The sequence below is a fragment of the Paralichthys olivaceus genome, chromosome 3, assembly GCF_024713975.1.
Source record: "Paralichthys olivaceus isolate ysfri-2021 chromosome 3, ASM2471397v2, whole genome shotgun sequence".
Lineage (NCBI taxonomy): Eukaryota > Metazoa > Chordata > Actinopteri > Pleuronectiformes > Paralichthyidae > Paralichthys > Paralichthys olivaceus.
Genome location: NC_091095.1, coordinates 1,247,089 through 1,526,118, shown reverse-complemented (window position 1 = coordinate 1,526,118; position 279,030 = coordinate 1,247,089). Strand labels below are relative to the sequence as shown.

At 43.9% G+C, this 279,030-nt stretch overlaps 10 protein-coding genes, 2 long non-coding RNA genes and 1 pseudogene across 19 annotated transcripts; 4 read left to right on the top strand and 9 right to left on the bottom strand.

Annotated features, from left to right (window-relative positions):
- Positions 1–4,189: 4,189 nt before the first annotated feature.
- On the top strand, positions 4,190–6,181 carry LOC138407290 (uncharacterized protein C1orf87 homolog). 2 transcript variants are annotated; one of them, XM_069522737.1, is made up of 5 exons: positions 4,190–4,492; positions 4,710–4,851; positions 5,131–5,241; positions 5,506–5,751; positions 6,044–6,181. In XM_069522737.1, the coding sequence occupies exons 1-5, from the start codon at positions 4,386–4,388 to the stop codon at positions 6,104–6,106; spliced, it is 669 nt and encodes a 222-aa protein (XP_069378838.1). In that variant the 5' UTR covers positions 4,190–4,385; the 3' UTR covers positions 6,107–6,181. The 2 variants fall into 2 exon arrangements, with proteins under 2 accessions (XP_069378838.1, XP_069378837.1); XM_069522736.1 differs by having other exon boundaries at positions 4,240–4,492; positions 4,707–4,851.
- Positions 6,182–6,289: 108 nt separating this feature from the next.
- tut4 (terminal uridylyl transferase 4) lies at positions 6,290–25,047 on the bottom strand. Of its 5 annotated transcripts, none has more exons than XM_020108542.2 (30): positions 24,659–25,047; positions 22,015–22,571; positions 21,778–21,926; positions 20,552–20,668; positions 20,276–20,453; positions 19,778–19,866; positions 19,613–19,664; positions 19,236–19,305; positions 18,251–18,377; positions 17,703–17,822; positions 15,476–15,670; positions 15,151–15,325; positions 14,534–15,060; positions 14,054–14,204; positions 13,587–13,673; positions 13,143–13,246; positions 12,982–13,039; positions 12,266–12,369; positions 12,092–12,181; positions 11,257–11,370; positions 11,083–11,160; positions 10,731–10,908; positions 10,599–10,646; positions 10,357–10,439; positions 10,113–10,228; positions 9,426–9,580; positions 9,220–9,317; positions 8,220–8,766; positions 7,221–7,385; positions 6,290–6,818 (listed from the first exon to the last, which is right to left on the bottom strand). In XM_020108542.2, the coding sequence occupies exons 2-30, from the start codon at positions 22,490–22,492 to the stop codon at positions 6,730–6,732; spliced, it is 4,542 nt and encodes a 1,513-aa protein (XP_019964101.2). In that variant the 5' UTR covers positions 22,493–22,571; positions 24,659–25,047; the 3' UTR covers positions 6,290–6,729. The 5 variants fall into 5 exon arrangements, with proteins under 5 accessions (XP_019964101.2, XP_069378833.1, XP_069378831.1 ...); XM_069522732.1 differs by having other exon boundaries at positions 20,552–20,665; positions 24,659–24,997; XM_069522730.1 differs by lacking the exon at positions 24,659–25,047 and adding an exon at positions 24,458–24,591.
- Positions 25,048–25,582: 535 nt separating this feature from the next.
- gpx7 (glutathione peroxidase 7) lies at positions 25,583–29,179 on the top strand. The gene is made up of 3 exons (XM_020108541.2): positions 25,583–25,837; positions 27,895–28,156; positions 28,712–29,179. The coding sequence occupies exons 1-3, from the start codon at positions 25,703–25,705 to the stop codon at positions 28,873–28,875; spliced, it is 561 nt and encodes a 186-aa protein (XP_019964100.1). The 5' UTR covers positions 25,583–25,702; the 3' UTR covers positions 28,876–29,179.
- A 1,851-nt stretch (positions 29,180–31,030) lies between these two features.
- LOC138407298 (GATA zinc finger domain-containing protein 14-like) lies at positions 31,031–47,872 on the bottom strand (annotated as a pseudogene).
- Positions 47,873–57,046: 9,174 nt separating this feature from the next.
- Positions 57,047–58,243, bottom strand: LOC138407297 (GATA zinc finger domain-containing protein 14-like; the record flags this gene model as incomplete). Its single annotated transcript, XM_069522753.1, has 2 exons — positions 57,047–57,883; positions 57,965–58,243. Coding segments are annotated over 2 exons (1,116 nt in total), but the record flags the coding sequence as incomplete, so codon positions are not given.
- A 7,812-nt stretch (positions 58,244–66,055) lies between these two features.
- LOC138407296 (GATA zinc finger domain-containing protein 14-like) lies at positions 66,056–77,362 on the bottom strand (the record flags this gene model as incomplete). Its single annotated transcript, XM_069522752.1, is given in 3 exon segments — positions 66,056–66,742; positions 67,730–68,038; positions 76,361–77,362. Coding segments are annotated over 3 exon segments (1,998 nt in total), but the record flags the coding sequence as incomplete, so codon positions are not given.
- Positions 77,363–86,432: 9,070 nt separating this feature from the next.
- Positions 86,433–207,553, top strand: LOC138407287 (uncharacterized). 2 transcript variants are annotated; one of them, XR_011240732.1, is made up of 6 exons: positions 86,434–86,781; positions 87,453–87,578; positions 115,782–115,907; positions 136,630–136,755; positions 194,756–194,881; positions 207,421–207,553. It is a non-coding gene; the product is annotated as an uncharacterized lncRNA (long non-coding RNA). The 2 variants fall into 2 exon arrangements; XR_011240731.1 differs by lacking the exon at positions 207,421–207,553 and having other exon boundaries at positions 86,433–86,781; positions 194,756–198,938.
- On the bottom strand, positions 92,072–105,706 carry LOC138407291 (probable serine/threonine-protein kinase clkA; the record flags this gene model as incomplete). Its single annotated transcript, XM_069522747.1, has 6 exons — positions 92,072–92,165; positions 92,403–92,457; positions 92,797–92,923; positions 103,811–104,038; positions 104,558–104,676; positions 104,872–105,706. Coding segments are annotated over 6 exons (1,458 nt in total), but the record flags the coding sequence as incomplete, so codon positions are not given.
- On the bottom strand, positions 107,822–111,557 carry LOC138407222 (probable serine/threonine-protein kinase clkA; the record flags this gene model as incomplete). Its single annotated transcript, XM_069522270.1, has 4 exons — positions 111,533–111,557; positions 111,018–111,067; positions 109,505–109,723; positions 107,822–109,111 (listed from the first exon to the last, which is right to left on the bottom strand). Coding segments are annotated over exons 1-4 (1,584 nt in total), but the record flags the coding sequence as incomplete, so codon positions are not given.
- LOC138407288 (uncharacterized) lies at positions 140,012–145,647 on the bottom strand. Its single transcript, XR_011240733.1, has 7 exons — positions 145,403–145,647; positions 144,919–145,014; positions 144,647–144,814; positions 142,976–144,520; positions 142,704–142,871; positions 142,461–142,577; positions 140,012–140,774 (listed from the first exon to the last, which is right to left on the bottom strand). It is a non-coding gene; the product is annotated as an uncharacterized lncRNA (long non-coding RNA).
- Positions 202,277–210,299, bottom strand: LOC109643456 (interferon-induced protein with tetratricopeptide repeats 1B-like). Its single transcript, XM_069522727.1, has 2 exons — positions 209,292–210,299; positions 202,277–208,005 (listed from the first exon to the last, which is right to left on the bottom strand). The coding sequence occupies exons 1-2, from the start codon at positions 209,294–209,296 to the stop codon at positions 206,706–206,708; spliced, it is 1,305 nt and encodes a 434-aa protein (XP_069378828.1). The 5' UTR covers positions 209,297–210,299; the 3' UTR covers positions 202,277–206,705.
- A 264-nt stretch (positions 210,300–210,563) lies between these two features.
- Positions 210,564–220,704, top strand: pomgnt1 (protein O-linked mannose N-acetylglucosaminyltransferase 1 (beta 1,2-)). Of its 2 annotated transcripts, none has more exons than XM_020108580.2 (21): positions 210,564–211,055; positions 211,191–211,293; positions 211,817–211,932; positions 212,043–212,108; positions 212,270–212,383; positions 212,468–212,585; positions 212,874–212,972; positions 213,499–213,626; positions 213,774–213,844; positions 214,212–214,287; positions 214,571–214,654; positions 214,853–214,894; positions 215,152–215,210; positions 215,896–215,968; positions 216,480–216,608; positions 216,991–217,116; positions 217,579–217,643; positions 217,764–217,808; positions 217,905–218,040; positions 218,187–218,296; positions 220,461–220,704. In XM_020108580.2, exons 1-21 carry the CDS (start codon positions 210,936–210,938, stop codon positions 220,666–220,668), a joined length of 2,088 nt encoding a protein of 695 aa, XP_019964139.1. In that variant the 5' UTR covers positions 210,564–210,935; the 3' UTR covers positions 220,669–220,704. The 2 variants fall into 2 exon arrangements, with proteins under 2 accessions (XP_019964139.1, XP_019964140.1); XM_020108581.2 differs by lacking the exon at positions 220,461–220,704 and adding an exon at positions 218,804–220,330 and having other exon boundaries at positions 210,566–211,055.
- A 3,725-nt stretch (positions 220,705–224,429) lies between these two features.
- On the bottom strand, positions 224,430–236,179 carry LOC109643455 (tetraspanin-1). Its single transcript, XM_069522728.1, has 8 exons — positions 235,898–236,179; positions 235,539–235,601; positions 231,795–232,001; positions 230,027–230,101; positions 225,402–225,500; positions 225,097–225,240; positions 224,909–224,992; positions 224,430–224,767 (listed from the first exon to the last, which is right to left on the bottom strand). Exons 2-8 carry the CDS (start codon positions 235,599–235,601, stop codon positions 224,708–224,710), a joined length of 732 nt encoding a protein of 243 aa, XP_069378829.1. The 5' UTR covers positions 235,898–236,179; the 3' UTR covers positions 224,430–224,707.
- Positions 236,180–279,030: the final 42,851 nt, after the last annotated feature.

Below are 279,030 nucleotides of genomic sequence, written 5' to 3'. Positions count from 1 at the left end.
TGGCCGCTCTGACAACACGTGGCTGCTGAGTGTCGTCCGCCCGCCTGCAGTCGTCCTGACAGCAGATAAATGATCTCCTGGTCGGGAGCAGCTCACTGATGGATTTGGAGGAAGATGTTTGTGTTCTTACCTTGTTTCAGATGAAGTTGCAGTGATTCTTTTTACTTTCAGTGATAGAAAGAGTGGGGTCGTGTGCAGGTTGATGACAGATCGGTCGTGTTGATCCATTGGATGGAGGGTGGACACAAACCCTGGTCAGGTCACTGGTCTACCATCGTACCTTTCAACACAAAATCATTTTTTAATGATTTTCAGACACGAACTCTGGAAAATGTCCAGAAAACTGGGTCTGGACATTTTCTGTAGTTTGTGTTGCTCATATGAAAAAGCAGCAGGATCATTGTGTTCAGTTTTGTGGAAACAGTCGACAAGTTAGCACACAAACAGTCTCCTTCGTGGACATGAAGGCCTGAATGATATTAAACTAACTCGGCCCATCACATGATGGTCATACCACAATGACAGAGTGGAAGTATAACCTCCGTCATCACGTCATTGAGTTTCACTGGTTTTCCTCTCGTTATTCCTCTTTTGCAGTTTTTCTCTGCAGCATCTGAGGATGAATGTGTTGTGATGGTTGCAGAGAAATTGTCTCTGGAGACACACACACACACACACACACACACACACACAGACAGACAGAGCACTCACACACTTATTATACGTGCCCGTCTCCTGGGCATCCTCCGCCAGACAGATAAGCGGCGGCAGAGGAAGCCCAGAAAGCTTCTCTGATAGATGATCGTCGGCTCCAGAAATTCAGAGCAGATTTACATCAGTCTGCAGCGTATCCCCCCCCCACCAACACCTCCTTCTAGTTTGAATATTTTATTGGAGAAGCTCGGTCGTATCCGTCTGTGGAAGGTGACTTTATCAGCGCTGCTGGAGAAATGAGTTTGACCTGAACTAAATATCAACACAGATCTCAACACTGTGGAGTCTGAGGCTGTTTTTATATTAAATCAGTGAATTAAACAGATGAATCGTGAGTTTCTATTGAAAAGTTTCTAACTCGCCTCGATCACAACAATCAGTGTCACACCTGGGACACGCTGCAGGTCGTCTCAGCAGGTCAACAGGACGACAACACCTCATTATAAGAAGCTTTCATCAGCTGCTTTCATCTCGTGTTGGTCGAAGGCTTTGAGATCAGCTGCTTCACAAGCATTTGATAAAGAAATGATGTGAGGAGGTAAAGAACGTCTTTAAAGATCATTCTGACACAAACAAACCTTTTGTTCTGAAAGAGTCAGTGTCGAACAAGAAGAAGTGCAGCTGCAAACTTTAAACATATTGAGACGCAGCTGTTCTTTGTCTCCTGTTTAACTTAAACTAACCATTGAGATGGTTGAAGATCAGAACTGAATCCATTCATGCTCCAAAAGAACAATCTTCATCACATTATCCTGTTTTCCAGTGTCTCTCGATATCACCTGCTGATCTGTCTCCTCCCGTCGACACCCGCTGCATCACGGCCTCTTCACACAAACAGCAGGTCACTCTGAAAGCTGCCGAGCCTCCACGTGCGCTGCAGAGGGGTCAGGAAAAATCTATTTGCATTTCAACGCAGGGAACAGTACGACAGCTCCTTAGAAGAGAAGCAGGTCCATGATGCAGCCTGTCAAATTAAAACACAGATTCATAATCCTGCACTGATGCAGGTCTGATTCATTATGTTTTATTCTTTGCTTTTGCTTGTTGCAGTCGTTTCACTTCTGCTCTTATGAGAATGTTCGTGAACACTCGAGTGAAATATTTGCACTGTGACCTCCAGCTAAGTCTGATTATTGTTCACAGAAGCAGCGTGAGGAGAAGAGCCTGAAGCCGGAGAACAGGAAGTCTGTCCAAGCAACAAAATGTCTGAGTGCAAGCGCACAGCAGAGAAATCGAAGCTCAAGCTGGAGCTGTTTGAGTGCGAGCGCAGGGTTTTCAGTCAAATCAATAGAAAGTCTTTCAGCTAACACGTTTCCCTGGAGAGTTGAACATTTGATCTTGGTTTTGAGAAAGAGAAACTTTGAGAACTTCACTGTAACGTGTTAAATGTGTTTCTACACAGGTGACGATGCCACTCATGTGCGACTGCAGGTTTTGCAAACCTCAGTCTTTCTTGGGCTTTGAGACCATCAGTCTGTGAAGGACGTTATAATGTCACTTACTTCCTGCATTTATAAAAATGTTAAACGACGCTGCCTCCTGATCCAGAGGAGGAGCCGGTGATGGATGCAGCGCAGCAGGAGGAGATCACGGACGTGACGCTTTGATCGATGTATCCCTCCACGCGGCTGCTACAGAGATATAGTGCCTGCCATGTTCAGGCCTCATTGTTTAATCCAACACATCATTTGCACGTAGGCAAAGGTTAACGAGATGCCGATAACCCATTAAAGGATGAATTCATCATTCTGAACTGAATCTGTCCCAAAAAAACTCACTCACACTGATTCACAGACGAAGAACAAGGTGCAGCTACAAACACAAACTCTCCAAACGTCCGATAAAAGCCTGCAGGAGTTTTCGTTCCTTGTACTTTCCTCTCTGAGTAATTTGTCTGTTTTATCTCAGCTGAGGGGCTGAGCCGACTTTCCAGGGGCATGTTTAGACAGCCCCGACATCCATTATCAGTCCCGGGCAAACCCGTTTAGAAATTCTGTAAAAGAATTACTCAGGAGGAGAGGAGATCGTCGTGATGCTGTCACCTCCTCCTCCACCCCCCCACCCGTCGCTGCTCTTTAATTGGGCTGCTAATCAATTAAAGCCTGTGTGCGAAAAGATCGTCTGAGCCAAATGCATAAATGAGGCTGGCAGTCGGATCTGTGGACACGGAGAGGGGACCCTGACGTCGTGTTTCATCCTGAATCATCTGAACTAAACTGTGAAGTAGTGACGTGATACAGGACTTTTCCTGTGTAACATCTGTATCGTGGGGTCAGAGGTCAGTCCGTCCATCTCTTCCCCCTGAACTGGGACTTTTTGTGGTGCTGATAGAAACACACACTTTCTATAAATGTTCCTGCCGTCGAAACGAAGCCCATGAAATAACATCCAGGAAGTCAACATCCGTAAATGTTCATCGGGGCCAAAACATTTTCCAGCGATTTGATTTTCCAGCTCAGGAAAATGAACCTGAAGCATCGCGAGGAGAAGCGTGCAAACGTTCCAGTTGGAGCGTGAGCAGAGTGAATCTAAGCAGCAGGAGGCATCGAGTGCGAGCGCAGGGTCTCTAGTGAATCTGAGCGTTAAATCAATACCTGCACGTCTACTTTGGTTTACTGTCAGATCAAGATGGCGGCAACTTCCTGCCTGCTGCTCGTTTGATCGCTGGGATCTGGACTCTGCGTGTTTGACTTTCACACTTCAGCCGCAGCCGAGCAATTAAAGAGCCACATGTCGTGTAGGCACTGACAATGGCGAGAAGCACGAGCGTCCATTTTCACAGTGATTAAGACCATTAAATAAACTTCATTCCTGCAAATCAAAAGGAAAGAGGGACGACTCCAGCTAAAGCTGCTCAGTCGTCCACTTCCTGATTTATTCTATGAAAAGATTAAAAGGCTGCAGAACCTATTGACTCAGATTCCTCCTGCAGGTAGAGAGTAATTAATGTAATTAGACCCTCTATCTCTGCCCAGGCCTCTTATCAAAGCTGCTTCTTTATCGCTCCTGGACATTTTTAATTAGAAAAATCTTTCTAATTAATGATTGAGCAAAATGTAAGTTAACTTCAAACAGTTGATTCCCTTGTTCATCAATGGCCAGAGGCTCGTAAAGAGAAGAGACAGATTTACTGAAGGACCTAAAGCTCCAATAATCATTTTCATTATAGAGCAACGTCAGTGTGGTTCAGTCTCAGTGTTTCCAGCAGCTCTGATAAAACCAGCATCAGGCTGCTGAACAGACAGATTCTTCTCTGCTGAAGATCAGAACAGGAAAGTGATTCAAAGGAAAAGCAGCTTTGTGAAATCCTGAGAGAGAGACTCCTCACAGGCTGATTTTTATAATCTCCTGCAGCAGGTTTTAATGGTTTGCATCATGAATCACTCAGTCGTTCACTGGCTGCTGCAGCGTGTCGGGCGCCGCAGGCCGAGGGGCGGGACCGTAACCATGGTGCAGAAAGAACAAACAGGAAGCTCGACACCTCAGACACACAACAAGAAACAGGATCCACTTGGTCGGTGAGGTGAAAAAAGCAAACCAGAGAGAGAGAGAGCTAGAAAACAGAGATGGAGTAATTGTACATGTAAGTGAAGGATGATTATAGAGGGACGAGGTGTTTGCTGTATTAAAAGCTGAGTGAGCGATTAGTCTGTTTTCATCACATCACCGTCATGGCTCAGAAAAACACGACGGGAGCAAAGACAAAAACTGTCCCCAGACTCGTTGTCAAGATCGTAGGAAGCAAACAGGTCAAGCAATTTATTCAAGAGCCACACGAGTGAGTATGATGATACATCAAGGTATAAATATAAATATGTATAAATATCTAAGCTACAGCTCGGAGGGTGAACCTTTAACTCAGGAAATGTTTATTGACGGTGAGGTTGTTGATTTCTTTGTTTTGTTATTGTTGCTTGTATGTTTTCAACCACAGACAGTAAATAAAGATGGACACCATGAATAAGTTATAAACCCCACCTCCTCCATGTTAGCAGACGGGACACGGACCAAGAGGAAACAGCAGCCGAGGCAGCAGACGACCGCTCAGGGAAACCTGCAGAAAAACCAGAAGCGTCAGCGTCTCACAGTCGACGAGAGAACAGAGGGAACTCTGCACTTTGGGATGTGATCAAAGAGGTGAAACTGTGTGGGAGAGTTTACTGTGATCAGAGGAAGTGATGACGACTGAATTATAATCTGAAGAATCTTCTGTTACACAGTAAGAAAGTGTTGCAAGGTAGCGGAGAGTAAATAAGTACTTTTACTGAAGTACTGCACGTGAGTTCAATATCGAGGGGCTTGTATGTTAGAGAGGACTGAAGCTGACACATTTAAAAGTGAATAGACAGAAATAAACACATGCAGAAATAGAAAGAAACTAACAAATGCAACTATAATATAATCTAATCTCTGCAGGTTCCTGACAGGTCGTGTGTGACAGCTCCCACTGGTGATCGCTCCAGGTCCTACATTCACCCCAAGACTCCTCACGTCGCTGATTGCAGAGCAGCTGCAGCACAGGAGACAGTAAAATATAAACTTGATAAAGCCTCACTGTCAAAGTCATCGCTCATTACATCAGGAATCAGTGGATAAAACTGATAAGAGCAGACTTTTAGTTTAATAAAGAAGTTATTTTGAATCAAATCATAAGATGAAATGATAAATCTTTATTTTTCTATTTCACACGAGCACATGTTTGTCTTTTTAAGCTCTAAAATAAAGTCTCTATTTCCTGATGACTGCAGACATGAACTCACACTCACCCTCTTCCCTCTGGTTTCCTCTCAGAACTGTTCGTCCGAGCGAAGAGGAACCAACGAGCTCTCCTCAGCCGTCAGGAGGGAGCTCTCTGATTGGCTGCTCTCCTCTCTGAGGTCAGCAGAGGTCGAGGTGGCGGCTCTGGATCCTTCTTCCAGAGGAACCGTGAATCGATCCGACATCACTCGACTGTTCCTGAGAAATGGCGTCCCTCTGAAATTACCCACGTTTTCTCTGCTACTCCAAATTTTTTCTGATGAAAACGACCCGGAGCAGGTGAGGAGCAAATGACTCCCCACGTGTTCGAACGTTCAGAGTTTTGAAGTCTTGTATTTTCAGTCCCAGTTAAACGTTGGAGCTAAAACATTTATTTAATTTAGTAATGAAGTACAAAAGAAAAACATTCACCAAGAGGAGATCAGATATTCTCACAGGAGCTCAGTTTGTTTCAGATCGTTTCTCTGGAGCTTTTTGGTTTTTATAAAAAACGACAATAAAACAATGTGACTTTAACTTTCAGTTGAAAAATGTGGAATTAATTCCTCTAATTCATCTTGTGTTGTTACAGATTTATCACAGAAACCTTCTTCACTTCATTGAGACCTGCGCGTTCCCAGAGGAACGGAACTGAGAGAAGAAATTTTAAAAAAGTTATTTCACCTCCCGAAGGAAAAGATCTCAATGTATTTATGTTGAGTATATATTATATTATACTATATGTATTTGTTGAGAACGTTCACGACGTATAGAGCGATAATGTCGTCCATCTTTACAAACACTGATAGAAACGGATGAAGCCACAGACACAACCAACTTGTTCGCTTTTTTCTTTATTTTTTTTGTAGCTTTTTTTAGGTTTTGAGATTTTTCCCTTTTTTCTTGCTATCCCTGCTTTTGGCACTAAATACTGAGGGTGACACGTTAGATTGTTTTTGAAACAAACGTCTATTCAAAGCCTTCATCTTGCGGCAAGCAAAGTATGAATACAGCTAATAAAAATAAAGGTTTACATTTGTCCTCCTTACTTTACACATAAAATAAAAACACTTTTGGACCCCCTCAAAAACGGGGGTATTAAAATATTTGACATTTGTATCACAAATCAATGTAATGAGACAAAAAGTAAAACATAAAAACTGTACAAAAATGATAAAATTCATTTTAAAAATTTCCTGTGATCAAATGATGCAAAGAGTACGTGACTCTGCTCTGTTATGTTACTGACCACGAACCGAACTCAAATGAAAGACGAGGTCATTTCTTCTGCTGGATGAAGTTCAGATTGACCTGATGTCGGACATGAGGGACCAGAGGGAAGTTTGGGTTTGGATTCACCACAGAACCTGATGAACGAGAGAATTAAAACAAAAAGTCAGGTCGTTGTCTGTGGAGAACAAGAGACGATAAAAACTTGAATTATCGTCCTGTGGTGGTTTTTCTCCACCAGAGACACTTTGATCACTGAAATCTTATCAGTTCATCTTCAACTGTTGAAAATGTGAATGATCCCTAAAGGCAGACTGAGAGATCATGGTCACATGACCTCACAAATCTAACAAACCTGAGTCTTTCACCTCTTCTACACCAACATTAGCAGGTATACATTCAGGTGTGCTACACGTGGGTACCACCCACCAAATTTCAAGTTCTTGAGATACTATGTTCACAACAAGAAGAACTTGAAACCATAACGCCTCCGGCCACTAGGTGTCTTCGGCATGAACACATGTAAAAACATGTCTGACCTTGGGCCATGAAGGGTTTTCCAGGCTGGAAGCCTCCGTTGCCCTGCTGGATGAAGTTCTGGGGCATCCTGTAGGGCCACGATGGAGCCAGGGCGTACTGGGGTGTTTTATTATGCTCCCACACACGAGAGCCTTGACTCACACCCACAAACGGGGGGCCTGACTCTGTAGAGACAAGATGAAAAATACACAAAGTTCAATAAATTAGAGAAACAAACACCTTTTTCCTTCCCCTTTAAAGTTATGAGCCAAAACACAGAACCTCAACATCAAATCCTCACCCGTGTGAAATGAGAGGAAGTATTTTAAAAAGCAACTCAACACCTGAATTCAGTTTTGTTTCATTGTGCAAATGAAAAGTCCCATGTAGGAAAAATCAGGCTGGAGTCGTACTTCATCATCAGGACCCATTTGAACAAGCTGTGGAGGCTTTAATCTTCCTGCAGCGGCTGCAGGTTCAGTTTCGACTCGGCCCTTCACTGCACGTCTTCCCCACTCTCTCCCACTTCAACACCTAAATTAATACGGCCCAGAAATGTGCTTTGCCACATCAGCTCATAAAAGTCTAAAAGTAAAAAATCCACTCATCTTCCACAAATTCATTGGAGCCAAACCCGACAACATGCTGTATTTTAGGATTGGGTCACTTTTAGTTTATGAGCTACACACGACTTCCTACTGTAGCTGTTAAAATATGTCATGACTAATATTAACAGATCTAATTCGTTTTATTTCTCTCAGGTCTTCATTTGTTGTGTAAATGTACTAATCTAAATTAACAATGTGCATTTTTATAAAACTATGTGACATGTTAAGTTTGTCCAGTTCTAAAAATGATAAATGTCTAAATTTAAAAATAAAATGGTGAAATAAAAACGATGGAAGGTTCAATAGAATGACAGTAAAACTCAGAGGAGTGGAATTAGTGTTAAGTTGCTCTTTCAAGACACGAGAAACAGAATCCCACACACGGTGCAGCCACAGTTCACCCGTGAGTACCTGTCTTGACAACAGTGCCATTTCCCATTAGTGACCCAGGTTGTGCCATGTGGTTGTGCCAGTGTCCTTCCCGTCCTGGCCCACCGATGCCCAGCTGTCTCCCCGCCGGCTGAGCGAAGATGATGCTGGGGTCGTTCAGGTTCATGGGATTGGGACTGACCCCTGAGCCTGTGGGACTCCCCTTCCCCGACGCAGAGCGCAGAGCAAATTTCAGGCCGGGTGGGGAGGGAACGGGGTTGGAGGACGTGGTGAGGACCGGTCCATGGATGGGCCAGGAGGTGGAGGGGATGTGGACCGGGTGATGAGACTGCCCCTGGGACTGGTGTTGGTGAGAGGGCAGAAGACCCAGTGCTGTGAGCGCCCCTGGGTGGTACTGGCCTGGAAGAGAGTTGGGGAAGCTAAAGAGGGACAGGGGGACCTGGGGGTGGGCTGGCTGTTTCGGGGGACCAGCAGAACTGGTCTTACTGTGGGAGGGCTGAGGGGAGCTGGAGGACTGGGAGGCACTCTGAGGCTGTGGGGAGTAGGGCGGAGTCTGCCGAGTGTCCGACTGTCAAGAAGAAAGAAGAAGAAAAAAGTTAGAACGCCAACAAAATGAAATCTTTCATATTCAGTCAATCGAATGGGAAAACAATTAAAGTTAAATTAATGTTATGAACATTTTGCTGTTTGACAAATTTAATTTGTCCACATTTCTGGATATTGTTCAGAAAACAAACTTATGATTATAACAAATTTTTATTTTAGTGTTTCAGTGGCTGCATTTGCAGAAAAGTCTTAACTGATGACACCAAAAACTTTCTGCTCTCTATCCATCGCTTACACTCACATTCTCAATGAACACTTTAAAACATAACCTCCTTGGCAGAGATAATGAAGTGACTATGAAATGTCAGAGTAATGTTTCACTCAGTTTACAGGACGTTCACTGTATTTGGACACAGAAGTTTACAGGAGAAGGTATTTTAATAATTCTCTGTAACGTCTTGTCTGCTGTACTCACACACTCGGAGGGTTGTCTGGTTCTTCCAGGACAGTCTGCAGCTGCCTGAGGGATGGGGATGGACTGAGAGCTCACCATCGTTCTTACCATGTGAGGAACTGTGAAGAGCAAGCACTTTTATTATAATACTGATGTTGTAAAATGTGTGAATTGACGGGTGAGGTTGTTTTCACTTGTGAAGTAAGCGTCTGTGGGTCTGTGGGTACCTGGAGCTCCGGCTGCCCTCTGTTTAAGGTGGCGGTACTCGGGACAGTCCCTCCGTACGTGACCCATGTCCCCACACTGGAAACAGCGCCTGTCCTTCGACTCACGCTCCTCCTCTCTACTGTCCTCGTCTTTGTCGTTTTCCTTCTTCTTCATCCTGGAAATGAAAAAAAACGGTGAGGGCACATTAAGAACGGAGGGATATGATAAATCTGAGTAGAAGCATTTCTCCAGGTAGCAAACCTTCTGTGTAATTTGACAATCGTATCGGTTCAAATACTGATTTCTCTTTCTGTGTCATTCCTTTGTATTATTTATTGGCCTCGTTTGAATTTCCCTGTGTCTATTTTTTGATGTGTCATGTTGACAATGTTGAAATAAAGATCAGATAAGTTTGTAATTACTTTATGAACTGAATCAAAACGACCCATAGTATCATACCTAAATCTAAAAGCTTGGAAATAATTAAAAGGAAGTGGAAATCAACTATGAGAGGTAATTACAGGTGGAATGATTCTCCAAATCCATGAAAAAATTAATTTCATAAAAACGTTTCAGTGTGAGAACGCACAAAATAGCATCTACATCAATTTATAACATATTTATTACTTCTCATTATTTTCTTCTAGTGTTTTCTTGGAATTCTCCTGTGTCGAGAGAAAAATATCCCTGAATGAAGGATGGACAACCTGCGTCTCTTTGGACAGTCTTTCATGTAATGTCCAATCTTCCCGCAGATCCTGCAGCATCTGTCATTGGGCGCCAACTCGCCATCTGTCAGCACCTTGGAGTCAAAGAAATAGTCCTGCAGCAGAACGAGAGAGAGAGAGAGAGAGAGATGTTTAAACATCAGGGATCAGGATCCGTTTCCTCAAGACAGAAGGAGACAGAATTCAATTATAACATTTCAGCATATTTTTTTGAAAGACGTACCACTTCAGTGCCGGGGATGGGATAGAAAGGAGTTCCAAACAACTTCCTGCCATTTATAAAAGCCTTCATGATGAAGTTTGTCACTGCAGGAAGGAAAAAGAGTCAGCGTGAGGGACAAGGGGAGTTTTAAAGTGTTTTATAACAAAATTCAAAGTTTTTACTGTCCATTAAAAACTTTCTGTGTACCTGTTGCACATGAGAGTTGGGAATATCTATCTACTTGTTGTCATGATAGAACTTACTTTTGCGAGAAACTCCAGCACCAAGATTATGATTCAAATCAAAGGGATCTGTGGAGAGGAACAAATGAATATGAAGGAAAGAAGAGAGTGAAGCAGGTTAAGACAAAACAATCAGCTGATCCGCGTCAGCACCTTCAATAGCGATGCACTTGCTGGTCCACTGTTTCTCAAACGTTGTGAGACGTTTTCTTTGGCGGATGCTGATGACGTGTTCTTTGAAGTCAAACTCTTCCGTATAGAAGCGCAGGAGGCCCAACCACAGCTCCCCGACCGACTCCGTGTTAGGCTGCAGCACAGAGAGACGCCGACGCTGTGTGGACAGAAGAAAAACACGCCGGCTACAAACTTCAACAGGAACAGAGCGACAGGAGGTGAGAAGATACACGACAATGTTCAATCATATGAAATAGTTCAACACTGCCGCAAGTTAAACGACCGAGTCGTGTGTACATTTGAGTCATGAAGTCATTTTTATTAAACTCACCAGATCCTCAAGGTTGTCAAAAAAGAAAGCGTTCCAGCCATCGACCATCCGCTGAGGAACAGTCTGCCCGTCAAAGATCTAAAAAATAACATCCAACAGATTAATGAAAACTGAAAGACTTCATACAGGTACAGATTATTTCTGATGCCGCGGCGATCGATCAGTGACCGATACCTCCTGCAGGACAGGAATGACTGGTGGCTGCCTCTGCTGGAGGAAGTAGAGCACCATCAGGATGTAGGCATAAGATGATAAACTTCCCCTGGATGCATCTCCTATGTCACAGCGCTGTGAACACAGAGGCAGGTTAGAGACAGTTACACTGTGGTTCCTTTCAGTGCTACGAGAAATCACAGGACATCCCCAAAAGACCAGTCACACTGATCATAGGGGGCACCAAGAGAAACCTCCAAAAAACCTAATATAGTTTTTTACTATGCTTCCACTTTAGCTGTGCTCTCTCCCGCAGCAGTAAGGCTGCAACCATACGAATGTGTTGTCTTTAAAATACTGATTTAAAACTAAAATGATCTCTGTCCACACAAGTGTTTTAGCCCCATTTCAGAAAAACCCATAAACCCAAAGACACATGAACATGCGTCTCCATTCAGGAGGTCGTGTTTGTTTGTTTTTTTATCAGCAGGAGATTTTGTGGATGAGTGAGACATGATGCAAGTAAGAACCCATTAAATTCAGGTTCAGATTTAAACTTTTGAGTAAAACAAATGATGGATCTTGATGAAAAATCTGGATCTAGTAAATTTAAATAAAGGACTGTCTGGCCTTAGTAAAGTTACGCACTCTGCTAAGTGGAATTTCCAAAAGTCTCCATTTGGCCCAAATATAACGAACCCCCAGAGTTTTCCAACCAAAACAGGAGCAGCAGCGTTTCCAAACATCTCCAACTCAGGCGGTCAAAAACACAGAGTGGTGTGGATTTAGCCTCCGCAGTTCTTGTCAGGCAGGAAGTGCTTAGAGTTGCTACATCAGTTAGTCCTCTCTGACATACCTTCGCAAAAACCTTCATTGTGTATCCAAGGAACTGCACGCGTGGATCCAGGGCTGCATACGTAGCCAGCATTCTGGTGTTGTGTTGAGCCTACAGAGGTGATACATCCACATTTATTCACAGCACTCAACAGTTAACGCGTAACATTCTGGTATGAAAACCTTGTTCACTCACCAGAGTGTTATAAAGGCTAATATCTCCCTCCAAACCACTCTGTCTGTGCTCAAACTTCACAATAGGCACTTTAGCTGTTGTAATAGGCAAGATGTTCCTCAAACCTGTGACGATGGAAAAAATAGAGCCGTTTTCAGACATGAGCTGAAGGTAAAGTCCCGGGAATCGGGTACGGACTTTATCCGAAGTTTGCCTTTCACACATGCACAACATAGCAGGAGGTTTTCTGCACAGACTTGTTCACAACAGCTACAAATCCTCTGCATTATTCAGGTGAGAGGTGGCGCAGCAGGGTGAAGCAGACAGAGACAGGAAGTGACATATTAACTCTGCTGCAGAGATCACGTGATCATGTTTACGTCACCCTGACGCTGCCATTAGCTCGCCACAAACTCTCGAGACATCTTCGCCTGTGTCTTCTTCTTCGTGTAATCACCAGGAGAGGTTTGTTTTCTGTGTGTTAGAAGTGCTGTGGTCTCAAATCAGATTGTCCTGACTTTCTATGTGTTACGACATTATGCTCAGAGGCCAGGCGGAGCCTCTCACTCTGACTTTTGCGTTTACATATGCACCTCCTCCGGAGATAATACGGAGGATCTGCAGAGTTCAGTGCATGTCTGAAGGCAGCTTAGGAGATCACAGTCTATCAGGTTCGGTCCTTGACATGCATCACATTTTCATGAAGGGGTAGAGAGATTTGTAAACGGTCAATTCACCTGTATGCTTCTTTAGCACCTTTGCAAGGCCTTCAATGATCTCTTTGCAGTTCAGCTTCTGTTGAGACAGAAGTGTCAGAAAGAGTCACATCTCTGATACACTGAGGAAACACTGAGTTGAGTCAGATGTCGGAGCTGATGTGTGTTTAGTTTTTCTCTACCTCTGCAGTTTCATGACCCTCCAGCGTCATGCAGATGTCGAGGTCACTGTCGCGGAAACCAAAACCATTTTTGGAGGAACCGAACAGGCAGAGCTGAGCTTTATCTGCGGGTTCAGATACAGGAAGCGATTTCGATTTTCTATTATTAACACTATTATTAACGCTTTTCCATACTCTAATGTTGTGAAGCCTAAACCCCTGCACATGCTTCACACTACGTGGAAATCATTATATCTTGTTAACAGCTGGAAAGCTTTTAACTTGAAGTGTACTGAGGAAGCATCAAAAGTAAACAACAAAAGCAAATTAACACTGCAAAAAGGGAGAAAACAGCAAAAGTAAAATATGTAGCGTCCGGCTCACACACATCAGTAAGAACTGGTTCTCTCTTCAGAGACAAACATTCTGGAATATGTCGGGCTGTATTTTAACCTGGGTGCTCACCGTTGTACTCCTTCCTTATAAACCTCTCCAGGCCTACGAGGATCTGCTCCCTCTTCTGCTGCTCTACAGGTGTTGGTGACAATTCATCTACAACAGCAGAGCAGGACACACAGAGCCAATGAATTCAGTCAAACTAAATAAAGTGTATCCGCAGCTATTTGGGCGCATTTAACATTTAATGAGTCTACGTTTAGAAAATGTAACGTTGCTCTTTCTTCATCTTAATTGAAGTGAACTGAAGATTTGGGGGATTTTAAAAAACAAGACGTTGAAGATGATGTTTATTCTAGAAAATAATACTGATCAAATTTCATAGATAAAATCTGCTTTTTTTCTGCTTTTCATGCCCACTGCTCATTACCAGTGATGCTCCAAAGTAGACAGTGAATATGTATGTTTTACCCAGCGTTTTCCTAAAGACAACATAATGTGAGAGAAGAGTCAGAACTGCCCTGTTGCCTACGTACAGTAGCACAGTTTACAGAGCCCGTCGAGAATTTCTCTGAAGAGCTCGTTCATGGGAGGCAAAAGTTTCAGCTCAATCTTCTTAAAGTCTTCGGGACAATCATCCTTCAAGTGACCATCTCGTTTGCAGATGCTGCAAACAACAGTAGGAGGCTGGAAGGAGAAAGTTTGGATATAAAATGACACTTTAGACAAGAACTCAACACTATTGAGAATAACTCAATGAAATAAAACGTCACAAGTTGCACAGTTTGAAAATAACATTTCTTAACGTTGAGCACAAAGCATGTTCACAGCAACAACAACTGGTTCTCCAGTTTGAGGTTCTGCGTACTGAGTCAACTTCACCGGAAACAGATGTGCAGCCGGTCTCAGAAAGAAAAGCAGCCACCAGCATTAGCATAGGACAGGCAGACATTTCAAAACAGTTTGACTGCAACATATATTACATATGTAAAGTGTTAAGTGTTTGAAATTATTACCTTTCCACCAGTGAAAATCATCTTATCAAAGACATAGTGCAGATCCTCCATTGAAACATTCTCCTCCTTCTCTGAATCATCGTTTTCCTCTTCCTCTTCCTCCTCCCCCTCCTTGTCACTGTCCAGCAGGCCATTGGGGGAGAGTGAGGGTTTGTTCCCCTCGTTGAGCATCATGTCCATGAGGCTGGCGTCTAAAGTCCTCTCGTCCTTCCTTTTGGACAAATCTGAACCATCTTCATCGTTGCTGTCATGCTCCTCGTCGTCCTTCAGCCTCTGCTGCCCCCTCTGGCATTTTTCACCTTTCTCGTCGTCTTCCTCCTTCTGCACAGATGCACCCTCTTTCCTCTCGACCCCTTCCAGTTTTGCACCTTGCCTGCCGACTCCTTTGCTTCTCTGACGGCCCCGGTGACCCCGTCTCTGAGGGCACGCAAAGTATTTGTAAGCGGAGCGGAAGCGCTCCTGGATGTACTCGAAAACCATTTGGCTGTTCAAGCTTCGTGCAACATTCCTCTTCAAGGCAAACGGATCTAAAAACAAAAAGGATAAAGACACAGAGTGAATTAAATTTTTTTCTTTGAGCTTTTATGAATAACATTTTCAACAGAGAGGTCTCCTACCTTCAATGGCAAGCCTGCGGCGAGGCCAGTTCTTGACTTCTCTAGAGAGGAGTACCTTTAAGCGGATGCTGATGATGTATTCTTCAAGTGCAAACTCCAGTGTGTAGAAACGCAAGAGTTCCAACCACAGCTGGCCCAACGTCACACCTTTACCCAGGTCTAAGGTTAAGCGAGTCTATGAGGGATAGTAACAGAGGGTTAGTTAAAAACAGACTGAGAAGAATAATCAATACAGCCCTTCATAAAAGTAAGATGAGGATTCTAAATCAAAGGTAATTTAACCTGGCCTTGTGCTAATTGTAATGTGTTCTGTATTGTGACTCACCAAACCCTCTGAAAAATGAGAATCATCAAGTTTGTTCTGTTCCAGTTTGGATCGACTTTCTCCTCTGGCCTCGTTTCTGTTCTCCCCTCGTCCCTCTGTGGAGCTGGGAGGTCTGTGCTCCCATCGCACGAACATGTCCAGCGCAATTCCAGTTAGATGATACTCATCCACATGTTTCACATCGAAACCTTCGATCTGAAAAAGCAAAAGAAATTAAAGCGACCAGAGTGGAAGAGTTCAAAAACTCAAAAACATGACGACTGTTTTTAAAGAGCCACTTTTGTCAGGACAGAAACGTTTTTATGGTAAAATGTTAAAAGGCTTCCAAAGCTAGTAAATCTACAAAATGCCCAGAATATTTCCCTCACAATGTGAGTTCTAATTCCCTGTCACTAAATTAAGAAGTTGTTGAAAATCCAAAGCAGCAGTTTTTACTAACTCCAGAGTTGAACATCATCCAACAACAACTCATTTTCCTTGACTTTCCTAAAAAGGCATATAGAAATAAACAAATGACAAATATGTAACCTAAGCTCCTGATCATTAACAAGAGAACTTGTGATCATGATTCAAATCAGTATAATCACACAGCAGATTCTGAATCGCTCGTGCAGGTAGCTCCTTCAGAAGACTCAACAGACGGGATGAACCTGCTCCTCCTGCTCGAATTTAGACTCACGCATACCAGACTAATGGTGCCTCTGCTGCCAATTATAAATAAGACAACTGTTATTATACTGATTTGTTCTACATCAATACTCAACATTCAGCTCTCACATTGAAAATCAAACTCAGATTCTTGTACAGAATTAAAGGAGTTTGTCTTCTACCAACTGTGAAACTATGGAGCAGCAACACTTAGCAGTCAAACCCTGTGTATCTATCAGAGTCGTTCCAGAGAGTAGTTTGAGCAGTTAATTAGATCTAGAAATGTCATATCCTGAATTTGCTCCACTATATGGTCTATTTGCTGCAGATTCCTTGCAGCGCAGCTACTGATTCATGTTTGAATCATCCGATTTGGTATCACACGTCTGGTTTAACCAGTCCAACAGGCAGCTGTGACACTGCCCAGGTACAGTCATGACACTTACCGCACAAAAACATTCTGGCCTCCGAAGGCTATTGATTTTGAATCACTCTTCAACAACCTGTTGCTTGACATTTGTCATAATCTCTGATAGCGACTGGTGGCACTAAAAGCCTGAGTCGTCAAAAAACAACACTCGTCTTGAAGATAAAATCTGGAGGAAAGAAAATCTCACCTACACTTAAATAAACATTACAGAGGCGTTCTTCCTGCTCTGCGCTGAAAACAACTGCTACATCATTTAAGAACAGGAATGATAAATGCAATCCTAATAAAGCGGGTCATTTCTTGTCTTCATATAACTATCAATATGAATTTTACGCCTTCAAGAAATGAATGATTTTTAGCAGCCTCAACAGAAACAAGATGCAGACAGGACTGGGTGGGGGGGGGTCTTCATTACACCAGGCTGTGACATTTAGACTACCAATTATATTTTCTGAGAAATGTTTTGAATTTCAATGCTAAGTTAAGTTAAGTTACAAATCTGTGTATTTTATCTACACAACACAGTTGTCATTGGAAATGTTATGTAAAAATAATTCAAGTATGCAGCCAGTATTTGCAGTTAGTACTTTTCTGAAACTTTTTCCTCCATTTAAATCTGAATGTGACGATCTCTGTCTTTGAGCAACTAAATGTGACAAATGCTGAGGGGTTCCCCGGCCTGGTGGGATATGTTGTCCCTCCAGGGAGATCTGGGTGTGTTCCCCTGCGTCTCCAACCAGTTGGGCGTACCGGCATCCCGATGAGATGCCTGAGCCAATCTTAACAGGCCCTTTTCAACCAAACAGAGCAGCGGTTCTACCCTGAACTCTGTCTCATATCCACTGCTTGTGTTCACAATCTCATTCTTTTGGTCTCTACTATTCATTCATTCATTCATGTGTTTAGAAAAATAATTAAAAAGGGAGAAGCACTGAATCTCCTTGGGAATGAGGTGTTGACCTCTGTTAAGTGTCATTCTCCATCTTACTCCCTCCTCATTTCCTGTTACCTTTCTACTTTCAGCTACTGTATAAGAATAATAAAGAGAAAGACAAATAAAAGCTATCGGCCGAGGAGGGTGGAAACAGAGTGACACTTCAGCGACAGTGAAAAAGACTCAAGTCCTGAAGAATGCAACACTTCACCTACCCAGCGGCCCAGGTAGACGGGGAGGATGGGCTCTTTCCTCTGCTGCAGGAAGAAGATAACCATGAGGGCGAAGGAGTACGAGGGAATGCCACCTTCAGACTGGCAGTCGATGTGACACAGCTGCAGAGATAAATACAAATGAATTGGTCCAATTATAAAATATAGTGTTAACATTAAGACCATTACACAAAAGTTACGTTTTCAGTGTTGCTGTGTGTATTGTGAATGTAAACGTTCTGCAAGGTGAAGAAATCCGTCTGTGACAAAGGAAGCTCCTCCCCGACAGAAAACACAGACAGTGTGAGGAATGTGATTTGTTTTATGAGCATGAAATACATGTAAACATTTTCAAGTAACAACCCAAATTATATTATGACCCTGAATATTATCAAAACATGTCTCCTTTAAAATCCAATGTGTCCAGTATTATAGAACTCCTTGAGCATTTGCTGCAGGAAAAATGAACTAAACAACAAAAACAAGGAACCCCACTTCAATATCTTTATCCTTTCTTTTTCTACTGAGGTGTCAGTCGCTCGCTGCCTTACCCTTGCCCAGTAGCGGAAGGCCAGCACCAGGGGGGCCAATCGGGGCTCCAGTTTAACCAGGGCTGCCAGGTGATTGGTGGTGAGGCAAGCAATGTCATTACCTGCACTCACTTTACAGATCAGGCCACTGCACAGAGGTGAAGAAAGCCAGCAATGAAATACTGGAGACATTTTCTTTTTTTTAATCAAATAAAACATAGAATATTGTCACTAAGTCCAGCAGTGTTTGACCTAATAAAGATGACACTAGAAAACAATTAGATGATACTGAAGTGGAAGCTACATCTAACTGATCCCAGAACAGCATTCTGTCCAAAAATTAACCTGATATTAACTCGCCAAGAAAGTTATGTTGTCTGTTTGTCTGTTAGCAAGAATAAAAACTGGTGAACCGATATGTGCATTTGTTTTTGAAAGGAGTGGGGGAAAAAAGAAAATAAAAAATACATAAAATATGAACACATTTGATCCCCAGTCTTCCCCATCTGAATGCTGAAGTGTCCTTGGGCAAGATGCTGAACACCTCATTGCCCCTCATAGAACAAAAACGTGTTGCTAATAGATGCACTGTATGAAAGGGTGTGAATGGGTGAATGGAAAACTGTGCTGTAAAGCTCTTTGAGTGTCATCAAGACTAGAAAAGCTTTATATAAACACAAACCATAATGTTAAATGAACCCACACCATTATACACAGCTGTGTGTATCGTAATTCTCATTCTGATCTCATCAGATTCTCATCGTCTTGCTTGTAAGAGATGTGGAGTTGGCGAGGAACAGACTTGGGAGTGTTGGTCTGTACAGGTTAGTCTTTAGCCTTGCTTCGTCCACTTATACATTATTATTATCACAATTAGAATATAATTACTACACACTGCAAACTATTACTTCAGTTAACTCCCTTTCTTGGAATGTATGACAATTATTTAAACATTAGGGAATATAAAAAAAACACCCTGCATTGGTGCATTTAAACCAACACCCACCTGTTTGCGTCCCGACAGAAAACAGCAGGAACTTTGGCATGAAAATCTGACTCAACTTCAGAAAATTCAGCTGAAGAGGAGAAAAAAAAAACTTGTGTCACAAACACAAATTCACTGCAACAACGCTGACAATAATTATGGATACGCTCCTAAAGGATTAAAAATGTATTCAAGATCAAGGTAGGTTATGAATTTCCAAGCAATGCATCTTGAAAATGTTCGGCTGCATCTACATTTCTTGCAACTTGCAAATATCTATTGCACACGCACACTGACAAGGCAACACCATGAATTCTAGATCAACCAGAGCAGCAGGTTAAAGCAGCTTAATAACAAGTATCAAGTCTGAATCTTAGGGTAACTTTAAAAACACTCACGGCTGCTTTTGAGAATTTCCAGCACCTGAATCAAGACCTCAGGTTGTGTCATCTGGACAAACAAAAGTAATTAGAGAAGGAGAGATTATGAGCTGCAGAATGACAGATGTGTGTTATTACAGAAAATACTTTCTTTGTTTAGTGAAACACCAGAAGCTGACTCACTGAGGGCGGGTGTGTGACATCGATATTGATGTCACTTGACTTGAAGGCAAATCGTGTGAGACATGAACCATAGAGACGGAGACAACAAGCTGCAAAACAAAGGACAAGATATTTAGGAAACATGCACCGACAAAGCTGAATATTAATATGTGAATGTATCTGGAGCAGTCACCCTGAAGAGGGCAGCAGAGTACATGGAAACTTTTTAACCTCATGAGCCGCAGGATTTAAACAGAATTGTATTCATTCTATTAATTCTTTTAATATTCATTCTATTAACCCACTAATTTACTTTGTAAGAATTGTTTTCAGTCCTACATTTTCATCTAGTTTTTCATTATTTTATCTCGATTGATTGGCGCTCTGAAGAATAACCGGACAGAGGATGACGAAGGTCTCATTTCAGAGAAACAAAATGAAAATTCAAACGTTTGTCAAGACACTTTAACACATTTTAACACTACACAGACAAAGCTGAACAACATCACAGCATAAAACCTGAGAGATGCTTCTTTATGATCTCCTCCATCTTGATGACCACGGCCTTCCGAACTTCAAAGTCTTCCTCTGAGATCCCGTGCTGTCTTGCAGTTTCTATGACGGCCGCGTCTACAGCCCTGAGCTGGGCTGCGGACGGCGGCGGAAGAGCCCGCAACTCGTTCTCCTCCTGTTTTTCCTGAGCAGAAAATATAAAATACTCAATCCTAAACCTTTTCTTGCCTAAGAGCATTAATAAGTGAGAGGAAGGACAACACAAAGTAATAAATGATATACCATGATGTTCTTCTTGTGTCTCTTCTCCTTGATGTGTTTGTGTGCTCCTTGAATGTTCTCAATGTGCACAGAACAGAGCTTGCATAAGTATTGGTAGTTTGGGTACTCGGGGGACTGCTGTCAAAAAAGAGGGAGAGGCAAAAACCATCAGTTGACATGTTCTCCTGCAGTTTGCAGATTTTGTCTTCCAGACAATAACATCATATAAACCCCACCTCCTGATAAATGACTACTGACAATTTATCAAAACTGGTTCAGATTCATTTTCTTTCAATTTATGAATCAATTCAACAGCTAATCACCTCACAACCGCTAATTATCTCTCCAGCTATTTTGCCCTCTGAGAAATCTAACGTTCAACCTATTCAGACCTGATGCAACATATGTTCGTGTATACCTGTAAGATCATTTGTACGCCTCTCTCTTTAGATCAGGATGAGACATATGCACATCTTGTGTCTTTGTTTTCAGGACATGTGACTGAGGAAATACATTGAGAATCTCTGAACAATTTGTGAGAAAAATGAAATGCATTGTGGGAAATGTAGTTTGTTTTTCAGCACTCTCAGCTTGCAAAAGTACAAAAAAGATTTTTAAAGTAGCGTTTCAGACGCTGGCTGATTTTCATTGATGAAAACTACACTGAAAAAGATTTGGATCCACCATTCTGTTCCTGCTGAGCTGCTGAAGGCTGAGTCAGTAGGAGACATGTTTGAGGAAGAGGAGGAAGAGGAGGAAGGAGTGCAGGCATCTCAGCAAGTTGGACGGATTTACAATATGCACCTGAATAAGCATGACCTGATGTTAAAATATTCTGTCAATACAACCACGTCTGCACTCGTATTTCCCCTGAGATGCAAGTCTGAAGATCTTTTAAAGACTCTTGTATGTTGAACTATTCATACAAATTCGGGCTGGTTTCGGATCAGTTCCGCGGAGTTTTGTAGCCGAAACACAGCGAGAGCGGCCTTTTTTTACAGTCTAAGTTTTACAGTTAGTTCATTTACATTTTTTGTAATGTGTAAGTATGTTTTATGTTAAAACTGAAATAAAAATACCTATACAAGTAGTTATGTCTCGTATTAGTTTGTCCTCCTGTTATTGACATAATGCGCACTGCGCATATATTCGAATGGTTCAAACCTATGTGTTTTTTTAGAGCGAATATTCGAACGTCATTTTGGAGTAATTTTGACAGCCCTAGTATACATGGATAAGTAATTTACTTTGAGCAGTCGGTGGATGTAGTCTCTGTAGAGGCGCTCCTCTGCCTGTCGGAGGCCCAGCTGTTGCTCTGTTAGGGGTCTTTCCTCCGCGGTGGGTCTCACCTCTGTGGCCTCATCAGACTGATGCATCAATGTTGCAGCTCTCACCGCTACAAACAGCAAAGAACATGCAGTTTACTTGACCCACATTTGGTGATGAAGAAACAATCATCTCAGGAAAATCTTGTGCGAACCTACCATTGGACTTTTCCTTTGCAGGAGTTATAACGGAGCTCTTGGCCTGTGCTGCGCGGGCCCCCTCAGGTGTACCAGTCACAACAGGAGAGGTGGTCTCTCTGTTTGCTGAGGGGCTGCTGTCTGCAGAAAAAGAGGCTCTGGTGTCAGGAACCTGTGTCTTCGGCTGCTGTTGTGAGTTTGCCCCTTTGCCTCTCTCTCCAGAACTTGTTCTTCCAGTGAGTCTAGTCAGCCTGGACGGCCGGCCCCTCCTCTTTTCCTGGGGAGGGTCTGTGGTACTTTTGCCTTGCCCACGGCTCCCCTGGCCGCCTATATTCTGGTCATCCTTCACACTGGTGAGGTGTTCTTTGCTGCGAGGTGCAGGTCTGGGGCCCTCTCTCTGCGCAGCAGCGTCTTTATTTGACTTGTCGCTGGACAAAGCTTTGGCTCCTCTCGTCTGAGACGGTTTGACGGATTTCACTGGACTTATGGACTCATCCATCCCTCCTGTCCAGCTGCTGCTGTCCCTGGTGGAGTCAACACCACGCTGAGGATCACCAGGCAGACAGGCCACCTGAAATCTAGGTTTAAAAAAACAATATATCAGAGCTATCAATCCAAGTGGCCGGACAGCACAACAGAACGCTTCGAGATAGTCTGTTGTGTTTTGTTTGACCAATTAAGTTGAAGAAAACCAAACAAAAACAAAAGTAAACATACAGTGAGTGTATAGAGCTTAAATAAAGATTTAAAAAATAATTAAAATCAATTACAAATAACTAAGGAATTATTCCTTCTTTAAATGTAGGGGGACTGCAATTCATTTATATACTTTTAAAAAGGAGAGTGCCACAAAGTCTACACCGTTTATTTATGACACTTGAAATAAGTAGTTGATACTGTTGACAGAAAATAAGGCAACAGTTCTGGTGACTGTTTAATAACTCAAGTTTCTCTTGCATGTTATTGAATAATGACATTAATTTGGGCTTTCAAAATGCATTCACAAGTCTACAGAAACATTTTGTCTGCCAGTTTACAGAGAAACGATGCAAACTTCATCATGCAGCACGACAATGACCCACTAACACAACAAAGGGCTTCATCAGGGGGAAAAAGTGGAAGGTTTCCGAACGGCCAAGTCAGTCGCTGAACACAACAGAGCAGCATTTCAGCTCCTGAAGAGGAAACTGAACTGCAGTGAAAAGCTTCACTAATGAAGAATGCCACAGTTTGGTGAAGTCAGGGGGTCACAGGCTTGACACAGTTATTGCAGGCAAAGCTTATGCAACCAAATATGAAATGTTTTACTTAAAGTTTCATGAAGACAAACTGCTCCTTTACTTTTGCTCAGATAAATGTGGTATGGTGTGATACAAGAGTATAAGTCTGAAGCCATTAAACCAGAAAATAAAATCTGAACTCTTATCTTATCTTATCATCTTCTACTGATCTTTAACTCTAATGTCTTCAGAGTTATAATCAAATGAATTGGACTCAAAATAGTTTTTTTTGTCTTGTTTTGTTTTAAAAGGGACTTAATGACATAATTAGATTTTTAATACTGATGCAGTGATGCGTGAACAGCCTCTTCAGCCCTTCTCAGACATTTTTTACACACAGGCCCTCAGGACAATTAAAGGAAAATATCCACAACTGTTCTAGAAAACACAACTGAGCTTCTTTATTTACAGTCAGCGAGTTCAGTGCAGTGGGTCCAAATCAAGATGCTGAGCCCTATCGGACAACCAGATAAATCTAAATGATCTTTCAATGACTGATGGCAGAGCAGAGAAGAAAAAACTAAATTTTGCAGCATGAGATTTCTACAAATTTTCCACATAATTGCCTTATTTGTGTTTTCACAAACCTCATTGGTTTTTATGGAACAAACTGTTTTACACCTGTTCCAAGTGTTGATTTAATCACTGACTATTATATTATATTATGTACAGTACAGAAGTAAGCGTATTCTGTTACACCCCCAAGTAGACAGTAGCATATAATAAATATAGTTGAGCTCAAATACCTCAATCCTGTAGTACGGACAGAGAATTAGAGCAGTGAAATAGTGTATTAAGTTATTGCTTTGTTTTCATCGTCATCTTAATTGAGGGGATTGGGGCTGAAGTAGGTTCAGGTGAGACTTGAGTAACAATATACTCGTGTAAAAATACAAGGAAAAGTACACGTGAATCCTCCACACATGCTCTTGTTGTTTAAAGTACTTATTGTGCAGAGAGATGGCCCGTTGCTGTTTTTGTTGCTATAGTTCTCATCGTTATAATTAGAAGCTAACGGAACAAGAGTTCACTGTTTCCCAGGTGTTGTCTTTTTATATCTTGAGCTGAGAATGTCCGAGGAGAGAATCAGACAAATATAGTCGCGTGTAACAGAAACAAGTGAAGTACAAGTACTGCAGCTACTGCACTGAGTTACTGTCCGCAGCTGCTGAACTCAAACACACCGAAAGAGAAGCAGGGCAGCGATGGGGACCTGAGTCCAGGCTCGCGGAGGTTTGGCTCCGTTGTTGTGGAGGTGTCGGAGCCGAGTGAGGCTCAGGTGAGACGGAAGCAGGAGCTGCATGAAGAGGGGTGGGGGGGGGGGGGGGGCAGACTTCGACACAAACCAAAGCACACGAAGAAGATCGACTCAATCAGACGCTCACCATTAAAACCAGAAGCGGATCCCCGTGCTGTGTGAGGGACTCACGGTGACACCCAGGCGGCTCTCCGCTCTCCGCTCTGCCGCCTCCTCCGCTAGCTGCCCCGGCTGAGCTAGCTGCAGTTAGCCGCTGAGCCCGGTCCGGCTGTGATAATAAATAATCCCGGAACAAAAGTCCGGTGCCGACGCGACCCGCGGGAGCTGGAAGGGAGTCACGCTGCAGCCGCGGAGCTGTTCTGGTGTCACGGTTTAACTGCCTCCGAGCTTCCGCTGCTCGTCTTGTTTTTCTGGTCCCACGGCCCCGCTCACAACAACCGCCGCCATGTTAGTTCATCACCGCGCTGCATGCTGGGACTTACAGTGGCGATGAAGAGGGGCGTGCTGCGTTCAAGGACAACTGTTTACTCATAGAATTTATTTCTCTCTTTCTCTTTCTCTTTCTTTCTCTCTCTTTTTCTCTTTCTTTCTCTCTCTTTCTTTTTCTCTTTCTTTCTTTTCTCTCTCTTTCTTTTTCTTTCTTTCTCTTTCTCTCTTTTTCTCTCTCTTTCTCTTTCTTTTCTCTCTCTTTCTTTTTCTTGTATTGAAATCGTTGTAATTGTTCAATTGTGACTTTATTCTTGTTTTATTAAAACTTTTTTTAAATTAAATTGTTCATTTATTCTTGTTTTATTAAAACTTTTGTATCGTTAAATTCTGACTTTATTCTTGTTTTTTTTTTAAACGTTGTTGCTGAATTGTGAATTTATTCTTGTATTATTCAAATGTTTTCACTGTTAAAATCTAAATCTCCTATTCGTTTTCTTCGATAAGGCCCTGGTAGCGAACACAGCTGCTCCCTGTTCTTTCCCCTGACTTAACTTGATAAACCTCATTTGGTTGGTTTCTTGTGGGGAATGACGAAGTGACACAGGAAGTGAACGGGGGCTTTTATTTTGAAGCGCAGCCCACAGTCCTGCAGGACTTGCTGCAGAACCTCTGGTACCACAGACTTCATCTGAAGAGTCTGGTACGTGGTGGTTTAACAGTTCGCAGGGAAGAGACAGAGAAGATGATGCTCCCCGGGCTTCTCACCGTGTTCCTGGCTGTTCTCAGCTCCTCTGAGAGCAAAAGCAAAGACCTGTACACCTTCAAAGTGGTGAACAGCAGAGGGAAGTTAGTTTCTCTGGAGAAGTACCGAGGCTCGGTGAGTCTTTACCACAGACTCTCTCCCTCTCTCTATCTATCTCTCTCTCTCTCTGCATGTCTCTTTGCATGGATGACCTCTTCATGGGAACTTCTTCTTGTCCCATGTGTCCTGTCTGACTGTGTAGTAACTAACCCTGTAGACAGAGGACCAGCTGATGTCCCATCACGCAGCCCCGCTGGTCTACGTGGCATCAGGCCTGAGCAGCAGAGTCTCCATTCACAGCAGGTACTGAAGCCTTTTACCAAAGAAACACATTTATCAGGAGCCACTTTACTCAAACCGTTGTTTTTTTAATGTTCAAAGTTTTTTTGGTTAAATAAAATATTTTCTCGTCATATTCTTCCATTAAATTCCGACTTTATTCTCTTAATGTAAAATGTTCCCCCTTGTTAAATTAGGACTTTATTCTTGTAATATTTTCAAACTTTTTTTCACATATAATTTCGTAAAATTAAACCTCTTAATCAATAAATGTTTTCGTAATATTGAAACTCTTAAATTGTGACTTTATTCTTGTAATATTAGTATATATAATATAAGTATTCCACAACACAATTGAGAAACAGTCACAGACAAATATCCATTTTGTGTCTCATTGGTCCCTGATGAATGAAATCCTGGGCTGCAATCATTTCAAAAGACATCAAATGACAATAAACAGAATAGAGAAAAGTAGAAAAGCATACATTTGTGGGCAGCACAGGATTTATTTTACACAAGGAGAGACTTGAGTTTTCCTACCTGACCTTTTCAAAACTTGTATCCTCCTGACTGACCTTATAGTCTCTCACATACATGGTTCCAAATTCTCCCAATGACCACAAAGTTAGGCACAGATTTTAAAGCACTTATTATGCAGTGTGTTTTCTATTTACTGTAACATACATATTAAATGAAATAGTCTGTGGTGAAGGGAGCTCCTCTCCTCCACAGACAAGCTCCTGAAACACCTCGTCAGAAGTCCAGCCCATACGTCTGCATCATTGTCATATCGCGTGATCTCACATAGTCACTAAGATTAAAGTTAACAACCTGAAGATGAGCAGAATATATGTCCTTTAAACCCCAAGGTTCATTTTCAGATTTGTCCGACTTTGAATTGCTTCCCTAGATGATGGGATCATCAGTCTGTGGGTGTGCGGTCACACTGAGGGACGATGAAATCAGAAAATGCATCAACTTATTTTATCATCAGTGATGAGCTGCTCTTCTGTCCAAACTCTCCTGTACTGAGTGAGCTGAAGCATGAAGCTGAAACATGTAGAAACCTGCATGATCTCTCTGTGAACTCTGCACTAACATGTAAGATAAACACTAATAAATCACTTATTAGCTCGTTATTAAGTCCAGTGTGTAGAATTTAGGTGAAATGATCTATTGGCAGAAATTTTATATAAAATAATCCTAAGGATTTTTTCATTAGTGTGTTTCACCTAAATTGTACGAATTGTTGTTTTCTTTACTGTAGAATGGGCCCTTTTATATTTAAATACTTTATATTTAAATACTAACCCTATATTTACATCAGGAGCAGATCCTCTCTACGGAGGCCACCATGTTTTTTTTACAGTAGCCTTAACCGGACAAACTAAATCTTTTGAGTTTTTAGGAGTATGTGAGGAGTGTTCAGCTGCAACATGACACTTCACTTCTAGATGTCACTAAATTCTACACACTGAACCTTTAATAATTAACAGTGATATGCTGAACAGCAGAAGATGTATTAAATAAAAAGTTGAATGTTGTTTAATAGTTTAAGTCATTTTTCAAGCACACATAAATTGTTCTTTGGCTCCAGCTTCTGCGGTGTGAGGAGATTTTGTTTGTCTGTTTTACATTGCTGCAAATGAAGTAAGTAAAGTATTGTTTTTCTCTGCAGCTCAGAGAAAACTGTCCTTATTTGAAATGTATTCATATCTGAGCTATAAACACATGCTTAGAAACAAAGGGATGATGTGTATAGAACATGGTTGATACATCACAGGTGTGAAACAGCTCTTTACGCTCCCCTCGTCCCCTTGTTTTAGTTTTACAGTATGTTTCTGTGGCTTCAGGTGTCGCTGGTGGTGAATGTAGCCAGTGAATGTGGCTTCACAGAGGAACACTACAAAGACCTTCAGCAGCTCCAGCGGGACTTTGGGCCATATCACTTCAATGTGCTGGCGTTCCCCTGCAACCAGTTTGGGCAGCAGGAGCCCGGCAGCGACAAGGAGATTGACAGCTTTGTCCGCAGGGTCTACGGCGTCTCCTTTCCCCTGTTCAGTAAAATCGCTGTCGTCGGAACTGGAGCCAACAATGTCTACAAGTACCTCGTTGGTGAGTGACATGAAATGCTGGTGGGAGAAGAAGAGGCACAGTATGTTGTGAGTCAGCAAACAATAGCAGAGCCAAAAGGAAGGATTCATTCAATTCCACTGATGGTGCACACAAGTTCACACCCTGTTTACTTTCTGTAAAAGAAGATAATCAATTCTAAAGGCATTGTGGGAAAGCAAAAGATGTGAGCGATCAGTGATGTGAGAAAAAAAGAGTCAAAGCTTTTTTAAATTGAAACATTTTAATATTTTGCATAAAGTGCATAATGTCCTTGGAAACTCTGAAAAAAGGACATAAATAATGAAACCGCTGTGCATCCGAAGGGTTTAATCTGACAAATGTCTGCAGACTTCCAGGAATCCATATACAAAGAAACATTAAATTGACAAAGTTGTGTAAACTATTCAGAGGTGTGTCACCATTATTTCACTTCCAGTGGCTCTTTACTGTAAGAAAGACAATTCAGGGGGACGAGAAAGATAGGACGACAATGCAATGTACTGCACAGAATGTTTTAAAACTTTTCTTTCTTTCTTCTTCTCTCACTTTCTGCAGAGGCCTCTGGAAAAGAACCTGACTGGAATTTCTGGAAGTATCTGATTGATGTTAATGGCAAAGTGGTGGACACATGGGGACCAAAAGTGTCTGTGAAAGAAATCCGACCTAAAGTAGCTGAAATGGTACGGCAGATAATCCTCAAGAAGAAAGAAGAGCTTTAACCCCTTGTTTCAACACAGTGTTTTGCAGTATGAGATTTAATACGAACTAGAAGGACAAATGGAAAGCTTGTATGTTGCTCGTACAATCTAACTGTCTAATATAAACCATTCAGTTCAATTTATATATCAAAAGCAAATTCTAATTGCTTTCTGAAAGCACTGATGAAACCACTATGTTTTTACAAGTCAAGTTAAGATGTATGTATTTTGAAACTGCGGTTTTATGCCAAAGAGCCCCGTTTCCCTGTTTGTAAGTCATGTGGATTTTATGTTTGATTTGTGGAATAAATGTTTGATACCTCAACATTGAGTTTATGTTTTATTTCCATTCATTGCCCTGAAACATGATAAAACCATAATAATGACAATCTATAGGATATCATAGCTTAGAATTTCTTTATTTATGTGCCTTTTTGGAAAACAAAATTAGAACATCATGATTGTGAATGAAAAGCACATAGAATATAGAAAACAGTAAATATTTCCTTAGTTTGTAATGTTACCCAAATTTATACTAATTTACATGTTTTTTTAAACTTCATTAAATGTAAAAGTCCAATTTGAATCATATAAAAGAGAAACCACCACACAAGCATTAGCTGTCATCTTAAGTAAAGCAATTTATAAATAAATAGATAAAAGCAATCAAAACCATAAAGACCCAACGTTGCTTCTCAAGCAAAAATAAACAACCACGACCCCAACTACAACAACCACTACTCCACGGACAATTCTCCCAAATACTTAACTGACAAAAAAAAAATCTGTTCAGTCTGTGTTTACTGAACAACTACTTTATTTTTGCTTTAATCTTTTTACCTTTAAGATCCATAAGATAGTAATATTTGTTTGTTTTAATTATTTGTGTAATTTTAATCAAAATTTTGAACTGACAGATTTCAGTCCATTTGAATACACAGAGGTTTTAGAGGAAATCCGTAGTTAGTAACTTTCACTTCAATATTCCAGTCAAATTATAGCTAATGAATACATTTAAGACTTAAGACTTTATTGTCCCCTTGGGGAAAGGTCTAAAGTTTTATTAGAGTTGTGTTGGCATAATTAATCAGAGTTCATCTGTTGGCTTCATAGTTCCTTCATCCATTTTTATTCTGAGTTCTAAAATAGGATGAAATAAAGTAATCCAATCAACAAATGGAGCATTCCCATCCTGATATAACAGGCATCACTGCCAGAGGTTGTAGCTGCCTGTGTCGTTGAGTTGGAAGTTGTTGCTAGGTTGGAGGACGTTATTGTCGTCGGAGGGACAGTATCTGTTGGGAGAACAGTTGTAGGTGCTTCGGAAAGTGTTGTTGGTGTTTCTTCCGAAGATATAACTGGTGCAGCAGTTGCTGTAGTTGAAGCAGTAGTTGTAGTTTTTGCAGCAGTTGTTGAAGTTGGTACAGCAGTTGTTGTTGTTACAACAGTGATTGTTGTAGTCGGGGTAGTGGTTCTTGATGTTGGGGTAGTTGTTGTAGTTGGAACAGTGGTTGTTGTAGTTGGGGTAGTGGTTGTTGTAGTGGTTGTTGTAGTTGGGGTAGTGGTTGTTGATGTTGGGGTAGTAGTTGTTGATGTTGGGGTAGTTGTTGTAGTTGGAACAGTGGTTGTTGTAGTTGGGGTAGTGGTTGTTGTTGTTGGGGTAGTAGTTGATGTAGTTGGCACAGTGGTTGTTGTAGTCGGGGTAGTGGTTGTTGTTGTTGGGGTAGTTGTTGTAGTTGGGGTAGTGGTTGTTGTAGTTGGAATAGTGGTTGTTATAATCGGGGTAGTGGTTGTTGTTGTTGGTGGGGTAGTTGTTGTTGTAGTTGGCACAGTGGTTGTTGTAGTCGGGGTAGTTGTTGTAGTTGGAACAGTGGTTGTTGTAGTTGGGGTAGTGGTTGTTGTAGTTGGAACGGTGGTTGTTGTAGTTGGGGAAGTGGTTCTTGTAGTCGGGGTAGTGGTTGTCATAGTTGGGGAATTGGTTGTTGCTGTTGGGGTAGTTATTATTGTAGTTGGAACAGTGGTTGTTGTTGCTGGAGTAGTGGTTGTTGTCGTTGGAACAGTGGTTGTTGTAGTGATTGTTGTAGTTGGAGTAGTGGTTGTTGTAGTTGGGGTAGTGGTTGTTGTCGTTGGAGTAGTGGTAGTCGTCGTTGGAGGACTTGTTCTTGTTGTTGGTGGGTTAGTGGTTGTTGTAGTTGGAACAGTGGTTCTTGTAGTCAGGGTAGTGGTTGTTGTTGTTGGGGTAGTTGTTGTAGTTTGAACGGTGGTTGTTGTAGTTGGGGAAGTGGTTGTCGTACTTGGGGAATTGGTTTTTGCTGTTGGGGTAGTTATTGTTGTAGTTGGAACAGTGGTTGTTGTTGGAGTAGTGGTTGTTGTCGCTGGAACAGTGGTTGTTGTAGTGGTTGTTGTAGTCGGGGTACTGGTAATTGTAGTTGGGGTAGTGGTTGTTGTAGTCGGGGTAGTGGTTATCGTTGTTGGGGTAGTTGTTGTTGTAGTTGGAACAGTGGTTGTCTTAGTTGGGGTAGTGGTTGTTGTTGTCGGGGCAGTGGTTGTTGGAGTAGTAGCTGTTGTAGTTGAAGTAGTGGTTGTTGTAGGTGGAGTACTGGTTGTTGTTGTTGTTGTTGTTGGTGGGGTAGTGGTTGTTGTAGTTGGAGTAGTGGTTGTTGTAGTTGGGGTAGTGGTTGTTGTTGTTGGTGGGGTAGTGGTTATTGTCTTTGGAGTTATGGTTGTTGTAGTTGGGGTAGTGGTTGTTGTGGTTGGGGTAGTGGTTGTTGTTGTTGGTCGGGTAGTGGTTGTTGTCGTTGAAGTAGAGGTTGTTGTAGTTGGGGTAGTGGTTGTTGTAGTGGTTGTTGTAGTTGGGGTAGTGGTTGTTGATGTTGGGGTAGTAGTTGTTGATGTTGGGGTAGTTGTTGTAGTTGGAACAGTGGTTGTTGTAGTTGGGGTAGTGGTTGTTGTTGTTGGGGTAGTAGTTGTTGTAGTTGGCACAGTGGTTGTTGTAGTCGGGGTAGTGGTTGTTGTTGTTGGGGTAGTTGTTGTAGTTGGGGTAGTGGTTGTTGTAGTTGGAATAGTGGTTGTTGTAATCGGGGTAGTGGTTGTTGTTGTTGGTGGGGTAGTTGTTGTTGTAGTTGGCACAGTGGTTGTTGTAGTCGGGGTAGTTGTTGTAGTTGGAACAGTGGTTGTTGTAGTTGGAACGGTGGTTGTTGTAGTTGGGGAAGTGGTTCTTGTAGTCGGGGTAGTGGTTGTCATAGTTGGGGAATTGGTTGTTGCTGTTGGGGTAGTTATTATTGTAGTTGGAACAGTGGTTGTTGTTGCTGGAGTAGTGGTTGTTGTCGTTGGAACAGTGGTTGTTGTAGTGATTGTTGTAGTTGGAGTAGTGGTTGTTGTAGTTGGGGTAGTGGTTGTTGTCGTTGGAGTAGTGGTAGTCGTCGTTGGAGGACTTGTTCTTGTTGTTGGTGGGTTAGTGGTTGTTGTAGTTGGGACAGTGGTTGTTGTAGTTGGGCCAGTAGTTGTTGTTGTTGGAGTAGTAGTTGTTGTAGTTGGAACAGTGGTTGTTGTAGTGATTGTTGTAGTTGGGGTAGTGGTTGTTGATGTTGGGGTAGTTGTTGTTGTAGTTGGGACAGTGATTGTTGTAGTTGGGGTAGTCGTTGTTGTTGGGGTAGTAGTTGTTGTAGTTGGAACAGTGGTTCTTGTAGTCAGGGTAGTGGTTGTTGTTGTTGGGGTAGTTGTTGTAGTTTGAACGGTGGTTGTTGTAGTTGGGGAAGTGGTTGTCGTACTTGGGGAATTGGTTTTTGCTGTTGGGGTAGTTATTGTTGTAGTTGGAACAGTGGTTGTTGTTGGAGTAGTGGTTGTTGTCGCTGGAACAGTGGTTGTTGTAGTGGTTGTTGTAGTCGGGGTACTGGTAATTGTAGTTGGGGTAGTGGTTGTTGTAGTCGGGGTAGTGGTTGTCGTTGTTGGGGTAGTTGTTGTTGTAGTTGGAACAGTGGTTGTCTTAGTTGGGGTAGTGGTTGTTGTTGTCGGGGCAGTGGTTGTTGGAGTAGTAGCTGTTGTAGTTGAAGTAGTGGTTGTTGTAGGTGGAGTACTGGTTGTTGTTGTTGTTGTTGGTGGGGTAGTGGTTGTTGTAGTTGGAGTAGTGGTTGTTGTAGTTGGGGTAGTGGTTGTTGTTGTTGGTGGGGTAGTGGTTATTGTCTTTGGAGTTATGGTTGTTGTAGTTGGGGTAGTGGTTGTTGTGGTTGGGGTAGTGGTTGTTGTTGTTGGTCGGGTAGTGGTTGTTGTCGTTGAAGTAGAGGTTGTTGTAGCTGGGGTAGTGGTTGTTGTCGTTGGAGTAGTGGTTGTTGTAGTTGGGGTAGTGGTTGTTGTTGTTGGGGTAGTAGTTGTTGTAGTTGGCACAGTGGTTGTTGTAGTCGGGGTAGTGGTTGTTGTTGTTGGGGTAGTTGTTGTAGTTGGGGTAGTGGTTGTTGTAGTTGGAATAGTGGTTGTTGTAATCGGGGTAGTGGTTGTTGTTGTTGGTGGGGTAGTTGTTGTTGTAGTTGGCACAGTGGTTGTTGATGTTGGGGTAGTTGTTGTTGTAGTTGGGACAGTGATTGTTGTAGTTGGGGTAGTCATTGTTGTTGGGGTAGTAGTTGTTGTAGTTGGAACAGTGGTTGTTGTAGTAGGGGTAGTGGTTGTTGTTGTTGGGGTAGTTGTTGTAGTTGGAACAGTGGTTCTTGTAGTCAGGGTAGTGGTTGTTGTTGTTGGGGTAGTTGTTGTAGTTTGAACGGTGGTTGTTGTAGTTGGGGAAGTGGTTGTCGTACTTGGGGAATTGGTTTTTGCTGTTGGGGTAGTTATTGTTGTAGTTGGAACAGTGGTTGTTGTTGGAGTAGTGGTTGTTGTCGCTGGAACAGTGGTTGTTGTAGTGGTTGTTGTAGTCGGGGTACTGGTAATTGTAGTTGGGGTAGTGGTTGTTGTAGTCGGGGTAGTGGTTGTCGTTGTTGGGGTAGTTGTTGTTGTAGTTGGAACAGTGGTTGTCTTAGTTGTGGTAGTGGTTGTTGTTGTCGGGGCAGTGGTTGTTGGAGTAGTAGCTGTTGTAGTCGAAGTAGTGGTTGTTGTAGGTGGAGTACTGGTTGTTGTTGTTGTTGGTGGGGTAGTGGTTGTTGTAGTTGGAGTAGTGGTTGTTGTAGTTGGGGTAGTGGTTGTTGTTGTTGGTGGGGTAGTGGTTATTGTCTTTGGAGTTATGGTTGTTGTAGTTGGGGTAGTGGTTGTTGTGGTTGGGGTAGTGGTTGTTGTTGTTGGTCGGGTAGTGGTTGTTGTCGTTGAAGTAGAGGTTGTTGTAGGTGGAGTACTGGTTGTTGTTGTTGTTGGTGGGGTAGTGGTTGTTGTAGTTGGAGTAGTGGTTGTTGTAGTTGGGGTAGTGGTTGTTGTTGTTGGTCGGGTAGTGGTTGTTGTCGTTGAAGTAGTGGTTGTTGTAGGTGGAGTACTGGTTGTTGTTGTTGTTGGTGGGGTAGTGGTTGTTGTTGTTGGTGGGGTTGTGGTTGTTGTCGTTGGAGGAGTGGTTGTTGTAGTTGGGGTAGTGGTTGTTGTGGTTGGGGTAGTGTTTGTTGTAGTTGGGGTAGTGGTTGTTGTCGTTGGAGTAGTGGTTGTTGTAGTTGGGGTAGTGGTTGTTGTGGTTGGGGAAGTGGTTGTTGTAGTTGGGGTAGTGGTTGCTGTCGTTGGGGTAGTGGTTGTTGTCGTTGGAGTAGTGGTTGTTGTAGTTGTGGTCGTGGTTGTAATTGGAGTAGTGGATGTTGTGGTTGGAGTAGTGGATGTTGTGGTTGGAGTATTGGTTGTTGTAGTTGGAGTAGTGGTTGTTGTAGTTTGAACAGCGGCTATTGTAGTTGGAGTATTGGTTGTTGTAGTTGAAGTAGTGGTTGTTGTCGTTGGAGTACTGGGTGTTGTTGTTGGTGGGGTAGTGGTTGTTGTGGTTGGGGTAGTGGTTGGTGGGGTAGTGGTTGCTGTCGTTGGGGTAGTGGTTGTTGTCGTTGGAGTAGTGGTTGTTGTAGTTGTGGTCGTGGTTGTAATTGGAGTATTGGTTGTTGTAGTTGGAGTAGTGGTTGTTGTAGTTTGAACAGCGGCTATTGTAGTTGGAGTATTGGTTGTTGTAGTTGAAGTAGTGGTTGTTGTCGTTGGAGTACTGGTTGTTGTTGGTGGTGGGGTAGTGGTTGTTGTCGTTGGAGTAGTGGTTTTTGTGGTTGGGGTATTGGTTGTTGTTGGTGGGGTAGTGGTTGTTGTCTTTGGAGTTGTGGTTGTTGTAGTTAGGGTAGTGGTTGTTGTGGTTGGGGTAGTGGTTGTTGTTGTTGGTGGGGTAGTGGTTGTTGTCTTTGGAGTAGTGGTTGTTGTAGTTGGGGTAGTGGTTGTTGTCGTTGGGGTAGTGGTTGTTGTGGTTGGGGTAGTGGTTGTTGTTGTTGGTGGGGTAGTGGTTGTTGTAATTGGAGTAGTGGATGTTGTAGTTGGAGTAGTGGTTGTTGTAGTTGGAGTAGTGGTTGTTGTAGTTGAAGTAGTGGTTGTTGTCGTTGGAGTAGTTGTTGTTGTAGTTGGGGTAGTGGTTGTTGTGGTTGGGGTAGTGGTTGTTGTTGTTGGTGGGGAAGTGGTTGTTGTCGTTGGAGTACTGGTTGTTGTAGTTGGAGTAGCGGTTGTTGTAGTTGGAGTAGTGGTTGTTGTCGTTGGAGTACTGGTTGTTGTAGTTGGGGTAGTGGTTGTTGTGGTTGGGGTAGTGGTTGTTGTTGTTGGTGGGGTAGTGGTTGTTGTCGTAGGAGTAGTGGTTGTTGTAGTTGGGGTAGTGGTTGTTGTGGTTGGGGTAGTGGTTGTTGTTGGTGGGGTAGTGGTTGTTGTAGCTGGAGTAGTGGTTGTTGTGGTTGGGGTGGTGGTTGTTGTTGTTGGTGGGGTAGCGGTTGTTGTGGTTGGAGTAGTGGTTGTTGTGGTTGGGGTAGTGGTTGTTGTAGTTGGGGTAGTGGTTGTTGTCGTTGGGGTAGTGGTTGTTGTGGTTGGAGTAGTGGTTGTTGTGGTTGGGGTCGTGGTTGTTGTGGTTGGGGTAGTGGTTGTTGTCGTTGGAGTAATGGTTGTTGTAGTTGGAGTAGTTGTTGTTGTGGTTGGGGTAGTGGTTGTTGTTGTTGGTGGGGTAGTGGTTGTTGTGGTTGGAGTAGTGGTTGTTGTGGTTGGGGTAGTGGTTGTTGTTGTTGGTGGGGTAGTGGTTGTTTTGGTTGGGGTCGTGGTTGTTGTCGTTGGAGTAGTGGTTGTTGTGGTTGGGGTAGTGGTTGTTGTCGTTGGAGTACTGGTTGTTGTTGTTGGTGGGGTAGTGGTTGTTGTAGTTTGAGTAGTGGTTGTTGTAGTTGGAGAAGTGGTTGTTGTGGTTGGTGGGGTAGTGGTTGTTGTAGCTGGAGTAGTGGTTGTTGTGGTTGGGGTGGTGGTTGTTGTTGTTGGTGGGGTAGTGGTTGTTGTGGTTGGGGTACTGGCTGTTGTTGTTGGTGGGGTAGTGGTTGTTGTAGCTGGAGTAGTGGTTGTTGTCGTTGGAGTAGTGGTTGTTGTGGTTGGGGTAGTGGTTGTTGTCTTCGGAGTAGTGGTTGTTGTCGTTGGAGTAGTTGTTGTTGTGTTTGGGGTAGTGGTTGTTGTAGTTGGAGTAGTGGTTGTTGTCGTTGGAGTAGTTGTTGTTGTAGTTGGGGTAGTGGTTGTTGTGGTTGGGGTACTGGTTGAAGTTGTTGGTGGGGTAGTGGTTGTTGTCGTTGGAGTAGTGGTTGTTGTGGTTGGGGTCGTGGTTGTTGTGGTTGGGGTAGTGGTTGTTGTGGTTGGGGTAGTGGTTGTTGTGGTTGGGGTCGTGGTTGTTGTGGTTGGGGTAGTGGTTGTTGTCGTTGGAGTAGTGGTTGTTGTTGTTGGAGTAGTTGTTGTAGTTGGGGTCGTGGTTGTTGTGGTTGGGGTCGTGGTTGTTGTGGTTGGGGTAGTGGTTGTTGTCGTTGGAGTAGTGGTTGTTGTGGTTGGGGTAGTGGTTGTTGTGGTTGGAGTACTGGTTCTTGTTGTTGTTGTTGGTGGGGTAGTGGTTGTTGTAGTTGGAGTAGTGGTTGTTGTGGTTGGGGTAGTGGTTGTTGTTGTTGGTGGGGTAGTGGTTGTTGTCGTAGGAGTAGTGGTTGTTGTAGTTGGGGTAGTGGTTGTTGTGGTTGGGGTAGTGGTTGTTGTTGGTGGGGTAGTGGTTGTTGTAGCTGGAGTAGTGGTTGTTGTGGTTGGGGTGGTGGTTGTTGTGGTTGGGGTAGTGGTTGTTGTCGTTGGAGTAGTGGTTGTTGTGGTTGGGGTAGTGGTTGTTGTCTTCGGAGTAGTGGTTGTTGTCGTTGGAGTAGTTGTTGTTGTGGTTGGGGTAGTGGTTGTTGTTGGTGGTGGGGTAGTGGTTGTTGTCGTTGGAGTAGTGGTTTTTGTGGTTGGGGTATTGGTTGTTGTTGGTGGGGTAGTGGTTGTTGTCTTTGGAGTTGTGGTTGTTGTAGTTAGGGTAGTGGTTGTTGTGGTTGGGGTAGTGGTTGTTGTTGTTGGTGGGGTAGTGGTTGTTGTCTTTGGAGTATTGGTTGTTGTAGTTGGGGTAGTGGTTGTTGTCGTTGGGGTAGTGGTTGTTGTGGTTGGGGTAGTGGTTGTTGTTGTTGGTGGGGTAGTGGTTGTTGTAATTGAAGTAGTGGTTGTTGTCGGTGGAGTACTGGTTGTTGTTGTTGGTGGTGGGGTAGTGGTTGTTGTCGTTGGAGTAGTGGTTGTTGTGGTTGGGGTATTGGTTGTTGTTGTTGGTGGGGTAGTGGTTGTTGTCGTTGGAGTAGTGGTTGTTGTGGTTGGGGTAGTGGTTGTTGTTGTTGGTGGGGTCGTGGTTGTCGTAGTTGGGGTAGTGGTTGTTGTTGTTGGGGCAGTGGTTGTTGTAGTTGGGGTAGGGGTTGTTGTAGTTTGAACAGCGGCTATTGTAGTTGGGGTAGTGGTTGTTGTAGTTGGGGTAGTGGTTGGGGTAGTGGTTGTTGTTGTCGTTGGAGTAGTGGTTGTTGTCGTTGGGGTAGTGGTTGTTGTCATTGGAGTTGTGGTTGTTGTAGTTGGGGTAGTGGTTGTTGATGTTGGGGTAGTAGTTGTTGATGTTGGGGTAGTTGTTGTAGTTGGAACAGTGGTTGTCGTAGTTGGGGTAGTGGTTGTTGTTGTTGGGGCAGTGGTTGTTGTAGTTGGGGTAGTGGTTGTTGTGGTCGGTGAAGTGGTTGTTGGAGTAGTAGCTGTTGTAATTGAAGTAGTGGTTGTTGTCGGTGGAGTACTGGTTGTTGTTGTTGGTGGTGGGGTAGTGGTTGTTGTGGTTGGGGTATTGGTTGTTGTTGTTGGGGTATTGGTTGTTGTTGTTGGTGGGGTAGTGGTTGTTGTCGTTGGGGTAGTGGTTGTTGTGGTTGTTGTTGTTGGTGGGGTAGTGGTTGTTGTCGTTGGAGTAGTGGTTGTTGTCGTTGGAGTAGTGGTTGTTGTGGTTGGGGTAGTGGTTGTTGTTGTTGGTGGGGTAGTGGTTGTTGTCGTTGGAGTAGTGGTTGTTGTCGTTGGAGTAGTGGTTGTTGTGGTTGGGGTATTGGTTGTTGTTGTTGGTGGGGTAGTGGTTGTTGTCGTTGGGGTAGTGGTTGTTGTGGTTGGGTTAGTGGTTGTTGTTGTTGGTGGGGTAGTGGTTGTTGTCGTTGGAGTAGTGGTTGTTGTAGTTGGCGTAGTGGATGTGGTTTGGGTAGTGGTTGTTGTAGTTGGGGTAGTGGTTGTTGTCGTTGGAGTAGTGGTTGTTGTCGTTGGGGTAGTGGTTGTTGTCATTGGAGTAGTGGTTGTTGTAGTTGGGGTAGTGGTTGTTGATGTTGGGGTAGTAGTTGTTGATGTTGGGGTAGTTGTTGTAGTTGGAACAGTGGTTGTCATAGTTTGGGTAGTGGTTGTTGTTGTTGGGGCAGTGGTTGTTGTAGTTGGGGTAGGGGTTGTTGTAGTTTGAACAGCGGCTATTGTAGTTGGGGTAGTGGTTGTTGTAGTTGGGGTAGTGGTTGTTGTGGTCGGTGAAGTGGTTGTTAGAATAGTAGCTGTTGTAATTGAAGTAGTGGTTGTTGTCGGTGGAGTACTGGTTGTTGTTGTTGGTGGTGGGGTAGTGGTTGTTGTCGTTGGAGTAGTGGTTGTTGATGTTGGGGTATTGGTTGTTGTTGTTGGTGGGGTAGTGGTTGTTGTCGTTGGAGTAGTGGTTGTTGATGTTGGGGTATTGGTTGTTGTTGTTGGTGGGGTAGTGGTTGTTGTAGTTGGCGTAGTGGTTGTGGTTTGGGTAGTGATTGTTGTAGTTGGAGTAGTGGTTGTTGTAGTTGGGGTAGTGGTTGTTGATGTTGGGGTAGTAGTTGTTGATGTTGGGGTAGTTGTTGTAGTTGGAACAGTGGTTGTCGTAGTTGGGGTAGTGGTTGTTGTTGTTGGGGCAGTGGTTGTTGTTGTTGGGGTAGGGGTTGTTGTAGTTTGAACAGCGGCTATTGTAGTTGGGGTAGTGGTTGTTGTGGTTGGGGTAGTGGTTGTTGTTGTTGGTGGGGTAGTGGTTGTTGTCTTTGGAGTAGTGGTTGTTGTCGTTGGGGTAGTGGTTGTTGTCGTTGGGGTAGTGGTTGTTGTGGTTGGGGTAGTGGTTGTTGTAATTGAAGTAGTGGTTGTTGTCGGTGGAGTACTGGTTGTTGTTGTTGGTGGTGGGGTAGTGGTTGTTGTCGTTGGAGTAGTGGTTGTTGTAGTTGGGGTATTGGTTGTTGTTGTTGGTGGGGTAGTGGTTATTGTCTTTGGAGTAGAGGTTGTTCTGGTTGGGGTAGTGGTTGTTGTCGTTGGAGTAGTGGTTGTTGTAGTTGGGGTAGTGGTTGTTGTTGTTGGGGCAGTGGTTGTTGTAGTTGGGGTAGGGGTTGTTGTTGTTGGTGGGGTAGTGGTTGTTGTCGTTGGAGTAGTGGTTGTTGTAGTTGGCGTAGTTGTTGTGGTTGGGGTAGTGGTTGTTGTCATTGGAGTAGTGGTTGTTGTAGTTGCGGTCGTGGTTGTAATTGGAGTAGTGGATGTTGTGGTTGGAGTAGTGGATGTTGTGGTTGGAGTACTGGTTGTTGTAGTTTGAACAGCTACTATTGTAGTTGGGGTAGTGGTTGTTGTAGTCGGGGTAGTGGTTGTTGTGGTCAGTGTAGTGGTTGTCGTTGGAGTAGTGGTTGTTGTCGTCGGGGTAGTTGTTGTTGTGGTTGGGGCAGTGGTTGTTGTTGTTGATGGGGTAGTGGTTGTTGTCGTTGGAGTAGTGGTTGTTGTCGTTGGAGTAGTGGTTGTTGTGGTTGGGGTATTGGTTGTTGTTGTTGGTGGGGTAGTGGTTGTTGTCGTTGGGGTAGTGGTTGTTGTGGTTGGGTTAGTGGTTGTTGTTGTTGGTGGGGTAGTGGTTGTTGTCGTTGGAGTAGTGGTTGTTGTAGTTGGCGTAGTGGATGTGGTTTGGGTAGTGGTTGTTGTAGTTGGGGTAGTGGTTGTTGTCGTTGGAGTAGTGGTTGTTGTCGTTGGGGTAGTGGTTGTTGTCATTGGAGTAGTGGTTGTTGTAGTTGGGGTAGTGGTTGTTGATGTTGGGGTAGTAGTTGTTGATGTTGGGGTAGTTGTTGTAGTTGGAACAGTGGTTGTCGTAGTTTGGGTAGTGGTTGTTGTTGTTGGGGTAGGGGTTGTTGTAGTTTGAACAGCGGCTATTGTAGTTGGGGTAGTGGTTGTTGTAGTTGGGGTAGTGGTTGTTGTGGTCGGTGAAGTGGTTGTTAGAATAGTAGCTGTTGTAATTGAAGTAGTGGTTGTTGTCGGTGGAGTACTGGTTGTTGTTGTTGGTGGTGGGGTAGTGGTTGTAGTCGTTGGAGTAGTGGTTGTTGATGTTGGGGTATTGGTTGTTGTTGTTGGTGGGGTAGTGGTTGTTGTCGTTGGAGTAGTGGTTGTTGTAGTTGGCGTAGTGGTTGTGGTTTGGGTAGTGGTTGTTGTAGTTGGAGTAGTGGTTGTTGTAGTTGGGGTAGTGGTTGTTGATGTTGGGGTAGTAGTTGTTGATGTTGGGGTAGTTGTTGTAGTTGGAACAGTGGTTGTCGTAGTTGGGGTAGTGGTTGTTGTTGTTGGGGCAGTGGTTGTTGTTGTTGGGGTAGGGGTTGTTGTAGTTTGAACAGCGGCTATTGTAGTTGGGGTAGTGGTTGTTGTGGTTGGGGTAGTGGTTGTTGTTGTTGGTGGGGTAGTGGTTGTTGTCTTTGGAGTAGTGGTTGTTGTAGTTGGGGTAGTGGTTGTTGTCGTTGGGGTAGTGTTTGTTGTGGTTGGGGTAGTGGTTGTTGTAATTGAAGTAGTGGTTGTGGTCGGTGGAGTACTGGTTGTTGTTGTTGGTGGTGGGGTAGTGGTTGTTGTCGTTGGAGTAGTGGTTGTTGTAGTTGGGGTATTGGTTGTTGTTGTTGGTGGGGTAGTGGTTATTGTCTTTGGAGTAGAGGTTGTTCTGGTTGGGGTAGTGGTTGTTGTCGTTGGAGTAGTGGTTGTTGTAGTTGGGGTAGTGGTTGTTGTAGTTGGAGTAGTGGTTGTTGTGGTTGGGGTAGTGGTTGTTGTTGTTGGTGGGGTAGTGGTTGTTGTCGTTGGAGTAGTGGTTGTTGTAGTTGGCGTAGTTGTTGTGGTTGGGGTAGTGGTTGTTCTCATTGGAGTAGTGGTTGTTGTAGTTGCGGTCGTGGTTGTAATTGGAGTAGTGGATGTTGTGGTTGGAGTACTGGTTGTTGTAGTTTGAACAGCTACTATTGTAGTTGGGGTAGTGGTTGTTGTTGGTGGTGGGGTAGTGGTTGTTGTCGTTGGAGTAGTGGTTTTTGTGGTTGGGGTATTGGTTGTTGTTGGTGGGGTAGTGGTTGTTGTCTTTGGAGTTGTGGTTGTTGTAGTTAGGGTAGTGGTTGTTGTGGTTGGGGTAGTGGTTGTTGTTGTTGGTGGGGTAGTGGTTGTTGTCTTTGGAGTATTGGTTGTTGTAGTTGGGGTAGTGGTTGTTGTCGTTGGTGTAGTGGTTGTTGTGGTTGGGGTAGTGGTTGTTGTTGTTGGTGGGGTAGTGGTTGTTGTAATTGAAGTAGTGGTTGTTGTCGGTGGAGTACTGGTTGTTGTTGTTGGTGGTGGGGTAGTGGTTGTTGTCGTTGGAGTAGTGGTTGTTGTGGTTGGGGTATTGGTTGTTGTTGTTGGTGGGGTAGTGGTTGTTGTCGTTGGAGTAGTGGTTGTTGTGGTTGGGGTAGTGGTTGTTGTTGTTGGTGGGGTCGTGGTTGTCGTAGTTGGGGTAGTGGTTGTTGTTGTTGGGGCAGTGGTTGTTGTAGTTGGGGTAGGGGTTGTTGTAGTTTGAACAGCGGCTATTGTAGTTGGGGTAGTGGTTGTTGTAGTTGGGGTAGTGGTTGGGGTAGTGGTTGTTGTTGTCGTTGGAGTAGTGGTTGTTGTCGTTGGGGTAGTGGTTGTTGTCATTGGAGTTGTGGTTGTTGTAGTTGGGGTAGTGGTTGTTGATGTTGGGGTAGTAGTTGTTGATGTTGGGGTAGTTGTTGTAGTTGGAACAGTGGTTGTCGTAGTTGGGGTAGTGGTTGTTGTTGTTGGGGCAGTGGTTGTTGTAGTTGGGGTAGTGGTTGTTGTGGTCGGTGAAGTGGTTGTTGGAGTAGTAGCTGTTGTAATTGAAGTAGTGGTTGTTGTCGGTGGAGTACTGGTTGTTGTTGTTGGTGGTGGGGTAGTGGTTGTTGTGGTTGGGGTATTGGTTGTTGTTGTTGGGGTATTGGTTGTTGTTGTTGGTGGGGTAGTGGTTGTTGTCGTTGGGGTAGTGGTTGTTGTGGTTGTTGTTGTTGGTGGGGTAGTGGTTGTTGTCGTTGGAGTAGTGGTTGTTGTCGTTGGAGTAGTGGTTGTTGTGGTTGGGGTAGTGGTTGTTGTTGTTGGTGGGGTAGTGGTTGTTGTCGTTGGAGTAGTGGTTGTTGTCGTTGGAGTAGTGGTTGTTGTGGTTGGGGTATTGGTTGTTGTTGTTGGTGGGGTAGTGGTTGTTGTCGTTGGGGTAGTGGTTGTTGTGGTTGGGTTAGTGGTTGTTGTTGTTGGTGGGGTAGTGGTTGTTGTCGTTGGAGTAGTGGTTGTTGTAGTTGGCGTAGTGGATGTGGTTTGGGTAGTGGTTGTTGTAGTTGGGGTAGTGGTTGTTGTTGTTGGAGTAGTGGTTGTTGTCGTTGGGGTAGTGGTTGTTGTCATTGGAGTAGTGGTTGTTGTAGTTGGGGTAGTGGTTGTTGATGTTGGGGTAGTAGTTGTTGATGTTGGGGTAGTTGTTGTAGTTGGAACAGTGGTTGTCATAGTTTGGGTAGTGGTTGTTGTTGTTGGGGCAGTGGTTGTTGTAGTTGGGGTAGGGGTTGTTGTAGTTTGAACAGCGGCTATTGTAGTTGGGGTAGTGGTTGTTGTAGTTGGGGTAGTGGTTGTTGTGGTCGGTGAAGTGGTTGTTAGAATAGTAGCTGTTGTAATTGAAGTAGTGGTTGTTGTCGGTGGAGTACTGGTTGTTGTTGTTGGTGGTGGGGTAGTGGTTGTTGTCGTTGGAGTAGTGGTTGTTGATGTTGGGGTATTGGTTGTTGTTGTTGGTGGGGTAGTGGTTGTTGTCGTTGGAGTAGTGGTTGTTGATGTTGGGGTATTGGTTGTTGTTGTTGGTGGGGTAGTGGTTGTTGTAGTTGGCGTAGTGGTTGTGGTTTGGGTAGTGATTGTTGTAGTTGGAGTAGTGGTTGTTGTAGTTGGGGTAGTGGTTGTTGATGTTGGGGTAGTAGTTGTTGATGTTGGGGTAGTTGTTGTAGTTGGAACAGTGGTTGTCGTAGTTGGGGTAGTGGTTGTTGTTGTTGGGGCAGTGGTTGTTGTTGTTGGGGTAGGGGTTGTTGTAGTTTGAACAGCGGCTATTGTAGTTGGGGTAGTGGTTGTTGTGGTTGGGGTAGTGGTTGTTGTTGTTGGTGGGGTAGTGGTTGTTGTCTTTGGAGTAGTGGTTGTTGTAGTTGGGGTAGTGGTTGTTGTCGTTGGGGTAGTGGTTGTTGTGGTTGGGGTAGTGGTTGTTGTAATTGAAGTAGTGGTTGTTGTCGGTGGAGTACTGGTTGTTGTTGTTGGTGGTGGGGTAGTGGTTGTTGTCGTTGGAGTAGTGGTTGTTGTAGTTGGGGTATTGGTTGTTGTTGTTGGTGGGGTAGTGGTTATTGTCTTTGGAGTAGAGGTTGTTCTGGTTGGGGTAGTGGTTGTTGTCGTTGGAGTAGTGGTTGTTGTAGTTGGGGTAGTGGTTGTTGTTGTTGGGGCAGTGGTTGTTGTAGTTGGGGTAGGGGTTGTTGTTGTTGGTGGGGTAGTGGTTGTTGTCGTTGGAGTAGTGGTTGTTGTAGTTGGCGTAGTTGTTGTGGTTGGGGTAGTGGTTGTTGTCATTGGAGTAGTGGTTGTTGTAGTTGCGGTCGTGGTTGTAATTGGAGTAGTGGATGTTGTGGTTGGAGTAGTGGATGTTGTGGTTGGAGTACTGGTTGTTGTAGTTTGAACAGCTACTATTGTAGTTGGGGTAGTGGTTGTTGTAGTCGGGGTAGTGGTTGTTGTGGTCAGTGTAGTGGTTGTCGTTGGAGTAGTGGTTGTTGTAGTTGGGGTAGTGGTTGTTGTGGTCGGTGTAGTAGTTGTCGTTGGAGTAGTGGTTGTTGTCGTCGGGGTAGTTGTTGTTGTGGTTGGGGCAGTGGTTGTTGTTGTTGATGGGGTAGTGGTTGTTGTCGTTGGAGTAGTGGTTGTTGTAGTTGGCGTAGTGGATGTGGTTTGGGTAGTGGTTGTTGTGGTCGGTGTAGTAGTTGTCGTTGGAGTAGTGGTTGTTGTCGTTGGAGTAGTGGTTGTTGTGGTTGGGGTATTGGTTGTTGTTGTTGGTGGGGTAGTGGTTGTTGTCGTTGGGGTAGTGGTTGTTGTGGTTGGGTTAGTGGTTGTTGTTGTTGGTGGGGTAGTGGTTGTTGTCGTTGGAGTAGTGGTTGTTGTAGTTGGCGTAGTGGATGTGGTTTGGGTAGTGGTTGTTGTAGTTGGGGTAGTGGTTGTTGTCGTTGGAGTAGTGGTTGTTGTCGTTGGGGTAGTGGTTGTTGTCATTGGAGTAGTGGTTGTTGTAGTTGGGGTAGTGGTTGTTGATGTTGGGGTAGTAGTTGTTGATGTTGGGGTAGTTGTTGTAGTTGGAACAGTGGTTGTCGTAGTTTGGGTAGTGGTTGTTGTTGTTGGGGTAGGGGTTGTTGTAGTTTGAACAGCGGCTATTGTAGTTGGGGTAGTGGTTGTTGTAGTTGGGGTAGTGGTTGTTGTGGTCGGTGAAGTGGTTGTTAGAATAGTAGCTGTTGTAATTGAAGTAGTGGTTGTTGTCGGTGGAGTACTGGTTGTTGTTGTTGGTGGTGGGGTAGTGGTTGTAGTCGTTGGAGTAGTGGTTGTTGATGTTGGGGTATTGGTTGTTGTTGTTGGTGGGGTAGTGGTTGTTGTCGTTGGAGTAGTGGTTGTTGTAGTTGGCGTAGTGGTTGTGGTTTGGGTAGTGGTTGTTGTAGTTGGAGTAGTGGTTGTTGTAGTTGGGGTAGTGGTTGTTGATGTTGGGGTAGTAGTTGTTGATGTTGGGGTAGTTGTTGTAGTTGGAACAGTGGTTGTCGTAGTTGGGGTAGTGGTTGTTGTTGTTGGGGCAGTGGTTGTTGTTGTTGGGGTAGGGGTTGTTGTAGTTTGAACAGCGGCTATTGTAGTTGGGGTAGTGGTTGTTGTGGTTGGGGTAGTGGTTGTTGTTGTTGGTGGGGTAGTGGTTGTTGTCTTTGGAGTAGTGGTTGTTGTAGTTGGGGTAGTGGTTGTTGTCGTTGGGGTAGTGTTTGTTGTGGTTGGGGTAGTGGTTGTTGTAATTGAAGTAGTGGTTGTGGTCGGTGGAGTACTGGTTGTTGTTGTTGGTGGTGGGGTAGTGGTTGTTGTCGTTGGAGTAGTGGTTGTTGTAGTTGGGGTATTGGTTGTTGTTGTTGGTGGGGTAGTGGTTATTGTCTTTGGAGTAGAGGTTGTTCTGGTTGGGGTAGTGGTTGTTGTCGTTGGAGTAGTGGTTGTTGTAGTTGGGGTAGTGGTTGTTGTAGTTGGAGTAGTGGTTGTTGTGGTTGGGGTAGTGGTTGTTGTTGTTGGTGGGGTAGTGGTTGTTGTCGTTGGAGTAGTGGTTGTTGTAGTTGGCGTAGTTGTTGTGGTTGGGGTAGTGGTTGTTCTCATTGGAGTAGTGGTTGTTGTAGTTGCGGTCGTGGTTGTAATTGGAGTAGTGGATGTTGTGGTTGGAGTACTGGTTGTTGTAGTTTGAACAGCTACTATTGTAGTTGGGGTAGTGGTTGTTGTAGTTGGGGTAGTGGTTGTTGTGGTCAGTGTAGTGGTTGTTGTAGTTGGGGTAGTGGTTGTTGTGGTCGGTGTAGTAGTTGTCGTTGGAGTAGTGGTTGTTGTCGTCGGGGTAGTTGTTGTTGTGGTTGGGGCAGTGGTTGTTGTTGTTGATGGGGTAGTGGTTGTTGTGGTTGGGGCAGTGGTTGTTGTTGTTGATGGGGTAGTGGTTGCTGTCGTTGGAGTAGTGGTTGTTGTAGTTGGGGTAGTGGTTGTTGTGGTTGGGGTAGTGGTTGTTGTCGTTGGGGTAGTGGTAGTTGTGGTTGGGGTAGTGGTTGTTGTAGTTGGGGTAGTGGTTGTTGTGGTCGGTGTCGTGGTTGTAATTGGAGTAGTGGATGTTGTAGTTGGAGTAGTGGTTGTTGTAGTTGGAGTAGTGGTTGTTGTAGTTGAAGTAGTGGTTGTTGTCGTTGGAGTAGTTGTTGTTGTAGTTGGGGTAGTGGTTGTTGTGGTTGGGGTAGTGGTTGTTGTTGTTGGTGGGGAAGTGGTTGTTGTCGTTGGAGTACTGGTTGTTGTAGTTGGAGTAGTGGTTGTTGTAGTTGGAGTAGTGGTTGTTGTCGTTGGAGTACTGGTTGTTGTAGTTGGGGTAGTGGTTGTTGTGGTTGGGGTAGTGGTTGTTGTTGTTGGTGGGGTAGTGGTTGTTGTCGTAGGAGTAGTGGTTGTTGTAGTTGGGGTAGTGGTTGTTGTGGTTGGGGTAGTGGTTGTTGTTGGTGGGGTAGTGGTTGTTGTAGCTGGAGTAGTGGTTGTTGTGGTTGGGGTGGTGGTTGTTGTTGTTGGTGGGGTAGTGGTTGTTGTGGTTGGAGTAGTGGTTGTTGTGGTTGGGGTAGTGGTTGTTGTGGTTGGGGTAGTGGTTGTTTTTGTTGGGGTAGTGGTTGTTGTGGTTGGAGTAGTGGTTGTTGTGGTTGGGGTCGTGGTTGTTGTGGTTGGGGTAGTGGTTGTTGTGGTTGGAGTACTGGTTGTTGTAGTTGGAGTAGTTGTTGTTGTGGTTGGGGTAGTGGTTGTTGTTGTTGGTGGGCTAGTGGTTGTTGTGGTTGGAGTAGTGGTTGTTGTGGTTGGGGTAGTGGTTGTTGTTGTTGGTGGGGTAGTGGTTGTTTTGGTTGGGGTCGTGGTTGTTGTCGTTGGAGTAGTGGTTGTTGTGGTTGGGGTAGTGGTTGTTGTCGTTGGAGTACTGGTTGTTGTTGTTGGTGGGGTAGTGGTTGTTGTAGTTTGAGTAGTGGTTGTTGTAGTTGGAGAAGTGGTTGTTGTGGTTGGTGGGGTAGTGGTTGTTGTAGCTGGAGTAGTGGTTGTTGTGGTTGGGGTGGTGGTTGTTGTTGTTGGTGGGGTAGTGGTTGTTGTGGTTGGGGTACTGGCTGTTGTTGTTGGTGGGGTAGTGGTTGTTGTCGTTGGAGTAGTGGTTGTTGTGGTTGGGGTAGTGGTTGTTGTCTTCGGAGTAGTGGTTGTTGTCGTTGGAGTAGTTGTTGTTGTGTTTGGGGTAGTGGTTGTTGTAGTTGGAGTAGTGGTTGTTGTCGTTGGAGTAGTTGTTGTTGTAGTTGGGGTAGTGGTTGTTGTGGTTGGGGTACTGGTTGAAGTTGTTGGTGGGGTAGTGGTTGTTGTCGTTGGAGTAGTGGTTGTTGTGGTTGGGGTCGTGGTTGTTGTGGTTGGGGTAGTGGTTGTTGTGGTTGGGGTAGTGGTTGTTGTGGTTGGGGTCGTGGTTGTTGTGGTTGGGGTAGTGGTTGTTGTCGTTGGAGTAGTGGTTGTTGTTGTTGGAGTAGTTGTTGTAGTTGGGGTCGTGGTTGTTGTGGTTGGGGTCGTGGTTGTTGTGGTTGGGGTAGTGGTTGTTGTCGTTGGAGTAGTGGTTGTTGTGGTTGGGGTACTGGCTGTTGTTGTTGGTGGGGTAGTGGTTGTTGTAGCTGGAGTAGTGGTTGTTGTCGTTGGAGTAGTGGTTGTTGTGGTTGAGGTAGTGGTTGTTGTCTTCGGAGTAGTGGTTGTTGTCGTTGGAGTAGTTGTTGTTGTTGGTGGGGTAGTGGTTGTTGTAGCTGGAGTAGTGGTTGTTGTGGTTGGGGTGGTGGTTGTTGTGGTTGGGGTAGTGGTTGTTGTCGTTGGAGTAGTGGTTGTTGTGGTTGGGGTAGTGGTTGTTGTCTTCGGAGTAGTGGTTGTTGTCGTTGGAGTAGTTGTTGTTGTGTTTGGGGTAGTGGTTGTTGTTGTTGGTGGGGTAGTGGTTGTTGTCGTTGGAGTAGTGGTTGTTGTCGTTGGAGAAGTGGTTGTTGTAGTTGGGGTAATGGTTGTTGTGGTTGGGGTAGTGGTTGTTGTCGTTGGGGTAGTGGTAGTTGTGGTTGGGGTAGTGGTTGTTGTAGTTGGGGTAGTGGTTGTTGTCGTTGGAGTAGTGGTTGTTGTGGTTGGGGTCGTGGTTGTTGTGGTTGGAGTACTGGTTGTTGTTGTTGTTGGTGGGGTAGTGGTTGTTGTAGTTTGAGTAGTGGTTGTTGTAGTTGGAGTAGTGGTTGTTGTGGTTGGGGCAGTGGTTGTTGTTGTTGGTGGGGTCGTGGTTGTTGTGGTTGGGGTAGTGGTTGTTGTGGTTGGAGTACTGGTTGTTGTTGTTGTTGGTGGGGTAGTGGTTGTTGTAGTTTGAGTAGTGGTTGTTGTAGTTGGAGTAGTGGTTGTTGTAGTTGGGGTAGTGGTTGTTGTGGTTGGGGTAGTGGTTGTTGTGGTTGGGGTAGTGGTTGTTGTTGGTGGGGTAGTGGTTGTTGTAGCTGGAGTAGTGGTTGTTGTGGTTGGGGTGGTGGTTGTTGTTGTTGGTGGGGTAGTGGTTGTTGTAGTTGGGGTAGTGGTTGTTGTGGTTGGGGTACTGGTTTTTGTTGTAGTTGGGGTAGTGGTTGTTGTAGCTGGAGTAGTGGTTGATGTCATTGGAGTAGTGGTTGATGTCATTGGAGTAGTGGTTGTTGTGGTTGGGGTCGTGGTTGTTGTGGTTGGGGTAGTGGTTGTTGTCGTTGGAGTAGTGGTTGTTGTCGTTGGAGTAGTTGTTGTTGTGGTTGTGGTAGTGGTTGTTGTTGTTGGTGGGGTAGTGGTTGTTGTGGTTGGAGTAGTGGTTGTTGTGGTTGGGGTAGTGGTTGTTGTTGTTGGAGTAGTGGATGTTGTCGTTGGAGTACTGGTTGTTGTAGTTGGCGTAGTGGTTGTGGTTGGGGTAGTGGTTGTTGTAGTTGGGGTAGTGGTTGTTGTCGTTGGGGTAGTGGTCGTTGTCATTGGAGTAGTGGTTGTTGTAGTTGCGGTCATGGTTGTAATTGGAGTAGTGGATGTTGTGGTTGGAGTAGTGGTTGTTGTGGTTGGGGTAGTGTTTGTTGTAGTTGGGGTAGTGGTTGTTGTCGTTGGAGTAGTGGTTGTTGTAGTTGGGGTAGTGGTTGTTGTGGTTGGGGAAGTGGTTGTTGTAGTTGGGGTAGTGGTTGCTGTCGTTGGAGTAGTGGTTGTTGTCGTTGGGGTAGTGGTTGTTGTCGTTGGAGTAGTGGTTGTTGTAGTTCTGGTCATGGTTGTAATTGGAGTAGTGGTTGTTGTAGTTGGGGTAGTGGTTGTTGTGGTTGGGGAAGTGGTTGTTGTAGTTGGGGTAGTGGTTGCTGTCGTTGGAGTAGTGGTTGTTGTGGTTGGACTAGTGGATGTTGTGGTTGGAGTATTGGTTGTTGTAGTTGGAGTAGTGGTTGTTGTAGTTTGAACAGCGGCTATTGTAGTTGGGGTAGTGGTTGTTGTAGTTGGGGTAGTGGTTGTTGTGGTCGGTGAAGTGGTTGTTGGAGTAGTAGCTGTTGTAGTTGAAGTAGTGGTTGTTGTCGTTGGAGTACTGGGTGTTGTTGTTGGTTGGTTAGTGGTTGTTGGAGTAGTGGTTGTTGTGGTTGGGGTAGTGGTTGGTGGGGTAGTGGTTGTTGTCGTTGGAGTAGTGGTTGTTGTGGTTGGGGTAGTGGTTGTTGTTGGTGGTGGGGTAGTGGTTGTTGTCGTTGGAGTAGTGGTTTTTGTGGTTGGGGTATTGGTTGTTGTTGGTGGGGTAGTGGTTGTTGTCTTTGGAGTTGTGGTTGTTGTAGTTAGGGTAGTGGTTGTTGTGGTTGGGGTAGTGGTTGTTGTTGTTGGTGGGGTAGTGGTTGTTGTCTTTGGAGTAGTGGTTTTTGTAGTTGGGGTAGTGGTTGTTGTCGTTGGGGTAGTGGTTGTTGTGGTTGGGGTAGTGGTTGTTGTTGTTGGTGGGGTAGTGGTTGTTGTAAATGAAGTAGTGGTTGTTGTCGGTGGAGTACTGGTTGTTGTTGTTGGTGGTGGGGTAGTGGTTGTTGTCGTTGGAGTAGTGGTTGTTGTGGTTGGGGTATTGGTTGTTGTTGTTGGTGGGGTAGTGGTTGTTGTCGTTGGGGTCGTGGTTGTTGTGGTTGGGGTAGTGGTTGTTGTTGTTGGTGGGGTAGTGGTTGTTGTCATTGGAGTAGTGGTTGTTGTAGTTGGCGTAGTGGTTGTGGTTTGGGTAGTGGTTGTTGTAGTTGGGGTAGTGGTTGTTGTCGTTGGAGTAGTGGTTGTTGTCGTTGGGGTAGTGGTTGTTGTCATTGGAGTAGTGGTTGTTGTAGTTGGCGTGGTGGTTGTTGATGTTGGGGTAGTAGTTGTTGTGGTTGGAGTAGTGGATGTTGTGGTTGGAGTACTGGTTGTTGTAGTTTGAACAGCGACTATTGTAGTTGGGGTAGTGGTTGTTGTAGTTGGGGTAGTGGTTGTTGTGGTCGGTGTAGTGGTTGTCGTTGGAGTAGTGGTTGTTGTAGTTGGGGTAGTGGTTGTTGTGGTCCGTGTAGTAGTTGTCGTTGGAGTAGTGGTTGTTGTCGTCGGGGTAGTTGTTGTTGTGGTTGGGGTAGTGGTTGTTGTGGTTGGGGCAGTGGTTGTTGTTGTTGATGGGGTAGTGGTTGTTGTCATTGGAGTAGTGGTTGTTGTAGTTGGGGTAGTGGTTGTTGTGGTTGGGGTAGTGGTTGTTGTCGTTGGGGTAGTGGTAGTTGTGGTTGGGGTAGTGGTTGTTGTAGTTGGGGTAGTGGTTGTTGTGGTCGGTGTCGTGGTTTTAATTGGAGTAGTGGATGTTGTAGTTGGAGTAGTGGTTGTTGTAGTTGGAGTAGTGGTTGTTGTAGTTGAAGTAGTGGTTGTTGTCGTTGGAGTAGTTGTTGTTGTAGTTGGGGTAGTGGTTGTTGTGGTTGGGGTAGTGGTTGTTGTTGTTGGTGGGGTAGTGGTTGTTGTCGTTGGAGTACTGGTTGTTGTAGTTGGAGTAGTGGTTGTTGTAGTTGGAGTAGTGGTTGTTGTCGTTGGAGTAGTTGTTGTTGTAGTTGGGGTAGTGGTTGTTGTGGTTGGGGTAGTGGTTGTTGTTGTTGTTGGTGGGGTAGTGGTTGTTGTCGTAGGAGTAGTGGTTGTTGTAGTTGGGGTAGTGGTTGTTGTGGTTGGGGTAGTGGTTGTTGTGGTTGGGGTAGTCGTTGTTGTGGTTGGGGTAGTGGTTGTTGTGGTTGGGGTAGTGGTTGTTGTCGTTGGAGTAGTGGTTGTTGTAGTTGGAGTAGTTGTTGTTGTGGTTGGGGTAGTGGTTGTTGTTGTTGGTGGGGTAGTGGTTGTTGTGGTTGGAGTAGTGGTTGTTGTGGTTGGGGTAGGGGTTGTTGTTGTTGGTGGGGTAGTGGTTGTTTTGGTTGGGGTCGTGGTTGTTGTCGTTGGAGTAGTGGTTGTTGTGGTTGGGGTAGTGGTTGTTGTCGTTGGAGTACTGGTTGTTGTTGTGGTTGGGGTAGTGGTTGTTGTAGTTTGAGTAGTGGTTGTTGTAGTTGGAGAAGTGGTTGTTGTGGTTCGTGGGGTAGTGGTTGTTGTAGCTGGAGTAGTGGTTGTTGTGGTTGGGGTGGTGGTTGTTGTTGTTGGTGGGGTAGTGGTTGTTGTGGTTGGGGTACTGGTTGTTGTTGTTGGTGGGGTAGTGGTTGTTGTGGTTGGGGTGGTGGTTGTTGTTGTTGGTGGGGTAGTGGTTGTTGTAGTTGGGGTAGTGGTTGTTGTGGTTGGGGTAGTGGTTGTTGTGGTTGGGGTACTGGTTGTTGTTGTAGTTGGGGTAGTGGTTGTTGTAGCTGGAGTAGTGGTTGATGTCATTGGAGTAGTGGTTGTTGTGGTTGGGGTCGTGGTTGTTGTGGTTGGGGTAGTGGTTGTTGTCGTTGGAGTAGTGGTTGTTGTGGTTGGGGTAGTGGTTGTTGTCGTTGGAGTAGTGGTTGTTGTCGTTGGAGTAGTTGTTGTTGTGGTTGGGGTAGTGGTTGTTGTTGTTGGTGGGGTAGTGGTTGTTGTGGTTGGAGTAGTGGTTGTTGTGGTTGGGGTAGTGGTTGTTGTGGTTGGGGTAGTGGTTGTTGTCGTTGGGGTAGTGGTTGTTGTGGTTGTTGTCGTTGGGGTAGTGGTTGTTGTGGTTGGGGTAGTGGTTGTTGTCGTTGGAGTACTGGTTGTTGTTGTTGGTGGGGTAGTGGTTGTTGTAGTTTGAGTAGTGGTTGTTGTAGTTGGAGAAGTGGTTGTTGTGGTTGGTGGGGTAGTGGTTGTTGTAGCTGGAGTAGTGGTTGTTGTGGTTGGGGTGGTGGTTGTTGTGGTTGGGGTACTGGCTGTTGTTGTTGGTGGGGTAGTGGTTGTTGTAGCTGGAGTACTGGTTGTTGTTGTTGGTGGGGTAGTGGTTGTTGTAGTTTGAGTAGTGGTTGTTGTAGTTGGAGAAGTGGTTGTTGTGGTTGGTGGGGTAGTGGTTGTTGTAGCTGGAGTAGTGGTTGTTGTGGTTGGGGTGGTGGTTGTTGTTGTTGGTGGGGTAGTGGTTGTTGTAGTTGGGGTAGTGGTTGTTGTGGTTGGGGTACTGGCTGTTGTTGTTGGTGGGGTACTGGTCGTTGTAGCTGGAGTAGTGGTTGTTGTTGTTGGAGTAGTGGTTGTTGTGGTTGGTGTCATGGTTGTTGTGGTTGGGGTAGTGGTTGTTGTCGTTGGAGTAGTGGTTGTTGTGGTTGGGGTAGTGGTTGTTGTCGTTGGAGTAGTGGTTGTTGTCGTTGGAGTAGTTGTTGTTGTGGTTGGGGTAGTGGTTGTTGTTGTTGGTGGGGTAGTGGTTGTTGTCGTTGGAGTAGTGGTTGTTGTCGTTGGAGTAGTGGTTGTTGTAGTTGGGGTAGTGGTTGTTGTGGTTGGGGTAGTGGTTGTTGTCGTTGGGGTAGTGGTAGTTGTGGTTGGGGTAGTGGTTGTTGTAGTTGGGGTAGTGGTTGTTGTAGTTGGGGTAGTGGTTGTTGTGGTCGGTGTCGTGGTTGTAATTGGAGTAGTGGATGTTGTAGTTGGAGTAGTGGTTGTTGTAGTTGGAGTAGTGGTTGTTGTCGTTGGAGTAGTTGTTGTTGTAGTTGGGGTAGTGGTTGTTGTGGTTGGGGTACTGGTTGAAGTTGTTGGTGGGGTATTGGTTGTTGTGGTTGGGGTCGTGGTTGTTGTGGTTGGGGTAGTGGTTGTTGTCGTTGGAGTAGTGGTTGTTGTCGTTGGGGTAGTGGTTGTTGTCATTGGAGTAGTGGTTGTTGTAGTTGCGGTCGTGGTTGTAATTGGAGTAGTGGATGTTGTGGTTGGAGTAGTGGATGTTGTGGTTGGAGTAGTGGTTGTTGTAGTTTGAACAGCGACTATTGTAGTTGGGGTAGTGGTTGTGGTAGTTGGGGTAGTGGTTGTTGTGGTTGGGGTAGTGGTTGTTGTGGTTGGGGCAGTGGTTGTTGTTGTTGATGGGGTAGTGGTTGTTGTCGTTGGAGTAGTGGTTGTTGTAGTTGGGGTAGTGGTTGTTGTGGTTGGTGTCGTGGTTGTAATTGGAGTAGTGGATGTTGTAGTCGGAACAGTGGTTGTTGTAGCTGGGGTAGTGGTTGTTGTGGTTGGGGTAGTGGTTGTTGTGGTCGGTGAAGTGGTTGTTGGAGTAGTAGCTGTTGTAATTGAAGTAGTGGTTGTTGTCGGTGGAGTACTGGTTGTTGTTGTTGGTGGTGGGGTAGTGGTTGTTGTCGTTGGAGTAGTGGTTGTTGTGGTTGGGGTATTGGTTGTTGTTGTTGGTGGGGTAGTGGTTATTGTCTTTGGAGTAGAGGTTGTTGTAGTTGGGGTAGTGGTTGTTGTCGTCGGAGTGGTGGTTGTTGTAGTTGGGGTAGTGGTTGTTGTGGTCGGTGTAGTAGTTGTCGTTGGAGTAGTGGTTGTTGTCGTCGGGGTAGTTGTTGTTGTGGTTGGGGTAGTGCTTGTTGTGGTTGGCGCAGTGGTTGTTGTTGTTGATGGGGTAGTGGTTGTTGTCGTTGGAGTAGTGGTTGTTGTAGTTGGGGTAGTGGTTGTTGTCGTTGGGGTAGTGGTAGTTGTGGTTGGGGTAGTGGTTGTTGTAGTTGGGGTAGTGGTTGTTGTGGTCGGTGTCGTGGTTGTAATTGGAGTAGTGGATGTTGTAGTTGGAGTAGTGGTTGTTGTAGTTGAAGTAGTGGTTGTTGTCGTTGGAGTAGTTGTTGTTGTAGTTGGGGTAGTGGTTGTTGTGGTTGGGGTAGTGGTTGTTGTTGTTGGTGGGGTAGTGGTAGTTGTCGTTGGAGTACTGGTTGTTGTAGTTGGAGTAGTGGTTGTTGTCGTTGGAGTAGTTGTTGTTGTAGTTGGGGTAGTGGTTGTTGTGGTTGGGGTAGTGGTTGTTGTTGTTGGTGGGGTAGTGGTTGTTGTCGTAGGAGTAGTGGTTGTTGTAGTTGGGGTAGTGGTTGTTGTGGTTGGGGTAGTGGTTGTTGTTGGTGGGGTAGTGGTTGTTGTAGCTGGAGTAGTGGTTGTTGTGGTTGGGGTGGTGGTTGTTGTTGTTGGGGTAGTGGTTGTTGTGGTTGGAGTAGTGGTTGTTGTAGTTGGAGTAGTTGTTGTTGTGGTTGGGGTAGTGGTTGTTGTTGTTGGTGGGGTAGTGGTTGTTGTGGTTGGAGTAGTGGTTGTTGTGGTTGGAGTAGTGGTTGTTGTGGTTGGGGTAGTGGTTGTTGTTGTTGGTGGGGTAGTGGTTGTTTTGGTTGGGGTCGTGGTTGTTGTCGTTGGAGTAGTGGTTGTTGTGGTTGGGGTAGTGGTTGTTGTCGTTGGAGTACTGGTTGTTGTTGTTGGTGGGGTAGTGGTTGTTGTAGTTTGAGTAGTGGTTGTTGTAGTTGGAGAAGTGGTTGTTGTGGTTGGTGGGGTAGTGGTTGTTGTAGCTGGAGTAGTGGTTGTTGTGGTTGGGGTAGTGGTTGTTGTTGTTGGTGGGGTAGTGGTTGTTGTAGTTGGGGTAGTGGTTGTTGTGGTTGGGGTACTGGCTGTTGTTGTTGGTGGGGTAGTGGTTGTTGTAGCTGGAGTAGTGGTTGTTGTTGTTGGAGTAGTGGTTGTTGTGGTTGGGGTCATGGTTGTTGTGGTTGGGGTAGTGGTTGTTGTCGTTGGAGTAGTGGTTGTTGTGGTTGGGGTAGTGGTTTTTGTCGTTGGAGTAGTGGTTGTTGTCGTTGGAGTAGTTGTTGTTGTGGTTGGGGTAGTGGTTGTTGTTGTTGGTGGGGTAGTGGTTGTTCTCGTTGGAGTAGTGGTTGTTGTAGTTTGGGTAGTGGTTGTTGTGGTTGTTGTCGTTGGGGTAGTGGTAGTTGTGGTTGGGGTAGTGGTTGTTGTAGTTGGGGTAGTGGTTGTTGTAGTTGGGGTAGTGGTTGTTGTGGTCGTTGTCGTGGTTGTAATTGGAGTAGTGGATGTTGTAGTTGGAGTAGTGGTTGTTGTAGTTGGAGTAGTGGTTGTTGTCGTTGGAGTAGTTGTTGTTGTAGTTGGGGTAGTGGTTGTTGTGGTTGGGGTACTGGTTGAAGTTGTTGGTGGGGTAGTGGTTGTTGTGGTTGGGGTCGTGGTTGTTGTGGTTGGGGTAGTGGTTGTTGTGGTTGGGGTAGTGGTTGTTGTCGTTGGAGTAGTGGTTGTTGTTGTTGGAGTAGTGGTTGTTGTGGTTGGGGTAGTGGTTGTTGTGGTTGGAGTACTGGTTGTTGTTGTTGTTGGTGGGGTAGTGGTTGTTGTAGTTTGAGTAGTGGTTGTTGTAGTTGGAGTAGTGGTTGTTGTGGTTGGGGTAGTGGTTGTTGTTGTTGGTGGGGTAGTGGTTGTTGTCGTAGGAGTAGTGGTTGTTGTAGTCGGGGTAGTGGTTGTTGTGGTTGGGGTAGTGGTTGTTGTTGGTGGGGTAGTGGTTGTTGTAGCTGGAGTAGTGGTTGTTGTGGTTGGGGTGGTGGTTGTTGTTGTTGGTGGGGTAGTGGTTGTTGTAGTTGGGGTAGTGGTTGTTGTGGTTGGGGTACTGGTTGTTGTTGTTGGTGGGGTAGTGGTTGTTGTAGCTGGAGTAGTGGTTGATGTCATTGGAGTAGTGGTTGTTGTGGTTGGGGTCGTGGTTGTTGTGGTTGGGGTAGTGGTTGTTGTCGTTGGAGTAGTGGTTGATGTGGTTGGGGTAGTGGTTGTTGTCGTTGGAGTAGTGGTTGTTGTCGTTGGAGTAGTTGTTGTTGTGGTTGGGGTAGTGGTTGTTGTTGTTGGTGGGGTAGTGGTTGTTGTGGTTGGAGTAGTGGTTGTTGTGGTTGGGGTAGTGGTTGTTGTCGTTGGGGTAGTGGTTGTTGTGGTTGTTGTCGTTGGGGTAGTGGTTGTTGTGGTTGGGGTAGTGGTTGTTGTCGTTGGAGTACTGGTTGTTGTTGTTGGTGGGGTAGTGGTTGTTGTAGTTGGAGTAGTTGTTGTTGTGGTTGGGGTAGTGGTTGTTGTCGTTGGGGTAGTGGTTCTTGTGGTTGGGGTAGTGGTTGTTGTAGTTGGGGTAGTGGTTGTTGTGGTCGGTGTCGTGGTTGTAATTGGAGTAGTGGATGTTGTAGTTGGAGTAGTGGTTGTTGTCGTTGGAGTAGTGGTTGTTGCAGTTGAAGTAGTGGTTGTTGTCGTTGGAGTAGTTGTTGTTGTAGTTGGGTTAGTGGTTGTTGTGGTTGGGGTACTGGCTGTTGTTGTTGGTGGGGTAGTGGTTGTTGTAGTTTGAGTAGTGGTTGTTGTAGTTGGAGAAGTGGTTGTTGTGGTTGGTGGGGTAGTGGTTGTTGTAGTCGGAACAGTGGTTGTTGTAGTTGGGGAAGTGGTTGTTGTGGTCGATGTAGTGGTTGTTGTTGTTGGGGTATTGGTTGTTGTTGTTGGTGGGGTAGTGGTTGTTATAGTTGGGGTAGTGGTTGTTGTGGTTGGGGTAGTGGTTGTTGTTGTTGGTGGGGTAGTGGTTGTTGTCCTTGGAGTAGTGGTTGTTGTAGTTGGGGTAGTGGTTGTTGTGGTTGGAGTAGTGGTTGTTGTAGTTGAAGTAGTGGTTGTTGTCGTTGGAGTAGTTGTTGTTGTAGTTGGGGTAGTGGTAGTTGTGGTTGGGGTAGTGGTTGTTGTGGTTGGGGTAGTGGTTGTTGTGGTTGGGGTAGTGGTTGTTGTGGTTGGGGTAGTGGTTGTTGTTGTTGGTGGGATAGTGGTTGTTTTGGTTGGGGTCGTGGTTGTTGTCGTTGGAGTAGTGGTTGTTGTGGTTGGGGTAGTGGTTGTTGTCGTTGGAGTACTGGTTGTTGTTGTTGGTGGGGTAATGGTTGTTGTAGTTTGAGTAGTGGTTGTTGTAGTTGGAGAAGTGGTTGTTGTGGTTGGTGGGGTAGTGGTTGTTGTAGCTGGAGTAGTGGTTGTTGTGGTTGGGGTACTGGCTGTTGTTGTTGGTGGGGTAGTGGTTGTTGTGGTTGGGGTGGTGGTTGTTGTTGTTGGTGGGGTAGTGGTTGTTGTAGTTGGGGTAGTGGTTGTTGTGGTTGGGGTACTGGCTGTTGTTGTTGGTGGGGTAGTGGTTGTTGTAGCTGGAGTAGTGGTTGTTGTTGTTGGAGTAGTGGTTGGTGTGGTTGGGGTCGTGGTTGTTGTGGTTGGGGTAGTGGTTGTTGTCGTTGGAGTAGTGGTTGTTGTGGTTGGGGTAGTGGTTGTTGTCGTTGGAGTAGTGGTTGTTGTGGTTGGAGTAGTTGTTGTTGTGGTTGTTGTTGTTGGTGGGGTAGTGGTTGTTGTGGTTGGAGTAGTGGTTGTTGTGGTTGGGGTAGTGGTTGTTGTGGTTGGGGTAGTGGTTGTTGTGGTTGGGGTAGTGGTTGTTGTGGTTGTTGTCGTTGGGGTAGTGGTTGTTGTGGTTGGGGTAGTGGTTGTTGTCGTTGGAGTACTGGTTGTTGTTGTTGGTGGGGTAGTGGTTGTTGTAGTTGGAGTAGTTGTTGTTGTGGTTGGGGTAGTGGTTGTTGTCGTTGGGGTAGTGGTTCTTGTGGTTGGGGTAGTGGTTGTTGTAGTTGGGGTAGTGGTTGTTGTGGTCGGTGTCGTGGTTGTTGCAGTTGAAATAATGGTTGTTGTCGTTGGAGTAGTTGTTGTTGTAGTTGGGGTAGTGGTTGTTGTGGTTGGGGTAGTGGTTGTTGTAGTCGGAACAGTGGTTGTTGTAGTTGGGGAAGTGGTTGTTGTGGTCGATGTAGTGGTTGTTGTTGTTGGGGTATTGGTTGTTGTTGTTGGGGTAGTGGTTGTTGTAGTTGGGGTAGTGGTTGTTGTGGTTGGAGTAGTGGTTGTTGTGGTTGGGGTAGTGGTTGTTGTCGTTGGAGTAGTGGTTGTTGTGGTTGGAGTAGTTGTTGTTGTGGTTGTTGTTGTTGGTGGGGTAGTGGTTGTTGTGGTTGGAGTAGTGGTTGTTGTGGTTGGGGTAGTGGTTGTTGTGGTTGTTGTGGTTGGGGTAGTGGTTGTTGTGGTTGGGGTAGTGGTTGTTGTGGTTGTTGTCGTTGGGGTAGTGGTTGTTGTGGTTGGGGTAGTGGTTGTTGTCGTTGGAGTACTGGTTGTTGTTGTTGGTGGGGTAGTGGTTGTTGTAGTTGGAGTAGTTGTTGTTGTGGTTGGGGTAGTGGTTGTTGTCGTTGGGGTAGTGGTTCTTGTGGTTGGGGTAGTGGTTGTTGTAGTTGGGGTAGTGGTTGTTGTGGTCGGTGTCGTGGTTGTTGCAGTTGAAATAATGGTTGTTGTCGTTGGAGTAGTTGTTGTTGTAGTTGGGGTAGTGGTTGTTGTGGTTGGGGTAGTGGTTGTTGTAGTCGGAACAGTGGTGGTTGTGGTTGTGGTTGTTGTCTTTGGAGTAGTGGTTGTTGTGGTTGGGGTAGTGGTTGTTGTAGTCGGAACAGTGGTTGTTGTAGTTGGGGTAGTGGTTGTTGTTGTTGGTGTAGTGGTTGTCGTTGGAGTACTGGTTGTTGTAGTTGGGGTAGTGGTTGTTGTGGTTGGGGTCGTGGTTGTTGTGGTTGGGGTAGTGGTTGTTGTCGTTGGAGTAGTGGTTGTTGTAGTTGGAGTAGTTGTTGTTGTGGTTGGGGTAGTGGTTGTTGTCGTTGGAGTAGTGGTTGTTGTAGTTGGAGTAGTTGTTGTTGTGGTTGGAGTAGTGGTTGTTGTTGTTGGAGTAGTGGTTGTTGTGGTTGGGGTAGTGGTTGTTGTGGTTGGGGTAGTGGTTGTTGTCGTTGGGGTAGTGGTTGTTATGGTTGGAGTAGTGGTTGTTGTAGTTGGAGTAGTTGTTGTTGTGGTTGGGTTAGTGGTTGTTGTGGTTGGGGTAGTGGTTGTTGTTGTTGGTGGGGTAGTGGTTGTTGTCATTGGAGTAGTGGTTGTTGTAGTTGGAGTAGTTGTTGTAGTTGGAGTAGTTGTTGTAGTTGGAGTAGTTGTTGTTGTAGTTGGGGTAGTGGTTGTTGTGGTTGGGGTAGTGGTTGTTGTTGTTGGTGGGGTAGTGGTTGTTGTCATTGGAGTAGTGGTTGTTGTAGTTGGGGTAGTGGTTGTTGTTGTTGGTGGGGTAGTGGTTGTTGTCGTTGGAGTAGTGGTTGTTGTAGTTGGGGTAGTGGTTGTTGTGGTTGGAGTAGTGGTTGTTGTAGTTGAAGTAGTGGTTGTTGTCGTTGGAGTAGTTGTTGTTGTAGTTGGGGTAGTGGTTATTGTGGTTGGCGTAGTAGTTGTTGTTGGTGGGGTAGTGGTTGTTGTAGTTGGAGTAGTTGTTGTAGTTGGAGTAGTTGTTGTTGTAGTTGGGGTAGTGGTTGTTGTGGTTGGGGTAGTGGTTGTTGTTGTTGGTGGGGTAGTGGTTGTTGTCATTGGAGTAGTGGTTGTTGTAGTTGGGGTAGTGGTTGTTGTTGTTGGTGGGGTAGTGGTTGTTGTCGTTGGGGTAGTGGTTGTTGTGGTTGGAGTAGTGGTTGTTGTAGTTGAAGTAGTGGTTGTTGTCGTTGGAGTAGTTGTTGTTGTAGTTGGGGTAGTGGTTATTGTGGTTGGCGTAGTAGTGGTTGTTGTAGTTGGGGTAGTGGTTGTTGTGGTTGGGGTAGTGGTTGTTGTCGTTGGGGTGGTGGTTATTGTGGTTGGGGTAGTGGATGTTGTAGTTGGAGTAGTGGTTGTTGTAGTTGGAGTAGTGGTTGTTGTCGTTGGAGTAGTGGTTGTTGTAGTTGGGGTAGTGGTTGTTGTGGTTGGGGTAGTGGTTGTTGTAGTCGGAACAGTGGTGGTTGTGGTTGTGGTTGTTGTCGTTGGAGTAGTGGTTGTTGTGGTTGGTTGTGGGGTAGTGGTTGTTGTCGTTGGAATCGTGGTTGTTGTAGTTGGGGCAGTGGTTGTTGTGGTTGGGGTAGTGGTTGCTGTGGTTGGGGTAGTGGTTGTTGTGGTTGGGGTAGTGGTTGTTGTAGTTGGGGTAGTGGTTGTTGTGGTCGGTGTCGTGGTTGTAATTGGAGTAGTGGATGTTGTAGTTGGAGTAGTGGTTGTTGTAGTTGGGGTAGTGGTTGATGTCGTTGGAGTAGTTGTTGTTGTAGTTGGGGTAGTGGTTGTTGTGGTTGGGGTAGTGGTTGTTGTAGTCGGAACAGTGGTTGTTGTAGTTGGGGTAGTGGTTGTTGTCGTTGGAGTACTGGTTGTTGTGGTTGGGGTAGTGGTTGTTGTAGTCGGAACAGTGGTTGTTGTAGTTGGGGTAGTGGTTGTTGTCGTTGGAGTAGTGGTTGTTGTAGTTGGGGTAGTGGTTGTTGTGGTCGATGTAGTGGTTGTCGTGGGAGTAGTGGTTGTTGTGGTTGGGGTAGTGGTTGTTGTGGTTGGGGTAGTGGTTGTTGTGGTTGGAGTAGTGGTTGTTGTAGTTGAAGTAGTGGTTGTTGTCATTGGAGTAGTTGTTGTTGTAGTTGGGGTAGTGGTTGTTGTTGTTGTTGTTGGGGTAGTGGTTGTTGTCGTTGGGGTAGTGGTTGTTGTCGTTGGAGTACTGGTTGTTGTTGTTGGTGGGGTAGTGGTTGTTGTCGTTGGAATAGTGGTTGTTGTATTTGGGGTAGTAGTTGTTGTGGTTGGGGTAGTGGTTGTTTTGGTTGGGGTAGTGGTTGTTGTTGTTGGTGGGGTCGTGGTTGTTGTGGTTGGAGTAGTGGTTGTTGTAGTTGGGGTAGTGGTTGTTGTGGTTGGGGTAGTGGTTGTTGTGGTTGGGGTAGTGGTAGTTGTGGTTGGGGAAGTGGTTGTTGTAGTTGGGGTAGTGGTTGTTGTAGTTGGGGTAGTGGTTGTTGTGGTTGGAGTAGTGGTTGTTGTAGTTGGGGTAGTGGTTATTGTGGTTGGCGTAGTAGTTGTTGTTGTTGGTGGGGTAGTGGTTGTTGTAGTTGGAGTAGTGGTTGTTGTAGTTGGGGTAGTGGTTGTTGTGGTCGGTGTAGTGGTTGTCGTTGGAGTAGTGGTTGTTGTGGTTGGGGTAGAGGTTGTTGTAGTCGGAACAGTGGTTGTTGTTGGGGCAGTGGTTGTTGTGGTCGGTGTAGTGGTTGTCGTTGGAGTAGTGGTTGTTGTCGTCAGGGTAGTTGTTGTTGTGGTTGGGGTAGTGGTTGTTGTTGTTGGGGTAGTGGTTGTTGTAGTCGGAACAGTGGTTGTTGTAGTTGGGGTAGTGGTTGTTGTCGTTGGAGTAGTGGTTGTTGTGGTTGGGGTAGTGGTTGTTGTTGTTGGTGGGGTAGTGGTTGTTGTCGTTGGAGTAGTGGTTGTTGTAGTTGGGGTAGTGGTTGTTGTGGTTGAAGTAGTGGTTGTTGTCATTGGAGTAGTTGTTGTTGTAGTTGGGGTAGTGGTTGTTGTTGTTGTTGTTGTTGGGGTAGTGGTTGTTGTCGTTGGGGTAGTGGTTGTTGTCGTTGGAGTACTGGTTGTTGTTGTTGGTGGGGTAGTGGTTGTTGTCGTTGGAATAGTGGTTGTTGTGGTTGGGGTAGTGGTTGTTGTAGTCGGAACAGTGGTGGTTGTGGTTGTGGTTGTTGTCTTTGGAGTAGTGGTTGTTGTGGTTGGGGTAGTGGTTGTTGTAGTCGGAACAGTGGTTGTTGTAGTTGGGGTAGTGGTTGTTGTTGTTGGTGTAGTGGTTGTCGTTGGAGTACTGGTTGTTGTAGTTGGGGTAGTGGTTGTTGTGGTTGGGGTCGTGGTTGTTGTGGTTGGGGTAGTGGTTGTTGTCGTTGGAGTAGTGGTTGTTGTAGTTGGAGTAGTTGTTGTTGTGGTTGGGGTAGTGGTTGTTGTCGTTGGAGTAGTGGTTGTTGTAGTTGGAGTAGTTGTTGTTGTGGTTGGAGTAGTGGTTGTTGTTGTTGGAGTAGTGGTTGTTGTGGTTGGGGTAGTGGTTGTTGTGGTTGGGGTAGTGGTTGTTGTCGTTGGGGTAGTGGTTGTTATGGTTGGAGTAGTGGTTGTTGTAGTTGGAGTAGTTGTTGTTGTGGTTGGGTTAGTGGTTGTTGTGGTTGGGGTAGTGGTTGTTGTTGTTGGTGGGGTAGTGGTTGTTGTCATTGGAGTAGTGGTTGTTGTAGTTGGAGTAGTTGTTGTAGTTGGAGTAGTTGTTGTAGTTGGAGTAGTTGTTGTTGTAGTTGGGGTAGTGGTTGTTGTGGTTGGGGTAGTGGTTGTTGTTGTTGGTGGGGTAGTGGTTGTTGTCATTGGAGTAGTGGTTGTTGTAGTTGGGGTAGTGGTTGTTGTTGTTGGTGGGGTAGTGGTTGTTGTCGTTGGAGTAGTGGTTGTTGTAGTTGGGGTAGTGGTAGTTGTGGTTGGGGTAGTGGTTGTTGTGGTTGGGGTAGTGGTTGTTGTGGTTGGGGTAGTGGTTGTTGTGGTTGGGGTAGTGGTTGTTGTAGTTGGGGTAGTGGTTGTTGTGGTCGGTGTCGTGGTTGTAATTGGAGTAGTGGATGTTGTAGTTGGAGTAGTGGTTGTTGTAGTTGGGGTAGTGGTTGATGTCGTTGGAGTAGTTGTTGTTGTAGTTGGGGTAGTGGTTGTTGTGGTTGGGGTAGTGGTTGTTGTAGTCGGAACAGTGGTTGTTGTAGTTGGGGTAGTGGTTGTTGTCGTTGGAGTACTGGTTGTTGTGGTTGGGGTAGTGGTTGTTGTAGTCGGAACAGTGGTTGTTGTAGTTGGGGTAGTGGTTGTTGTCGTTGGAGTAGTGGTTGTTGTAGTTGGGGTAGTGGTTGTTGTGGTCGATGTAGTGGTTGTCGTGGGAGTAGTGGTTGTTGTGGTTGGGGTAGTGGTTGTTGTGGTTGGGGTAGTGGTTGTTGTGGTTGGAGTAGTGGTTGTTGTAGTTGGGGTAGTGGTTGTTGTTGTTGGTGTAGTGGTTGTCGTTGGAGTAGTGGTTGTTGTAGTTGGGGTCGTGGTTGTTGTGGTTGGGGTAGTGGTTGTTGTCGTTGGAGTAGTGGTTGTTGTAGTTGGAGTAGTTGTTGTTGTGGTTGGGGTAATGGTTATTGTGGTTGGCGTAGTAGTTGTTGTTGTTGGTGGGGTAGTGGTTGTTGTAGTTGGAGTAGTTGTTGTAGTTGGAGTAGTTGTTGTTGTAGTTGGGGTAGTGGTTGTTGTGGTTGGGGTAGTGGTTGTTGTTGTTGGTGGGGTAGTGGTTGTTGTCATTGGAGTAGTGGTTGTTGTAGTTGGGGTAGTGGTTGTTGTTGTTGGTGGGGTAGTGGTTGTTGTCGTTGGAGTAGTGGTTGTTGTAGTTGGGTTAGTGGTTGTTGTGGTTGGAGTAGTGGTTGTTGTAGTTGAAGTAGTGGTTGTTGTCGTTGGAGTAGTTGTTGTTGTAGTTGGGATAGTGGTTATTGTGGTTGGCGTAGTAGTGGTTGTTGTAGTTGGGGTAGTGGTTGTTGTGGTTGGGGTAGTGGTTGTTGTCGTTGGGGTGGTGGTTGTTGTGGTTGGGGTAGTGGATGTTGTAGTTGGAGTAGTGGTTGTTGTAGTTGGAGTAGTGGTTGTTGTCGTTGGAGTAGTGGTTGTTGTAGTTGGGGTAGTGGTTGTTGTGGTTGGGGTAGTGGTTGTTGTAGTCGGAACAGTGGTGGTTGTGGTTGTGGTTGTTGTCGTTGGAGTAGTGGTTGTTGTGGTTGGTTGTGGGGTAGTGGTTGTTGTCGTTGGAATCGTGGTTGTTGTAGTTGGGGCAGTGGTTGTTGTGGTTGGGGTAGTGGTTGCTGTGGTTGGGGTAGTGGTTGTTGTGGTTGGGGTAGTGGTTGTTGTAGTTGGGGTAGTGGTTGTTGTGGTCGGTGTCATGGTTGTAATTGGAGTAGTGGATGTTGTAGTTGGAGTAGTGGTTGTTGTAGTTGGGGTAGTGGTTGATGTCGTTGGAGTAGTTGGGGTAGTGGTTGTTGTGGTTGGGGTAGTGGTTGTTGTAGTCGGAACAGTGGTTGTTGTAGTTGGGGTAGTGGTTGTTGTCGTTGGAGTACTGGTTGTTGTGGTTGGGGTAGTGGTTGTTGTAGTCGGAACAGTGGTTGTTGTAGTTGGGGTAGTGGTTGTTGTCGTTGGAGTAGTGGTTGTTGTAGTTGGGGTAGTGGTTGTTGTGGTCGATGTAGTGGTTGTCGTGGGAGTAGTGGTTGTTGTGGTTGGGGTAGTGGTTGTTGTGGTTGGGGTAGTGGTTGTTGTGGTTGGAGTAGTGGTTGTTGTAGTTGAAGTAGTGGTTGTTGTCATTGGAGTAGTTGTTGTTGTAGTTGGGGTAGTGGTTGTTGTTGTTGTTGTTGGGGTAGTGGTTGTTGTCGTTGGGGTAGTGGTTGTTGTCGTTGGAGTACTGGTTGTTGTTGTTGGTGGGGTAGTGGTTGTTGTCGTTGGAATAGTGGTTGTTGTATTTGGGGTAGTAGTTGTTGTGGTTGGGGTAGTGGTTGTTTTGGTTGGGGTAGTGGTTGTTGTTGTTGGTGGGGTAGTGGTTGTTGTGGTTGGAGTAGTGGTTGTTGTAGTTGGGGTAGTGGTTGTTGTGGTTGGGGTAGTGGTTGTTGTGGTTGGGGTAGTGGTAGTTGTGGTTGGGGTAGTGGTTGTTGTAGTTGGGGTAGTGGTTGTTGTAGTTGGGGTAGTGGTTGTTGTGGTTGGAGTAGTGGTTGTTGTAGTTGGAGTAGTTGTTGTTGTAGTTGGAGGAGTTGTTGTTGTAGTTGGGGTAGTGGTTGTTGTGGTTGGGGTAGTGGTTGTTGTTGTTGGTGGGGTAGTGGTTGTTGTCGTTGGAGTAGTGGTTGTTGTAGTTGGGGTAGTGGTTGTTGTTGTTGGTGGGGTAGTGGTTGTTGTCGTTGGAGTAGTGGTTGTTGTAGTTGGGGTAGTGGTTATTGTGGTTGGCGTAGTAGTTGTTGTTGTTGGTGGGGTAGTGGTTGTTGTAGTTGGAGTAGTGGTTGTTGTAGTTGGGGTAGTGGTTGTTGTGGTTGGGGTAGTGGTTGTTGTAGTTGGGGTAGTGGTTGTTGTGGTTGGGGTAGTGGTTGTTGTTGTCGGAACAGTGGTGGTTGTGGTTGTGGTTGTTGTCGTTGGAGTAGTGGTTGTTGTGGTTGGGGTAGTGGTTGTTGTAGTCGGAACAGTGGTTGTTGTAGTTGGGGTAGTGGTTGTTGTTGTTGGTGTAGTGGTTGTCGTTGGAGTAGTGGTTGTTGTAGTTGGGGTCGTGGTTGTTGTGGTTGGGGTAGTGGTTGTTGTCGTTGGAGTAGTGGTTGTTGTAGTTGGAGTAGTTGTTGTTGTGGTTGGGGTAGTGGTTGTTGTTGTTGGAGTAGTGGTTGTTGTGGTTGGGGTAGTGGTTGTTGTGGTTGGGGTAGTGGTTGTTGTCGTTGGGGTAGTGGTTGTTGTGGTTGGAGTAGTGGTTGTTGTAGTTGGAGTAGTGGTTGTTGTGGTTGGGGTAGTGGTTGTTGTCGTTGGAGTAGTTGTTGTTGTGGTTGGGGTAGTGGTTGTTGTTGTTGGTGGGGTAGTGGTTGTTGTGGTTGGAGTAGTGGTTGTTGTGGTTGGAGTAGTGGTTGTTGTGGTTGGAGTAGTGGTTGTTGTAGTTGAAGTTGTGGTTGTTGTCGTTGGAGTAGTAGTTGTTGTAGTTGGGGTAGTGGTTATTGTGGTTGGCGTAGTGGTTGTTGTTGTTGGTGGGGTAGTGGTTGTTGTCGTTGGAGTAGTGGTTGTTGTAGTTGGGTTAGTGGTTGTTGTGGTTGGAGTAGTGGTTGTTGTAGTTGAAGTAGTGGTTGTTGTCGTTGGAGTAGTTGTTGTTGTAGTTGGGATAGTGGTTATTGTGGTTGGCGTAGTAGTGGTTGTTGTAGTTGGGGTAGTGGTTGTTGTGGTTGGGGTAGTGGTTGTTGTCGTTGGGGTGGTGGTTGTTGTGGTTGGGGTAGTGGATGTTGTAGTTGGAGTAGTGGTTGTTGTAGTTGGAGTAGTGGTTGTTGTCGTTGGAGTAGTGGTTGTTGTAGTTGGGGTAGTGGTTGTTGTGGTTGGGGTAGTGGTTGTTGTAGTCGGAACAGTGGTGGTTGTGGTTGTGGTTGTTGTCGTTGGAGTAGTGGTTGTTGTGGTTGGTTGTGGGGTAGTGGTTGTTGTCGTTGGAATCGTGGTTGTTGTAGTTGGGGCAGTGGTTGTTGTGGTTGGGGTAGTGGTTGCTGTGGTTGGGGTAGTGGTTGTTGTGGTTGGGGTAGTGGTTGTTGTAGTTGGGGTAGTGGTTGTTGTGGTCGGTGTCGTGGTTGTAATTGGAGTAGTGGATGTTGTAGTTGGAGTAGTGGTTGTTGTAGTTGGGGTAGTGGTTGATGTCGTTGGAGTAGTTGTTGTTGTAGTTGGGGTAGTGGTTGTTGTGGTTGGGGTAGTGGTTGTTGTAGTCGGAACAGTGGTTGTTGTAGTTGGGGTAGTGGTTGTTGTCGTTGGAGTACTGGTTGTTGTGGTTGGGGTAGTGGTTGTTGTAGTCGGAACAGTGGTTGTTGTAGTTGGGGTAGTGGTTGTTGTCGTTGGAGTAGTGGTTGTTGTAGTTGGGGTAGTGGTTGTTGTGGTCGATGTAGTGGTTGTCGTGGGAGTAGTGGTTGTTGTGGTTGGGGTAGTGGTTGTTGTGGTTGGGGTAGTGGTTGTTGTGGTTGGAGTAGTGGTTGTTGTAGTTGAAGTAGTGGTTGTTGTCATTGGAGTAGTTGTTGTTGTAGTTGGGGTAGTGGTTGTTGTTGTTGTTGTTGGGGTAGTGGTTGTTGTCGTTGGGGTAGTGGTTGTTGTCGTTGGAGTACTGGTTGTTGTTGTTGGTGGGGTAGTGGTTGTTGTCGTTGGAATAGTGGTTGTTGTATTTGGGGTAGTAGTTGTTGTGGTTGGGGTAGTGGTTGTTTTGGTTGGGGTAGTGGTTGTTGTTGTTGGTGGGGTAGTGGTTGTTGTGGTTGGAGTAGTGGTTGTTGTAGTTGGGGTAGTGGTTGTTGTGGTTGGGGTAGTGGTTGTTGTGGTTGGGGTAGTGGTAGTTGTGGTTGGGGTAGTGGTTGTTGTAGTTGGGGTAGTGGTTGTTGTAGTTGGGGTAGTGGTTGTTGTGGTTGGAGTAGTGGTTGTTGTAGTTGGAGTAGTTGTTGTTGTAGTTGGAGGAGTTGTTGTTGTAGTTGGGGTAGTGGTTGTTGTGGTTGGGGTAGTGGTTGTTGTTGTTGGTGGGGTAGTGGTTGTTGTCGTTGGAGTAGTGGTTGTTGTAGTTGGGGTAGTGGTTGTTGTTGTTGGTGGGGTAGTGGTTGTTGTCGTTGGAGTAGTGGTTGTTGTAGTTGGGGTAGTGGTTATTGTGGTTGGCGTAGTAGTTGTTGTTGTTGGTGGGGTAGTGGTTGTTGTAGTTGGAGTAGTGGTTGTTGTAGTTGGGGTAGTGGTTGTTGTGGTTGGGGTAGTGGTTGTTGTAGTTGGGGTAGTGGTTGTTGTGGTTGGGGTAGTGGTTGTTGTTGTCGGAACAGTGGTGGTTGTGGTTGTGGTTGTTGTCGTTGGAGTAGTGGTTGTTGTGGTTGGGGTAGTGGTTGTTGTAGTCGGAACAGTGGTTGTTGTAGTTGGGGTAGTGGTTGTTGTTGTTGGTGTAGTGGTTGTCGTTGGAGTAGTGGTTGTTGTAGTTGGGGTCGTGGTTGTTGTGGTTGGGGTAGTGGTTGTTGTCGTTGGAGTAGTGGTTGTTGTAGTTGGAGTAGTTGTTGTTGTGGTTGGGGTAGTGGTTGTTGTTGTTGGAGTAGTGGTTGTTGTGGTTGGGGTAGTGGTTGTTGTGGTTGGGGTAGTGGTTGTTGTCATTGGGGTAGTGGTTGTTGTGGTTGGAGTAGTGGTTGTTGTAGTTGGAGTAGTGGTTGTTGTGGTTGGGGTAGTGGTTGTTGTCGTTGGAGTAGTTGTTGTTGTGGTTGGGGTAGTGGTTGTTGTTGTTGGTGGGGTAGTGGTTGTTGTGGTTGGAGTAGTGGTTGTTGTGGTTGGAGTAGTGGTTGTTGTGGTTGGAGTAGTGGTTGTTGTAGTTGAAGTTGTGGTTGTTGTCGTTGGAGTAGTAGTTGTTGTAGTTGGGGTAGTGGTTATTGTGGTTGGCGTAGTGGTTGTTGTTGTTGGTGGGGTAGTGGTTGTTGTCGTTGGAGTAGTGGTTGTTGTAGTTGGGGTAGTGGTTGTTGTGGTTGGGGTAGTGGTTGTTGTAGTTGAAGTAGTGGTTGTTGTCGTTGGAGTAGTTGTTGGTGTAGTCGGAACAGTGGTTGTTGTAGTTGGGGTAGTGGTTGTTGTCGTTGGAGTAGGGGTTGTTGTAGTTGGGGTAGTGGTGGTTGTGGTCGGTGTAGTGGTTGTCGTTGGAGTAGTGGTTGTTGTCGTCGGGGTAGTTGTTGTTGTTGTTGGAGTAGTTGTTGTAGTTGGGGTAGTGGTTGTTGTGGTTGGGGTAGTGGTTGTTGTGGTTGGAGTAGTGGTTGTTGTCGTTGGGGTAGTGGTTGTTGTGGTTGGGGTAGTGGTTGTTGTAGTTGAAGTAGTGGTTGTTGTCGTTGGAGTAGTTGTTGGTGTAGTCGGAACAGTGGTTGTTGTAGTTGGGGTAGTGGTTGTTGTCGTTGGAGTAGTGGTTGTTGTAGTTGGGGTAGTGGTTGTTGTGGTCGGTGTAGTGGTTGTCGTTGGAGTAGTGGTTGTTGTCGTCGGGGTAGTTGTTGTTGTTGTTGGAGTAGTTGTTGTAGTTGGGGTAGTGGTTGTTGTGGTTGGGGTAGTGGTTGTTGTGGTTGGGGTAGTGGTTGTTGTGGTTGGGGTAGTGGTTGTTGTCGTTGGAGTAGTGGTTGTTGTCGTTGGAGTAGTTGTTGCTGTAGTTGGGGTAGTGGTTATTGTGGTGGGCGTAGTGATTGTTGTCGTTGGTGGGGTAGTGGTTGTTGTCGTTGGAATCGTGGTTGTTGTAGTTGGGGCAGTGGTTGTTGTGGTTGGGGTAGTGGTTGTTGTGGTTGGGGTAGTGGTTGTTGTAGTTGGGGTAGTGGTTGTTGTGGTCGGTGTCGTGGTTGTAATTGGAGTAGTGGATGTTGTAGTTGGAGTAGTGGTTGTTGTAGTTGGGGTAGTGGTTGATGTCGTTGGAGTAGTTGTTGTTGTAGTTGGGGTAGTGGTTGTTGTGGTTGGGGTAGTGGTTGTTGTAGTCGGAACAGTGGTTGTTGTAGTTGGGGTAGTGGTTGTTGTCGTTGGAGTACTGGTTGTTGTGGTTGGGGTAGTGGTTGTTGTAGTCGGAACAGTGGTTGTTGTAGTTGGGGTAGTGGTTGTTGTCGTTGGAGTAGTGGTTGTTGTAGTTGGGGTAGTGGTTGTTGTGGTCGATGTAGTGGTTGTCGTTGGAGTAGTGGTTGTTGTGGTTGGGGTAGTGGTTGTTGTGGTTGGGGTAGTGGTTGTTGTGGTTGGAGTAGTGGTTGTTGTAGTTGAAGTAGTGGTTGTTGTCATTGGAGTAGTTGTTGTTGTAGTTGGGGTAGTGGTTGTTGTTGTTGGGGTAGTGGTTGTTGTCGTTGGGGTAGTGGTTGTTGTCGTTGGAGTACTGGTTGTTGTTGTTGGTGGGGTAGTGGTTGTTGTCGTTGGAATAGTGGTTGTTGTATTTGGGGTAGTAGTTGTTGTGGTTGGGGTAGTGGTTGTTGTGGTTGGGGTAGTGGTTGTTGTAGTTGGTGGGGTAGTGGTTGTTGTGGTTGGAGTAGTGTTTCTTGTAGTTGGGGTAGTGGTTGTTGTGGTTGGGGTAGTGGTTGTTGTCGTTGGGGTAGTGGTAGTTGTGGTTGGGGTAGTGGTTGTTGTAGTTGGGGTAGTGGTTGTTGTAGTTGGGGTAGTAGTTGTTGTGGTTAGAGTAGTGGTTGTTGTAGTTGGAGTAGTTGTTGTTGTAGTTGGAGTAGTTGTTGTTGTAGTTGGGGTAGTGGTTGTTGTTGTTGGTGGGGTAGTGGTTGTTGTCGTTGGAGTAGTGGTTGTTGTAGTTGGGGTAGTGGTTATTGTGGTTGGCGTAGTAGTTGTTGTTGTTGGTGGGGTAGTGGTTGTTGTAGTTGGAGTAGTGGTTGTTGTAGTTGGGGTAGTGGTTGTTGTCGTTGGGATGGTGGTTGTTGTGGTTGGTGTAGTGGATGTTGTAGTTGGAGTAGTGGTTGTTGTAGTTGGAGTAGTGGTTGTTGTCGTTGGAGTAGTGGTTGTTGTAGTTGGGGTAGTGGTTGTTGTCGTTGGGATGGTGGTTGTTGTGGTTGGGGTAGTGGATGTTGTAGTTGGAGTAGTGGTTGTTGTAGTTGGAGTAGTGGTTGTTGTCGTTGGAGTAGTGGTTGTTGTAGTTGGGGTAGTGGTTGTTGTAGTCGGAACAGTGGTGGTTGTGGTTGTGGTTGTTGTCGTTGGAGTAGTGGTTGTTGTGGTTGGGGTAGTGGTTGTTGTAGTCGGAACAGTGGTTGTTGTAGTTGGGGTAGTGGTTGTTGTTGTTGGTGTAGTGGTTGTAATTGGAGTAGTGGATGTTGTAGTTGGAGTAGTGGTTGTTGTAGTTGGGGTAGTGGTTGATGTCGTTGGAGTAGTTGTTGTTGTAGTTGGGGTAGTGGTTGTTGTGGTTGGGGTAGTGGTTGTTGTAGTCGGAACAGTGGTTGTTGTAGTTGGGGTAGTGGTTGTTGTCGTTGGAGTACTGGTTGTTGTGGTTGGGGTAGTGGTTGTTGTAGTCGGAACAGTGGTTGTTGTAGTTGGGGTAGTGGTTGTTGTCATTGGAGTAGTGGTTGTTGTAGTTGGGGTAGTGGTTGTTGTGGTCAATATAGTGGTTGTCGTTGGAGTAGTGGTTGTTGTGGTTGGGGTAGTGGTTGTTGTGGTTGGGGTAGTGGTTGTTGTGGTTGGAGTAGTGGTTGTTGTAGTTGAAGTAGTGGTTGTTGTCATTGGAGTAGTTGTTGTTGTAGTTGGGGTAGTGGTTGTTGTTGTTGGGGTAGTGGTTGTTGTCGTTGGGGTAGTGGTTGTTGTCGTTGGAGTACTGGTTGTTGTTGTTGGTGGGGTAGTGGTTGTTGTCGTTGGAATAGTGGTTGTTGTATTTGGGGTAGTAGTTGTTGTGGTTGGGGTAGTGGTTGTTGTGGTTGGGGTAGTGGTTGTTGTAGTTGGTGGGGTAGTGGTTGTTGTGGTTGGAGTAGTGGTTGTTGTAGTTGGGGTAGTGGTTGTTGTCGTTGGGGTAGTGGTTGTTGTCGTTGGGGTAGTGGTAGTCGTGGTTGGGGTAGTGGTTGTTGTAGTTGGGGTAGTGGTTGTTGTAGTTGGGGTAGTAGTTGTTGTGGTTGGAGTAGTGGTTGTTGTAGTTGGAGTAGTTGTTGTTGTAGTTGGAGTAGTTGTTGTTGTAGTTGGGGTAGTGGTTGTTGTTGTTGGTGGGGTAGTGGTTGTTGTCGTTGGAGTAGTGGTTGTTGTAGTTGGGGTAGTGGTTATTGTGGTTGGCGTAGTAGTTGTTGTTGTTGGTGGGGTAGTGGTTGTTGTAGTTGGAGTAGTGGTTGTTGTAGTTGGGGTAGTGGTTGTTGTGGTTGGGGTAGTGGTTGTTGTCGTTGGGATGGTGGTTGTTGTGGTTGGGGTAGTGGATGTTGTAGTTGGAGTAGTGGTTGTTGTAGTTGGAGTAGTGGTTGTTGTCGTTGGAGTAGTGGTTGTTGTAGTTGGGGTAGTGGTTGTTGTGTTTGGGGTAGTGGTTGTTGTAGTCGGAACAGTGGTGGTTGTGGTTGTGGTTGTTGTCGTTGGAGTAGTGGTTGTTGTGGTTGGGGTAGTGGTTGTTGTAGTCGGAACAGTGGTTGTTGTAGTTGGGGTAGTGGTTCTTGTTGTTGGTGTAGTGGTTGTCGTTGGAGTAGTGGTTGTTGTAGTTGGGGTAGTGGTTGTTGTGGTTGGGGTCGTGGTTGTTGTGGTTGGGGTAGTGGTTGTTGTTGTTGGAGTAGTGGTTGTTGTAGTTGGAGTAGTTGTTGTTGTGGTTGGGGTAGTGGTTGTTGTTGTTGGAGTAGTGGTTGTTGTAGTTGGAGTAGTTGTTGTTGTGGTTGGGGTAGTGGTTGTTGTTGTTGGAGTAGTGGTTGTTGTGGTTGGGGTAGTGGTTGTTGTGGTTGGGGTAGTGGTTGTTGTGGTTGGGGTAGTGGTTGTTGTGGTTGGAGTAGTGGTTGGAGTAGTGGTTGTTGTGGTTGTTGTGGTTGGGGTAGTGGTTGTTGTCGTTGGAGTAGTTGTTGTTGTGGTTGGGGTAGTGGTTGTTGTTGTTGGTGGGATAGTGGTTGTTGTGGTTGGAGTAGTGGTTGGAGTAGTGGTTGTTGTAGTTGAAGTTGTGGTTGTTGTCGTTGGAGTAGTAGTTGTTGTAGTTGGGGTAGTGGTTATTGTGGTTGGCGTAGTGGTTGTTGTTGTTGGTGGGGTAGTGGTTGTTGTCGTTGGAGTAGTGGTTGTTGTAGTTGGGGTAGTGGTTGTTGTGGTTGGGGTAGTGGTTGTTGTAGTTGAAGTAGTGGTTGTTGTCGTTGGAGTAGTTGTTGGTGTAGTCGGAACAGTGGTTGTTGTAGTTGGGGTAGTGGTTGCTGTCGTTGGAGTAGTGGTTGTTGTAGTTGGGGTAGTGGTTGTTGTGGTCGGTGTAGTGGTTGTCGTTGGAGTAGTGGTTGTTGTCGTCGGGGTAGTTGTTGTTGTTGTTGGAGTAGTTGTTGTAGTTGGGGTAGTGGTTGTTGTGGTTGGGGTAGTGGTTGTTGTGGTTGGGGTAGTGGTTGTTGTGGTTGGAGTAGTGGTTGTTGTCGTTGAGGTAGTGGTTGTTGTGGTTGGGGTAGTGGTTGTTGTCGTTGGAGTAGTGGTTGTTGTCGTTGGAGTAGTTGTTGCTGTAGTTGGGGTAGTGGTTATTGTGGTGGGCGTAGTGATTGTTGTGGTTGGGGTAGTGGTTGTTGTCGTTGGAGTAGTTGTTGTTGTGGTTGGGGTAGTGGTTGTTGTTGTTGGTGGGGTAGTGGTTGTTGTTGTTGGTGGGGTAGTGGTTGTTGTGGTTGGAGTAGTGGTTGTTGTGGTTGGAGTAGTGGTTGTTGTGGTTGGGGTCATGGTTGTTGTGGTTGGGGTAGTGGTTGTTGTCGTTGGAGTAGTGGTTGTTGTGGTTGGGGTAGTGGTTGTTGTCGTTGGGATGGTGGTTGTTGTGGTTGGGGTAGTGGATGTTGTAGTTGGAGTAGTGGTTGTTGTAGTTGGAGTAGTGGTTGTTGTCGTTGGAGTAGTGGTTGTTGTAGTTGGGGTAGTGGTTGTTGTCGTTGGGATGGTGGTTGTTGTGGTTGGGGTAGTGGATGTTGTAGTTGGAGTAGTGGTTGTTGTAGTTGGAGTAGTGGTTGTTGTCGTTGGAGTAGTGGTTGTTGTAGTTGGGGTAGTGGTTGTTGTAGTCGGAACAGTGGTGGTTGTGGTTGTTGTCGTTGGAGTAGTGGTTGTTGTGGTTGGGGTAGTGGTTGTTGTAGTCGGAACAGTGGTTGTTGTAGTTGGGGTAGTGGTTGTTGTTGTTGGTGTAGTGGTTGTAATTGGAGTAGTGGATGTTGTAGTTGGAGTAGTGGTTGTTGTAGTTGGGGTAGTGGTTGATGTCGTTGGAGTAGTTGTTGTTGTAGTTGGGGTAGTGGTTGTTGTGGTTGGGGTAGTGGTTGTTGTAGTCGGAACAGTGGTTGTTGTAGTTGGGGTAGTGGTTGTTGTCGTTGGAGTACTGGTTGTTGTGGTTGGGGTAGTGGTTGTTGTAGTCGGAACAGTGGTTGTTGTAGTTGGGGTAGTGGTTGTTGTCATTGGAGTAGTGGTTGTTGTAGTTGGGGTAGTGGTTGTTGTGGTCGATGTAGTGGTTGTCGTTGGAGTAGTGGTTGTTGTGGTTGGGGTAGTGGTTGTTGTGGTTGGGGTAGTGGTTGTTGTGGTTGGAGTAGTGGTTGTTGTAGTTGAAGTAGTGGTTGTTGTCATTGGAGTAGTTGTTGTTGTAGTTGGGGTAGTGGTTGTTGTTGTTGGGGTAGTGGTTGTTGTCGTTGGGGTAGTGGTTGTTGTCGTTGGAGTACTGGTTGATGTTGTTGGTGGGGTAGTGGTTGTTGTCGTTGGAATAGTGGTTGTTGTATTTGGGGTAGTAGTTGTTGTGGTTGGGGTAGTGGTTGTTGTGGTTGGGGTAGTGGTTGTTGTAGTTGGTGGGGTAGTGGTTGTTGTGGTTGGAGTAGTGGTTGTTGTAGTTGGGGTAGTGGTTGTTGTCGTTGGGGTAGTGGTCGTTGTCGTTGGGGTAGTGGTAGTTGTGGTTGGGGTAGTGGTTGTTGTAGTTGGGGTAGTGGTTGTTGTAGTTGGGGTAGTAGTTGTTGTGGTTGGAGTAGTGGTTGTTGTAGTTGGAGTAGTTGTTGTTGTAGTTGGAGTAGTTGTTGTTGTAGTTGGGGTAGTGGTTGTTGTTGTTGGTGGGGTAGTGGTTGTTGTCGTTGGAGTAGTGGTTGTTGTAGTTGGGGTAGTGGTTATTGTGGTTGGCGTAGTAGTTGTTGTTGTTGGTGGGGTAGTGGTTGTTGTAGTTGGAGTAGTGGTTGTTGTAGTTGGGGTAGTGGTTGTTGTGGTTGGGGTAGTGGTTGTTGTCGTTGGGATGGTGGTTGTTGTGGTTGGGGTAGTGGATGTTGTAGTTGGAGTAGTGGTTGTTGTAGTTGGAGTAGTGGTTGTTGTCGTTGGAGTAGTGGTTGTTGTAGTTGGGGTAGTGGTTGTTGTAGTCGGAACAGTGGTGGTTGTGGTTGTGGTTGTTGTCGTTGGAGTAGTGGTTGTTGTGGTTGGGGTAGTGGTTGTTGTAGTCGGAACAGTGGTTGTTGTAGTTGGGGTAGTGGTTGTTGTTGTTGGTGTAGTGGTTGTCGTTGGAGTAGTGGTTGTTGTAGTTGGGGTAGTGGTTGTTGTGGTTGGGGTCGTGGTTGTTGTGGTTGGGGTAGTGGTTGTTGTCGTTGGAGTAGTGGTTGTTGTAGTTGGAGTAGTTGTTGTTGTGGTTGGGGTAGTGGTTGTTGTCGTTGGAGTAGTGGTTGTTGTGGTTGGGGTAGTGGTTGTTGTGGTTGGGGTAGTGGTTGTTGTCGTTGGGGTAGTGGTTGTTGTGGTTGGAGTAGTGGTTGTTGTAGTTGGAGTAGTGGTTGTTGTAGTTGGGGTAGTGGTTGTTGTGGTCGATGTAGTGGTTGTCGTTGGAGTAGTGGTTGTTGTGGTTGGGGTAGTGGTTGTTGTGGTTGGGGTAGTGGTTGTTGTGGTTGGAGTAGTGGTTGTTGTAGTTGAAGTAGTGGTTGTTGTCATTGGAGTAGTTGTTGTTGTAGTTGGGGTAGTGGTTGTTGTTGTTGTTGTTGGGGTAGTGGTTGTTGTCGTTGGGGTAGTGGTTGTTGTCGTTGGAGTACTGGTTGTTGTTGTTGGTGGGGTAGTGGTTGTTGTCGTTGGAATAGTGGTTGTTGTATTTGGGGTAGTAGTTGTTGTGGTTGGGGTAGTGGTTGTTGTAGTTGGTGGGGTAGTGGTTGTTGTGGTTGGAGTAGTGGTTGTTGTAGTTGGGGTAGTGGTTGTTGTGGTTGGGGTAGTGGTTGTTGTCGTTGGGGTAGTGGTAGTTGTGGTTGGGGTAGTGGTTGTTGTAGTTGGGGTAGTGGTTGTTGTAGTTGGGGTAGTAGTTGTTGTGGTTGGAGTAGTGGTTGTTGTAGTTGGAGTAGTTGTTGTTGTAGTTGGAGTAGTTGTTGTTGTAGTTGGGGTAGTGGTTGTTGTTGTTGGTGGGGTAGTGGTTGTTGTCGTTGGAGTAGTGGTTGTTGTAGTTGGGGTAGTGGTTATTGTGGTTGGCGTAGTAGTTGTTGTTGTTGGTGGGGTAGTGGTTGCTGTAGTTGGAGTAGTGGTTGTTGTAGTTGGGGTAGTGGTTGTTGTGGTTGGGGTAGTGGTTGTTGTCGTTGGGATGGTGGTTGTTGTGGTTGGGGTAGTGGATGTTGTAGTTGGAGTAGTGGTTGTTGTAGTTGGAGTAGTGGTTGTTGTCGTTGGAGTAGTGGTTGTTGTAGTTGGGGTAGTGGTTGTTGTGTTTGGGGTAGTGGTTGTTGTAGTCGGAACAGTGGTGGTTGTGGTTGTGGTTGTTGTCGTTGGAGTAGTGGTTGTTGTGGTTGGGGTAGTGGTTGTTGTAGTCGGAACAGTGGTTGTTGTAGTTGGGGTAGTGGTTCTTGTTGTTGGTGTAGTGGTTGTCGTTGGAGTAGTGGTTGTTGTAGTTGGGGTAGTGGTTGTTGTGGTTGGGGTCGTGGTTGTTGTGGTTGGGGTAGTGGTTGTTGTTGTTGGAGTAGTGGTTGTTGTAGTTGGAGTAGTTGTTGTTGTGGTTGGGGTAGTGGTTGTTGTTGTTGGAGTAGTGGTTGTTGTAGTTGGAGTAGGTGTTGTTGTGGTTGGGGTAGTGGTTGTTGTTGTTGGAGTAGTGGTTGTTGTGGTTGGGGTAGTGGTTGTTGTGGTTGGGGTAGTGGTTGTTGTGGTTGGGGTAGTGGTTGTTGTGGTTGGAGTAGTGGTTGGAGTAGTGGTTGTTGTGGTTGTTGTGGTTGGGGTAGTGGTTGTTGTCGTTGGAGTAGTTGTTGTTGTGGTTGGGGTAGTGGTTGTTGTTGTTGGTGGGATAGTGGTTGTTGTGGTTGGAGTAGTGGTTGTTGTGGTTGGAGTAGTGGTTGTTGTAGTTGAAGTTGTGGTTGTTGTCGTTGGAGTAGTAGTTGTTGTAGTTGGGGTAGTGGTTATTGTGGTTGGCGTAGTGGTTGTTGTTGTTGGTGGGGTAGTGGTTGTTGTCGTTGGAGTAGTGGTTGTTGTAGTTGGGGTAGTGGTTGTTGTGGTTGGGGTAGTGGTTGTTGTAGTTGAAGTAGTGGTTGTTGTCGTTGGAGTAGTTGTTGGTGTAGTCGGAACAGTGGTTGTTGTAGTTGGGGTAGTGGTTGCTGTCGTTGGAGTAGTGGTTGTTGTAGTTGGGGTAGTGGTTGTTGTGGTCGGTGTAGTGGTTGTCGTTGGAGTAGTGGTTTTTGTCGTCGGGGTAGTTGTTGTTGTTGTTGGAGTAGTTGTTGTAGTTGGGGTAGTGGTTGTTGTGGTTGGGGTAGTGGTTGTTGTGGTTGGGGTAGTGGTTGTTGTGGTTGGAGTAGTGGTTGTTGTCGTTGGGGTAGTGGTTGTTGTGGTTGGGGTAGTGGTTGTTGTCGTTGGAGTAGTGGTTGTTGTCGTTGGAGTAGTTGTTGCTGTAGTTGGGGTAGTGGTTATTGTGGTGGGCGTAGTGATTGTTGTGGTTGGGGTAGTGGTTGTTGTCGTTGGAGTAGTTGTTGTTGTGGTTGGGGTAGTGGTTGTTGTTGTTGGTGGGGTAGTGGTTGTTGTTGTTGGTGGGGTAGTGGTTGTTGTGGTTGGAGTAGTGGTTGTTGTGGTTGGAGTAGTGGTTGTTGTAGTTGAAGTTGTGGTTGTTGTCGTTGGAGTAGTAGTTGTTGTAGTTGGGGTAGTGGTTATTGTGGTTGGCGTAGTGGTTGTTGTTGTTGGTGGGGTAGTGGTTGTTGTCGTTGGAGTAGTGGTTGTTGTCGTTGGAGTAGTTGTTGCTGTAGTTGGGGTAGTGGTTATTGTGGTGGGCGTAGTGATTGTTGTTGTAGTTGGGGTAGTGGTTGTTGTGGTTGGGGTAGTGGTTGTTGTAGTCGGAACAGTGGTTGTTGTAGTTGGGGTAGTGGTTGTTGTCGTTGGAGTAGTGGTTGTTGTCGTTGGAGTACTGGTTGTTGTGGTTGGGGTAGTGGTTGTTGTAGTTAGGGTAGTGGTTGTTGTCGTTGGAGTAGTGGTTGTTGTAGTTGGGGTAGTGGTTGTTGTCGTTGGAGTAGTGGTTGTTGTAGTTGGGGTAGTGGTTGTTGTGGTCGATGTAGTGGTTGTCGTTGGAGTAGTGGTTGTTGTGGTTGGGGTAGTGGTTGTTGTAGTTGGGATAGTGGTTGTTGTGGTCGGTGTAGTGGTTGTTGTTGGAGTAGTGGTGGTTGTGGTTGGGGTAGTTTTTGTGGTTGGGGTAGTTGTTGTTGTGGTTGGGGTAGTGGTTGTTGTTGTTGTTGGTGGGGTAGTGGTTGTTGTCGTTGGAGTAGTGGTTGTTGTAGTTGGGGTAGTGGTTGTTGTGGTCGGGGTAGTGGTTGTTGCCGTTGGGGTAGTGGTTGTTGTGGTTGGGGTAGTGGTTGTTGTAGTCGGAACAGTGGTTGTTGTGGTTGGGGTAGTGGTTGTTGTAGTCGGAACAGTGGTTGTTGTTAGGGTAGTGGTTGTTGTGGTCGGTGTAGTGGTTGTCGTTGGAGTAGTGGTTCTTGTGGTTGGGGTAGTTGTTGTTGTGGTTGGGGTAGTTGTTGTGGTTGGGGTAGTGGTTGTTGTTGGTGGGGTAGTGGTTGTTGTCGTTGGAGTAGTGGTTGTTGTAGTTGGCGTAGTGGTTGTTGTGGTTGGGGTAGTGGTTGTTGTTGTTGTTGGTGGGGTAGTGGTTGTTGTCGTTGGAGTAGTGGTTGTTGTAGTTGGAGTAGTGGTTGTTGTAGTTGGGGTAGTGGTTGTTGTGGTTGGAGTAGTGGTTGTTGTTGTTGGTGGGGTAGTGGTTGTTGTCGTTGGAGTAGTGGTTGTTGTCGTTGGGGTAGTGGTTGTTGTGGTTGGGGTAGTGGTTGTTGTCATTTGGGTAGTGGTTGTTGTGGTTGGGGTAGTGGTTGTTGTAGTTGGGGTAGTGGTTGTTGTGGTCGGTGTCGTGGTTGTAATTGGAGTAGTGGATGTTGTAGTTGGAGTAGTGGTTGTTGTAGTTGGAGTAGTGGTTGTTGTAGTTGGGGTAGTGGTTGTTGTAGTTGGGGTAGTGGTTGTTGTAGTTGAAGTAGTGGTTGTTGTCGTTGGAGTAGTTGTTGTTGTAGTTGGGGTAGTGGTTGTTGTGGTTGGAGTAGTGGTTGTTGTTGTTGGTGGGGTAGTGGTTGTTGTGGTTGGAGTAGTGGTTGTTGTGGTTGGGGTAGTGGTTGTTGTTGTTGTTGTTGGGGTAGTGGTTGTTGTTGTTGTTGTTGGGGTAGTGGTTGTTGTCGTTGGAGTAGTGGTTGTTGTAGTTGGGGTAGTGGTTGTTGTGGTCGGTGTCGTGGTTGTAGTTGGAATAGTGGTTGTTGTAGTTGGAGTAGTGGTTGTTGTAGTTGAAGTAGTGGTTGTTGTTGGTGGGGTAGTGGTTGTTGTGGTTGGAGTAGTTTTTGTTGTAGTTGGGGTAGTGGTTGTTGTTGTTGGTGGGGTAGTGGTTGTTGTCGTTGGAGTAGTGGTTGTTGTAGTTGGGGTAGTGGTTGTTGTGGTTGGAGTAGTGGTTGTTGTAGTTGGGGTAGTGGTTGTTGTTGTTGGTGGGGTAGTAGTTGTTGTGGTTGGAGTAGTTTTTGTTGTTGTTGGGGTAGTGGTTGTTGTTGTTGGTGGGGTAGTAGTTGTTGTGGTTGGAGTAGTTTTTGTTGTTGTTGGGGTAGTGGTTGTTGTCGTTGGAGTAGTTGTTGTTGTAGTTGGGGTAGTGGTTGTTGTGGTTAGGGTAGTGGTTGTTGTTGTTGGTGGGGTAGTAGTTGTTGTGGTTGGAGTAGTTTTTGTTGTTGTTGGGGTAGTGGTTGTTGTCGTTGGAGTAGTTGTTGTTGTAGTTGGGGTAGTGGTTGTTGTGGTTAGGGTAGTGGTTGTTGTTGTTGGGGTAGTGGTTGTTGTCGTTGGAGTACTGGTTGTTGTTGTTGGAATAGTGGTTGTTGTCGTTGGAATAGTGGTTGTTGTAGTTGGGGTAGTGGTTGTTGTTGTTGGTGGGGTAGTAGTTGTTGTGGTTGGAGTAGTTTTTGTTGTTGTTGGGGTAGTGGTTGTTGTCGTTGGAGTAGTTGTTGTTGTAGTTGGGGTAGTGGTTGTTGTGGTTAGGGTAGTGGTTGTTGTTGTTGGGGTAGTGGTTGTTGTCGTTGGAGTACTGGTTGTTGTTGTTGGAATAGTGGTTGTTGTCGTTGGAATAGTGGTTGTTGTCGTTGGAGTACTGGTTGTTGTTGTTGGAATAGTGGTTGTTGTAGTTGGGGTAGTGGTTGTTGTGGTTGGGGTAGTGGTTGTTGTTGTTGGTGGGGTAGTGGTTGTTGTCGTTGGAGTACTGGTTGTTGTTGTTGGTGGGGTAGTGGTTGTTGTCGTTGGAATAGTGGTTGTTGTGGTTGGGGTAGTGGTTGTTGTAGTTGGGGTAGTGGTTGTTGTGGTCGGTGTCGTGGTTGTAATTGGAGTAGTGGATGTTATAGTTGGAGTAGTGGTTGTTGTAGTTGGAGTAGTGGTTGTTGTAGTTGAAGTAGTGGTTGTTGTCGTTGGAGTAGTGGTTGTTGTGGTTGGGGTAGTGGTTGTTGTTGTTGGTGGGGTAGTGGTTGTTGTCATTGGAGTAGTGGTTGTTGTAGTGTGGGTAGTGGTTGTTGTGGTTGGGGTAGTAGTAGTTGTAGTTGCGGCACTAGTTGTTGTTGTTGGAGTAGCAGTAGTTGTAGTTGTGATAGTGTTACACAAACTAGTCTCACAACAGGCTGGTCCACTGGCAATGGAACCAACATTCTGCATGAAAGGCAGCTCCCCCAGGATGGAAGCAGCTGCACACAGATTTGAAGATGCACATCCAAAGGCTGGAGAAGTGATGACCCCATTTGTCACTAAAGATGAAATCACAATTGTAGGTTTGATAGTTGAATAATTTCAGAGAGAATTCTTCACTTTAAGAGTAACTTGAATTCATGAGGAAATGTATTTTGATGACAGTAGTTTAACATCAGTTGTTGCCATAGTTACAGTCGTGCAGTAGTTTAACATCACACCTTAGTACTGACATGTACAAGTGTACTTCAGGACCTAGTGACATCACTGATTTCACAGTTTTATCTTCTCACATGTTCAACAGAGAATATTTGTGATCAAGTCCAACCACACCCTTCAACTATACTGGGTGTTTTCAGAGGTGAGACAGGTCTGAAACATTCAACCAGCACAGGGCAGCAACACACTGTGTTTCAGTCTGATGTTAAGTTACTGTCTCAGTGAAAGAAGCAAGTCCACAATTTAAACACACGTTCACGTCAGTCAGAATGTTGCACTAAATCTTACTCAGTGATCGATTTAGCTCAGTGTTTGTTGTTACGCAGCATTTATCTCATGTTTTCAAAGCTGGAACCATTTCTTAGTTCAATGATCATCTAACGTAAGAATTCAAGTTTTCAATTGTTCATTTACATCGTTTTGGAATCAAAGAAACTCTCAAACTGAGCAAAAATTCTTTCAACTTGTCAAATGTTATAATTTTCTGCTTTTCACTTTCTTAGTAAATTAAGAATTAGAGAGTTTTATAATCAAGTTGAGTTCCAGGATGTAAAATAACAAACAGATGAAGTGAGAAATAATCAATAGTTTGGTCAACTGGTCAAGATGGAAGTAATGTTAACTACTTTATCTCCTGTGTGCTCTTTAAATCTAAAACATTATGATGATCTTAAAATGATGAGAAAGTAAACGTTTCATAAAAAGACATGAGGCAGTAAAAAGTCTGTTTTTATTCTCTAATGTTCTGGATCATAAATACAGAATAACACAGATGATACAGATTTAATTAAAAGTGCTTTAAACGTTTAGTACATGAGTAAATGTATCTTCAGTCTTTAGTATGAATATGTTAAAGATACTCAAAGGTAGTAGAATAGGTTTGAAGTAATCTTTGTTTAAATGCAGTATATAAGAAGAAGACTTACCACTGGCTTGAAAGCAGCGATCCTCTGTTCCCTTACATGGTAATGAATTGCTGCAATCAGAGGTGATGGGGTCACAATAGTGACACAGTAGACTGTTAGCTGCTGGAACTGTAGGGTCTGAAACAGACAAAACATGATTCTATTGATTAGAGGAAGAGAGAAGATGGACGTGTTATGGATTAAAAATAGAACATGTCAGAAGAAGGCTGCAGATTCATTAGATATTCATCTACATCTACTTACAAGACAGAGTGACAGAGTTGCAGTTGTCTGTGGTGCAGCATGTAGCACTTGCTAGTGCACTTTCAACACCCAAGTTAACTGAAAATGTCTGAGGGCCTGGTGATAGACACAGGGGGGGGGGTGCACAGGCCTTGTAGATTTGTTGTCCAGGAATCCCAGATGAAACGGCTGCAGAGTCAAAGTGCAGTTTGTTAATGGTGATGGAAAGCACACGTCACTTTGCAGTACATGTATTTCACTGGAAAGTAACAGATGACTTGTAGAAAGTTTACCTTGAATGGAAGCTGTGATACACATCGTGGGACATGGAATTGATGTTGTGTTTGAACAGTCAGCATTTGTGCAATTTTGACACACAAGTGCTTCACCTGCAATGTGGAGACAACTCGTCAGTGACATGATGATCTCATCTAAACTGTGGTTGATAAAGGCTCAAAGATCTTCTTACTGTTGTTCAAAAGGAGTTTCAGACATATGGGTTGTAACTTCAATAACAATAGACACTACATACATGACTCTAAATTATTTGATCTGTCTCCTACCTGTTCAGTCTGTTTCTTGTACTGCTGTACTGTAGCTTATGAATTTCTCCTCTGAGGATCAATAAAGCCTCCTTATATTTTCAAGGATATTAAATGACTTCTTTTAAGTGGAACAAACAGCTGGTGAATATATTAATGTTCAAATATTTCAAAGTAGATTTAAAAGAAGTTCTGTTGCAGCTGCTGAATCAGTATTGTAGAGATAATTAGTTACCTGTGCTGGAGAGCACCCAGATGAGAGTCAGAGAAAGAAGCAGCTTCATCATGATGAACGGGTCAGTTGAGCAGATTCCTTATACGACCTCTCATCAGCACAGAGGCACTTTATATACTCTACAGGTGTTGAACACGTTTATGACTGATACATGTCTGAATATCTCAGGGATTGGGCGTGTTTCTATTTTTACAGAGTGATCATTCAAATTGTCAGTCTCTCTTTTGTCACATAGGAAAACACGTCAACACACCTAAACACACCCAGTTTAACTTCACATGTTCACATGTTCACATGTCCACATGTCCACATGTCCACATGTCCACATGTGACCTAGTTATTCTAGCATTTGTTCTGGTGAATTGTTTATTAAAATATTATTGTTTAATTTGATGTATATCAGAACCCAAAATAAAAGTGGTGCAAAAAATCCACCGTTGTTCTGAGAGGAGAAGTGCCAGCTTATTGAGTGCCAGCTGTTTGAGTGCCAGCTGTTAGTCAGACCTTATTAAAACATTCCTAAAATTGTCAAATGGGCTTTTTAGTTGTCATCATGTGGAATGTTGTTTAACTGGTAACCTGTGTTTGACAGTATTAAACCAATCAAGTTAATGTGTACACTGAACAAAGCTTAACCCTGAATTTCAGTAAAACTTACAATATCAACATCATTCACAAATGGTTACAGTTTAATTGAAATATAAGTTAAATATTACTGCAGAAATGTATTTGAGAATACTGCAAACTGACCCTTCCATAAATGTCATCATGTCACCAGGCCTACATGTAGATGTGTTGAGCAGAGATCTGACTGTAATGATTCTGACAGTCGAAGCTGCGACTCTGGGTCAATTACAGACTTCCAGCCTGTACCCACAAACAGCAAGAACGGCATTCAGGGAAAAGTCAGAGAACCATCCTCCGCATTTAATTCAGCTTTTAAAAAGTTGCATAAGCATGTGATAATTGTCACCTCGACACCATTTTAGCAACATTACATAAAAGGTTTCACTGCAGTTTCAGTATCGAAAGTGAAAAGCAGAAGTTTTCCAGTCCCTCCTCCCTCCTTCCTCCTCCCTCTCTCTCTTGTTCTCATGCTTTTATTTTTCTCATGTTCATTGAAGGTCTTTTTTGAAACTCAAAGGAAAAAGTGTGGTCCGGCAGTTGCAGCAGACTTCACATGCAGTAGAGTCATTGTCCCAGGAGTTATACCAAACTTCTCTGGTCCAAACCAATAGTTTTACTGGTGTAAAATGAGCTCACATAACTCTCACAAACAGCTTTTACTGTAAGTTTAATATCGAACAACATCAGTAAAAAAATAGCACAGTGCCTTGATATTCACACTCCAGTTAGAGAGCTGAGGTCAGCTGCTCCCGGACTTGCCTAAAACTTGGCTCATAACCAGAGGTGATCGAGCCTTTGCAGTAGTTGTGGAACAGCTTACCACTCCATATTAGATCTGCCCGTCTGTAGCACATCATTGTTAAAAACACATTTCTTCTTTTTGAGTTGAGTGTTTTTATCCCAGCAGATTTTCTTTTGTCTTGTTTTATTTTTTTATCATTGGTATTTAGCTATAATGCGTGTTGCTGTCTCCTCTTGGTACTTTTTACTTTGTGAAGCACTTTGGTCAATCAAGTTGTCTTAACTGTGCTATATAAATAAAATTGACAAATTGAAAAACACATCCAGTGTGATTTTGTAAAATAATTTAATTTAATTTGATAATTTGTTAAAGAACAAAGTGAATGTTGTGTGGAATTGTTGTGCACATGACAATAAAAGTCTTGAAGTCGGATGCTAATGAATTAACAGAACAGCAGCCCCCCCTCCCCTCCCTTGGCACTTGCTCTTATATTAATCTTCATTTTAATAAAAACATTTTTTGATCAGTGTATAATCTTATTTTTCCGTGCCAGGGTTGCAATGTCAATCTGGATTTTCAAGTCTAATCATCAAATGAATAAAGAATTGTATTCACAGTCATCGGGGTTGGTATTCACAGTCCTGTATTCTCTGGTAAATTGCCACGCCTACTGCTGAATTGAAGCCACCGCCTCTTTCTATTTTTACTTCAATCACAGCAAACAAGCAAAGCCTCATTGATACAACACATTTCATTCCAGGTGGAAGCACAATGTGCTGCACAAAACATGAGCTACTGTGAATGTTGTGACCACAAAACTAAGCAGAAAGTAGACTCAGACTAAAACTCACCACACAACTAGACATGAAATGAAAATAAAATAATCATAAAACAATAAGATACATTAACAAAAATAATAAGAATTACATTTTGAATTAAACCAGCTAACCAGACAACTGAAGGTGCAGCTAAGAAGGAATGTTAAATGCAACAATTTCATTAAATTATCTACCATTAGCTAATGTTAACATTCAACCATGTACTAAAATATCAAAGCTGTTGGACATGTTTATGTATTAGCTTGTAAGTAAAATGACCCCAGAAATATTCTTGATAACTAACTTTATGTCACATTTTGCGAACTGGAACCTATTTCTGTGTAATGTTCAGCATTACCTCAGTTCTCAACTCTCAATAAGAATGTGTGAACCTTTGCACAGTGCTCTCTCTCTTTTCACTCTAAACATTGTACAAACAATGATATTTGACAAACTTGATATCCTGCTCACTTTACAATTCACAGTAACAAAAATCTGACCAGGGGTTCCCAGACTTTTGTTTGACAAATTCATTTTCTCTAACATACTCAATAAAGTTTTGGTCGGTAAAGTTGTCTTAACTGTGCTATATAAATAAAATTGACAAAATGAAAAACACAGCCAGTGTGATTTTGTAAAATAATTTAATTTAAATTGATAATTTGTTAAAGAACAAAGTGAATGTTGTGTGGAATTGTTGTGCACATGACAAATAAAATGTTTCCTTTCAAAACCACACAGAATCTGCATAAAATAAAAAATATATATATTTACATGTATTCTCTTGTCTACCTCATTCTGAGCTGCCTGCTGCTATAGCAACTGCATTTCCCCAGGGTGTGGATCAAGTTTTATCTTCATTTATATTCATTTCATAAATGTTCATATTGATAAATAATCCATATCCACAAACCTTTTAAAGAAGGAAAGGCCATATACATATACATATATATGTATATATATATATATATATATATATATATATATATACATATATATGTATATGTATATATATATATATATATATATATCTGCTTGGGTCAATCCGGTGGTTGTGGGATTAGCGTCTGCAGGAGGATGCTTCTCTAGCTAGCAGCTAACAGTAACATTTAAACTGACAGCAGACATTTTCTCTCAGTTTTAAAACCTGCTCCTGATGAACAGCTTTTCATTCAGTTGTGTTTCTATGCTTCAAATGTTGAGCTAACTTCAGCTTATTATCAGTTAGCTCAGGTGCTAAAGCGCTAAAGCTATCAACAGTTGTGCAGTCAGTTGCTATCCAGACAGTAAACGTTAGCTTGACTTTACACCTCGGTCCGTCGGCTCATTCTAACACGAGTTTACATGAAAGGTTGATGTGAGGGTGAGTCCGCAGTTTATATTTCAGTGCTCTGTTCTGTTGAATGTGCATTAACATGTTTGTTCTCTTGTAGACTCATTTTTACATCAGTGTAACTTTGGTTGTGATGTTTTCCAGGATAATAGACCTGGAGACATCGTGACATGAAACAGTCAAACAGACATTTCAATGGGTAAAGCTCTTGTTCTGCAGAGACTCAATGTGACTCCATGTCAAGATGGCTGCTGGGAATTAGTTCAGACTCAGATTCTATTTAGTTTTTTTTGCTGTTGACGTGAAAATCATGAAACTGCTCAGATAAATAAACACATTGTTCTCTACAGTGTGTTGTGCTGTATTGTTGATGTTCTTTAGCAGCATTACCACACCTGCTGTTGTTGAGTTGAGTTGTGTTTCTGTGTGAAAGCACCAACAAGGGAACACTATTTGAAATAATACATTTTTGCTTTTGGAAACTGAAGTGATTTTACCCATCGTCTCTATATTCACTCTTGTGGAACTAGTGTTACAGCAGGATTAACAATCACCTGCAACAACCTCAGCTGCTGCTGACTTAACATTAGAAACTACTTAAACGAAACTTCAAATAAAGGTTTGTGGTGTTGTGTTAAAACTGTACTGCTTCATGTTTCAGATACTGTCTGAAATATTATTTCATCTCCTTTCCTGCACAGGTTGACAGCAGACTAGTTGCTGCTGTGAAGACACTGAGATTGTGTTAAAATAAGAAAACACTGGATTTACAGACAGCATGGATGGAAAGAGTGACGGGGGACCCTGGTCCAGAACCTCTGTGCCAAGTGAGTGTTAATATTTCTTCTTGCAAAGTCAATCAAATGACAACACAGAGACAAAAAACTAGCAAGAATTGATCCGCAGAATAGCTTAAAGATACACAAAACACACAAAATACTTTAAAGTGAAGCAAATAGGACACAACCACAAAGAGATAAAACAAGTATGAATGTAGAAATAAATACTTCAGGGACAGGTTGATAAATATAATTAAATGCTTTTGAGAAGCTGCCACACCTGTTTTATTATGATCCTTATGCAAGATTCACAAATATGTTCAAGATAATTTTCTTTCTAAACCAGTCTGTGCATTCAGTGCGATTGTAACAAAGCCAATTAAAGTGCGTCATTACATTCATCCCTAAATTCTTGCATGTGCCCTTTCAACACAGGAGATCACACCTTGACAGCACATTTACCAGTTGTGTCAGAACAATGTGACAGAATGAAAACAGTCAGAGGATAACTTCAGTTCAGTCGGTTTAACCATTTATTGAATAAATGGAAATACAGTTATACAAGTTGGCATTGGTTGCTCCATTCCTTGGATGTTCCCTGGATTAGCCGAGCAGCATGCTAGGATGAGCAGGGAACATGTAGAACCCCCAAAATAATGGAACTCAACGCCAAGCTAGATATGGTGTATGCATGTAGCAGCAGCTTGTGCAGACCTCTTCATGATAGGTTATAGAATGCAGCATGCGTTTTCTACAGAAGGACTACACTGTAAAAATGCAGCATGAATACGATATGAACAGAACTAAATCCATAGTTTTTTCCCCTTCTGCTCAGAATGTCTACTTACTGTTGATAAAGCACTGGAGCTTTAAAATACTTTGCCAACAAAAAGTATGAAAAGTAAATACTTTGCATTATCGTTCTCTGCTACCAGCTAGGGATGCAGAGGCAGCAACATCTGGACAGACATAAGTGATGGCCCACCTTTCTCATCATACATTAGGCATGTTACACTCAGTAGTTTTGCAGGTTTGGTGATTTATGTTTTAATATACTGTTTGGTTATGTGTCAGTTCAGAACATGGTGGTTTATGTTGATGATTATCATTTTTATTATTTGTGCTGGTTTATAGTTTTGACCATTATTGAGGTGGCATTAACATTTCTTGAGATCTTCACTTGTCTGCCTTTAGAGACAAAATGCAAGATGTTCAGCAAAATATTTTGGAGAGTATAATTGATTTGATGGGCCTCATTCACCATAATCTTCTTCAGAATTTTCTTAAATTGTTTCTTCGGAAGTTTCCTTAAAACTCTGTGTTCTTCTGAAAGGGTTCTTTAAATAAAAGTGGTTCTTAATGAAAGGCTTAGTCTTACAAAGAACCCTTGCAAACGATTTGGTCAAAAAAGGTTCCTCAGAAGCAAATGGTTCCTTGTCAACTCCTGCCCCACTGTGGTATTTTTAAGTTACTGCATCAGGTGGATGTGAAGCGTGTCATTCAGCATGGACTGAGCTGTGTTGACTGATACAAGCTTTATCAAAAAGATTTAGTATTAAGTGTCGCTGAATATTTAGTAATGCACCAGACAATGTTATCATCAATTTAGTGTTTCACAAACAGAAAACATGTTTTTAAAGTTACTGTTGATGAAAAAATATTACAAATCAAGTCAAATTGAATTTGTTATGAGGTATGTAAAAGTAGACAAAAAACTAAAATCTATTACTGGTGATAAAGTAGCCCTCACCATCCACACCTTAATGAATCGTTTCCTGTTGTAGCCTCTCTGCAGCTGTATGACCGACCCCAAAGAACATTAACTAATTGTGATATTTCCATAAGTTAATGTAAAGAGGTTTGGACACTAGAAGATGTTATGGATCCAGCAGTGGAGGAGGAGTAGATGAGGTCTGCCGTCAGCTGAAAGCTGCACATGTCAAAGATGTCTGACATGACAGGTTAATAAATAAGAAACTTTGTTACTATAGCACTTATCTAAATAAGAAAGATAACATAAAAAACAATCATCTGTTGAATTTAAAAATCAGGCATTAACAAGTGTTTTTAAGCAATTATTTTAAAAACTCTTGAATTGCTGGCTAATCTCCTCAGGTAAGGAATCTTAGTCATTAGGTCCTGGTGGCAGAAGTCCACTCACCCTTAGTTACAAGCCTTGATTTAGGAACCACTAGAAAGTGTTGTGTGGAAGAACTTAGATAACGGTTCGAAGCATAGAGAGTTAGTAGTTCTGTAATATAACTGGAGGCTCAGACCATGCTGAGCTTTACGGTTACTACAAGGAGTTTTCAACCGGATATGAAATGGTCCCATTTTAAAATGGTTGCTTCTTTGACCAACAACAGCAAATGACACAGCCAGGGACAAAAATGGGCTTTTTCTATAAACTATTCTCAATGTCTGCGATCGGGTCGGATTTCTCGTAAGTATTTATGGCTATAAGATCGGAAAAGCTTATGTTTATATTTCCGCCATCATAGACCAACGGCATTACCATCCCACCAGCAAAATGATCGAAGAAGCCACCTGTTCTGTTTACAGAACAAACCGAACGAGGGACTCAGCTGGTGCACAGTCACAGACATTGTTTCCAAACACTGCAGAAAGTTCTGAAGCACTATGTTCATGTACATGAGTCTTTTGTAATAAATTAAAACCATTTCCACTTTTAAGACTTAATCTCCAGTTTTATCGTAGCTAACGTCGTCAATACCAAATTCTTCAATGTTCAACATTTTGACATTGTTGTTTTTACAAATTGAATAACATTTATTTTACACAATAAGAGAAAAGTGTCATGGTCCAATCCCTGGCCTCCGTTCTTCTCTCTGTGTGTGAGGGTGTGTGTGAATGAATGAACAATGCATGTGTGGCATGCCTAGTGTGTGTGAGTGTGATTGCTGCAGGTCTGGGCGTGGGTGTGGTTTCCCTCTGCAGGTCCCTGGCTCACCTGCAGCTCATCACCTCTCATGAACTGCTGCAGTGTAAAAACTTAACGCCACTCATCACCAGATTATACAGATTCCACAGTCGTAGTTACCAGCATTAGAAACTTGAAATCCTTTATCCTGTCTGCCAGTTTCTTGCAGAGCCACTGGGCTTCCCCTGCTGTCAGGCCAAAATTCAGCCATTCCATACCAGAAGACTTCCTGTACCAATACCAGTTATTATTGTTGGACAATTATTAGTAAACTGTGCTATACTGCAAGTCATTGTCTGAGCCGTGTTTGGGTGTAACTCCTGCTCCAGATGTAAAAGAAAAAGCATATGACACATCCTGCTGCTTTGTCAAAACCATTAAACATTCTCCATAACTTTTATTCAAATACTGTATTTATGTCCACATGTAGAATAGAAATGGTTTCTCCACTAAAGCAGCTGGGAAAACTTAACCTTTGGTATTTGATGAAGATGGTCCCAATATGAAATTATCAGAAAGAAGATTGACAGCAGAAATAACCTTGATTCTTCCAGTAGTTTTAATGAATGATTACAATATGTAAAGCAGTTAATATTTTTCTTCTTTTGTGTAATAACACACATTTATCATCATTTCCATCTTTTGTGGCCTTCATCAAATGTGAAAGCACAATTTGTGTCATATACAAAAGAGTAACCACAACAAGTATTTTCCTACATTTTGACCAAAGATAAAGTCTGAAAAAAAGCAATAAATAAATAAATTAAGAGCGGTAAAAGAAACAAGGGTATTTCATTTGATTAGATTATAATCTTGCACCTGTACTGAGTAACATTGTATTGATAATATATGAGAGTAAAATAATGTAAAATTGTGGAAAAATGCAGAAGAACTTCTCTAGATAACTCAAGGTCCACTTGAAGTATGAAATAAAGCAAAAAATGTTAAATAGTTAATGTGAGGACCAATACAAACAGATTTTGAAGGAAATTCCCAGCGGGTACAATCCAGTAAAAATATTTATATTCCAATTAAATTAAGGCTAATAAATTGAATTAAGTTAAGTTGAGTGAGTGTCTATATCAATGGTGCCGACTTAGCTCACTTCAACTTCACCCAGTCACTGCCCCATTTTGCCTAAGTATTCATTTCATAATCTGTGTAACTATCAATCAAAGATGGCAGCAAGTAAACCAAAGAGCAGACTTGTAAAGGTTCTCTCTGAGTCCTTCCAAAAAAATTAATGAACTTCCATTTTTGTTCTGAGCTCTAAAATAGGACGAAAATAAGGAGTCCAATCAGCAGATGTAGCATTCCCATTCTGACACAACAGGCATCACTGGCAGTGGTTGAAGTTGTAGCAGCTGCAGTTGGCGGAGCAGATGTCATAGGTGGGGTAGTGATGATTGTAGTTGGGGTAGTTGTAGTTGTTATTCGTGTAGTTGTTGTAGTAGGGGTAGTTGTAGTTGTCGATGGGGTTGTGGTAGTTGTTGTTGGGGTAGTGGTTGTTGTAGATGAAGTAGTGGTTGTCGTCATTGGGGTAGTGGTTGTTGTCGACGGGGTAGTTGTCGTTGGGGTCGTGGTAGTGGTTATTGTAGTTTTAACAGCGGCTATTGTAGTTCGGGTAGTGGTTGTTGTAGTTGGGGTAGTGGTTGTTGTAGTCGGGGAATTTGTTGTTGCTGTTGAGGTAGTGACTGTTGTAGTTGGAACGGTGGTTGTTGTTGTTGGAGTAGTGGTTGTTGTGGTTGGGGTAGTGGTTGTTGTCATTGGAGTAGTGGTTGTTGTGGTTGTTGTGGTTGGGGTAGTGGTTGTTGTAGTTGGGGTAGTGGTTGTTGTAGTTGGGGTAGTGGTTGTTGTTGTTGGTGTAGTGGTTGTTGTGGTTGGGGTAGTGGTTGTTGTAGTTGGGGTAGTGGTTGTTGTCGTTGGAGTACTGGTTGTTGTTGTTGGGGTAGTGGTTGTTGTAGTCGGAACACTGGTTGTTGTGGTCTGTGTAGTGGTTGTCATTGGAGTAGTGGTTGTTGTTAGTGGGGTAGTGGTTGTTGTGGGTGGGGTAGTGGTTGTTGTGGTTGGGGTAGTGGTTGTCGTTGTTGGTGGGGTAGTGGTTGTTGTAGTTGGAGTACTGGTTGTTGTTGTTGGTGGGGTAGTGGTTGTTGTAGTTGGAGTAGTGGTTGTTGTGGTTGGGTTAGTGGTTGTTGTTGCTGGTGGGGCAGTGGTTGTTGTCGTTGGGGTAGTGGTTGTTGTAGTTGGAGTAGTGGTTGGGGTAGTGGTTGTTGTTGTTGGAGTAGTGGTTGTTGTGGTTGGGGTAGTGGTTGTTGTAGTCGGAACAGTGGTTGTTGTGGTCTGTGTAGTGGTTGTCATTGGAGTAGTGGTTGTTGTTAGTGGGGTAGTGGTTGTTGTGGTTGGGGTAGTGGTTGTCATTGTTGGTAGGGTAGTGGTTGTTGTAGTTGGAGTACTGGTTGTTGTTGTTGGTGGGGTAGTGGTTGTTGTGGTTGGGTTAGTGGTTGTTGTTGCTGGTGGGGCAGTGGTTGTTGTTGTTGGGGTAGTGGTTGTTGTGGTTGGGGAAGTGGTTGTTGTTGTTGGTGGGGTAGTGGTTGTTGTCGTTGGAGTACTGGTTGTTGTTGTTGGGGTAGTGGTTGTTGTAGTTGGAGTAGTGGTTGTTGTTGTTGGCGGGGTAGTGGTTGTTGTCGTTGGGGTAGTGGTTGTTGTTGTTGGTGGGGTAGTGGTTGTTGTCGTTGGAGTGGTGGTTGTTGTAGTTGGAGTAGTGGCTGTTGTGGTTGGGGTAGTGGTTGTTGTCGTTGCAGTAGTGGTTGTTGTTGTTGGTGGGGTAGTGGTTGTTGTAGTTGGAGTAGTGGTTGTTGTTGTTGGTGGGGTAGTGGTTGTTGTTGTTGGGGTAGTGGTTGTTGTGGTTGGGGTAGTGGTTGTTGTGGTTGGAGTACTAGTTGTTGTTGTTGGTGGGGTAGTGGTTGTTGTTGTTGGTGGGGTAGTGGTTGTTGTAGTTGGAGTAGTGGTTGTTGTTGTTGGGGTAGTGGTTGTTGTTGTTGGTGGGGTAGTGGTTGTTGTCGTTGGGGTGGTGGTTGTTGTGGTTGGGGTAGTGTTTGTTGTTGTTGGTGGGGTAGTGGTTGTTGTCGTTGGAGTACTGGTTGTTGTTGTTGGTGGGGTAGTGATTGTTGTAGTTGGAGTAGTGGTTGTTGTTGGTGGGGTAGTGGTTGTTGTCGTTGGGGTAGTGGTTGTTGTGGTCGGTGTCGTGGTTGTAATTGGAGTAGTTGATGTTGTAATTGCAGTAGTTGGAGTACTGGTTGTTGTTTTTGGTGGGGTAGTGGTTGTTGCAGCTGGAGTAGTGGTTGTTGCAGTTGGAGTAGTGGTTGTTGTGGTTGGGGTAGTGGTTGTTGGCCTTGCAGTAGTGGTAGTTGTTGTTGGTGGGGTAGTGGTTGTTGTAGTTGGAGTAGTGGTTGTTGTGGTTAGGGTAGTGGTTGTTGTCGTTGGAGTAGTGGTTGTTGTAGTCGGAACAGTGGTTGTTGTAGTTGGGGTAGTGGTTGTTGTGGTTGGGGTAGTGGTTGTTGTCGTTGGGGTAGTGGTTGTTGTGGTCGGTGTCGTGGTTGTAATTGGAGTAGTTGATGTTGTAATTGCAGTAGTTGGAGTACTGGTTGTTGTTGTCGTTGGGGTAGTGGTTGTTGTCGTTGGAGTACTGGTTGTTGTCGTTGGAGTAGTGGTTGTTGTAGTTGGGGTAGTGGTTGTTGTGGTCGATGTAGTGGTTGTCGTTGGAGTAGTGGTTGTTGTGGTTGGGGTAGTGGTTGTTGTGGTCGGTGTCGTGGTTGTAATTGGAGTAGTGGATGTTGTAGTTGGAGTAGTGGTTGTTGTAGGTGGAGTAGTGGTTGTTGTCGTTGGAGTAGTTGTTGTTGTAGTTGGGGTAGTGGTTGTTGTGGTTGGGGTAGTGGTTGTTGTCGTTGGAGTAGTGGTTGTTGTTGTTGGTGGGGTAGTGGTTGTTGTAGTTGGAGTAGTGGTTGTTGTGGTTGGGGTAGTGGTTGTTGTCGTTGGAGTACTGGTTGTTGTTGTTGGTGGGGTAGTGGTTGTTGTAGTTTGAGTAGTGGTTGTTGTGGTTGGGGTAGTGGTTATTGTTGTTGGTGGGGTAGTGGTTGTTGTCGTAGGAGTAGTGGTTGTTGTAGTTGGGGTAGTGGTTGTTGTGGTTGGGGTAGTGGTTGTTGTTGGTGGGGTAGTGGTTGTTGTAGCTGGAGTAGTGGTTGTTGTGGTTGGGGTGGTGGTTGTTGTTGTTGGTGGGGTAGTGGTTGTTGTAGTTGGGGTAGTGGTTGTTGTGGTTGGGGTACTGGTTGTTGTTGTTGGTGGGGTAGTGGTTGTTGTAGCTGGAGTAGTGGTTGTTGTCGTTGGAGTAGTGGTTGTTGTGGTTGGGGTCGTGGTTGTTGTGGTTGGGGTAGTGGTTGTTGTCGTTGAAGTAGTGGTTGTTGTGGTTGGGGTAGTGGTTGTTGTCGTTGGAGTAGTGGTTGTTGTGGTTGGGGTAGTGGTTGTTGTGGTTGGGGTAGTGGTTGTTGTCGTTGGGGTAGTGGTTGTTGTGGTTGGAGTAGTGGTTGTTGTCGTTGGGGTAGTGGTTGTTGTGGTTGGGGTAGTGGTTGTTGTCGTTGGAGTAGTGGTTGTTGTCGTTGGAGTAGTTGTTGTTGTAGTTGGGGTAGTGGTTATTGTGGTGGGCGTAGTGATTGTTGTCGTTGGTGGGGTAGTGGTTGTTGTCGTTGGAATCGTGGTTGTTGTAGTTGGGGCAGTGGTTGTTGTGGTTGGGGTAGTGGTTGTTGTGGTTGGGGTAGTGGTTGTTGTGGTTGGGGTAGTGGTTGTTGTGGTTGGGGTCGTGGTTGTTGTGGTTGGGGTAGTGGTTGTTGTCGTTGAAGTAGTGGTTGTTGTGGTTGGGGTAGTGGTTGTTGTCGTTGGAGTAGTGGTTGTTGTGGTTGGGGTAGTGGTTGTTGTGGTTGGGGTAGTGGTTGTTGTCGTTGGGGTAGTGGTTGTTGTGGTTGGAGTAGTGGTTGTTGTGGTTGGGGTAGTGGTTGTTGTGGTTGGGGTAGTGGTTGTTGTCGTTGGAGTAGTGGTTGTTGTCGTTGGAGTAGTTGTTGTTGTAGTTGGGGTAGTGGTTATTGTGGTGGGCGTAGTGATTGTTGTCGTTGGTGGGGTAGTGGTTGTTGTCGTTGGAATCGTGGTTGTTGTAGTTGGGGCAGTGGTTGTTGTGGTTGGGGTAGTGATTGTTGTGGTTGGGGTAGTGGTTGTTGTGGTTGGGGTAGTGGTTGTTGTAGTTGGGGTAGTGGTTGTTGTGGTCGGTGTCGTGGTTGTAATTGGAGTAGTGGATGTTGTAGTTGGAGTAGTGGTTGTTGTAGTTGGAGTAGTGGTTGATGTCGTTGGAGTAGTTGTTGTTGTAGTTGGGGTAGTGGTTGTTGTGGTTGGGGTAGTGGTTGTTGTAGTCGGAACAGTGGTTGTTGTAGTTGGGGTAGTGGTTGTTGTCGTTGGAGTACTGGTTGTTGTGGTTGGGGTAGTGGTTGTTGTAGTCGGAACAGTGGTTGTTGTATGTGGGGTAGTGGTTGTTGTGGTTGGGGTAGTGGTTGTTGTGGTTGGGGTAGTGGTTGTTGTGGTCGGTGTCGTGGTTGTAATTGGAGTAGTGGATGTTGTCGTTGGAGTAGTTGTTGTTGTAGTTGGGGTAGTGGTTGTTGTCGTTGGAGTAGTGGTTGTTGTAGTTGGGGTAGTGGTTGTTGTGGTCGGTGTAGTGGTTGTCGTTGGAGTAGTGGTTGTTGTCGTCGGGGTAGTTTTTGTTGTGGTTGGGGTAGTGGTTGTTGTTGTTGGAGTAGTTGTTGTAGTTGGGGTAGTGGTTGTTGTGGTTGGGGTCGTGGTTGTTGTGGTTGGGGTAGTGGTCGTTGTCGTTGGAGTACTGGTTGTTGTTGTTAGTGGGGTAGTGGTTGTTGTAGTTTGAGTAGTGGTTGTTGTGGTTGGGGTGGTGGTTGTTGTTGTTGGTGGGGTAGTGGTTGTTGTAGTTGGGGTAGTGGTTGTTGTGGTTGGGGTACTGGTTGTTGTTGCTGGTGGGGTAGTGGTTGTTGTAGCTGGAGTAGTGGTTGTTGTCGTTGGAGTAGTGGTTGTTGTGGTTGGGGTCGTGGTTGTTTTGGTTGGGGTAGTGGTTGTTGTCGTTGAAGTAGTGGTTGTTGTGGTTGGGGTGGTGGTTGTTGTTGTTGGTGGGGTAGTGGTTGTTGTAGTTGGGGTAGTGGTTGTTGTGGTTGGGGTACTGGTTGTTGTTGCTGGTGGGGTAGTGGTTGTTGTAGCTGGAGTAGTGGTTGTTGTCGTTGGAGTAGTGGTTGTTGTGGTTGGGGTCGTGGTTGTTTTGGTTGGGGTAGTGGTTGTTGTCGTTGAAGTAGTGGTTGTTGTGGTTGGGGTAGTGGTTGTTGTCGTTGGAGTAGTGGTTGTTGTGGTTGGGGTAGTGGTTGTTGTGGTTGGGGTAGTGGTTGTTGTGGTTGGGGTAGTGGTTGTTGTGGTCGGTGTCGTGGTTGTAATTGGAGTAGTGGATGTTGTAGTTGGAGTAGTGGTTGTTGTAGGTGGAGTAGTGGTTGTTGTCGTTGGAGTAGTTGTTGTTGTAGTTGGGGTAGTGGTTGTTGTGGTTGGGGTAGTGGTTGTTGTCGTTGGAGTACTGGTTGTTGTTGTTGGTGGGGTAGTGGTTGTTGTAGTTGGAGTAGTGGTTGTTGTGGTTGGGGTAGTGGTTGTTGTCGTTGGTGTACTGGTTGTTGTTGTTGGTGGGGTAGTGGTTGTTGTAGTTTGAGTAGTGGTTGTTGTAGTTGGAGTAGTGGTTGTTGTGGTTGGGGTAGTGGTTATTGTTGTTGGTGGGGTAGTGGTTGTTGTCGTAGGAGTAGTGGTTGTTGTAGTTGGGGTAGAGGTTGTTGTGGTTGGGGTAGTGGTTGTTGTTGGTGGGGTAGTGGTTGTTGTAGCTGGAGTAGTGGTTGTTGTGGTTGGGGTGGTGGTTGTTGTTGTTGGTGGGGTAGTGGTTGTTGTAGTTGGAGTAGTGGTTGTTGTCGTTGGAGTAGTTGTTGTTGTAGTTGGGGTAGTGGTTATTGTGGTGGGCGTAGTGATTGTTGTCGTTGGTGGGGTAGTGGTTGTTGTCATTGGAATCGTGGTTGTTGTAGTTGGGGCAGTGGTTGTTGTGGTTGGGGTAGTGGTTGTTGTGGTTGGGGTAGTGGTTGTTGTGGTTGGGGTAGTGGTTGTTGTAGTTGGGGTAGTGGTTGTTGTGGTCGGTGTCGTGGTTGTAATTGGAGTAGTGGATGTTGTAGTTGGAGTAGTGGTTGTTGTGGTTGGGGTAGTGGTTGTTGTCGTTGGAGTACTGGTTGTTGTTGTTGGTGGGGTAGTGGTTGTTGTAGTTTGAGTAGTGGTTGTTGTAGTTGGAGTAGTGGTTGTTGTGGTTGGGGTAGTGGTTGTTGTTGTTGGTGGGGTAGTGGTTGTTGTCGTAGGAGTAGTGGTTGTTGTAGTTGGGGTAGTGGTTGTTGTGGTTGGGGTAGTGGTTGTTGTTGGTGGGGTAGTGGTTGTTGTAGCTGGAGTAGTGGTTGTTGTGGTTGGGGTGGTGGTTGTTGTTGTTGGTGGGGTAGTGGTTGTTGTAGTTGGGGTAGTGGTTGTTGTGGTTGGGGTACTGGTTGTTGTTGTTGGTGGGGTAGTGGTTGTTGTGGTTGGGGTAGTGGTTGTTGTCGTTGGAGTAGTGGTTGTTGTGGTTGGGGTAGTGGTTGTTGTGGTTGGGGTAGTGGTTGTTGTGGTCGGTGTCGTGGTTGTAATTGGAGTAGTGGATGTTGTAGTTGGAGTAGTGGTTGTTGTAGGTGGGGTAGTGGTTGTTGTCGTTGGAGTACTGGTTGTTGTTGTTGGTGGGGTAGTGGTTGTTGTAGTTGGAGTAGTGGTTGTTGTAGTTGGAGTAGTGGTTGTTGTGGTTGGGGTAGTGGTTATTGTTGTTGGTGGGGTAGTGGTTGTTGTCGTAGGAGTAGTGGTTGTTGTAGTTGGGGTAGTGGTTGTTGTGGTTGGGGTAGTGGTTGTTGTTGTTGTTGGTGGGGTAGTGGTTGTTGTAGCTGGAGTAGTGGTTGTTGTGGTTGGGGTGGTGGTTGTTGTTGTTGGTGGGGTAGTGGTTGTTGTAGTTGGGGTAGTGGTTGTTGTGGTTGGGGTACTGGTTGTTGTTGTTGGTGGGGTAGTGGTTGTTGTCGTTGGAATCGTGGTTGTTGTAGTTGGGGCAGTGGTTGTTGTGGTTGGGGTAGTGGTTGTTGTGGTTGGGGTAGTGGTTGTTGTGGTTGGGGTAGTGGTTGTTGTAGTTGGGGTAGTGGTTGTTGTGGTCGGTGTCGTGGTTGTAATTGGAGTAGTGGATGTTGTAGTTGGAGTAGTGGTTGTTGTGGTTGGGGTAGTGGTTGTTGTCGTTGGAGTACTGGTTGTTGTTGTTGGTGGGGTAGTGGTTGTTGTAGTTTGAGTAGTGGTTGTTGTAGTTGGAGTAGTGGTTGTTGTGGTTGGGGTAGTGGTTGTTGTTGTTGGTGGGGTAGTGGTTGTTGTCGTAGGAGTAGTGGTTGTTGTAGTTGGGGTAGTGGTTGTTGTGGTTGGGGTAGTGGTTGTTGTTGGTGGGGTAGTGGTTGTTGTAGCTGGAGTAGTGGTTGTTGTGGTTGGGGTGGTGGTTGTTGTTGTTGGTGGGGTAGTGGTTGTTGTAGTTGGGGTAGTGGTTGTTGTGGTTGGGGTACTGGTTGTTGTTGTTGGTGGGGTAGTGGTTGTTGTAGCTGGAGTAGTGGTTGTTGTCGTTGGAGTAGTGGTTGTTGTGGTTGGGGTCGTGGTTGTTGTGGTTGGGGTAGTGGTTGTTGTCGTTGAAGTAGTGGTTGTTGTGGTTGGGGTAGTGGTTGTTGTCGTTGGAGTAGTGGTTGTTGTGGTTGGGGTAGTGGTTGTTGTGGTTGGGGTAGTGGTTGTTGTGGTCGGTGTCGTGGTTGTAATTGGAGTAGTGGATGTTGTAGTTGGAGTAGTGGTTGTTGTAGGTGGGGTAGTGGTTGTTGTTGGTGGGGTAGTGGTTGTTGTGGTTGGAGTAGTTTTTGTTGTAGTTGGGGTAGTGGTTGTTGTTGTTGGTGGGGTAGTGGTTGTTGTCGTTGGAGTAGTGGTTGTTGTAGTTGGGGTAGTGGTTGTTGTGGTTGGAGTAGTGGTTGTTGTAGTTGGGGTAGTGGTTGTTGTTGTTGGTGGGGTAGTGGTTGTTGTGGTTGGAGTAGTTTTTGTTGTAGTTGGGGTAGTGGTTGTTGTGGTTGGGGTCGTGGTTGTTGTGGTTGGGGTAGTGGTTGTTGTCGTTGAAGTAGTGGTTGTTGTGGTTGGGGTAGTGGTTGTTGTCGTTGGGGTAGTGGTTGTTGTCGTTGGAGTACTGGTTGTTGTGGTTGGGGTAGTGGTTTTTGTAGTCGGAACAGTGGTTGTTGTAGTTGGGGTAGTGGTTGTTGTCGTTGGAGTAGTGGTTGTTGTAGTTGGGGTAGTGGTTGTTGTGGTCGATGTAGTGGTTGTCGTTGGAGTAGTGGTTGTTGTGGTCGGTGTCGTGGTTGTAATTGGAGTAGTGGATGTTGTCGTTGGAGTAGTTGTTGTTGTAGTTGGGGTAGTGGTTCTTGTGGTTGGGGTAGTGGTTGTTGTCGTTGGAGTACTGGTTGTTGTTGTTGGTGTGGTAGTGCTTGTTGTAGTTGGAGTAGTGGTTGTTGTGGTTGGGGTAGTGGTTGTTGTCGTTGGAGTTGTTGTTGTTGTGGTTGGGGTAGTGGTTGTTGTTGTTGGTGGGGTAGTGGTTGTTGTCGTTGGAGTAGTGGTTGTTGTAGTTGGGGTAGTGGTTGTTGTGGTTGGAGTAGTGGTTGTTGTGGTTGGAGTAGTGGTTGTTGTTGTTGGTGTAGTGGTTGTTGTGGTTGGGGTAGTGGTTGTTGTAGTTGGGGTAGTGGTTGTTGTCGTTGGAGTAGTGGTTGTTGTAGTTGGTGTAGTGGTTGTTGTGGTTGGGGTAGTGGTTGTTGTAGTTGAAGTAGTGGTTGTTGTCGTTGGAGTAGTTGTTGGTGTAGTCGGAACAGTGGTTGCTGTAGTTGGGGTAGTGGTTGTTGTCGTTGGAGTAGTGGTTGTTGTAGTTGGGGTAGTGGTTGTTGTGGTCGGTGTAGTGTTTGTCGTTGGAGTAGTGGTTGTTGTGGTTGGGGTAGAGGTTGTTGTAGTCGGAACAGTGGTTGTTGTTGGGGCAGTGGTTGTTGTGGTCGGTGTAGTGGTTGTCGTTGGAGTAGTGGTTGTTGTCGTCGGGGTAGTTGTTGTTGTGGTTGGGGTATTGGTTGTTGTTGTTGGGGTAGTGGTTGTTGTAGTCGGAACAGTGGTTGTTGTAGTTGGGGTAGTGGTTGTTATCGTTGGAGTAGTGGTTGTTGTGGTTGCGGTAGTGGTTGTTGTGGTTAGGGTAGTGGTTGTTGTTGTTGGTGGGGTAGTGGTTGTTGTCGTTGGAGTAGTGGTTGTTGTAGTTGGGGTAGTGGTTGTTGTAGTCGGAACAGTGGTGGTTGTGGTTGTTGTGGTTGGAGTAGTGGTTGTTGTAGTTGGGGTAGTGGTTGTTGTAGTTTGAGTAGTGGTTGTTGTAGTTGGAGTAGTGGTTGTTGTGGTTGGGGTAGTGGTTGTTGTTGGTGGGGTAGTGGTTGTTGTAGCTGGAGTAGTGGTTGTTGTGGTTGGGGTGGTGGTTGTTGTGGTTGGGGTGGTGGTTGTTGTTGTTGGTGGGGTAGTGGTTGTTGTAGTTGGGGTAGTGGTTGTTGTGGTTGGGGTACTGCTTGTTGTTGTTGGTGGGGTAGTGGTTGTTGTAGCTGGAGTAGTGGTTGTTGTCATTGGAGTAGTGGTTGTTGTGGTTGGGGTCGTGGTTGTTGTGGTTGGGGTAGTGGTTGTTGTCGTTGAAGTAGTGGTTGTTGTGGTTGGGGTAGTGGTTGTTGTCGTTGGAGTAGTGGTTGTTGTGGTTGGAGTAGTGGTTGTTGTAGTTGGGGTAGTGGTTGTTGTAGTTGGGGTAGTGGTTGTTGTGGTCGATGTAGTGGTTGTCGTTGGAGTAGTGGTTGTTGTGGTTGGGGTAGTGGTTGTTGTGGTCGTGGTTGTAATTGGAGTAGTGGATGTTGTAGTTGGAGTAGTGGTTGTTGTAGGTGGAGTAGTGGTTGTTGTCGTTGGAGTAGTTGTTGTTGTAGTTGGGGTAGTGGTTGTTGTGGTCGGTGTCGTGGTTGTAATTGGAGTAGTGGATGTTGTGGTTGGAGTAGTGGTTGTTGTACTTGAAGTAGTGGTTGTTGTCGTTGGAGTAGTTGTTGTTGTAGTTGGGGTAGTGGTTGTTGTCGTTGGAGTAGTGGTTGTTGTAATTGGAGTAGTGGTTGTTGGAGTTGGGGTAGTGGTTGTTGTCGTTGGAGTAGTGGTTGTTGTAGTTGGGATAGTGGTTGTTGTGGTCGGTGTAGTGGTCGTTGTTGGAGTAGTGGTTGTTGTGGTTGGGGTAGTGGTTGTTGTGGTTGGGGTAGTGGTTGTTGTTGTTGTTGGTGGAGTAGTGGTTGTTGTCGTTGGAGTAGTGGTTGTTGTAGTTGGGGTAGTGGTTGTTGTGGTTGGGGTAGTGGTTGTTGTCGTTGGGGTAGTGGTTGTTGTGGTTGGGGTAGTGGTTGTTGTAGTCGGAACAGTGGTTGTTGTGGTTGGGGTAGTGGTTGTTGTAGTCTGAACAGTGGTTGTTGTTAGGGTAGTGGTTGTTGTGGTCGGTGTAGTGGTTGTCGTTGGAGTAGTGGTTGTTGTAGTTGGCGTAGTGGTTATTGTGGTTGGGGTAGTGGTTGTTGTTGTTGTTGGTGGGGTAGTGGTTGTTGTCGTTGGAGTAGTGGTTGTTGTAGTTGGGGTAGTGGTTGTTGTCGTTGGAGTAGTGGTTGTTGTGGTTGGGGTAGTGGTTGTTGTAGTCGGAACAGTGGCTGTTGTGGTTGGGGTAGTGGTTGTTGTAGTCGGAACAGTGGTTGTTGTTAGGGTAGTGGTTGTTGTGGTCGGTGTAGTGGTTGTCGTTGGAGTAGTGGTTGTTGTAGTTGGCGTAGTGGTTATTGTGGTTGGGGTAGTGGTTGTTGTTGTTGTTGGTGGGGTAGTGGTTGTTGTCGTTGGAGTAGTGGTTGTTGTAGTTGGGGTAGTGGTTGTTGTAGTTTGAGTAGTGGTTGTTGTAGTTGGAGTAGTGGTTGTTGTTGTTGGGGTAGTGGTTGTTGTGGTTGGAGTAGTGGTTGTTGTTGTTGGTGGGGTAGTGGTTGTTGTCGTTGGAGTAGTGGTTGTTGTAGGTGGGGTAGTGGTTGTTGTCGTTTGGGTAGTGGTTGTTGTGGTTGGGGTAGTGGTTGTTGTAGTTGGGGTAGTGGTTGTTGTGGTCGGTGTCGTGGTTGTAATTGGAGTAGTGGATGTTGTAGTTGGAGTAGTGGTTGTTGTCGTTGGAGTAGTGGTTGTTGTAGTTGGGGTAGTGGTTGTTGTGGTTGGGGTAGTGGTTGTTGTCGTTGGGGTAGTGGTTGTTGTGGTTGGGGTAGTGGTTGTTGTAGTCGGAACAGTGGTTGTTGTGGTTGGGGTAGTGGTTGTTGTAGTCGGAACAGTGGTTGTTGTTAGGGTAGTGGTTGTTGTGGTCGGTGTAGTGGTTGTCGTAGTAGTAGTGGTTGTTGTAGTTGGCGTAGTGGTTATTGTGGTTGGGGTAGTGGTTGTTGTTGTTGTTGGTGGGGTAGTGGTTGTTGTCGTTGGAGTAGTGGTTGTTGTAGTTGGGGTAGTGGTTGTTGTAGTTTGAGTAGTGGTTGTTGTAGTTGGAGTAGTGGTTGTTGTTGTTGGGGTAGTGGTTGTTGTGGTTGGAGTAGTGGTTGTTGTTGTTGGTGGGGTAGTGGTTGTTGTCGTTGGAGTAGTGGTTGTTGTAGGTGGGGTAGTGGTTGTTGTCGTTTGGGTAGTGGTTGTTGTAGTTGGGGTAGTGGTTGTTGTGGTCGGTGTCGTGGTTGTAATTGGAGTAGTGGATGTTGTAGTTGGAGTAGTGGTTGTTGTCGTTGGAGTAGTGGTTGTTGTAGTTGAAGTAGTGGTTGTTGTCGTTGGAGTAGTTGTTGTTGTAGTTGGGGTAGTGGTTGTTGTGGTTGGGGTAGTGGTTGTTGTAGTCGGAACAGTGGTTGTTGTAGTTGGGGTAGTGGTTGTTGTCGTTGGAGTAGTGGTTGTTGTGGTTGGGGTAGTGGTTGTTGTAGTCGGAACAGTGGTTGTTGTAGTTGGGGTAATGGTTGTTGTCGTTGGAGTAGTGGTTGTTGTAGTTTGGGTAGTGATTGTTGTTGTTGGTGGGGTAGTGGTTGTTGTCGTTGGAGTACTGGTTATTGTTGTTGGTGGGGTAGTGGTTGTTGTTGTCGTTGGAGTACTGGTTATTGTTGTTGGTGGGGTAGTGGTTGTTGTTGTTGTTGGTGGGGTAGTGGTTGTTGTCGTTGGAGTAGTGGTTGTTGTAGTTGGGGTAGTGGCTGTTGTGGTTGGGGTAGTGGTTGTTGTTGTTGGTGGGGTAGTGGTTGTTGTGGTTGGAGTAGTGGTTGTTGTGGTTGGAGTAGTGGTTGTTGTGGTTGGGGTAGTGGTTGTTGTTGTTGTTGGTGGGGTAGTGGTTGTTGTCGTTGGAGTAGTGGTTGTTGTAGTATGGGTAGTGGTTGTTGTAGTTGGGGTAGTGGTTGTTGTGGTCGGTGTCGTGGTTGTAATTGGAGTAGTGGATGTTGTAGTTGGAGTAGTGGTTGTTGTAGTTGGAGTAGTGGTTGTTGTAGTTGAAGTAGTGGTTGTTGTTGGTGGGGTAGTGGTTGTTGTCGTTGGAGTAGTGGTTGTTGTGGTTGGGGTAGTGGTTGTTGTAGTCGGAACAGTGGTTGTTGTAGTTGGGGTAATGGTTGTTGTCGTTGGAGTAGTGGTTGTTGTAGTTTGGGTAGTGATTGTTGTTGTTGGTGGGGTAGTGGTTGTTGTCGTTGGAGTACTGGTTATTGTTGTTGGTGGGGTAGTGGTTGTTGTTGTCGTTGGAGTACTGGTTATTGTTGTTGGTGGGGTAGTGGTTGTTGTTGTTGTTGGTGGGGTAGTGGTTGTTGTCGTTGGAGTAGTGGTTGTTGTAGTTGGGGTAGTGGCTGTTGTGGTTGGGGTAGTGGTTGTTGTTGTTGGTGGGGTAGTGGTTGTTGTGGTTGGAGTAGTGGTTGTTGTGGTTGGAGTAGTGGTTGTTGTGGTTGGGGTAGTGGTTGTTGTTGTTGTTGGTGGGGTAGTGGTTGTTGTCGTTGGAGTAGTGGTTGTTGTAGTATGGGTAGTGGTTGTTGTAGTTGGGGTAGTGGTTGTTGTGGTCGGTGTCGTGGTTGTAATTGGAGTAGTGGATGTTGTAGTTGGAGTAGTGGTTGTTGTAGTTGGAGTAGTGGTTGTTGTAGTTGAAGTAGTGGTTGTTGTTGGTGGGGTAGTGGTTGTTGTGGTTGGAGTAGTTTTTGTTGTAGTTGGGGTAGTGGTTGTTGTTGTTGGTGGGGTAGTGGTTGTTGTCGTTGGAGTAGTGGTTGTTGTAGTTGGGGTAGTGGTTGTTGTGGTTGGAGTAGTGGTTGTTGTAGTTGGGGTAGTGGTTGTTGTTGTTGGTGGGGTAGTGGTTGTTGTGGTTGGAGTAGTTTTTGTTGTAGTTGGGGTAGTGGTTGTTGTTGTTGGTGGGGTAGTGGTTGTTGTCGTTGGAGTAGTTGTTGTTGTAGTTGGGGTAGTGGTTGTTGTGGTTGGGGTAGTGGTTGTTGTTGTTGGGGTAGTGGTTGTTGTCGTTGGAGTACTGGTTGTTGTTGTTGGTGGGGTAGTGGTTGTTGTCGTTGGAATAGTGGTTGTTGTCGTTGGAGTACTGGTTGTTGTTGTTGGAATAGTGGTTGTTGTCGTTGGAATAGTGGTTGTTGTCGTTGGAGTACTGGTTGTTGTTGTTGGAATAGTGGTTGTTGTAGTTGGGGTAGTGGTTGTTGTGGTTGGGGTAGTGGTTGTTGTTGTTGGTGGGGTAGTGGTTGTTGTCGTTGGAGTACTGGTTGTTGTTGTTGGTGGGGTAGTGGTTGTTGTCGTTGGAATGGTGGTTGTTGTGGTTGGGGTAGTGGTTGTTGTGGTTGGGGTAGTGGTAGTTGTGGTTGGGGTAGTGGTTGTTGTAGTTGGGGTAGTGGTTGTTGTGGTCGGTGTCGTGGTTGTTGTTGTTGGTGGGGTAGTGGTTGTTGTCGTTGGAGTACTGGTTGTTGTTGTTGGTGGGGTAGTGGTTGTTGTCGTTGGAATGGTGGTTGTTGTGGTTGGGTTAGTGGTTGTTGTGGTTGGGGTCGTGGTAGTTGTGGTTGGAGTAGTGGATGTTATAGTTGGAGTAGTGGTTGTTGTAGTTGGAGTAGTGGTTGTTGTAGTTGAAGTAGTGGTTGTTGTCGTTGGAGTAGTTGTTGTTGTAGTTGGGGTAGTGGTTGTTGTCGTTGGAGTAGTGGTTATTGTTGTTGGTGGGGTAGTGGTTGTTGTCGTTGGAGTAGTGGTTGTTGTGGTTGGGGTAGTGGTTGTTGTGGTTGGGGTAGTGGTTGTTGTCGTTGGGGTAGTGGTTGTTGTAGCTGGAGTAGTGGTTGTTGTCGTTGGAGTAGTGGTTGTTGTGGTTGGGGTCGTGGTTGTTGTGGTTGGGGTAGTGGTTGTTGTCGTTGAAGTAGTGGTTGTTGTGGTTGGGGTAGTGGTTGTTGTCGTTGGAGTAGTTGTTGTTGTAGTTGGGGTAGTGGTTGTTGTGGTTGGGGTAGTGGTTGTTGTAGTCGGAACAGTGGTTGTTGTAGTTGGGGTAGTGGTTGTTGTCGTTGGAGTAGTGGTTGTTGTGGTTGGGGTAGTGGTTGTTGTAGTCGGAACAGTGGTTGTTGTAGTTGGGGTAATGGTTGTTGTCGTTGGAGTAGTGGTTGTTGTAGTTTGGGTAGTGATTGTTGTTGTTGGTGGGGTAGTGGTTGTTGTCGTTGGAGTACTGGTTATTGTTGTTGGTGGGGTAGTGGTTGTTGTTGTTGTTGGTGGGGTAGTGGTTGTTGTCGTTGGAGTAGTGGTTGTTGTAGTTGGGGTAGTGGCTGTTGTGGTTGGGGTAGTGGTTGTTGTTGTTGGTGGGGTAGTGGTTGTTGTGGTTGGAGTAGTGGTTGTTGTGGTTGGAGTAGTGGTTGTTGTGGTTGGGGTAGTGGTTGTTGTTGTTGTTGGTGGGGTAGTGGTTGTTGTCGTTGGAGTAGTGGTTGTTGTAGTATGGGTAGTGGTTGTTGTAGTTGGGGTAGTGGTTGTTGTGGTCGGTGTCGTGGTTGTAATTGGAGTAGTGGATGTTGTAGTTGGAGTAGTGGTTGTTGTAGTTGGAGTAGTGGTTGTTGTAGTTGAAGTAGTGGTTGTTGTTGGTGGGGTAGTGGTTGTTGTGGTTGGAGTAGTTTTTGTTGTAGTTGGGGTAGTGGTTGTTGTTGTTGGTGGGGTAGTGGTTGTTGTCGTTGGAGTAGTGGTTGTTGTAGTTGGGGTAGTGGTTGTTGTGGTTGGAGTAGTGGTTGTTGTAGTTGGGGTAGTGGTTGTTGTTGTTGGTGGGGTAGTGGTTGTTGTGGTTGGAGTAGTTTTTGTTGTAGTTGGGGTAGTGGTTGTTGTTGTTGGTGGGGTAGTGGTTGTTGTCGTTGGAGTAGTTGTTGTTGTAGTTGGGGTAGTGGTTGTTGTGGTTGGGGTAGTGGTTGTTGTTGTTGGGGTAGTGGTTGTTGTCGTTGGAGTACTGGTTGTTGTTGTTGGTGGGGTAGTGGTTGTTGTCGTTGGAATAGTGGTTGTTGTCGTTGGAGTACTGGTTGTTGTTGTTGGAATAGTGGTTGTTGTCGTTGGAATAGTGGTTGTTGTCGTTGGAGTACTGGTTGTTGTTGTTGGAATAGTGGTTGTTGTAGTTGGGGTAGTGGTTGTTGTGGTTGGGGTAGTGGTTGTTGTTGTTGGTGGGGTAGTGGTTGTTGTCGTTGGAGTACTGGTTGTTGTTGTTGGTGGGGTAGTGGTTGTTGTCGTTGGAATGGTGGTTGTTGTGGTTGGGGTAGTGGTTGTTGTGGTTGGGGTAGTGGTAGTTGTGGTTGGGGTAGTGGTTGTTGTAGTTGGGGTAGTGGTTGTTGTGGTCGGTGTCGTGGTTGTTGTTGTTGGTGGGGTAGTGGTTGTTGTCGTTGGAGTACTGGTTGTTGTTGTTGGTGGGGTAGTGGTTGTTGTCGTTGGAATGGTGGTTGTTGTGGTTGGGTTAGTGGTTGTTGTGGTTGGGGTCGTGGTAGTTGTGGTTGGAGTAGTGGATGTTATAGTTGGAGTAGTGGTTGTTGTAGTTGGAGTAGTGGCTGTTGTAGTTGAAGTAGTGGTTGTTGTCGTTGGAGTAGTTGTTGTTGTAGTTGGGGTAGTGGTTGTTGTAGTTTGGGTAGTGATTGTTGTTGTTGGTGGGGTAGTGGTTGTTGTCGTTGGAGTACTGGTTATTGTTGTTGGTGGGGTAGTGGTTGTTGTTGTTGTTGGTGGGGTAGTGGTTGTTGTCGTTGGAGTAGTGGTTGTTGTAGTTGGGGTAGTGGCTGTTGTGGTTGGGGTAGTGGTTGTTGTTGTTGGTGGGGTAGTGGTTGTTGTGGTTGGAGTAGTGGTTGTTGTGGTTGGAGTAGTGGTTGTTGTGGTTGGGGTAGTGGTTGTTGTTGTTGTTGGTGGGGTAGTGGTTGTTGTCGTTGGAGTAGTGGTTGTTGTAGTATGGGTAGTGGTTGTTGTAGTTGGGGTAGTGGTTGTTGTGGTCGGTGTCGTGGTTGTAATTGGAGTAGTGGATGTTGTAGTTGGAGTAGTGGTTGTTGTAGTTGGAGTAGTGGTTGTTGTAGTTGAAGTAGTGGTTGTTGTTGGTGGGGTAGTGGTTGTTGTGGTTGGAGTAGTTTTTGTTGTAGTTGGGGTAGTGGTTGTTGTTGTTGGTGGGGTAGTGGTTGTTGTCGTTGGAGTAGTGGTTGTTGTAGTTGGGGTAGTGGTTGTTGTGGTTGGAGTAGTGGTTGTTGTAGTTGGGGTAGTGGTTGTTGTTGTTGGTGGGGTAGTGGTTGTTGTGGTTGGAGTAGTTTTTGTTGTAGTTGGGGTAGTGGTTGTTGTTGTTGGTGGGGTAGTGGTTGTTGTCGTTGGAGTAGTTGTTGTTGTAGTTGGGGTAGTGGTTGTTGTGGTTGGGGTAGTGGTTGTTGTTGTTGGGGTAGTGGTTGTTGTCGTTGGAGTACTGGTTGTTGTTGTTGGTGGGGTAGTGGTTGTTGTCGTTGGAATAGTGGTTGTTGTCGTTGGAGTACTGGTTGTTGTTGTTGGAATAGTGGTTGTTGTCGTTGGAATAGTGGTTGTTGTCGTTGGAGTACTGGTTGTTGTTGTTGGAATAGTGGTTGTTGTAGTTGGGGTAGTGGTTGTTGTGGTTGGGGTAGTGGTTGTTGTTGTTGGTGGGGTAGTGGTTGTTGTCGTTGGAGTACTGGTTGTTGTTGTTGGTGGGGTAGTGGTTGTTGTCGTTGGAATGGTGGTTGTTGTGGTTGGGGTAGTGGTTGTTGTGGTTGGGGTAGTGGTAGTTGTGGTTGGGGTAGTGGTTGTTGTAGTTGGGGTAGTGGTTGTTGTGGTCGGTGTCGTGGTTGTTGTTGTTGGTGGGGTAGTGGTTGTTGTCGTTGGAGTACTGGTTGTTGTTGTTGGTGGGGTAGTGGTTGTTGTCGTTGGAATGGTGGTTGTTGTGGTTGGGTTAGTGGTTGTTGTGGTTGGGGTCGTGGTAGTTGTGGTTGGAGTAGTGGATGTTATAGTTGGAGTAGTGGTTGTTGTAGTTGGAGTAGTGGTTGTTGTAGTTGAAGTAGTGGTTGTTGTCGTTGGAGTAGTTGTTGTTGTAGTTGGGGTAGTGGTTGTTGTCGTTGGAGTAGTGGTTATTGTTGTTGGTGGGGTAGTGGTTGTTGTCGTTGGAGTAGTGGTTGTTGTAGTTGGGGTAGTGGTTGTTGTGGTTGGGGTAGTGGTTGTTGTTGTTGTTGGTGGGGTAGTGGTTGTTGTCGTTGGAGTAGTGGTTGTTGTAGTTGGGGTAGTGGTTGTTGTGGTTGGGGTAGTGGTTGTTGTTGTTGGTGGGGTAGTGGTTGTTGTGGTTGGAGTAGTGGTTGTTGTGGTTGGGGTAGTGGTTGTTGTGGTTGGGGTAGTGGTTGTTGTGGTTGGGGTAGTGGTTGTTGTTGTTGGTGGGGTAGTGGTTGTTGTCGTTGGAGTAGTGGTTGTTGTAGCTGGGGTAGTGGTTGTTGTCGTTGGAGTAGTGGTTGTTGTGGTTGGGGTAGTGGTTGTTGTCGTTGGGGCAGTGGTTGTTGTAGTTGGGGCGCTAGTTGTTGTTGGGGCACTAGTTGTAGTTGGGGTAGTAGTAGTTGTAGTTGTGATAGTGTTACACAAACTAGTCTCACAACAGGCTGGTCCACTGGCAATGGAACCAACATTCTGCATGAAAGGCAGCTCCCCCAGGATGGAAGCAGCTGCACACAGATTTGAAGATGCACATCCAAAGGCTGGAGAAGTGATGACCCCATTTGTCACTAAAGATGAAATCACAATTGTAGGTTTGTTAGTTGAATAACTTCAGAGAGAATTCTTCACTTTAAGAGTAACTTGAATTCATGAGGAAATGTATTTTGATGACAGTAGTTTAACATCAGTTGCTGCCATAGTTACAGTCGTGCAGTAGTTTAACATCACACCTTAGTACTGACATGTACAAGTGTACTTCAGGACCTAGTGACATCACTGATTTCACAGTTTTATCTTCTCACATGTTCAACAGAGAATATTTGTGATCAAGTCCAACCACACCCTTCAACTATACTGGGTGTTTTCAGAGGTGAGACAGGTCTGAAACATTCAACCAGCACAGGGCAGCAACACACTGTGTTTCAGTCTGATGTTAAGTTATTGTCTCAGTGAAAGAAGCAAGTCCACAATTTAAACACACGTTCACGTCAGTCAGAATGTTGCACTAAATCTTACTCAGTGATCGATTTAGCTCAGTGTTTGTTGTTACGCAGCATTTATCTCATGTTTTCAAAGCTGGAACCATTTCTTAGTTCAATGATCATCAAAAGTAAGAATTAAAGTTTTCAATTGTTCATTTAAATTGTTTTGGAATCAAAGAAACTCTCAAACTGAGCAAAAATTCTTTCAACTTGTCAAATGTTATAATTTTCTGCTTTTCACTTTCTTAGTAAATTAAGAATTAGAGAGTTTTATAATCAAGTTGAGTTCCAGGATGTAAAATAACAAACAGATGAAGTGAGAAATAATCAATAGTTTGGTCAACTGGTCAAGATGGAAGTAATGTTAACTACTTTATCTCCTGTGTGCTCTTTAAATCTAAAACATTATGATGATCTTAAAATGATGAGAAAGTAAACGTTTCATAAAAAGACATGAGGCAGTAAAAAGTCTGTTTTTATTCTCTAATGTTCTGGATCATAAATACAGAATAACACAGATGATACAGATTTAATTAAAAGTGCTTTAAACGTTTAGTACATGAGTAAATGTATCTTCAGTCTTTAGTATGAATATGTTAAAGATACTCAAAGGTAGTAGAATAGGTTTGAAGTAATCTTTGTTTAAATGCAGTATATAAGAAGAAGACTTACCACTGGCTTGAAAGCAGCGATCCTCTGTTCCCTTACATGGTAATGAATTGCTGCAATCAGAGGTCATGGGGTCACAAAAGTGACACAGTAGACTGTTAGGTGCTGGAACTGTAGGGTCTGAAACAGACAAAACATGATTCTATTGATTAGAGGAAGAGAGAAGATGGACGTGTTATGGATTAAAAATAGAACATGTCAGAAGAAGGCTGCAGATTCATTAGATATTCATCTACATCTACTTACAAGACAGAGTGACAGAGTTGCAGTTGTCTGTGATGCAGCATGTAGCACTTGCTAGTGCACTTTCAACACCCAAGTTAGCTGAAAATGTCTGAGGGCCTGGTGATAGACACAGGGGGGGGGGTGCACAGGCCTTGTAGATTTGTTGTCCAGGAATCCCAAATGAAACGGCTGCAGAGTCAAAGTGCAGTTTGTTAATGGTGATGGAAAGCACACGTCACTTTGCAGTACATGTATTTCACTGGAAAGTAACAGATGACTTGTAGAAAGTTTACCTTGAATGGAAGCTGTGATACACATCGTGGGACATGGAATTGATGTTGTGTTTGAACAGTCAGCATTTGTGCAAGTTTCACACACAAGTGCTTCACCTGCAATGTGGAGAAAACTCGTCAGTGACATGATGATCTCATCTAAACTGTGGTTGATAAAGGCTCAAAGATCTTCTTACTGTTGTTCAAAAGGAGTTTCAGACATATGGGTTGTAACTTCAATAACAATAGACACTACATACATGACTCTAAATTATTTGATCTGTCTCCTACCTGTTCAGTCTGTTTCTTGTACTGCTGTACTGTAGCTTATGAATTTCTCCTCTGAGGATCAATAAAGCCTCCTTATATTTTCAAGGATATTAAATGACTTCTTTTAAGTGGAACAAACAGCTGGTGAATATATTAATGTTCAAATATTTCAAAGTAGATTTAAAAGAGGTTCTGTTGTAGCTGCTGAATCAGTATTGTAGAGATAATTAGTTACCTGTGCTGGAGAGCACCCAGATGAGAGTCAGAGAAAGAAGCAGCTTCATCATGATGAACAGGTAAGTTGAGCAGATTCCTTATACGACCTCTCATCAGCACAGAGGCACTTTATATACTCTACAGGTGTTGAACACGTTTATGACTGATACATGTCTGAATATCTCAGGGATTGGGCGTGTTTCTATTTTTACAGAGTGATCATTCAAATTGTCAGTCTCTCTTTTGTCACATAGGAAAACACATCAACACAACTAAACACACCCAGTTCAACTTCGTCAGTGTTTACCTGTTTAGGATTGTGCAACAAGAACAATAAAACATAGACCTACCTTCTTTTTCCTGTTAAAAGGGGTTTTTTGTGGGCAAGTTTTTCCTCACTCGAACCGAGGGTCTAAGGACAGAGGGTGTCACTACCTGTACAGATTGTAAAGCCCTCTGAGGCAAAATGTGTTTTGTGAATTTGGGCTATACAAATATAATTTGATTTGATTTGATTTGAATGTTGTGTGGAATTGTTTTGCACATGACAATAAAAGTCTTGAAGTCGGATGCTAATGAATTAACAGAACAGCAGCCCCCCCTCCCCTCCCTTGGCACTTGCTCTTATATTAATCTTCATTTTAATAAAAAACTTTTTTGATCAGTGTATAATCTTATTTTTCCGTGCCAGGGTTGCAATGTCAATCTGGATTTTCAAGTCTAATCATCAAATGAATAAAGAATTGTATTCACAGTCATCGGGGTTGGTATTCACAGTCCTGTATTCTCTGGTAAATTGCCACGCCTACTGCTGAATTGAAGCCACCGCCTCTTTCTATTTTTACTTCAATCACAGCAAACAAGCAAAGCCTCATTGATACAACACATTTCATTCCAGGTGGAAGCACAATGTGCTGCACAAAACATGAGCTACTGTGAATGTTGTGACCACAAAACTAAGCAGAAAGTAGACTCAGACTAAAACTCACCACACAACTAGACATGAAATGAAAATAAAATAATCATAAAACAATAAGATACATTAACAAAAATAATAAGAATTACATTTTGAATTAAACCAGCTAACCAGACAACTGAAGGTGCAGCTAAGAAGGAATGTTAAATGCAACAATTTCATTAAATTATCTACCATTAGCTAATGTTAACATTCAACCATGTACTAAAATATCAAAGCTGTTGGACATGTTTATGTATTAGCTTGTAAGTAAAATGACCCCAGAAATATTCTTGATAACTAACTTTATGTCACATTTTGCGAACTGGAACCTATTTCTGTGTAATGTTCAGCATTGCCTCAGTTCTCAACTCTCAATAAGAATGTGTGAACCTTTGCACAGTGCTCTCTCTCTTTTCACTCTAAACATTGTACAAACAATGATATTTGACAAACTTGATATCCTGCTCACTTTACAATTCACAGTAACAAAAATTTGACCAGGGGTTCCCAGACTTTTGTTTGACATATTCATTTTCTCTAACATACTGTCCTTCTCCTCAATGTGGGGGTTAAGTTTGATATTGTGTGTATTATCCTACTAATAATTTTTTATTTTATTCAGTCCATACTGAAACAAAACATTTTAAAGACAGGGTGGATAAACAATTAAAATGGGTATCAGCCCGAGGATGGAGTAGAGACAGCATGTATCAACTAGTGCATGTATTCAGGAGGTGTACTATTGTAAGTGTACATGTAATACTGATATATGTCAGTCTGTATCTCCACTCATATTTCTGTGGCTTTGTGTCCAAATTAAACTCTTTATGTTTATTTTTCCTTTCAAAACCACACAGAATCAGCATAAAATAAAAAATATATATATTTACATGTATTCTCTTGTCTACCTCATTCTGAGCTGCCTGCTGCTATAGCAACTGCATTTCCCCAGGGTGTGGATCAAGTTTTATCTTAATTTATATTCATTTCATAAATGTTCATATTGATAAATAATCCATATCCACAAACCTTTTAAAGAAGGAAAGGCCATATACATATACATATATATGTATATATATATATATATATATATATATATATATATATATATATATGTATATATAAATATAAATGTTAGCAGCCCTGGTAGAGTTCACTTCTCTGCTTGGGTCAATCCGGTGGTTGTGGGATTAGCGTCTGCAGGAGGATGCTTCTCTAGCTAGCAGCTAACAGTAACATTTAAACTGACAGCAGACATTTTCTCTCAGTTTTAAAATGTGGTGTCTGAAATGCTATGTGTAGTCCTCCCCATAAAAGAAATTTATCTTTAGGTTTGAGGTCCACAGGTCCTGAGGAATTTGGAGAAAGCCTGAACGTATGGTAGAGCATTAGGTCACAGTTCTAAGGGGTACACTAAATTTGAGCTAGTGCCTTCTCTCTTCCTGTCACTGGACAACCGAGAAGAGCTGGATGGAAACCAGATGTGTTTTCTTTAAATTAATGAAAACAACACTCCTATATAAACGAGGAGATGAAGTTGCCCCCTGAGAAGATATTCACATTGGCTCCGAATCTCTCTCCAGGCAGAAGAGATGCACATTGACCCCGGATCTCTCCGTATGCAGATTGCATTGCTTGTATTGATGCTGAACTTTTTTGTAATAAACATTTTATACAGTTAAGACGGTGTCATCGGAGATTCCTTCATCATCTTCACATCATCGCTGCCCCAATATACGACAAAAACCTGCTCCTGATGAACAGCTTTTCATTCAGTTGTGTTTCTATGCTTCAAATGTTGAGCTAACTTCAGCTTATTATCAGTTAGCTCAGGTGCTAAAGCGCTAAAGCTATCAACAGTTGTGCAGTCAGTTGCTATCCAGACAGTAAACGTTAGCTTGACTTTACACCTCGGTCCGTCGGCTCATTCTAACACGAGTTTACATGAAAGGTTGATGTGAGGGTGAGTCCGCAGTTTATATTTCAGTGCTCTGTTCTGTTGAATGTGCATTAACATGTTTGTTCTCTTGTAGACTCATTTTTACATCAGTGTAACTTTGGTTGTGATGTTTTCCAGGATAATAGACCTGGAGACATCGTGACATGAAACAGTCAAACAGACATTTCAATTGGTAAAGCTCTTGTTCTGCAGAGACTCAATGTGACTCCATGTCAAGATGGCTGCTGGGAATTAGTTCAGACTCAGATTCTATTTAGTTTTTTTTGCTGTTGACCTGAAAATCATGAAACTGCTCAGATAAATAAACACATTGTTCTCTACAGTGTGTTGTGCTGTATTGTTGATGTTCTTTAGCAGCATTACCACACCTGCTGTTGTTGAGTTGATGCCACAGCCTCTCTATTTATATCTCAGGCCTTTAGAAGTCAAAAGTATGTTCTTCTTCAGGTAATAAATGATGTGACATGTTTCCATGGGTGGGAACTGTTTCTGTGTGAGGACGCCCAAACAGCGTAAACAATGGGAAATATTTAATTATCACTTTTGGAAGCTGAAGTGGAAGTGTTCCCCGTCTGCTTGCCGAAGTGTCCTTGGGCGAGATACTAAACCCTGAATTTTCCCTCATAGAAAAAGTGCTGCCCATAGATGCACCGTGATTTTACCCATCGTCTCTATATTCACTCTTGTGGAACTAGTGTTACAGCAGGATTAACAATCACCTGCAACAACCTCAGCTGCTGCTGACTTAACATTAGAAACTACTTAAACGAAACTTCAAATAAAGGTTTGTGGTGTTGTGTTAAAACTGTACTGCTTCATGTTTCAGATAGTGTCTGAAATATTATTTCATCTCCTTTCCTGCACAGGTTGACAGCAGACTAGTTGCCGCTGTGAAGACACTGAGATTGTGTTAAAATAAGAAAACACTAGATTTACAGACAGCATGGATGGAAAGAGTGATGGGGGACCCTGGTCCAGAACCTCTGTGTCAAGTGAGTGTTAATATTTCTTCTTGCAAAGTCAATCAAATGACAACACAGAGACAAAAAACTAGCAAGAATTGATCCGCAGAATAGCTTAAAGATACACAAAACACACAAAATACTTTAAAGTGAAGCAAATAGGACACAACCACAAAGAGATAAAACAAGTATGAATGTAGAAATAAATACTTCAGGGACAGGTTGATAAATATAATTAAATGCTTTTGAGAAGCTGCCACACCTGTTTTATTATGATCCTTATGCAAGATTCACAAATATGTTCAAGATGATTTTCTTTCTAAACCAGTCTGTGCATTCAGTGCGATTGTAACAAAGCCAATTAAAGTGCGTCATTACATTCATCCCTAAATTCTTGCATGTGCCCTTTCAACACAGGAGATCACACCTTGACAGCACATTTACCAGTTGTGTCAGAACAATGTGACAGAATGAAAACAGTCAGAGGATAACTTCAGTTCAGTCGGTTTAACCATTTATTGAATAAATGGAAATACAGTTATACTTGGCATTGGTTGCTCCATTCCTTGGATGTTCCCTGGATTAGCCGAGCAGCATGCTAGGATGAGCAGGGAACATGTAGAACCCCCAAAATAATGGAACTCAACGCCAAGCTAGATATGGTGTATGCATGTAGCAGCAGCTTGTGCAGACCTCTTCATGATAGGTTATAGAATGCAGCATGCGTTTTCTACAGAAGGACTACACTGTAAAAATGCAGCATGAATACGATATGAACAGAACTAAATCCATAGTTTTTTCCCCTTCTGCTCAGAATGTCTACTTACTGTTGATAAAGCACTGGAGCTTTAAAATACTTTGCCAACAAAAAGTATGAAAAGTAAATACTTTGCATTATCGTTCTCTGCTACCAGCTAGGGATGCAGAGGCAGCAACATCTGGACAGACATAAGTGATGGCCCACCTTTCTCATCATACATTAGGCATGTTACACTCAGTAGTTTTGCAGGTTTGGTGATTTATGTTTTAATATACTGTTTGGTTATGTGTCAGTTCAGAACATGGTGGTTTATGTTGATGATTATCATTTTTATTATTTGTGCTGGTTTATAGTTTTGACCATTATTGAGGTGGCATTAACATTTCTTGAGATCTACACTTGTCTGCCTTTAGAGACAAAATGCAAGATGTTCAGCAAAATATTTTGGAGAGTATAATTGATTTGATGGGCCTCATTCACCATAATCTTCTTCAGAATTTTCTTAAATTGTTTCTTCGGAAGTTTCCTTAAAACTCTGTGTTCTTCTGAAAGGGTTCTTTAAATAAAAGTGGTTCTTAATGAAAGGCTTAGTCTTACAAAGAACCCTTGCAAATGATTTGGTCAAAAAAGGTTCCTCAGAAGCAAATGGTTCCTTGTCAACTCCTGCCCCACTGTGGTATTTTTAAGTTACTGCATCAGGTGGATGTGAAGCGTGTCATTCAGCATGGACTGAGCTGTGTTGACTGATATAAGCTTTATCAAAAAGATTTAGTATTAAGTGTCGCTGAATATTTAGTAATGCACCAGACAATGTTATCATCAATTTAGTGTGTCACAAACAGAAAACATGTTTTTAAAGTTACTGTTGATGAAAGAATATTACAAATCAAGTCAAATTGAATTTGTTATGAGGTATGTAAAAGTAGACAAAAAACTAAAATCTGTTACTGGTGATAAAGTAGCCCTCACCATCCACACCTTAATGAATCGTTTCCTGTTGTAGCCTCTCTGCAGCTGTATGACCGACCCCAAAGAACATTAACTAATTGTGATATTTCCATAAGTTAATGTAAAGAGGTTTGGACACTAGTAGATGTTGTGGATCCAGCAGTGGAGGAGGAGTAGATGAGGTCTGCCGTCAGCTGAAAGCTGCACATGTCAAAGATGTCTGACATGACAGGTTAATAAATAAGAAACTTTGTTACTATAGCACTTATCTAAATAAGAAAGATAACAATCATCTGTTGAATTTAAAAATCAGGCATTAACAAGCGTTTTTAACCAATTATTTTAAAAACTCTTGAATTGCTGGCTAATCTCCTCAGGTAAGGAATCTTAGTCATTAGGTCCTGGTGGCAGAAGTCCACTCACCCTTAGTTACAAGCCTTGATTTAGGAACCACTAGAAAGTGTTGTGTGGAAGAACTTAGATAACGGTTCGAAGCATAGAGAGTTAGTAGTTCTGTAATATAACTGGAGGCTCAGACCATGCTGAGCTTTACGGTTACTACAAGGAGTTTTCAACCGGATATGAAATGGTCCCATTTTAAAATGGTTGCTTCTTTGACCAACAACAGCAAATGACACAGCCAGGGACAAAAATGGGCTTTTTCTATAAACTATTCTCAATGTCTGCGATCGGGTCGGATTTCTCGTAAGTATTTATGGCTATAAGATCGGAAAAGCTTATGTTTATATTTCCGCCATCATAGACCACCGGCATTACCATCCCACCAGCAAAATGATCGAAGAAGCCACCTGTTCTGTTTACAGAGCAAACCGAACGAGGGACTCAGCTGGTGCACAGTCACAGACATTGTTTCCAAACACTGCAGAAAGTTCTGAAGCACTATGTTCATGTACATGAGTCTTTTGTAATAAATTAAAACCATTTCCACTTTTAAGACTTAATCTCCAGTTTTATCATAGCTAACGTCGTCAATACCAAATTCTTCAATGTTCAACATTTTGACATTGTTGTTTTTACAAATTGAATAACATTTATTTTACACAATAAGAGAAAAGTGTCATGGTCCAATCCCTGGCCTCCGTTCTTCTCTCTGTGTGTGAGGGTGTGTGTGAATGAATGAACAATGCATGTGTGGCATGCCTAGTGTGTGTGAGTGTGATTGCTGCAGGTCTGGGCGTGGGTGTGGTTTCCCTCTGCAGGTCCCTGGCTCACCTGCAGCTCATCACCTCTCATGAACTGCTGCAGTGTAAAAACTTAACGCCACTCATCACCAGATTATACAGATTCCACAGTCGTAGTTACCAGCATTAGAAACTTGAAATCCTTTATCCTGTCTGCCAGTTTCTTGCAGAGCCACTGGGCTTCCCCTGCTGTCAGGCCAAAATTCAGCCATTCCATACCAGAAGACTTCCTGTACCAATACCAATTATTATTGTTGGACAATTATTAGTAAACTGTGCTATACTGCAAGTTGTTGTCTGAGCCGTGTTTGGGTGTAACTCCTGCTCCAGATGTAAAGGAAAAAGCATATGACACATCCTGCTGCTTTGTCAAAACCATTAAACATTCTCCATAACTTTTATGCAAATACTGTATTTATGTCCACATGTAGAATAGAAATGGTTTCTCCACTAAAGCAGCTGGGAAAACTTAACCTTTGGTATTTGATGAAGATGATCCCAATATGAAATTATCAGAAAGAAGATTGACAGCAGAAATAACCTTGATTTTTCCAGTAGTTTTAATGAATGATTACAATATGTAAAGCAGTTAATATTTTTCTTCTTTTGTGTAATAACACACATTTATCATCATTTCCATCTTTTGTGGCCTTCATCAAATGTGAAAGCACAATTTGTGTCATATACAAAAGAGTAACCACAACAAGTATTTTCCTACATTTTGACCAAAGATAAAGTCTGAAAAAAAAAAGCAATAAATAAATAAATTAAGAGCGGTAAAAGAAACAAGGGTATTTCATTTGATTGGATTATAATCTTGCACCTGTACTGTTCTTGCACATTGTATTGATAATATATGAGAGTAAAATAATTTAAAATTGTGGAAAAATGCAGAAGAACCTCTCTAGATAACTCAAGGTCCACTTGAAGTATGAAATAAAGCAAAAAATGTGAAATAGTTAATGTGAGGACCAATACAAACAGATTTTGAAGGAAATTCCCAGCGGGTACAATCCAGTAAAAATATTTATATTCCAATTAAATTAAGGCTAATAAATTGAATTAAGTTAAGTTGAGTGAGTGTCTATATCAATGGTGCCGACTTAGCTCACTTCAACTTCACCCAGTCACTGCCCCATTTTGCCTAAGTATTCATTTCATAATCTGTGTAACTATCAATCAAAGATGGCAGCAAGTAAACCAAAGAGCAGACTTGTAAAGGTTCTCTCTGAGTCCTTCCAAAAAAATTTAATGAACTTCCATTTTTGTTCTGAGCTCTAAAATAGGACGAAAATAAGGAGTCCAATCAGCAGATGTAGCATTCCCATTCTGACACAACAGGCATCACTGGCAGTGGTTGAAGTTGTAGCAGCAGCAGTTGGCGGAGCAGATGTCATAGGTGGGGTAGTGATGATTGTAGTTGGGGTAGTTGTAGTTGTTATTGGTGTAGTTGTTGTAGTTGGGGTAGTTGTAGTTGTCGATGGGGTTGTGGTAGTTGTTGTTGGGGTAGTGGTTGTTGTAGATGGAGTAGTGGTTGTCGTCATTGGGTTGGTGGTTGTTGTCGTCGGGGTAGTGGTTGTTGGGGGAGTGGTTGTTGTAGTTGGGGGAGTTGTCGTTGGGGTCGTGGTAGTTGTTGTTGGGGGAGTGGTCGTTGGAGTAGTGGTTGTTGTTGTTGGGGTAGTTGATGTTGTTGGAGTAGAGGATGTTGTTGTTGGGGTAGTGGTTGTTGTAGTTGAGGTAGGGGTTGTTGTAGTTGTCGTTGGAGTAGTGGTTGTTGTAGTTGGGGTAGTGGTTATTGTAGTTTGAACAGCGGCTATTGTAGTTGGGGTAGTGGTTGTTGTAGTCGGGTTAGTGGTTGTCGTAGTTGGGGAATTGGTTGTTGTTGTTGGTGGGCTAGTGGTTGTTGTTGTTGGGATAGTGCTTGTTGTGGTTGGGGTAGTGGTTGTTGTGGTTGGGGTAGTGGTTGTTGTGGTCGGTGTTGTAATTGGAGTAGTGGATGTTGTAGTTGGAGTAGTGGTTGGTGTCGTTGGAGTCCTGGTTGTTGTCGTTGGTGGGGTAGTGGTTGTTGTCATTGGAGTAGTGGTTGTTGTAGTCGGAACGGTGGTTGTTGTGGTCTGTGTAGTGGTTGTCGTTGGAGTAGTGGTTGTTGTAGTTGGGGTAGTTGTTGTTGTGGTTGGGGTAGTGGTTGTTGTGGTTGGAGTACTGGTTGTTGTTGTTGGTGGGGTAGTGGTTGTTGTCATTGGAGTAGTGGTTGTTGTAGTCGGAACGGTGATTGTTGTGGTCTGTGTAGTGGTTGTCGTTGGAGTAGTGGTTGTTGTCATTGGAGTACTGGTTGTTGTAGTTGGGGTAGTGGTTGTTGTCGTTGGGGTAGTGGTTGTTGTAATTGGGGGAGTGGTTGTTGTCGTTGGGGTAGTGGTTGTTGTCGTTGGGGTACTGGTTGTTGTTGTTGGTGGGGTAGTGGTTGTTGTCGTTGGGGTAGTGGTTGTTGTCGTTGGGGTAGTGGTTGTTGTAGTTGGGGTAGTGGTTGTTGTCGTTGGAGTAGTGGTTGTTGTTGGTGGGGTAGTTGTTGTTATGTTTGGGGTAGTGGTTGTTGTTGTTGGGGGAGTGGTTGTTGTGGTTGGGGTAGTGGCTATTGTAGTTGGGGTAGTGGTTGTTGTGGTTGGGGTAGTGGTTGTTGTTGTTGGGGGAGTGGTTGTTATGGTTGGGGTAGTGGTTGTTGTAGTTGGGGTAGTGGTTGTTGTGGTTGGGGTAGTGGTTGTTGTTGTTGGGTGAGTGGTTGTTGTTGTTGGGGTAGTGGTTGTTGTTGTTGGAGTACTGGTTGTTGTTGTTGGTGGGGTAGTGGTTGTTGTCGTTGGAGTAGTGGTTGTTGTGGTTGGGGTAGTGGTTGTTGTGGTCGGTGTCGTGGTTGTAATTGGAGTAGTGGATGTTGTAGTTGGAGTAGTGGTTGTTGTTTTTGGAATAGTGGTTGTTGTGGTTGGGGTAGTGGTTGTTGTGGTTGGGGTAGTGATTGTTGTAGTCGGAACAGTGGTTGTTGTCGTTGGAATAGTGGTTGTTGTGGTCGGTGTCGTGGTTGTAATTGGAGTAGTGGATGTTGTAGTTGGAGTAGTGGTTGTTGTAGTTGGAGTAGTGGTTGTTCTGTTTGGGGTAGTGGTTGTTGTGGTTGGGGTAGTGGTTGTTGTGGTTGGGGTAGTGGTTGTTGTGGTTGTTGTGGTTGGGGTAGTGGTTGTTGTGGTCGGTGTAGTGGTTGTCGTTGGAGTAGTGGTTGTTGTAGTTGGGGTAGTGGTTGTTGTAGTTGGGGTAGTTGTTGTTGTGGTTGTTGTAGTTGGGGTAGCGGTTGTTGTTGGAGTAGTGGATGTTGTAGTTGAAGTAGTGGTTGTTGTCGTTGGAGTACTGGTTGTTGTTGTTGGTGGTGTAGTGGTTGTTGTAGTTGGAGTAGTGGTTGGGGTAGTGGTTGTTGTTGTTGGTGGGGTAGTGGTTGTTGTAGTTGGAGTACTGGTTGTTGTTGTAGTTGGAGCAGTGGTTGTTGTGGTTGGGGTAGTGGTTTTTGTTGTTGGTGGGGTAGTGGTTGTTGTCGTTGTAGTTGGGGTAGTGGTTGTTTTGGTTGTTGTGGTTGGGGTTGTGGTTGTTGTTATTGGAGTACTGGTTGTTGTTGTTGTTGGGGTAGTGGTTGTTGTAGTTGGGGTAGTGGTTGTTGATGTCAGTTTCGTGGTTGTAATTGTAGTAGTGGATGTTGTAGTTGGAGTAGTGGTTGTTGTAGTTGGAGTAGTGGTTGTTGTCATTGGAGTAGTGGTTGTTGTTGTTGGAGTAGTGGTTGTTGTAGTTGGGGTAGTGGTTGTTGTGGTTGGGGTTGTGGTTGTTGTGTTTGGGGTAGTGGTTGTTGTCATTGGAGTACTGGTTGTTGTTGTTGGTGGGGTAGTGGTTGTTGTAGTAGGGGTAGTGGTTGTTGTGGTCGGTGTCGTGGTTGTAATTGTAGTAGTGGATGTTGTAGTTGGAGTAGTGGTTGTTGTAGTTGGAGTAGTGGTTGTTGTCATTGGAGTAGTGGTTGTTGTAGTTGGGGTAGTTGTTGTTGTGGTTGGGGTAGTGGTTGTTGTGGTTGGGGTAGTGGTTGTTGTAGTTGGAACAGTGGTTGTTGTAGTTTGGGTAGTGGTTGTTGTGGTTGGTGTAGTGGTTGTCGTTGGAGTAGTGGTTGTTGTAGTTGGGGTAGTTGTTGTTGTGGTTGGGGTAGTGGTTGTTGTAGTTGGGGTAGTGGTTGTTGTGGTTGGGGTAGTGGTTGTTGTGGTTGGAGTAGTGGTTGTTGTAGTTGGGGTAGTGGTTGTTGTGGTTGGGGTAGTGGTTGTTGTCGTTGGAGTAGTGGTTGTTGTGGTTGGGGTAGTGGTTGTTGTCATTGGAATACTGGTTGTTGTTGTTGGTGGGGTAGTGGTTGTTGTAGTAGGGGTAGTGGTTGTTGTGGTCGGTGTCGTGGTTGTAATTGTAGTAGTGGATGTTGTAGTTGGAGTAGTGGTTGTTGTAGTTGGAGTAGTGGTTGTTGTCATTGGAGTAGTGGTTGTTGTAGTTGGGGTAGTTGTTGTTGTGGTTGGGGTAGTGGTTGTTGTGGTTGGGGTAGTGGTTGTTGTAGTTGGAACAGTGGTTGTTGTAGTTTGGGTAGTGGTTGTTGTGGTTGGTGTAGTGGTTGTTGTAGTTGGGGTAGTTGTTGTTGTGGTTGGGGTAGTGGTTGTTGTAGTTGGGGTAGTGGTTGTTGTGGTTGGGGTAATGGTTGTTGTGGTTGGAGTAGTGGTTGTTGTAGTTGGGGTAGTGGTTGTTGTGGTTGGGGTAGTGGTTGTTGTCGTTGGAGTAGTGGTTGTTGTAGTTGGGGTAGTTGTTGTTGTTGTTGGGGTAGTGGTTGTTGTTGTTGGGGGAGTGGTTGTTGTAGTTGAAGTAGTGGTTGTTGTCGTTGGGGTAGTGGTTGTTGTCGTTGTTGTCGTTGGGGTAGTGGTTGTTGTGGTTGGGGTAGTGGTTGTTGTGGTTGGGGTAGTGGTTGTTGTGGTTGGGGTGGTGGTTGTTGTCTTTGGGGTAGTGGTTGTTGTGGTTGGGGTAGTGGTTGTTGTGGTTGGGGTAGTGGTTGTTGCCGTTGGAGTAGTGGTTGTTGTGGTTGGGGTAGTGGTTGTTGTAGTTGGGGTAGTGGTTGTTGTGGTCGGTGTAGTGGTTGTAATTGGAGTAGTGGATGTTGTAGTTGGAGTAGTCGTTGTTGTCATTGGAGTAGTGGTTGTTGTAGTTGGGGTAGTGGTTGTTGTGGTTGGGGTAGTGGTTGTTGCCGTTGGAGTAGTGGTTGTTGTGGTTGGGGTAGTGGTTGTTGTGGTTGGGGTAGTGGTTGTTGTGGTTGTGGTAGTGGTTGTTGCCATTGGAGTTGTGGTTGTTGTGGTTGGGGTAGTGGTTGTTGTAGTTGGGGCAGTGGTTGTTGTGGTTGGGGTAGTGGTTGTTGTGGTTGGGGTAGTGGTTGTTGCCGTTGGAGTAGTGGTTGTTGTGGTTGGGGTAGTGGTTGTTGTAGTTGGGGTAGTGGTTGTTGTGGTCGGTGTAGTGGTTGTAATTGGAGTAGTGGATGTTGTAGTTGGAGTAGTCGTTGTTGTCATTGGAGTAGTGGTTGTTGTAGTTGGGGTAGTGGTTGTTGTGGTTGGGGTAGTGGTTGTTGCCGTTGGAGTAGTGGTTGTTGTGGTTGGGGTAGTGGTTGTTGTGGTTGGGGTAGTGGTTGTTGCCGTTGGAGTAGTGGTTGTTGTGGTTGGGGTAGTGGTTGTTGTGGTTGGGGTAGTGGTTGTTGTGGTTGTGGTAGTGGTTGTTGCCATTGGAGTTGTGGTTGTTGTGGTTGGGGTAGTGGTTGTTGTAGTTGGGGCAGTGGTTGTTGTGGTCGGTGTAGTGGTTGTAATTGGAGTAGTGGATGTTGTAGTTGGAGTAGTCGTTGTTGTCATTGGAGTAGTGGTTGTTGTAGTTGGGGTAGTGGTTGTTGTGGTTGGGGTAGTGGTTGTTGTCGTTGGAGTAGTGGTTGTTGTGGTTGGGGTAGTGGTTGTTGTGGTTGGGGTAGTGGTTGTTGTAGTCGGAACAGTGGTTGTTGTAGTTTGGGTAGTGGTTGTTGTGGTCGGTGTAGTGGTTGTCGTTGGAGTAGTGGTTGTTGTTGTGGGAGTAGTGGTTGTTGTGGTTGGGGTAGTGGTTGTTGTGGTTGGGGTAGTGGTTGTTGTCATTGGAGTAGTGGTTGTTGTGGTTGGGGTAGTGGTTGTTGTGGTTGGGGTAGTGGTTGTTGTGGTTGGGGTAGTGGTTGTTGTAGTTGAAGTAGTGGTTGTTGTGGTTGGGGTAGTGGTTGTTGTGGTTGGGGTAGTGGTTGTTGTTGTTGGGGGAGTGGTTGTTGTAGTTGAAGTAGTGGTTGTTGTGGTTGGGGTAGTGGTTGTTGTGGTTGGGGTAGTGGTTGTTGTGGTTGGGGTAGTGGTTGTTGTAGTTGGTGGGGTAGTGGTTGTTGTAGTTGGAGTAGTGGTTGTTGTGGTTGGGGTAGTGGTTGTTGTGGTTGGGGTAGTGGTTGTTGTAGTTGGTGGGGTAGTGGTTGTTGTGGTCGGTGTAGTGGTTGTCGTTGGAGTAGTGGTTGTTGTTGTGGGAGTAGTGGTTGTTGTGGTTGGGGTAGTGGTTGTTGTGGTTGGGGTAGTGGTTGTTGTCATTGGAGTAGTGGTTGTTGTGGTTGGGGTAGTGGTTGTTGTGGTTGGGGTAGTGGTTGTTGTGGTTGGGGTAGTGGTTGTTGTAGTTGAAGTAGTGGTTGTTGTGGTTGGGGTAGTGGTTGTTGTGGTTGGGGTAGTGGTTGTTGTTGTTGGGGGAGTGGTTGTTGTAGTTGAAGTAGTGGTTGTTGTGGTTGGGGTAGTGGTTGTTGTGGTTGGGGTAGTGGTTGTTGTGGTTGGGGTAGTGGTTGTTGTAGTTGGTGGGGTAGTGGTTGTTGTAGTTGGAGTAGTGGTTGTTGTGGTTGGGGTATTGGTTGTTGTGGTTGGGGTAGTGGTTGTTGTTGTTGGGGTAGTGGTTGTTGTCGTTGGGGTAGTGGTTGTTGTGGTTGGGGTAGTGGTTGTTGTCGTTGGAGTAGTGGTTGTTGTGGTTGGGGTAGTGGTTGTTGTAGTCGGAACAGTGGTTGTTGTAGTTTGGGTAGTGGTTGTTGTGGTCGGTGTAGTGGTTGTCGTTGGAGTAGTGGTTGTTGTAGTTGGGGTAGTTGTTGTTGTGGTTGGGGTAGTGGTTGTTGTGGTTGGGGTAGTGGTTGTTGTAGTTGGGGTAGTGGTTGTTGTGGTTGGGGTAGTGGTTGTTGTGGTTGGAGTAGTGGTTGTTGTAGTTTGGGTAGTGGTTGTTGTGGTTGGGGTAGTGGTTGTTGTTGTTGGGGGAGTGGTTGTTGTAGTTGAAGTAGTGGTTGTTGTCGTTGGGGTAGTGGTTGTTGTCGTTGGAGTAGTGGTTGTTGTAGTTGGGGTAGTTGTTGTTGTGGTTGGGGTAGTGGTTGTTGTTGTTGGGGGAGTGGTTGTTGTAGTTGAAGTAGTGGTTGTTGTGGTTGGGGTAGTGGTTGTTGTGGTTGGGGTAGTGGTTGTTGTGGTTGGGGTAGTGGTTGTTGTCGTTGGGGTAGTGGTTGTTGTTGTTGGGGTAGTGGTTGTTGTCTTTGGGGTAGTGGTTGTTGTGGTTGGGGTAGTGGATGTTGTGGTTGGGGTAGTGGTTGTTGCCGTTGGAGTAGTGGTTGTTGTGGTTGGGCTAGTGGTTGTTGTAGTTGGGGTAGTGGTTGTTGTGGTCGGTGTAGTGGTTGTAATTGGAGTAGTGGATGTTGTAGTTGGAGTAGTCGTTGTTGTCAGTGGAGTAGTGGTTGTTGTAGTTGGGGTAGTGGTTGTTGTAGTTGGGGTAGTGGTTGTTGTCGTTGGGGTAGTGGTTGTTGTTGTTGGGGTAGTGGTTGTTGTCTTTGGGGTAGTGGTTGTTGTGGTTGGGGTAGTGGATGTTGTGGTTGGGGTAGTGGTTGTTGCCGTTGGAGTAGTGGTTGTTGTGGTTGGGGTAGTGGTTGTTGTAGTTGGGGTAGTGGTTGTTGTGGTCGGTGTAGTGGTTGTAATTGGAGTAGTGGATGTTGTAGTTGGAGTAGTCGTTGTTGTCATTGGAGTAGTGGTTGTTGTAGTTGGGGTAGTGGTTGTTGTAGTTGGGGTAGTGGTTGTTGTGGTCGGTGTAGTGGTTGTAATTGGAGTAGTGGTTGTTGTAGTTGGAGTAGTCGTTGTTGTCATTGGAGTAGTGGTTGTTGTAGTTGGGGTAGTGGTTGTTGTGGTTGGGGTAGTGGTTGTTGTCGTTGGAGTAGTGGTTGTTGTGGTTGGGGTAGTGGTTGTTGTGGTTGGGGTAGTGGTTGTTGTGGTTGGGGTAGTGGTTGTTGTGGTTGGGGTAGTGGTTGTTGTAGTTTGGGTAGTGGTTGTTGTGGTCGGTGTAGTGGTTGTCGTTGGAGTAGTGGTTGTTGTCGTTGGAGTAGTGGTTGTTGTGGTTGGGGTAGTGGTTGTTGTGGTTGGGGTAGTGGTTGTCGTTGGAGTAGTGGTTGTTGTAGTTGGGGTAGTTGTTGTTGTGGTTGGAGTACCGGTTGTTGTTGGTGGGGTAGTGGTTGTTGTAGTTGGGGTAGTGGTTGTTGTGGTCGGTTTCGTGGTTGTAATTGGAGTAGTGGATGTTGTAGTTGGAGTAGTGGTTGTTGTAGTTGGAGTAGTGGTTGTTGTCATTGGAGTAGTGGTTGTTGTAGTTGGGGTAGTGGTTGTTGTGGTCGGTGTAGTGGTTGTCGTTGGAGTACTGGTTGTTGTAGTGGGGGTAGTGGTTGTTGTAGTTGAAGTAGTGGTTGTTGTTGGTGGGGTAGTGGTTGTTGTAGTTGGGGTATTGGTTGTTGTAGTTGAAGTAGTGGTTGTTGTAGTTGAAGTAGTGGTTGTTGTAGTTGGAGTAGTGGTTGTTGTGGTTGGGGTAGTGGTTGTTGTGGTTGGGGTAGTGGTTGTTGTGGTTGGAGTAGTGGTTGTTGTAGTTGGAGTAGTGGTTGTTGTGGTTGGAGTAGTGGTTGTTGTCGTTGGGGTAGTGGTTGTTGTGGTTGGGGTAGTTGTTGTTGTGGTTGGGGTAGTGGTTGTTGTCGTTGGGGTAGTGGTTGTTGTGGTTGGGGTAGTGGTTGTTGTCATTGGGGTAGTGGTTGTTGTGGTCGGTGTCATGGTTGTAATTGGAGTAGTGGATGTTGTAGTTGGAGTAGTGGTTGTTGTAGTTGGAGTAGTGGTTGTTGTAGTTGGAGTAGTGGTTGTTGTAGTTGGAGTAGTGGTTGTTGTCATTGGAGTAGTGGTTGTTGTGGTTGGGGTAGTGGTTGTTGTCGTTGGAGAAGTGGTTGTTGTGGTTGGGGTAGTGGATGTTGTTGTTGGAGTAGTGGATGTCGTTGTTGGAGAAGTGGATGTTGTTGTTGGTGTAGTGGATGTTGTTGTTGGTGTAGTGGATGTTGTTGTTGGGGCAGTAGTTGTAGTTAGGGCAGTGGTTGTTGTAGTTTGGGCACCAGTTGTAGTTGGGGCAGTGGTTGTTGTAGTTGCGGCAGTAGTTGTTGATGCTGGGGCAGTAGTTGTTGTAGTAGTTGGGGAAGTAGTTGTAGTTGCTGGGGCAGTGTTTGTTGTTGTTGGGGCACTAGTTGTTGTTGGGGAAGTAGTTGTAGTTGCTGGGGCAGTGTTTGTTGTTGTTGGGGCAGTAGTTGTAGTTGCTGGGGCAGTGGTTGTTGTTGTTGGGGTACTAGTTGTTGTTGGTGCAGCAGGAGTTATAGTTGTGATAGTGTTACACAAACTAGTCTCACAACAGGCTGGTCCACTGGCAATGGAACCAACATTCTGCATGAAAGGCAGCTCCCCCAGGATGGAAGCAGCTGCACACAGATTTGAAGATGCACATCCAAAGGCTGGAGAAGTGATGACCCCATTTGTCACTAAAGATGAAATCACAATTGTAGGTTTGTTAGTTGAATAATTTCAGAGAGAATTCTTCACTTTAAGAGTAACTTGAATTCATGAGGAAATGTATTTTGATGACAGTAGTTTAACATCAGTTGTTGCCATAGTTACAGTCGTGCAGTAGTTTAACATCACACCTTAGTACTGACATGTACAAGTGTACTTCAGGACCTAGTGACATCACTGATTTCACAGTTTTATCTTCTCACATGTTCAACAGAGAATATTTGTGATCAAGTCCAACCACACCCTTCAACTATACTGGGTGTTTTCAGAGGTGAGACAGGTCTGAAACATTCAACCAGCACAGGGCAGCAACACACTGTGTTTCAGTCTGATGTTAAGTTACTGTCTCAGTGAAAGAAGCAAGTCCACAATTTAAACACACGTTCACGTCAGTCAGAATGTTGCACTAAATCTTACTCAGTGATCGATTTAGCTCAGTGTTTGTTGTTACGCAGCATTTATCTCATGTTTTCAAAGCTGGAACCATTTCTTAGTTCAATGATCATCTAACGTAAGAATTAAAGTTTTCAATTGTTCATTTAAATTGTTTTGGAATCAAAGAAACTCTCAAACTGAGCAAAAATTCTTTCAACTTGTCAAATGTTATAATTTTCTGCTTTTCACTTTCTTAGTAAATTAAGAATTAGAGAGTTTTATAATCAAGTTGAGTTCCAGGATGTAAAATAACAAACAGATGAAGTGAGAAATAATCAATAGTTTGGTCAACTGGTCAAGATGGAAGTAATGTTAACTACTTTATCTCCTGTGTGCTCTTTAAATCTAAAACATTATGATGATCTTAAAATGATGAGAAAGTAAACGTTTCATAAAAAGACATGAGGCAGTAAAAAGTCTGTTTTTATTCTCTAATGTTCTGGATCATAAATACAGAATAACACAGATGATACAGATTTAATTAAAAGTGCTTTAAACGTTTAGTACATGAGTAAATGTATCTTCAGTCTTTAGTATGAATATGTTAAAGATACTCAAAAGTAGTAGAATAGGTTTGAAGTAATCTTTGTTTAAATGCAGTATATAAGAAGAAGACTTACCACTGGCTTGAAAGCAGCGATCCTCTGTTCCCTTACATGGTAATGAATTGCTGCAATCAGAGGTCATGGGGTCACAAAAGTGACACTGTAGACTGTTAGGTGCTGGAACTGTAGGGTCTGAAACAGACAAAACATGATTCTATTGATTAGAGGAAGAGAGAAGATGGACGTGTTACGGATTAAAAATAGAACATGTCAGAAGAAGGCTGCAGATTCATTAGATATTCATCTACATCTACTTACAAGACAGAGTGACAGAGTTGCAGTTGTCTGTGGTGCAGCATGTAGCATTTGCTAGTGCACTTTCAACACCCAAGTTAGCTGAAAATGTCTGAGGGCCTGGTGATTGACACAGGGGGGGGGGTGCACAGGCCTTGTAGATTTGTTGTCCAGGAATCCCAAATGAAACGGCTGCAGAGTCAAAGTGCAGTTTGTTAATGGTGATGGAAAGCACACGTCACTTTGCAGTACATGTATTTCACTGGAAATTAACAGATGACTTGTAGAAAGTTTACCTTGAATGGAAGCTGTGATACACATCGTGGGACATGAAATTGATGTTGTGTTTGAACAGTCAGCATTTGTGCAAGTTTCACACATAAGTGCTTCACCTGCAATGTGGAGACAACTCGTCAGTGACATGATGATCTCATCTAAACTGTGGTTGATAAAGGCTCAAAGATCTTCTTACTGTTGTTCAAAAGGAGTTTCAGACATATGGGTTGTAACTTCAATAACAATAGACACTACATACATGACTCTAAATTATTTGATCTGTCTCCTACCTGTTCAGTCTGTTTCTTGTACTGCTGTACTGTAGCTTATGAATTTCTCCTCTGAGGATCAATAAAGCCTCCTTATATTTTCAAGGATATTAAATGACTTCTTTTAAGTGGAACAAACAGCTGGTGAATATATTAATGTTCAAATATTTCAAAGTAGATTTAAAAGAAGTTCTGTTGTAGCTGCTGAATCAGTATTGTAGAGATAATTAGTTACCTGTGCTGGAGAGCACCCAGATGAGAGTCAGAGAAAGAAGCAGCTTCATCATGATGAACAGGTAAGTTGAGCAGATTCCTTATACGACCTCTCATCAGCACAGAGGCACTTTATATACTCTACAGGTGTTGAACACGTTTATGACTGATACATGTCTGAATATCTCAGGGATTGGGCGTGTTTCTATTTTTACAGAGTGATCATTCAAATTGTCAGTCTCTCTTTTGTCACATAGGAAAACACGTCAACACAACTAAACACACCCAGTTTACCTTCGTCAGTGTTTACCTGTTTAGGATTGTGCAACAAAAACAAAAACAATAAAACATAGACCTACATTTCCTCTGGATCATTTAAGTATCTAGACATCAATATGTGTATAGATACATTTATAACTAAGTTGTGTCCAATCAATTAATATTAATATATAAAAAAAATATATATTCTATTTAATTGATTTCTCTCAGCAGCTTTATTTTCATTAGAATTTCTGATTCCATGTATCTCAGAAACCTAAATACCTAAATGTCATTCATCATCTGAAATGTTGTGAAACTGGTAACCTGTTTGTTTATACATCTTGATGCATCAGCAGTTACATGAAAAATATTTAAGAAATATGTGTTAATAATAATTTTATGATATTGCATTTACAATGCAATGCAATGAACGCAGCATTTACACATTGAATCTGGCCAAGTTGAGGCTAATTTTAACCAGGCTGACATTATCCTGTTGCATTTATAGGCACAACAAAGGGGGTGCATTCTATTGACCTGCAAAATAACTATAACTAAAATAAGATTCTTCTCTTTCCAAGATATATTTATACACAGGTGTAAAAATGTGTAGAAATATTGCGTGAAAACAACATTAGGAGCCACTAACTACATACAGAACATAAGAAATAACCATAATTATAGTGATTAACAAGTTTTTTTTCAGTTTCAGTCTCTGAGGGTGGATTGTGTGTGGGTATTGTGAATGTGTAAATCACAGCCCTTGATATGCATGTGTGTGTTTGTTATAGTTTTTGATGTGTGTTATATGAGCACTCCACAGTCAGTCAAACTGTTTGACAGACTTTGATGTGTTTGAGCATGGAGGAGTTTGATGGAGGTCATGGCTTTTGGATAGAATCTGCTCCTCAGTCTGCTGGTGGAGGAACTTGTCAAGGTCTGCACCATGGACCCTCCCTCCCATGGACCCTCCCTCCTCTATGTGTGTGTGTGTGTGTGTGTGTGTGTGCTTGGCTTGGCAGGTCTGAGCATGGGTGTGACTTTCCCTCTGTATGTTCCTGGCTAACCTGCAGCTGATTCCCACTAATGATCTCCCACAGTAGAAGAACCCGGGTCCTCCCTCCACTCACCACTAGAGTATGTAGTCAGACTACTCAGTTGTATGGGTGCCTCTCTGTGTCTTTCTCTGCCTCTCTTTGTGCCCTTTTGGAATCACACCAGTCTGTCTCCTGCCTGATCATTCAGTGAAAGCTCTCTTGGCTTCCTCCTCTCTCATTCAGACCATGCAGCGCACCACACCAAGCACATCAGAGACTGCCGTATTCCACCATTACTCCACTTTCAGCTGGTGTTTTAGAAGTAATTTCAAATCCTTTTATTAACAGAGAAGTTCTTGTCTGAGTTGAGCATTTGGGTCCAGTTCCTGCTCTGTCTGCAACAATCTTAATGTTTTGAACCATCTGCCGGAACACGGCAGTTCAAACAGGAAGCGTCCAATTTGTGTCTGATCCCTGAAAATACTGCTGGCCTTCTTCTTCTGTCAGACATAACAGATGGTTCGCCTCAAGCCTGTAACTGCCTCTTCATTGTCTGAGGTCAGACCCACTATTGTAGGGTCTTTTGCAAATTTGATGGAGTTGGAGGTTTTGATGGAGTGCAGTCATGTGTGAATAGTGTAGCCATATTAATGACGATGGTCGAGGAGGTGTTGTCGTCCATTCTCACCTGCTGTAGATGGTTTGTAAGAAAATCCATGATCCGTAAGAGACCTGGTGATCGCGAGGAACACACTGGGATTAGCCTTTAGCCTAGCGTGTAGCCTGGCTGGCTTCCCCACGGTGAGCTGAGTACCTGTAATGACCTGACCTTGATAAGAGGACTTCATCCCCTGATCACTGCGCAGACTCTGGCTCCAAATTTGAAAGATGGCAGTATTAGTGTCTGGGGTCTTTTGGCTTCACTTCTGGTGTTGTTGATCTTTTTGAAGTCTGTGTCAAAAGTATAGGAAAAGACAGTTCAAGCCACACTGTGACTGTCACTGAGTAACAGCGGCCTAAATAAAGATTCATTTCTTTTGGGCTCCGTGTGTGAACGATAAAAACATAGTCTATCATTGTGTTGAGTGACGCTCTGACTGTGAATTCCCACACACTGAACTGAAACACAACTGAACGCAGGATATTACCCATGATCCACAGCTTCCGGAACCAGAAGAGCTGCCAATGTAACAAATCCACCAAACTGTTTAGAATTCTTCATATTTTAAAAGTTTCCTTCTGAACATTGGAGATAAACTCTGGTTTTAATCTCTGACTCTTTGACTCTATCATCTGTTAACTCTGCACTGCCCATTGCCCCCCACCTCCTGGTGCTACTAAAAGCATAGTCCAACCCATCCTGTTGTACTGTTCCTACAACATGCTCTCTTTTATCACACACACTGCCTCTAAAATCATCAGCCTTCCCACACCCAAAATCACAGACCTGAAAGAGAGCCATCACACGCCTAGCGCTCACCACAGCAGACGACACAACCATCCCATTAATCATAACTTCACATTACTGCCATTCGGACGGGGGGACACTGCCATCGCAGCATTAAAATACATTTTCCACGATTTTTTGTTTGAATTGTTTGTTTTCTTTTTGTTTTTATATTTCATGTGAGGTTCGGCAGGTTGTCTCTTTTTGGTGGGTTGCCTCTACTGAAATGTGAACTTTTGTATTGACTGTACTGACATGACTGTGAAAACCAATTTCCCTCAGGGGACAATTAAGTCTATAAAGATAAAGACAATTGAAGCTGCGACTATCAGTCAGTTCCACACTTCTCACAGGAGTTTGTACCCACTCACCAAAGTTACAGAGAGCAAGTCGCTGAAACATCAAACTCATTTTAATCAAACTTCTGCTTGAAGAACAATAAAAAAAACATTGAATACTCACTTTGACACCATCTTAGTTACATCACATACGATCTATTACTGTAGTTCCAATTTCTACACTGAAAAGCTTTTCCAGTCCCTCACCTGTCTCTTACTCTCATGTTTGTCTGTGAGTCTTTACTTTTATGATGGCTGATCAACACTTGATCAGTATTGTCATCGATGGTCATAATTGATGCAGAACAAATGGAGAAAGACTGAGATTGATAGAAGTAGCTGCAGCGCAGCAGACGTGATGCTGCCAACAGTTCGGCAAGGTATTTTACACGCAGCAGTGTCATTGTCCCAGGAGTCATACCAGCTCTGCACCTCCCTGGTCTATCTGAGAGACAAACAAATAAAATTACATAAGTAAAGACAATTATTCAAAGTCAATAAAGACAGCGTTGGTACTCAGACAGAGCTGTATTGTTGATGCTCTTCACTGCCACACCTACTATTGAACTGACGCCACAGCCTCTCTCTATTTTTACTTAAATAATAGGCCTTTGAATATCAAAAGTATGTTCTTCATTAGGTGAGTTCTCTCCCTCTCTCTCTCTCTCTCACACACACACACAGTTTCAATATGTAACTATTATTTTGGTGTAACAATGGTGTGTCTCATAAGTTATTTATTTTTTGTTATTTTATCTGTCAACTTATTTCCTCAAGTCTCTGGGAAAAGTATAAAAGCCGAATATATAATATAATATAGATCTATGATGTAAGACATCTTTACCACTTGCTTTAGGTTTGATACCAGGAATTTAGTTATACAAATGAACAGCGACCAATGAAGAAGATAATGGTCTGAAATTATATCATGAATGATATCATGGTTAATTCACATTGAGCTTTAATTTATTTAATTGAGTTTCAAGCTGTACTTCAGACTAAAATCACATTGGTCCTCCACAATTAATCATTAACTAGGCAACAAGTTTAGTTTGAACTCTCTGAACTTTTTGCCTCCTTTAATTATTTGAATGACCATTACATCATATTATCTTGATGTGTGAGACAGAAGGCTCAGCTTCACCTTCACTCATTCAGTTTTACCCCAACTGCAGCATGTTGTACAACGTTAGCTTTGACATCGAGAGTCCTCACACTCAGCTGTGACCAGAAATAAAACAACTTGGAAAAATGGCCTTAATAGTTTTACAAAGATTGAAGCCCCATAGCTTAAAAGCTTTTAACACAAAGAGTAATAATGACCATGAATGTATCCTAGGGTGTCCGGTCCACAGCTAACGCTAACACTATTGTCTATATGAAAGGTTGATGTGAGGGTGAGTCAGAAGTTTATATTTTAGTGCTCGGTTCTGTTTAATGTGCATTAACATGTTTTATCTCTTTAAGACTCATTTTTAGATCAGTGTAACTTTGGTTGTAATGTTTTCCAGGCTAATAGACTTATATGTATATATAAATATAAATGTTAGCAGCCCTGGTAGAGTTCACTTCTCTGCTTGGGTCAATCCGGTGGTTGTGGGATTAGCGTCTGCAGGAGGATGCTTCTCTAGCTAGCAGCTAACAGTAACATTTAAACTGACAGCAGACACTTTCTCTCAGTTTTAAAACCTGCTCCTGATGAACAGCTTTTCATTCAGTTGTGTTTCTATGCTTCAAATGTTGAGCTAACTTCAGCTTATTATCAGTTAGCTCAGGTGCTAAAGCGCTAAAGCTATCAACAGTTGTGCAGTCAGTTGCTATCCAGACAGTAAACGTTAGCTTGACTTTACACCTCGGTCCGTCGGCTCATTCTAACACGAGTTTACATGAAAGGTTGATGTGAGGGTGAGTCCGCAGTTTATATTTCAGTGCTCTGTTCTGTTGAATGTGCATTAACATGTTTGTTCTCTTGTAGACTCATTTTTACATCAGTGTAACTTTGGTTGTGATGTTTTCCAGGATAATAGACCTGGAGACATCGTGACATGAAACAGTCAAACAGACATTTCAATTGGTAAAGCTCTTGTTCTGCAGAGACTCAATGTGACTCCATGTCAAGATGGCTGCTGGGAATTAGTTCAGACTCAGATTCTATTTAGTTTTTTTTGCTGTTGAAGTGAAAATCATGAAACTGCTCAGATAAATAAACACATTGTTCTCTACAGTGTGTTGTGCTGTATTGTTGATGTTCTTTAGCAGCATTACCACACCTGCTGTTGTTGAGTTGATGCCACAGCCTCTCTATTTATATCTCAGGCCTTTAGAAGTCAAAAGTATGTTCTTCTTCAGGTAATAAATGATGTGACATGTTTCCATGGGTGGGAACTGTTTCTGTGTGAGGACGCCCAAACAGCGTAAACAATGGGAAATATTTAATTTTCACTTTTGGAAGCTGAAGTGGAAGTGTTCCCCGTCTGCTTGCCGAAGTGTCCTTGGGCGAGATACTAAACCCTGAATTTTCCCTCATAGAAAAAGTGCTGCCCATAGATGCACCGTGATTTTACCCATCGTCTCTATATTCACTCTTGTGGAACTAGTGTTACAGCAGGATTAACAATCACCTGCAACAACCTCAGCTGCTGCTGACTTAACATTAGAAACTACTTAAACGAAACTTCAAATAAAGGTTTGTGGTGTTGTGTTAAAACTGTACTGCTTCATGTTTCAGATAGTGTCTGAAATATTATTTCATCTCCTTTCCTGCACAGGTTGACAGCAGACTAGTTGCTGCTGTGAAGACACTGAGATTGTGTTAAAATAAGAAAACACTGGATTTACAGACAGCATGGATGGAAAGAGTGACGGGGGACCCTGGTCCAGAACCTCTGTGTCAAGTGAGTGTTAATATTTCTTCTTGCAAAGTCAATCAAATGACAACACAGAGACAAAAAACTAGCAAGAATTGATCCGCAGAATAGCTTAAAGATACACAAAACACACAAAATACTTTGAAGTAATTCAAATAGGACACAACCACAAAGAGATAAAACAAGTATGAATGTAGAAATAAATACTTCAGGGACAGGTTGATAAATATAATTAAATGCTTTTGAGAAGCTGCCACACCTGTTTTATTATGATCCTTATGCAAGATTCACAAATATGTTCAAGATGATTTTCTTTCTAAACCAGTCTGTGCATTCAGTGCGATTGTAACAAAGCCAATTAAAGTGCGTCATTACATTCATCCCTAAATTCTTGCATGTGCCCTTTCAACACAGGAGATCACACCTTGACAGCACATTTACCAGTTGTGTCAGAACAATGTGACAGAAAAAAATTAAATAAAATAAGGTTTCAGGCACAGCAGGAAACAAACAGGTGAAAATCAAACCGTTTTTTATATTCCCCATGCACTTATGCTTTCCCATTATGCACCATGAAAAATAGTTAGTAGTCACTAACTGATCAATATGTACCATCATGCATTGTGCTTGTGGAAGAGAGATGAGAGGAGCGAGGGCAGAATGAACAAAAACGCTCTTTATTTACCTTAACTGTTTGCTAACCCAGTAAAATTCCCAGTTAAAGGTGAATTGTGTCTGAATTCAGTGACATCCATTCCTCCAGGTTCGTCTCAAGTCAAATGTCAAATCATAGGCTGCACCAAAGACAGAATATGCAGAATCAATAAAGAATAAGCCAGCATATATTTTATTATATATATTAGTCCATGCACAATGTCTTTCTTCTTTACTCTTCCTCTAAGAAAGTGTTGCAGCCTCACAAAGACATATCAACTGGATGTACAAATACTTTTAGTCATGTTATAGGCTAATCATACTGATAATAATACTACGAATAATAATGATGATGATGATGATGATAATCATCATGCTAATAATAATAATAACAACAATAATTATAATATTAATAACCACAATAACCATAATAATAATGATCATGATAATAACAATAGCCATCTTTATTTATACAGCACTTTTCTTTACAAAGTTTCAAAGTGCTTCACAAAAGGTGTAAACATTGATGTGATGACTCTCTCTCTCATCCACCCTGTTTTTCTTTGTCCACTCCTGCCCCTCTGTGTCTGTTTTAAGTTACTGCATCAGCTGGATGTGTTCCATTCCCCTGCCAAACATACATTTTAGTGATCGGTGAAAGGCTTTTAAAGGAGCCTGTGTAAAATATTCACATTATTCAACAGTGAGTAACTGTCTGTTACACATCTCAAGTCAAAACACCAAATGTTATTTCATAAAAATTTCTATTACAAATACATGCTTTCTGTAATAGATTTTAAAAAGGAGAATTTAATTATTAGCTGAACACTCACTGCAATACACCAAACAATGTTATCATCAATTTAGCAACTGGGTCACACACAGAAAACACATCTTTACTTTTTTCAGTGACTGTTAATAATAATATAATAAAAATAATATTTCAAATCAAGACAAATAGAAATTGAATTTGTGCGGAGGTTTTTAAAGGAGATGAAAACAAAACTGGTGATACAGTTCACACTCCAACTGCTAAGTTAAAGTTTCCAGTAGTGGATGTTGTGGGTCCAGCAGTGGAGGAGGACGAGGACGAGGGAGTTAGAGAATTTATAGTTTTATCATCACTAATATGGTCCACACCAAATGTTATAGGTTTGGAAGTTTATCTTGCACAAGGACAGAAAGAGGCTTGTGACACATCCTGCTGCAGTGTCATAAACATTAAGATTAACATGCTCAATAACTTTGATGTAAATACTGTATTTATGTCCACATGTAGAATAGAAATGGTTTCTCCACTAAAGCAGCTGGGAAAACTTAACCTTTGGTATTTGATGAAGATGGTCCCGATATGAAATTATCAGAAAGAAGATTGACAGCAGAAAGAACCTTGTTTTTTCCAGTAGTTTTAGTGAATGATTACAACATATAACGCAGTAAATATTTTCTTCTTTTGTGTAATATTACACATTTATTATCATTTCCATCTTTTGTGGCCTTCTAAAGGTTCTCTCAGAGTCCTTCCAGGTTCCTTTTTGTTCTGAGCTCAAAAATAGGATGAAAATAAGGAGTCCAATCAGCAGATGCAGCATTCCTATTCTGACACAACAGGCGTCACTGGCAGTCGTCGGAGTTGTAGCTTCCTGCGTTGCTGGGTTGGAGATTGTTGTAGATGGAGCAGTTGTAGTTGAAATTTGGGCAGCTGCTGTAATTGGGGCAGTAATTAAAGTTGGGGAAGTTGTTGTTGTTGGCACATTCATTGTTGTAGTTGATGAAGTGGCTGTTGTAGTTGGGGTAGTGGTTGTTGTTGTGGGAGCAGTGGTTGTTGTAGTTGAGGCAGTTGCTGTGATCGGGACAGGGGTTATAGTTGGGGTTGTGGTTCTTGTTGTTTAGGCATTAACTGTTGTAGTTGAGGCAGTTGTTGTTGTCATTGGGGAAGTGGTTGTTGTTGTTTGTGCAGTGGTTATTGTCGTTGGATCGGTGGTTGTTGTAGTTTAGGCAGTTGTTGTTGTCATTGTGGCAGTGGTTGCTGTCGTTGGATCTATTTAATTTAATTCAATTCAATTCTATTTGTATAGCGCCAAATCATAATATACATTATCTCAAGGCACTTTACATAGAAGATCAGGACCTTAAAATCAAAATATAGAGAAACCAACAGTTCCCACAATGAGCAGCACTTTGAGACTGTGGAGGAAAAACTCCCTCATTAACATGGAGAAACCTCAAGAACCAGACTCAATGTGGAGACATCTGCCTCGACCGGTTGGGGTGAGCAAAGAAAACGGGGGAAGGAGATGAGAGATGGGTGGAAAAGAGGGGAGAGAAGAGAGAGGGATAGTGGGGAGGACATGTATTAAAATAAATAAATGAATGAATTGGGGGGACAGAGAGACAGAGAGAAGTGGAAAGGTGCTCATGCATGATGGGAGTTTCCCCTTGATCTGTGGTTGTTGTCGTTGGATTGGTGGTTGTTGTAGTTGTGTTGTGGTTGTTGTTGTTGGTGGTGCAGGGCAGTGGTTGTTGTAGTTCGGGCGGTGGTGGCAGTAGCTGTGTAAAAGCATAAAGGCAATGTCCAAAAATTATCTTTAATTAAATTTATTTATTATTATTGCAGTGATTTAGCAGGGGAAGCATACAGCGTTGATTAAAATCTAATTATTACATTTTTAAAGTAAAAAGATAAAAATGAGAAAATGCTGTAAAAGGAGGAAAACATGATGAAACTTGGAGAGAGCGACTGAATTCTGTTGAGAACTCCAGCTGCTTTTAAAATCCAAGACTCGAGTGGTAGAGAAGGCGAAAGTGTCTACAGAGTGAGTCCACAGCTCTATTGGCTTGTCTCTATGTTGAGATGTTGACTTCGCAGAATTCAGTTACAAGTTTCGCTCCACACCAAGACGCACACCTCTTGTTCCGCATTCGCACATAACTGTTCCTCTTTTTTAGAAGAGGGGACTTCCAAATCACCAAAATCAGCAGTGTTGGACAGTCTCAAAGAAACACAGCATGTCCACAATACATTTATCCATTAAACCTTATAATCAATACTTTTAAAAATGTACTTCTGGTTATAGTTCATTCTTTTTACCAGAGGCTTTTACTTTAAGCACTCATGATTCGTTCTCATTAGTTACAGTAGTTACTTAATACAACAGGTTAAAGGAAACCAGCATGCTATATACCAGAAAAATGATTTTACTTGCTAAGCTTGTGAAATCCTGCAACTCTTTGGCACAGAGTGTTACACAAACTATTCTGACAACAGGCTGGTCCACTGGCAATGGAACCAACATTCTGCATGAAAGGCAGCTCCCCCAGGATGGAAGCAGCTGCACACAGATTTGAAGATGCACATCCAAAGGCTGGAGAAGTGAAGATCCCATCTGTCACTAAAGATCAAATCACAATTGTAGGTTTGTTAGTTGAATAACTTCAGAGAGAATTCTTCACTTTAAGAGTAACTTGAATTCATGAGGAAATGTATTTTGATGACAGTAGTTTAACATCAGTTGCTGCCATAGTTACAGTCGTGCAGTAGTTTAACATCACACCTTAGTACTGACATGTACAAGTGTACTTCAGGACCTAGTGACATCACTGATTTCACAGTTTTATCTTCTCACATGTTCAACAGAGAATATTTGTGATCAAGTCCAACCACACCCTTCAACTAAGAAACTCTCAAACGGAGCAAAAATTGTTTTAACTTGTCAAATGTTATAATTTTCTGCTTTTCAGTTTCTTAGTTAATTAAGAGAGAGTTTTATAGTCAAGTTGAATTCCAGGATATTTTGATGTAAAATAACAAACAGATGAAGTGAGAAATAATCAATAGTTTGGTCAACTGGTCAAGATGGAAGTAATGTTAACTACTTTATCTCCTGTGTGCTCTTTCAATCTAAAACATTTTGATGATCTTAAAACGATGAGAAAGTAAACGTTTCATAAAAAGACATGACATTTTTCTTCCGTAAAGTAAACAACAGTAAACAATGGCGACCGAGGTGGAGCAGCTGTATTTGGAGTTGGAGCTCATCAATATTGAAGAACAAATGCTTATATTGCAAATTTTGAAGCGCAGACGACAGAGAAGATGTTTGCGGAGGTGGTTTTTACGACGAGGAAGAAAGACCGGAAAAGCAGCTGCCGGAACTTACGTTCTGAGCGGACCAATCACAGCGCTTGCGGTCCGCGTCAATGTGACTCGTAGTTAGGATTTTTTGGAGGTGCGCGTCAGGCTACGGCGTAGGGGTCCGCGTCGACGGCGTAGCTACGGCGTTGACGCGACGCAGAAGCATAAACTAGGCTTTAGTCGCCTTCAACTTGTGCAAAACGCTGCTGCCCGTCTTTTGACTAACACTAACAGATGAGAGAACATGACTCCTGTTCTTTGCTCCCTTCATTGGCTTCCCGTTCCATCACAGAATTGATTTTAATCTTCTTATGTTTGTTCTTAAAGCTCTTAATGGCCTCGCCCCATCTTATTTATTTGAACTTTTGACTATTCGTGATTCTGGTAGAGCTTTGAGGTCATCCAATCAACTTTTGTTGAAGTGCCCAGGTCAAGGTACAAATACTGGGGTGACCGAGCCTTTGCTGTTGCTGCTCCCAGGCTCTGGAGTAAGCTCCCCGCAGAAATGCCTGTTATTTCTGACCTTGGCCTCTTCAAATCAAGATTAAAAACTTATTTATTGACGATGGGTTTTAATACCCAGTAGTGTGGTGACACCTTTATTTTATTTTACTTTTATTTTATTTTTTTACTTTATTTTATTTTATTCTACTTTATTGTTTTTATTGTTTTTATTTTACTATGTAATTGTAAAGCACTTTGGTTCACCGAAAGGACTGTTGTAAAGGACTGTATAAATAAAGAACATTTACATTTAATGTTCTGGATCATAAATACAGAATAACACAGATGATACAGATTTAATTAAAAGTGCTTTAAACGTTTAGTACATGAGTAAATGTATCTTCAGTCTTTAGTATGAATATGTTAAAGATACTCAAAGGTAGTAGAATAGGTTTGAAGTAATCTTTGTTTAAATGCAGTATATAAGAAGAAGACTTACCACTGGCTTGAAAGCAGCGATCCTCTGTTCCCTTACATGGTAATGAATTGCTGCAATCCGAGGTCATGGGGTCACAAAAGTGACACTGTAGACTGTTAGCTGCTGGAACTGTAGGGTCTGAAACAGACAAAACATGATTCTATTGATTAGAGGAAGAGAGAAGATGGACGTGTTATGGATTAAAAATAGAACATGTCAGAAGAAGGCTGCAGATTCATTAGATATTCATCTACATCTACTTACAAGACAGAGTGACAGAGTTGCAGTTGTCTGTGGTGCAGCATGTAGCACTTGCTAGTGCACTTTCAACACCCAAGTTAACTGAAAATGTCTGAGGGCCTGGTGATAGACACAGGGGGAGGGGTGCACAGGCCTTGTAGATTTGTTGTCCAGGAATCCCAAATGAAACGGCTGCAGAGTCAAAGTGCAGTTTGTTAATGGTGATGGAAAGCACACGTCACTTTGCAGTACATGTATTTCACTGGAAAGTAACAGATGACTTGTAGAAAGTTTACCTTGAATGGAAGCTGTGATACACATCGTGGGACATGGAATTGATGTTGTGTTTGAACAGTCAGCATTTGTGCAAGTTTCACACATAAGTGCTTCACCTGTTGTTGTTGGGGCACTAGTTGTAGGCGGGGTAGTAGTAGTTGTTGTTGGGGTACTAGTTGTTGTTGGTGCAGCAGGAGTTGTAGTTGTGATAGTGTTACACAAACTAGTCTCACAACAGGCTGGTCCACTGGCAATGGAACCAACATTCTGCATGAAAGGCAGCTCCCCCAGGATGGAAGCAGCTGCACACAGATTTGAAGATGCACATCCAAAGGCTGGAGAAGTGATGACCCCATTTGTCACTAAAGATGAAATCACAATTTTAGGTTTGTTAGTTGAATAACTTCAGAGAGAATTCTTCACTTTAAGAGTAACTTGAATTCATGAGGAAATGTATTTTGATGACAGTAGTTTAACATCAGTTGTTGCCATAGTTACAGTCGTGCAGTAGTTTAACATCACACCTTAGTACTGACATGTACAAGTGTACTTCAGGACCTAGTGACATCACTGATTTCACAGTTTTATCTTCTCACATGTTCAACAGAGAATATTTGTGATCAAGTCCAACCACACCCTTCAACTATACTGGGTGTTTTCAGAGGTGAGACAGGTCTGAAACATTCAACCAGCACAGGGCAGCAACACACTGTGTTTCAGTCTGATGTTAAGTTACTGTCTCAGTGAAAGAAGCAAGTCCACAATTTAAACACACGTTCACGTCAGTCAGAATGTTGCACTAAATCTTACTCAGTGATCGATTTAGCTCAGTGTTTGTTGTTACGCAGCATTTATCTCATGTTTTCAAAGCTGGAACCATTTCTTAGTTCAATGATCATCAAAACTAAGAATTAAAGTTTTCAATTGTTCATTTAAATTGTTTTGGAATCAAAGAAACTCTCAAACTGAGCAAAAATTCTTTCAACTTGTCAAATGTTATAATTTTCTGCTTTTCACTTTCTTAGTAAATTAAGAATTAGAGAGTTTTATAATCAAGTTGAGTTCCAGGATGTAAAATAACAAACAGATGAAGTGAGAAATAATCAATAGTTTGGTCAACTGGTCAAGATGGAAGTAATGTTAACTACTTTATCTCCTGTGTGCTCTTTAAATCTAAAACATTATGATGATCTTAAAATGATGAGAAAGTAAACGTTTCATAAAAAGACATGAGGCAGTAAAAAGTCTGTTTTTATTCTCTAATGTTCTGGATCATAAATACAGAATAACACAGATGATACAGATTTAATTAAAAGTGCTTTAAACGTTTAGTACATGAGTAAATGTATCTTCAGTCTTTAGTATGAATATGTTAAAGATACTCAAAGGTAGTAGAATAGGTTTGAAGTAATCTTTGTTTAAATGCAGTATATAAGAAGAAGACTTACCACTGGCTTGAAAGCAGCGATCCTCTGTTCCCTTACATGGTAATGAATTGCTGCAATCAGAGGTGATGGGGTCACAAAAGTGACACAGTAGACTGTTAGCTGCTGGAACTGTAGGGTCTGAAACAGACAAAACATGATTCTATTGATTAGAGGAAGAGAGAAGATGGATGTGCTATGGATTAAAAATAGAACATGTCAGAAGAAGGCTGCAGATTCATTAGATATTCATCTACATCTACTTACAAGACAGAGTGACAGAGTTGCAGTTGTCTGTGATGCAGCATGTAGCACTTGCTAGTGCACTTTCAACACCCAAGTTAGCTGAAAATGTCTGAGGGCCTGGTGATAGACACAGGGGGGGGGGTGCACAGGCCTTGTAGATTTGTTGTCCAGGAATCCCAGATGAAACGGCTGCAGAGTCAAAGTGCAGTTTGTTAATGGTGATGGAAAGCACACGTCACTTTGCAGTACATGTATTTCACTGGAAAGTAACAGATGACTTGTAGAAAGTTTACCTTGAATGGAAGCTGTGATACACATCGTGGGACATGGACTTGATGTTGTGGTTGAACAGTCAGCATTTGTGCAAGTTTCACACACAAGTGCTTCACCTGCAATGTGGAGAAAACTCGTCAGTGACATGATGATCTCATCTAAGCTGTGGTTGATAAAGGCTCAAAGATCTTCTTACTGTTGTTCAAAAGGAGTTTCAGACATATGGGTTGTAACTTCAATAACAATAGACACTACATACATGACTCTAAATTATTTGATCTGTCTCCTACCTGTTCAGTCTGTTTCTTGTACTGCTGTACTGTAGCTTATGAATTTCTCCTCTGAGGATCAATAAAGCCTCCTTATATTTTCAAGGATATTAAATGACTTCTTTTAAGTGGAACAAACAGCTGGTGAATATATTAATGTTCAAATATTTCAAAGTAGATTTAAAAGAGGTTCTGTTGTAGCTGCTGAATCAGTATTGTAGAGATAATTAGTTACCTGTGCTGGAGAGCACCCAGATGAGAGTCAGAGAAAGAAGCAGCTTCATCATGATGAACAGGTCAGTTGAGCAGATTCCTTATACGACCTCTCATCAGCACAGAGGCACTTTATATACTCTACAGGTGTTGAACACGTTTATGACTGATACATGTCTGAATATCTCAGGGATTGGGCGTGTTTCTATTTTTACAGAGTGATCATTCAAACTGTCAGTCTCTCTTTTGTCACATAGGAAAACACGTCAACACAACTAAACACACCCAGTTTAACTTCACATGTTCACATGTTGAGGATTGTGCAGCAAAAACAAAAACAATAAAACATAGACCTACATTTCCTCTGGATCATTTAAGTATCTAGACATCAATATGTGTATATAAAGCAATTACATCAAAGATATTTTAAAAAAGTGTTAATAATAATATGATATTACACCAGTTATTTGAAGTAACCTACACACTGATCCTAATTCACATGAGCGGGTTAAATTGAAGTTAAATATAAGTAAGTAAGACATGTTTTCTATCTTTATACATCATCATATAGATTGCAACATCCAACGAAGCAGCATTTACACATTGAATCTGGCCGAGTTGAGGCTAATTTTAACCAGGCTGACTTTATCTACCACTGTTGCATTTATAGGCACAACAAAGAGGGTGCAGTCTATTGACCTGCAAAGTAAAATACAGTTGGGTAAGAAAAGACAGAACTATTAAGTATTTAGAATTAGAAGCCAAACATGATATTAAAAGGAAATAAAATATCACACTGTGCAATAAACAGTAGATAATTCTAGATTCAAGATCTTTATTGTCATCATTGACATAGGGGTTGTGATTAGGGTTAGGGTTAGGAATGAAAACCTATAGGAGTTCAAGATATTCTTCAATAACTTTTTTTCTGAAGGTCATAGAGACTTGGAAGTTGGTTCCATCTCCACTAATGTGGCTAAGCCCGATCCATTGGGACCATCCCCGAGCTTCTACGACCTTCGGAAATGGTGAAACCACCAAATCTAAAAAAAAAAGTACGAGATATTTTTGAATAACTTTTTTCCTGAAAGTCCTACAGACTTGGGCATTTCATGATTAGTAAAGGGTAGCGTGCCACACAACCACACCGAATTTCAGCACGTTTCGAGCAAGCAGCGCAGAGTTATTCACTCTAAGGTGAATATGGGTTAGGGTTGCCATTAGGGTTAGGGTTGTGATTAGGGTTAGGGTTAGGGTTGCCATAGGGTTAGGGTTAGGGAGGAGTACCCGTTGGAGGTCAAGATATTCTCCAATAACTTTTTTTCTGTAGGTCATAGAGACTTGGAAGTTGGTTCCATCTCCACTAATGTGGCTATGCCCGTTCCATTGGTACCACCCCCGAGCTTCTACGACCTTTGGAAGGGGTAGGGTTAGGGTTGTGATTAGTGTTACATTTTTGGGTTGTGATTAGGGTTAGGGTTAGGAATGAAAACCTATAGGAGTTCAAGATATTCTTCAATAACTTTTTTTCCGAAGGTCATAGAGACTTGGAAGTTGGTTCCATCTCCACTAATGTGGCTAAGCCCGATCCATTGGGACCATCCCCGAGCTTCTACGACCTTCGGAAATGGTGAAACCACCAAATCTAAAAAAAAAAGTACGAGATATTTTTGAATAACTTTTTTCCTGAAAGTTCTAGAGACTTGGGCATTTCATGATTAGTAAAGGGTAGCGTGCCACACAACCACACCGGATTTCAGCATGTTTCGAGCAAGCAGCGCAGAGTTATTCACTCTAAGGTGAATATGGGTTAGGGTTGCCATTAGGGTTAGGGTTGTGATTAGGGTTAGGGTTAGGGTTGCCATAAGGGTTAGGGTTAGGGAGGAGTACCCGTTGGAGGTCAAGATATTCTCCAATAACTTTTTTTCTGTAGGTCATAGAGACTTGGAAGTTGGTTCCATCTCCACTAATGTGGCTATGCCCGTTCCATTGGTACCACCCCCGAGCTTCTACGACCTTTGGAAGGGGTAGGGTTAGGGTTGTGATTAGTGTTACATTTTTGGGTTGTGATTAGGGTTAGGGTTAGGAATGAAAACCTATAGGAGTTCAAGATATTCTTCAATAACTTTTTTTCCGAAGGTCATAGAGACTTGGAAGTTGGTTCCATCTCCACTAATGTGGCTAAGCCCGATCCATTGGGACCATCCCCGAGCTTCTACGACCTTCGGAAATGGTGAAACCACCAAATCTAAAAAAAAAAGTACGAGATATTTTTGAATAACTTTTTTCCTGAAAGTTCTAGAGACTTGGGCATTTCATGATTAGTAAAGGGTAGCGTGCCACACAACCACACCGAATTTCAGCATGTTTCGAGCAAGCAGCACAGAGTTATTCACTCTAAGGTGAATATGGGTTAGGGTTGCCATTAGGGTTAGGGTTGTGATTAGGGTTAGGGTTAGGGTTGCCATTAGGGTTAGGGTTAGGGTTGCCATAAGGGTTAGGGTTAGGGAGGAGTACCCGTTGGAGGTCAAGATATTCTCCAATAACTTTTTTTCCGAAGGTCATAGAGACTTGGAAGTTGGTTCCATCTCCACTAATGTGGCTAAGCCCGATCCATTGGGACCATCCCCGAGCTTCTACGACCTTCGGAAATGGTGAAACCACCAAATCTAAAAAAAAAAGTACGAGATATTTTTGAATAACTTTTTTCCTGAAAGTTCTAGAGACTTGGGCATTTCATGATTAGTAAAGGGTAGCGTGCCACACAACCACACCGAATTTCAGCATGTTTCGAGCAAGCAGCGCAGAGTTATTCACTCTAAGGTGAATATGGGTTAGGGTTGCCATTAGGGTTAGGGTTGTGATAAGATTAGGGTTAGGGTTAGGGTTGCCATTAGGGTTAGGGTTGTGATTAGGGTTAGGGCTAGGGTTGCCATAGGGTTAGGGTTAGGGAGGAGTACCCGTTGGAGGTCAAGATATTCTCCAATAACTTTTTTTCTGTAGGTCATAGAGACTTGGAAGTTGGTTCCATCTCCACTAATGTGGCTATGCCCGTTCCATTGGTACCACCCCCGAGCTTCTACGACCTTTGGAAGGGGTAGGGTTAGGGTTGTGATTAGTGTTACATTTTTGGGTTGTGATTAGGGTTAGGGTTAGGAATGAAAACCTATAGGAGTTCAAGATATTCTTCAATAACTTTTTTTCCGAAGGTCATAGAGACTTGGAAGTTGGTTCCATCTCCACTAATGTGGCTAAGCCCGATCCCTTGGGACCATCCCCGAGCTTCTACGACCTTCGGAAATGGTGAAACCACCAAATCTAAAAAAAAAAGTACGAGATATTTTTGAATAACTTTTTTCCTGAAAGTTCTAGAGACTTGGGCATTTCATGATTAGTAAAGGGTAGCGTGCCACACAACCACACCGAATTTAAGCATGTTTCGAGCAAGCAGCGCAGAGTTATTCACTCTAAGGTGAATATGGGTTAGGGTTGCCATTAGGGTTAGGGTTGTGATTAGGGTTAGGGTTAGGGTTGCCATAAGGGTTAGGGTTAGGGAGGAGTACCCGTTGGAGGTCAAGATATTCTCCAATAACTTTTTTTCTGTAGGTCATAGAGACTTGGAAGTTGGTTCCATCTCCACTAATGTGGCTATGCCCGTTCCATTGGTACCACCCCCGAGCTTCTACGACCTTTGGAAGGGGTAGGGTTAGGGTTGTGATTAGTGTTACATTTTTGGGTTGTGATTAGGGTTAGGGTTAGGAATGAAAACCTATAGGAGTTCAAGATATTCTTCAATAACTTTTTTTCCGAAGGTCATAGAGACTTGGAAGTTGGTTCCATCTCCACTAATGTGGCTAAGCCCGATCCCTTGGGACCATCCCCGAGCTTCTACGACCTTCGGAAATGGTGAAACCACCAAATCTAAAAAAAAAAGTACGAGATATTTTTGAATAACTTTTTTCCTGAAAGTTCTAGAGACTTGGGCATTTCATGATTAGTAAAGGGTAGCGTGCCACACAACCACACCGAATTTAAGCATGTTTCGAGCAAGCAGCGCAGAGTTATTCACTCTAAGGTGAATATGGGTTAGGGTTGCCATTAGGGTTAGGGTTGTGATTAGGGTTAGGGTTAGGGTTGCCATAAGGGTTAGGGTTAGGGAGGAGTACCCGTTGGAGGTCAAGATATTCTCCAATAACTTTTTTTCTGTAGGTCATAGAGACTTGGAAGTTGGTTCCATCTCCACTAATGTGGCTATGCCCGTTCCATTGGTACCACCCCCGAGCTTCTACGACCTTTGGAAGGGGTAGGGTTAGGGTTGTGATTAGTGTTACATTTTTGGGTTGTGATTAGGGTTAGGGTTAGGAATGAAAACCTATAGGAGTTCAAGATATTCTTCAATAACTTTTTTTCCGAAGGTCATAGAGACTTGGAAGTTGGTTCCATCTCCACTAATGTGGCTAAGCCCGATCCATTGGGACCATCCCCGAGCTTCTACGACCTTCGGAAATGGTGAAACCACCAAATCTAAAAAAAAAAGTACGAAATATTTTTGAATAACTTTTTTCCTGAACGTCCTAGAGACTTGGGCATTTCATGATTAGTAAAGGGTAGCGTGCCACACAACCACACCGAATTTCAGCATGTTTCGAGCAAGCAGCGCAGAGTTATTCACTCTAAGGTGAATATGGGTTAGGGTTGCCATTAGGGTTAGGGTTGTGATAAGATTAGGGTTAGGGTTAGGGTTGCCATTAGGGTTAGGGTTGTGATTAGGGTTAGGGCTAGGGTTGCCATAGGGTTAGGGTTAGGGAGGAGTACCCGTTGGAGGTCAAGATATTCTCCAATAACTTTTTTTCTGTAGGTCATAGAGACTTGGAAGTTGGTTCCATCTCCACTAATGTGGCTATGCCCGTTCCATTGGTACCACCCCCGAGCTTCTACGACCTTTGGAAGGGGTAGGGTTAGGGTTGTGATTAGTGTTACATTTTTGGGTTGTGATTAGGGTTAGGGTTAGGAATGAAAACCTATAGGAGTTCAAGATATTCTTCAATAACTTTTTTTCCGAAGGTCATAGAGACTTGGAAGTTGGTTCCATCTCCACTAATGTGGCTAAGCCCGATCCCTTGGGACCATCCCCGAGCTTCTACGACCTTCGGAAATGGTGAAACCACCAAATCTAAAAAAAAAAGTACGAGATATTTTTGAATAACTTTTTTCCTGAAAGTTCTAGAGACTTGGGCATTTCATGATTAGTAAAGGGTAGCGTGCCACACAACCACACCGAATTTAAGCATGTTTCGAGCAAGCAGCGCAGAGTTATTCACTCTAAGGTGAATATGGGTTAGGGTTGCCATTAGGGTTAGGGTTGTGATTAGGGTTAGGGTTAGGGTTGCCATAAGGGTTAGGGTTAGGGAGGAGTACCCGTTGGAGGTCAAGATATTCTCCAATAACTTTTTTTCTGTAGGTCATAGAGACTTGGAAGTTGGTTCCATCTCCACTAATGTGGCTATGCCCGTTCCATTGGTACCACCCCCGAGCTTCTACGACCTTTGGAAGGGGTAGGGTTAGGGTTGTGATTAGTGTTACATTTTTGGGTTGTGATTAGGGTTAGGGTTAGGAATGAAAACCTATAGGAGTTCAAGATATTCTTCAATAACTTTTTTTCCGAAGGTCATAGAGACTTGGAAGTTGGTTCCATCTCCACTAATGTGGCTAAGCCCGATCCATTGGGACCATCCCCGAGCTTCTACGACCTTCGGAAATGGTGAAACCACCAAATCTAAAAAAAAAAGTACGAAATATTTTTGAATAACTTTTTTCCTGAACGTCCTAGAGACTTGGGCATTTCATGATTAGTAAAGGGTAGCGTGCCACACAACCACACCGAATTTCAGCATGTTTCGAGCAAGCAGCGCAGAGTTATTCACTCTAAGGTGAATATGGGTTAGGGTTGCCATTAGGGTTAGGGTTGTGATTAGGGTTAGGGTTAGGGTTGCCATTAGGGTTAGGGTTAGGGAGGAGTACCCGTTGGAGGTCAAGATATTCTCCAATAACTTTTTTTCTGTAGGTCATAGAGACTTGGAAGTTGGTTCCATCTCCACTAATGTGGCTATGCCCGTTCCATTGGTACCACCCCCGAGCTTCTACGACCTTTGGAAGGGGTAGGGTTAGGGTTGTGATTAGTGTTACATTTTTGGGTTGTGATTAGGGTTAGGGTTAGGAATGAAAACCTATAGGAGTTCAAGATATTCTTCAATAACTTTTTTTCCGAAGGTCATAGAGACTTGGAAGTTGGTTCCATCTCCACTAATGTGGCTAAGCCCGATCCATTGGGACCATCCCCGAGCTTCTACGACCTTCGGAAATGGTGAAACCACCAAATCTAAAAAAAAAAGTACGAGATATTTTTGAATAACTTTTTTCCTGAAAGTTCTAGAGACTTGGGCATTTCATGATTAGTAAAGGGTAGCGTGCCACACAACCACACCGAATTTCAGCATGTTTCGAGCAAGCAGCGCAGAGTTATTCACTCTAAGGTGAATATGGGTTAGGGTTGCCATTAGGGTTAGGGTTGTGATTAGGGTTAGGGTTAGGGTTGCCATAGGGTTAGGGTTAGGGAGGAGTACCCGTTGGAGGTCAAGATATTCTCCAATAACTTTTTTTCTGTAGGTCATAGAGACTTGGAAGTTGGTTCCATCTCCACTAATGTGGCTATGCCCGTTCCATTGGTACCACCCCCGAGCTTCTACGACCTTTGGAAGGGGTAGGGTTAGGGTTGTGATTAGTGTTACATTTTTGGGTTGTGATTAGGGTTAGGGTTAGGAATGAAAACCTATAGGAGTTCAAGATATTCTTCAATAACTTTTTTTCCGAAGGTCATAGAGACTTGGAAGTTGGTTCCATCTCCACTAATGTGGCTAAGCCCGATCCATTGGGACCATCCCCGAGCTTCTACGACCTTCGGAAATGGTGAAACCACTAAATCTAAAAAAAAAAGTACGAGATATTTTTGAATAACTTTTTTCCTGAAAGTCCTAGAGATTTGGGCATTTCATGATTAGTAAAGGGTAGCGTGCCACACAACCACACCGAATTTCAGCATGTTTCGAGCAAGCAGCGCAGAGTTATTCACTCTAAGGTGAATATGGGTTAGGGTTGCCATTAGGGTTAGGGTTGTGATTAGGGTTAGGGTTAGGGTTGCCATAGGGTTAGGGTTAGGGAGGAGTACCCGTTGGAGGTCAAGATATTCTCCAATAACTTTTTTTCTGTAGGTCATAGAGACTTGGAAGTTGGTTCCATCTCCACTAATGTGGCTATGCCCGTTCCATTGGTACCACCCCCGAGCTTCTACGACCTTTGGAAGGGGTAGGGTTAGGGTTGTGATTAGTGTTACATTTTTGGGTTGTGATTAGGGTTAGGGTTAGGAATGAAAACCTATAGGAGTTCAAGATATTCTTCAATAACTTTTTTTCCGAAGGTCATAGAGACTTGGAAGTTGGTTCCATCTCCACTAATGTGGCTAAGCCCGATCCATTGGGACCATCCCCGAGCTTCTACGACCTTCGGAAATGGTGAAACCACCAAATCTAAAAAAAAAAGTACGAAATATTTTTGAATAACTTTTTTCCTGAACGTCCTAGAGACTTGGGCATTTCATGATTAGTAAAGGGTAGCGTGCCACACAACCACACCGAATTTCAGCATGTTTCGAGCAAGCAGCGCAGAGTTATTCACTCTAAGGTGAATATGGGTTAGGGTTGCCATTAGGGTTAGGGTTGTGATAAGATTAGGGTTAGGGTTAGGGTTGCCATTAGGGTTAGGGTTGTGATTAGGGTTAGGGTTAGGGTTGCCATAGGGTTAGGGTTAGGGAGGAGTACCCGTTGGAGGTCAAGATATTCTCCAATAACTTTTTTTCTGTAGGTCATAGAGACTTGGAAGTTGGTTCCATCTCCACTAATGTGGCTATGCCCGTTCCATTGGTACCACCCCCGAGCTTCTACGACCTTTGGAAGGGGTAGGGTTAGGGTTGTGATTAGTGTTACATTTTTGGGTTGTGATTAGGGTTAGGGTTAGGAATGAAAACCTATAGGAGTTCAAGATATTCTTCAATAACTTTTTTTCCGAAGGTCATAGAGACTTGGAAGTTGGTTCCATCTCCACTAATGTGGCTAAGCCCGATCCATTGGGACCATCCCCGAGCTTCTACGACCTTCGGAAATGGTGAAACCACCAAATCTAAAAAAAAAAGTACGAGATATTTTTGAATAACTTTTTTCCTGAAAGTTCTAGAGACTTGGGCATTTCATGATTAGTAAAGGGTAGCGTGCCACACAACCACACCGAATTTCAGCATGTTTCGAGCAAGCAGCGCAGAGTTATTCACTCTAAGGTGAATATGGGTTAGGGTTGCCATTAGGGTTAGGGTTGTGATTAGGGTTAGGGTTAGGGTTGCCATAGGGTTAGGGTTAGGGAGGAGTACCCGTTGGAGGTCAAGATATTCTCCAATAACTTTTTTTCTGTAGGTCATAGAGACTTGGAAGTTGGTTCCATCTCCACTAATGTGGCTATGCCCGTTCCATTGGTACCACCCCCGAGCTTCTACGACCTTTGGAAGGGGTAGGGTTAGGGTTGTGATTAGTGTTACATTTTTGGGTTGTGATTAGGGTTAGGGTTAGGAATGAAAACCTATAGGAGTTCAAGATATTCTTCAATAACTTTTTTTCCGAAGGTCATAGAGACTTGGAAGTTGGTTCCATCTCCACTAATGTGGCTAAGCCCGATCCATTGGGACCATCCCCGAGCTTCTACGACCTTCGGAAATGGTGAAACCACTAAATCTAAAAAAAAAAGTACGAGATATTTTTGAATAACTTTTTTCCTGAAAGTCCTAGAGATTTGGGCATTTCATGATTAGTAAAGGGTAGCGTGCCACACAACCACACCGAATTTCAGCATGTTTCGAGCAAGCAGCGCAGAGTTATTCACTCTAAGGTGAATATGGGTTAGGGTTGCCATTAGGGTTAGGGTTGTGATTAGGGTTAGGGTTAGGGTTGCCATAGGGTTAGGGTTAGGGAGGAGTACCCGTTGGAGGTCAAGATATTCTCCAATAACTTTTTTTCTGTAGGTCATAGAGACTTGGAAGTTGGTTCCATCTCCACTAATGTGGCTATGCCCGTTCCATTGGTACCACCCCCGAGCTTCTACGACCTTTGGAAGGGGTAGGGTTAGGGTTGTGATTAGTGTTACATTTTTGGGTTGTGATTAGGGTTAGGGTTAGGAATGAAAACCTATAGGAGTTCAAGATATTCTTCAATAACTTTTTTTCCGAAGGTCATAGAGACTTGGAAGTTGGTTCCATCTCCACTAATGTGGCTAAGCCCGATCCATTGGGACCATCCCCGAGCTTCTACGACCTTCGGAAATGGTGAAACCACCAAATCTAAAAAAAAAAGTACGAAATATTTTTGAATAACTTTTTTCCTGAACGTCCTAGAGACTTGGGCATTTCATGATTAGTAAAGGGTAGCGTGCCACACAACCACACCGAATTTCAGCATGTTTCGAGCAAGCAGCGCAGAGTTATTCACTCTAAGGTGAATATGGGTTAGGGTTGCCATTAGGGTTAGGGTTGTGATAAGATTAGGGTTAGGGTTAGGGTTGCCATTAGGGTTAGGGTTGTGATTAGGGTTAGGGTTAGGGTTGCCATAGGGTTAGGGTTAGGGAGGAGTACCCGTTGGAGGTCAAGATATTCTCCAATAACTTTTTTTCTGTAGGTCATAGAGACTTGGAAGTTGGTTCCATCTCCACTAATGTGGCTATGCCCGTTCCATTGGTACCACCCCCGAGCTTCTACGACCTTTGGAAGGGGTAGGGTTAGGGTTGTGATTAGTGTTACATTTTTGGGTTGTGATTAGGGTTAGGGTTAGGAATGAAAACCTATAGGAGTTCAAGATATTCTTCAATAACTTTTTTTCCGAAGGTCATAGAGACTTGGAAGTTGGTTCCATCTCCACTAATGTGGCTAAGCCCGATCCATTGGGACCATCCCCGAGCTTCTACGACCTTCGGAAATGGTGAAACCACCAAATCTAAAAAAAAAAGTACGAAATATTTTTGAATAACTTTTTTCCTGAAAGTTCTAGAGACTTGGGCATTTCATGATTAGTAAAGGGTAGCGTGCCACACAACCACACCGAATTTCAGCATGTTTCGAGCAAGCAGCGCAGAGTTATTCACTCTAAGGTGAATATGGGTTAGGGTTGCCATTAGGGTTAGGGTTGTGATTAGGGTTAGGGTTAGGGTTGCCATTAGGGTTAGGGTTAGGGTTGCCATAAGGGTTAGGGTTAGGGAGGAGTACCCGTTGGAGGTCAAGATATTCTCCAATAACTTTTTTTCTGTAGGTCATAGAGACTTGGAAGTTGGTTCCATCTCCACTAATGTGGCTATGCCCGTTCCATTGGTACCACCCCCGAGCTTCTACGACCTTTGGAAGGGGTAGGGTTAGGGTTGTGATTAGTGTTACATTTTTGGGTTGTGATTAGGGTTAGGGTTAGGAATGAAAACCTATAGGAGTTCAAGATATTCTTCAATAACTTTTTTTCTGAAGGTCATAGAGACTTGGAAGTTGGTTCCATCTCCACGAATGTGGCTAAGCCCGATCCATTGGGACCATCCCCGAGCTTCTACGACCTTCGGAAATGGTGAAACCAACAAATCTAAAAAAAAAAGTACGAGATATTTTTGAATAACTTTTTTCCTGAAAGTCCTAGAGACTTGGGCATTTCATGATTAGTAAAGGGTAGCGTGCCACACAACCACACCGAATTTCAGCATGTTTCGAGCAAGCAGCGCAGAGTTATTCACTCTAAGGTGAATATGGGTTAGGGTTGCCATTAGGGTTAGGGTTGTGATTAGGGTTAGGGTTAGGGTTGCCATTAGGGTTAGGGTTAGGGAGGAGTACCCATTGGAGGTCAAGATATTCTCCAATAACTTTTTTTCTGTAGGTCATAGAGACTTGGAAGTTGGTTCCATCTCCACTAATGTGGCTATGCCCGTTCCATTGGTACCACCCCCGAGCTTCTACGACCTTTGGAAGGGGTAGGGTTAGGGTTGTGATTAGTGTTACATTTTTGGGTTGTGATTAGGGTTAGGGTTAGGAATGAAAACCTATAGGAGTTCAAGATATTCTTCAATAACTTTTTTTCCGAAGGTCATAGAGACTTGGAAGTTGGTTCCATCTCCACTAATGTGGCTAAGCCCGATCCATTGGGACCATCCCCGAGCTTCTACGACCTTCGGAAATGGTGAAACCACCAAATCTAAAAAAAAAAGTACGAGATATTTTTGAATAACTTTTTTCCTGAAAGTTCTAGAGACTTGGGCATTTCATGATTAGTAAAGGGTAGCGTGCCACACAACCACACCGAATTTCAGCATGTTTCGAGCAAGCAGCGCAGAGTTATTCACTCTAAGGTGAATATGGGTTAGGGTTGCCATTAGGGTTAGGGTTGTGATTAGGGTTAGGGTTAGGGTTGCCATTAGGGTTAGGGTTAGGGTTGCCATAAGGGTTAGGGTTAGGGAGGAGTACCCGTTGGAGGTCAAGATATTCTCCAATAACTTTTTTTCTGTAGGTCATAGAGACTTGGAAGTTGGTTCCATCTCCACTAATGTGGCTATGCCCGTTCCATTGGTACCACCCCCGAGCTTCTACGACCTTTGGAAGGGGTAGGGTTAGGGTTGTGATTAGTGTTACATTTTTGGGTTGTGATTAGGGTTAGGGTTAGGAATGAAAACCTATAGGAGTTCAAGATATTCTTCAATAACTTTTTTTCTGAAGGTCATAGAGACTTGGAAGTTGGTTCCATCTCCACTAATGTGGCTAAGCCCGATCCATTGGGACCATCCCCAAGCTTCTACGACCTTCGGAAATGGTGAAACCAACAAATCTAAAAAAAAAAGTACGAGATATTTTTGAATAACTTTTTTCCTGAAAGTCCTAGAGACTTGGGCATTTCATGATTAGTAAAGGGTAGCGTGCCACACAACCACACCGAATTTCAGCATGTTTCGAGCAAGCAGCGCAGAGTTATTCACTCTAAGGTGAATATGGGTTAGGGTTGCCATTAGGGTTAGGGTTGTGATTAGGGTTAGGGTTAGGGTTGCCATTAGGGTTAGGGTTAGGGAGGAGTACCCGTTGGAGGTCAAGATATTCTCCAATAACTTTTTTTCTGTAGGTCATAGAGACTTGGAAGTTGGTTCCATCTCCACTAATGTGGCTATGCCCGTTCCATTGGTACCACCCCCGAGCTTCTACGACCTTTGGAAGGGGTAGGGTTAGGGTTGTGATTAGTGTTACATTTTTGGGTTGTGATTAGGGTTAGGGTTAGGAATGAAAACCTATAGGAGTTCAAGATATTCTTCAATAACTTTTTTTCTGAAGGTCATAGAGACTTGGAAGTTGGTTCCATCTCCACTAATGTGGCTAAGCCCGATCCATTGGGACCATCCCCGAGCTTCTACGACCTTCGGAAATGGTGAAACCAACAAATCTAAAAAAAAAAGTACGAGATATTTTTGAATAACTTTTTTCCTGAAAGTCCTAGAGACTTGGGCATTTCATGATTAGTAAAGGGTAGCGTGCCACACAACCACACCGAATTTCAGCATGTTTCGAGCAAGCAGCGCAGAGTTATTCACTCTAAGGTGAATATGGGTTAGGGTTGCCATTAGGGTTAGGGTTGTGATTAGGGTTAGGGTTAGGGTTGCCATTAGGGTTAGGGTTAGGGAGGAGTACCCATTGGAGGTCAAGATATTCTCCAATAACTTTTTTTCTGTAGGTCATAGAGACTTGGAAGTTGGTTCCATCTCCACTAATGTGGCTATGCCCGTTCCATTGGTACCACCCCCGAGCTTCTACGACCTTTGGAAGGGGTAGGGTTAGGGTTGTGATTAGTGTTACATTTTTGGGTTGTGATTAGGGTTAGGGTTAGGAATGAAAACCTATAGGAGTTCAAGATATTCTTCAATAACTTTTTTTCCGAAGGTCATAGAGACTTGGAAGTTGGTTCCATCTCCACTAATGTGGCTAAGCCCGATCCATTGGGACCATCCCCGAGCTTCTACGACCTTCGGAAATGGTGAAACCACCAAATCTAAAAAAAAAAGTACGAGATATTTTTGAATAACTTTTTTCCTGAAAGTTCTAGAGACTTGGGCATTTCATGATTAGTAAAGGGTAGCGTGCCACACAACCACACCGAATTTCAGCATGTTTCGAGCAAGCAGCGCAGAGTTATTCACTCTAAGGTGAATATGGGTTAGGGTTGCCATTAGGGTTAGGGTTGTGATTAGGGTTAGGGTTAGGGTTGCCATTAGGGTTAGGGTTAGGGTTGCCATAAGGGTTAGGGTTAGGGAGGAGTACCCGTTGGAGGTCAAGATATTCTCCAATAACTTTTTTTCTGTAGGTCATAGAGACTTGGAAGTTGGTTCCATCTCCACTAATGTGGCTATGCCCGTTCCATTGGTACCACCCCCGAGCTTCTACGACCTTTGGAAGGGGTAGGGTTAGGGTTGTGATTAGTGTTACATTTTTGGGTTGTGATTAGGGTTAGGGTTAGGAATGAAAACCTATAGGAGTTCAAGATATTCTTCAATAACTTTTTTTCTGAAGGTCATAGAGACTTGGAAGTTGGTTCCATCTCCACTAATGTGGCTAAGCCCGATCCATTGGGACCATCCCCAAGCTTCTACGACCTTCGGAAATGGTGAAACCAACAAATCTAAAAAAAAAAGTACGAGATATTTTTGAATAACTTTTTTCCTGAAAGTCCTAGAGACTTGGGCATTTCATGATTAGTAAAGGGTAGCGTGCCACACAACCACACCGAATTTCAGCATGTTTCGAGCAAGCAGCGCAGAGTTATTCACTCTAAGGTGAATATGGGTTAGGGTTGCCATTAGGGTTAGGGTTGTGATTAGGGTTAGGGTTAGGGTTGCCATTAGGGTTAGGGTTAGGGAGGAGTACCCGTTGGAGGTCAAGATATTCTCCAATAACTTTTTTTCTGTAGGTCATAGAGACTTGGAAGTTGGTTCCATCTCCACTAATGTGGCTATGCCCGTTCCATTGGTACCACCCCCGAGCTTCTACGACCTTTGGAAGGGGTAGGGTTAGGGTTGTGATTAGTGTTACATTTTTGGGTTGTGATTAGGGTTAGGGTTAGGAATGAAAACCTATAGGAGTTCAAGATATTCTTCAATAACTTTTTTTCTGAAGGTCATAGAGACTTGGAAGTTGGTTCCATCTCCACTAATGTGGCTAAGCCCGATCCATTGGGACCATCCCCGAGCTTCTACGACCTTCGGAAATGGTGAAACCAACAAATCTAAAAAAAAAAGTACGAGATATTTTTGAATAACTTTTTTCCTGAAAGTCCTAGAGACTTGGGCATTTCATGATTAGTAAAGGGTAGCGTGCCACACAACCACACCGAATTTCAGCATGTTTCGAGCAAGCAGCGCAGAGTTATTCACTCTAAGGTGAATATGGGTTAGGGTTGCCATTAGGGTTAGGGTTGTGATTAGGGTTAGGGTTAGGGTTGCCATTAGGGTTAGGGTTAGGGAGGAGTACCCATTGGAGGTCAAGATATTCTCCAATAACTTTTTTTCTGTAGGTCATAGAGACTTGGAAGTTGGTTCCATCTCCACTAATGTGGCTATGCCCGTTCCATTGGTACCACCCCCGAGCTTCTACGACCTTTGGAAGGGGTAGGGTTAGGGTTGTGATTAGTGTTACATTTTTGGGTTGTGATTAGGGTTAGGGTTAGGAATGAAAACCTATAGGAGTTCAAGATATTCTTCAATAACTTTTTTTCCGAAGGTCATAGAGACTTGGAAGTTGGTTCCATCTCCACTAATGTGGCTAAGCCCGATCCATTGGGACCATCCCCGAGCTTCTACGACCTTCGGAAATGGTGAAACCACCAAATCTAAAAAAAAAAGTACGAGATATTTTTGAATAACTTTTTTCCTGAAAGTTCTAGAGACTTGGGCATTTCATGATTAGTAAAGGGTAGCGTGCCACACAACCACACCGAATTTCAGCATGTTTCGAGCAAGCAGCGCAGAGTTATTCACTCTAAGGTGAATATGGGTTAGGGTTGCCATTAGGGTTAGGGTTGTGATTAGGGTTAGGGTTAGGGTTGCCATTAGGGTTAGGGTTAGGGTTGCCATAAGGGTTAGGGTTAGGGAGGAGTACCCGTTGGAGGTCAAGATATTCTCCAATAACTTTTTTTCTGTAGGTCATAGAGACTTGGAAGTTGGTTCCATCTCCACTAATGTGGCTATGCCCGTTCCATTGGTACCACCCCCGAGCTTCTACGACCTTTGGAAGGGGTAGGGTTAGGGTTGTGATTAGTGTTACATTTTTGGGTTGTGATTAGGGTTAGGGTTAGGAATGAAAACCTATAGGAGTTCAAGATATTCTTCAATAACTTTTTTTCTGAAGGTCATAGAGACTTGGAAGTTGGTTCCATCTCCACTAATGTGGCTAAGCCCGATCCATTGGGACCATCCCCAAGCTTCTACGACCTTCGGAAATGGTGAAACCAACAAATCTAAAAAAAAAAGTACGAGATATTTTTGAATAACTTTTTTCCTGAAAGTCCTAGAGACTTGGGCATTTCATGATTAGTAAAGGGTAGCGTGCCACACAACCACACCGAATTTCAGCATGTTTCGAGCAAGCAGCGCAGAGTTATTCACTCTAAGGTGAATATGGGTTAGGGTTGCCATTAGGGTTAGGGTTGTGATTAGGGTTAGGGTTAGGGTTGCCATTAGGGTTAGGGTTAGGGAGGAGTACCCGTTGGAGGTCAAGATATTCTCCAATAACTTTTTTTCTGTAGGTCATAGAGACTTGGAAGTTGGTTCCATCTCCACTAATGTGGCTATGCCCGTTCCATTGGTACCACCCCCGAGCTTCTACGACCTTTGGAAGGGGTAGGGTTAGGGTTGTGATTAGTGTTACATTTTTGGGTTGTGATTAGGGTTAGGGTTAGGAATGAAAACCTATAGGAGTTCAAGATATTCTTCAATAACTTTTTTTCTGAAGGTCATAGAGACTTGGAAGTTGGTTCCATCTCCACTAATGTGGCTAAGCCCGATCCATTGGGACCATCCCCGAGCTTCTACGACCTTCGGAAATGGTGAAACCAACAAATCTAAAAAAAAAAGTACGAGATATTTTTGAATAACTTTTTTCCTGAAAGTCCTAGAGACTTGGGCATTTCATGATTAGTAAAGGGTAGCGTGCCACACAACCACACCGAATTTCAGCATGTTTCGAGCAAGCAGCGCAGAGTTATTCACTCTAAGGTGAATATGGGTTAGGGTTGCCATTAGGGTTAGGGTTGTGATTAGGGTTAGGGTTAGGGTTGCCATTAGGGTTAGGGTTAGGGAGGAGTACCCGTTGGAGGTCAAGATATTCTCCAATAACTTTTTTTCTGTAGGTCATAGAGACTTGGAAGTTGGTTCCATCTCCACTAATGTGGCTATGCCCGTTCCATTGGTACCACCCCCGAGCTTCTACGACCTTTGGAAGGGGTAGGGTTAGGGTTGTGATTAGTGTTACATTTTTGGGTTGTGATTAGGGTTAGGGTTAGGAATGAAAACCTATAGGAGTTCAAGATATTCTTCAATAACTTTTTTTCCGAAGGTCATAGAGACTTGGAAGTTGGTTCCATCTCCACTAATGTGGCTAAGCCCGATCCATTGGGACCATCCCCGAGCTTCTACGACCTTCGGAAATGGTGAAACCACCAAATCTAAAAGAAAAAGTACGAGATATTTTTGAATAACTTTTTTCCTGAAAGTTCTAGAGACTTGGGCATTTCATGATTAGTAAAGGGTAGCGTGCCACACAACCACACCGAATTTAAGCATGTTTCGAGCAAGCAGCGCAGAGTTATTCACTCTAAGGTGAATATGGGTTAGGGTTGCCATTAGGGTTAGGGTTGTGATTAGGGTTAGGGTTAGGGTTGCCATAAGGGTTAGGGTTAGGGAGGAGTACCCGTTGGAGGTCAAGATATTCTCCAATAACTTTTTTTCTGTAGGTCATAGAGACTTGGAAGTTGGTTCCATCTCCACTAATGTGGCTATGCCCGTTCCATTGGTACCACCCCCGAGCTTCTACGACCTTTGGAAGGGGTAGGGTTAGGGTTGTGATTAGTGTTACATTTTTGGGTTGTGATTAGGGTTAGGGTTAGGAATGAAAACCTATAGGAGTTCAAGATATTCTTCAATAACTTTTTTTCCGAAGGTCATAGAGACTTGGAAGTTGGTTCCATCTCCACTAATGTGGCTAAGCCCGATCCATTGGGACCATCCCCGAGCTTCTACGACCTTCGGAAATGGTGAAACCACCAAATCTAAAAAAAAAAGTACGAAATATTTTTGAATAACTTTTTTCCTGAACGTCCTAGAGACTTGGGCATTTCATGATTAGTAAAGGGTAGCGTGCCACACAACCACACCGAATTTCAGCATGTTTCGAGCAAGCAGCGCAGAGTTATTCACTCTAAGGTGAATATGGGTTAGGGTTGCCATTAGGGTTAGGGTTGTGATTAGGGTTAGGGTTAGGGTTGCCATAGGGTTAGGGTTAGGGAGGAGTACCCGTTGGAGGTCAAGATATTCTCCAATAACTTTTTTTCTGTAGGTCATAGAGACTTGGAAGTTGGTTCCATCTCCACTAATGTGGCTATGCCCGTTCCATTGGTACCACCCCCGAGCTTCTACGACCTTTGGAAGGGGTAGGGTTAGGGTTGTGATTAGTGTTACATTTTTGGGTTGTGATTAGGGTTAGGGTTAGGAATGAAAACCTATAGGAGTTCAAGATATTCTTCAATAACTTTTTTTCCGAAGGTCATAGAGACTTGGAAGTTGGTTCCATCTCCACTAATGTGGCTAAGCCCGATCCATTGGGACCATCCCCGAGCTTCTACGACCTTCGGAAATGGTGAAACCACCAAATCTAAAAGAAAAAGTACGAGATATTTTTGAATAACTTTTTTCCTGAAAGTTCTAGAGACTTGGGCATTTCATGATTAGTAAAGGGTAGCGTGCCACACAACCACACCGAATTTCAGCATGTTTCGAGCAAGCAGCGCAGAGTTATTCACTCTAAGGTGAATATGGGTTAGGGTTGCCATTAGGGTTAGGGTTGTGATTAGGGTTAGGGTTAGGGTTGCCATAGGGTTAGGGTTAGGGAGGAGTACCCGTTGGAAGTCAAGATATTCTCCAATAACTTTTTTTCTGTAGGTCATAGAGACTTGGAAGTTGGTTCCATCTCCACTAATGTGGCTAAGCCCGATCCATTGGGACCACCCCCGAGCTTCTACGACCTTCGGAAATGGTGAAACCACCAAATCTAAAAAAAAAAGTACGAGATATTTTTGAATAACTTTTTTCCTGAAAGTCCTAGAGACTTGGGCATTTCATGATTAGTAAAGGGTAGCGTGCCACACAACCACACCGAATTTCAGCATGTTTCGAGCAAGCAGCGCAGACTTATTCACTCTAAGGTGAATATGGGTTAGGGTTGCCATTAGGGTTAGGGTTGTGATTAGGGTTAGGGTTAGGGTTGCCATAGGGTTAGGGTTAGGGAGGAGTACCCGTTGGAGGTCAAGATATTCTCCAATAACTTTTTTTCTGTAGGTCATAGAGACTTGGAAGTTGGTTCCATCTCCACTAATGTGGCTATGCCCGTTCCATTGGTACCACCCCCGAGCTTCTACGACCTTTGGAAGGGGTAGGGTTAGGGTTGTGATTAGTGTTACATTTTTGGGTTGTGATTAGGGTTAGGGTTAGGAATGAAAACCTATAGGAGTTCAAGATATTCTTCAATAACTTTTTTTCTGTAGGTCATAGAGACTTGGAAGTTGGTTCCATCTCCACTAATGTGGCTAAGCCCGATCCATTGGGACCATCCCCGAGCTTCTACGACCTTCGGAAATGGTGAAACCACCAAATCTAAAAAAAAAAGTACGAGATATTTTTGAATAACTTTTTTCCTGAAAGTCCTAGAGACTTGGGCATTTCATGATTAGTAAAGGGTAGCGTGCCACACAACCACACCGAATTTCAGCATGTTTCGAGCAAGCAGCGCAGACTTATTCACTCTAAGGTGAATATGGGTTAGGGTTGCCATTAGGGTTAGGGTTGTGATTAGGGTTAGGGTTAGGGTTGCCATAGGGTTAGGGTTAGGGAGGAGTACCCGTTGGAGGTCAAGATATTCTCCAATAACTTTTTTTCTGTAGGTCATAGAGACTTGGAAGTTGGTTCCATCTCCACTAATGTGGCTATGCCCGTTCCATTGGTACCACCCCCGAGCTTCTACGACCTTTGGAAGGGGTAGGGTTAGGGTTGTGATTAGTGTTACATTTTTGGGTTGTGATTAGGGTTAGGGTTAGGAATGAAAACCTATAGGAGTTCAAGATATTCTTCAATAACTTTTTTTCCGAAGGTCATAGAGACTTGGAAGTTGGTTCCATCTCCACTAATGTGGCTAAGCCCGATCCATTGGGACCATCCCCGAGCTTCTACGACCTTCGGAAATGGTGAAACCACCAAATCTAAAAAAAAAAGTACGAGATATTTTTGAATAACTTTTTTCCTGAAAGTCCTAGAGACTTGGGCATTTCATGATTAGTAAAGGGTAGCGTGCCACACAACCACATCGAATTTCAGCATGTTTCGAGCAAGCAGCGCAGACTTATTCACTCTAAGGTGAATATGGGTTAGGGTTGTGATTAGGGTTAGGGTTAGGGTTGCCATAGGGTTAGGGTTAGGGAGGAGTACCCGTTGGAGGTCAAGATATTCTCCAATAACTTTTTTTCTGTAGGTCATAGAGACTTGGAAGTTGGTTCCATCTCCACTAATGTGGCTATGCCCGTTCCATTGGTACCACCCCCGAGCTTCTACGACCTTTGGAAGGGGTAGGGTTAGGGTTGTGATTAGTGTTACATTTTTGGGTTGTGATTAGGGTTAGGGTTAGGAATGAAAACCTATAGGAGTTCAAGATATTCTTCAATAACTTTTTTTCCGAAGGTCATAGAGACTTGGAAGTTGGTTCCATCTCCACTAATGTGGCTAAGCCCGATCCATTGGGACCATCCCCGAGCTTCTACGACCTTCGGAAATGGTGAAACCACCAAATCTAAAAAAAAAAGTACGAAATATTTTTGAATAACTTTTTTCCTGAACGTCCTAGAGACTTGGGCATTTCATGATTAGTAAAGGGTAGCGTGCCACACAACCACACCGAATTTCAGCATGTTTCGAGCAAGCAGCGCAGAGTTATTCACTCTAAGGTGAATATGGGTTAGGGTTGCCATTAGGGTTAGGGTTAGGGTTGTGATTAGGGTTAGGGTTAGGGTTGCCATTAGGGTTAGGGTTAGGGAGGAGTACCCGTTGGAGGTCAAGATATTCTCCAATAACTTTTTTTCTGTAGGTCATAGAGACTTGGAAGTTGGTTCCATCTCCACTAATGTGGCTATGCCCGTTCCATTGGTACCACCCCCGAGCTTCTACGACCTTTGGAAGGGGTAGGGTTAGGGTTGTGATTAGTGTTACATTTTTGGGTTGTGATTAGGGTTAGGGTTAGGAATGAAAACCTATAGGAGTTCAAGATATTCTTCAATAACTTTTTTTCTGAAGGTCATAGAGACTTGGAAGTTGGTTCCATCTCCACTAATGTGGCTAAGCCCGATCCATTGGGACCATCCCCGAGCTTCTACGACCTTCGGAAATGGTGAAACCAACAAATCTAAAAAAAAAAGTACGAGATATTTTTGAATAACTTTTTTCCTGAAAGTCCTAGAGACTTGGGCATTTCATGATTAGTAAAGGGTAGCGTGCCACACAACCACACCGAATTTCAGCATGTTTCGAGCAAGCAGCGCAGAGTTATTCACTCTAAGGTGAATATGGGTTAGGGTTGCCATTAGGGTTAGGGTTGCCATAGGGTTAGGGTTAGGGAGGAGTACCCGTTGGAAGTCAAGATATTCTCCAATAACTTTTTTTCTGTAGGTCATAGAGACTTGGAAGTTGGTTCCATCTCCACTAATGTGGCTAAGCCCGATCCATTGGGACCATCCCCGAGCTTCTACGACCTTCAGAAATGGTGAAACCACCAAATCTAAAAAAAAAAGTACGAGATATTTTTGAATAACTTTTTTCCTGAAAGTCCTAGAGACTTGGGCATTTCATGATTAGTAAAGGGTAGCGTGCCACACAACCACACCGAATTTCAGCATGTTTCGAGCAAGCAGCGCAGACTTATTCACTCTAAGGTGAATATGGGTTAGGGTTGCCATTAGGGTTAGGGTTGTGATTAGGGTTAGGGTTAGGGTTGCCATAGGGTTAGGGTTAGGGAGGAGTACCCGTTGGAGGTCAAGATATTCTCCAATAACTTTTTTTCTGTAGGTCATAGAGACTTGGAAGTTGGTTCCATCTCCACTAATGTGGCTATGCCCGTTCCATTGGTACCACCCCCGAGCTTCTACGACCTTTGGAAGGGGTAGGGTTAGGGTTGTGATTAGTGTTAAATTTTTGGGTTGTGATTAGGGTTAGGGTTAGGAATGAAAACCTATAGGAGTTCAAGATATTCTTCAATAACTTTTTTTCCGAAGGTCATAGAGACTTGGAAGTTGGTTCCATCTCCACTAATGTGGCTAAGCCCGATCCATTGGGACCATCCCCGAGCTTCTACGACCTTCGGAAATGGTGAAACCACCAAATCTAAAAAAAAAAGTACGAGATATTTTTGAATAACTTTTTTCCTGAAAGTCCTAGAGACTTGGGCATTTCATGATTAGTAAAGGGTAGCGTGCCACACAACCACACCGAATTTCAGCATGTTTCGAGCAAGCAGCGCAGACTTATTCACTCTAAGGTGAATATGGGTTAGGGTTGTGATTAGGGTTAGGGTTAGGGTTGCCATAGGGTTAGGGTTAGGGAGGAGTACCCGTTGGAGGTCAAGATATTCTCCAATAACTTTTTTTCTGTAGGTCATAGAGACTTGGAAGTTGGTTCCATCTCCACTAATGTGGCTATGCCCGTTCCATTGGTACCACCCCCGAGCTTCTACGACCTTTGGAAGGGGTAGGGTTAGGGTTGTGATTAGTGTTACATTTTTGGGTTGTGATTAGGGTCAGGGTTAGGAATGAAAACCTATAGGAGTTCAAGATATTCTTCAATAACTTTTTTTCCGAAGGTCATAGAGACTTGGAAGTTGGTTCCATCTCCACTAATGTGGCTAAGCCCGATCCATTGGGACCATCCCCGAGCTTCTACGACCTTCGGAAATGGTGAAACCACCAAATCTAAAAAAAAAAGTACGAGATATTTTTGAATAACTTTTTTCCTGAAAGTCCTAGAGACTTGGGCATTTCATGATTAGTAAAGGGTAGCGTGCCACACAACCACACCGAATTTCAGCATGTTTCGAGCAAGCAGCGCAGAGTTATTCACTCTAAGGTGAATATGGGTTAGGGTTGCCATTAGGGTTAGGGTTGTGATTAGGGTTAGGGTTAGGGTTGCCATTAGGGTTAGGGTTAGGGTTGCCATAAGGGTTAGGGTTAGGGAGGAGTACCCGTTGGAGGTCAAGATATTCTCCAATAACTTTTTTTCTGTAGGTCATAGAGACTTGGAAGTTGGTTCCATCTCCACTAATGTGGCTATGCCCGTTCCATTGGTACCACCCCCGAGCTTCTACGACCTTTGGAAGGGGTAGGGTTAGGGTTGTGATTAGTGTTACATTTTTGGGTTGTGATTAGGGTTAGGGTTAGGAATGAAAACCTATAGGAGTTCAAGATATTCTTCAATAACTTTTTTTCCGAAGGTCATAGAGACTTGGAAGTTGGTTCCATCTCCACTAATGTGGCTAAGCCCGATCCATTGGGACCATCCCCGAGCTTCTACGACCTTCGGAAATGGTGAAACCACCAAATCTAAAAAAAAAAGTACGAAATATTTTTGAATAACTTTTTTCCTGAACGTCCTAGAGACTTGGGCATTTCATGATTAGTAAAGGGTAGCGTGCCACACAACCACACCGAATTTCAGCATGTTTCGAGCAAGCAGCGCAGAGTTATTCACTCTAAGGTGAATATGGGTTAGGGTTGCCATTAGGGTTAGGGTTGTGATTAGGGTTAGGGTTAGGGTTGCCATTAGGGTTAGGGTTAGGGTTGCCATAAGGGTTAGGGTTAGGGAGGAGTACCCGTTGGAGGTCAAGATATTCTCCAATAACTTTTTTTCTGTAGGTCATAGAGACTTGGAAGTTGGTTCCATCTCCACTAATGTGGCTATGCCCGTTCCATTGGTACCACCCCCGAGCTTCTACGACCTTTGGAAGGGGTAGGGTTAGGGTTGTGATTAGTGTTACATTTTTGGGTTGTGATTAGGGTTAGGGTTAGGAATGAAAACCTATAGGAGTTCAAGATATTCTTCAATAACTTTTTTTCCGAAGGTCATAGAGACTTGGAAGTTGGTTCCATCTCCACTAATGTGGCTAAGCCCGATCCATTGGGACCATCCCCGAGCTTCTACGACCTTCGGAAATGGTGAAACCACCAAATCTAAAAAAAAAAGTACGAAATATTTTTGAATAACTTTTTTCCTGAACGTCCTAGAGACTTGGGCATTTCATGATTAGTAAAGGGTAGCGTGCCACACAACCACACCGAATTTCAGCATGTTTCGAGCAAGCAGCGCAGAGTTATTCACTCTAAGGTGAATATGGGTTAGGGTTGCCATTAGGGTTAGGGTTGTGATTAGGGTTAGGGTTAGGGTTGCCATTAGGGTTAGGGTTAGGGTTGCCATAAGGGTTAGGGTTAGGGAGGAGTACCCGTTGGAGGTCAAGATATTCTCCAATAACTTTTTTTCTGTAGGTCATAGAGACTTGGAAGTTGGTTCCATCTCCACTAATGTGGCTATGCCCGTTCCATTGGTACCACCCCCGAGCTTCTACGACCTTTGGAAGGGGTAGGGTTAGGGTTGTGATTAGTGTTACATTTTTGGGTTGTGATTAGGGTCAGGGTTAGGAATGAAAACCTATAGGAGTTCAAGATATTCTTCAATAACTTTTTTTCCGAAGGTCATAGAGACTTGGAAGTTGGTTCCATCTCCACTAATGTGGCTAAGCCCGATCCATTGGGACCATCCCCGAGCTTCTACGACCTTCGGAAATGGTGAAACCACCAAATCTAAAAAAAAAAGTACGAGATATTTTTGAATAACTTTTTTCCTGAAAGTCCTAGAGACTTGGGCATTTCATGATTAGTAAAGGGTAGCGTGCCACACAACCACACCGAATTTCAGCATGTTTCGAGCAAGCAGCGCAGAGTTATTCACTCTAAGGTGAATATGGGTTAGGGTTGCCATTAGGGTTAGGGTTGTGATTAGGGTTAGGGTTAGGGTTGCCATTAGGGTTAGGGTTAGGGTTGCCATAAGGGTTAGGGTTAGGGAGGAGTACCCGTTGGAGGTCAAGATATTCTCCAATAACTTTTTTTCTGTAGGTCATAGAGACTTGGAAGTTGGTTCCATCTCCACTAATGTGGCTATGCCCGTTCCATTGGTACCACCCCCGAGCTTCTACGACCTTTGGAAGGGGTAGGGTTAGGGTTGTGATTAGTGTTACATTTTTGGGTTGTGATTAGGGTTAGGGTTAGGAATGAAAACCTATAGGAGTTCAAGATATTCTTCAATAACTTTTTTTCTGAAGGTCATAGAGACTTGGAAGTTGGTTCCATCTCCACTAATGTGGCTAAGCCCGATCCATTGGGACCATCCCCGAGCTTCTACGACCTTCGGAAATGGTGAAACCACCAAATCTAAAAAAAAAAGTACGAGATATTTTTGAATAACCTTTTTCCTGAAAGTCCTAGAGACTTGGGCATTTCATGATTAGTAAAGGGTAGCGTGCCACACAACCACACCGAATTTCAGCATGTTTCGAGCAAGCAGCGCAGAGTTATTCACTCTAAGGTGAATATGGGTTAGGGTTGCCATTAGGGTTAGGGTTGTGATTAGGGTTAGGGTTAGGGTTGCCATTAGGGTTAGGGTTAGGGAGGAGTACCCGTTGGAGGTCAAGATATTCTCCAATAACTTTTTTTCTGTAGGTCATAGAGACTTGGAAGTTGGTTCCATCTCCACTAATGTGGCTATGCCCGTTCCATTGGTACCACCCCCGAGCTTCTACGACCTTTGGAAGGGGTAGGGTTAGGGTTGTGATTAGTGTTACATTTTTGGGTTGTGATTAGGGTTAGGGTTAGGAATGAAAACCTATAGGAGTTCAAGATATTCTTCAATAACTTTTTTTCTGAAGGTCATAGAGACTTGGAAGTTGGTTCCATCTCCACTAATGTGGCTAAGCCCGATCCATTGGGACCATCCCCGAGCTTCTACGACCTTCGGAAATGGTGAAACCACCAAATCTAAAAAAAAAAGTACGAGATATTTTTGAATAACTTTTTTCCTGAAAGTCCTAGAGACTTGGGCATTTCATGATTAGTAAAGGGTAGCGTGCCACACAACCACACCGAATTTCAGCATGTTTCGAGCAAGCAGCGCAGACTTATTCACTCTAAGGTGAATATGGGTTAGGGTTGCCATTAGGGTTAGGGTTGTGATTAGGGTTAGGGTTAGGGTTGCCATAGGGTTAGGGTTAGGGAGGAGTACCCGTTGGAGGTCAAGATATTCTCCAATAACTTTTTTTCTGTAGGTCATAGAGACTTGGAAGTTGGTTCCATCTCCACTAATGTGGCTATGCCCGTTCCATTGGTACCACCCCCGAGCTTCTACGACCTTTGGAAGGGGTAGGGTTAGGGTTGTGATTAGTGTTAAATTTTTGGGTTGTGATTAGGGTTAGGGTTAGGAATGAAAACCTATAGGAGTTCAAGATATTCTTCAATAACTTTTTTTCCGAAGGTCATAGAGACTTGGAAGTTGGTTCCATCTCCACTAATGTGGCTAAGCCCGATCCATTGGGACCATCCCCGAGCTTCTACGACCTTCGGAAATGGTGAAACCACCAAATCTAAAAAAAAAAGTACGAGATATTTTTGAATAACTTTTTTCCTGAAAGTCCTAGAGACTTGGGCATTTCATGATTAGTAAAGGGTAGCGTGCCACACAACCACACCGAATTTCAGCATGTTTCGAGCAAGCAGCGCAGAGTTATTCACTCTAAGGTGAATATGGGTTAGGGTTGCCATTAGGGTTAGGGTTGTGATTAGGGTTAGGGTTAGGGTTGCCATTAGGGTTAGGGTTGTGATTAGGGTTAGGGTTGCCATAAGGGTTAGGGTTAGGGAGGAGTACCCGTTGGAGGTCAAGATATTCTCCAATAACTTTTTTTCTGTAGGTCATAGAGACTTGGAAGTTGGTTCCATCTCCACTAATGTGGCTATGCCCGTTCCATTGGTACCACCCCCGAGCTTCTACGACCTTTGGAAGGGGTAGGGTTAGGGTTGTGATTAGTGTTACATTTTTGGGTTGTGATTAGGGTTAGGGTTAGGAATGAAAACCTATAGGAGTTCAAGATATTCTTCAATAACTTTTTTTCTGAAGGTCATAGAGACTTGGAAGTTGGTTCCATCTCCACTAATGTGGCTAAGCCCGATCCATTGGGACCATCCCCGAGCTTCTACGACCTTCGGAAATGGTGAAACCACCAAATCTAAAAAAAAAAGTACGAGATATTTTTGAATAACCTTTTTCCTGAAAGTCCTAGAGACTTGGGCATTTCATGATTAGTAAAGGGTAGCGTGCCACACAACCACACCGAATTTCAGCATGTTTCGAGCAAGCAGCGCAGAGTTATTCACTCTAAGGTGAATATGGGTTAGGGTTGCCATTAGGGTTAGGGTTGTGATTAGGGTTAGGGTTAGGGTTGCCATAAGGGTTAGGGTTAGGGAGGAGTACCCGTTGGAGGTCAAGATATTCTCCAATAACTTTTTTTCTGTAGGTCATAGAGACTTGGAAGTTGGTTCCATCTCCACTAATGTGGCTATGCCCGTTCCATTGGTACCACCCCCGAGCTTCTACGACCTTTGGAAGGGGTAGGGTTAGGGTTGTGATTAGTGTTACATTTTTGGGTTGTGATTAGGGTTAGGGTTAGGAATGAAAACCTATAGGAGTTCAAGATATTCTTCAATAACTTTTTTTCCGAAGGTCATAGAGACTTGGAAGGTGGTTCCATCTCCACTAATGTGGCTAAGCCCGATCCATTGGGACCATCCCCGAGCTTCTACGACCTTCGGAAATGGTGAAACCACCAAATCTAAAAAAAAAAGTACGAAATATTTTTGAATAACTTTTTTCCTGAACGTCCTAGAGACTTGGGCATTTCATGATTAGTAAAGGGTGGCCTGCCACGCAACCACACCGAATTTCAGCATGTTTCGAGCAAGCAGCGCAGAGTTATTCACTCTAAGGTGAATATGGGTTAGGGTTGCCATTAGGGTTAGGGTTGTGATTAGGGTTAGGGTTAGGGTTGCCATTAGGGTTAGGGTTAGGGAGGAGTACCCGTTGGAGGTCAAGATATTCTCCAATAACTTTTTTTCTGTAGGTCATAGAGACTTGGAAGTTGGTTCCATCTCCACTAATGTGGCTATGCCCGTTCCATTGGTACCACCCCCGAGCTTCTACGACCTTTGGAAGGGGTAGGGTTAGGGTTGTGATTAGTGTTACATTTTTGGGTTGTGATTAGGGTTAGGGTTAGGAATGAAAACCTATAGGAGTTCAAGATATTCTTCAATAACTTTTTTTCCGAAGGTCATAGAGACTTGGAAGTTGGTTCCATCTCCACTAATGTGGCTAAGCCCGATCCATTGGGACCATCCCCGAGCTTCTACGACCTTCGGAAATGGTGAAACCACCAAATCTAAAAAAAAAAGTACGAAATATTTTTGAATAACTTTTTTCCTGAACGTCCTAGAGACTTGGGCATTTCATGATTAGTAAAGGGTGGCCTGCCACGCAACCACACCGAATTTCAGCATGTTTCGAGCAAGCAGCGCAGAGTTATTCACTCTAAGGTGAATATGGGTTAGGGTTGCCATTAGGGTTAGGGTTGTGATTAGGGTTAGGGTTAGGGTTGCCATTAGGGTTAGGGTTAGGGAGGAGTACCCGTTGGAGGTCAAGATATTCTCCAATAACTTTTTTTCTGTAGGTCATAGAGACTTGGAAGTTGGTTCCATCTCCACTAATGTGGCTATGCCCGTTCCATTGGTACCACCCCCGAGCTTCTACGACCTTTGGAAGGGGTAGGGTTAGGGTTGTGATTAGTGTTACATTTTTGGGTTGTGATTAGGGTCAGGGTTAGGAATGAAAACCTATAGGAGTTCAAGATATTCTTCAATAACTTTTTTTCCGAAGGTCATAGAGACTTGGAAGTTGGTTCCATCTCCACTAATGTGGCTAAGCCCGATCCATTGGGACCATCCCCGAGCTTCTACGACCTTCGGAAATGGTGAAACCACCAAATCTAAAAAAAAAAGTACGAGATATTTTTGAATAACTTTTTTCCTGAAAGTCCTAGAGACTTGGGCATTTCATGATTAGTAAAGGGTAGCGTGCCACACAACCACACCGAATTTCAGCATGTTTCGAGCAAGCAGCGCAGAGTTATTCACTCTAAGGTGAATATGGGTTAGGGTTGCCATTAGGGTTAGGGTTGTGATTAGGGTTAGGGTTAGGGTTGCCATTAGGGTTAGGGTTAGGGTTGCCATAAGGGTTAGGGTTAGGGAGGAGTACCCGTTGGAGGTCAAGATATTCTCCAATAACTTTTTTTCTGTAGGTCATAGAGACTTGGAAGTTGGTTCCATCTCCACTAATGTGGCTATGCCCGTTCCATTGGTACCACCCCCGAGCTTCTACGACCTTTGGAAGGGGTAGGGTTAGGGTTGTGATTAGTGTTACATTTTTGGGTTGTGATTAGGGTTAGGGTTAGGAATGAAAACCTATAGGAGTTCAAGATATTCTTCAATAACTTTTTTTCTGAAGGTCATAGAGACTTGGAAGTTGGTTCCATCTCCACTAATGTGGCTAAGCCCGATCCATTGGGACCATCCCCGAGCTTCTACGACCTTCGGAAATGGTGAAACCACCAAATCTAAAAAAAAAAGTACGAGATATTTTTGAATAACCTTTTTCCTGAAAGTCCTAGAGACTTGGGCATTTCATGATTAGTAAAGGGTAGCGTGCCACACAACCACACCGAATTTCAGCATGTTTCGAGCAAGCAGCGCAGAGTTATTCACTCTAAGGTGAATATGGGTTAGGGTTGCCATTAGGGTTAGGGTTGTGATTAGGGTTAGGGTTAGGGTTGCCATTAGGGTTAGGGTTAGGGAGGAGTACCCGTTGGAGGTCAAGATATTCTCCAATAACTTTTTTTCTGTAGGTCATAGAGACTTGGAAGTTGGTTCCATCTCCACTAATGTGGCTATGCCCGTTCCATTGGTACCACCCCCGAGCTTCTACGACCTTTGGAAGGGGTAGGGTTAGGGTTGTGATTAGTGTTACATTTTTGGGTTGTGATTAGGGTTAGGGTTAGGAATGAAAACCTATAGGAGTTCAAGATATTCTTCAATAACTTTTTTTCTGAAGGTCATAGAGACTTGGAAGTTGGTTCCATCTCCACTAATGTGGCTAAGCCCGATCCATTGGGACCATCCCCGAGCTTCTACGACCTTCGGAAATGGTGAAACCACCAAATCTAAAAAAAAAAGTACGAGATATTTTTGAATAACTTTTTTCCTGAAAGTCCTAGAGACTTGGGCATTTCATGATTAGTAAAGGGTAGCGTGCCACACAACCACACCGAATTTCAGCATGTTTCGAGCAAGCAGCGCAGACTTATTCACTCTAAGGTGAATATGGGTTAGGGTTGCCATTAGGGTTAGGGTTGTGATTAGGGTTAGGGTTAGGGTTGCCATAGGGTTAGGGTTAGGGAGGAGTACCCGTTGGAGGTCAAGATATTCTCCAATAACTTTTTTTCTGTAGGTCATAGAGACTTGGAAGTTGGTTCCATCTCCACTAATGTGGCTATGCCCGTTCCATTGGTACCACCCCCGAGCTTCTACGACCTTTGGAAGGGGTAGGGTTAGGGTTGTGATTAGTGTTAAATTTTTGGGTTGTGATTAGGGTTAGGGTTAGGAATGAAAACCTATAGGAGTTCAAGATATTCTTCAATAACTTTTTTTCCGAAGGTCATAGAGACTTGGAAGTTGGTTCCATCTCCACTAATGTGGCTAAGCCCGATCCATTGGGACCATCCCCGAGCTTCTACGACCTTCGGAAATGGTGAAACCACCAAATCTAAAAAAAAAAGTACGAGATATTTTTGAATAACTTTTTTCCTGAAAGTCCTAGAGACTTGGGCATTTCATGATTAGTAAAGGGTAGCGTGCCACACAACCACACCGAATTTCAGCATGTTTCGAGCAAGCAGCGCAGAGTTATTCACTCTAAGGTGAATATGGGTTAGGGTTGCCATTAGGGTTAGGGTTGTGATTAGGGTTAGGGTTAGGGTTGCCATTAGGGTTAGGGTTGTGATTAGGGTTAGGGTTGCCATAAGGGTTAGGGTTAGGGAGGAGTACCCGTTGGAGGTCAAGATATTCTCCAATAACTTTTTTTCTGTAGGTCATAGAGACTTGGAAGTTGGTTCCATCTCCACTAATGTGGCTATGCCCGTTCCATTGGTACCACCCCCGAGCTTCTACGACCTTTGGAAGGGGTAGGGTTAGGGTTGTGATTAGTGTTACATTTTTGGGTTGTGATTAGGGTTAGGGTTAGGAATGAAAACCTATAGGAGTTCAAGATATTCTTCAATAACTTTTTTTCTGAAGGTCATAGAGACTTGGAAGTTGGTTCCATCTCCACTAATGTGGCTAAGCCCGATCCATTGGGACCATCCCCGAGCTTCTACGACCTTCGGAAATGGTGAAACCACCAAATCTAAAAAAAAAAGTACGAGATATTTTTGAATAACCTTTTTCCTGAAAGTCCTAGAGACTTGGGCATTTCATGATTAGTAAAGGGTAGCGTGCCACACAACCACACCGAATTTCAGCATGTTTCGAGCAAGCAGCGCAGAGTTATTCACTCTAAGGTGAATATGGGTTAGGGTTGCCATTAGGGTTAGGGTTGTGATTAGGGTTAGGGTTAGGGTTGCCATAAGGGTTAGGGTTAGGGAGGAGTACCCGTTGGAGGTCAAGATATTCTCCAATAACTTTTTTTCTGTAGGTCATAGAGACTTGGAAGTTGGTTCCATCTCCACTAATGTGGCTATGCCCGTTCCATTGGTACCACCCCCGAGCTTCTACGACCTTTGGAAGGGGTAGGGTTAGGGTTGTGATTAGTGTTACATTTTTGGGTTGTGATTAGGGTTAGGGTTAGGAATGAAAACCTATAGGAGTTCAAGATATTCTTCAATAACTTTTTTTCCGAAGGTCATAGAGACTTGGAAGTTGGTTCCATCTCCACTAATGTGGCTAAGCCCGATCCATTGGGACCATCCCCGAGCTTCTACGACCTTCGGAAATGGTGAAACCACCAAATCTAAAAAAAAAAGTACGAAATATTTTTGAATAACTTTTTTCCTGAACGTCCTAGAGACTTGGGCATTTCATGATTAGTAAAGGGTGGCCTGCCACGCAACCACACCGAATTTCAGCATGTTTCGAGCAAGCAGCGCAGAGTTATTCACTCTAAGGTGAATATGGGTTAGGGTTGCCATTAGGGTTAGGGTTGTGATTAGGGTTAGGGTTAGGGTTGCCATTAGGGTTAGGGTTAGGGAGGAGTACCCGTTGGAGGTCAAGATATTCTCCAATAACTTTTTTTCTGTAGGTCATAGAGACTTGGAAGTTGGTTCCATCTCCACTAATGTGGCTATGCCCGTTCCATTGGTACCACCCCCGAGCTTCTACGACCTTTGGAAGGGGTAGGGTTAGGGTTGTGATTAGTGTTACATTTTTGGGTTGTGATTAGGGTTAGGGTTAGGAATGAAAACCTATAGGAGTTCAAGATATTCTTCAATAACTTTTTTTCCGAAGGTCATAGAGACTTGGAAGTTGGTTCCATCTCCACTAATGTGGCTAAGCCCGATCCATTGGGACCATCCCCGAGCTTCTACGACCTTCGGAAATGGTGAAACCACCAAATCTAAAAAAAAAAGTACGAAATATTTTTGAATAACTTTTTTCCTGAACGTCCTAGAGACTTGGGCATTTCATGATTAGTAAAGGGTGGCCTGCCACGCAACCACACCGAATTTCAGCATGTTTCGAGCAAGCAGCGCAGAGTTATTCACTCTAAGGTGAATATGGGTTAGGGTTGCCATTAGGGTTAGGGTTGTGATTAGGGTTAGGGTTAGGGTTGCCATTAGGGTTAGGGTTAGGGAGGAGTACCCGTTGGAGGTCAAGATATTCTCCAATAACTTTTTTTCTGTAGGTCATAGAGACTTGGAAGTTGGTTCCATCTCCACTAATGTGGCTATGCCCGTTCCATTGGTACCACCCCCGAGCTTCTACGACCTTTGGAAGGGGTAGGGTTAGGGTTGTGATTAGTGTTACATTTTTGGGTTGTGATTAGGGTTAGGGTTAGGAATGAAAACCTATAGGAGTTCAAGATATTCTTCAATAACTTTTTTTCTGAAGGTCATAGAGACTTGGAAGTTGGTTCCATCTCCACTAATGTGGCTAAGCCCGATCCATTGGGACCATCCCCGAGCTTCTACGACCTTCGGAAATGGTGAAACCACCAAATCTAAAAAAAAAAGTACGAGATATTTTTGAATAACTTTTTTCCTGAAAGTCCTAGAGACTTGGGCATTTCATGATTAGTAAAGGGTAGCGTGCCACACAACCACACCGAATTTCAGCATGTTTCGAGCAAGCAGCGCAGAGTTATTCACTCTAAGGTGAATATGGGTTAGGGTTGCCATTAGGGTTAGGGTTGTGATTAGGGTTAGGGTTAGGGTTGCCATTAGGGTTAGGGTTAGGGTTGCCATAAGGGTTAGGGTTAGGGAGGAGTACCCGTTGGAGGTCAAGATATTCTCCAATAACTTTTTTTCTGTAGGTCATAGAGACTTGGAAGTTGGTTCCATCTCCACTAATGTGGCTATGCCCGTTCCATTGGTACCACCCCCGAGCTTCTACGACCTTTGGAAGGGGTAGGGTTAGGGTTGTGATTAGTGTTACATTTTTGGGTTGTGATTAGGGTTAGGGTTAGGAATGAAAACCTATAGGAGTTCAAGATATTCTTCAATAACTTTTTTTCCGAAGGTCATAGAGACTTGGAAGTTGGTTCCATCTCCACTAATGTGGCTAAGCCCGATCCATTGGGACCATCCCCGAGCTTCTACGACCTTCGGAAATGGTGAAACCACCAAATCTAAAAAAAAAAGTACGAGATATTTTTGAATAACTTTTTTCCTGAAAGTCCTAGAGACTTGGGCATTTCATGATTAGTAAAGGGTAGCGTGCCACACAACCACACCGAATTTCAGCATGTTTCGAGCAAGCAGCGCAGAGTTATTCACTCTAAGGTGAATATGGGTTAGGGTTGCCATTAGGGTTAGGGTTGTGATTAGGGTTAGGGTTAGGGTTGCCATAGGGTTAGGATTAGGGAGGAGTACCCGTTGGAGGTCAAGATATTCTCCAATAACTTTTTTTCTGTAGGTCATAGAGACTTGGAAGTTGGTTCCATCTCCACTAATGTGGCTATGCCCGTTCCATTGGTACCACCCCCGAGCTTCTACGACCTTTGGAAGGGGTAGGGTTAGGGTTGTGATTAGTGTTAAATTTTTGGGTTGTGATTAGGGTTAGGGTTAGGAATGAAAACCTATAGGAGTTCAAGATATTCTTCAATAACTTTTTTTCCGAAGGTCATAGAGACTTGGAAGTTGGTTCCATCTCCACTAATGTGGCTAAGCCCGATCCATTGGGACCATCCCCGAGCTTCTACGACCTTCGGAAATGGTGAAACCACCAAATCTAAAAAAAAAAGTACGAGATATTTTTGAATAACTTTTTTCCTGAACGTCCTAGAGACTTGGGCATTTCATGATTAGTAAAGGGTAGCGTGCCACACAACCACACCGAATTTCAGCATGTTTCGAGCAAGCAGCGCGGAGTTATTCACTCCAAGGTGAATATGGGTTAGGGTTGCCATTAGGGTTAGGGTTGTGATTAGGGTTAGGGTTAGGGTTGCCATTAGGGTTAGGGTTAGGGTTAGGGTTAGGGTTGCCATAAGGGTTAGGGTTAGGGAGGAGTACCCGTTGGAGGTCAAGATATTCTCCAATAACTTTTTTTCTGTAGGTCATAGAGACTTGGAAGTTGGTTCCATCTCCACTAATGTGGCTATGCCCGTTCCATTGGTACCACCCCCGAGCTTCTACGACCTTTGAAAGGGGTAGGGTTAGGGTTGTGATTAGTGTTACATTTTTGGGTTGTGATTAGGGTTAGGGTTAGGAATGAAAACCTATAGGAGTTCAAGATATTCTTCAATAACTTTTTTTCTGAAGGTCATAGAGACTTGGAAGTTGGTTCCATCTCCACTAATGTGGCTAAGCCCGATCCATTGGGACCATCCCCGAGCTTCTACGACCTTCGGAAATGGTGAAACCACCAAATCTAAAAAAAAAAGTACGAGATATTTTTGAATAACTTTTTTCCTGAACGTCCTAGAGACTTGGGCATTTCATGATTAGTAAAGGGTAGCGTGCCACACAACCACACCGAATTTCAGCATGTTTCGAGCAAGCAGCGCAGAGTTATTCACTCTAAGGTGAATATGGGTTAGGGTTGCCATTAGGGTTAGGGTTGTGATTAGGGTTAGGGTTAGGGTTGCCATAAGGGTTAGGGTTAGGGAGGAGTACCCGTTGGAGGTCAAGATATTCTCCAATAACTTTTTTTCTGTAGGTCATAGAGACTTGGAAGTTGGTTCCATCTCCACTAATGTGGCTATGCCCGTTCCATTGGTACCACCCCCGAGCTTCTACGACCTTTGGAAGGGGTAGGGTTAGGGTTGTGATTAGTGTTACATTTTTGGGTTGTGATTAGGGTTAGGGTTAGGAATGAAAACCTATAGGAGTTCAAGATATTCTTCAATAACTTTTTTTCCGAAGGTCATAGAGACTTGGAAGTTGGTTCCATCTCTACTAATGTGGCTAAGCCCGATCCATTGGGACCATCCCCGAGCTTCTACGACCTTCGGAAATGGTGAAACCACCAAATCTAAAAAAAAAAGTACGAGATATTTTTGAATAACTTTTTTCCTGAACGTCCTAGAGACTTGGGCATTTCATGATTAGTAAAGGGTAGCGTGCCACACAACCACACCGAATTTCAGCATGTTTCGAGCAAGCAGCGCGGAGTTATTCACTCCAAGGTGAATATGGGTTAGGGTTGCCATTAGGGTTAGGGTTGTGATTAGGGTTAGGGTTAGGGTTGCCATAAGGGTTAGGGTTAGGGAGGAGTACCCGTTGGAGGTCAAGATATTCTCCAATAACTTTTTTTCTGTAGGTCATAGAGACTTGGAAGTTGGTTCCATCTCCACTAATGTGGCTATGCCCGTTCCATTGGTACCACCCCCGAGCTTCTATGACCTTTGGAAGGGGTAGGGTTAGGGTTGTGATTAGTGTTACATTTTTGGGTTGTGATTAGGGTTAGGGTTAGGAATGAAAACCTATAGGAGTTCAAGATATTCTTCAATAACTTTTTTTCCGAAGGTCATAGAGACTTGGAAGTTGGTTCCATCTCCACTAATGTGGCTAAGCCCGATCCATTGGGACCATCCCCGAGCTTCTACGACCTTCGGAAATGGTGAAACCACCAAATCTAAAAAAAAAAGTACGAGATATTTTTGAATAACTTTTTTCCTGAAAGGCCTAGAGACTTGGGCATTTCATGATTAGTAAAGGGTAGCGTGCCACACAACCACACCGAATTTCAGCATGTTTCGAGCAAGCAGCGCAGAGTTATTCACTCTAAGGTGAATATGGGTTAGGGTTGCCATTAGGGTTAGGGTTGTGATTAGGGTTAGGGTTAGGGTTGCCATTAGGGTTAGGGTTAGGGTTAGGGTTGCCATAAGGGTTAGGGTTAGGGAGGAGTACCCGTTGGAGGTCAAGATATTCTCCAATAACTTTTTTTCTGTAGGTCATAGAGACTTGGAAGTTGGTTCCATCTCCACTAATGTGGCTATGCCCGTTCCATTGGTACCACCCCCGAGCTTCTACGACCTTTGGAAGGGGTAGGGTTAGGGTTGTGATTAGTGTTACATTTTTGGGTTGTGATTAGGGTTAGGGTTAGGAATGAAAACCTATAGGAGTTCAAGATATTCTTCAATAACTTTTTTTCTGAAGGTCATAGAGACTTGGAAGTTGGTTCCATCTCCACTAATGTGGCTAAGCCCGATCCATTGGGACCATCCCCGAGCTTCTACGACCTTCGGAAATGGTGAAACCACCAAATCTAAAAAAAAAAGTACGAGATATTTTTGAATAACTTTTTTCCTGAACGTCCTAGAGACTTGGGCATTTCATGATTAGTAAAGGGTAGCGTGCCACACAACCACACCGAATTTCAGCATGTTTCGAGCAAGCAGCGCAGAGTTATTCACTCTAAGGTGAATATGGGTTAGGGTTGCCATTAGGGTTAGGGTTGTGATTAGGGTTAGGGTTAGGGTTGCCATAAGGGTTAGGGTTAGGGAGGAGTACCCGTTGGAGGTCAAGATATTCTCCAATAACTTTTTTTCTGTAGGTCATAGAGACTTGGAAGTTGGTTCCATCTCCACTAATGTGGCTATGCCCGTTCCATTGGTACCACCCCCGAGCTTCTACGACCTTTGGAAGGGGTAGGGTTAGGGTTGTGATTAGTGTTACATTTTTGGGTTGTGATTAGGGTTAGGGTTAGGAATGAAAACCTATAGGAGTTCAAGATATTCTTCAATAACTTTTTTTCCGAAGGTCATAGAGACTTGGAAGTTGGTTCCATCTCTACTAATGTGGCTAAGCCCGATCCATTGGGACCATCCCCGAGCTTCTACGACCTTCGGAAATGGTGAAACCACCAAATCTAAAAAAAAAAGTACGAGATATTTTTGAATAACTTTTTTCCTGAACGTCCTAGAGACTTGGGCATTTCATGATTAGTAAAGGGTAGCGTGCCACACAACCACACCGAATTTCAGCATGTTTCGAGCAAGCAGCGCGGAGTTATTCACTCCAAGGTGAATATGGGTTAGGGTTGCCATTAGGGTTAGGGTTGTGATTAGGGTTAGGGTTAGGGTTGCCATTAGGGTTAGGGTTAGGGTTAGGGTTGCCATAAGGGTTAGGGTTAGGGAGGAGTACCCGTTGGAGGTCAAGATATTCTCCAATAACTTTTTTTCTGTAGGTCATAGAGACTTGGAAGTTGGTTCCATCTCCACTAATGTGGCTATGCCCGTTCCATTGGTACCACCCCCGAGCTTCTACGACCTTTGGAAGGGGTAGGGTTAGGGTTGTGATTAGTGTTACATTTTTGGGTTGTGATTAGGGTTAGGGTTAGGAATGAAAACCTATAGGAGTTCAAGATATTCTTCAATAACTTTTTTTCTGAAGGTCATAGAGACTTGGAAGTTGGTTCCATCTCCACTAATGTGGCTAAGCCCGATCCATTGGGACCATCCCCGAGCTTCTACGACCTTCGGAAATGGTGAAACCACCAAATCTAAAAAAAAAAGTACGAGATATTTTTGAATAACTTTTTTCCTGAACGTCCTAGAGACTTGGGCATTTCATGATTAGTAAAGGGTAGCGTGCCACACAACCACACCGAATTTCAGCATGTTTCGAGCAAGCAGCGCAGAGTTATTCACTCTAAGGTGAATATGGGTTAGGGTTGCCATTAGGGTTAGGGTTGTGATTAGGGTTAGGGTTAGGGTTGCCATAAGGGTTAGGGTTAGGGAGGAGTACCCGTTGGAGGTCAAGATATTCTCCAATAACTTTTTTTCTGTAGGTCATAGAGACTTGGAAGTTGGTTCCATCTCCACTAATGTGGCTATGCCCGTTCCATTGGTACCACCCCCGAGCTTCTACGACCTTTGGAAGGGGTAGGGTTAGGGTTGTGATTAGTGTTACATTTTTGGGTTGTGATTAGGGTTAGGGTTAGGAATGAAAACCTATAGGAGTTCAAGATATTCTTCAATAACTTTTTTTCCGAAGGTCATAGAGACTTGGAAGTTGGTTCCATCTCCACTAATGTGGCTAAGCCCGATCCATTGGGACCATCCCCGAGCTTCTACGACCTTCGGAAATGGTGAAACCACCAAATCTAAAAAAAAAAGTACGAGATATTTTTGAATAACTTTTTTCCTGAACGTCCTAGAGACTTGGGCATTTCATGATTAGTAAAGGGTAGCGTGCCACACAACCACACCGAATTTCAGCATGTTTCGAGCAAGCAGCGCGGAGTTATTCACTCCAAGGTGAATATGGGTTAGGGTTGCCATTAGGGTTAGGGTTGTGATTAGGGTTAGGGTTAGGGTTGCCATAAGGGTTAGGGTTAGGGAGGAGTACCCGTTGGAGGTCAAGATATTCTCCAATAACTTTTTTTCTGTAGGTCATAGAGACTTGGAAGTTGGTTCCATCTCCACTAATGTGGCTATGCCCGTTCCATTGGTACCACCCCCGAGCTTCTATGACCTTTGGAAGGGGTAGGGTTAGGGTTGTGATTAGTGTTACATTTTTGGGTTGTGATTAGGGTTAGGGTTAGGAATGAAAACCTATAGGAGTTCAAGATATTCTTCAATAACTTTTTTTCCGAAGGTCATAGAGACTTGGAAGTTGGTTCCATCTCCACTAATGTGGCTAAGCCCGATCCATTGGGACCATCCCCGAGCTTCTACGACCTTCGGAAATGGTGAAACCACCAAATCTAAAAAAAAAAGTACGAGATATTTTTGAATAACTTTTTTCCTGAAAGTCCTAGAGACTTGGGCATTTCATGATTAGTAAAGGGTAGCGTGCCACACAACCACACCGAATTTCAGCATGTTTCGAGCAAGCAGCGCAGAGTTATTCACTCTAAGGTGAATATGGGTTAGGGTTGCCATTAGGGTTAGGGTTGTGATTAGGGTTAGGGTTAGGGTTGCCATTAGGGTTAGGGTTAGGGTTAGGGTTGCCATAAGGGTTAGGGTTAGGGAGGAGTACCCGTTGGAGGTCAAGATATTCTCCAATAACTTTTTTTCTGTAGGTCATAGAGACTTGGAAGTTGGTTCCATCTCCACTAATGTGGCTATGCCCGTTCCATTGGTACCACCCCCGAGCTTCTACGACCTTTGGAAGGGGTAGGGTTAGGGTTGTGATTAGTGTTACATTTTTAGGTTGTGATTAGGGTTAGGGTTAGGAATGAAAACCTATAGGAGTTCAAGATATTCTTCAATAACTTTTTTTCTGAAGGTCATAGAGACTTGGAAGTTGGTTCCATCTCCACTAATGTGGCTAAGCCCGATCCATTGGGACCATCCCCGAGCTTCTACGACCTTCGGAAATGGTGACACCACCAAATCTAAAAAAAAAAGTACGAGATATTTTTGAATAACTTTTTTCCTGAAAGTCCTAGAGACTTGGGCATTTCATGATTAGTAAAGGGTAGCGTGCCACACAACCACACCGAATTTCAGCATGTTTCGAGCAAGCAGCGCAGAGTTATTCACTCTAAGGTGAATATGGGTTAGGGTTGCCATTAGGGTTAGGGTTGTGATTAGGGTTAGGGTTAGGGTTGCCATAGGGTTAGGGTTAGGGAGGAGTACCCGTTGGAGGTCAAGATATTCTCCAATAACTTTTTTTCTGTAGGTCATAGAGACTTGGAAGTTGGTTCCATCTCCACTAATGTGGCTATGCCCGTTCCATTGGTACCACCCCCGAGCTTCTACGACCTTTGGAAGGGGTAGGGTTAGGGTTGTGATTAGTGTTACATTTTTGGGTTGTGATTAGGGTTAGGGTTAGGAATGAAAACCTATAGGAGTTCAAGATATTCTTCAATAACTTTTTTTCCGAAGGTCATAGAGACTTGGAAGTTGGTTCCATCTCTACTAATGTGGCTAAGCCCGATCCATTGGGACCATCCCCGAGCTTCTACGACCTTCGGAAATGGTGAAACCACCAAATCTAAAAAAAAAAGTACGAGATATTTTTGAATAACTTTTTTCCTGAACGTCCTAGAGACTTGGGCATTTCATGATTAGTAAAGGGTAGCGTGCCACACAACCACACCGAATTTCAGCATGTTTCGAGCAAGCAGCGCGGAGTTATTCACTCCAAGGTGAATATGGGTTAGGGTTGCCATTAGGGTTAGGGTTGTGATTAGGGTTAGGGTTAGGGTTGCCATAAGGGTTAGGGTTAGGGAGGAGTACCCGTTGGAGGTCAAGATATTCTCCAATAACTTTTTTTCTGTAGGTCATAGAGACTTGGAAGTTGGTTCCATCTCCACTAATGTGGCTATGCCCGTTCCATTGGTACCACCCCCGAGCTTCTATGACCTTTGGAAGGGGTAGGGTTAGGGTTGTGATTAGTGTTACATTTTTGGGTTGTGATTAGGGTTAGGGTTAGGAATGAAAACCTATAGGAGTTCAAGATATTCTTCAATAACTTTTTTTCCGAAGGTCATAGAGACTTGGAAGTTGGTTCCATCTCCACTAATGTGGCTAAGCCCGATCCATTGGGACCATCCCCGAGCTTCTACGACCTTCGGAAATGGTGAAACCACCAAATCTAAAAAAAAAAGTACGAGATATTTTTGAATAACTTTTTTCCTGAAAGTCCTAGAGACTTGGGCATTTCATGATTAGTAAAGGGTAGCGTGCCACACAACCACACCGAATTTCAGCATGTTTCGAGCAAGCAGCGCAGAGTTATTCACTCTAAGGTGAATATGGGTTAGGGTTGCCATTAGGGTTAGGGTTGTGATTAGGGTTAGGGTTAGGGTTGCCATAGGGTTAGGGTTAGGGAGGAGTACCCGTTGGAGGTCAAGATATTCTCCAATAACTTTTTTTCTGTAGGTCATAGAGACTTGGAAGTTGGTTCCATCTCCACTAATGTGGCTATGCCCGTTCCATTGGTACCACCCCCGAGCTTCTACGACCTTTGGAAGGGGTAGGGTTAGGGTTGTGATTAGTGTTACATTTTTAGGTTGTGATTAGGGTTAGGGTTAGGAATGAAAACCTATAGGAGTTCAAGATATTCTTCAATAACTTTTTTTCTGAAGGTCATAGAGACTTGGAAGTTGGTTCCATCTCCACTAATGTGGCTAAGCCCGATCCATTGGGACCATCCCCGAGCTTCTACGACCTTCGGAAATGGTGACACCACCAAATCTAAAAAAAAAAGTACGAGATATTTTTGAATAACTTTTTTCCTGAAAGTCCTAGAGACTTGGGCATTTCATGATTAGTAAAGGGTAGCGTGCCACACAACCACACCGAATTTCAGCATGTTTCGAGCAAGCAGCGCAGAGTTATTCACTCTAAGGTGAATATGGGTTAGGGTTGCCATTAGGGTTAGGGTTGTGATTAGGGTTAGGGTTAGGGTTGCCATAGGGTTAGGGTTAGGGAGGAGTACCCGTTGGAGGTCAAGATATTCTCCAATAACTTTTTTTCTGTAGGTCATAGAGACTTGGAAGTTGGTTCCATCTCCACTAATGTGGCTATGCCCGTTCCATTGGTACCACCCCCGAGCTTCTACGACCTTTGGAAGGGGTAGGGTTAGGGTTGTGATTAGTGTTACATTTTTGGGTTGTGATTAGGGTTAGGGTTAGGAATGAAAACCTATAGGAGTTCAAGATATTCTTCAATAACTTTTTTTCCGAAGGTCATAGAGACTTGGAAGTTGGTTCCATCTCTACTAATGTGGCTAAGCCCGATCCATTGGGACCATCCCCGAGCTTCTACGACCTTCGGAAATGGTGAAACCACCAAATCTAAAAAAAAAAGTACGAGATATTTTTGAATAACTTTTTTCCTGAACGTCCTAGAGACTTGGGCATTTCATGATTAGTAAAGGGTAGCGTGCCACACAACCACACCGAATTTCAGCATGTTTCGAGCAAGCAGCGCGGAGTTATTCACTCCAAGGTGAATATGGGTTAGGGTTGCCATTAGGGTTAGGGTTGTGATTAGGGTTAGGGTTAGGGTTGCCATAAGGGTTAGGGTTAGGGAGGAGTACCCGTTGGAGGTCAAGATATTCTCCAATAACTTTTTTTCTGTAGGTCATAGAGACTTGGAAGTTGGTTCCATCTCCACTAATGTGGCTATGCCCGTTCCATTGGTACCACCCCCGAGCTTCTATGACCTTTGGAAGGGGTAGGGTTAGGGTTGTGATTAGTGTTACATTTTTGGGTTGTGATTAGGGTTAGGGTTAGGAATGAAAACCTATAGGAGTTCAAGATATTCTTCAATAACTTTTTTTCCGAAGGTCATAGAGACTTGGAAGTTGGTTCCATCTCCACTAATGTGGCTAAGCCCGATCCATTGGGACCATCCCCGAGCTTCTACGACCTTCGGAAATGGTGAAACCACCAAATCTAAAAAAAAAAGTACGAGATATTTTTGAATAACTTTTTTCCTGAAAGTCCTAGAGACTTGGGCATTTCATGATTAGTAAAGGGTAGCGTGCCACACAACCACACCGAATTTCAGCATGTTTCGAGCAAGCAGCGCAGAGTTATTCACTCTAAGGTGAATATGGGTTAGGGTTGCCATTAGGGTTAGGGTTGTGATTAGGGTTAGGGTTAGGGTTGCCATTAGGGTTAGGGTTAGGGAGGAGTACCCGTTGGAGGTCAAGATATTCTCCAATAACTTTTTTTCTGTAGGTCATAGAGACTTGGAAGTTGGTTCCATCTCCACTAATGTGGCTATGCCCGTTCCATTGGTACCACCCCCGAGCTTCTACGACCTTTGGAAGGGGTAGGGTTAGGGTTGTGATTAGTGTTAAATTTTTGGGTTGTGATTAGGGTTAGGGTTAGGAATGAAAACCTATAGGAGTTCAAGATATTCTTCAATAACTTTTTTTCTGAAGGTCATAGAGACTTGGAAGTTGGTTCCATCTCCACTAATGTGGCTAAGCCCGATCCATTGGGACCATCCCCGAGCTTCTACGACCTTCGGAAATGGTGAAACCACCAAATCTAAAAAAAAAAGTACGAGATATTTTTGAATAACTTTTTTCCTGAAAGTCCTAGAGACTTGGGCATTTCATGATTAGTAAAGGGTAGCGTGCCACACAACCACACCGAATTTCAGCATGTTTCGAGCAAGCAGCGCAGAGTTATTCACTCTAAGGTGAATATGGGTTAGGGTTGCCATTAGGGTTAGGGTTGTGATTAGGGTTAGGGTTAGGGTTGCCATAGGGTTAGGGTTAGGGAGGAGTACCCGTTGGAGGTCAAGATATTCTCCAATAACTTTTTTTCTGTAGGTCATAGAGACTTGGAAGTTGGTTCCATCTCCACTAATGTGGCTATGCCCGTTCCATTGGTACCACCCCTGAGCTTCTACGACCTTTGGAAGGGGTAGGGTTAGGGTTGTGATTAGTGTTAAATTTTTGGGTTGTGATTAGGGTTAGGGTTAGGAATGAAAACCTATAGGAGTTCAAGATATTCTTCAATAACTTTTTTTCTGAAGGTCATAGAGACTTGGAAGTTGGTTCCATCTCCACTAATGTGGCTAAGCCCGATCCATTGGGACCATCCCCGAGCTTCTACGACCTTCGGAAATGGTGAAACCACCAAATCTAAAAAAAAAAGTACGAGATATTTTTGAATAACTTTTTTCCTGAACGTCCTAGAGACTTGGGCATTTCATGATTAGTAAAGGGTAGCGTGCCACACAACCACACCGAATTTCAGCATGTTTCGAGCAAGCAGCGCAGAGTTATTCACTCTAAGGTGAATATGGGTTAGGGTTGCCATTAGGGTTAGGGTTGTGATTAGGGTTAGGGTTAGGGTTGCCATTAGGGTTAGGGTTAGGGTTAGGGTTGCCATAAGGGTTAGGGTTAGGGAGGAGTACCCGTTGGAGGTCAAGATATTCTCCAATAACTTTTTTTCTGTAGGTCATAGAGACTTGGAAGTTGGTTCCATCTCCACTAATGTGGCTATGCCCGTTCCATTGGTACCACCCCCGAGCTTCTACGACCTTTGGAAGGGGTAGGGTTAGGGTTGTGATTAGTGTTACATTTTTGGGTTGTGATTAGGGTTAGGGTTAGGAATGAAAACCTATAGGAGTTCAAGATATTCTTCAATAACTTTTTTTCTGAAGGTCATAGAGACTTGGAAGTTGGTTCCATCTCCACTAATGTGGCTAAGCCCGATCCATTGGGACCATCCCCGAGCTTCTACGACCTTCGGAAATGGTGAAACCACCAAATCTAAAAAAAAAAGTACGAGATATTTTTGAATAACCTTTTTCCTGAAAGTCCTAGAGACTTGGGCATTTCATGATTAGTAAAGGGTAGCGTGCCACACAACCACACCGAATTTCAGCATGTTTCGAGCAAGCAGCACAGAGTTATTCACTCTAAGGTGAATATTGGTTAGGGTTGCCATTAGGGTTAGGGTTGTGATTAGGGTTAGGGTTAGGGTTGCCATTAGGGTTAGGGTTAGGGAGGAGTACCCGTTGGAGGTCAAGATATTCTCCAATAACTTTTTTTCTGTAGGTCATAGAGACTTGGAAGTTGGTTCCATCTCCACTAATGTGGCTATGCCCGTTCCATTGGTACCACCCCTGAGCTTCTACGACCTTTGGAAGGGGTAGGGTTAGGGTTGTGATTAGTGTTACATTTTTGGGTTGTGATTAGGGTTAGGGTTAGGAATGAAAACCTATAGGAGTTCAAGATATTCTTCAATAACTTTTTTTCTGAAGGTCATAGAGACTTGGAAGTTGGTTCCATCTCCACTAATGTGGCTAAGCCCGATCCATTGGGACCATCCCCGAGCTTCTACGACCTTCGGAAATGGTGAAACCACCAAATCTAAAAAAAAAAGTACGAGATATTTTTGAATAACTTTTTTCCTGAACGTCCTAGAGACTTGGGCATTTCATGATTAGTAAAGGGTAGTGTGCCACACAACCACACCGAATTTCAGCATGTTTCGAGCAAGCAGCGCAGAGTTATTCACTCTAAGGTGAATATGGGTTAGGGTTGCCATTAGGGTTAGGGTTGTGATTAGGGTTAGGGTTAGGGTTGCCATTAGGGTTAGGGTTAGGGTTAGTGTTAGGGTTGCCATAAGGGTTAGGGTTAGGGAGGAGTACCCGTTGGAGGTCAAGATATTCTCCAATAACTTTTTTTCTGTAGGTCATAGAGATTTGGAAGTTGGTTCCATCTCCACTAATGTGGGTATGCCCGTTCCATTGGTACCACCCCCGAGCTTCTACGACCTTTGGAAGGGGTAGGGTTAGGGTTGTGATTAGTGTTACATTTTTGGGTTGTGATTAGGGTTAGGGTTAGGAATGAAAACCTATAGGAGTTCAAGATATTCTTCAATAACTTTTTTTCTGAAGGTCATAGAGACTTGGAAGTTGGTTCCATCTCCACTAATGTGGCTAAGCCCGATCCATTGGGACCATCCCCGAGCTTCTACGACCTTCGGAAATGGTGAAACCAACAAATCTAAAAAAAAAAGTACGAGATATTTTTGAATAACTTTTTTCCTGAAAGTCCTAGAGACTTGGGCATTTCATGATTAGTAAAGGGTAGCGTGCCACACAACCACACCGAATTTCAGCATGTTTCGAGCAAGCAAGGCAGAGTTATTCACTCTAAGGTGAATATGGGTTAGGGTTGCCATTAGGGTTAGGGTTGTGATTAGGGTTAGGGTTAGGGTTGCCATTAGGGTTAGGGTTAGGGTTGCCATTAGGGTTAGGGTTAGGGAGGAGTACCCGTTGGAGGTCAAGATATTCTCCAATAACTTTTTTTCTGTAGGTCATAGAGATTTGGAAGTTGGTTCCATCTCCACTAATGTGGGTATGCCCGTTCCATTGGTACCACCCCCGAGCTTCTACGACCTTTGGAAGGGGTAGGGTTAGGGTTGTGATTAGTGTTACATTTTTGGGTTGTGATTAGGGTTAGGGTTAGGAATGAAAACCTATAGGAGTTCAAGATATTCTTCAATAACTTTTTTTCTGAAGGTCATAGAGACTTGGAAGTTGGTTCCATCTCCACTAATGTGGCTAAGCCCGATCCATTGGGACCATCCCCGAGCTTCTACGACCTTCGGAAATGGTGAAACCAACAAATCTAAAAAAAAAAGTACGAGATATTTTTGAATAACTTTTTTCCTGAAAGTCCTAGAGACTTGGGCATTTCATGATTAGTAAAGGGTAGCGTGCCACACAACCACACCGAATTTCAGCATGTTTCGAGCAAGCAAGGCAGAGTTATTCACTCTAAGGTGAATATGGGTTAGGGTTGCCATTAGGGTTAGGGTTGTGATTAGGGTTAGGGTTAGGGTTGCCATTAGGGTTAGGGTTAGGGTTGCCATTAGGGTTAGGGTTAGGGAGGAGTACCCGTTGGAGGTCAAGATATTCTCCAATAACTTTTTTTCTGTAGGTCATAGAGACATGGAAGTTGGTTCCATCTCCACTAATGTGGCTATGCCCGTTCCATTGGTACCACCCGCAGGCTTCTACGACCTTTGGAAGGGGTAGGGTTAGGGTTGTGATTAGTGTTACATTTTTGGGTTGTGATTAGGGTTAGGGTTAGGAATGAAAACCTATAGGAGTTCAAGATATTCTTCAATAACTTTTTTTCTGAAGGTCATAGAGACTTGGAAGTTGGTTCCATCTCCACTAATGTGGCTAAGCCCGATCCATTGGGACCATCCCCGAGCTTCTACGACCTTTGGAAATGGTGAAACCACCAAATCTAAAAAAAAAGTACGAGATATTTTTGAATAACTTTTTTTCTGAAAGTCCTAGAGACTTGGGCATTTCATGATTAGTAAAGGGTAGTGTGCCACACAACCACACCGAATTTCAGCATGTTTCGAGCAAGCAGCGCAGAGTTATTCACTCTAAGGTGAATATGGGTTAGGGTTGCCATTAGGGTTAGGGTTGTGATTAGGGTTAGGGTTAGGGTTGCCATTAGGGTTAGGGTTAGGGTTGCCATTAGGGTTAGGGTTAGGGAGGAGTACCCGTTGGAGGTCAAGATATTCTCCAATAACCTTTTTTTCTGTAGGTCATAGAGACATGGAAGTTGGTTCCATCTCCACTAATGTGGCTATGCCCGTTCCATTGGTACCACCCGCAGGCTTCTACGACCTTTGGAAGGGGTAGGGTTAGGGTTGTGATTAGTGTTACATTTTTGGGTTGTGATTAGGGTTAGGGTTAGGAATGAAAACCTATAGGAGTTCAAGATATTCTTCAATAACTTTTTTTCTGAAGGTCATAGAGACTTGGAAGTTGGTTGCATCTCCACTAATGTGGCTATGCCCGATCCATTGGGACCATCCCCGAGCTTCTACGACCTTCGGAAATGGTGAAACCACCAAATCTATAAAAAAAAGTACGAGATATTTTTGAATAACTTTTTTCCTGAAAGTCCTAGAGACTTGGGCATTTCATGATTAGTAAAGGGTAGCGTGCCACACAACCACACCGAATTTCAGCATGTTTCGAGCAAGCAGCGCAGAGTTATTCACTCTAAGGTGAATATGGGTTAGGGTTGTGATTAGGCACAAAGATATTGTCAAACTGTGTTTAAGAAGTCTTTTCAAAAAGGGCTAGGTGATATGGCCTAAATCGAATATATTATATATATGCTATATTTCTAGACTGTATCCTGATACATGATATATATCTCGATATTATGAAGTGTCCTCTAAATCACTCTACAGATGTTAAATTAAACCCTTAATGCACAGATTTCTCCAGTATGATGATTCAAGTAGACCCTTCTTTTTTTATTTGCTTGCAAAAAGGGGAAAATCACAATCAAGTTACATTTAGCAAACTTTTTATTTTGAACCAGGCAACTACACTCCTAGGTTGTTAACAAATTAAAATAAATAAGGTGGGCCTTCCTACTGTGGCCTAGTTCTCAAAGACCCTCAATAAGAATAGAGCTCAAAGCAACAAAAAAGTGCATTGAACAAGAATCCTTAAGAAAGATATTTCAAAACCATATAAGTTAACAACAACAACAAAACATGGTACATTACATTACAGTTCATTTAGCTGACGCTTTTATCCAAAGCGACTTACACCAAGTGTATCAACCACGAGGGAACAAACCCAGAATAAGAATCAAGTAAGTACATTAAAAATAGCATTGTGTGCACTCACATCACAGGAGGAGAGGGAGCGATTCAGACAGACACTAAGCAAACTTCATGTACTGATCAGGTCCTAACAACTGATGAGTGTTTTAACACAAAGAGTAATAATGGGCCATGAATGTATCTCTAACACTATTGTCTATATGAAAGGTTGATGTGAGGGTGAGTCCGAAGTTTATATTTCAGTGCTCTGTTCTGTTGAATGTGCATTAACATGTTTGTTCTCTTGTAGACTCATTTTTACATCAGTGTAACTTTGGTTGTGATGTTTTCCAGGATAATAGACCTGGAGACATCGTGACATGAAACAGTCAAACAGACATTTCAATTGGTAAAGCTCTTGTTCTGCAGAGACTCAATGTGACTCCATGTCAAGATGGCTGCTGGGAATTAGTTCAGACTCAGATTCTATTTAGTTTTTTTTGCTGTTGACGTGAAAATCATGAAACTGCTCAGATAAATAAACACATTGTTCTCTACAGTGTGTTGTGCTGTATTGTTGATGTTCTTTAGCAGCATTACCACACCTGCTGTTGTTGAGTTGATGCCACAGCCTCTCTATTTATATCTCAGGCCTTTAGAAGTCAAAAGTATGTTCTTCTTCAGGTAATAAATGATGTGACATGTTTCCATGGGTGGGAACTGTTTCTGTGTGAGGACGCCCAAACAGCGTAAACAATGGGAAATATTTAATTTTCACTTTTGGAAGCTGAAGTGGAAGTGTTCCCCGTCTGCTTGCCGAAGTGTCCTTGGGCGAGATACTGAACCCTGAATTTTCCCTCATAGAAAAAGTGCTGCCCATAGATGCACCGTGATTTTACCCATCGTCTCTATATTCACTCTTGTGGAACTAGTGTTACAGCAGGATTAACAATCACCTGCAACAACCTCAGCAGCTGCTGACTTAACATTAGAAACTACTTAAAGGAAACTTCAAATAAAGGTTTGTGGTGTTGTGTTAAAACTGTACTGCTTCATGTTTCAGATACTGTCTGAAATATTATTTCATCTCCTTTCCTGCACAGGTTGACAGCAGACTAGTTGCTGCTGTGAAGACACTGAGATTGTGTTAAAATAAGAAAACACTGGATTTACAGACAGCATGGATGGAAAGAGTGACGGGGGACCCTGGTCCAGAACCTCTGTGTCAAGTGAGTGTTAATATTTCTTCTTGCAAAGTCAATCAAATGACAACACAGAGACAAAAAACTAGCAAGAATTGATCCGCAGAATAGCTTAAAGATACACAAAACACACAAAATACTTTAAAGTGAAGCAAATAGGACACAACCACAAAGAGATAAAACAAGTATGAATGTAGAAATAAATACTTCAGGGACAGGTTGATAAATATAATTAAATGCTTTTGAGAAGCTGCCACACCTGTTTTATTATGATCCTTATGCAAGATTCACAAATATGTTCAAGATGATTTTCTTTCTAAACCAGTCTGTGCATTCAGTGCGATTGTAACAAAGCCAATTAAAGTGCGTCATTACATTCATCCCTAAATTCTTGCATGTGCCCTTTCAACACAAGAGATCACACCTTGACAGCACATTTACCAGTTGTGTCAGAACAATGTGACAGAAAAAAATTAAATAAAATAAGGTTTCAGGCACAGCAGGAAACAAACAGGTGAAAATCAAACCGTTTTTTATATTCCCCATGCACTTATGCTTTCCCATTATGCACCATGAAAAATAGTTAGTAGTCACTAACTGATCAATATGTACCATCATGCATTGTGCTTGTGGAAGAGAGATGAGAGGAGCGAGGGCAGAATGAATAAAAACGCTCTTTATTTACCTTAACTGTTTGCTAACCCAGTAAAATTCCCAGTTAAAGGTGAATTGTGTCTGAATTCAGTGACATCCATTCCTCCAGGTTCGTCTCAAGTCAAATGTCAAATCATAGGCTGCACCAAAGACAGAATATGCAGAATCAATAAAGAATAAGCCAGCATATATTTTATTATATATATTAGTCCATGCACAATGTCTTTCTTCTTTACTCTTCCTCTAAGAAAGTGTTGCAGCCTCACAAAGACATATCAACTGGATGTACAAATACTTTTAGTCATGTTATAGGCTAATCATACTGATAATAATACTACGAATAATAATGATGATGATGATGATGATAATCATCATGCTAATAATAATAATAACAACAATAATTATAATATTAATAACCACAATAACCATAATAATAATGATCATGATAATAACAATAGCCATCTTTATTTATACAGCACTTTTCTTTACAAAGTTTCAAAGTGCTTCACAAAAGGTGTAAACATTGATGTGATGACTCTCTCTCTCATCCACCCTGTTTTTCTTTGTCCACTCCTGCCCCTCTGTGTCTGTTTTAAGTTACTGCATCAGCTGGATGTGTTCCATTCCCCTGCCAAACATACATTTTAGTGATCGGTGAAAGGCTTTTAAAGGAGCCTGTGTAAAATATTCACATTATTCAACAGTGAGTAACTGTCTGTTACACATCTCAAGTCAAAACACCAAATGTTATTTCATAAAAATTTCTATTACAAATACATGCTTTCTGTAATAGATTTTAAAAAGGAGAATTTAATTATTAGCTGAACACTCACTGCAATACACCAAACAATGTTATCATCAATTTAGCAACTGGGTCACACACAGAAAACACATCTTTACTTTTTTCAGTGACTGTTAATAATAATATAATAAAAATAATATTTCAAATCAAGACAAATAGAAATTGAATTTGTGCGGAGGTTTTTAAAGGAGATGAAAACAAAACTGGTGATACAGTTCACACTCCAACTGCTAAGTTAAAGTTTCCAGTAGTGGATGTTGTGGGTCCAGCAGTGGAGGAGGACGAGGACGAGGGAGTTAGAGAATTTATAGTTTTATCATCACTAATATGGTCCACACCAAATGTTATAGGTTTGGAAGTTTATCTTGCACAAGGACAGAAAGAGGCTTGTGACACATCCTGCTGCAGTGTCATAAACATTAAGATTAACATGCTCAATAACTTTTATGTAAATACTGTATTTATGTCCACATGTAGAATAGAAATGGTTTCTCCACTAAAGCAGCTGGGAAAACTTAACCTTTGGTATTTGATGAAGATGGTCCCGATATGAAATTATCAGAAAGAAGATTGACAGCAGAAAGAACCTTGTTTTTTCCAGTAGTTTTAGTGAATGATTACAACATATAACGCAGTAAATATTTTCTTCTTTTGTGTAATAACACACATTTATCATCATTTCCATCTTTTGTGGCCTTCATCAAATGTGAAAGCACAATTTGTGTCATATACAAAAGAGTAACCACAACAAGTATTTTCCTACATTTTCGCCATGAGTAAAGTCTGAAGAAAAACAATAAATATATAAATTAAGAGCATTAAAAGAAACAAGGGTATTTTATTTTCTATATTATTGACATATATTGTATGTGTAAACTTTCCCAAGAACTTTGCTGATAAAAAAATACAGATTTCCTCCGTTGGTCTTACAATGTGTAGCCGTATATTAAAGTAATAATATTTTCCCTGGTATCTTAAGACACAATACATGTTTGTGTAAATGTAATCGTGAAGATTTGTTTTGTCTTCAGAGGGCACTGCTTTGTGCCTTGTAACCAGGAACTAACACTAATTGTAAGAAAACTGTCACTGGCTGTGAATATGATTAGAATCTTGTACCTGTACTGAGTAACATTGGTATTAATATGTGTGAAACTATTTATGTTCCACTTAAATTAAGGCTAATAAATTAGATTAAAGTTAAGTTAAAGTTGTGTGTGCGTGTCTGTATTTCATTGGTGCCGACTTCACTCACTTCACTCAGACACTTCCCCCTTTTGCCTAAGTATTTATTTTGTAACCTGTGTAACTACCAGTCAAAGATAAACCACAGACCAGACTTCTAAAGGTTCTCTCAGAGTCCTTCCAGGTTCATCCATTTTTGTTCTGAGCTCTAAAATAGGATGAAAACAAGGAGTCCAATCAGCAGATGCAGCATTCCCATTCTGACACAACAGGCGTCATTGGCAGTGGTTGAAGTTGTAGCTTCCTGCGTTGCTGGGTTGGAGATTGTTGTAGGTGGAGCAGTTGTAGTTGTCGTTTGGGCAGCTGCTGTAATTGGGACAGTAGTTGAAGTTGGGGAAGTTGTTGTTGTTGTTGGCAAATTGATTGTTGTAGTTGATGAAGTTGCTGTGATTGGGATAGTGGTTGTTGTAGTTGGGGCATTGGTTGTTGTTGTTTCAGTGGTTGTTGTAGTTTGGCCAGTGGTTGTTGAAGTTGGTCCAGTGGTTGTTGAAGTTGGGCCAGTGGTTGTTGTAGTTGGTGCAGTAGTTGTAGTCATTGGGTTAATGGTTGTTGAAGTTGTGGCGGTGGTTGTTGCTGTAGTTGGGCCAGTGGTTGTTGAAGTTTGTGCACTGGTTGTTGTAGTATGGGCAGTGGTTGTTGTAGCTGTCGGCGTTGCTGGGTTGGAGATTGTTGTAGAAGGAGCAGTTGTACTTGATGTTTGGGCAGCTGCTGTAATTGGGGCAGTAGTTGAAGTTGGGGAAGTTGTTGTTGAAGTTGGAACAGTGGTTGTTGTAGTTCGGCCAGTGGTTGTTGTAGTTGGGGTAGTTGTTGTTGTTGTTGAGGCTGTGGTTGTAATTGCTGGGGTGGTGTTTGTTGTCGTGGGAGCAGTGGTTGTTGAAGTTGGGCCAGTAGTTGTTGTAGTTGGGGCAGTAGTTGTAGTTGGGGCAGTGGTTGTTGTTGTTGCAGTGGTTGTTGTAGTTGGGGCAGTGGTTGTTGTTGTTGTTTGGGCAGTGGTTGTTGAAGTTGAGGAAGTGGTTGTTAAGGTTGGGTCAGTGGTTGTTGTAGTTGGTGCAGTAGTTGTAGTCATTGGGTTAATGGTTGTTGAAGTTGTGGCGGTGGTTGTTGCTGTAGTTGGGCCAGTGGTTGTTGAAGTATGTGCACTGGTTATTGTAGTTGGGGCAGTAGTTGTTTCAGCTGTCGGCGTTGCTGGGTTGGAGATTGTTGTAGAAGGAGCAGTTGTACTTGATATTTGGGCAGCTGCTGTAATTGGGGCAGTAGTTGAAGTTGGGGAAGTTGTTGTTGAAGTTGGAACAGTGGTTGTTGTAGTTCAGCCAGTGGTTGTTGTAGTTGAGGCTGTGGTTGTAGTTGGGGCAGTGGTTGTTGAAGTTGGGGCAGTAGTTGTAGTTGGGGCAGTAGTTGTTGTTGTTGCAGTGGTTGTTGTAGTTGGGGCAGTAGTTGTAGTTGGGGCAGTAGTAGTAGTTGAGGCAGTAGTTGTAGTTGGGGCAGTATTAGTAGTTGAGGCAGTGGTTGTAGTCGGGGCAGTGGTTGTTGTTGTTGCAGTGGTTGTTGTAGTTGGGGCATTAGTTGTAGTTGATGAAGTGGTTGTTGTAGTTGGGGCAGTAGTTGTTGTTGTTGGTGCAGTGGTTGTAGTCGGGGCAGTGGTTGTTGTAGTTGGGGCAGTGGTTTTAGTTGTTGGTGCAGTAGTTGTTGTAGTTGGGGCAGTAGTTGTTGTAATTGGGGCAGTAGTTGTAGTTGGGGCAGTTGTTGTTGTGGTTGGGGCAGTAGTTGTAGTTGGGGTAGTAGTTGTTGTAGTTGGGGCAGTGGTTGTTGTAGTTGGGGCAGTTGTTGAGGTAGTTGGGGCAGTGGTTGTTGTAGTTGGGGCAGTGGTTGTTGTAGGTGGGGCAGTAGTTGTTGTAGTTGGGGCAGTAGTTGTAGATGGGGCACTAGTTGTGGTAGTTGGGGCACTAGTTGTAGTTGGGGCAGTTGTTGTTGTGGATGGGGCAGTAGTTGTAGTTGCAGCAGTAGTTGTTGTCTTTTGTGCAGTGGTTGTTGTAGTTGCGGCAGTAGTTGTTGTAGTTGGGGCAGTGGTTGTTGTAGTTGGGGCAGTGGTTGTAGTAGTTGGGGCGGTTATTGTAGTTGCGGCAGTGGTTGTAGTTTGGACGGTAGTTGTAGTTGGGGCAGTAGTTGTTGTCTTTGGCGCAGTGGTTGTTGTAGTTGGGGCAGTAGTTGTTGTAGTTGCGGCGGTAGTTGTTGTTGGGGCAGTTGTTGTTGTAGTTGGGTCAGTGGTTGTAGTAGTTGGGGCGGTTATTGTAGTTGCGGCAGTGGTTGTTGTAGTTTGGACGGTAGTTGTTGTAGTTGCGGCGGTAGTTGTTGTTGAGGCAGTAGTTGTTGTAGTTGGGGAAGTGATTGTTGTAGTTGGAGCAGTAGTTGTTGTAGTTGGTGCAGTGGTTGTTGTAGTTGGGGCAGTAGTTGTTGTTGGTGCAGTAGTTGTAGTTGGGGTAGTAGTTGTTGTAGTTGGGGCAGTAGTTGTAGTTTGGGCAATGGTTGTTGTAGTTGGGACAGTAGTTGTTGTAGTTGGGGCAGTAGTTGTAGTTGGGGCAGTGGTTGTCGTAGTTGGGGCAGTAGTTGTAGTTGGGGTAGTAGTTGGGGCAGTAGTTGTAGTTGTGGTAGTAGTTGTTGTAGTTGGGGCAGTGGTTGTTGTTGCTGGGGCAGTGGTTGTTGTAGTTGGGGCAGTAGTTGTTGTAGTTGGGGCAGTAGTTGTAGTTGTTGGTGCAGTAGTTGTTGTAGTTGGGGCAGTAGTTGTAGTCGGGGTAGTAGTTGTTGTAGTTGGGGCAGTAGTTGTAGTTGGGGCAATGGTTGTTGTAGTTGGGGCAGTGGTTGTTGTAGTTGGGGCAGTAGTTGTAGTTGGGGTAGTAGTTGTTGGAGTTGGGGCAGTAGTTGTTGTAGTTGGGGCAGTAGTTGTAGTTGGGGCAGTGGTTGTTGTAGTTGGGGCAGTAGTTGTAGTTGGGGTAGTAGTTGTTGTAGTTGGGGCAGTAGTTGTAGTTGGGGTAGTAGTTGTTGTAGTTGGGGCAGTGGTTGTTGTTGCTGGGGCAGTGGTTGTTGTAGTAGGGGCAGTAGTTGTAGTTGGGGTAGTAGTTGTTGTAGTTGGGGCAGTGGTTGTTGTTGCTGGGGCATTGGTTGTTGTAGTTGGGGCAGTAGTTGTTGTAGTTGGGGCAGTAGTTGTAGTTGGGGTAGTAGTTGTTGTAGTTGGGGCAGTGGTTGTAGTTGGGGTAGTAGTTGTTGTAGTTGGGGCAGTGGTTGTTGTTGCTGGGGCATTGGTTGTTGTAGTTGGGGCAGTAGTTGTAGTAGTTGGGGCAGTAGTTGTAGTTGGGGCAGTAGTTGTAGTTGGGGCAGTAGTTGTAGTTGCGGCTGTAGTTGTTGTTGTTGGGGCAGTAGTTGTTGTAGTTGGGGCAGTAGTTGTAGTTGCTGGGGCAGTGGTTGTTGTAGTTAGGGCAGTAGTTGTTGTTGCTGGGGCAGTAGTTGTTGTAGTTGGGGCAGTAATTGTAGTTGCTGGGGCAGTGGTTGTTGTAGTTGGGGCCATAGTTGTTGTTGGGGCACTAGTTGTAGTTGGGGTAGTAGTAGTTGTAGTTGGGGCAGTGGTTGTTGTTGCTGGGGCAGTGGTTGTTGTAGTAGGGGCAGTAGTTGTAGTTGGGGTAGTAGTTGTTGTAGTTGGGGCAGTGGTTGTTGTTGCTGGGGCAGTAGTTGTAGTTGGGGCAGTAGTTGTTGTAGTTGGGGCAATAGTTGTAGTTGCTGGGGCAGTGGTTGTTGTAGTAGGGGCAGTAGTTGTAGTTGGGGTAGTAGTTGTTGTAGTTGGGGCAGTGGTTGTTGTTGCTGGGGCATTGGTTGTTGTAGTTGGGGCACTAGTTGTAGTTGGGGCAGTAGTTGTAGTTGGGGTAGTAGTTGTTGTAGTAGGGGCAGTAGTTGTAGTTGGGGTAGTAGTTGTTGTAGTTGGGGCAGTAGTTGTTGTAGTTGGGGCAGTAGTTGTAGTTGGGGTAGTAGTTGTTGTAGTAGGGGCAGTAGTTGTAGTTGGGGTAGTAGTTGTTGTAGTTGGGGCAATAGTTGTAGTTGCTGGGGCAGTGGTTGTTGTAGTAGGGGCAGTAGTTGTAGTTGGGGTAGTAGTTGTTGTAGTTGGGGCAGTGGTTGTTGTTGCTGGGGCATTGGTTGTTGTAGTTGGGGCAGTAGTTATTGTAGTTGGGGCAGTAGTTGTAGTTGGGGTAGTAGTTGTAGTAGTTGGGGCAGTAGTTGTTGTTGGGGCAGTAGTTGTAGTTGGGGCAGTAGTTGTAGTTGCGGCAGTAGTTGTTGTTGTTGGGGCAGTAGTTGTTGTAGTTGGGGCAGTAGTTGTAGTTGCTGGGGCAGTGGTTGTTGTAGTTGGGGCAGTAGTTGTTGTTGCTGGGGCAGTAGTTGTTGTAGTTGGGGCAGTAATTGTAGTTGCTGGGGCAGTGGTTGTTGTAGTTGGGGCCATAGTTGTTGTTGAGGCACTAGTTGTAGTTGGGGTAGTAGTAGTTGTAGTTGGGGCAGTGGTTGTTGTTGCTGGGGCAGTGGTTGTTGTAGTAGGGGCAGTAGTTGTAGTTGGGGTAGTAGTTGTTGTAGTTGGGGCAGTGGTTGTTGTTGCTGGGGCAGTAGTTGTAGTTGGGGCAGTAGTTGTTGTAGTTGGGGCAATAGTTGTAGTTGCTGGGGCAGTGGTTGTTGTAGTTGGGGCCATAGTTGTTGTTGGGGTACTAGTTGTTGTTGGGGCAGTAGTTGTAGTTGGGGCAGTAGTTGTTGTAGTTGGGGCAATAGTTGTAGTTGCTGGGGCAGTGGTTGTTGTAGTTGGGGCCATAGTTGTTGTTGGGGCACTAGTTGTTGTTGGGGCAGTAGTTGTAGTTGTGATAGTGTTACACAAACTAGTCTCACAACAGGCTGGTCCACTGGCAATGGAACCAACATTCTGCATGAAAGGCAGCTCCCCCAGGATGGAAGCAGCTGCACACAGATTTGAAGATGCACATCCAAAGGCTGGAGAAGTGATGACCCCATTTGTCACTAAAGATGAAATCACAATTGTAGGTTTGTTAGTTGAATAACTTCAGAGAGAATTCTTCACTTTAAGAGTAACTTGAATTCATGAGGAAATTTATTTTGATGACAGTAGTTTAACATCAGTTGTTGCCATAGTTACAGTCGTGCAGTAGTTTAACATCACACCTTAGTACTGACATGTACAAGTGTACTTCAGGACCTAGTGACATCACTGATTTCACAGTTTTATCTTCTCACATGTTCAACAGAGAATATTTGTGATCAAGTCCAACCACACCCTTCAACTATACTGGGTGTTTTCAGAGGTGAGACAGGTCTGAAACATTCAACCAGCACAGGGCAGCAACACACTGTGTTTCAGTCTGATGTTAAGTTACTGTCTCAGTGAAAGAAGCAAGTCCACAATTTAAACACACGTTCACGTCAGTCAGAATGTTGCACTAAATCTTACTCAGTGATCGATTTAGCTCAGTGTTTGTTGTTACGCAGCATTTATCTCATGTTTTCAAAGCTGGAACCATTTCTTAGTTCAATGATCATCAAAACTAAGAATTAAAGTTTTCAATTGTTCATTTACATCGTTTTGGAATCAAAGAAACTCTCAAACTGAGCAAAAATTCTTTCAACTTGTCAAATGTTATAATTTTCTGCTTTTCACTTTCTTAGTAAATTAAGAATTAGAGAGTTTTATAATCAAGTTGAGTTCCAGGATGTAAAATAACAAACAGATGAAGTGAGAAATAATCAATAGTTTGGTCAACTGGTCAAGATGGAAGTAATGTTAACTACTTTATCTCCTGTGTGCTCTTTAAATCTAAAACATTATGATGATCTTAAAATGATGAGAAAGTAAACGTTTCATAAAAAGACATGAGGCAGTAAAAAGTCTGTTTTTATTCTCTAATGTTCTGGATCATAAATACAGAATAACACAGATGATACAGATTTAATTAAAAGTGCTTTAAACGTTTAGTACATGAGTAAATGTATCTTCAGTCTTTAGTATGAATATGTTAAAGATACTCAAAGGTAGTAGAATAGGTTTGAAGTAATCTTTGTTTAAATGCAGTATATAAGAAGAAGACTTACCACTGGCTTGAAAGCAGCGATCCTCTGTTCCCTTACATGGTAATGAATTGCTGCAATCAGAGGTGATGGGGTCACAAAAGTGACACAGTAGACTGTTAGCTGCTGGAACTGTAGGGTCTGAAACAGACAAAACATGATTCTATTGATTAGAGGAAGAGAGAAGATGGACGTGCTATGGATTAAAAATAGAACATGTCAGAAGAAGGCTGCAGATTCATTAGATATTCATCTACATCTACTTACAAGACAGAGTGACAGAGTTGCAGTTGTCTGTGGTGCAGCATGTAGCACTTGCTAGTGCACTTTCAATACCCAAGTTAACTGAAAATGTCTGAGGGCCTGGTGATAGACACAGGGGGGGGGGGTGCACAGGCCTTGTAGATTTGTTGTCCAGGAATCCCAGATGAAACGGCTGCAGAGTCAAAGTGCAGTTTGTTAATGGTGATGGAAAGCACACGTCACTTTGCAGTACATGTATTTCACTGGAAAGTAACAGATGACTTGTAGAAAGTTTACCTTGAATGGAAGCTGTGATACACATCGTGAGACATGGACTTGATGTTGTGTTTGAACAGTCAGCATTTGTGCAAGTTTCACACATAAGTGCTTCACCTGCAATGTGGAGACAACTCGTCAGTGACATGATGATCTCATCTAAACTGTGGTTGATAAAGGCTCAAAGATCTTCTTACTGTTGTTCAAAAGGAGTTTCAGACATATAGGTTGTAACTTCAATAACAATAGACACTACATACATGACTCTAAATTATTTGATCTGTCTCCTACCTGTTCAGTCTGTTTCTTGTACTGCTGTACTGTAGCTTATGAATTTCTCCTCTGAGGATCAATAAAGCCTCCTTATATTTTCAAGGATATTAAATGACTTCTTTTAAGTGGAACAAACAGCTGGTGAATATATTAATGTTCAAATATTTCAAAGTAGATTTAAAAGAAGTTCTGTTGTAGCTGCTGAATCAGTATTGTAGAGATAATTAGTTACCTGTGCTGGAGAGCACCCAGATGAGAGTCAGAGAAAGAAGCAGCTTCATCATGATGAACAGGTGAGTTGAGCAGATTCCTTATACGACCTCTCATCAGCACAGAGGCACTTTATATACTCTACAGGTGTTGAACACGTTTATGACTGATACATGTCTGAATATCTCAGGGATTGGGCGTGTTTCTATTTTTACAGAGTGATCATTCAAATTGTCAGTCTCTCTTTTGTCACATAGGAAAACACGTCAACACAACTAAACACACCTAGTTTACCTTCGTCAGTGTTTACCTGTTTAGGATTGTGCAACAAAAACCAAAATCATAAAACATAGACCTACATTTCCTCTGGATCATTTAAGTATCTAGACATCAATATGTATCTATATATCTATCGATAGATATAACACACAAACACAGTTCACATATGTGACATTGTTTTTACCTTGGTCACACAATGTTTGTGTCAGAACACGTCAAGGAGTGTAATTACAGGTGAATACAATGATGATGTAATGATGTCATTCTTCATTACTTCCACCGAGGTGGTTATGTCTTTGTCTTTTTTGTTTGTCTGTCTGTTAGTCGGCAGGATTATAAGAAATATATTTTACAGATTGACCATGTTGCTTGGAGGGAAGATGGTTGGACGATGGTCAGAAATGAACTCTTTACATTTGGTGTGGATCTGAATCAGGATTTATTTTTCCTTTTTCCTTGATATTATGTGATAGGGATTTTCATAACTTATTTAATTCTCATGGAATCATTTTTGTATTTCGATGAAAAAATCTGACTTGTTTAGGGGACTGATATTTCTATTTTTGTGTGTAATTAAATGCAGATTTAAGGGAATATCCAGATCTACGAAATGTATATTTGATTTCATAAAGGGCCTTTTGTGTATCAGGTGTGAATGTTCCTCGGACCACAGTCCAGATTAACAAACCAAATTTTTGTCCGAACAAAAGAGGTGGATTCCTTTTATAAAACCTGCACATTAATACTAATTTTGGTGTAAAAGAGGTACGGGTATCCACATATGCACTGCAGCTGAAACCGAGGTCTGACCATCTGCGTACATGGTCCCAACTTTTTTATAAACTGACTTGACTCACATCAGATATAATTGCATATCGTAGTTAAACAGACATGTCAATTAACAAAGCTCCTGTTCTATTTACGCACAAAGCTGTAATTAATGTGACCAGACACCGGTGTTTATTTTAGGTTTGGTGTGAAAATTGGCAGCTGTGAATTGTCAGGCTCAAATTCCAGAGTTCAATTTTGCTGTTGACCTCAAAATCATGATTTAGTGTCATACCAGTACAGACTGGTTAAAGAACAATGGACATAGGATTGTCCGCCATCCTGTGATGTGTTCTTCAGTTGATGTTCTTTAGCAACATTGCCACACCTATTGATTCACCATTCTTTTATTTGTCAGGCTTTTTAAAAATCAAAAATAGGAATGTAGGTGGTGTTTTTCCAACACATACTTCACATTGTTTTTGTATTGCCTTCTTTTAGCTGCAGCTTCTATTGTGACTCATCTATCACATCAATCAGACTACAGCCAACCCTAAGGTGTCATTATTGAAACACAATAGGCCTGGGAAGATGTGCAGTTAACACTGATCACTCACAGTTTGAAAAAAACAGTTCTTTCCTTCCAAACTTTGCTCATTCTTACTTCCAATTACTTCCAAGTCTGTTGCTGACCATCCCACTTTCTGCTTCTTCAGTGGGTCTGCTCCCTTCTATTTTAACGCAGGTGGCAACCAGCATCTAACTATAACGCATTTTCAGGAATGCACAAATTATACCTAATCTATTGGTCAAGTGAATAATTTAACTTTAGTTTACATTGAAACAAATAAAACACAACTGGAAGGTTTAGATCAAAAGAACAAACGTATTGTTTATAATTTTCAACTGTGAGATAGTTAATGAGAAAAACCACATTGTTTGAACAACAGCCTTCATATCCACTGATGCATTAACGTCCCGTCTTCTTCATTCAGGCTCCTAGATTTTCAGGTTTGCCAAAAACTCCCCTATTTCTCTGCACATCCTGTTTCTGTTTCTTTCTCTAATCCGCTCCAGAATACCGATGCTGTTGTCACGATAGAAAGATTGTTGTGGTATCGCTGCTGCTCTCATGTGGTATTCTATCGACCTGTGGCTCTCCTTCTGAATGAAATGTAAATGTTTTGCGTAGCAGTTGTAAAGCATCTGTGCTCCTTTAGGGTCCAGGTCACTGTCTAGCAGCTCCTCATAAATCTGCTCAGCTGCCGCCTGGCTGTGATTTGACTGTGCGTATATGGTCGCAAGAGATATTTTTCTTTTGAGTGAAGAATCGGGGTAAAGAGAAATCACCTCCCTGTAGAGACTAATCGCTCTGTCGACCACGCAGTGCTCCAGGGGACTGTCCCTGTCCAGAATGATTTTCATTTTGTAACAGACTGCAGCACATCTTTTCAGGTAGCGTTCGTCTGGATGCCTCTCTAGAGCCCCCTCTGCCAAATCAATAGCTTCATCCATAGATACGTGAATTGCGTATAGCCTTAGTAGTGGTTTGATTCCACTGTAGCTGCTAACAGGCTTTCTCAAAACCCTCCGGGCCAACGCACGAGCTTCATCTTCTACTTTTTGTCCTTTCCTGGTGCATGCCTCAAGGTAGAGAGCAGCAAGGTACAAGTTCTCTGGATCATGATCCTTTGCGATTTTCATTTTCTCCCAGATGTCCGCCCTCAGGTTGGAGTGTTTAAAGGTGTTTGCTAATGCCAACACGTGGCTGGTCTGCCACTCCACCATGTCCGGCTGCATCCTGATGGCTCTCTGGAAGTAATCAGCAGCCAGAAGCTTTTTTTCTCTGCTAAACTTCATCAGAGTCCAGGCTTTTTCAGCACAGATCTCCGGATGCAGCTCCTCCTGCGCTGGATGCTCAGTCATCAGGCCGTCCACCTTTGACAGACAAGCCAGACTCTCTGCTTGTTCTCCCTGACGATGGTGCAGCCAGGCCTGGTTCCCGTAGGTCACCACCAGCCAGGGACCCTCGTCTGAGACAGTGTTTCTTATTTGCCTGAAGGCCTCCGCGGCTCTGCTGAAGAAACTTCTGGCTTCTTTGATGGACCCCAGCTGGAAGTGGACGTACCCCTGCAGGTTGTAAATGTGACCCAGCCACTTGTATCCTTCCTCTGTGCCGATGTCCTGCAGCTTGTCCCTGATACGAAAAAGTTTGGACCTGCTGGGGTCCAGATCCCAGGTGAAGTGGCACTGCAGCGCCCCCAGTCTGTCCTCCAGTGTCGTGTCACTCTGAGCAGCACTGATGGAGAATGAAAACGAGGAGTAATATGTAATCAAATTGTATTTGTATAGCCCAAATTCACAAAACACATTTTGCCTCAGAGGGCTTTACAATCTGTACAGGTAGTGACACCCTCTGTCCTTAGACCCTCGGTTCGAGTGAGGAAAAACTTGCCCACAAAAAACCCTTTTTAGTTTTTCTGCATCTGCTTGAGATACAATGCGTCTATTGTACAGTGAATCTATCAGGGCACAGCCACATGGCATGGCAGAGCTCCAGACTCCTCCCCAACACAAGTGTCACTTACATTCCAAACTGCAATCAGGTTTTATTTTGTATTTCTGGTTGATAAGGAAAGTCAACCTCTTTGTTTTAAGAACATTGGGTGTTGCCTGTTTTTCTTTTACATGACTGATTTTTCAAAGAGGTAAAGGTGTGGCAAGCAAAATGTTAAAAAAAACAGGGGCTGCTGCTTAAGATGTGGAAGATGAACTCCAGTCCATGTGCTGATATCTTCCAGAGTTCATGTCTGAAAACATTGCAGGTGAAAATGAAGGACGGAGAAGATGAAGTAGGGTGAAAAATATAGATTCTATAAATGGAGGATGAAAGCACATCATGAGAGGTGTAGACCAAAGAAGCTAAAAAAACAGGATGAGGAGAAAGTAAGAGACAACGAATGAAAGGGGAAGCAAGGAAACATTGAAACATTGAATAAGGAACAGATGAGGAAACGCATTTCTTACAGGTGTCAAGTTTATGGTTTTGTTGCTACAGCCAACCTCAGCTTTAACAACTTTACATTTTCTTTAAAACAAGGGAGGAAAAGAAAGTACGGGAGTGAATAAACAGAGAATAAATAAATAAAAGGGACTTAAGCAAGGAATAAAGAAAAAGGGGCTCAAAGGTGCATTGGGCCAGCGGAGGAAATGGAGATTAAGAGAGGGTTGAAGGAGGGATGGCTCAGCAAAGTGGGGAAAGACAGAAAACTGAAAATAAGGAATAAACAAAGAAAAGATGAAGTCAGGAAAGAAGGAGCAGACAAGTTGTGCTCCAGAAACCGAATAAGTGGATAAAATGAAGGAGGGAGTAGATTAAGAAAGCAGCAAGGTGGAGAGAAAGGGAATGAAACTGAAGAGAGAGAAGTGAAGGACAGAAGGAAAGGAATAAATGTAAAAATGGAATGTAAAGAAATAAAAGGTCTATGAGGAAGTCAGTAACTTTGGATCCATGATATTTAACAATTTAGTCACGTCATTGATTATTGATTATAGATACAACTATAGAACTAAGCACTGACTCACCTCATCGTCCAGCAGGACTCAGTAGTTTTCTCCTCTGTGTTCACTGCGTCTCTGGGTGCAGCATCATAAAACCATTAATGTTCAACTTTTATGCTGCTGTAAACAGAGAATTGTGCTGGAATTGGACTTTTGTTTCCAGGTATATACAGTACGTCTGCTTCGAGCTCAGATAACCGTCTCTCTAGATTTTTCCAGGAAGTTCATCTCAAAGATTCCACACCAGCGTTTAGGCTCTGATTCAGTTTTAATCCTTGTCCATACGATCACACCTGGAAACACATGTCACGTGACCACTCGCATACACTGGGCACGTATGTACAATTGTAAACAGGAAGTGTGTGTATAACATCTGTAGTCCTCCACATGTAAAAAGCTGTATCACTGTTAATTCAACCAACCAACAGCTGTGAGCGAAGACAACAGGTTCAGTTACTCTTGTGGTTGATTCTCCAGGTTGTGGGGTGAAATCAAAACACACAACACATGTAAAATAAAATCACACAAATCATATACAAAACAAGGTTTTATGTGCATGTTGTTACCTTTTATTTTCATTTTGTGAAGCACTTTGTAACCTTGTTTAAATCAGTGCTATACAAATAAAGTTATTGGTATTATTACCATAAGGCCACAGTCTCTCACTTCTCGTTGAGTGCTCGTATCCAAGATATTTTGGCTTTATTTCTCGATAGTGGAGCCTCTTCTTCCATCTTTATTTCCACTCTATAAGTTGTATAACGATGTTTTTTATTTTTTAAACAAGATGCAAGAGTCAAAAATAGGCATCAGAAATAAATAAGTAACATGCAATACTTAAGTGTAAGGAAAATTAAAAAATATAGAAAAATATGAATGGAACAGAAACTGGTATATACCGTGTAAAAACAAGAACAATATGTACAGTGACTGGATTGCACATGAACCATTGTGTTACATAGAGAGAAAGAATATTGCACAATTAATAGAGTTAAAGTCCATAACAGGTGTGTGTAGTTCTACTGGGAGCAGAGCTGGTTGCACAATGTTAATAAATAACAAAATCAAATGAATAAATTAAGTTATTAAAATTATAATTTATATATATATATATATAATATTGAAATAAAATATGATACATAAGAAGAAAATGTAATAAAAAAACTCTAAATCAGTCAGCAGAATGAATGAGACCTATTGTAGTTAAACATCTGTCCTGTAGGTGGCGGTGATGAGCTCAGCAGTGTTGATGCTACAGAAAACCACAGGAGGAGAAGCTCAATGACGTAATATTCTCTGCGACAGAAACGCCGTGAGTCGTCGCACAGAGCTGTAGCATGTAGCATGTAGCTGCGGCTTCACTGCCACTTTACCGGGTTTTTCTTCGAGCTGTGAGACTCAACGGCTCATGTGCGCGTCAACGCGTCGACAGGAAACGGAAGTTAAAGTCGCCCCGAGTCTCACACACAGGCAGTTAGCTCTTGTTAGCTAAACCTGGTCGTTAGCTCCCTCTGCCGCCGCTGTGCCTGTTGTGTTTGCGGGGTTTCAGGTGACGATGTGACGGTCCCGCCGTGTCCCGGTGTCTGCGGAGCTGTGCATGTCCCGGCCTCCCCCCGCAGGTGGAGGAGGGCAGGCGGAGGAGGGTCTGCTGAGCTCAGTGTCGGGAGGATGGAGACCTGGACCCCCAACCCCCGAGCCAAGCCCTTCGTCCCGCGCCAACAGAGGAGCCTGTACCTCACCTGGAAATACAAACTGACCAACAAGAGGACGATCCGGCGCTTCTGCCAGGTCAGCGGGGAACACACCTGGTTAACGTCCTTCTCCGATGGAGAGCTTGAGTCCACAAGATGAAATGTTAACTGTGAAAGTCCCGACTAGAAATGAAATAAACAGATTTCAAACAGAAGACTTTTCTCTCCTCAGGCCGCTGCTGTGCTGTTTCTGCTCATCACTGTCATCGTCAACATTAAACTCATCTTGGACACAAGAAGAGTCGCTAGTGAAGATGCAGCAGCCCAAGAATATGGTGAGAAACACGATAAAAACAGCTCCATCATCTGTTTGCTCCCAGGTTCATCTGTTGCTCCTGCCCCAGCTGCATCTCCCTGCTTTCTTCTCCTTCCTCCTCCTCTCCTTCCCTTCCTTGAAACTCACTTTCTGTTGCTTCAGTGGTTGAAGTCTGGAAATATTAAAAACATACATTGGATAGATAATAGCATTGGTTGGACTGTTAAGCTTTTAGTTTTGTTAAATATTATTTTATCATGTTCAAATCGTCAAGAAGCCGAACCAATAAGTCACAGTCAGTGTTGATGTGGTTGAGCTCTGCCACAAATAAATCAATGCAAAGTAAAACACTGCATTACTTCTCTCACCTTTTAGTCCAACTAAACCTGATGAGACTGGTCACTGAGACGTCTTTAGCTTTGCTAATTTTGTAATCATCAAACACGTGTTGTGTAGCTAATCAACGCATGGTTGTGAAAGTGTTTCCCTCCTGAAAACATATTTTCTGCCAAGAACCTAATTCTGGTCTTATGCTCCTGCAGAGGACACTGTACCAAACATGGAGACTCCACGCAGACCGGCGAAGGGACGCAAGGTCCTGGACATCGAGGTGTACTCCAGCCGCTCCAAGGTCTACGTGGCAGTGGATGGGACCACAGTGAGTCTGATTGTCTGACATGATCATGAAATACATTTTAAATCAGTACACCAGGTTGGTTTAAGCTGCGTCTGTTATGTGCCTGTAAAATATGTGTTTGTCGTTTGCAGGTTCTAGAGGACGACATGCGGGAACAAGGCAGAGGAATCCACGTGATAGTTCTCAACCAGGCAACTGTGAGTTTCCTCTGCTTTATGTTTTCTTCATATTCAATTTCACCAAATAACCATTTCGGTAATCGAAGGCTAAAAATCTTGGGGACCTCTGTGGAGGGAAATAAAAAACCTCTAATCTGAAAGCTGCGATGGATCAGTCACTGTTGCCGTGTGTCTCTCAGGGTCACGTCATGGCCAAGAGGATATTTGACACATACTCTCCCCACGAGGATGAAGCCATGATCCTCTTCCTCAACATGGTGACCCGAGGCAGAGTTCTCATCTTCACTATAAAGGTCAGTTGCTGCTGCTGCTGCTGTCCCACTGAGAAATCAGTCTGATGACAAACAAAGAACATGTGTGAGTTTTTTATCCTGCAGGACGAAGGCACGTTCCACCTGAAGGAAGCTGCTAAGAACCTGCTGAAGAGTCTCGGCAGTCAGGCGTCCCTCATCCTCAGCTGGAGGGACATGTGGACGCTGGTGGTGAAGAAAGGAGGTAGATCGGTTCATCTTCACTTTCAAACAGTCAGCAGCGTGGAGTCATTGTTCCCCCTGGTGTTTTGAGCTTGTGTCTCCACTTTGATTCAGTGCAGCTGGAAGGATAAATAGTATGTCATCACATTTGGTCACTGACTTGGTTGTTGAATATGGACATGACAGAAAAGTGAGGGAACAATGTTTTCCTCCTCAAAGTCCAGAAAACTAGAACCCGTAATGCAATTTAATAGAAAGAGATAAATCACATGAAAACTGGTTGAGAGTATTTGTGTTTTTGTGTGTCCAGGTCAAGTTTACGGAGAGAAGCACTCAAAGTCTCCAGCTCTGTCCACCTGGGGAGACCCGGTGCTGCTGAAGACCGAGGTGCAGCTCACAGCCTCTGAAGGTGAGATACAGTTGTAAGATGTTTTTGGTATAAAATGTTTCAGACAATTACTGGAGGTTCTTTATGTGAGAGGATGAGTCCTGCAGCCCCCAAGTAAAACAAATGTAAAATGGAGCCTGTGGTAGGTTACAGTAGGAAAAGGTCTGGAAAATCTACAGCGAGCAAGTTGGTGTGTTGATGAGGTTTCTAACACGGGACGGACGTGAAACTGGAAGAACACGAATCTCTCAGGATGAAGAAGAGGAGCGGTACACGTAGAAGACGAGGACGTCAACTTGGAAAGACGAGGACATTCAAGATCTTTAGGTGATGAGAGCCGAAGCTGGTGTGGACGAGCTGTAAACAACAACACTGATCTTTCCACCTGGATAATCTCCTGCTGCGTTCTTCAGATGTGAAAGCCGTGCAGCTTCATTGAGCCTTTGATGGCAACAACTGGAGCAAAATGCTGGAATGTTCAGATCAGAGCTGTGAAGCACTTGGTGATAACTTGTTGTAAACTATGATGTGTTCCTCCGCCCTGCAGAGGCAGAGTGTCATTGGGCCGACACTGAGCTGAACAGGAGGAGGAAGCTCTTCTGCAGCAAAGTGGAAGGATACGGCAGCATCTGCAGCTGCAAGGACCCGGCCCCCATAGAGTTCAACCCCGACCCTGTAAGAAGCACAATGAGTTGATTTAACTGCATTAAACTTCCTTCATAGTCCAATGTGAATTCAGATTATTTCTTATTTTTGATATTCAAATTTTATTCATTTAGACACTTTCAGATTTGACTCACTTTGTTTTCTTTCTCCCTCCAGCTCCCCAACAGCAAGGTCTTCGGTGTCCCTGTGGCCGTGATCGCAGGGAACAGACCCAACTATCTCTACCGGTGAGATCGGACAACTCACCGCACACATGATCTGAAAGACTTTCAGGCTTTTACTGTTCCCCTCTATGAGAGGAAACAAAATTGTGGCAACACTCGATAAAGAAACTTTCAGAAAGTCAAATCAAGGTTTTGTGGGTTTCAGCTGCTTCATCCTCTGAACCTCTGGTAGCTTGTGGAAGTTTTTGCTCCTTTCACATTTCGACAGATTCTAACTGAAATATGAAGTAGTTGAAAATTACAGTTGACCTGTCGGCTCTTGTTAAATGAGTACAAATCATAGTCAGTGATACAGAGCCCAGAAATAAATGATTGTCGTTCCTCTGTTGTGCCTAAAACCAGAATGACATTCAGCGGTCGTGTTTTTCAGAATGCTGAGGTCACTTCTTTCAGCTCATGGCGTCAACCCGCAGATGATCACCGTCTTCATCGATGGATATTATGAGGTAACAGTTTTATTTCCTGTATGACTTTCAAATTAGATTTCAATTGGTTGTTTCTTTTAACATATTCATGTAAACATACATCAGTTTACTGAACCAGGATAAAAGAGACAAAACATTCAAATGTCTCGTGTCTGTTTGATTTTTATCAACTTATTCTGTTTTAACACTTTAAGAAATATGATTATCACGTGTATGAATCATTATATCTATACAGGATGTCAAATGACCACTTGGGTGTGAAGCGTTTAGTAAATACCGACCGTGTTGTCTGTGTGTGTCTCAGGAGCCCATGGATGTTGTCGAGCTGTTTGGACTGAAAGGAGTTCAACACACACCCATCAGCATCAAGAACGCCAGAGTATCACAGGTGAACACTTCACTCCTTCACCCGAGCCAATTCCGGAATTAAAAGTTTGATCTTACGTTTCCACTTTATCACCTGACCTGTCCTGATGAGGTTTCGAACACGTGACGGACGTGAAGGTGTAACGGATGTAGCCTGAGATCTGAAGCATCTTGTTTCCAGTGTGAAGAATCAACACTTTGTCTCTTCTCTCTGCCGCAGCACTACAAGGCCAGTCTGACTGCAACCTTCAACCTTCACCCTGTGAGTCGATCACTTTCTTTATTTAAACGGTGACTGATCACAATACTGATGGTTTTCATGTTGAGCAGGAAGACGTGTTTGGTACTAAACTGAATGAAGCTCAACACAAATCAGACTGTTACGTCTTTAAATACAGCTTTTGACTTTATCGTTTTGTCTCTCATATATTCAGTGTTTATAAGGATCATTGTCAGTTTATTTTGAAATTCAGTAAATTAGCACTGATGCAGCATGTGGATGTTCTTCATTTTTATCAGGATGCTAATTTTGCCATTGTCCTGGAAGAAGACCTGGACGTCTCCATCGACTTCTTCAGGTATTTTTCTTCACTTTTCACAACTGATGCTGATGAAAAGTTGATTGATTCACAGACAAGGAATCAATTGATTATCTATTGTCTCGTTATTTAAGCAAAAACAAAAGAAGTTTGCGGATCGAAGCTTCTTTTCATATGAAGATTTTGGACGGTTTGATATTTTACCACATCAGTGGCAGCAGATAATACCCAGAAACCCCCCCTGCTGCAGGAGTCATCCCTAGATGGCAGTAGATCCACAGTGTTCGAGGGTTTCAGATGTCTTTGTTGTGTTGTTGTGTGTTTGCTGCTGTAAAAGCTGCAGCTCTGAGCCGTCAGCTCACTCAGCTCTAATAAACAAGCATCACACAGGTTTTTATTTCATCGTCGCTGCTTTACACCAAAGCTTTTCCACCACGTGAGTTCTCATAAAGTCATGAATTCAATTTTCCATAAATTGTTTTATATTTGATTCCGACATAAAACAAGCTCCAGTTTCTTTAATCTATTTTCTTCAGTTGTAAAATCAGAGCCACGTGTGTCTGAAGAGGGCGCTCTTCACTCGTCTTAAAGAGTTCTTTTGAGTATTAATCGGTCCTGGAGTTGTCCGTCACCGTCTGTTTACTATAAAAGGCATTTTTTCATGACTGTTGTTTTTCTTGACATCGAAGCAGCTGTTCTCACATCACTGTTGTTTTTCTTGCAGTTTCCTGAGTCAGACCATCCACCTGCTGGATGAGGACGACAGTCTGTACTGCATCTCCGCCTGGAACGATCAGGTGAGTGCAGACTGCTCCACCTGCTTCACCTGTCCTCCTCCTCTTCTTCGTGGTTTAGACTCGCAGCCTAGTTCACACTAAATCTCTGTCGTTGGTCGTAATGCGATTATTTACAGGAATTCAGTTTCATCCACCTGTTAATGAATAAGTAAGAACCTCACAGTCAGGGTTTCAAAAGCAGCATCAGGCGGAGAAATGATTATTGTGTTACAGTTGAAGCGCAGGTTTGAGGGTGTTTAGCTGTTAGCTGTTCAGAACTGACGTCTGAATGTCTGAACACAAGCGTCTTTAACAATAGAGCAAGTGATGAGGTGACTTATCGGTTTTCTTTTTCACCAGAGGGTGAAACCTAACATCGTCCACAGGGGGGGCAGCACAGGACGCTGTTCTTCTTCTGTTTCTAGATATAGAAACAAATCTTTTTCCTGCCTCGATGTGGCTGCGTTCATTCTCTGTCTCCCTGAAGAAAGGCGTCACTCAGACATGTTGTTGTTGTTGTTGTTGTTTTCAGGGCTACGAACACACAGCGGAGGACCCGGCTCTGCTCTACAGAGTGGAGAGCATGCCCGGCCTCGGCTGGGTGCTGAAGAAAAGCCTCTACAAGGATGAACTGGAGCCAAAATGGCCGACACCTGAGAAGGTACAGAAGTTATCGTTTCACCCGAACAAGTGCTTCCCCACTTTTAATTTGGTGACGAACTGAGTCAAAGGAGATAAACTACTCCGGCTGTGATTTGTCATCAGATTTAACTAAATTAACACAAATACCACATTGATCCAGAAGATTTCTAAATATAGAAACGTTGACAGAATATTTCTAAGTTGATGAACTAGTTGAAAATGGCGGAGGCCTTGACTTTCTGCTTCAAATGAAGTGAATGTTCCAAATATTTTTTATTGATGGATTTCAACAGGAGTTATAATTTTGAATTGTGTTAAAAACAAAGATCCTGTATGATTCATTAACTGTGTGTGAGTTTGTGTTGAAGTTGATTTGAACTGTGTGTGTCTGTGTGTCCCAGCTGTGGGACTGGGATATGTGGATGCGGATGCCGGAGCAGAGGAAAGGCAGAGAGTGCATCATCCCTGACGTGTCCCGCTCATACCACTTCGGCATCATCGGCCTCAACATGAACGGATACTTTCACGTAAGCTCTAAAAGAAAAGTGAAAACTAAAGTCTCAATAATTCCAGAGAAACCTTAAATCTTGATGAAGTGAAAACAATCCATTTAAGCTGAGCTCAGACTACTGACCGATTTTATTTAGATTCAGACCCTGAGAATCTGAGGAGAAATCTGTTCCAGATTGTCAGGGTCAGAACATCTGTTTCTGTGATGCGTCAGTCATTCTTAAACCTCCTTTGGAATCATTGGCACCGCTGTGATTTCATTTAACTAGTTTGGTATTCAAGATTTTAAAAAACGCCAGTACTTTCCATTTTAAACCATAACAGCCAACCACGATTTAAAAATCTGAGCGTTAAGATATTAATAACTTTGACTCAGCCAGTCACATTCCAAGGAACAGTTCACTAGTCATGATTTCAGTTTTGTTTACCATCCATTTGCCTGATCGTGTTGTTCTCTCTCCGTCTTCTCTGTCGAACAGGAGGTTTATTTTAAGAAACACAAGTTCAACACTGTTCCCAACGTGCAGCTGAAGAACGTTGACGGGTGTGTACATGCAGGATGTGGAGTCACGCTGGTTTTTCACACTATGAGCTCCGGAACATTATCTGAAAACAGACTTGAGCAGTGAAAGCCTTAATGTTTTTCCCTCCTTTTTCTTCACAGCTTAAAGAAAGATGCGTATGAAGTGGAAATCCAAAATCTGTTGAAGTGAGTCACTCTTAATGTTTTGAGTCTGTAGATGTTTTTAATTGAATAGAAACTACAAAATGAGGACATTTGGTGTAACTGTGTGTGTGATGTCAGGGAAGCGGAGGTGCTGGACCACACCAAGAACCCGTGCGAGGACTCGTTCCTTCCGGACTCTGAGGGGAAGGTCTACGTCATGTTCATTAGGATGGAATCTGAGACGGACACGTCCACGTGGACAGAACTTGCCAAGGTACATGCTCCTCATGGTCGTGATGTTTAATTGAAGAGCTGTGTTGTCACTGTTTATATTTTCGATTTATTCAAACATCTTCTGTGCTGATGAGATTAACCCTCGTAAGCAACAGGATGATACAGAACGTTCTGTCGTCTGTTCAGTGCCTCCATGTTTGGGACCTGGATGTACGAGGAAACCACAGAGGCCTGTGGCGGCTCTTCAGAAAGAGGAATCATGTCCTGGTGGTGGCTGCGCCGATCTCTCCATACTCGTGAGTACGATTTATTGATGCTTGTGGAGGAGACGATTGTCAGATTCCAAACTGTACTTTTAAAATTCAAACGACATCGGTCCGACAGAGAACAGATTGTTGAATCAAACCACCTCCTCTTTTTCAGCACAGACCTATCACTAGTGTCAAAACTATGAACTACAGAATGTTGAAGAAATGTTTATTTCATAATGACGGTGAAAGTTCCAAAAGAATTTTAAGCCATCGGCGTGTTGGCTCGTCTGCAGCCAAACACTGGGCCTCTGTCACTGTCTGTTGACGTTAGCTTAGCATTTTTACTAGCATCCGTCACAACAGCAGATGGCTCGAAGCCCAGACCAAAAACACTCAAACTCATGTCCCGTCACAGCGATCATAGCAAATGACCCATAACAAGCCCCTCCCCTCAGCACCAAATACAAGTTTGTCACAATCTCACCATCTTTTCTTTTCTTTCACCACTTCCTGTCCACTGTCTGCCTCTGTCCGTCTCTCTGTCACCACCAGTGTGAAGAAACCGGCCAGTGTCACCCCCATTCACTTAGAGCCTCCGCCCAAAGAAGAGGGAGCACCGGTGGAACAGATGTAGACACACTCACACTCTCACACTCTCACACTCTCACACACACACACACACACACACACACACACACACACACACACACACACACACACTCACACACTCTCCAGCCTGGGCCTTAACACTTCTTCTTCTTTCTCTCTTCTGAACCACCTGCGACCCACAACTGCGGAAACTGACTTTTTCTCCACGTTGAGCGTCTGCACAAGAGGACTCTGGGAAATGGAGTCCTACGTTTTAAACTTTTTTTCTTTGCTTTTTCAAACAAAGAGGAATTAACACTACGAACTGCTCTGCACAGGATCAACACTGAACCGGTTTTCGTGACTTTACAACCAAAATGTGACTGTTTTCCTCTGTTTCCGTGACAACTGAAGGTTGTTTGGTTTTAGTTTAAGAATTTGTAACTTTATAAGACGAACGGTACAAATGAGACAAACCCACTCGCGAGTTTCTGTTTTCTGTTTGTTAACGACTGAGTGCTTCGTCCATCGTGTACATATGTTATAACTTATCTCTATTTATTTTGCATCCATCGGTCAGAACGACTTCAGTGGTTAATTTGCCTTTTTTAAAGAGAAAATCCACTTTTATCGAAACCAGTGAGTTTTTTAAGAGCCTAACTTTTACAGATGATGAAATAATAATAATGTACATACCTGCCTCTATATATATATATTTTTGGATGAAATAGTCAAAGGGTCAACATATTTTTCAGCATTAGATTTTGAGTTTGAGTGAAAGCTGATAACAGCCCTGTGGGTTTGTGCGATTGTCGACGGCTTGTGTCAGTTCGCCTCGGATCAGACTTAGTGAGGGAAACTCTGACGGCTGAGAGACGGAGATGTTAGAAAACATTTAACAGAAAGAAAAATGCTCGAATTAATGACGTGTTGTTCTGTCTTAAACATCCGTCAACAAAATGCTTCATGTGTGGAGTTTCAAATTTAAACACTATATTGATTTAACTATTCTCTTCATAGTGTTTTTACTGCAGCTCCATCTCAGGGCGATGTCCTGGAACTGTACCGACGAACTGAGTGCGTGAGAATCCTTTTTTTTTTTTATGTAGCTCGATCAGTATTAGTAAGAACCGTTGATTGATTTTTAATTGTCCTCGTCAGTCGTTAACCACTGATCCAGCTGTTTTCCAGCCTGTGTCGTGACTGAATTTCATCAATATTCGTGTTCGGGAAATGTCAGAAATGGAATCATTCTGTTTTTCACTCTGTCGTGGTACATGTCCTTTTCTCTGCTGAATCGAGAGTGGAATGAAATCATTGTATCCTCAGTATTACAGTTCATTCAGTTTGATGCATAATTTGAAAAATACTGGACACGTTGTGTGAGTGACGCTGACGATCCGTGGACAAACTGTGCGTTTAAGAGTTTGACGTGTGTGAGTTTCCTTAACTTTTATCATGGAGATGAATAAAGTTGTGTTTTTATTTAAACTTTGGTTTCATGCGGCTTTTTCTCTTCCGAGGCTGCATCGCATGTTTTTATTGTAATTCAAATCAGAAGGTTTTATTATCGTATATAATTTGGGGAATAAACTTGGAGCCATTGTTATTCTTGGCTCAGGGTCTTCTACTGTGCTGTGGCCTTGTGCTGCTGCAGATTTCCCCGGGGAGCATCAGGCAAAGCAACGGAGAGAGGAAACGCCAGCAGCGAGGGAAATGTATGCAAATCCTCAGAGCACGGTGGATTTCTGCAGCCGCTGTGGTTGACCAAGGACAAATGTGGCTTCCTGTCCTCTGAGCTCGGACTTTCATCATCGTTTACGGAATAAATCAGAAGTAGAAGTTTGGATTTAATCTTTTTTCTAAAGATAAATTTAATTTCAGGTGAACTCTTTCAAACTTGTGTTCCAAGAACTGTGGTGAGATGATGATGATGATGATGATGATCACTTAAACACTTGAATGTCGTTTGAGCTTTAAACTCAAGTAAATGCTTTTTATTAAAAAATTAATGCTGGTTTTAATATCACATAAAAAAAAAAACTGTCACACACACCCGCATCACTTGACCTGCTGGCTGAGACAGACGTTTGGAAATCTTGGGATGACGGAGGTCTTGGCGGACAGGAAACACCGGTGGCAAGAAGCCTCAACTTTATATGACATTTCTGTTTAAGCGTGTTTTACTGGAGTCTTGGCTCATAGCTACACAACGTAGACAACTTAGCTTTAGCAGCTAATTGGTATGTCGTGTGCGCGTGGGGGGGGGCTGTAGTTGTGACAAGTAATGTGAATGGTTTCGTGTCTTTGCCCTGTGACTGACAGGCGACCTGTTCCGTCTGTTCCCTGTCCCAGTTGTTATGAACTGCAATTATCGTCTCAGCACAGTTAACGAGTTCGTCCAGTCGGACTGGAAACGGCTCAGGGAGCATGAATTTTATATTCATCTCATAAACTGGCACCAAACTGGTTTCCATGAAGTGTGTGTGTGTGTGTGTGTGTGTTTATGAATCTGTCATTAGACAAATATCTGCATCAGGTCTAATTAAGATCGATGTTCAGGTCTGTTTACTCATGATGGAGGAAGGTGAAGTCGTAGTAATTGTGTGTGTGTATATATATTGCACATCAGGCATTAGTTTCATAGTCTACACACACACACACACACACACACACACACACACACACACACTTGTCCATCAGCACCAGCTCCAAACCTGGTCATTTGTGCCTGTCAGTCAGAAGTCAGTGGTTCGTATCGGCGTGTGTGTGTTTGCTGCCTTTGAATGTCATTTTTGACCTATTGAGCATTCTGATGAGCCGGGTTCAGAAGCTGATGACTGCCACGTAGATGGAATATTGATTGTGTGTCTGTGTGTGTGAGAGAGAGCTCGGGGTTATTGTTAAACATGGAGCCCGGCAGCACTGGGATGATGACAGATTTAACTCTAAATGCCTCGCAGGTTTATAATTGGATGGAAGAGCGAACATGGTTTGTCTTCTCGCTGCCTTTCAGTCTCTGTCCGTCTGTTTCTGCCACAACATAACAAACTGCTCACTAGTTATTCTCCTTACAAGCTTTTCAAGAAAAGCAATTTTAGCTCTTTTTCAGTTGTTGTTATTGTCAGAGGAAGAGAAACTGGCCAACTACCGGCGTCTAATCTTCCCTTCCATAAGAAAGATGAATGAGAAAGTAGTTTTTAATCAAATCAATAATTTCTGGCAGAGTAATGACATCCTGAACGTGTTTTAATCAGGTTTCCGCCCACATCATAGCACTGAAATTGCTCTCATAAAGATTTTAAATCGTATTTGCCTGAGTAATGACATGAGCAGACTGCGGGCCACAATATAATTGCTATTAACAAGATGGCTGCTTCACATATCCTGCATCAGTTTGGTGCATAGGTTGTGCACATCTTCAGAAATGATTAAATGCAGTACCCACGTACTCGGTCGGGTCTGTAGTGAGTCGTTAGCTAAATGTTTATGTCCTCGACTGTTGGCATCTTTGTGTATGTTTAATCCGGAAGGGGCAGACAGAGTGTAAGCTTATAGAGGGGCGTGTCTTAAAGTCTTTAGTTGGAGTTCTGTAGTGCGCCCTCTGCTGTCGTCGTCCAGCAACACGCGCAGCAAATACACAACTATGTGAACCACAGTGTTCACGGTGAAGCCGGTTGCCTGAACATGTTTAGTATTTAACGAACTGATCCTGGTGTTACTGGATCTAAAAGAGAACTCTCGTCACTTAAGGCGTCCCACAAGGATCGATTCTCGGGCTCCACCTTAAACCAGTTCATGCTTCCAATTGCATATCCATGCAGCTGAGACCCAGATCTAATGTCTGGGTACTTTACCGTGTCTGTGTCTGACGTGTCCGTTTGACTTTGTTTTAACGACTGCTACTTAAAATCAACACTTCCTGTAGGTCTTTCACAATAAAAGCCTTGTGGTAGTTTCACAGGAACTCCTCTTGCCTTACTTCTATGAGTGTTTTCCTTCTGTTGCATTATCATCTTTATTTATTCACCTAGAATTTATATATTTTCCTTTTTTAACAACTCGTTGATCTTTTCCCTTCACACACACACACACACACACACACACACACACGTCTTCTGTTGTCGAGTTAATGAAACAGAAGAAGAATCTCAGGAGTCAGTGAAAAACAAACCCGTTGAGTTTTCAGCAGAGAAAATACACTTGATTAAATGATTTTGAAAACAAATTGAAGTAAATAAAAAAACATGGGAGCACTTTTGTTTCAACCTCAGATATTTTACAGCGTTAGACTATTTACTTATTTCTTTTTTCTTCCGGAACTAAATTTCACGTGTTTGCATTCAGAACTGGAAAATAAATTTCAACCATGAAGTGAAATCACATGTTAGCTGAGGAAAAAAACAATCTTCTGCATGATTTACATGCAAAGACAAATAATGTCTTAATAAACTAAAAGAGCTCAAACCTCCACCAAGGCTGGTTCACCAGTTAATCACACACAGTCAGATACGTACAGACAGATGTGTTCTGCACCAGCGTTATAAAATACATCTCTCAGAGCTCGTCCCTCCAACAGTCACTTTATTTAAAATTCATTCCATCCAGATTTAAAATTTCAGCTGACTCTTAGATCTCAGTTCTCTAAAATCCTCTCTGAGAAAAAAAGGAAAATTATGTTGCAGAAGACTCAATAAACCAACCGCAGCTGATCTGAGCTTGTTTAATAGAAAAACTCTATATTATCCAATATCCTCAGATGTATTAGCAACAGCAGCTTTTGTGTCGTTACTCCTTTGTGTGTTTTTTCTTAATCTCTCTCCTCTTGTTGACCTTTCAAAATAAAATGAGCCTCATTAGCATGGCCGCCTCGGTGCAGCTCTTCTGTTGTCGAACAGAAGCAGGTGAGCGAAGCCTCGAGTCGCTGGTGGAGGATGAGTGATGAAAGAAGTAATTCAGCAGCGGCAGATAACCTGCGGAACAATGCACCGCCTCCGTCTATTCACAGGCCTTTTATTGGTCAATATTTACTCAGGCCTGTGTCACAATGACTTTAATCTTCAAGGGCAGGAGATGGAACAGGATTGAATAATAAACAGGACAAAGGACCAACGGAGCTCTGCTGCCTCCTTTCACATGTACGGTCTTCCAGAGGAATATGTGAAATAATGTGCAGCCTTTTCTCAGGGTGAATAGTGGCCCTAAGGACGTCTCAGTCCCTATGAGACAATGAGCCCCGAGCACAGACCAGGCCAGTCGGAGGACGACATTTTACAAAATGGGACGGTCACCCACCCCTCCACCCTGATGCTGAATTCACAAGGTGTCGGAATAATCGCAAAAATGTATTCACGACTGGGAAGAAATGAAGTGATCGCCGCCTTAAGTGAAAATGTACACGTGTTGCTGACACCCTGTCCCCTGGGCCTGTCCTCTGGGCCTGTCCTCTGGGCCTGTCCCCTGGGCCTGTCCCCTGGGCCTGTCCCCTGGGCCTGTCCCCTGATCTGTGCATTAATCCCTCCCTGAACTTTATCAGGACACAGAGAGAAAAGTGAGATCAGATTCAGATTCAACTTCTCAGGACAGAAAAGCGGTTTGAAATATTTTATTGACAACTATGAAATATTTACACTTCATATAAATGCAGGAAATATCTGCAGTGCTTTACTACACATAAAAACAGAAGGATCTTATTTATGGGGTTAACATGACGTCATAGTGAAACTACAGATGCTTCCCTGACAGACAAGAAACACCAGAAAGCACGTTTCAGAACACGGACGTGACATTATTAAATGATGTTGATTTTAAATCTGAACCACGTGTGATTCATCTGCGTCGTGTCCGTCGTGTTTCTCTGACGGAGCCTCAGCTCACTCTGTTGTCCAGGTGACAGTACAGGTACATGGACACGATCATGGCGGCAATCTGGGGAAACAGAAACATGAAATCTGTAGTACATGTACTGCTGTTGAGCACAGATACTGGATATCTGTACTTTTTGGCAGCTTCGATTAAACTTAACAAACGTCTTCCAGCCAAAGTGAACAGTAGCAAATGTCCTTTTACCTCCAAGACTCCAATCCCTGCTGCGATCCCTCCCACGATGTTGGCGTGTTCTTTGAGCGTCTCCAGGATGTGTTGGAAACAGCCCTGAGGAGCAGCGAGCATCAGATATGAGATAGATAGATATACGACCGCCTCAGTTTGTACCAGCGAGTAAAGTAAATCAATATTTCTGGTGTTTTCAATCTCACCTGCACGTTGCTGCGCTCTGCCTCGCCCGGAGTGCAGGGGGCGCTGTGGGCCCAGCAGCAGTTGGGCGGCAGGCTGCCTCCGTTCTCCTTTTCAAACGAAGAACCCACGAAGTCTGTGTAGTTGTTGAAGCCGCAGCACTTCAGCTGTGAGACGAAGGAAACACAGGAGGAGAAACAGTTTAATAGATAACGATGTTGTTTTTCATCCTTAAACTTCATGTGATGATTTAAACGAAAGCAAATTATATTTATGGTTCTGAACAGTGTGATGATGAAGATGATGAAGATGATGATGGAGACTGTACCTCGGTCATGGTGGTGTTCCAGATCCTAGTGACCACAGGCTCGCTGCCGTATTCTTTCTGTAAAGTAGGAGTCGCCCACGCTCTGAGGATCCCCTCGGCCTGTAGACACACACACACACACACACACACGTACGTGAGGAGCCTCATTTAAATTTAAAAACACCTAAAGTCAAGACAGAGTCCTAAACTTTCCTCGTGAAGAAGAAACACATCAGGCACAAAAATGTCCCTTTTCTGTCCTGATGTCCGAGCTGTCAAAACGGTCTCAGTTCCAAGTACATGAAAGGTACACATGTAAATACACTGTGAGTATAAGTACTGCAGAGTCCCACGTGCTTATGTATTCACACAGCAGCAGGAGAATAAAACACTGAATCTCCAGCCAGCAGAGGAAATTCTCTGGGAGTCGACTATTCATCACAAATTAAATAAATCTTCTCTCGCACAAAGCACCTGGGAAATAAACAGCCCGGCCTGGCACCTGGAAAAATGAAAATAAATCAAAAAATGGTCCGAGCCATTATTCTCCATTCTTCTTCCTCTCCTCCTTTTCTACGGTCATAAATAATAGGGGTGGGGGTGGGGGGGGGGCATTTACATATATATGGCTGCTGCTGGTCAGGTCACATTCTGTCTGATATTTGAGTTTAGTCAAAGTGCAAAAGAAAAGACAGGTTAGGTTTAAGGCTGGGGGGGGGGGGGGGGGGGTCGCACACACACACACACACACACACACACACACACACACACACCCACCCACCCACCCCCCTCTCCCTCTTTCCCACTTTGATGAATAATCCAGTCACACAAAGACCTCAGCTGATGAGCAGAGTGTGTGTGTGGTTTACTGTACGTGCACTGTTTTTTTTCTTCGTCCTCCCGTGTGTGTGTGTGTGTGTGTGTGTGTGTGTGTACGTGTGTACATCAGAGGGAGCAGGCGTACAACATGCCCAAGGGGATGCTGGGATACATGCCACAATTAAAAGTGCCCCCCAAGAAGCTAGGAGAGTGGCTGAGATCAGAGAAGGTTATTACCAGCAGGCTAATTCATCACTGTCACTCGGCCCAGCGCCTCGCCACGTCCCGTTAAACACACACACACACACACACACACACACACACACACACACACACACACTGACGCTGGACAGGCAGGACAAAGCCCACAGTAACACACAGCACAGGGCGGCGATAAGACAGTGGTGGAGTGAACAACTACACACACGCCACAATCTCCAGCTTCACATGTTTTTATATCTCTTCTTTCTTTACAGTGTCTTTCTAATTATTATCGATATCTTTTACCGCAGCGACTTGTCGGCTGCTAATTGGTCATTGTTCTAAAGAGGAAAAGCAATAAATGAAAACCTTCGTCACGAGAAGAAAAAGCTGCAGTTTGTGCCTCTAATGTATTTTGTTATCAAGACACAGAGTTCAGCTCCAGTTCAAAAGTAAAGATACTGGATTATCTTTGTTTCATTAAAAACACATTTTACTGCCTCCGCCCAGTGTCCACCCTCGAAGGATGAGCAGGGAGGAGGGAAGGATGGAAGGATTGATGGATGAATAGAAGGGTGAATAGAAGGATGGATGGATGAATAGAAGGATAGATGGATGGATGAATAGAAGGATGAATAGATGATTAAATGTAGAGAATAATCACATATCTGAAGCTCATTGTTTAACGAACGACTTCACTGTTGTTCACAACAAAAATCCAACCAATCCAACACGCAGCTTCATATCCAGGATTTTTATTGGAGGAAGAGGAGACACGGTGTCCCTCTTTATTTTCTTTGACTTTGTAATATTACGATATTATTCTAGAAATCTCAAATGTTTCTTTCCTCGTTATAGATGTAAACCTAATTCTCCGTCGTAAGCGAGACAAGTGGAGCACTTTCATTTCAACCTTCTTGTAAGTGTCTGGAAATATCTTCTCGACAGGTGTAGCTGTCTCGTGTTTCAGATCAGTTGAAGGTTTGAGCAGATCCAGAGCGAAGCGTCATCCTGATGAATTTAAATCTATTATTCTCTCCTCTGGCTCTTTACCTGCTAAACGCTCCGGCGTGTTCACCAGCGAGTGACTAATCACGTCTGCTCGGCTTCACAGCTGCTGTTTGAGTCTGTGGAGCCCAGTGGGTTTATTAGAGCTGCTTCAAGAGAACATACCTGCTGCTGGAAACACCGACTGAACCACGACTGAAACCTGCAGTTTGAAATAATTCTCAGAGGGTTTGATGCTCTGAGTGAAATCTGGTGGAATATTTTTCTATTTTTAATATAAAGATGTTAATTAGCGGAGCCGTAAAGCAGAAGTAATTGGGAGTTAATCATCTTACATGACTAACTCCAGCTAATCCGCTCGCTGACGAGAAATGAAAGCAAACAGTAATCTGAAGTGGATTAGGTTTCTTTAAGAGGACATTCCTTCACTGTGCTCACGTGTCAGAGTTTGATTCATTAAACTCCACATCGCGCCTCCTTCATTAATCCACGGTGAAGCCCGTCTCTGCCCCCGGTAATAAATCTCCACTCTGGTCACTTCCGGATAACTGGCGGGGTAAGAACAACCATGACCACTGACGGCCTCTCATAATGCCTCCTGGAATTGCTTATTAAATCTCCGTTATTCCGACCACCTGAAGGTTATTGGCTCTTCGCTCAGATGAGCTGTGGAGGCCCGGCGGCCACGAGGCAGATTTATGCTGCAGATAAGTAGAATAGAATAGATCAAGGCTTTATTTATCGTCTCCTTTCATTGTCCACGCCTCTGTCTCTTACTTATTGACACAGGGGGCTATATATATGCATATTAGATGTATATTACCCATATTCATTATTCTGACGCCATTGTGTTTACTGTGTCTTATCAAAAGACGGAGATGGACAGCTGCTCTCACACTCGTGTCCACGATGGAGCTGAAGACGTCCTTTGTGTTTGTAATGAACAGATGATGCTAAAGCTAACAAACAGTGCGTTAAATTGACTCTAAACCATATCAGAGATCTCCTTAAGGAAGACAAATCTATGAGTTATGTCTTGCATTTCACTGAGCTCTGGACAACAGATCACACACACACACACACACACACACACACACACACACACACACTGCATGGCTCACCTTGGTCAGCTCAGCTTTTGTAAATGACAGGCGAGAGATGGGGAAGATTTATTCCAACAAAACCACCTGAGCAGCAGCAGCAGCAATAATAATACTCACTGCTCTGAGTTCAAGGACACACAAGAGGAAAACACACACAAACACTCACACAGCTTCTTTGTGTGAGAGCAGGTCACACTCTGGACACGACCAGGATTCACAGCACGACAGAGTAAACGAGAAACTACAAGAGGACGAGCAGGAGTTAGAGACCACAACAAAAAGGTGCTTCTGTGGTTTAGTCTGTAGTTTAGTCCTAAGTACCTTTGGTGGTTTCAGAGCTTCAGGTGTGAGAGGTTCCTCAGACCAGAGGAGCTGTGTATTGTGTTACAGTTGTGTTGTTTTTATTCTCTTTGCTGCAAAATCTTTTCTCCTGATAGTCAGAACGGAGCTTGATAGGAAATGAAAGGTTCTAACAGCTTCTTGTTAGTGGACGTCTTCGTCTTCTACGTGTGCGGCTCCTCTTCTTCATCCTGAGACATTTGTGTTCTTCCAGTCTCACGTCCGTCACGTGTTAGAAACCTCATTTTACACATTTTCCTGCTCTTTTCTCACACGGACTCACTCTGCAGGGAAAGTTCCAGAAAAAGTCTGGAGCTGTTGCCTCGGACATTTGTGTTGTCGCATACAGAAGTGTGCTGGTCTGGGAGCAGCTACAGATCGTTTCATGGAGTTCAACCACTTCAGCTGGTTTTCTCTGATCGTCTTTGCGCTGCAGTTGCAGATTGTTCTACCAAGTGCAGACGCACAAACAAATGAAATTCCCGAGCTGTGCCGTCCAAAGCTCCTCCGTTCATCAGCTCCTCCATTCATCAGCTCCTCCGTTCATCAGCTCCTCGCCGCAGACGGATGCGTCTTAGATTACCTCTCTCAGGTCCTGGGGCCTCTGATGCATCGTCTGATTGGATAAAAAACTCCACTTTCTATTTCCTTTATTAGGATCCCAGTCTTCACTAACCTGCTTTTACGTAGTTCATTTGAAATCCTTGTAATTATTATATGAGGCACTAAATGGAAATGGAGCGTGTGTGTGTGTGTGTGTGTGTGAGAGCATATAGGTCTGTGCATGTGTGTGAGAGAGGCGGACACGTATGTAAATAGGCTGTTTTGCATATAAAATGCTTTAGCTTCAATATTCCAGAGTAATAAATTGCTCAAAGTGAGAGACACACAGCCCCAGGCCATCCCGCAGTCATTAAGTAGCTGAATGTACTGAGGCGGACATAAAGCCAGTAATTCAATGATGGCCGCAGCTATGATGGAGAATTTATATGGAGATAAAATCCAGAAAGTGGGACGTGGGGGTGACGGGGGTGAAAGAGAACAACAGAGAGAGACGCGAGAGGAATTAAGAGACAAAGGGAGAGGAGGTGAAGAGGAGCAGTGGAAGAGGAGAAAGAGGACTGGGATGTCACTAGGCCTTGAAATAAAGAGGAGGAGGTGAAGTGGGGAACTTACGAATGAAGAGTAGGCCAGAGCCACGACTCCTGCTGCCACTTCAGCGATGAATATGATGAGGACGATGGAGAAGAACTGTTCAGAGGAGGAGGAGGAGGAGGTTTTACTCTTCATAGAAACACAATCTAATAAACGATAAAGTCCGTCACTCTTCAGGCTCCCACAGATAAAATAACATTAAGGCTGCAACCAACAATTATTTTCATCAGTGATTCATTGGTTATTCGTCTCGTCTTTAAAATGATGGATGAGATGAACCCGTCCCAGAAGGTGACACCTTCAAATTCCCTCTTTTCATTCCAACTGTCTGAAAACCAATGAGATTCAATGTAAAACAGAGCAAAGCAGCAAAATCCTCACGGCCTCAGCATCTGCCTGATCATCAGCACGTTTTATTATCAGACAGCAACGTCAACATGTTCCCACATAATTATTATTAATAGACATTAGCAAAAAAATGTTTATCATTATAAAACATTGTAGTAAAGGTCACACAGGGAAGATGTTTAATTAACTAAGTAATAAAATATTTAATTAAGGTTTTATTTGTTTGGCTTCTAAAAATCCAGCTCCAGCTTTAAAGATAGATCCTACGTGTAAAGATTGGTTTGTTTGGTTGGACGACACGAAGAATATGAAGATGAAAAATTGTTCCCGGGATTTTACTGCATCATTAATATTAATGAGAATCTGAATAAATCAAATACAAACCAAACAGTTTTAACTCTGAAAAGTCTGAACAGTCCCTGGATTTCTATTTGGATCTGCAGCAGATTACACTCATAAATATCGGGCCCCTTGATATGTCTAATTATTGTCCTCAAGATCCAGAACTTATTCTCACTCTCCATCGTCAGTTCCTCCCTGAACTTTTCCACGTTCTTCCACCACGATAGTTTCTAATCTGTAGTTTTAGCCCATCGATTACAAACCAGACGTAAACTGACTGAGGTGAAACCATCATCTCCTCGACGGCGGTAATAAAAAAAAACATTTTCCAGAAATCAATTCTCTGCCAAAACATCGTGGACTGATTTTCGGCGTATCGTCTCCTGCGTGGTCGCAGGACGTGCTGCGGCGTCATCACTCTGCTGGATGGGACGTGTGGACGTGATGGAGGCTCTGCAGGGGGGGGGTGTTCTGCCTGTTCTCCTCATTAGACTCACTGCAGTGGACTAAGAGGTAGTTAGGCCGCTCGTTAATGAGCCTAATAATGTACCGTGATGTTCAGGCGCTGGTGGTGTTGATGAGGTGGGAGGGGGCGGGAGGGGGCCGATGTGGATATTATCTGGTGATGAGCAGTGTCTCGATGAGTCTTACTGGGAAACACCTTAATAAATCACTTGCATTAGAAGGCAAGAGCACAAGTGCTTAGTTAATTGTTAACGGTTAATGTCCGCTGCACAAGAGAGGAACGGATGAACGTGTGAATTTTTAATGTTTTAAGACGAGACGCAGGACAACACAGTGTCTGAGAGGCCTTTCTAGACGCTTCACAGAAAGTTACATGATCAAGTGACTCAACGCAGCGGTGCACTGGTCAGTTGGTCGTCGCTAAGTTTAGAGAATTCTCGCACAAAAGATTTGACGACTCCTATCAACCACTGTGATGTTCTCCAGGAGCCTCAGCTCATTCTGTCTGTTTCCTATTTTCCAGAACTAGAAAACATCAGAGTCGTAGCACAACTGCCAGAAAACTCCGTCATGCATGTTTAAATGTTAGCATCCAGATCAGGCCCCTAAGAACCGTCTAGTTTGACGAACGTACCGTGAGCAGCAGACACTTGCTCTCCTTGTGGGCCCCGCAGCAGCCCAGGAGCCCCAGCAGCACCAGCACGATCCCGATGGCGATGCAGAAGAAGCCCACGTTGACGAACTGCATGGCTTGGCTGGAGAACGGCCCCAGCAGCTGCAGGAACGAGCTCCCGTCCACGCTCACCCAGATCCCCATGGCGAGCAGGGTCAGGCCCCCCAGCTGCAGGAGGACCAAGACAAACACGTCCAGTAAACATTAGAAACCTGTGCAGGTGCATGTATGCAACACGCTAATCCCCCGGTTAGCTCCCGTGTGTAATCCTCACTTTGCGACGGGAAGTAACATGTCGATCACCTGTTTCGTACAGACGGGGTCAAGTCAACACCTCTTGAGGAGGTAATAGATTTTGGAAATGAGGAACCATCTTCCATCACTGACTCTCCTCTTCTGTTTCCTCTTAGTGACACTTCAATATCCTCCCTCCATTCAGAGAGCAGGAGTTCTCTCGTGTGGCGCAGAGAGGTGCTGCCTCAGGCTTCCCATTATGAATCGAGGCCAAGTTGTGGCTTGGCCTCGATTCAGCCGCCACCTTTACCCCCCCCCCACTCACCCGGGCATAATGGACAGGAATCCATTTAGTGTGATGCTGGATAAAGGCAGCGGGGAGTGAACAGACATAGGTTAACAAGGACAGGGAAGAAGAAAGAGGCTCAGTGTCCACTGGAGACAGCAGCAAGGACCAGTAAAGACCAGTTCTTTCCACTGGTCAATACTGTACACAGGACAATCTGGACATGTTCCTGAGGATACAGCAGGAGAGGACGTGTCTGAGGTTTCTAACACGGGACGGACGTGAAACTGCAGGAACACAAATATCTCAGGGTGAAGAAGACGAAGACGTCCACTTGGAAAGACGAGGTGGTTCCAGATGTTTCGGTGATGAGGGCCGACGCCGGTGTGGACGAGCTGTAAACAACAACACTGATCTTTACACAGCGGAGTTTACACGTCACGTCCCGCCTCCTGCTGCTCTACAGGCTCCACCCCCTCACTCGGTCGGCAGCGGTTGTTTTAATCTTAAATCAGTTTTTTCAAACTCAGACGAAGATGCATGGAAACAGTCACAACTGATCACAGTTTGAATTGTGGCAAATTAGAAATGGAGCCGATTAAATAAGTTTGAATATTTATACTGGTAAAATGATAGTAGGATTATTTTAATAGAGCAATATAATAAATATGTAACCGGCTCTCCTGCTTCTGTCTCTGGTCTCAGCATGTGGAGGAACAGGAGGAGTCAGTCGTTCTTCATTCACTGAAATCTATTTGAGTAAAACTGGTCCAACCTGCTCATAACAAACAGAGTCAGAGTCACTTGTTTCATATTACACCTGACCTCACTGTCATTATCTCTCTCTGCTGCCTCTCCCTCCTCAGGCCTCCACCTCTGACCATCTCTTCCACTTTTTCCTCCTCCCTTTTACCCCCCCCTCCTCCCCTGCGCTCCTCGTTCTGAGTGATTTCTCCTTCTTTCCTCCTCCTCTGCAGAAACCATGTTTGAAACCTGATCTTGTCTGTCAGGATCCCATCAGAGTCACTGTGGTTTTCTCTCCGTCAGGCCTCCACACTCCTCCTGTCAGACGCTGACGTCTCCCACGTGGAAATCCTCCCCCCCCCCTTCGTCTCTTTGTCTCATCTAGTTTTTCTCTTTCGTTCCTTCTGCCTCTCCCTTCCTTTCACCCTGAGGTTTCTCTGCTCGTCTCTTCAACCTGTTCAGTGCCATCATTGCACCGTTGGCTAAATGCGATAAGACAAGCATATTCTCCCTCTAAGTCCATGTCTGCCACCATCATCCCTCACCAGATATAATTACAGCTGGCACCCTGTCTTCACTCCGTGTTTTAGAAGATGGCTAATCCCTCTGACGCTGCCGTGCCATGTGCAGGTGGATGCTCTGTCACTTCAACGCTCACGTGGAAAAAAACACTGGAAGTAAATCTGGTTTTTGAAAGGAGGGGGGGCAGTGTCCTATCTATGGAGATGGGAAATATATCCTATTAGGGTCAGAGTAAAAAGGAATGAATACCAGGCTGCAGAATGTGAGGCCGTGGCCTCCAGAGAGGGGGAGGTGAATAGAGAGATAGAGAGATACAGAGGGAGCAGAATGGAGAGCGGGCCCGTCCCGCCCCAATTGAAATGGAATTGGTTCTCTTTGAAAGGCCGGGAATGAGAAAGACGTCAGTGGAGTATAAACCCATCTTCATGGGTCATATGACTGCAGCAGACGATCTGATTAAGTCCCGACACTCGGCGTAGATCAGGACACACGGAGACACTTGTAATTTCCAACACGTTTAGAGACGTTTCAACGTCTCACGGCAGCGGAACATACACTCAGAACTTCAACAGGCTCATTGTATGTTTGAATGTTCCTAAAACTTCATCTTGATCTTAATATTATTTCTCAACAATAACGATGGTGTGTGTTTTTACTTTGTACTGAAGTGGGAGAACGACGGACGATCAGTTCCTGAGGGAGCGTATTCTGCGTCACGCTGCGTTTTGATTGGTTGCTTTGGAGATGCAGATTGTAAAAACAGACATACACATGAAGCTTGGTTCAGACTCTCAGGTGAAGTTACACGAGCTCGCTCTTCAGTATCTGTTGACATGATCGTGAAGGAAACAGTTTCAACCCTCAGGTTAATGTGAAGTGATATTCTGACACTGGTACAGAAAGAGTCACTTCTCTAAACCTTCTGGTAGAATTACAGCAACAATCAGAACAATCAGAACAATCACATCACTTCCCTGAAACCATCCAAAACATTTCCAGACTGATGCTTGCACCACATTTATAATCATAGGAGCCAGGTCAGCTTGACCCAGACAAGGACGACGTCCAGAACTTTCCACTCCTCACATCGTCCACACTGTCTCTCCTGATGATAACAGATGAAGAGAAAAACATCTGTTGGACCAGGATCCATCATATCCACAGTATGAAGGGAAGGTTCTGTGAATACTGAGTACTTCATACTGAGTGAAGACAGTGAGAGTCAGTCCTGTGATTAAAGGGTCAGAAGATTATCAACTAGTTTTAAACTCACCTCATAAATAATATGATTACTCACATGTGGTGTTTTATCTTTTCTCATCTGTGTTTTTTACAAAAAGACCAGTTTTGTACAAGCCAGTTTTTTTCTGCAGTTTTTATACTAAACAATTCAAGTTTTAATTTCTGCCAAAGAATTGGAGTTGTCCCATTAAAGCTTCTCCTTCATGAAGTGAGAGAATGATTTCATTGTCCATCACTGTGCTGCGGCTGCTGCGGACTTCTCGAGCTGATTCAGACAGAAATGGGAAAACGAGGATTTGAGTCGAGAGCTCAGTGAATCCAGGTGGACGCCGGTCGGCAGAAGAATTCTGCTGACTCCGCCAAACTTTCTCTCCATTTCACAAACCACTTTACTTATCAGCATTAAGCCGAAGAGCGAGGAGGCAAAATGAGAGGGTTTGAAGTTAATGAGATGAAAAAAGCGATGAGGGTTTTCTGCCTCGCTAGTGACGCGAGATGTTTATGCAACGTCTCTGATTCCAGTGAAGGATGAAGTGATCGCTCTGTGGTTTGTCTTTAACTTCACAGACTAAAAAGATTTCACACAATACATGAACACACACACACACAGACACACACACACACACACACCTCCATCATCATATATGAGCATGAAATCAAAGCTGAAACATACTTACAAAGATAAGCAAGTTGAACAAGACCATCATCAATTTGACGAATGTGAAGCAGCCCATTTTCATCTGTAATAAAAGGAGAAGATAAATTATAGCTTTTCTTTCATCAGCCCAGAGCTTCTATCTCTCATCCACACACACACACACACACACACACGACTGAGGCCAATCTCCCCGTGCACGCTGGGCGATTACATCCAGCTCACATCTCTGCAAAATTACTGTGAAAATGACATTACTCACAGTGCGTGTTGATGACAACACACAAAGCCCAGAGAGACAATAAAGATACCAGGTAATGGGCGGAAAACGAAGCCACGTTACAGAGGACAACGTGTTTACAGCTTAAATACAAATCTTACCTGTGACTGTATTTGTGTTTATTTATTTCCAAAGTAGATTCAAACCTAATGAAAATCTCCTGAGTTTCCTCGAACAAACTGACGTTTAAAAAAAGCAACAAACCGGTTAAATAAGATTAAATGGATGCAGGAGTTCTCTGAGCGTCTGACTCGGGTGTTTCCAGCTGATTGTCCCGATGACTCGGTCTAAATATTGTGATAATATCCGAGCAGGTAAAAGCCTGTGGCAGCGATTTGGAAATCTGATGAGTGCTTCTCCTCAGGCGGAGGACGGGGTGGAGGACACAGGTGACAGCAGGTGGATGTTTCAGGTGTAGAGTGGCAGCTCTGACCCCTGCAGGTTCACACTGACACAGATTCACCGTCTGGCACTTCAGGGTTTTCAGATTTGAAAAGATGAAAATGATCTCGGGAACACGGCTGTCAAACGCTGAAAGGACAGAAATAATCTTGAAAACCTGAGATGGGAGCGTCAGAGGTGGACGAATAAGTTGTGCAGTGTCGGAAAGATGTTGGGAGGTTGTTTCACTGAGGTCGTTGAGGAGTGGATTCATTTATTATACATTTATTCACAGGTGGTTTAAACAGGTTGAGACGTGAGTTAAGAGCAAGAGTTGGACTTTATCTTTTTTATTTAGAAGATGTGAAGAAACGTGCTCATGCTCTTGTATTTTCTCTGGTGTTGTTGCACCGGCTGCCTGTGACGTTGATCATAAGTGTAAAGAGTCTTCTTTGCTTCTAAAGTTAAAAATGTTCAAACGCTCACATTTGGATGTTTTTAATCGGAGTGTGTTTCAAACTGTTTATTTCAGTCGCTCGATGCTTGAACAAGAAATCAGTATGAAAATAACACAAATGATTGTTGATCATATCATCATATTATATTATAATATATTAGGAATAAGAAAGTGAGACTGAAATGTTTGTTTTTAATGTGAAGCTTGCTCAGTGATTTTAAATACTAAAGTCATTTCAGGAGAATCCAGCCCACGGTGAGAGTCGACAGTTCACAGAAACAGTGAATCCACTCTTCCTGCACGGTTCTCTTCTCTCTCTTGTTGCAGCTCTCTGTCCTCGTCTCTTTTGTTCATCCCTCCTTCCTTTGTTCTCGTGGCCCCTGAACGCTGCAGTGGCCGGCACTGACCACCAGAGGGGAGTAGTGAACCTCAGTGTAGGCCTCCTCTTCCTCGTCGTCCTGAAACTTGAGTGTGTGTTTGTGTGAGTGGAGGAATGTGCTGCTCTTTGTCCTGGAGGACGAAGAACGAAGGAAGAGAAACCGATCAATCAAAAGCTGATCTGTTGGTTTTGTTTATTTTTAAATCTCACGACGCAGAAATAAATTTAAATCTCGTTTTGAAACCAATCAGCTGCAGATGTTCTCAGTATCGTTGTTAACTGGGTTTTCCTGCAGCAGAAGCTTCTTCTCGTCCTTTGTTTCGTCACTTGTTTCTTCTTCTTGAGTCAAAGCTCATTTTCTCCAAGCTGCAGGCGAGTGGGGGGGGGGGGGGGGGGGGGGGGTTTGAGAAATGGCAGGAGCCTCCACCCAATGCCACCTTGTTGGGGAGTTGAGTCCCTATCAGCTGAAGTCTTTCTCAGTAATATTACTTTAATGGCCTTATTGTGAGTTATGACAATCTCACCCACACCGCCATTAACCCGCCGGTGCTTAATCTCGGCGAGAGGAGCACCTGTCAGGCTTCGTTAGCCATTAAACCGTTAATAATCTCCGGCCGCGTCCACGCACTCTCACTGTGCAGCCGCCGCACGTGGAAGAAGAAATGATTAGACGGGTGCTTTTTCATCAGCTCTGATGGAAGCGGCGTCGGGCTGCAGAGATCTCTGTGAGATGGAGAAGGTAAAAAACACGGGTCCTTAATGAGGTTGGTTAGATTGAGTATTATCAGTGGCCCTCCAGGGCAGTTATACCTCTACTGCTGCCGGGCTGTTGCCATTACATGTATACCTTGGCCGTCCCCTGTGAGCACTGATTCATCCCTTAACCTGATTTTAAGTTTGATGTAATATCGTCCACTATGTGCTCGCGGGTCTAATGGTCCTAACGCTCATTAAAAGCATTAAAAGACTCACGACGATCTTTAAGCTCCGTTCACTGGTGACACACGGAAACGCTGGTTTACTCTTTTTGTAATTTATCACAGCGACGTTGAAAAGAAAGGTTTGATTATAAAGACAATTATTAACATTTGAATATATGCAGATTGTGGATTCTTCCATTCAGGCCACATTTTAATTTGAAAACACGTCAGCTCTGCTGCAGAGTTCCTGTCACATGACCCTCTCCTAAGTGTTAATGACCCCGTTGTCTTCGCTAACAGCTGCTGTTCATGATGCAGCCGTTTACATGTGGAGGAGACCAGATGTTCTTTCAGCTCGTGAACGTGAGCGGTCATGTGATACGTGTTCTCCGACACGTTAGTGTGGACAGAGATCGTTTTAGTGTGAAAAGGACGTTTTCAAATAAAAACACAGCCTCAGTCTTTTTTTGAGATAGAGTCTTAAAATTTCATTTTGATTATTGTTTTCTGGACATTGATTATTTCTTTGTCAGAGTCGACATCAGAGGAAGGAAATGAGAGAGTACCCCCCCCCCCTTTATGAGCTTTGTGCTGAAAGTTGTTTTTCTTTGTTATCTCGTGTGTGTGTGTGTGTGTGTGTGTGTGTGTGTGTGTGGACATGCCCTCTGTCAGACATTTCCTGATGTGAACCACAGAGTTCATGACCCTGTGAACTATAAACCACCGACATGAGGCCTCTTGACTTTGGATCGGTGTAAATAGCCTCTGGTCAGAGTGTGGTAGAGAAGTCAGATGATGATGATGATGATGATGGTGATGGTGATGGTGATGATGGTGATGGTGATGGTGATGATGGTGATGATGGTGATGTATACGTGCACCTGTCCTGACCTTTCCTCTCTGCTCCCCTCGGGGGGGCAGGATGTGTGTCTATCCTCCGTGTTGTTCTCGGTCAACAAAGGTAAGAAGAACTGGAAGTGATGAATCGCCTCCGAGCGCGTCGCTCTGACAACCAATAACATCTTTTGTTCGCGCAGTAACAGTCGCTGCTGCCGATCTTTATGAGCCTGCTCGTTATGTCCACATGGACGAGGACACCGAGAGACGTCATCACACACCGAGCGCTTCTTTCAAACCAGGGACGCAAAATCTGAAGCCGATTTAAACTGCGTCAGTACAGAAAGTGGTACCTCAGTGACCTCTATTGTGTGTCCTGCTCTTTCATTTATCACACACACACACTCTCACACAAACACACATACACACACACACTCTCACACACACTCACACACACACACTCTCACACACACTCAAACACAAACACACTCACACACACACACACATGCATATTAATTCACAGCAATCCATTAGGCCATAGGAGATCCATGGTCCATAAATCAAAACTAAAGGGGCAACTAATTGACTCATACACAAAGGAACAAGACGGCTATGAAGAAGATTGGAAGAGAGAGGAGGAGGGGAAGAGGAGATGAGGAGGAGGAGGTGATGATGACGATGAGGAGGAGGAAATGACGATGAGGAGGAAGGTGTTAATGGGGAAGAAGGAGAGGAAAAAGAGGAGGAACAGTAGAGGAGCAGCAGGAGGGGGAGATGAGGGGGAGGAAGAGGTTAATGGGGAAGCAGTAGAGGAAAAGGAGGAGATGAGGAGGAAGAGGTTGATATGGGAAAGAAGGAGAGGAGGAATAGAAGAGGAGCAGCAGCAGGAGGAGATGATGATGAGGAAGAGGTTAATGGGGAAGCAGGAGGAGGAGGAGTGTGACCCGTGTGCCTCCTTTGTTCTATGACTGATGGTATCTGCTGATGACACATCTGGTTATGAGCCTCGTGGCCAGGGGCTCGATCTCAGCACCTATAGGGGCCACAGAGCGGCAGCAGCAGCATATAGGGGCCAATCCTCACCAGGCTCTTGGCGATGCTGCTAATTAGCTAAAAGGGGTCATTTGTATGCAGCCTCTCTGTCTCTTTATCTCAAGCTCGCTCTCTCTCTCTCTCTCTCTCTCTCTCTCTCTCTCTCTCTCTCTCTCGGTTATCAATCCATTTCCCCTCCGTCCTTATCTCCATTTGTCTCTGCGACTGTAATTGTATCTGCTCTAATAATTAGTGTAACTCAGGTCTAATAATTTGGCTGTTCGCTCTAACAGATTGTACTTGAGAAACTTTCATTCCCCCCCCCCCCCCCCCCCCCCCTAGTTATTTAGAGGAATTAACAAAGCGTGTGGTTCGTTGTCTCCTTCTCTTGACGCTGATTGAAGTTTAGACACGAGACCTCCAGGTCCCAGTGGAGGTTTTAATGAAGGACGAGGCCCCAACAGGACATTACGGACGTTTACCTTTAACTGAAGCGGAGGAGAGATGAAGTGTTTTTATCTGTGACTGCTCTGTAGCTGAGAGCTGCAGGACTCTGGACGTAGAGCTCCTGAAGTCAAACTGATGAAAATGTCTCTGGAAATCAGCAAATTCTTCAACTAAAGTCTCAGAACTCCGTTTTTTAAAAGTTGCACCAAAAGATGGAAATTGACTCATTTTGGAGATAATTGACCCGTAAAATAAAACCTGACCAAACGACACATTTATATATTACTTACTCACAATAACTTCATTTGTCTAACTTTATCTCAGGAACAGTGTTTGAAACAGAGAGATCTTCGTGTTGCAAGTCAAATGAAACCTGAGCACAAACTGAGCAGCGAAGTTTCTTCGTGTTGCTCTTTTGTGATCGTGTTGCTCTTTATGTTGTTGCTCTTTATGTTGTTGCTCTTTATGTTGTTGCTCTTTATGTTGTTGCTCTTTATGTTGTTGCTCACGTCTCTGTCTCTCTCTCTTCGTCTCTCTCACGTTCTTTGGACTATTTCAGATTTGGTCCTCTTCTCTTTCTGATGTTGCTTCGTTCCTAATATCTGCTACTTCTTTGTTTGCTTCTCCTCCTTTCCTCCTTCATTTCCTTCCTCCTTTCCTTTTCCCTCACGTTGTCACACACACACACACACACACACACACGTTTTCCAGCCCGTGTCAGGGATTGATGGAGATACGGGATCCTGTCATGCAGTAAATAGCATGGACAGCGGCTCCCCGCCACGAGATGGGAATCAAGCCTCTTGTGCTCGTAACGCTTCCCCTCTCCCCTCAGCCTCTCCCCTCTTTCACTGTAACTCTCCTCTTCCTCCCACCTCTTCGTCTTCACCTGGAAAGACGTTAAGTAGCGTCTGTGCCGGGCAGCAAAGCCACCGTGACGCCTCCCTGCCATCCCTCACCCTCATGCACCATCCAGTCTGCCGACCCTAACAAAAGGTTTTCCAGCGTATCCTTCCTCGTCCTCCTTCTAACACATATTTCACTCCTTCTCCTCCTCTGCTCATCTACCTCTCTCCTCTTTTCTCTCCCCTTTCTCAATCCCTTCTTCTCCTCTCCGTTCGACGTGTTGCCTGCAGATTGAGTTATTTCCCTGCCTTGTTTCATCAGGCATGCAGAATGTCTCATCGTGGCATCGTGGACAATGCGTCCCTCTGGCTCACGGGAGGTTAATGCTTTGGATGATTGTAAATTGTTTGGCTATTTCAAGGGGCTGTGAAAGGGATAACTCAACCATAAAATTTGATCGGCTGCCTCCCTTCTCCTCCTCCACCTCTCTCATCCCCTGTCACTTCCCTCACTCATTCTAATTTTCCCTCTTTCTATCGCTGGAGTCCATTTTCTCTCTCCACCTTCGCCTCCGCAGCTTCACTCTATCTTCATTTTTTCCATTTTCCCTTTTGTTACTCAAACCAGTTCAGAGGTGATGAGACTGAAATCTCATCCCTCGTGTTGTCCTCTGTGGCTTTGTTCCACATTAAGGGAGGATTTCAGAGAAATGGCCCCTTCTCTCTTTATACCTCTGACCACAATTTACAGCAGGGGAGTGCAGAGGGGAATCGTTTCAGCTCGTCTAAGAGGAGCAGAACGACGTGCATGCACTCACATGGTTATCATTAGGCCCGGCTGCAGCAGACAGTCCCCATGTCGCCCTCCATAAAGCAGTGACCCCTCCACTCTTTGAACAATAAAGACTCGTCTGGGAGAGTCAGTGAAGCTCCTCTCTGTTTCCTCTCTGTGAGTGAAGCGACACTGTGATTATCACAGCGTCTCCAACACAAACGACAAATCAGGTCATGTTCCAAAATATCGTTTTTCCCTCTGGTGTTCGCAGTTTGTTCAGACTGGATCTGAATCCTCTGAGGTTGAGGTTTGATTCAGCTTTGCTCTCAGGGTAGAGAAGGCTCCAGCCCACGATCCTGGGATTTCACACTTGAAGTACCAGCACAAGAAGTACTGTCTCTTTTACGCACAGCCGAGTTTGGAACTTTCCCTCGGACGAAGGAACATGGGAACCTCTGCAGGAACGTCGTGCTCCTGCAGAGACCAGGGTGGTGATTAAATAAAAATATTCCACATCTCATATTTTATTTTTCACCTCCTACCTACGACGTCATGACGTCATCTGCCTTTTATAGATTTATTGATATTTCAAGGTTATATTAGTTCTTAGTTCTCTTTTGACCACTCACATTTCCCAGCATGCACTGCTTCACTCTGTGGCTAATACAATAAGCTGTTTAATTTACACAGCAACTATCACAGGCATGTAAACAGCTAACAGCAGCAAGCTCATTAAGCTGCAATTAAACTTAATCCCTACCTTTAGGGCACAAGTGTGTGAAACATGAGTCATATGTTGTGATGAATGAAATGCTTATGAATATTTAATTGCGTCCCAGATACATCGTTAAATACAGGAATTATATCCTGGTTCTATCATTATCGACAAGTCTTAAACCAACAACAAATGAATATTAACAAGCACCGCCCGCTCTCAGGATTGAATTACCCCCCCCCCCCCCCCCGACTTAAGTACTGAATAATGCTTTGTCCAGATTTTAATCTTTGACAGTTTATATTGTTTTCACATATTTAAAAATCAGATGTTTAATTAAATAAAGCAAAGTGAAGATTCAAGAAAAACGAGTTGCATCTGAGTAAAGTGGTTTTACGATGAGGCGGTTTCCCTGGTTTATAGTCAGATGCTCCAGCTCCAGTGTTTTTCATGTGAAGTCAACGGCGTCTCGCTGTCACGTGGGAACATCTGTACTAACGGCCCCGGGGCAGATTATCACCCACCTACAGCTCCGTGCTCAGCTCAGTGTGAGTTCAGAGGTGGAGGACGATGCAACACGTCTCAGCTCCAGTGAACACGCACCACGACACAGTGGAGCAGCGGGTGAACACACAAAGGAACCACAACAGTGTTGTGATGGTGGAAGAGAAGCTTGTTGATCTGCAGTGAAACAGCCTCAAATAGAAACGGAGTCATCACATTGAGATCCTGCGTCTCACGGAGGGAGAAATGTTGTGGTTCATCACTTCATGCAGAATGTTTCGATTTTATATGAATGAATATGCAACACACGATTTTCTTTATTTTGGCACTTATGTGTGTGTAGCAGGACGAAAACTAAGAACTAGTTCGTTCAAATGTGAAACTACATTCATGTTAAACTGATAGCGACGTTTTAATTTCAGGAAATCTTTATTTTATGTATTTTACACCATCGCCTGCATATAAAGATCTCGTCCTGGTGCCTGGCTGTAAAAAAGGTCATAAACTTCACCTCCTCCATGTTAACAGAGGGGACATGGACTCACGTGTTCATGTTTCTGATAGGTTTGGTTTTATTTACTTTAATTGATTATGTAAAAACGGGCTGAGACGTCATGATTGACAGTTGAGCCTGACTCACGATTGGTCGATCTCGTATTTCAGCGTGAGCCTGAAACGACAAGAAAAAATAGAAGTGTCTCATCGAGTTTCACGTCCCTGCTCCAGATCCTTCACAGTTTGACCTTGGGAGTTGGAGAAGATTGGATCCACGTGCTCGGAGGAAAAAAATAATGCTGGAGGCGATCATTTATAACTACGCGTCTGACTCCAGATGTTTTCCTCTGTCTTCCGGAGGTGGGACGGAGAGGACAGTGAAGAGGAGGCAGTGTTTGGCTGGAAGATAAATGTGACAAAAGAATAAGATAATCGGCAGCAAAACCCATTCACCTGTCGTTTTCATACGCTCGCACCCGACAGGGATTAATAACGGTATCGCTGTAGTGGCTCCTGCAGACTCACACATATACAAACACTAAACTTCTCAGTCTGAGGCCTCCGTTTATTGAAACGCATGCATGTGACAAATATACACTTACAAAGAAATATACACACGCTCACACATATACGATTTGATTTGTTGCCTCCAGAGTCTCTGAAGCCTCTGAAAAGCCACGGGAGGATGGAGCCACAACAAAGGGAGTTAAGAGGAGCCCCAGCGGTCCTCCGCCGGGCCCCCGAGAAAAAAATAGAATATACACTGGCCAGCAGCAGAACCGCTATCTCAAATTAAAATTTCATCCACAGCTCCAAGGAGTATATAAGTCTGTAAAATATATATGTTTGTGATTTATTGGGCGCACCCACTGGGTTGAGGGCTGTTAATCATATGCCATATATATACCCGCCATATATAGAGCCATATAGTTGAAATATGAACGCCATAAAAAAGATGCAAGACGTATGGGAGAGTGGAAAAAAACACAGAGTGATGTGAGAGCTTGTCTGTGATTGCAGAGAGGGAGGGAGAAGGGAGGGAGAAGAGGAAAGGAGTTGGCAGTGAATCTCTTTGTCTCTCCCCAGCTTTTTATTCTCCCCCTCCTCCTCGATCGAGCCGGGAAACTGCCCTTGCAGCTTCTTTTTGCGGTGCATCTTCTGCCCTCGTGGCCGATCGTCCCCTGTGCCGCCTCGGCTGCTCAACAGATGGCCGGTTGGCTCATTAACTTTAATAAATCCAGCATCAATTAGACCGGAGGTAATTGGGATGCCGCGGAGGTGATTGCAAGGTAGCGGAGCTGCGTACGAAAGCCCTCGCCCTTTAATGAATGGCTCTCGTCACGCCTGAAAACACGTGTGCCAGAGCCACAAGCATGGCATTTAAAACATGGCGGTGGAGGGATGGACAGATGATTGAAGGACAGGAGAGATAATTCCTCTCTGACATCAGCTGACCTTGATGGTCTCATTCTCTCCATGTCCTCGCCGTCCTCCTCTTTGTTCCTTTGTTTTCACATTGAGGAAAAGACTAAAGTCGTAATATTATAAGAGTGACGTTGTAATTCAGAAGGAACTAGAATTACTCGTAACTGATAAGAAACTTAGTGTAATGTTACAAGAACAAAATCGTAATATTAGAGAAAACATTGAGATTGATAAGAAAGTCGTACTTTTGCAAGAATAAAGTTGAAATATAACGCAAATAAAGTTGTAGAAACTTGTGTGAGAAAATAATCATAATTGGTAATTAACTCTTGATAATGTAATGAAGACGTAATATCGTGACAAAAGAATTATAATTTTACAAGAACAAAGTTGTAATATTTCTGGAAAAAGGTTGTAACACTATGAAAATAAAGTCGAGGATAAAAAGTGGTAAAGTTGTGAGAGTAAAGTCGTAGTTCAAAAGAAAAAAGTTCTTAAATCACGCAAAACTTTATTCTTGTACTAGAACAACTTTATTATCGAGACATTACGTGTTTCTCGCAGTTTTCCACGCTCTCACGTCTTTTCCTCTTGAAATCCTTCACGGCTCTTTCCCTCCGACTCTTTCCTTCCTCTCTTCCTCAACACATCCGTCCGTCTCTGATAACAAGCTTCTCTCTCAGCTCCTCACATCACAACCTCTGACTCCGTTCCTCCTTCCTGACCTTTGGAAGTAGCTGTGAGAGATGAGAGTCTCTTCATCCCCTTTGTGTGCATGTTTCCTTTCTCTGCATTTACACACTCTCATCATTGTTCACGTGAACCTGAGAGCGTGTTGTTTGTATGTGCGTGTGTGTTGTATATAGGCTACATATTAGCAGGCGGACATCTATCCATGTATCTGTCAGCGGCTCGTGCTGACTCAGCCAATCAGTGCCGTGCGTCTCCAGCAGGAAGCAGATGCAGCTGCCAACCTGTCCAGGCTGTAAATGTGGAGGGATCGTGTGTTAGTCTGAACACATACACAACATATGCCTCATTATGAACGCTTCAGTGCGCAGCATAACTTGTCTCAAAGAAAGTGCTCACACGTGACGCTCCCGTCTTCCGTCTGAACAGATTGTTCGGCTGGTGTCGGCTCTGCAGGTATTTACCGAGAGAAGAAAAAATAAAAAAGTTTAATTAGAAGCTGGAAAACAAACCGCATCGATTTATTAAGTCTGGAATTTCTGCTCTGAGGAAAACAATTGTGCCGATTAGATGAAATAAAAAAAAAACATTATTTTATTAATTAGCTTATTCATTGAATCTGCACGCTAAGCAGGTCGTCCCTCAGTCACAACGTTCGATTCCCAGCTCCACAAAAGTGAAGCCAAAACATCTGGATCGCCCCCTTGTGGCGGCAGAAGAACAACAAAACACAGACGGGGCCTCAAACCTGTTCGATCTGCAAACCTCATCAGATAGCTAATGCTAAAGTGTTCTGTGTGTGTGTGTGTGTGTGTGTAAAAGTCAGGCCAAAGCATATCACCCCCTGCTGGCCGGCTGCAGTATAGATCATGAACCTGGCCTCCTCCATGTACACGTCAATCAGGTGTCATCAAACTGACTTTGATTCTCATTCCTGACTCACGATTGGTGGCGTGTACTCGTACTTTGTTACCGTGACTCCACCCCCCGATCGCTCCTGCACGCAGTCTGGAGGCGTTATGGCACAAATTATTGCTTTAATGTCTTCATGCAGACACCTGGCAGTGCATTATGGGTCTCATGCCGCAGCAATTTACGGTGATTTACAGTATTACTCTGAATTAATGAATGTTATGTTTGAACCAGTGTCTCTCATTGATTAAATCATTTCGCTACTTTTTTTTTTTAATATCTGGACATTTGCTCAAATTAATCAGACCGATTCAAATCAACTAAAGTTAATGAGGCGTAGAATCTGTGCTGAAAGGACTCCGGGTCTTCTGGTTTGTTATCTTTTGATCAAGGTCCCGGAGAAAACGCACGTGATCCTGTTTCCTGTAACGTCTGAATATGTCACACTCGGGGGTGATTTGCTCAAAGCTAAGACTGAGGATTGTGTTTAGGGAGATGGTCGTTTTCCCTAATCCTTCCTCTGAGTCCCATAACCTGCTCTAAATATGGCGGAGCAGTCACCTTTCATCCGTCTTTTAACGTCTCGCCACTGCTTTTCTGTTCCCGCGAGTGCAGCAGCGGGCGCAGCGGCGCCTTCTTGTCTTTGTGTAAATATCACGTCCCTCTGGGCGTCTGTGTGTGAGGGCTGTGGCGAGGAGGGAGGGGGGAGAGGAGACGGAGGGAGGGAGGGAGGAGTCGAGATGATAACCATTAACAAGGGACTCGCTGGGGTCATCCATGATTTTATTAAACAAGGGGAAATGGAATCAAGGTGGCAGAGGTCGCCTTCTTTGTTCAGGAAACTTATATGGATCCTTTTGAGTGCTGAGGCCCCCCCCCCCTCTCGTAACCAGCTTCTCCTCCTGCTTCTCTTCCTTCGTTTGCTCTCTCACTGACAAACGTTTCCTCTCGCTGTTCTTCAGATTCTAAGAAGAACGAGCATCTGATACATTAGGAAGATTTGAAGACATTTTAATATGGTATTCTGCCGCCGAGCTGCCCGTTAGCATGTTGTCATGGCATCAGGGGGGCGGTTGATTCCAGATCACTGAGCTGTGCTCAGGTCTCCACCAGTGACCCAGATAAGTCTGGTGTGGCGAAGTGCGTTTTATCCTGGTCGAAGAAACTGAGCGGTGAGATGAGCGCAGGTTAAACCCCGTCAGATGTGCACCACCTCAGAAATAACACGTCAGGGCCACAGCGGCGGTGACACAGGTTCTGTTCACTGCGATCTTTGTGTCAGTGAATGACAGCGAACACAAGTGTGGAGTCCAATCACGTCCATGCATCTTCTAGTTCAGTCTTTTTAAAATTAAGTCCAATTTAGGAAAGGAGACGTCATCGTCCTCTGTCCGTTGACGTGTCCTCTAATATTTATTCAGACTTGCAGAGGTATCTCCTAAATCTTGTCCTTAAAGATGGACGTCATGACAGATCCTCAGAAGTGAAGCCGAATAATCTCAATCGCCCCCTGGTGGCTGGCTGCAGTAAAGACCATGCACCTTCTTCCTCCATGTTAGGAGATGGGACATGGACTAAACTGAAAAAATCAAAGTAGACAAATGAAAGTTATTACACTCAATGTTTCTGTTATCTGCAGCTTCATCATGTTAGAGAGAGACTGACTCGTGGTTCGTCGCTCTCGTGTGTATCGGCGGTACCGAAATACTACGGCTCCCTCCTCTGACTACTACTGCACAAAGTACTGCATCAAAACTGTGTGTGTGTGTGTGTGTGTGTGTGTGTGTGTGTTGCATGGATTAAGACATCCACTTATATAACAAAACAATACAGATGCTTTAAAGAACTCGTATTACACAAGTGTGTGAAACAATGAGCACTGAGCTCAGTCAGGGATGAATCACTGCATCAGAGACAAAGGCCTGTTGAGACGCAAGGATGAGCACACACACACACACACACACACACACACACACACACACACACATACTCACACACACACACACAGGGTGCTGTGTGTACGTTACTCTGCTGTTGAACGTGGTTTATCTCGGGGAACCGTTAGTGGTGACGGTTGTTTGCCAGGAGCCTCAGACATGGTTGAGTGAAAGCTCCTGTGACGGGACGAGCTGGTTAGGACGCAGACGAAGACGTCAACTTGGAAAGACAAGAAGATTCCAGAGCTGTTGGTGATAATGGCCGACACCTGGACATTGTCTTCAGTTCATGTATGAAATCTTAAGCAGATATTAAACTCGTCCTGCTGTAGCTTCTCCCCGCTGACGCTCGGCCTCCAGGCTCCTGTGTTCACAGACACAAAGTTTAGTGCGTTGACCCACAAATTATCTTTGTTTGCTTTGGTGGTGAAGCCGTCGTCACCTCCCTCCTTGGAGACGCAGACCCTCGGGGGCTGTTGGTCAAGTTTTCCGCCGTCGCCTCACGATGAGGAACCGAGTGTTACTGCTCGGCGTTGGCGTGCGTCCCCGGTGGATTGTGTTGAACTGGACGAGATGGTTTGATTCACTGAGGGAACCTCAGAGGGGATAGAAGAAGGGCCACTGAAGTGGTGGAGGAGAGAGTCAGCGGGAAGGAGATGAAAAGAGCAAAAGGAAGAAGAAAGACGGCGTCTGTGAGGCAGGTGGATCCTGGGTCGTCTCCAGAGAGAGAGAGACAGTGTTGATCCTGCATGTGTGTGTGAGAGAGAGAGAGAGAGAGAGAGAGAGATGAAAAACGAGTGTCAACCTTCACATTGTTCTTTATTTAGTCAGATTCTCCCAAGTCAACGAGACTAAATGAACCATACAAACGCAGCACATGCATCACGTTAGCAGCAGCGATGGTGAACGTCACATGTTGAAGGACAACTTGAGTTACAGCACTGCACAACGTCAAACTCACCACTTTCACACAATGTCCTCACTGCGGCTCTAACCCCGACAAAATGTCCTCACTGTCCAAAAGAAATCTATTTTCTCTAAAAGAAGTGCTGGTCCTCTAACACGCACACACACACACACACACACACACACACACACACACACACACACCCCTGCAGCCCCACGTCCCCAAACTAACAGCAACAATCAGGTCCTAATGTGAAATCATTAGATGTGTTTGGTTAAGAGTTGATTCAGAGGGAGCCGGTAATTTTACAGTCAGTGAACATGCAAATAGGAAGGTTGTGTTTCTGTGATGGGACAGAGGCAGTGGGGGGGGGGGGGTCCCTGTTGGTATTTATTAACACTGACAAACACACACACACACACACACAAATGCATAAACACACACAGCGGTAAAACCTCCTGAGAGGTCAACCATCCAGAACCAACTCTCTCTCTCTCTCACACACACACACACACACACACACACACACACACACCCTGGGGGTTCCTCACGTGTCACAATCACAATCCCATTGTTTATTCTCACAATCTATTCATGTTAATGTCTCTGCTGTGCAACATACTGATTATTTCACCAGTCCAGAGACGAGAGGAGGCTGTGTGTGTGTGTGTGTGTGTGTGTGTGTGTGTGTGTGTGTGTGTGTGTGTGTGTGTGTGTGTTTCTATTATGAACTGAATTAAAAGCTGAGATGTGGCGAGAGAGAAAAACCCTGAATGGGAGACAGATGGAGGTTTTGTGTGGACGTGTACGTCTTTATTCATGTTTGTGTTTCTATTGTGTGTTAAGAAAATTATTTGAATCCCGTCTTTCCCTCAGAATCTTTTCTCTTGTTGTGCTGGAAACTGTTTGGATGAGTTTCTCAACAGAAAGCTGCGTTTCAATGCAACAGCCCGAACAAAGAAACTGCTTCTCCCCAGCGGACTGGAATGGGGGAGGTGTGGTTCTTCAAAGCACCACCAGGGGACACTGTAGGACATTTTTCCGAGGAGCACAAAGGACGAGCGGCTGAGAGAAGCTTCCTATGGAGTCCATAGGATGCAGAGAGGCTGAGAACAAAAGAAAAAGCAGAGGCGTTTAAACTCTCTCCCTCGCTCCGCACTCACTGCACAAAGCACTTCCTCTCACGAGTCGCAGCAAACTTCAAAGTTTCTCGTCGCCGTGGTTTGAAAACAGCGTCAGACAAAAAGACAACCTTGCCCCGGTGCTGGATGTATGGAGGCAGCACCACAAAAACAGAAACACGCCACTGTCCCCGTTCCTGCGCTTTGTACTCGAGCTGTCAAGAGGTTCACCTCTGTAGTCTGTAATGAGTGTGTACATCCCCACTGAAAAGAATTCCACTCCTCTCACTGAGGCATTATGGGCTGTTTGAGCTCCGAGACTCACGTGTGCAGGGATTCGTTGATGGGGGGGGGGAGGGGGGGAGGTCTGAACTACTCAAAAGTGGCGTTCACCTTGAAAATGAGAGGAAATGGAAACATAAAGGGAGTTAGCAGCGTGTGGAAACGAATGTGCAGATGAATCGACGTGTTTCTAATAGAACACGTGAACTCAAAGGTTGGAGGACGTTGTTGGTGTTGTCTTTCTGTTTATGAAGTTAATGAAGATGTTAATTCGGTTGCCATGGTAACATCATCACGATTCCCCAAAAATTCCAAAGTGCAAGATGGCGGCGTCGGAATATCTTAGCGTCGCTTTAAACAAGTGGAGGACGTTCAGATTCATCTTCATTTACAGTCTTCACTTCGAGCAGCTGCTTGGACTCACTCGTGATCATCATGAACTTCAAACATCACGTTTTACTGCAGGATGAGTATCTTTACTTTGGATTCTCCCCCGTGATGGAGTATTTCTACTCTAGTATATGAATCAGTGCAGAGACTGCAGTGACACAAACTTTTATCGGCTCCGATCGGGACGAAAACGCAACACTGGGGTGAACGAGCTAATTTGTTAAAACAGAGGTGAGAGAGTTTTTCGTATGTGACGTCATCACCTCGCTGAGTTTATCTTCATAAATCTGCTCATTGTGGAGTAAAAACAGTCGAAGGCTGAAGATTAAATATCTATAAAGTGGATTCAAATATCCGTCAGTCTCCGTGTCGTGTTTCCTTGTCAAAGAAAAGCAGCAGGTCTCTGCATCGAGTTTGTGATGCGTGAATAAATCCCACGATAACAGGGAAATATTTGCTTTATTACTATTGTTGTGTGTAAAACCTTTCTGTGTTATATGTATGTGATCATTTTGACTGGCGTTGTGTGTGTGTGTGTGTGCGTGTAAAAGCTTTATGAAGCTAACAAATCAACTTTAGTTCTGTTGTCAGACGCAGGAGAAGATAACGGCTCATGATGAAGATTTGCATCAGTGCAAACTCGGTGAAACGCGTGTGTGCGGCTCATTTCTGTTCGTATGTGTTTGTGCATATTTATGCTTCTCATTTTGAATAATACATCTTGTGTGAAGCGTCGGTGGCTGCTGGTGATTTAGCTGTAGCCGTTAAATATTTGTGTGATCTCACCAGCACATATCAAAGAGATCAGTCAAAAGTCCCATCTGTGTGTGTGTGTGTGTGTGTGTGTGTGTGTGTGTTCATTTGTCACAAAGCTCATTCGAGTGTTTCCTCCTGTCACTGCTCTCATTGTTGCGTCTCTGGAGAAGTCTGACAACACAACCTCTGATAGCATGTTTACGCAAGTACAACTTTCAGGGTCTAGTACTTTACTTGTTCTATTACTTCCTAATGGGGGGGGGGGGGGGGAATCCTCCATCGCTGGACTTCAGTCAGTCATTGAGAAGTTACTGACAGTGTGAAGCAGCGATTTTCCAAAGTGTCTGAAACTGAACATGCATGAAGAGTTGTCTCCTCCTGCAGAGCTGTGTGTTCATGCGGCTCAGCTGAAGCGAACAACATCAGACTGAAAACTTCAGGAGAATATTACAAAGGACTTTATTATCAGATGATTAACTGGTTTTAACTGATCATCTTCAAACTGTGATGATTTGAATTTAAACTGTAGAAGCACATTAGCTCGTCTGAAGAAGTCAGTGATGTCACCTGGTTTTGCTGAGCGTGGACGTGGTTGAGTTCAACAACATGAGTCTTTGTGGAATAGTTTTGTTGTTGTGTTCGAACAGTTGCAGGTTTGTGTTCAGGTCAACAGAACGTGTGTTCACGAGGAACTCTCCCTGAACGTCTGTTCTCTTTCCGCACGATGATGTAAGAGTTTGCTGTTTGTTTGAGTTTTTGTTTCTTGGAGACGCTCGTTCTTTCTGTTGACGTCCACTGAGACACTATTTGGAATCAAACTACACTCGACTTTGTAAAAATGTGCTCCCACAGGTCTAAAGAACAAAAAAATCTCTCTTAACGTTTTCAGTATTCCGCCAAAACTCAAACAAATGCAGAAGATAAAGTGATTTATTATCCTGAAGACGTAAAACAGCTTTTATCATTGTGGAGAGAAGCGACGTCTGTTCCACCAACAAAGACACGGTTAGAGGAAACACTGCTCTGAACCCTTGGTGGTTTTCATGCATGTGCCAAGTGCCTGTAGAAGTCGAACCCTCCTGCCTGCAGTCACAGTATTAATAAAAGAACACTCTCCTTGGGCCAGCTTTTAATTGGCTGTGAAGAAACTCTACAAATTTACATGCAAATGACTCCTTCAGTGGGAGAGAGGGAAAAAAAACATGTTCGACGGGACGAGACGAGTCACCTGTTTGGAGGCAGCAGGGACCCCCCCCCCCCTCCCCCCCCGAAACTCCAGTCGAACGTTAGGTTTTATTCCTCCACTTCCCAGCTGCCTGGAGCGAGTGTTGGCAACACTGTGTTTTCAGTGACAGCAGCTAACAAGCCGCTGCTCTGCCGGTACATAGGGGAGCACCTGGGGTCATGGATGAATATTTAAAACCACTTCCATATCAAATTAGATGTGACCTTGGAGTACACAGGCCTGATGGAGCCTAAAAAGAACCCAATTTGCTTTCAAAGCGTCCTCTGTCACACAAATGCCTGGAAGAGATCCCAGATGCATGAGGAGGAATTATAGAAGCATCTCCACCACCACCACCCTCCAACCTCCATCTCTCTGTTTGCTGCTCCCTTTCTTTAAGTCTGCAGAGAGAAAACATTGTGTGAAGAACATGAGGAGGAGGAGGAGGAGGAGGAGGAGGAGATGGAGCTAAAGCATTCACATTGTGTGAATACGATACAGGAGATATGGTCTCAGACACATGAACCTCACTGTGTCTGATGTGGAGCCGAGGAGGTTTCACCCGGTCGGCAGGTTCACACGAAAACAACTGGACAGAAAAAGTCGAATGTTGGTGGAAGGACAATAAGAAAACAGATTTAATGAATTGAATGTGATTTCAATAGAAGACGACTGTGGGATGAGCTTTACCGAGTGATGTTTAGTTTGTGTGTTTGTTGTGTTACCGAGACGACACCAGGATTTCTGCAGCGCTGAGTCCCAGTGGCCTCCATCATGTCCACAGTGAGCAGGTGGGCAGCGCTCCGTGAGGTGTTAATATCACAGTTTAGATCAATTTGATCATTGTATGCATACGCATTGAAAACGATGTTATTATGTGTGACGTGGCCGAGAGGCAGCTAACGGAGCAGAGGAACGACCGTCGAGCCTCAGAATCCTACGTGAAAACCTGATCACCTCCTTCATTGGTGACTTCACGTTTTTCCTGTGTGCAACAAACACACACTTCTTCCATTGTGTAGCTGAGAGCTGTTATCAGTGTGGTTGGTGTGAAAGGAGGCTGCAGCAGAGGGTCGAGGAGCAGAGGAGGCGGGGCAGCCGTGATCTATTTCCTGCACTGGAGAGGTGAAGAGTGGACTGGTTAATTTGTGGCGGTTCTCGTGAACCAGAGAGTGATGGCTCTGCAGGTCGAGCAAAGGCTGCTGGACGCTGTGGTGGGAGCAGAGGTGACGCTCACGCATGGGACCAATGGAGCCAGCTAGTGTGTGTGTGTGTGTGTGTGTGTGTGTGTGTCTGTGATTAAGAGTGCGAGTGTAAGGATGAAGAGCAGAGCAGTAGCTGTTGAGACTCTATTTCCAACCATTTGTCTCCTTAACGGCTTCGCCTGAGGCCATGGATGCAGTATGGATTGTACGTTCAGACACTATTCCCTGTTATATGTGTGTGTGTGTATGTGTGTGTGTGTGTGTGTGTGTGTGTATTTAGCCATTCTCTCTGCATCAGTGTTTATTTTTCCAGATATGGTTTCCAGTAACTAAATGAAGTCATATTGATGCTGTGTTTGCTCTGAGCATCAGTTTCTCTCTTCTCTTTGTTCAACCGTCCAATTTGTCACATGATTTGATCGACCAATCACCTTGTGTGTGTTTGTGCGTCCGTGCGTGTGTGTATCCAGGTAAAGAAAGTAAACATCAAACCAAACATGATCCTGATGTAGTTTCTCTACGTTTGTGTTTCACACACAACATGAATAAAACTACACACAAGCTGAAACGATGCTGTAAAATACATTGTCCAGTTTATGTACAAGTCTTTTCTTCTAACGTACAACACACACACACACACACACACACACACACACACAGTAATAATCTCAGTTTTAAGAATTCTCCTCTTACAAATCACTTCATGGATCTTCCCCTGGTTTCCGGCCGGTGATTGGCTGAGAGCGTGTATTGACGGGACCATAACACGTTTTTGTTCATGAGCACATTTTGCTGTTTTGGTGTTTTTATGTTGAGGTATTCTCGATGAGATTGTGATTTAATAACAACTAAATCAAATTGAATAAAACCATCCTCTGCGGCTGTGCTCCCCTGAAATGAGGTTTACACCTCGTGGTCAAACCTCTTAGCCTCCATCAGCACATATTGCACTGAGCAGCCAATATGCAGGAGACGACCCAGTAATGGCTGCGACTATTTGTTCAGCAAATTTTGTGGAATCATATCCTCGAAGCTCTCGTCCGCTGTTTGACGGACGGTACGACACGCTGTCCTCTGGGTCAGTGTTTGTGTCCCTGAAGTGAAATTAAAACTACGATAACTGTGAATCATTAGTGCTGAAGCCCCATCGACAATGTTCCGAGCGTTCAGATTGTCGTCTGAGGTACAGACAGACAGATGGTGCTGCGATATTGAAAATCAGACGGTGGTGTCATGGGGCTGGTGGTGATGGAGGCGGGGGTGGGGGGGTCATGAACAAGAGGTAATAGAAAAGGAGAGGTGGAAAAGAAATGAAGGAGGAGGTAGAGAAGAGATATGAAAGTCTCCTCTGAGGGAGGAAAATACGGACGTTGGTGTGTTGAGAATGATTGAGTCTTGACCTCGACGGCAGGAATGGGAGGTGCCATGACCTTGTTTTAATTTAGGAAGAGATGTGTGTGTGTGTGTGTGTGTGTGTGTGTGTGTGTGTGTGTGTGTGTGTGTGTGACTATGAGGAGGTACCTTCAGTTGTAGTACCACCTGTGGCCACTTCTGCATCAAAGATAAATGAAAAGCATCAGAGAGGCGATGAAGCTCATAGAAAAATGGACGTAGACTCCGGGTCCGGGGCAAGAAGCCTGAAACCTGTGTTCTATGTAACAACCAGCAGGGGGCAGCTCCACTGGTAGTTTCTATAGAAGTCTATAGAAAATGACTCATCGTGTCAGTGGCTCGTTAAAATACCCGTACAGTTTCTATGATCCTCAGCAGGCGGATGTTCAGATTAATACAGCTGCAGCAGTGAGTGTCCCGTCTGTTCACCACTGCTCTCACTGGAGGTACAAACCTCTGGCCTCATACAGACTCTGACACAAACCTTCTCTCCCCAGATACGAAATGAAAACATCGTCGACACGTGGTCGTCCCCACAGTGTGACTGATTGGCAGGTGTCTATTAAAATCATATCACCTCAAACCCTCAGTTGAATCGGTGCTGAGACTCTATTAGACTGATGTGATTTAATAAAATAAAAGACGTGTGAGATACAGTTCCTGTGGGGAAGCTTACCCTGGACCCACAGCTGATCCGCCATAATTACAAACTACCATCAAACTACAAACACAAAAAATCAATGGAGCCACCAGCCATCCAATCAATATCAATGCCCACACATCCACAGCGCTAATGTTCTCTGATCCACTCGTTCCCTCACACACAGTGAGGACGAGACATCACACATTCTGTCTCTGTCCGACGTGAACCGAGACACCGAGCGTGAATCCTCCGCTGTGTTTCAAAGCGTCGACACTTCAACACGTGATCGGGTCAGTTCTAATGGAGGCTGAAACACTGTTGCTATGGTTACAAGCAGTTAAATATACATTGATTTCTCATCAACTTTGACTGAAGAGAAATAACAAACACACAATGATGAACATGCTGATGTGTGTGTGTGTGTGTGTGTGTGTGTTATTGAACGTTCAGATGAACAACTTCCTTTTCTCTCACTCTGGATGTTTTCAGTCACTCCTCAAGAAAGAGGAAAGAACGAATGAAAGATGGAAATGAAGGACGATAGAAGGATGGAAAGAAAGAAAGAATGAATGAATGAAGGAAAGAAAGAGGGAAAGAAAAAACAAGGCAGGAAAGAGAGAAATAAGGTAATGAGACAGAAAGACAAAGAAATACACTTTAATACAGTAGTTAACTGTGTGTGTGTGTGTGTGTGTGTGTGTGTGTGTGTGTGTGTGTGTGTGTGTGTGTGAGCTGTTAGAGTCTTAATTACCCCTCTGGGTCATTAAAGGCTTGATTGGTGTGATCCTGACCTCATCAGATACACACACACAGACACACACAGACACACACAGATACACACAGACACACACAGACACACACAGATACACACACACACACACAGACACACACAGATATACACACACACACACAGATATACACACACACACACACACACACACACAGAGACACACACTCAGCCTGAGGTGATGATATTGATAAGTGATACATTAATGTTGTCAGACCTGGTGTCCACTCACTTCTATCACCTCAGGCTCCGTGTTTCCTTCACTGTGACCACCATCTGTGGGTTTGTGTGTTTGTACACGAAGGAGGGTCGATCGTATATTGACGTGTGCACGTGTGTGTGCACGTGTGTGTGCACGTGTGTGTGCACGAGTGTGTGCACGAGTGTGTGCACGTGTGTGTGTGTACCTGGTGTAGTGGTGGAGATGAAAGCTGTGTCTGTGTGATGATACTAACAACTGATAATGTCAGTGTCAGCGTTCATGTTTTTAAATATCCAAACTTTTATTTTACAGAAAAGATGATTTTTAAAATAGTTGACACAAAAAAATTAAAAAGTGAATATTTCTGTTTAAGTTAATCATTAAAATAAATTAAAGGTTCAAACTTTTAGACACTGAATCCAAAAATATGTGTAACATGACTTGTTGTGTGATTCGACTCCACTAAAGAAAACAAAGAGGCTCTGAAAGAAAAACCTTATAAACACAAAGAGGCAGAAAATGTAAATGTGACGCAACCTTCACATTCCGCCGCTCACACAGGTCTCTTCATCATTATTCTGTGGGGACTGCGTTTACCTACAGGAGCCTGGGAGGGTCAGAGCTGCTGCTTATTACTTTTTAGAAACGCAGCCACATCAATCTGAATCCTGCAGCTGAATGTAAATGTCAGTGTTGAATAAAGCAGAGCTGCTCGGCTGCAGTGACCATGCATTACAACGCCGGTTACAATATATGAATGTAAAGAACGTATGAATGTCATTTACATATGTAAAATTACCACTTGACTTTTGAAACCCATTTCATTACGACAGATCTCCGCGGCTGCTGCGTACGATTTTTCTGTCTGGTGACACGTCAGTTTACATGTTGGGAAAAGGTCAGCGGTGAATTACACTCGTTCTTTTCACGGGATCGTTCCGCTGCTTGTTTGAGGAATCTGATGAATAAAACCGGCTGATTTGACGCAACTTGAGTGAAGGAGGAACGTGACAGATGTTCTGCAGGTTCAACACTAATCAAGATGAAATCGAATCCCACTACAATCAGCATTTAGCATCAGACATATGAAAACAAGCCAATGGACGTGACTGAAGAATAATTCATGCTGATGCCCCACAACCTTTTTAAGACCGGCGCTGTTAGATATAGAAACTCAATAAAGAAATGTTAATGGCGTGCCCTCGTTTTTTAAATGAATTTAAACGTCACGTAATGTCGCACTTAAGTTATGATGACGTATAAAAACCATTGTAGGTAAAACGAATACAGAGCAGAGGTAGTAAAGTGGAACTGTGTAATAAATAAATTCTGTCTGTGGCCTCGCAGGACTGAAACAAACCGTGAGCAGATTCTTTATTGATCCTGAAGGAAACGGAAACGTCCAGGAGCTTAAAACACACGAGGAGACGACGCTGTCTTCAACTGCCACAACCACTAGAGGGTGCTGTTACCTCAACCTAAACAAAGTTGAAGAGACTCACAGCAGCTATAAGTCGCTGAACTCTAAACCTCGGGTCGTAAGCTCCGACGTTCTCTTGTTGCCGTATTGACGACAGACACGTACGAACTCGGCCTCGTGGGTATTGAGGCTCCGCTCCGGTGTTTCCCTCCAGAACAAACTGATCTCTGCTGCACGTCGAGCGATGTGGTCAGCTGTGGATCTGGTGACGCAGCCACATGTGTCACAGCTGGATTAATGGCTGCAGAGCGGAGAAGTTGCCCGCGCCCGGCCTCCGTCCTCCTGCAGCTCTGACTCACGCTCTCATTAAAGTGCTGCCACAGCTGCTCGACTTCTGAACTCTTCACCTCAGTCACGCTACGTGGAGCTGCGTTCACAGCAGGGCGTTCACCGGGCGTGTGCACGGGGCTCCGCACTCCACTCCGGCTAATGCTGCCAGACGTGCACAACCCTCCACCCTTATTTTATTTTTCAGCACCATAGCTACTGGCACACGAGGAGGGTAAGAAGGAGGGAATCGGAAAGTATGTAGAGTGTTTGTCCCGTCGTTAACAGACCGAGTATAAATCCGTCCCTCGGGTCCTGATCTGGTCCAGTTGGAGAATTATTACTGAAAAAGAGAAACTCAACAGAGTCAAATGATTTACTTGATGTTTCGAGCATCATCTTCTGATAGAAACGTTTTGGTTGATACAGTTCCAGTGGAAAGATTTCATCTTCAATCATTTCATTGTCGTTCATTGTCATAAGAGGTTTTGGAATTGGAGAACAATCAGAATCAAGACTCGCCCTGTTTGAATTTTCCGACTGACCCAGGTCGATCTCAGTACGCGGCCCTGCAGCTGCAGGCGTGTGGTGCTGTTCGTGACTCGGGCAGAGCAAATGACTGTTTGCTTGAAAATGTCACACAGGGACTTTTCCATCATGATCACAGAACGGATCCAGTGAACTCACTGCAGCGTTATGCTTGGCTCAGACTGATCCTGGGCCAGAACCAAACCTTTCATGATCCTATAACATGAATTTTAATGAACGCTCTTGTGGCATTTAACTTTTATTTTCTGTTCAGATCTCGCTGCCACATTCGTTTTGGCTCGGCAGCGTCCCGCTGATCACGCTGCAGCCACAGACCCTCCCTGGGAATGTTAACCTTACGCGAGCGCTTCTCTGGCTTCTCCCACTTTATCACCACCAGAAGTCACACAGCGGCCCTCTCCCAGCATGCATCACACCTCGTTTACAGTCGAGCGTTCCCAACTCCCTGCTGGACCTCAGAGGAGGGAGTGTTTTTCTGGCTGCGATCCACCGCCGCTACGAGAGAAACCACTTCCTGTGAGGTGCCACTCACTCAGAACTCCCCCTCGCCATCAGCCCTGACCCCCCCACCACCCGTCCACTCGTCACGTGTTTGGTGAAGTGGGAGAATTAATAATCGATTAGATGTGTTTATGTTAGTCATGCTAACGCTAATGGCTTCTCTCTGGCATGGAGGCTCCATTAGCTCAGTGGTGCAGTGATGAATGTGACCCTCAGTCAATCTGTGTCTCTCTGTCTGCCATCACTCTCCCATCTACTCCAACACAATGCTCGTATTGGATTCATAAGAGCAGCCCGGACAAGCAATTAGCCTCCGCGACTACGGCCGCGTTCGAATGGGCCGCACCACGTGTTCGAGCCGGGACGACGCACTGATCAATAAAGCACTCTGCGAAGGCTTCATGACATCATCGGCCAGGGTTATCCGACATGTGTGCAGGAAGGAAAACAAACAGCGTAACTTAATCCAAAAGCTTTCACAGCCGAGATTCCGAGACCTCGGGGGGGACGTCTATAGAAGAGCAAAATAATCAACGGGGACGAGTCGTGGTGGGGGGGGGGGGTTAGTGGTCTGTATGTTTTGTATTCATTAGTTTAGATGTTTGTAGTCATGTGATAAAAGCCAATTAAAAATGTTTAAAAAGTCACCAACTTTAATTAAGTCAAAACTTCTGCTCACCATCGTCCCCGTCTTTGTCCCCTCGGTGATGAGACGTTGATGTGGCTGCACCGTGGACCCTCTCTGTGCTCGCTCATGTCAGAGTTAATGAAGTTAATAAAGAATGTAAACACACGGTGGAGAATATAATTAAAACATGACATTTCCTCTCCACACTAGATTAACAGATTTCAGTGTCGCTGTGGTGATATCGACGAGCAGCCACCGCAAATCCAACCGCAAGCTGCTTATGTACCTGCAGCTGAATGTTTCCTCTTTCACCATTTCTAAATTCCCACAAGCTTCTTTCTCCACATCATTTTCCGTAAATATAATTTTTCATAAGGACGAACGTCTGCGATGGTCCAACGTTGTTAGCATCAGTATAAATCCAGTGTTAGAATAAAGTTCCTCCAAACGATGACCGAGGACTTCATCACTTCCATTGATGACACTACGACATGTGATCTGTTGTTTCCCGACACGTCAGCCGTCCCCGAGAGAAACTCACACATGATGTTTAATATTGTCCACTGTCACAAAACTTTATTCAGACAACAACTATGAATTCATCCAACTAACGAGGATGCTTTCCTCTGAGCCACAGAGCTCTGCTGTTTAACCCAAATCTTTTTAATCGAATCAAGGCCACACTGAACATCCTCATAACACAACACAGACACACACAGACACACACACACAACGCTCTGCTCTAAACCACCAAATGTGGATTAGTCCAACACTGAACAAATCCACCGTTTCCTGCTTGTGTAACATTTAATATAACTTCATAGAAGCAGCTGTTTTAGAAAGAAAACCACCACAACAACGTTCACACACGGAGTAAAGTTCATTTCTCACTGTTTTCCCATCACTTATCATTGTAGAAGATTTACGAGCGTGAATGTGTTCAGATATTTACCGTCTCTAATCCCGCTGCCTTTCAACGAAGAGAGAAAATTAGAGATTATTTCCAAAAACCTTTGAATCTGTGGTTCTAGAAAAGAGGAAGGTTCGTGAGAGAAACTGGGCGTCGGAAGCTTCTGGATATTTTATAATGTCACGTCGTTTCATGCAGCAGTGAAAAGGTTCAGTTAAATATTACAGTTCACTCCGGTGCAGGAGGAAGACACAGAGCGAGAACAGCCTCTGAGCCACAGTCTGTTCAGGCCAGAGACTAAAGCTGCTTCATCTCCGCACCACATGTCCAGAAACACCTTCTTATAGATGAGAAGCTGCAGCTACTGAAAAGTGTCTTACCCCAACCAACAGTGCAGAGCATCATGGGAAACGTCATATTTAGAACCTTTTATTTAACTGTGAGCTCCTTTAGTCTTTATCCTGCATTTCCTGGTCCCACACTTCAACCTGACTGTAAATAAAACACTTCAATTAAGACGAGATGTCGAACCAAAGTTTGTCCTCACAACTGCACAAAGACACACACACACACACACAAAACATGATTTCCAAGAAACAAGGTTGAATAATTTAAACCTGACGGTTTTAACAACCCTGACTTGGAGTATTGTTAAATTATCCAGGAGATTCTTGTGTTTCTGTGCAGAGTGAATTCTTAAAGGAATAGTTTGATGTTCTAAGAAATATGTTAAAATCCCTCTGTCGCCGAGAGTGAGATGAGAAGATTGATTCTCCTCTCGTGTCTGTGGAGCCAGAGCCAGGAGGCTGTTAGCGTAGCTTAGCATAAAGATGAGAATCAGGGCCAACGGCTCTGGATTCATGTTTTACAGACAAACATCACAGTCGCATCGATCTTTTTATTAAAACAACTTCCTGGAGCCAAGGTTTGCTTTAGTTGTTTTCAGACATGAACTCCAGGAATATCATTCATCTATCATCCATCCATCCATCCTTCCATTCATCCATCCTTCCTTCCTTGCATGCTGTTATCTCTCTGCAGCAGCAGTTTGTTAATCTCATCCCCTCTTTGTTTAGCCGTCCTCTCATTGTCTCTCCTCATTGTCTGTCCTCAGTGAGCCGGTTGACATTTCAGTGGCAGCCTCATGCACACATCATCAGAAATGAAGCGACCAAGAGACGAGAAACCTGTGAGAGGAAAAAAACCGAAATGATCAAATTAAAACGATGTAGAGAAACAGCAGCAGATTTAAAGTGCAGTGACCTGACCTCCAGTAGCCGAGGGTGTCGGCCTCTATCGGAGCGTGTAATCTGCATGGAGACGACAAACACTGGTACATCATGAGAGAGTCACGTATGCATGAATACACATATATAGGGTACATGTACATTTCCCAAGTGATTTCAAGGAGCGTGCACTGTAACTCAGGGACTAATTATGTCAGCTCCATGTGCACGAGCCAGATTCACCTCCTGCTCCTCGTCTTTTACGTAACCGGAGAGGAGTTTGTGTTTGGGCAGACTTAAGTGTTTTACATAACCACCGACAGAAGACGTGTGCAGAGAGTTTCCAAATTTAATCCGGAGCTTTTCCAGTTTAGCAGCCATCTGTCATGTTGAGGAAGAGCAGCTCACTCCACGGAAATATTTTTAGCTTCCCTGCAATCAAGCATCATATCAGAGTTTAGACGTTTCCTCTTTTAAACCTTCATGATATTAAATTGTGTTAGAACTCAAACGATCCTGTAACCAAAACTGAATTCTGACAGTGAGATGAGAAAAAACTCCAATGAGTCATTTGCTTTTCTCCCCTGCACTCTAAAAGCTTTCTGCAGCCGTGTCGTGAATTTCTGAGGTTCTCACAGAGCTTCTTCTCCCATCGTGTGTCACGGTGATTTTCTGTCCTCGTTTGACTTTCTTCAGTCCTGACGAGGCTGCAGAGACTTCCTGCGAGACTTTGTCTCGTGTCCAAACAGAATCTTCTTCTGTTCCCAGTGTTGTTCTTCATTCTCCGAGGCAGCTTTCTGACGTCCTCCCAACAAAACTTGCTCAGGTACTGCAACAATCTGTCCCCAAAAAGTTTTCACATGTTAGAGCATTGAAGCTTGGGGGGGGTGCTCGACGATAACAATCAGTGTCATGCTCAGGACACACGACAGCCAGTGACACATGACGTCCCCCCCAGTCAAAGTCGTGTTCTGGTGAGTCCAACATTAGACTTTTTACTTCCCAATGGTGCTTTTGTTCTTTACCCCAAAACATTTCTACATCCTCGTCACAGCTCGTTAGCATCTGAAACATGTTCTTTTGATCTCTTATTTATTGTCTGACGTTTCTTTCCACCGTCCCATTGTTGCTTTCCTTCAGGAGTCGACAATCCAGTCTCATTCTTCCACCAAGTTTAGTTGAAATCAGATCAGTAGTTTTTCTAAACATAAAAACATTCCTTCACCTCATGAATTTTTTAACACCCCTCGCAACATTTGGAGACGTAACAACATCGTCTTTCAACATGTCCACCAAATGACATTCTGTCCATCCATCTGTTATCCCTGTATCATAAGTGAACCCGTCGGATAACCGACAACCACTTTAAATGGTTTTAATCTAGTCCTCTTAATTCTGAGTATGAGTCCAACAGGCTGCGTTCACTGCACTGCTGGTTCACCTCTGCAGCACATAGAGGCTGCAGGACGCCTGTCACAGCTGGACCATCACAGGAAACAATAAAAACACTCTCAAATTGCTCTGACCTTTTTAGAAAATGTTATTTTCTCTGCATCAAATGGCCTCTATGGTTAACTTGGCCCTTCAATGCACCTGGGGCACGAGATCCCTGTGTGTGTGTGTGTGTGTGTGTGTGTGGTAAGCAGATGCCACCTCTGGATCAGCCCCTCTATCACAGGGGTTTAGGCCATAACAATAAAAGAGGCATATTGAGCCAGCCCTGGGGAAATCAGCTCTACTGTACAGCAACTTCAGACACGCACACGAGAGGGAGGCAAAGAAGTGACCTAATTTAAAGTCTGATCCGTTCCCTCCTGTATCTCGGCGCCTCGCTCTCAGTCTGACGCTCTGCTGTCGCCTGATGAGCGCGAGGTAATGGCTTTCAATAAGTATCGCCCTCGCTGCTCCAAACAAAGACGGCGAGGAAGGAATCCGTCTCCCGGCGCATGTGTGTCAATTCAAAGTGATGAGTGTATGTGTGCTGATGTGTAACAAGCGTGTGTGCGTGTGTGCGTGTGTGCGTGCACGAGCAGAGATGCAGGAGGCCCATATGTTGCATTATGCAGTGGGACTTGTTAACATCTGTGTCAGGTATGACAGTGGTGGCTCCGCTCGTGTCCGTCCCTCTGCGTCTCCCTTCATCTCGCCCCTAAAACTTCCCTCTCATCTGCTGACAGTCATAGCACAACCCCCCTGCTTTGTTGTGTTGTTGTTTGTTTGTCACAGACGGGACGTCAGCGCTTCGTTCTTCACGATGCAGAGTCGGAGGAGGCGTCTCGAGGTGTTCGTCTCTGTGTTATCCTCAATTCTGCTCTAACGTTGAATTACATGTGTTTGATTCTGCAACAGAAAGTATTTTTTATTGGAGACAGAATCTCTCTCAGTGGATAAATTAATTTTATATTCCAGAAGATTCTGACCAGTAGAACAGGAGAGGAGGACAAGACACAAAACCAACATGGGACAGTTGCTGCACGTCCAGGACCTTTTTCAGGCATGGCAGGAAACTCAAGCAGCAGAATAAACGACAGTAGAAACTGTAGCCAGCTGTTTGAGGACCGTGGACATTTTGGTTTGTGTGAGTTGTCTTGTAGGTCGGACAAATCTATTTATAGCTTCAACTGGTCAAACAGTGATTGTCTCGCTCGTCACCATGTGTAGACGGCAGGAAGTGGAGAGGAAGAGGAAATGATCCAGTAGGTGTGTGTGTGTGTGTGTGTGTGTGTGTGTGTGTGTGTGTGTGTGTGTGTGTGTGATTCATCAGACTGTTGTGTGCTGCACATGTGACACGCCTGTGTGGAGCTTCACACCATCTATCACACTGCAAACACTTACAGGAGCTCATGGGCAATTTTACACCCAATATCCACACAGTGTGTGTGTGTGTGTGTGTGTGTGTGTGTGTGTGTGTGTGTCCATACATGCTGCTCTCTACTTTGACTCTTAAACACACACTTGTAGCTCTCGGTCCTGCTCCTGTCAATCAAATGCAGCCGAGGTGATTGGCAGCTGAGGCTGATAAATGACTCGGTGCCAGGTGGACTTGGTTCCACGCTGGCCTCATTTTCTCTGAGAGGAGCTGTGCAGGATTCACCATCACATTTTTATTCCTGTACGTCAACATCAAAACACTTCTGTTGCTCAGTAGCAGATGAATCCACACTTGGTGCCAAGAGCACGACGGGCCTTTGCTGTCGTACTTTAAATTTGCAGCCATTGAATGAAGCTCTTGTGAGAACAGCTCCGGCAGCTGAATGGAAGCTGGGTCATAATTACGAGCATTACATGGATGTAGCTTTCATACGTGGTGATGTACGGTAATAATCTTTTGAAGGGATGCTACAGACCAGGGTCACACACACGTCTCCACACACTCACGTTCAGCCGCTCATGTATGCATTACCTGTGGAGCATTAGGTCGAGCAGGACTCGCTGCAGAAAGTCAGATTGCTCCATATTCAAGGCCATCGCTCGCTCGGAGTCTGTGGCTGTGAATCCCTTTTGAATTTGCCATTAAGCGGTGAATAGGGCCGTGGGGAATGAGCTGTGGGCGACATGTCTGCGGCGCCGGGGGCTGATGGAGAGCTGACCCTCTGCATCTTTTACAGAATCCTCACCAAATGGAACGGTCCAGAGGTTGCAAATTGAGACCCGGCTTTGTTCGGCTGCTGATGGGATTCATCGTGATTCATAGGCCCATTATCTAGCTCCTGGAAACGTGCACGAGTGTGTGTGAGTGTGTGTGTGTGTGTGAGGTGTGTCCACGCTGAATCCCACTCCCGGTGTAATGGTCCAAGGGCCGCAAATGGAGACGAGTGTGTCCTGTATTATTGTTGAGCTGATGATAGGATTCACATGCACGTGATGGGAGACACTGAGCTTTAATGGAAATGTGTGAGCGTGTCAGAAAGATGTTTTATGAGTCAGAAGACGGTTCTTTCCGCCATATGTCACTTTTTTCTTGCTTCGCTGGTAAGTAGAGACGGTGAGGTGAGTTTGTTTCGTTCACCCTTGGGTCATCGCTCAGCAGTAAAGGAGATTAGATATCATTTCACAGTGTGGTCAGTGTTGAGAGAACAAGTAATCCAATCACAGTTTGTTTTTTACAGCCTGCTGACTACTGTAATACTGTGTGTGTGTGTGTGTGTGTTGCTGATGTGCGATCACACTGAGACTTAATATCGGGCTCCTCAGTCTCATCGGGTCGTTTCTCGTACGTGTGTGTGTTTGACGCTTTGTAAAGATTTTCCATTACAGGCTTTAGATGACACCTCTGCTCCCCGAGGACGCGGAGCTGCAGGGTGTCCCTCTGATTTATAACTCAACCTGGGTCAGAAACCAAACCAAAAGATGTCGTCACTTCATTCATCTCCGTCTCACACATTCAGATAAATCTCAGAGTTTCGCTGAGAGACAAGTGTTTTCGTGGTGATTTAAAGAGTGTGTCAGCGCCGTGCGCCCCCGTGCCGGGACTCCTCCGTGGCCCCAATCAAGCATTAATGGACGAAGCGGAAACGTCACGTGACCGTGTGGGTTTCACCGGCACAGTGAAGGTCAAAGGCCCGTTTGGAAACTGTGAATCATTAAGTCGGTGATAATTAATACTGGAAGCAGTGGACCGGATCTGCACCATAAAGAGACCTTCCACCAGGAAATCACACAAAACACACACACGCTGAGAGTTGTGTTTCAACAAGGAGCCTCTAAAGCCTTTTGGGGTTCAGTGAGTTACACCATTACAATAAATTTGAGACTCAGAGGTTGAACATGTCTGTAGCAGGGACAGACTGGAGCTAATAAATGTCCCTGGACGGTCTCACCTCGACCTGATCCAGAACACACATTTTCATGAATGTCTTGTAAAGATGAACTTGAAACATCTGCATCTGAAGCAAGTGTGCGGCAGCGCTATCCAACTTTCACTGTCACATCAGCTCAGGATGAGACGCTGCGTCAGAACGGACGCTCCGTGGTCTGTCCTGGAGACGGCAGGTCACATCATGACCTTTCAGTTTCGATCCAGAGCCCGTCCACTTCCTCTTGCTGCCATTTCACCAAAGCTGTAATTCACCTGGAGGCAGAAGTGAGACAATCTTCAATGAGTTCATGGAGCTAAACAACTTCAATAATTATAAAAAACATGTCTCTCACACACAGACGGCTCCAATGATAATGGCATGATGTTATGTGTGTGTGTGTGTGTGTGTGTGTGTGTGTGTGTGTGTGTGTGCGTGCGTGCGTGCGTGCGTGTGTGTGTGTGTGTGTGTGTGTGTGTGTGTGAGGGAGGACACTTACCTGCATCACACTGACACCTGATTAAATCCCCAGTCCCTCATTCCTACACTGCCCTCATACAATAAACATCACACACACACACACACACACACACACCTGAGATGATGAGGCTGCATGAGGCAATGACCACTGTGTCATATTTCATCATCGTTCTCACACACACACACACACACACACACACACACACACTTCTGATGTTGTTTGTAATGTTGTCCATTTGTCTCAGTGGCTGCTCCTGTCACTGTATCATCAGAGTGCAATCCCATAATGCTCTGCTTCATTCTCTGCTTGGCTTAATGTGCTGGGACGTGCATGTGTGTGTGTGTGTGTGTGTGTGTGTGTTACTGACTTCATCTCGCTCTCACCTCATCTTCATCCCACCTCCACTATTCGTCTTTCTCTGCAACATCTCTCTCAGCCTAAATAATGTTTTTCCTCCAGACTTAATCTTGTCTTTGTCCATTTATCCTCCAGCTGCTCCCACACACACACACTCACTCTCACACAAACACACTCTCACTCTCACAAACACACACACAAACACACACAGCCTACATTTTTATGTGAGTGTGTGTGAACCCAGGAAACCTGCAGCATCTTTACAGCTGTCAGATTCTTGCAGGTATTGAAGGAACAAATCCTCTAAAACAATATAAAACTAATTAAAAAAGAAAAAACAGGCAGTTTGTTGTAGATGTATGAGACGACAAATACACAATCAGGCTGTAAGAAGACAATGGTGCATCTGGAAGTTCTCAAGTACATACAGTGTGTGAGTGTGTGTGTGTGTGTGTGTGTTGCCTGGAATCCTCCAATCAAACAGTTCCAGGAAGAGGAAGGCGATAATGTCAGTGATGGATTCTGGGTCTGTGTCTCCCGGGTTCCTCACAGACACTTTTATCAGCGTGAAGGACACGTAATTAAGAACACAGAACATGGTGCATATCTGTGTGTGTGTGTGTGTGTGTGTTAGCAAACACTGCTGTTAACAGTTTTCTTCATGTTCACTCTCTAAAGAACCCAGATAACAATTCAAAGTCTGCTTATCTCCACTCCGAGGATACATGATTCACTTTGTGTGTTTTCTAGCTACATACTGTCTGAGTGTGTGTGTGTGTGTGTGTGTGTGTGTGTGTGTGTGTGTGTGGTCACAGGCCTGTTCAGTTAATCGTATTGATTTTGTGCACACAGTCCTGAAGGGAATCTAAAAACATTAAAGTGGGAGCGGGGATGAGGGGACTATCTGCGTTTGCCTCTCGAGCTTAAATAAAATACCTTCACACTGTGGTATCCACCCAGGATACGGCTGTTTCTGGTCCGTTTGACTCTAAATGACGTTAATTGATAAATGAGCATCAGCTGTTTGAAGACGACCTGAAACTAGAGACGGAGACAAAAACTCCTGAGGACAAAGTTTCCTGACGTTAGAAAGTGAGAAGTGGAGCTCACAGTAATCATCCCCCTCCTGTGTTTGATGACATCATCATTTCAGGTGGAGGGAGACAGATTGGTGCTGATGGTGGTGGAGGTGCCCTTCACTCCCCCTCCTCCCCCTCCCCCTCCTCCTCCATCAGCTCACTGCTTCAGTGAACAGGATCAATACACACCTGCTTTTTCTTCCACTTTTCTCTCCCCTCTGGTTGATGGAATCTCCTTCTGATGCTCGCTCATTCATCCTCACTCTATCCCAGCTTCTCTGGCTGTCCCGGGGGGGGGGGGGGGGGGGGGCAATCTCCTCCCGTGGATCTGATTCAACACTTTCAAACACAAGTTTCACTCACTGCTGTTATGAGGTCCAGTGGAGCTGAAGCTGAAGCTGAAGCTGGCCTGGTGTTTGACATCAGGGTGTGAGCGTCAGTGTGTGTGTGAGGTGGTGAAGCCTGATGGAATGAACTGAGTGATCTTCAGTCAGAGAGTCAGAGAGCACATGAACCCACAGACTTGAAGTGGAAGCACTCGGCTCGTTAGAGCTCGGTTACCTGCGATGTCAACACCTCCAGCAGCGGAACACACACTTTACAACAGAATGATGCTTCTCGCCTCTTGAGTTTCCTCTCAGCTGAGCAGCAACAGTCGTTTACACCCCCTCAGTTGTAAACTCACCCCCCTTCTCAGGGTCATTCATACTCTAGTACTGGTTTTTACTGTATTTAATCTTATTCTGAATTTATTCTCTATGTTTCAGCCACAGATGAGGAACGATGTCCTCATTGTTGGCAAACAGACAAATTCCAAACAACTGAGTTGTGTGGCAGCAAAGTTTGGATCTTGAAGACAAACAGTCGTCCTGAGACATTTGAACCGCAGACACACGGCTGGAGACAAAAGTGTGTGTGTCTGTGTGTGTGTGTGTGTGTATAGGTGTGAGAGGGACAGTCGAGGGACAGGAGAGGATGTGGTGGCTTAGAGTTTTAGTTTCAGCATAAATATGAAGCTGATTTCTAGATTCACACTCACGAGCGGTCGCTGGTGTTTTTTTTTATCAAGACAGCGTTAATATTATTCAGGATTAACTGAGAAAGTCATTGTCACGGCTCAAATGGTCCCCGGAGAGCCGGAGGCTCCACACTGATCAGCAGGAGAATTGATTTTTGTTGGCCAGACGTTGACGGACGGCCACAAAGCTTGTTTATCTGGTCAGAAACCCCAGAGGAGGGAGGAGGAGGAGGATGAGGAGGGAGGAAGGAGAGGAGCAGGGAGGAGATGAAGAAAATCGAAAAGGCTCAAAAATCAATTCGTACAAAGAAAGATGATTTTCTGAATTCAGGTGGTGTGTGTGTGTGTGTGTGTGCGTGTGTGTTAGTTCAACACTGAACTAAATCCGTTTGTACAAACAAGTGGAGATAAGAAAATGTAAAGCTCTAAAATCTCCTGCAAGAAGCCAAATCGACAACAGGCTTCATCTGCACAGAGAAAATCTTGTTTTTGGATCCTGGTGTTTCTCTGCGTCTCGTGAAGCCGGAGACAGAAGCTGCATTTAGCTGAGATCGCAGGTGTGAACACAAAACCACAGAATCCTCGGCTCGGAAAGAGATCAGCTTTATTTTCTTTCATAGCTTCCTCTCGCAGCAGTGAGCCGACGCTCAGGCTCACAGACGACGGGGAGGTTAAGCTGTCGCATTTACATTTTGTTAAGATCAAACTGTGTGTGTGTGTGTGTGTGTGTGTGTGTGTGTGTGTGTGTGTGTGTGCGTGTGTTCAATCCCTCTCTCAACGCAACTTTTTAATTAAGTCATGAAAATCACTTTGCTCCAAAATCTTACGAAAGGAGATAAATGTAAAGAATTGTGGGGAAGATTCCAAAAACTAGTCAAACATGCTAAACATGCTAAACATCCTAAACATGCTAAAAATCCTAAACATGCTAAACATGCTAAACATCCTGACTTTGAGCGCTGCCACGTTGGTGACGTCATCTGGAGCCCAGATGTGATCGTGGAAGACAGTCGTAGTTTTAAGCGTCTCGCCAACGCAAATATGTAAATGGTGTCCGTGGTGAATCGAACCACTAACTTTGTTCTTACGCAACAACGCGGCCGGTCGTCACGATTTTCATCCACACTTTTACACTCAGTTAATAAATCTTTCAGTTTGTGAATCAGCCAAAAACAAAACGCTCACAAGACAATGTCCCCGATCATCTCAAATTAAAGTCATCGAGTCTGTGACTCACAACAGAGCATCTGTGCAAACACACACACACACACACACACACACACACACACACACACACACACACACACACAGACACACACAGAGTGACTAATGAACTCATAACATTACTTGTCACACTTATAATTACCAATGTGTGCTCTTGTGACTAATTGCTAAATGATCAAAGCTGAATACAGAAACCATTAGAGTGAGGTGTGAGTGCAGACACATAACAACTCTGTAATCCTGTAGACACACACACACACACACACTCACACACACTCTCACACTCACACACACACTCACACACACACACTCACACACACACACACACTCACACACACACACTCACGACTCACAGCGTCTCTAATGATGTGGCTGATGGGAATGTCACGGTGGGAACATGTCACCCGTAAGGAAAAGACTGTGTGTGTCTGTGTGTGTGTCTGTGTCTGTGTGTGTGTGTGTGTGTGTGTGTCTGTGTCTGTGTGTGTGTGTGTGTGTGTGTGTGTGTGTGTGTGTGTGTGTGTATACAGGGCTGATAGCAGGTTGTAACAATAAATGATAAATAAATGTTAGATTTGAATACCAGTGTAATTAGATTACAGTTACATCAAGGATTACATGATTACATCTTCAGAGTGAGGTTTTAAAACATATTAAATACATGTTTGTATATTTATATACTTCGGGGACAAAACACGTCCCAATCAATTTCCTTCCAGATTCACTAACTATGAAAAAAACGCTCATTCACTTCACTTCATCTCCAGATGTGATTCCACACGTCACAGCCGTCCCACTGAAATTCATTCAGCTCAGTCTGAGACGTGGCTGATCCGTGTTCGAGGCACATGGTGTCGGAGTCCGCAGCTTTCAGGAGATTATTCCGTCCTCGTCTTCACAGTCACGACTCAATTTAGCCCACAGCTCCTTCCTGTGATCTGCTGCTTCACTTTAAATTACAGGGAGGTGAGGATGATGGCAGGATGAAGGAGGAGGAGGAGGAGGAGGAGAGGTCTGTGTGTGATGAAGGGAAGAGGAAGTGATGAGGGGAGAGACGGAGTGTGTGTGTGTGTGTGTGTGTTTTGGGGTAAACAACAAGAGAAGGTGGCAGATCTACAGAGCTGAGGGGAGTCTGCAGGGCACAGATGCCTGTTGTCAAATCAGATCATTCTCCAACACACAAACAGATGCCTGTGTGTGTGTGTGTGTGTGCATGTGTGAGTGTGTGTGTGTGTGTGTGTGTGTGTGTGTGAGAGGGAGGTCTCAGTGGGAGGTGTCCCTTTCCCAAATTTCCCCTGGGACTCTGGTGCATTTCACAGCCTGGAACCTGTTGCTGTTTGTCGTCAACACATTCTGTCTCTTCATTGAAATCATTTATCTCCACAATATATTTTTTGTTTACTGTTTTTCACTTTGGAAACTTGAGCTGTATTTCAGAAAATCCACTATTTTCTCTCAAGGTTTTATTTTTTTTATTTTATTTGTGGATAAGGACAAAAGAGAAAACTCCGTCTTTGTGTCCTGCTGCTCTTGTATTTCTTAGTAAAGAAGTAGAATGTCCCCGAGTGGAGGGCAAACCTCCACCGAGGCCAAACAATGTGATATAATAGAAACATGAGAAAGAAAGAAAGTTCTCTGAAAACCAGAGGATGACGTTCAGTGGCTCGTTCCCTCGCTCACGGACACAGAACAGATTATGTCTCGTGTAAAGACGTTTTCAGACATGATCTTAGAATGTTCGGGACGTGGCCTCAGTCGAGTTCTCATTCACCAGGACCTGAGAGGACATGTTGAATCCTCCCTCGCTTCCTGTCACGTGACTTTACTTCCTCTGCTGCTGCACTTTGAGCTTCGTGATGTGTTTTCCTTCACTCGTCGTCCGTCTCAAGTTGTGAACGTGTGTCTCTTCGTCTGGCAGATGGCTGATGAGTCTCCGCCACTCCTCTGTTAATAACACTCGCACGTCGTGTGTTGTTCAAACGCTGAGACGTGAGTCAAGAGAAAACAAGTGTTCCTCACGTCGCTCCTGTAATATTCAACCCACACGAGGGAAATAAAACTGAGATGAACCGATTCAAATCTTACGGTAAAAAAAATTATAATTTAAAAAGCAAGACTCAGCTTTTGTAGTCTTTTGAAGACGCTGACAAAACGGAGCCTCTTCCCTTCTCCTCGTTTTCCAGTTTGATCTCTTCCTCCCTCGCTCTTCTCTCGCCTCTCAGCAAATTAGAACCTGACCCAGTTTCTGTCAGTTTTTAAGCTCACTCCTCTCGTCTGCCTGGGTGTGAAGAAGAAGAAGAACTGTGTTTTTCACACATATATAATTACATTTATATATAAACTGTATACGTGAGGAGCGTGCAGTGTTCACCACTTCACTGTTGCATCATTCAGCTCGGAGGAGGCAGCAGATGAAGTGAGAGGAGAGTGGCCGACGAGAGGTCCAGTCTTAAATGTTTTTTGAAGTGCGGCCCTGCTCCTCCTCCATCAATCCCTCCACACTGAGCTCGACTTTCATCTCGCCTCCTTCCCCCGACCTCCTGCTGTGCCGTCCACTCCCCCCCCTCTCCCCTCCATCCACCCTTCTATCTGTTCATCTATCCACCATCTCCATCACAGGCATCATTACCGCGGCTCCATGCTGGGCCTCATATTCCAGTCTGCCTCCCCTCCCTCTTCATCTCACGCGAGGAGGAGGAGGAGGAGAAGGAGAAGGAGGCACAAGGCTGGATGCAGACAGAGATGGAGAGGGTGAGGAGGATGAGAGGAGTGATGGAGACATGTTGTCAGGAGGAGAGAGATGTGGAGCGGTGGAGTTTCTCTGAGTGACTCGTCCGTCAGCAGGAACGACTGCACCGCCCTTGGCTGAGATAAGTGGCGTCCATAGAGACACGTGCACGAGACGAGTGCGTGTTCTCATGAGACTGTAAATGATCTCGTACACAACCGACGTACAGTATGGGGGGGGGGGGTGTACACTCACACTGATGCTCAGCAATCATCTGGTTCACACTGACATCCCATAACTCTCATATTGAATTGATCTGTGTGTGTGTGTGTCTGTGTGTGTGTGTGTGTCTCATTCACACTAACTGTGTTTATAATATAATTTAAATCATATTTCAATTAGCTGGTGTCCTCAGAGGAGGAGTCAGAGAGATTCATCCTCTGGAGACCATGAGAAACATTTCAGTCTGTCACTGCAAACTCAGAAACTATGTGAGCTCCTGACATCGAGAGGAAAACGAAGAGGAGGGAGGTGTGTGTGTGTGTGTGTGTGTGTGTGTGTGTGTGTGTGTCAGCGGTGATGAATGGTCGAGTGGCGCTCGTCGTCTCGAGGCCAGCAGCCGTGATGATGGCAGAGCCGACTGTTCTAATGAAAACTGACTGTGAGGCTCAAGTTCAGCAGCAGCAGCCGAGACTCCAGCTCGTATTTCACTTCACTATCACACTGACACACACACACACACACACACACACACACACACACACACACACACACACACACACACACACTGCTGTCTATTGTTGGAGGAAATATTTCCTATTGTGTAACATGGAGGTTGTTTTCACCGCCGTCCCATGAACCTATTTCCTTGACGCTTGCTGGACACGGAACATTTCAACAAAGATCTTTTGAATGATTTCAACACTTTTTCTTGAATAATTCATCTTGATGAAAAAAAGATGAACTCTTATGTAAGAGCGTCATTTGATGCAGCTCGATTGAATTTAAGAGTTTGTTGTTGCTGTTGTCGGGAGGATTTGAAAAGAACTGGTGACTGATGGGACGTCAGCCGGAGACGAACTTAGCCGAGCCGTCATTTTTCAACTGTTGAATTTCTGCACAAATCTCCTCCTGCATCGTATCAGATCTGAGCTTCTCTCACGTTTCTCTTTTCCTGCATCAAATGCTGAGGATGTCAAAAACTAAATTCAGGACCAGTTTAGGAGACGAGGCCTGAATCTGCCAGGAAAGGTTGAGAAACAATGATTCACGTGTTTTGTTTCCCACCTGCACGGCTGGTGTGTAAAATGTGAGCTTGACATTTAGATCACGAGTCAAGTTTAAATCAAATCTGAGTCCAAACACGTGGGAATCCACTGACCTGCATGGTAATGACTGTAAATCTGAATCGTTTGACCTTTCGCTGCCATTTACCTCATCGTTAGTTAACAAAACCCACCCGTCTGCAGTTTGCCTCTGTAATTACTCTCTAACATTGCTGCTCCACTCGAGAGACAGTTTCATTAAAGCTGTTTAATTCAAAACGACGTCATCGTCCGACGTGAAGCTGCCGGTGTCTCCGCAGGTTCCCCGAGCGGAACCTTCACCTCAAAGTTTCATTCACGTGCACGAGCAGAGACATCGTCCATTTTGTCCCCGTCTGGCTCCAACTCTTCACATGAGTGAAATCTTCAGGGACCTCGAGGAAAGGTCTCACATTTTCAGTCTCACCGGTCGCCCTTCAAAAGCAGCAATTATTCCCTGTGTCCTTTTACCACATCCTCCCGACAGCCCCCAGGAGGATGGACAGGGGAGAAAATACTATAAATATATATATATATAAATATATATATATATAAATATATATATATATATATATATGGAACACAGAGATGTGTGGGACAGGACGACAGACACAGAGACATGTTGTAGACGAAGTGGGAAACATTTTATAGATTTTCAACAGTGAGGGAAAGTGCTCGTGGTTTCACTCGTGTCCTTCTGTAGATGTGTTGAATTATTTTATTTACTTATTTGTCTCTCGTCTTGTCCGTCTCTCTGAAAATCTGCGTGAAGTTTTAAGACCAGGCTTGAATCTGAAAAAAAAATTATTTTCACATTAAAAGTTTTGATTTTGTAAATTTTTATTTTCAGCCCCAGTTTTGTTTGTTTGAAGCTTTGAGAGAAAATTTTAACAGTAGCTGCATCTTCTCAACACACATTTCATTTCACACACACACACACACACACACACACACACACACACTGCTCTCCCACAGTCGCCTATATAACTGAATATTTAATGGAAGTGTCGGAGCAGTTGACTGTATCAGACAGGACACTGTTCACTTTACACTGTTGATGGAATATTTATACCCGAGAGGGAAGGAAGCTGCTGGAAGGACGACTGAAGTCGTGTGCTCTTCTCAGAGAGGATGGATGGAGGGATGGAGCGATAGAGGGATGGATGGATGGAGGGATGGAGCAGACTGTACAGTGTGAGGTGCAGTTGGAGGATGGAGGCGTCAGACTTCTCTGCTGAAGCACCTCACGTGTCCCTGAGGAGATTTGGAAATGCAGACGCTGCTGAATCAGTGTTCGGGACGGACGCTGCACCTGTTTATTTATCTGGTGTCCAACCTGTGTGTGTGTGTGTGTGTGTGTGTGTGTGTGTCAGTGGACTTTAGAAAGTAAATGTGGAATATACAGCAGACGCATCACTGTTAAAAAAGTAAAAGCATGTCTGAGTTTAACCCAGTTTCTCTGCAGCCTCTCGTCTGGTTCTGAGGGGAGAAGAAAGAGAATATGAAATTCTGCTCTCAGCTGGAGATCAGCCGCCAGAGAACCGGACGACACGCCTCCTCTCTCCCCTCCGCCAGGAGACAAACCAATCAGCTGCAGTCTGTCAGAAACTTCCAGCTTTGAAAGATTCACTTTGTGTTTGTGTCAAACAACTTTGTTCTGTTCACACCCACTGCAGCTGAGGACGTGTGTGTGTGAGGGTGTGTGTGTGTGTGTGTGTGTGTGTGTGTGTGAGGGTGTGAGTGAGTGTGTGTGTGTGTGTGTGAGTGTGTGTTTGAGTGTGTGTGTGTGATCCTCTGACTGAAACAAAACGATTTATCATAATTCAGTCGTGCCTCGTTCTATTGAAGCTGTGGTCGTTCTCTCTCTCTCTCTCTCTCTCTCTCTGATCGTCGACTCGTTCACAACAACAGGAACGTGTGGCGAGGGGTGGAGCCTGTAGAGCAGCAGGAGGCCGGACATGACGTGTAAATTCTTGTTTGAGGATTTTGGAATCAGGACATTTTGGAAAGTCTTGAATCTCGTCTCTGATGTCTGCGTCTTCTTCGTTCATGGCTCCTCCTCTTCCTCACCCTGAGGCACGAATTCTTTTTTTCCTGTTTGCACATAAAAACATTCAGAAGGAAAAATGTGAAGCAGCATCCAAACATTTTAATTCAACAAGAGATTTTATTATTCACACATATCATCACATTATTATTATATGATGAACACTTATGTATAACTGTGATATAATGCATCATGTATCATACTCACACTTTCATCACACAGTATCTCATATTTCTATTTTCCCTTTATTGGTTTTCTTCTCCCACACACCTGCACAGAATTAGATTTAAATTAAATCTTAGTTTATTCTTCAGTTTATTTCCCTGCAGCTGCTGAGACACATTTATTTAATCTCATTCCCTGAAATAAAATTCATCAACTCTGACAAGAAGCATCAATGTTAACAGTAAAAACGAAAGTTATTATTTATTCTTTAAAAAAAAATAGTTCATTCCAGCTTCAGGTTTTGATTTATGAAACTTGTTCCAGTTTTAATTTTTGCACATCATCTGAATTTTGAACAGATCTTCATTAAGTGGAAAACGACCCGGCTGAAGGAGCGCGGCAGCGTTTTAAGAGACACAACGTTATTTACGAGAGTGAGCTCTAAATTTGTCGCTCAGCTTTCTCACCTAACGGCTGTAAATCAGAATTAATTGCTGGGGAGTGGAACATCAATATGTGGCCCCTGATTTCATTCCCGTGCGCTCTAATGTGATTTGAGCGCCTCCCGAGGTGCCGCGGCTCATGAAAATGGAACAATAAAAACGCAGCAGGCAGAGATTGAGGAAAACACAACAAGTCTTTTACTGCAATAATGTGCAGAGTGTCAGGAATGCACCGTTTATGAGTTGAGTGCTGTGACGTCTTCATGAGGAAAATTTGTGTTTTTCAGTTTCCCTCCACTCGATCATCTTTATCCTGACGTCCCTGCTCCGCTCTCTCTCTTTGTCTGCACATTTGATTGTTGTGTTATTG

Excerpts from the sequence above, each read along its gene's own strand:
- LOC138407290 (XM_069522736.1), top strand. The coding sequence starts at position 4,386 with ATGGCTCAGAAAAACACGACGGGAGCAAAGACAAAAACTGTCCCCAGA. Across the intron at positions 5,242-5,505 it reads CAGCTGCAGCACAGGAGACA|AACTGTTCGTCCGAGCGAAG; the intron begins GTAAAATATAAA and ends GTTTCCTCTCAG. Across the intron at positions 5,752-6,043 it reads ATGAAAACGACCCGGAGCAG|ATTTATCACAGAAACCTTCT; the intron begins GTGAGGAGCAAA and ends GTGTTGTTACAG.
- tut4 (XM_069522730.1), bottom strand. The coding sequence starts at position 24,576 with ATGCAGCTCCTGCTTCCGTCTCACCTGAGCCTCACTCGGCTCCGACAC. Across the intron at positions 19,867-20,275 it reads CATAAAGAAGCATCTCTCAG|CTTGTTGTCTCCGTCTCTAT; the intron begins GTTTTATGCTGT and ends TTTGTTTTGCAG. Across the intron at positions 10,909-11,082 it reads TTGACAACCTTGAGGATCTG|CGTCGGCGTCTCTCTGTGCT; the intron begins GTGAGTTTAATA and ends CTGTCCACACAG.
- gpx7 (XM_020108541.2), top strand. The coding sequence starts at position 25,703 with ATGATGCTCCCCGGGCTTCTCACCGTGTTCCTGGCTGTTCTCAGCTCC. Across the intron at positions 25,838-27,894 it reads TGGAGAAGTACCGAGGCTCG|GTGTCGCTGGTGGTGAATGT; the intron begins GTGAGTCTTTAC and ends CTGTGGCTTCAG. Across the intron at positions 28,157-28,711 it reads TGTCTACAAGTACCTCGTTG|AGGCCTCTGGAAAAGAACCT; the intron begins GTGAGTGACATG and ends CACTTTCTGCAG.
- pomgnt1 (XM_020108580.2), top strand. The coding sequence starts at position 210,936 with ATGGAGACCTGGACCCCCAACCCCCGAGCCAAGCCCTTCGTCCCGCGC. Across the intron at positions 213,845-214,211 it reads AGACCCAACTATCTCTACCG|AATGCTGAGGTCACTTCTTT; the intron begins GTGAGATCGGAC and ends CGTGTTTTTCAG. Across the intron at positions 214,895-215,151 it reads CAACCTTCAACCTTCACCCT|GATGCTAATTTTGCCATTGT; the intron begins GTGAGTCGATCA and ends CATTTTTATCAG.
- LOC109643455 (XM_069522728.1), bottom strand. The coding sequence starts at position 235,601 with ATGAAAATGGGCTGCTTCACATTCGTCAAATTGATGATGGTCTTGTTC. Across the intron at positions 232,002-235,538 it reads TGTTCAACTTGCTTATCTTT|CTGGGGGGCCTGACCCTGCT; the intron begins GTAAGTATGTTT and ends GTCCTCCTGCAG. Across the intron at positions 230,102-231,794 it reads GCAAGTGTCTGCTGCTCACG|TTCTTCTCCATCGTCCTCAT; the intron begins GTACGTTCGTCA and ends TCCTCTGAACAG.